This window comes from Bicyclus anynana, chromosome 27 (assembly GCF_947172395.1).
Source record: "Bicyclus anynana chromosome 27, ilBicAnyn1.1, whole genome shotgun sequence".
NCBI lineage: Eukaryota > Metazoa > Arthropoda > Insecta > Lepidoptera > Nymphalidae > Bicyclus > Bicyclus anynana.
In genome coordinates this window covers 1,405,238-1,693,595 of record NC_069109.1, presented here as the reverse complement: position 1 = coordinate 1,693,595, position 288,358 = coordinate 1,405,238, and the positions used below count along the sequence as shown (strand labels likewise).

The 288,358-nt window shown below is 38.2% G+C and overlaps 17 protein-coding genes and 1 long non-coding RNA gene across 30 annotated transcripts in view; 9 read left to right on the top strand and 9 right to left on the bottom strand.

The window, feature by feature from the left end:
• Positions 1 to 1,814, bottom strand: part of LOC112056969 (zinc finger protein 888) — an 18,203-nt gene extending 16,389 nt beyond the window's left edge. The window contains exons 1-3 of one of the 2 annotated variants that reach the window (XM_052890344.1): positions 1,654 to 1,809; positions 643 to 1,285; positions 461 to 538 (exon numbers count right to left, since the gene is read on the bottom strand). In XM_052890344.1, coding sequence (XP_052746304.1) covers positions 461 to 529 — 69 coding nt within the window. In that variant the 5' untranslated portion in view covers positions 530 to 538; positions 643 to 1,285; positions 1,654 to 1,809. Of the gene's footprint in view, positions 1 to 460; positions 539 to 642; positions 1,286 to 1,653 lie in introns of both variants that reach the window. The other variant, XM_052890343.1, reaches the window with a different exon arrangement.
• A 2,936-nt stretch (positions 1,815 to 4,750) lies between these two features.
• On the bottom strand, positions 4,751 to 34,287 carry LOC112055519 (zinc finger protein ZFP2). 4 transcript variants are annotated; one of them, XM_052890316.1, is made up of 14 exons: positions 33,879 to 34,280; positions 32,561 to 32,653; positions 26,949 to 27,041; positions 24,950 to 25,084; positions 23,297 to 24,043; positions 21,212 to 21,342; positions 20,151 to 20,225; positions 18,520 to 18,658; positions 15,725 to 15,822; positions 10,690 to 10,765; positions 8,838 to 8,984; positions 7,898 to 8,092; positions 7,024 to 7,187; positions 4,751 to 6,749 (listed from the first exon to the last, which is right to left on the bottom strand). In XM_052890316.1, exons 1-13 carry the CDS (start codon positions 33,948 to 33,950, stop codon positions 7,038 to 7,040), a joined length of 2,151 nt encoding a protein of 716 aa, XP_052746276.1. In that variant the 5' UTR covers positions 33,951 to 34,280; the 3' UTR covers positions 4,751 to 6,749; positions 7,024 to 7,037. The 4 variants fall into 4 exon arrangements, with proteins under 4 accessions (XP_052746276.1, XP_052746275.1, XP_052746277.1 ...); XM_052890315.1 differs by having other exon boundaries at positions 4,751 to 7,187; XM_052890317.1 differs by lacking the exons at positions 32,561 to 32,653; positions 33,879 to 34,280 and adding exons at positions 28,266 to 28,376; positions 28,605 to 28,719 and having other exon boundaries at positions 4,751 to 7,187.
• A 13,493-nt stretch (positions 34,288 to 47,780) lies between these two features.
• On the top strand, positions 47,781 to 61,636 carry LOC112054058 (zinc finger protein 540-like). Of its 2 annotated transcripts, XM_052890307.1 has the most exons (8): positions 47,793 to 48,875; positions 49,590 to 49,764; positions 49,945 to 50,037; positions 50,630 to 50,773; positions 51,235 to 51,699; positions 57,618 to 58,096; positions 59,290 to 59,351; positions 59,517 to 61,636. In XM_052890307.1, the coding sequence occupies exons 1-8, from the start codon at positions 48,796 to 48,798 to the stop codon at positions 60,554 to 60,556; spliced, it is 2,538 nt and encodes an 845-aa protein (XP_052746267.1). In that variant the 5' UTR covers positions 47,793 to 48,795; the 3' UTR covers positions 60,557 to 61,636. The 2 variants fall into 2 exon arrangements, with proteins under 2 accessions (XP_052746266.1, XP_052746267.1); XM_052890306.1 differs by having other exon boundaries at positions 47,781 to 48,875; positions 57,618 to 59,351; positions 59,517 to 59,603.
• A 1,745-nt stretch (positions 61,637 to 63,381) lies between these two features.
• LOC112056426 (zinc finger protein 260-like) lies at positions 63,382 to 69,791 on the top strand. The gene is made up of 9 exons (XM_052890333.1): positions 63,382 to 63,993; positions 64,656 to 64,830; positions 65,014 to 65,106; positions 65,492 to 65,635; positions 66,131 to 66,616; positions 67,189 to 67,274; positions 67,941 to 68,002; positions 68,168 to 68,753; positions 69,121 to 69,791. Exons 1-9 carry the CDS (start codon positions 63,914 to 63,916, stop codon positions 69,332 to 69,334), a joined length of 1,926 nt encoding a protein of 641 aa, XP_052746293.1. The 5' UTR covers positions 63,382 to 63,913; the 3' UTR covers positions 69,335 to 69,791.
• On the bottom strand, positions 69,749 to 90,869 carry LOC112056425 (zinc finger protein 555). Of its 2 annotated transcripts, XM_052890320.1 has the most exons (14): positions 90,373 to 90,869; positions 89,279 to 89,371; positions 88,083 to 88,217; positions 86,535 to 87,290; positions 84,621 to 84,748; positions 83,837 to 83,911; positions 83,199 to 83,337; positions 80,014 to 80,114; positions 76,823 to 76,922; positions 75,649 to 75,780; positions 73,303 to 73,434; positions 71,926 to 72,077; positions 71,225 to 71,261; positions 69,749 to 70,159 (listed from the first exon to the last, which is right to left on the bottom strand). In XM_052890320.1, exons 1-14 carry the CDS (start codon positions 90,436 to 90,438, stop codon positions 70,121 to 70,123), a joined length of 2,085 nt encoding a protein of 694 aa, XP_052746280.1. In that variant the 5' UTR covers positions 90,439 to 90,869; the 3' UTR covers positions 69,749 to 70,120. The 2 variants fall into 2 exon arrangements, 1 of the variants encoding a protein (XP_052746280.1); XR_008252267.1 differs by lacking the exon at positions 71,225 to 71,261 and having other exon boundaries at positions 71,440 to 72,077; positions 90,373 to 90,868.
• Positions 90,870 to 93,465: 2,596 nt separating this feature from the next.
• On the bottom strand, positions 93,466 to 110,398 carry LOC112056427 (zinc finger protein 37). Its single transcript, XM_052890314.1, has 13 exons — positions 109,891 to 110,398; positions 108,016 to 108,108; positions 107,335 to 107,469; positions 106,182 to 106,934; positions 104,700 to 104,830; positions 103,369 to 103,443; positions 102,258 to 102,396; positions 101,362 to 101,462; positions 100,174 to 100,270; positions 98,454 to 98,588; positions 96,305 to 96,505; positions 95,583 to 95,774; positions 93,466 to 94,448 (listed from the first exon to the last, which is right to left on the bottom strand). Exons 1-13 carry the CDS (start codon positions 109,948 to 109,950, stop codon positions 94,401 to 94,403), a joined length of 2,160 nt encoding a protein of 719 aa, XP_052746274.1. The 5' UTR covers positions 109,951 to 110,398; the 3' UTR covers positions 93,466 to 94,400.
• Positions 110,399 to 111,805: 1,407 nt separating this feature from the next.
• On the bottom strand, positions 111,806 to 130,624 carry LOC112057165 (zinc finger protein 300-like). 4 transcript variants are annotated; one of them, XM_052890322.1, is made up of 9 exons: positions 130,505 to 130,624; positions 128,767 to 128,860; positions 127,918 to 127,994; positions 124,843 to 124,949; positions 123,824 to 124,038; positions 123,644 to 123,747; positions 119,866 to 120,564; positions 119,100 to 119,237; positions 111,806 to 118,252 (listed from the first exon to the last, which is right to left on the bottom strand). In XM_052890322.1, the coding sequence occupies exons 5-9, from the start codon at positions 123,967 to 123,969 to the stop codon at positions 117,315 to 117,317; spliced, it is 2,025 nt and encodes a 674-aa protein (XP_052746282.1). In that variant the 5' UTR covers positions 123,970 to 124,038; positions 124,843 to 124,949; positions 127,918 to 127,994; positions 128,767 to 128,860; positions 130,505 to 130,624; the 3' UTR covers positions 111,806 to 117,314. The 4 variants fall into 4 exon arrangements, with proteins under 4 accessions (XP_052746282.1, XP_052746281.1, XP_052746283.1 ...); XM_052890321.1 differs by having other exon boundaries at positions 123,824 to 123,969; XM_052890323.1 differs by lacking the exon at positions 119,100 to 119,237 and having other exon boundaries at positions 123,824 to 123,969.
• Positions 130,625 to 131,247: 623 nt separating this feature from the next.
• LOC112051430 (metacaspase-2) lies at positions 131,248 to 152,859 on the top strand. The gene is made up of 7 exons (XM_052890335.1): positions 131,248 to 131,451; positions 132,198 to 132,375; positions 147,231 to 147,323; positions 148,030 to 148,167; positions 150,083 to 150,454; positions 150,801 to 151,265; positions 152,698 to 152,859. The coding sequence occupies exons 1-7, from the start codon at positions 131,378 to 131,380 to the stop codon at positions 152,857 to 152,859; spliced, it is 1,482 nt and encodes a 493-aa protein (XP_052746295.1). The 5' UTR covers positions 131,248 to 131,377.
• Positions 152,860 to 152,948: 89 nt separating this feature from the next.
• On the top strand, positions 152,949 to 158,599 carry LOC112056626 (zinc finger protein 809-like). Its single transcript, XM_052890337.1, has 4 exons — positions 152,949 to 153,131; positions 155,512 to 155,642; positions 156,894 to 156,968; positions 157,875 to 158,599. Exons 1-4 carry the CDS (start codon positions 152,949 to 152,951, stop codon positions 158,173 to 158,175), a joined length of 690 nt encoding a protein of 229 aa, XP_052746297.1. The 3' UTR covers positions 158,176 to 158,599.
• Positions 158,600 to 159,018: 419 nt separating this feature from the next.
• Positions 159,019 to 172,989, top strand: LOC112051432 (zinc finger protein 728). The gene is made up of 6 exons (XM_052890336.1): positions 159,019 to 159,196; positions 163,754 to 163,857; positions 164,441 to 164,525; positions 166,832 to 166,963; positions 167,875 to 168,075; positions 170,152 to 172,989. The coding sequence occupies exons 1-6, from the start codon at positions 159,164 to 159,166 to the stop codon at positions 170,395 to 170,397; spliced, it is 801 nt and encodes a 266-aa protein (XP_052746296.1). The 5' UTR covers positions 159,019 to 159,163; the 3' UTR covers positions 170,398 to 172,989.
• A 2,688-nt stretch (positions 172,990 to 175,677) lies between these two features.
• LOC112056628 (zinc finger protein 626) lies at positions 175,678 to 193,090 on the bottom strand. Its single transcript, XM_052890309.1, has 13 exons — positions 192,744 to 193,090; positions 192,271 to 192,442; positions 191,285 to 191,377; positions 190,126 to 190,260; positions 188,251 to 189,096; positions 186,923 to 187,050; positions 184,913 to 184,987; positions 184,105 to 184,243; positions 182,868 to 182,968; positions 180,656 to 180,725; positions 179,458 to 179,589; positions 177,653 to 177,850; positions 175,678 to 176,206 (listed from the first exon to the last, which is right to left on the bottom strand). The coding sequence occupies exons 1-13, from the start codon at positions 192,812 to 192,814 to the stop codon at positions 176,054 to 176,056; spliced, it is 2,313 nt and encodes a 770-aa protein (XP_052746269.1). The 5' UTR covers positions 192,815 to 193,090; the 3' UTR covers positions 175,678 to 176,053.
• Positions 193,091 to 194,244: 1,154 nt separating this feature from the next.
• On the bottom strand, positions 194,245 to 211,542 carry LOC112056629 (zinc finger protein 184). The gene is made up of 13 exons (XM_052890308.1): positions 211,184 to 211,542; positions 209,625 to 209,796; positions 209,043 to 209,135; positions 207,864 to 207,998; positions 206,303 to 207,127; positions 205,250 to 205,377; positions 204,735 to 204,809; positions 203,962 to 204,100; positions 202,051 to 202,151; positions 201,582 to 201,660; positions 200,587 to 200,718; positions 198,432 to 198,632; positions 194,245 to 196,000 (listed from the first exon to the last, which is right to left on the bottom strand). The coding sequence occupies exons 1-13, from the start codon at positions 211,252 to 211,254 to the stop codon at positions 195,836 to 195,838; spliced, it is 2,316 nt and encodes a 771-aa protein (XP_052746268.1). The 5' UTR covers positions 211,255 to 211,542; the 3' UTR covers positions 194,245 to 195,835.
• A 6,146-nt stretch (positions 211,543 to 217,688) lies between these two features.
• Positions 217,689 to 221,986, top strand: LOC128199692 (uncharacterized). The gene is made up of 2 exons (XR_008252268.1): positions 217,689 to 217,842; positions 219,479 to 221,986. It is a non-coding gene; the product is annotated as an uncharacterized LOC128199692 (long non-coding RNA).
• A 26,144-nt stretch (positions 221,987 to 248,130) lies between these two features.
• LOC128199689 (oocyte zinc finger protein XlCOF6-like) lies at positions 248,131 to 255,585 on the top strand. 2 transcript variants are annotated; one of them, XM_052890330.1, is made up of 9 exons: positions 248,237 to 248,467; positions 250,574 to 250,748; positions 250,917 to 251,009; positions 251,265 to 251,399; positions 251,771 to 252,235; positions 252,772 to 252,866; positions 253,364 to 253,425; positions 253,597 to 254,390; positions 254,478 to 255,585. In XM_052890330.1, the coding sequence occupies exons 1-9, from the start codon at positions 248,388 to 248,390 to the stop codon at positions 254,541 to 254,543; spliced, it is 1,965 nt and encodes a 654-aa protein (XP_052746290.1). In that variant the 5' UTR covers positions 248,237 to 248,387; the 3' UTR covers positions 254,544 to 255,585. The 2 variants fall into 2 exon arrangements, with proteins under 2 accessions (XP_052746291.1, XP_052746290.1); XM_052890331.1 differs by lacking the exons at positions 253,364 to 253,425; positions 254,478 to 255,585 and having other exon boundaries at positions 248,131 to 248,467; positions 251,256 to 251,399; positions 253,597 to 253,770.
• An 874-nt stretch (positions 255,586 to 256,459) lies between these two features.
• On the top strand, positions 256,460 to 262,969 carry LOC112046478 (uncharacterized). The gene has a single exon (XM_024083106.2). It carries the CDS (start codon positions 256,601 to 256,603, stop codon positions 261,881 to 261,883), a length of 5,283 nt encoding a protein of 1,760 aa, XP_023938874.2. The 5' UTR covers positions 256,460 to 256,600; the 3' UTR covers positions 261,884 to 262,969.
• A 781-nt stretch (positions 262,970 to 263,750) lies between these two features.
• LOC128199691 (zinc finger protein GFI1 homolog pag-3-like) lies at positions 263,751 to 279,844 on the bottom strand. 3 transcript variants are annotated; one of them, XM_052890341.1, is made up of 3 exons: positions 279,587 to 279,715; positions 278,361 to 278,549; positions 263,751 to 263,798 (listed from the first exon to the last, which is right to left on the bottom strand). In XM_052890341.1, the coding sequence occupies exons 1-2, from the start codon at positions 279,686 to 279,688 to the stop codon at positions 278,364 to 278,366; spliced, it is 288 nt and encodes a 95-aa protein (XP_052746301.1). In that variant the 5' UTR covers positions 279,689 to 279,715; the 3' UTR covers positions 263,751 to 263,798; positions 278,361 to 278,363. The 3 variants fall into 3 exon arrangements, with proteins under 3 accessions (XP_052746301.1, XP_052746298.1, XP_052746299.1); XM_052890338.1 differs by lacking the exons at positions 263,751 to 263,798; positions 279,587 to 279,715 and adding an exon at positions 279,740 to 279,844 and having other exon boundaries at positions 276,515 to 278,549; XM_052890339.1 differs by lacking the exon at positions 263,751 to 263,798 and having other exon boundaries at positions 276,515 to 278,549.
• Positions 267,053 to 272,932, top strand: LOC128199690 (uncharacterized). The gene is made up of 6 exons (XM_052890334.1): positions 267,053 to 267,330; positions 270,207 to 270,381; positions 270,524 to 270,616; positions 270,864 to 271,007; positions 271,361 to 271,825; positions 272,362 to 272,932. Exons 1-6 carry the CDS (start codon positions 267,251 to 267,253, stop codon positions 272,887 to 272,889), a joined length of 1,485 nt encoding a protein of 494 aa, XP_052746294.1. The 5' UTR covers positions 267,053 to 267,250; the 3' UTR covers positions 272,890 to 272,932.
• A 1,584-nt stretch (positions 279,845 to 281,428) lies between the features above and the next one.
• LOC112056776 (zinc finger protein 626) overlaps positions 281,429 to 288,358 on the bottom strand; it is a 20,247-nt gene continuing 13,317 nt past the window's right edge. Inside the window, exons 8-13 of the mRNA XM_052890319.1 lie at positions 286,845 to 286,919; positions 285,620 to 285,758; positions 285,410 to 285,510; positions 284,500 to 284,620; positions 283,194 to 283,319; positions 281,429 to 281,776 (exon numbers count right to left, since the gene is read on the bottom strand). Of these exons, the coding sequence (XP_052746279.1) occupies positions 281,558 to 281,776; positions 283,194 to 283,319; positions 284,500 to 284,620; positions 285,410 to 285,510; positions 285,620 to 285,758; positions 286,845 to 286,919 (781 nt within the window). The 3' untranslated portion in view covers positions 281,429 to 281,557. The remainder of the gene's footprint in view (positions 281,777 to 283,193; positions 283,320 to 284,499; positions 284,621 to 285,409; positions 285,511 to 285,619; positions 285,759 to 286,844; positions 286,920 to 288,358) is intronic.

The window sequence follows — 288,358 nt, the reverse complement described above, 5'->3', positions numbered from 1 at the left end:
TTAGTAAAAGGGGAAAGTACAGAAATATCAGTGCCGCAGCGAATGTGTTAAGTTTCTGAAGTAAAATTAGTATTTTGGACTTTTATTCCAATTACTATACAAAATAATATATTAAAATTGATATGATTCAAGTACCATAATAAGGATACTGTGAGCCGTGATAGCCCTGTGGATATGACCCCTGCTTCAGATTCCGGAGGGTGTAGGTTCAATCCGGCCCGGGGCATGCACCTCCAACTATTCAGTTGCGTACATTTTAAGAAATTAGATATCACGTGTCTCGAACAGTGAAGGAAACGTCAGGAAATCTGCATACCTGAGAATTTTCTTAATTGTCTGTTTGTGTGAAGTTTGCCAATCCGCATTGGGCCAGCGTGATGGACTATTGGCCTAACCCCTCTCATTCTGAAAGGAGACTCAAGCTCAACAGTGAGCCAACAGGAAATAAGGAGACACTTACTTGTGCTGTTGGTACAGATAGTCTTGTTTCTACTCTCCCTACATCACTGCTTGTAATTAGGGTTGCCATCTCTAAAATCTGAAAACCATGACAAGAAGCTTATAGACAGTCTCTGTGATGCAGTGGTTTGTGTGATGCATCACTCAGTAAAGTGCATTAAGCTGAACAATATAAGGTATCACCGGTTATGCAAGGGCGCGACGGTAGCAACCAGACAATCCGAAATCGCCTCACAGGTCTTGAATTTTGTATGACCTACGTGTCACCGCACTTTATTTTGGAGACGTCTTATAGATTGCATCCGACTATACCATAAACAAACGGCATTCGAGCCTAGTGTCAAGTTAATCCGCACAAATTTGTTTTAGTGACGTAGTGGTAGTTTGACAACTCTAGAATCATGAGATTGAGATGTAACTCTAGAATCATTAGAATTATTGTTTTGCATGGTTTATTCTTTAAAATATTCAATGTAATTAGTAGGTACTAATTAATTAATCACTGTACAATTTTTTTTTTTTTTTTTGTGTTCAGTTACATCTATCAGTGATCAGTAGCTTGACTATAAACTGAATTTTTCATAGCAGATCATGTTTCTAATTAGGGGTCACTCCATTAAGTGACTCTTCGTGTTATGGTCCTTTTTTCAGGTATTACTGTCCACCACATATTTCATCCACAGTGGCTTTAGCCTTTTGGTCTTACCAGGCGTGATAAGCAATTTGGCAAGACTATTTGTGTGTTCTTGTAGTCTGCTTTGTTATTTCTTCCTTGACAGTCGGCATTTCAAGATACTCATGCATGTGTGCTGTTTTGGTGACTGTACTGTACAAATAAGTGTGTGAATTGATTATTGTAAATTACAATGTTTTTTATAATGAATATCATTTTTCAATTATAATGAATAGCAAGCTGTAAGGCGGAATTTGGTGTTTATTTCAATAAGATCTGACTGTAACCTGAATTTGCAATAAATAAATTTTGATTTTGATTTGATTTGATTTGTAAAATAGTAAACATTTGTAGTACTAAAGGTAAATACATTTATGGTTAGGTTCTGAATTATTGCAAATTACAGATACTTCGGTAAATATACGTTTACTACACATTAAATTTGATACAACAACAATAACAACCAACAAATGTAGGTTATATATTGGCTATTGTATTCTGTAAAGTTCATGCCTACTTACGTATGAAGTGTAATCCCTTGGACATTCCGTTCGCTGCGGCTTTTACGGCCTATAATACTGCAATCCACCTTATCACGATAAATATCTCAACCGCACCGCGTTAGACCACAAAATCACAAAATACTTATAAGTCAGATTGAGTAGGTATTTTAAACTATGTAAACAAACAAAAACAGCTGACTCAGGGGTGCTCAACATTTTATCATTATTTACGAATATTATCATGAAATCGGGTTTTTTATCAGCATAAATGATAAAAAAACTGAAAAGAAAAAAAAAGCTCAGTCCAGAAGTGTAGAAAACAATTAGAAAACAGTCGGGACCTATTATATTGAATAGAATTTCGTCTACATTTTTTATTAGGTCCCGACTTTAGTTTGATCAATTTTTATATCATTTATGCCGGGTTTTTATATTTGTTTAATTAATTAATTTATTTCACACTTTTTAGTTACGATAGATGGTGAATTTCGGATTTATTGGTTACGTTTGTTACAAAGTACGATAATGTATACCTAAGTCCAACCGAAATTAAGTAAATATTCAAAAAATCTACGCAACCCTCGGTGGCCGAATCCGACTCGCACTTTTATAATCAATATATTTCTATTAGTATATTTTAGGTGTTTTATAACTACACTTCATAAACCTCGCACCTTATAGTCGTCCGCCTCGCGTATTATGTATAGACTTAATTAATATTAGAATTAATAAATAACGTTTTCCTAATTGTAGTTTTTTTAACATGGCCATGATATACTATTTTGAAATTCTCACAAAAATCCCTTAAATTTGATTCGCATGTTGCAATATTCACAAAAAAAAAAACTTCACCCCGATTCTATAGCGTCTCACAGTCGTCTTGTTGGTTTTTTTTTTCTAATTTCACCTATCTAAGAACACTTGGGTTATTAAAACAAATCTAACGTTATCTGAATTACGTAAATCCGTTCAACGGTTTGGAAGATATGAGGTAATAATGAATATTACATACATACATACAAGATACGCGCGAAAAACATAACCCTTCTTGCAGTCGGGTAAAAACAGTAAACAAACAACAAATAAACTATAATTAACAATAACAACGAAACGAGAACAAAACGAAATAACAAAAATTACAAGGGAAGAAAATACGCACGACAGACTGGATTTAGTTAACGAATCATTAACGAATACTGATATATAAATAGGAGTATTAGTCATAGACAGCAAATAAAGTAGTGTTCTGTGCTGTGAAGTGTGAACTGTCAAATGTCAAATCTTCTTTCACTTATTAATACAAAATCAAAAAAATTATCATAGTATATGGTAATTCTGCAATAAATGAAAGGTTAAATTCACATTAAAATAAAAGAAATCATCGTTTTAATTACAACTTCTTTCTTCTTTTGATATGAAAATACGACATTTATAAAATAATTAAAGTTATAATTTAATTTTATAAATGCACATTTAATACCCATAAAACTCAATATCTTTATTTTTCATAATGGTTTGTGACTCATGTCTGCTTGGTTCTTTTTATGTCGTTTGTATTGTTTTTGTGCAAACTCTATATATTTAACATAGAGGAATTAGAAATGGAAATGGATCGCACCCAAATGCAGCAACAAAATTGTCTGTCGTTTTTTGAAGGGTACGAGGTAAACTCAGTCATCGATAATATTTAACAAAAATAAATAATAAAATATTTAACAAGAATAATATAATCTGTACACAGAATATTAAATTAATGGATCGATGTTTTGCTGTTTGTTCGTTCGTTAGAAGAATAGTATCTATTTTTCTTTTAGATATGCTTGTTTTTATTACAAATTTATTATTTATTATAATTATGTTTTTGATGACCTCCGTGGCGCAGTGGTATGCGCGGTGGATTTACAAGAAGGAGGTCCTGGGTTGGATTCCTGACTGGGCTGATTGAGGTTTTCTTAATTGGACCAGGTCTGGCTGGTGGAAGGCTTCGGCCGTGGCTAGTTACCACCCTACCGGCAAAGACGTACCGCCGAGCGATTTAGCGTTCCGGTACGATGCCGTAACCGAAAGGGGTGTGGATTTTCATCCTCCTCCTTACAAGCTAGCCCGCTTCCATCTAAGACTACATCATCACTTACCATCAGGTGAGATTGTAGTCAAGGGCTAACTTGTAAACAATAAAAAAAAAATCTTAGATTGCATCATCGCTTACCATCAGGTGAAACTGAAATCGAACGTCACGTCATCTTTTAGTGAATTAGAAGTTTTTGACCATTTTTCATGCCATTGAACTACTTACTACACAAACCGGAATGATTAGGGAGTTTTTTTAGTCGACGAAAACGATTACAACAATGAAACATCGATACGATATAAGTATACACGCGTTAGATCGTTGATTGATTGACAGAGAGGTAACGTCTTGCGAGGCAGGTCCTTCTATAATTAGTCCAAGATAATTAATTAATTGTATGTGAATCCGGGCTCAAAAGGGCTAGAACCCAGAGCCGTAAAGCTTATTATTAAAAATAAAATGTATGTGAATCGAAACGAAAAGTGTCGCCTAAAAGAACCTTTTTGAGCAGTGATATTGTTGTGTAAAAAGCCTAAAGTTGTGGACTATAATTCATTATAAGATCAACCAGCTGAGATACATAAACGTCAAGTCCATGTACTCTATGGTCAAGTCCATTTCTAATAATCTGTGGTCAAGTCTGTTTGTCAACAATTCAACCACAGACCACTTATACTTTTTGCCACAGACTAATAGATTTCAACATTATCCGCTTGTGTCACAGACGCACAGAACATTAATGCACAGACGAAAAATGAAGGTCAACCACAGATTAGATATTAGTTTGTTGTCAACTTTTGTCTCAGTAACAGATTAATAATATAAAGACGCACAAAACAAAGAGCGAATTAATAGACACGAACTTGCCTCAGACCAATTATAGAAATACATGCCTCGCTATCATTACCCCGTCTTGTAAAGAGCCCTTTTAAAATTCCGGTTAGAGTAGTCGAATGGCATGAAAAACGGTCAAAAACTTTTAGTTTACGTTTTATTTACTAAGTAGACATCTAATAAGAGAAAAAACTTTATGGACTTGTTAAATAAATAAATAAAATAAGCCTTTATTACTGATGATCGGTTACATTTACATTTATTTAAACATAATTTTTAAATAATATTTTTTCTCTGCCCATCGCCAGTCTTATACATCGACCATACATCTCAGGACTAGCGATCTTTTTGAAATCATCTTCCTAATGTCCATTCCTCGTCCTTTTCAAATAACATGTGTGCCTTTATAGTATTTTAAATACTTTTTCCAATTCCTTAAAAGTGGTCTAAGTAATTTTTATCAAGCTTATCTCTTCTCTTGATTCCAGCTACACATCTTGGCATACATTTAATTTATTTATTAGTTTATTTGTTTATGCCCATGTTTGGCAACATACATTAAACATGGCATAATGCATAATGTGTTGTATATCCTTTTTTCCTTTATTGGCATATCTACATTTTTCATTATTTCGACGTGTTAGACAATATAAGATCGTTGCCTGTTTTTATAATAGCGTTTGTAGATATTAGTTGTCCAAGACAAACACATTTACATGTCCAATGTTTTCCGTTATTTCTACGAGTATATTGCGTGTCTTCGGAATATAATTTTTGTTTTAGTTGCATACATTGAAATAGTGACTGAATATTACTAATTCAGTAAGAGATCTTGCGACTCTTGTGAGACGCTTGTGTCTAGGCCGTGTCTGACATGTGTCATGGTCCTAAGGTCTCCGAGCGCGTACCCTCTTTGGTAGCGGCACGTTACTCTGAACAAGTAATCCATGCTCGACTATTATGAGGACTAATTTATGGACTTATTAATTAAATAACTGATCCTTTTGTGTCCAAATATTACAGAAACAGTAAGAGATCTTACAACGATCTTGCGAGTCGCTTGTGTCCAGGCCGTCTCTGACATGTGTCTGGGAGTCATTAAGGGACTTGTGCCTAAAGCTTGAATCCTATGACTCTTTTTCGTTCGTGTCCATGTCGTGTCTGACATATGGCATGATCCTAAGGAGCAGGTCTCGGAGCACATACTCTCTTCGATCGCGGCACGCTGCTATAAACATGCAATACATACTCGTTCCTCGATCTAGGAGCGATCCCATGCAACTAGACCTTCTCTAAGATGTGTCTAGACCTTAGACAACTAATTTATGGATTCGTTAATTAAATATGTGATTTAGTATCTGAATATTACTAATACAGTAAGAGATCTTACGACTTTTGTGAGTCACTTGTGCCCAGACCATCTCTGACATGTGTCTGGGATTCATTAAGGGACTTGTGCCTAAAGCTTGACACCTACGAGTCTTCTTCGCTCGTGTCCATGTCGTGTCTGACATATGTCATGGTCCTAAGAAGGTCTCCGAGCGCGTACCCTCTTTGGTAGCGGCACGTTGCTCTGAACAAGTAATACATGCTCGACTATTATGAGGACTAATTTATAGAATAGTCAATTAAATAAATTATTCTTTAGTGTCTAAATATTACTGAGTAACTGATCCTTTAGGGTCTACTGAAACAGTAAGAGATATTACGACGATCATTGCGAGTTGCTTTTGTCCAGGTCGTCTCTGATATGGTCTGGGAGTCATTAAGGGACTTGTGCCTAAAGCAATATGTGGCAATGTCGTGTTTGAATCCTACGACTCTTCTTCGCTCGTGTCCAGGTCGTGTCTGACATATGGCATGGTCCTATGGAGCAGATCTCGGAGCGCGGACAATCTTCGGTCGCGGCACGCTGCTATGAACCTGCTCGATCCTTGATCCAGGAGCGACCTCATATAACTAGACCTTCTCTAAGATGTGTTTGGACTTTAGACAACTAATTTATGGATTCGTTAATTAAATATGTGATTTAGTATCTGAATATTACTAAAACAGTAAGAGATCTCGTAAGATCTCTTACTGTTTTAGTAATATTCAGATTCAGACTCTTGTGAGTCACTTGTGTCTAGGCCGTCTCTGACATGTGTCTGGGAATCATTAAGGGACTTGTGCCTAAAGCTTGAATCACTCGTGTCCATGTCGTGTCTGAGATATGTCATGGTCCTAAGAAGGTCTCCGAGCGCGTACCCTCTTTGGTAGCGGCTCGTTGCTCTGAACAAGTAATACATGCTCGACTATAATGAGGACTAATTTATAAAATAGTCAATTCTTTAGTGTCTTAATATTACTGATACAGTAAGAGATCATACGACGATCTTGCGAGTCGCTTGTGTTCAAGCCGTCTCTGACATGTGTCTGGGAATCATTAAGGGACTTGAGTCTAAAGCTCTTGAATCCCACGACTCTTCTCCGCTCGTGTCTGACATATGTCATGGTCCTAAGGAGCCGGTCTCGGGGCGCGGACTCTCTTCGGTCGCGGCACGTTGCTATGAACATGCAATACATGCTCGTTCCTCCCTTGGGCAGTCGTGAAGCTTTTGTCACACACATCACACTTGTGGTATGGTCTCGTGTCAGCCGAGTGGGTCTGTGAACAAGAGATATGTATTACTAGCTGACGCCACGCGGTTTTACTCGCGTGGTTCCCGTTCCCGTAGCAACACGGGGATATATATACTATAGCCTTCCTCGATAAATGGGCTATCTAACATTGAAAGAATTTTTCAAATCGGACCAGTAGTTCTTGAGATTAGTGCTTTCAAGCTAACAAACAAACTCTTCAGCTTTATAATATTAGTATAAATTTAACACTGGATATGTCCTATTAAGGGTAATCAGATGGCTTATTCACTATTCTTTATTGTCAACCTATTAAAATAAACATCAAATCATTTCAGAAATGTATTATATGTACCAGGAAGCAATCATGAAAAAAAACGAAATATAATGTGATTCAAGAATTTTTAAGTGGTGAAATAGGGGTTGAAAGTTTACAGTGATTTCCATTTGCAACATGGATTTGTCAGAGAATGTCTTCCCGCACTGGTGTATTCAGGATACGGTGTCTGAACTTTTCATTACGTCTATGGACTCACCAATATATGTCGTTTAGCGTTGGATTTGTCAGAGAATGTCTTCCCGCACTGGTGTATTCAGGATACGGTGTCTGAACTTTTCATTACGTCCATGGACTCACCAATACATGTCGTTTAGCGTTGGATTTGTCAGAGAATGTCTTCCCGCACTGGTGTATTCAGGAAACGGTGTCTGGACACTTTATTACGTCTATGGACTCACCAATATATGTCGTTTAGCGTTGGATTTGTCAGAGAATGTCTTCCCACACATATTGCACTGGTGACGTGTGTTACTGTGCAGCTGCATGTGCTTCACCAGGTTGATCTTGCCAACGAATCGCTTGTCACACGTGTCGCATTGGTAGCGCCTCTCGCCATTATGACTCCGTATATGATCCCTCAACTGAGTCGTGTTCTTGAGATGGACAAATAAAAAAACTGGGCTAACTTGTTAGGAGTAGAATAACCTACCGGCAAAGACGTACCGCCAAGCGATTTAGCGTTCCGGTACGATGCTGTGTAGAAACCGAAAGGGGTGTGGATTTTCATCCTCCTCCTAACAAGTTAGTCCGCTTCCATCTTAGACTGCATCATCACTTACCATCAGGTGAGATTGTAGTCAAGGGCTAACTTGTAAAGAAAAAAAAAAAAAAAAAAACCTAAACCTCAATATGCCCAGCCGGGGATCGAACCCAGAACCTCTGTTTTTTTCTTTTTTACTTCTAGAACAATAATGAACAATTTTAAAAAAAAGTGTCAACTAGCTTATTAGTACATAGTACGCAGTGGCGTGCACTTCATAGATGCATAAACGCAATGCATACCCTAATAACTCATTAGGTACCCGTATTGGAGGAAGAATTTTCTATTCTGTACAATTTCATTTTCATTTCTGATACCCGGGATCGAACTCAGGATTCATAGTTTACCGTACCTTGCGTACATACCACTAGTCCAAATGACTATAATTTGCACCTAAAGTACATACCCTGGTTAAAAACCTAGATGCATAAAGTTCATAGACGCATAAACGCAATGCATACCCTGATAACTCATTAGGTAACTGTATTGGGGGAAGAATTTTCCATTCTGTACAATTTGCACGTAAAGTGCATGCCCTAGTTACAAACCTTGTACTTGCCACTGATAGTAGGTCTCACCTGAAAGGACTTCCCACACTGGTGGCACAGGAAGAGCTTGGGTGTGCTGGGCTGGGTTTTGGTCGGTTGTTGGCTGGGCTGCTTGTCCGGGTGGAGCCGGGTGAAATGGCAAGCATATAGCTTGAACCCTTTCAGCTTGGTGCCGCACTGGGGTGATGAATATCAATGATAATTTTATCCTATAGACAGGTTATCGTTATCAACCTCAGACCAATAATAGAAGGACCTGTATCGCACTCCTAGTCACGAACAAAATTGTCTGTCATTTTCTGAGGAAAACGAGCTTAGATTTTGTATATATGTGGGATATTGGTTAAAAGGTTGGGGTGTAAGGGGGAGGCTAGTACCAGTCAGCCTCCCCAACTGCCAACCTCACCTGCTCGTGGTGCACCCTGCAGAGTGACCGACGAGGCTCTGGCGACCGATCAATGGCGGTATAACCATTCCTAACTGGCTGGATTTTCATAAATGGCACAGGCCGGTGTCGGGCAGCAGCGACACCGGTGCGGAAAATCCAACCCTTCGAATGACCAACCCGCATGCCCAGCGTGGTCATTTTACGGGCATTAACCTTCATGGACAAATCTAAATGTGCTTGGAGGATTGGTTAAAAGAAATACGGGATATATCTTCTTCTTAAACACTTTATTTTAGTTTTAATGCACAGCACTCTGTCGTCGTTCACTTGCAATCCGCCATCTTCCAACTCTCTTGCATCCCTTTCACACACACACACACACTTGCTCGCTCTCTCCATGCTACGTTCCGTTCCAATCCTACATATATCTTATACTAAACCAGAAGTTTCTGTCCGTTTTTTACACAATTCAATTACACAAAAAGGTATTTTTATAGAGCTCTTTAACCGACGGACACGATTACAACTATTTAACATCGATTCTATAGAGACAGTTTTTATAACCGCATTAGATCCTTGATCATATACTTTGAAAAAAGTAAGTTCTAGCGAGGCAGGTCCTATACAATAATTGGTCTGAGTTATCAACCCATATTAATCTTATTGCTGAGCTCGAGTCTCCTCTCAGAATGAGAGAGGTTAGGTCAATAGTCCTTAATTCTCTGCGTGTGTGAAGTCTGCCAATCCAAAGGCCAGCGTGGTGGACTATTCGCCTAGCTCCTTGCATTATGATGATGAGTTCCTTAAAGATTAAAACGCTTGGAGGCCATTGGATCAGCTTCCACCTTCACACAGGAAATAAAACTATAAGAAATTGTAATTTAATTGTTATCAAATGTAAATTGTAATACTGTATGACTTTTTCAAAAGAGCAACTGTTGAGTTTCTTGCCGGTATCTTCTCAGCAGAACCTGCCTTCCGAACCGGTGGTAGAATCTTTACAAATAGTCAACTGACGTGTCAAAAGTGCTTGTAAACTGAGCCTACTTGAAATAAATGATTTGATTGATTGATTGAACTACCAATAGATGGCGTTTTTAGAAAACTTTGAAACAATCCTTTATTGTACACTCCAAGTGTTGTGATGTACAGATTATCCTCTACAATCTCACAAACTTTACCTCTAAAATATTATTTTATTTTATTATATATTATGTATATTTTATATTTATACATGTAGTATATATAAATATAATATTTTTATTAATATTTGTTGCATTATCCCGCATTTAATTACATTAATTATTCCTTTATCCAAAGTTTGTCTGGTAGATATTGCTATAAGCAATAAGACCGCCTTTGCACATAATTGTTTTCTTTGTTATTTGTTTTGTGCAAAAAAGTATAAAAAAATAAAATAAATATAAATGATGCGCAACCCTTCGTGTACGAGTGCGACTCGCACTTGGCCAATTGTTACTTCTATCTACTCACCAGTTCGCATTCCACCGTCTGGACATCCTGCCTGTTGGTATTATACATTGTTTGTCGACTATTCCGTGTCAGCGCCCTGTGAACAACCCGGAGTATTATTTCATACCGTTTCATGTTTACCGTTTTTACACCATTCAATAAGACGAAAAGGTATTTTTACAGAGCACTTCAACCGACGAACACGATTACAACTATGAAACATCGATACTCGTATCGTATGCTTTTAAATATTTTTATTATTTAATTCTTAATCTCTCTCTTAATCTGGTCTCGAGCCGCCAGCATCCAGTGGCTCCCTGCAACCCGCTTGATGTCTTCGGTCCACCTAGTGGGGGGTCGACCAACACTATACTTTCCGGTGCGGGGTCGCCATTCCAGCACCTTGGGACCCCAACGTCTATCGGCTCTTTGAACTTTGTGCCCCGCCCATTGCTACTTCAGCTTCGCGACTCGTTGAGCTATGTCGGTGACTTTAGTTTGTGGCTTTGGAGGCTTTGGCCGTGGCTAGTTACCACCCACCAAACAAAAGACGCCGGCCAAGCGATTTAACGTTCCGGTACGATGTCGTGTAGAAACCGAAAGGGGTGTGGATTTTTATTAATAAACTAAACTAAACAAGGCTAAGGCTAAACAAATTAGCCCGCTTCCATCTTAGCTTGCATCATCACTTACCATCAGGTGAGATTGCAGTCAAGGGCTAACTTGTAAAGTGTAAAAAAAAATGCGTGCGTACTGTGAGCTCGTGTCTCCTCTCAGAATGAGAGGGGTTAGGCCCGCTGGCCCAATGCGGATTGGCCGACTTCACACACGCAGAGAATTAAGAAATTCTCTGGTATGCAGGTTTCCTCACGATGTTTTCCTTCACCGTTTGAGACACGTGATATTTAATTTAATTAAGAATTTAAATACAGAAATGTTTTTAATAATAGGATTTTTATATTATACAATTTTTCATTAAGAATCTTTCAATTAAGATTAGTTTGGGTCCCATCTAGGGTTTTGAAATTAATTCATCACCATATTGCTCTATCTCCTTCAAATATCAAAATAGAGAATTCAATTCAAAATCTGTCATTGTACAAATAAAAAGTGGATTAACTACACAAATAAATAGTATTAATTTCCCACATTTTATAACACCTATTTACCTCTTACACAACTTTCAGACACGATTTTCTTTAGGAAATCTAAACGTCTCTACAAACTACTATGTTGTTTATCTCCATACTTATGTTTTATGATTGGAATACTTATTATTTACCGAAATCCTACAATTATTACCTGTAGTACTTCAAAAGAAAATCAATTTACAGTATCAATTAAAATCAATTTTGACGGCCTCTTAGGTTTTCTTAATTCCAGGGGAGGCTTTGGCCGTGGTTAATTACCACCCTACCGACAAAGACGTACCGTATGTGTCATGTAGAAACCGAAAGGGGTGTGGATTTTCATCCTCCTTCTAACAAGTTAGCCCGCTTCCATCTTAGATTGCATCAGGTGAGATTGTAGTCAAGGGCTAATAACTTGTAAAGATTAAAAAAAACGAAATCCTACAAGTACTTCAAAACAAAATCAATTTACAGTATCAATACACAGTAAAACCCTGGCCACAGTAAACAACTAAACCGCATAGCTAAACATTTCAAAGTCTCAAACAGTTTATAATAGTACCGCGTTCTCTGCGCACGCGCGCGCCTCATTCACGGGAAACGAAATCGAATTCAAAATTTCAACGAATGAATTTTGAAAAATTACACTGAAATCTCAAGTTTAGTGAAAGAAAGATTTTATTTGGCAAAACACAAAAAAGGAAATCATGACACATAAAATACAAATAGAAAGATATTAAATATTACTACCAAATTTTTGTGAGTGCCCCAGCTATCTGAACTATAGTATGCGCGTTATCATCTGAGTCGTCCGGTCATAAAAGTCAAAAAAGATAGGAATGTGCAGCGCGCCTACCTGCGCACCCTAATTATCGATAAACGGCTACCTGCGCACGTGCTAATGATGAGTCAATAATGATTTGGACGATTCTGATTGGTCGGTTTCTAATGTAATTGCATTGCGTATTTTTTTTGCTATAAATGTGTTTACTGCAATTAAATAAATACATTCATGTGTTACTCGTTGCGCACTATGGATACTTTATTTTCTAACGTTGATCTGAAGAAATTACATGGCGATATTAGCCCTCAAGCTCGAACACTGATTCACAACGTATTCCTGTTTCTCAATGAATTGAAAAGTGATCCGAATAAAGTGGCTTCTCTAAATTTCAACAAACCACGTGAAATGGCCGCATTTGTTTGTGGTGTGAGCAGAGCGACAGTGGACCGAATCAAGACGGAAGTATCACAATCAGGCAGTACCTGTATACCAAGAACAAATTTTAAGAAACCACAAACCGTCACTAATATTGACGATTTTGATAAAAGTGTGTTGAAGCGAACTGTAGCTTCATTTTATGAGAATGGAGAGTATCCATCCGTGGCGAAAATTTTAGAAAAATTCCGTGAACAATTACCCGATTTTAAATGCGGCAACACTTCAATGAGAATACTACTGAAGGAGGTTGGGTTCCAGTATAAGAAAAATAGCGAAGGACGTAAATATTTAATGGAAAGAACTGATATTGTTTGTGCTAGAATGGACTTTTTAAGGAAATTGGATTTACTTAGAAGAACTAACGATCAGCGACCACGTTTCTATCTAGACGAAACATGGATTAATCAAAACCATGCAAGAAAGAGGATGTGGCTTGGAAGCAACGATGAAGGAGGTTTCAAGAATCAGCCTGTGGGAAAAGGCCAAAGATTAATAGTTTGCCATGCGGGTTCTGCAAGGACTGGCTTCGTTCCAGATGCGAAGCTAATATTTAAAGCGGTGAAATCAAAGGATGCTGATTACCACACAGAAATGGATGGCGAAACATATATGGCATGGTTTTCCGAATTCCTGAATCTACTTGAAGAGCCCTCAGTTATAATTGTCGATAACGCAAGCTATCATTCGATACAGTTGGAAAAGATACCCACAAGAAACACGAGGAAAGCTGAAATTCAAGAATGGTTGACAAAGAAAAAGATTCCATATTCCAGCAACGAAATTATTGAAGAATTAATAAGAAAAGTAAAAGCCAGTAACCCGCAGAAGGTCTACGCTTTAGACCATCTGGCAAATGAACGAGGTCATGAAGTAATAAGGCTCCCTCCATATCACTGTCAATATAACCCAATAGAATTAATTTGGGCACAAGTAAAGGGAGAAGTTGCGAAGAATAATAATACCTTCAAGATAGCAGATGTCGAAAATCACCTCCACCGAGCCATAGAAAATGTCACACGAGAAGACTGGGCCAAATGTGTTAGGCATGCCGAAGAACTTCAAAACAAAGATTTACAAAAAGCTCTAATTAGAGATCACGCGCCGCTTATAATAAATTTGGCAGAAGACGAAGATTCTGATGATGAAGACTCAGATGAAGATTAATTTTATTTAGTTAATAATTATATAATATGAAATATGTATTATATTAAATCAAATATTGTTAATTTTTTTAATTTTGTGAACAAGATACGATAATAAACTTTACTTATCGATAATATGTCTTTCATTGTTACACCCTTCACTAGACGGCTCCATAAGACCCATAAGTGCAAGCGAGATAGATATAGAGAAATGATTTATGGCCCTAAGACTCAGTTGTTAACGCGCGTACTATAGTTAGAAACTGTATCTCAGAAAGCTGGAACTTCCCTACTATATATACAATCCAATCCTATAAATATTATCATAAAATTATGCCCTTGTACGTTAGTGTTAGTGAAGTGTTAGTAAATAAAGAAAATATAGTGAGTCTGGATGTGGAAATTGTGTAATATTTAATCATTAAGCATTTTCGAGCTTTTCGCGTCTTTGTTTTAATATTTTTAATGTAAAAATAATTTAAATACATACTGTTTGGGCTCCTTATCAAAGTAATTGGTGAAACAGGTTGGATGGAAATGTTTTAAAACATGTTTTTTTTTAATGTTATATTATATTATTCTTTAGATAGAGGAGTGCTTGTAGGTATTTACTCCATTTTTTTCGCTTTACATAATGTTAATTTAAATAAGTTATTCTGCTTAAAGTTCTTTATGTTATTTAACTTGAAATTTAAGACATTAGGTTAATTTTTCTTGTATGAAAATATGAAAAACTGGCTTGATTGTGGTAGTAAAGTTATTAAAGTTATTTCTCAATTTCTAATATTATGAGGCAAAGTCCAACCATAAACAAACTGTTGTAAATTGTAAAATGTTGGCGGTAGGATGCGTGAGTAATATATAACGGTCTTATCAGAAATTTCCTGTTACATAAAGATTATAGGATATGTATAAATTATGTAAAATAAACAAAAGATTAAGATTACGTTATCTTAATCGTTGAGATTATCATTTCGGAAGCGTAGCGATACAAGTAGCGCGCCGCTAGAGAGGCACATGTCAGAAGTGAAACTTCTTTGGCGAACTAATTTATAAATCTCGTTTATATTTATACAAATCTAAAACTTTACATTTCCGAGACTAAGAGGAAGGGAAAAAGGAAGGAGGTTAGGAATTTAATTGTCATTAAAATATAAAAAGTGTTGAAAATTAATGTAAATTATAAATTTAATTTTTTCAATTTATTTCTTTAATATTTAATATTTTCTCTCTCTCGTTCAATCTCTCTCACTATATCTCTCTCCCACCTCTCACTCCATAGCACTGTGCGTGATACGACGTTCGCTCTGTCTCACTTTTTCTCTCAATCTTTCTCACTTGCTCGCTCCCTACTCTCACTCACTAGTTGCTTCATGCTACGTTCGCCCTGTCTTACTCTCTCTCAATCGGTCTCGATCGCTCTCTCTCTTTGCCACACTTCCGTTGCATACCGGCGTGACGTTACATCTGTAAAAATTTTACCCTCATGCGCCTAAAGAAGTTTCTCTTCAAAAAAAACTAGACAAGAAAGCCAAAACTTACATAGAATAGAACAAACTTACGGTCCGTGTATATTGTGAGACACTTCTAGATGTTGTTGGTACGCGGCGTGAGACGCAAAACGCAACTTGCAAAACTTGCACTGCGGGCCCGAGTCGTTCTGAAAAAACAAGTTTTTTGGGTTAAAAAAAAGTATTGAAACTATTTAAATAATAATCTATAATATAAAAATGAATCGCAAAATGTGTTGGTAAGCGAATAGCTCCACAACGCCTGGACCAATTTGACCAAATCTTTTTTTTAAATGTTCGTTGAAGTTCAAGGATGGTTTTTACGGCGAGAAAAATTAGAATTATTGCTGGAAAAACCCTAAAAATAGCCCTTTTCTTTTTCCCACACAAACGATTTGTAACTAAAACGTAGTCAATTTGAGCTTTATTGCTATGGTATAAAGTTCATATTAATTAAAATTAAAAAACGGGGTAGGGGTGGGGTAAGGTAGGGGTAGGGTAGGGGTAGAGTAGGGGTAGGGTAGGGTAGGGTAGGGTAGGGTAGGGTAGGGTAGAGTAGTGGTAGGGTAGGAGTAGGGTGGGGGTACGGTAGGGGTAGGGTAGGGTAGGTGTAGTTGAAAGTTTACACCGAGTATCACGCGGACGAAGTCGCGGGCGTCCGCTAGTAATAAATAAAAAAATCAGCCGAAGTCAAGCCATTTATTCAGCCAAAAACATAAAATGTTTAGGAGAAAACATGAGACTTAATACTAAGGCTTCGGCTGAATGGGGCGCTGCCTCAGCTCTATGCCACAGCTAAGTAACCGTAGTGCTGATTTTCAGGCATGACCCCAGGGTGAGCTCACGGACTGATCGGGAAAGCAAAAATAGATAAATATGTATTACTATGTATCCACATATAAATAAATAAATAATAAATAAAATCTTTATTGATCAAAAATAGATACAAAAAACCATAAGATTGCCTGTGGTCTCCACACTAGATTGATCTGTATTGTGGAGACCAGGTAGGATTTTCTAATGCTTTCCGTTGGACTAGGACTAATTACAAAAATTACAATAAATAGGACTACATTACAAAAAGAAACACATTACAAAAAAGAAAAGTAAAGTAAAACAGTAAGCAGAAACGTTAGATAGGTGTACACAATTATTTTAGCTTATTTCATATCTGTAATAAGTTCTCTTTCCAAGACAATGGAGAGTAGTTTACAAGTGTTCTGTTGTTAATACTTGACAAACAAGATTTTTAATTAGATAGGAGAGAAGGATAAACCTTAATATTATATGGAAATAAAAAAAAAAACCAAAAATAAAATAAGATCAATAAATAACTACAATACGGACAATAAAGAAAAAAATATTTAATTATAGCATAAGCCTAGGGAGCCTAATATACATAGCTGGGCATTAACTCGTTAATCCGTTAATCGTTAATTAACGAAGTTAACATTTTGATTAACGGATTAACTTTTAAGTTAACTTTTAAAAATGTTAACGGACCCGTTAACTTCCGTTAATGTGCAGAAGTCCGATAATCGTTGCTTACTATTTACCGCGCGACGTGATTAACAGGTTTAGACAAGTAAGAAATTATGAAAGATTTTTTTTCAAAGAAATCAACAAATTACTATATTTATGTTAAAATTATAGAAAAAATCAACTAAAAACAAATTATGGCACTTTTCCCCAGTGCTCACCTTTATTTTTGCAATGGGGATCTCAAACAATGATATAAAAATGAAATATTAACCAGTCATATTAACGGATTAACGATTAACGTTAACTTGCGTTAATTCTTCCGACATGTAACGCTTTAACGTTTAACGAAGCTAACCATTTTTGTAGCGGACTAACGATTAACGAAGTTAACTATTTGATTAACGGTGCCCAGCTATGCTAATATAGCATTATTTGCAGTTACTAAAGCATGTTGGAACCAATTTGGACAAAACTTCTGGTACTGTAGAAGGCAGGAAGAATAATAAAAAGATATTAATGGTTTTCGCTTTCAGATGCTTTAACTACACTTCAAGACTTCAAGGATAATATCTAATTCGGTAAAATATTTCGGCTTTTTTTTTATTCTCTCAAGTTAGCCCTTGACTACAATCTCACCTGATGGTAAGTGATGATGAAATCTAAGATGGAAGCGGGCTAACTTGTTATGGAGGATGGATGGAGGATGAAAATCCACACCCCTTTTGGTTTCTACACGGCATCGTACCGGAACGCTAAATCGCTTGGCGGTACGTCTTTGCCGGTAGCGTGGTAACTAGCCACGGCCGAAGCCTCCCACCAGCCAGACCTGGACAAATTAAGAAAATCTCAATCGGTCCAGCCGGGGATCGAACCCAGGACCTCCGTCTTGTAAATTCACCGCGCATACCACTGCGCCACGGAGGCCGTCAAAACTGTCAGTAAATATTAGTACGAAGTCGCCTTCCGCTAGTACTAGCGGACTTCGTCCGCGTGGAATTTAGTTTTTCACAAATTCCTCCGAAACCATGGATTTTTCTGGGATAAAAAGTAGCCTATGTGTTGATCCAGGCTATGATATATCTCAATACCAAATTTCAGCTAATTCGGTTCAGTAGTCGAGGCGTGAAAGAGTAACAAACATTCATATCATCAAAATCATCAGTTTTCGCAAATCTCGGGAAACCATGGATTTTTTCGGAATAAAAAGTAGCCTATGTGTTAATACAGAGTAAAATCCATTTCCATTCCAAATTTCACCTAAATTGCTTTAGTAGTAGGTACAACAAACATCCAAACATCCATACAAAATTTCGCGTTTATAATATTAGTAGTATTCTCACGGGAACGGGAACTAAGAGTCTCACCTGCACATCCTCGGAGCGATGCTTTCTAAGGAGGTGCATCCTCAGGCCGTATTCGTTGATGAAGGTGAACCCGCAGAGCGTGCAAACCGAATCCGATACGTGCGCAGTACGCAAGTGAGTCAGGTACGATGTTCTTTTGCTGTAATAGGGTAGTTGACTCGTATGAAAAGATAGTCCAAAATAGGCAACTAGTCTGCTGTACAAAACTAAGAAGAGACCGCAAGCGCCAATCACAAACCGATGCTTTGTAGCGAATGACGTCACAGTTTACGATTGGCGTTTGCGGTGACGTGGTAAAAATACAATTTTGTTTTATAAAATTATTATAATTACTTTCACAAATAAAAATGTGATTAGAGTTTCTAGGCATCTAAACTGCCTATTATCAACCCATATTCGGCTCACTGTGTAGCTCGAGTCTCCTCTATAGTCCACCACGCTGGCCCAATGCGGATTGGCAGACTTCACACACGCAGAGAATTAAGAAAATTCTCTGGTATGCAGGTTTCCTCACGATGTTTTCATCAGTGGATATGACCTCTGCCTCTCAGTCCGGAGGGTGTGGGTTCGAATCCGGTCCGAGGCATAACCCCTCTCATTCTGAGAGGAGACTCGAGCTCAGCAGTGAGCCGAATATGGGTTGATAATAGGCAGTTCAGATGCCTAGAAACTCTAATCACATTTTTATTTGTGAAAGTAATTATAATATTTTTATAAAACAAAATTGTATTTTTACCAAGTCACCGTGACGTCATTCGCTACAAGGCATCGGTTTGTGATTGGCGCTTGCGGTGACGTGATATATCACATCACTGCAAACGCCAATCACGCTGTTATTTCTATGAATGACGTCACTTGCTAATGTGTTGTTTCGGCGGCAAAAAATTTACGTAGATATTTTTCATTTATATTAAATTTTTTACTGGTTTTTATTGCCAAAAATTATTACATTACAATTACTTATAGTTTTCACTTCCTGTGTGAAGGTGGAAGCTGATCCAACGGCCTCCAAGCATCTTTATCATCTGTTTGCAACTACTAAGTGCCGCACAAATGCAGGTAAACGGTCACCAATAGTAAGAATGACACAGATATTAATAAAAATTAATAATAATAATGACACAGACGTATAATAAGCACTTCAAAAACATAGACATTTTTGCCAGTCGAGTAGGTACTTTTAAAAAGTTGGTCATCGGTACACTTAAAAGCGATTAATAATTTTGCTATTTATTTATATATTTTAATTTTTATTGTAATTGTGTCATTTCTTTTTTTGTTTTTTTTTTTATTTCATTATTTTCTTTTCTTTGTATAAAAGCACTTTGTTAGATAATTTAATTTGAAATCATTTTTATCAGCCCCATCTACATTTTGTATAATTACTTGTGGATAGAGATGTGGGTTGTGTATGTAAACTATTTGTTTTTAAATTTACTTTAAGTTTTGTAATATATATGTACACAACTGTTTTGGATCCCAAATAAATAAAATAAAATCATTGAGGAACTCATCGATGGTGTAGTAACCTCGACTAAGCAAATGTTTTCTAACACATTGCTTAAAGCTATAGAATCCATCATCACTCACCATCAGGTGAGATTGTAGTCAAGGGCTAACTTAGTACTAACCTGTACGTCTGTTCACAATGTTTACATTTATACGTGACACCGTCATGCCAACGCGCGTGTGTCCTCGCCGTCTGTCTGAAACATAACAATAATAAATGACACATATATAATATACTAGCTGACGCCGCGCGGTTTCACCCGCGTGGTTCCCGTTCCCGTAGGAATACGGGGATAATATTTAGCCTATAGCCTTCCTCGATAAATGGGCTATCTAACACAGAAAGAATCTTTCAAATTGGACCAGTAGTTACTGAGATTAGCGCGTTCAATCAAACAAACAAAAAACTATTTAGATTTATTGTATTGAGATATATTATAGCATGGATTAACACATAGGCTACTTTTTATCCCGGAAAAATCCATTTCCCGAGGGATTTGTGAAAAACTAAATTCCACGCGGACGAAGTCGCGGGCGTCAGCTAGTATTAGTATAGATTAATCCATGATCTGATCACAGAGTAAAGATGACCCAGAGTGAGTCTTTACAAGCAACGTGGTGAAGCCGGTGAAACCCATGAAAAACCCCAAACGTCACGCGTCTCCTTGGCGTCCGCATATACAAACTTTTTTCATAATTTGCATTTCAAAATTTAACACTAACAACTATTACGTAAATTAATGTAATAATCTATAATCTATCAATTATTTATATTATATTTATATTATAAAGCTGAAGAGTTTGTTTGAACGCGCTAATCTCAGGAACTACCGATTTGAAAAATACTTTCAGTGTTAGATAGCCCATTTATCGAGGAAGGCTATAGGCTATATATTATCCCTGTATTCCTACGGAAACGGAAACCACGCGGGTGAAACCGCGCGGGGTCTGCTAGTAATATTATAAAGCTAAAGAGTTTGTTTGAACGCGCTAATCTCAGGAACTACTGGTCCGATTTGAAAAATACTTTCAGTGTTAGATAGCCCATTTATCGAGGAAGGCTATAGGCTATATATTATCCCCGCATTCCTACGGGAACGGGAACCACGCGGGTGAAACCGCGCCGCGTCAGCTAGTAATAAAAAAAAGTGTTAAGACAGTAGTGCATGCAAAACAAACTTACACAGCCGTGGTGACGAAGTCACAGTCTCTGCAGTTGAATCTCATGTCGTGGACCTTGCTCTTGTGTTGCCGCATTTGAGTCTTTGTGTTGCAGTGTATGCCGCATACCTCGCATGCGATAGGACCGTATTTCTGGAAACAAAGTAATCTCAGACCAATAGGGATGATGACAGTTTTTGAAATCTATACTTAGTTTCCTTACACTAAATGTGACATTTTTTTGGAGTTTACTCCTTAAGAATCGATTTTTTATATATAAGGCGCCCGGTATGAGAAAAATCCGAGGGGTAAAACCAACTGAACTAACGAAAAAGTGTCACGTTTTTGGTGCGCACCTTTAGTGCGCAACTTTCTAATTTAGCTGTGAGTGTATTGAGACGTACATAGGGTATGCTGTATAGGCGACTATACCTATATATACTATATGTTATTGGGCTTGTTTGTTTAATGATTATATCATTGTAAGAGTAAAATATATAATGTGAAGTATATTATAAAGTCTATTAGTTATTTTACAATTCTATACATTTAGTCTTCTTTAACATAAGTATTACTAAAGCCCTACTCGATGTGCACTGTTTACCAACAAAAAAAAGTGTGTATGTTAAAAAAAACAAAAAGTTAGCTCGAAGCACGTCTCAATACTCGCGCCTTATAAGTGAAAGGTGCGCAACCGAGGTGCAGCAGGCCGCGGCGTGCGCACCCGCCTACAGCGTGCACATGGGTGCGATGTGCAAGTTGTTGGCGGCACAGCGCACGGTGAAAGGTGCGCAGAATAGGTTGCGCACAAAAAACGTAACGCATGTCATTTCATAACTTATTGGAGTTTACTCCTTAACAATCGATTTTTCATTTATACCCCTCGGTACGTTTTTTGTGCGCAACCTATTCTGCGCACCTTTCACCGTACGTAGCCGCCATAGCGTGCACATGCCTAGCGCGTCCGCACGCACGTGCACGCTGTTGGCGGGCGCGCACGCAGCGCTGCACCTCGGTTGCGCACCTTTCACTTTTCAGGCGTTGCTATTAAAAAGAGTAAACTCCATTCGTGCGACGGAGCTGACACACTTTTTTTTTAATAAATGAACTATAATCATAAACGCACAAATAACAAAGATATTAGTATTGGATAGAAGCAGGCGTTACTTTGCGGAAGTTCATCATGATTATATAATGATTTATTTGTTTTGCTATCATCCGCGAAAAGCCGACGAACAATTGCACGTTGTAGAGTCAACATCTCCTGAGGATGCTCCGGTTTCGGGGTGAAACGTACGTAGAGAGTATTTTGTCGGACCTGGGTGACGTTGTCGCATGGGTTCGCCGACTTTTCGCGGATTATAGCAAAATAAATAAATCATTATATAATAAAGATATTAGTAATTTTGTTTGAACGCACGTACAAATCTAACGACCATTACATTTTTTTTTTATTCTTTACAAGTTAGCCCTTGACTACAATCCCACCCGAAGGTAAGTGATGATGCAGTCTAAGATGGAAGCGGGTTAACTTGTTAGGAGGAGGATGAAAAATCCACACCCCTTTCGGCTTCTACACGGCATCGTACCGGAACGCTAAATCGCTTGGAGTACGTCTTTGGCGGTCTTTTGTAAATCCACCACGCGTACCACTGCGCCAAAAACATTACATTATCTACCACGTCATTAGTTCGTGCCATTTTGTATGGGGCGTTTTTCAGGGATCCGCGGCAGCGCCGCAAATCTTACCCTTTAAATCCCTGTAGCTCCGAAAGTAATGATCGTAGATACCCTGTTACTTTTACAAAATTGCTTTACTGTTAGCAAACTCTTAATTTATATACAATTTAAAAAACTGTCATCATCCCTATTAAGGGATTAAACAAGAAAAAATGTCCACTCACAGCATGGGCTCTTGCGTACTAAAATAAGATGTGCGTGCACGCCTTTGTGTAATGACATAATATTGTGCGTTGTTTAATATATAGGGGCCCATCTAATGATATATATCGATGGTACCGGAACCCCAAATCGGTTGGCGGTACATATTTGCCGGTAGGGTCATAGTCATAGCCAGACCTTGTACGGGGTAATTATAAATACTTACATCAGTGTGCTTCTCCATATGTCTGTCATACGAAGAGACACATGTAAATACTTTGTAGCACATCATACATTTGTAGACTGAGCTTTTGAAGTTATCTGCCTCTTTACGTCTTTGTATCATGGCCACTTGTTCTTCATGACTCAACTTGGTAACTTCAAAATATTTTAAGTAACACTGATTGTCAGCTTTTCCTGGTTTTTCGGGTGTTTTTTCATTATGTGTCCTCAACTTTTTCGGTTTCGGAGCAGCTTTTTCCTTTTTAATTGCCACTTTGCGTGTTTTCGTATTAGTTTTGTTGTCTATAACTGCTTTTATGTCGTTAGAATGGACAATTACCAGTTTATTGACACTGCATTTCTTGTTATCAACTTTACTATCGATTAAGCTACTATTTTTGATAACATTGTCAATTGCCACATCATTTTTATTGACTGTGATATTGTCAGATTTCTCATTTTGAAAGATTGTAAATCTGTCAATGTTGTCTGTATGTTCTGTTTTTATGTTATCATCGAGAAACTCTGAACCATTGTCTACATCATCTACTAGGAACTCTTCATCGCTATTAAAATCGTTTAAGGTTTTTATTTTTGATTTACTATCAAGTTCTAATTCAATTTTTATTTGTTCAAATTGATTATGTATTAAATATGAGTCACAGTGGTCTGGTTTGTATATTTTCCTGTCTATATTTGATGTTAGTTGATGTTTTGTTCGGTCAGTTGCTTTTATGTCTTCTGTTGTTATCTGAAATCAATGAAGTGGACTACTGATAGATAAGTTGAAGTTATATAAATACACTAGCTGACGCCGCGCGGTTCCACTCGCGTGGTTCCCGTACCAGTAGGAATACGGGAATAATATATAGCCTATAGCCTTCCTCGATAAATGGGCTATCTAACACTGAAAGAAATTTTAAAATCAGACCAGTAATTCCTGAGATTAGCGCGTTTAAAAAAACAAAGTCTTTAGCTTTTTAATATTAGTATAGATTATAATAATTTATTATGAAACATGGCTAAAATTCACATGATACAACGAATGCCTGACTACTATCGAACCCATACGGGGCCCTTAGTCATGAGCTGGATTCTTGGAATGCGGTACCCAGCCCAGTGGATATGACCTCTGCCTCCGATTCCGGAGGGTGTGGGTTCGAATCCGGTCCGGGGCATGCACCTCCAACTTTTCAGTTGTGTGCATTTTAAGAAATTAAATATAACGTGTCTCAAACGGTGAAGGAAAACATCGTGAGGAAACCTGCATACCAGAGAATTACCTTAATTCTCTGCGTGTGTGAAGTCTGCCAATCCGCATTGGGCCAGCGTGGTGGACTATTGGATTAACCCCTCTCATTCTGAGAGGAGACTCGAGCTCAGCAGTGAGCCGAATATGGGTTGATGACGAAACTATGGAGACGTGAAATGAGAGTATGAATTCATTATTTTCAGGGATCCGCGGCAGCGCCGCAAATCTGATCCTTTAAATCCCTGTAGCTCCGAAAGTAATGATCGCAGATACCCTGTTCCTTTTACAAAATTGCTTTACTATTAGCATACTCTTAATTTATATACAATTTAAAAAACTGTCATCATCCCTATTGTCTAATTATGTACCGCTTATGAACTACAATTACTTGTTAATGAAACTTACCACTGCTTTCTTTTCAAATAGATCCAACAGTAGATTGTAACTCCTTAAACTCTTGTCTCTGAATCTGTCACAGTTTATTAACCTCTGTGCACATTCTGTACAACATTTTGGGGCACAGTTCATGTTGCAAAGTAACTGAAAAGTAAATGCATAGATTTGTATAAACATTAAATTATCCAAAAGACAAGTGGGGCCAAATTGACTACCAGTTTTTTTTTTTCAGACTTACAGGCAATGGCTCAAAACATATTAAACATTGGCTCAAAAGTTAAAGAAAAGAGGTGGAAATAAAAGAATCAAATGAAGGGGTTTTCATCATAGAATATCTTAGCATTCCATGGATTTACCATGCTGGCAGATGCCAGGTCCATCGCGTGCTAGAAGAGAGAAAAACACCGAGCAAAGTCCAGAACTTGTGACTACAGCATGTAGGGTTCCTCTTCTCTTCTTCTTCTTCTTTCCTGGGCCTTTTCCGCACTTGGCCATTTAGCATGTAGGGTTAAGAAATTCCTTGAAAATCGATCAACACTCCCCGTTCTCTGCTCGTGTTGTTCTCCCTACCTATCCAAATTTGGTAAGATCCTATTAGAGCAGCTTTGGATACTCGTTCTAATATAGAACTAGCTGCACTTCTAGAGAGGCCAAGGTCTTTAAGCAAGTTATAGAGAGATTTTGCTGGTAATCCTCTCACACCTACTTCTACGGTGTACAGACTAACTACATAGCCATTTACAAACAAACTGTATATACAAACTCTGATTAAAGACTTTTATTTTTTTACCATTAATTTTTTTTATTTCCCCTTTTTTTTTAATTTTTAACAATGTTATACATAAAATACAGAAAACACTATTAAAAACTTATTAAAAAAAAATTCAACCCTCCCGCTGAGGCACATTTGAGTGCCCAAGCAACTTGCTTGATTTTGATTTTGATCCAACAGTTAAGCGAAAGCTTCTTAAGGTGTTGGTCGAAGCTTTTCGCTATAAGACCATTGACTGAAACAACTATCGGAACAATAATAGTTGACTCAACATTCCACATGGCGGTAATCTCGTGAGCAAGGTCCAAGTATTAAAGATGACTTTTATTATTATTATTAAATTATATAGTGGTAATGATTATATAAATGGTAAAAAAGCTTGGTGTTGAACTGCACTATATGACTGTGTACTTACTTCTAGATAAGTTCGTAAAATGGTAAACAAAAATAAATGAACCAAGACCAAGGTGCTTTTGGAACCCTCGTAACTTTAATTTTAAGTTTTCAACTGTACTTATCACCATTAAAACATGACCTGACTTGACGTTTTTAAAGTGCTTGTAAACTAAGTCTAATTGAAATAAATTAATTTTGATTTATTTTATTTCATCATGATTTTGTCAACAGGAAGAAAAAGCACAATACAAACACAGCCAGATCTATGTTCTTAATGAAAAATAGCTATCAGTATTTATCACTAGCCGACGCTGTGTTGTTTCACCAGCATGGTTCCCATTGCCATAGAAATATTGGGATAATATATAGCCTTTACCCTCCTCGATAAATGGGCTATCTAACACTGAAAGAATTTTTCAAATCGGACCAGTAGTTCCTGAGATTAGCGCGTTCGAACTTTTTAATATTAGTATAGATTAGATAGAGAGTCGTGATAGCCCAGTGGATATGACCTCTGCCTCCGACTCCGAAGGGTGTGGGTTCGAATCCGGTACGGGGCATGCACTTCTAACTTTTCAGTTGAGTGCATTTTAAAAAATTAAATATCACGTGTCTCAAACGGTGAAGGAAAACATCGTGAGGAAACCTGCACACCAGAGAATTTCTTAATTCTCTGCGTGTGTTAAGTCTGCCAATCCACATAGGGCCAGCGTGTGACTATTGGCCTAACCCCTCTCATTCTGAGAGGAGACTCGAGCTCAGCAGTGACCCGTATATGAGTTGAAAACGTATAGATTAAATAGATAAGTACAGATTAGTATAGATTTAAAAGTAACTTACAGATTTATCAGTCAAGTTGTGGTACGCATCTGCCAGACCATATTTGCTCAGAGGGTACAATTTACAATCTGTGACCAAGCATACCACGCAGAACTGCGGACAACAAACATTATATCAGTAAACATTTTACTGAAGTAAGAAAGAAAGTGAAGCGGTACTTCCACCACACACCAGAACAGCTTCTATTGTTATTTATTTATTTATTATTAATTAGCACGGATAAATCCAGTTACACTAATTAAAAAAAATGTACATAAAAAATTAAAAAGAACAGAACACCACAGTAAAAATAGACAAAAATAAGAAAAATCAAACAAAAAACTAAATATATTCAATGTAATAACATTAAGCTGTAAATATTATATGTGTTAACAATATTAATTTTGTGTTCTTTCAGAAATGTGACTAACATCCACACTAACAAAAAAAAAAAAAATCCGCTATTTATAGTGTCAAAATTAAGCTGATTAATAATCAATTCTTGATTCCCAGCTTACACCGATCAACCTCTAAAAGTGTGTCTTCCTTACCACGCGACATTGGCGAAGTAAATTGTACCCAGTTGGTACAGCAGCAAGCCATAAAATCAAAAATTGAATTGAACCCAAATTTGACGAAAGTACCCAGTCGCAGGTATAGAATGTCTGTTAATTCTATATCTCAAAAAAAAAACTTCACCATAGCTTAGCATGTTCGTTCGTAACATTCCCGATGATCCGTGCAGGCCGTGTAGCGATCAATGAAAAACCCACAACTGATGCACCTCACTTCCCCACACGCACAATTTCACACCCACGCAGTCTTCCCTCCCGTCGCCCGCATATCATGGTAATGTCATCAACCAGCTTGCCAAGCTATAGCTCAAGGGGAATAGGGATATTGGTCATATTTACAGGATATCATCATCATCAGCATTGTCAGCCGAAGGACGTCCACTGCTGGGCCTCTTGCATGGACTTCCAAACACAACGGTCTCGAGCCGCCAGCATCCAGCGGCTCAGCGGCTCCCTGCAACCCGCTCGATGTCTTCGGTCCACTTAGTGGGAGATCAACCAACACTGCGTTTTCGGTGCGGGGTCACCATTTTAGCAACTTGGGACCCCAACGTCCATTGGCTCTTCGAACTATGTGGCCTGCCCACTACCCCTTCAGCAGTTCAGCTTCGCGACTCGCTGAGCTGTATCAGTGACTTTAGTTTGTCTGTGGATCTCCTCATTTCTAATTCGATCACGCAGACAAACCCCAAGCATAGCTCGCTCCATCGCATCCATTTACACAATATAACAAAATTATTAAACATAAACTGGAGACACTTACATGTGCTGTCGATACAGGCTGACTTGTTTCTACTCTCGTTCCTAAATCACTGATTGTGTTGCTAAACTCCATAATTATGAACGTTTTCTATGCTGAGAGAATGCACGTAAGCTGATTTATAGATAGTAAAGCCCTAAACTAAAGTTTGAGACAGTATTCCTTGCATGAAAGCTTCAGGACTGCAGGGCACAAAACACTATATATAATACTCCTAACGGCTGCAGGGCTTGTAGCAAATCGTAAATCTTTGTTCAGGACTATGTTATAAATTAAAATTAAATATTGTTTAATAACTTTAACTTTAAACAATAGTAAAATCATTAGTTCAGCGAAGCGAACCTTAAGACTTCGGGACTATATTAAAATTAATTAAAATTTAAATATTTAAATAATAAATATCGTGCTACTTCAGCAGCGATGCGCAAACCACAGATCACTATAGAGTATAGACTAGAAAGCGCAAACGTCAAATCAATCACAGATCACTATAGACCACAGACCACAAATGAAGACGCCATAGAGTACATTGAATATAGGGCTATGCTGAATGCTATAGACGTCAAATCAGAATCACAGAGCAGAGAGAGTACAATAAAATCATAGAGTAGAATGTAATAAAAATAAAATACTGAAACGTCTAATGAACCAGCTGGCATAATCTGTGGTGAGGTGGTAATGATTAATTTAATTTTCACTTTTCAGTCTGTGCTTTTACGTAATAATAGTAAAATAAGGCCTATAAGGACTTGTATCCAAGGCCGTAAAATAAATTAAAAAAAAAAAAAAAAAAATTAGTAAAATAAAATGATGTACTGTAGTAAATAAAATATATATATAAAATAAAGTTATTTTAAAATAAAACATCTACTTTTAAGGACTGTTAATGTTAAATCTTGTGTCAAAGTGTTAAATAAACCGTACAAATCACTTAACAAAAAACAAAAAAACACCCCCCTTCTCTGCTCGTGTTGTTCTCCCTGCCTATCCAATTTTAGTAGGTACCTATTAGAGCAGCTTTGGATACTCGTTCTAATATAGAACTAGCTGCACTTCTAGAGAGGCCAAGGTCTTTAAGCAAGTTATAGAGAGATTTTGCTGGTAATCCTCTCGCACCTACTTCTACGGCGTACAGACTAACTACATAGCCATTTACAAACAAAATGTAAATACAAACTCTGAATGAAGGCTTTTATTACTCTCTCATTTATTTATTACTTCTTTTTTTTTTAATTTTTAACAATATAAGTATAAAATACAAAATATTATTAAAAATTTATAAAAAAAATTCAACCCTCCCGCTGCGGGACATTTGAGTGCCCAAGCAACCGGGCTCCAGAGTGAGGAACCTCCTCAAAATACGCGCCGTCTCAAGAATCACTGCCTTCTGTATCCGACTCTTGATCCAACAGTTAAGCGAAAGCTTCTTAAGGTGTTGGTCGAAGCTTTTCGCTATAAGACCATTGACTGAAACAACTATCGGAACAATAATAGTTGACTCAACATTCCACATGGCGGTAATCTCGTGAGCAAGGTCCAAGTATTAAAGATGACTTTTATTATTATTATTATTATATAGTGGTAATCTATACTTCTATACTAATATTATAAAGAGGTAAAGTTTGTAAGTTTGTAAGTTTGTAAGTTTGTAACAATTTTTTGAAATGGGGTAATCTTCGGAACTACTGGACCGATTTTAAAAATTCTTTCACCAGTAGAATGCTACGTTATCGGGGAGTGCTATAGGCTATATTTTATATTTCTATCATATATAACTACTGAGATATCGCGGGTTTTCTCTTACAGGTCAGACCGAAAAACTTACTTATTCGCATGCGCTGCCTCAACCATTGCGTATAACTGAAATAAATGTATGGAGGCTTTTTGAACCTTTAAAAGTTCTACAAAAAAGTCCGCGACACCATATATCTATCTTTTATATTTTAGCAGATATAGTACCTTTAGTACTTTAATAAATTATTTAAATTTTAAACTAAGGTTTACGTCATTATTTACACAACTAACTTAAATCCTTATCAAAATAAATGATTTAATAATCACAAGGATATTATAGAGATAAGATTTGCCCTTTACAGTATGTTAATTAGTTATATAGTTTCGGAGATAATACAAAATTTCTGAAAGTCGCAGAAATGCCGCTATATGACGCCCCGCGGTTTCAATTACGTGGTTCCCGTTCCCGTATGAATATGAGGACCAAACATAGCCTATGACACTCGCAAATAATGTAGCTTTCTATTGGTAAAAGGATTTTCCAAATCGGTCCAGTAGATCCAGAGATTACCCCCGACAACCACACAAACTTTACCTCTTTATAGTATTAGCATAGAAGTCGCTTGGGAAATTATAGTCTTTTGGTCATAGCACCACGCACAAAAGGCTGGACCAATTTTGCTGAGGGTAGGGATAGGATAGAGGTAGGGAAGTTGTAGGATAGAGGTAGGGTAGGGGTAATTTAGGGAAAGTGTAGGGTAGGGTAGGGTAGGGTACGGATAAGGTAGGGGTAGTGTAGGGTAGGGGCAAGGTAGAGGTAGGGGAAGGATATGGAACGTATAGGGTAGGGTAGGGTGGGGGTAGGGTACGGGTAGGGTAGGGGTAGGGTACGGGTAGGGTAGGGGTAGGATACGGGTAGGGTAGGGTTAGGGTAGGGATAAGGTAGGGGTAGGGAAGGGTTAGGGTTAGTGGTAGGGTAGGAGTAAGGTAGGGGTAGGGTAGGGGTAGATTAGGGGTAGGGTAGGATAGGGTATGGATAGGTTACGGGTAGGGTTAGGGTAGGGTAAGGTGGGGGGAGGGAAGGGATAGCGTTAGCGGTAGGGTAGGAGTAAGGTAGGGGTAGGGTAGGGTAGGGTAGGGTTGGGTAGGTTTACGAGCAGGGTAAGGTAGAGGTAGAGAAGTTTACATCAATTTTTACGCGGACGAAGTCGCGGGCGTCCGCTAGTGATTATATAAATGGTAAAAAAGCTCGGTGTTGAACTGCACTATATGACTGTGTACTTAGTTCTGGATAAGTTCGTAAAATGGTAAACAAAAATAAATGAACCAAGACCAAGGTGCTTTTGGAACCCTTGTAACTTTAATTTAAAGTTTTCGATTGTACTTATCACCATTAAAACATGACCTAACTTGACTAAGTCTAATTGAAATAAATTAATTTTGATTTATTTTATTTCATCATGATTTTGTCAAGAGGAAGGTGGGAGGCTTCGGCCGTGGCTAGTTACCACCCTACCGACAAAGACGTACCGCCAAGCGATTTAGCGTTCCGGTACGATGTCATGTAGAAACCGAAAGGAGTGTGGATTTTCATCCTCCTCCTAACAAGTTAGCCCGCTTCTATCTTGGACTGCATCATCATTTACCTTCAGGTGGGAGTGTAGTCAAGGGCTAACTTGTCAAGAATAAAAAAAAAAAAAAAGAAAAGCACAATACAAACACAGCCAGATCTATGTTCTTAATGAAAAATAGCTATCAGTATTTATCACTAGCTGACGCCGTGTGGTTTCACCAGCATGGTTCCCATTATATAATAAGCTTTATTTTCCCATTTAACTTAACAATACTTAACAATATCTTAAAACTATTCTAACTAATCTATATATTTATCTAAATAGTTAATTTATGTACTAGTTAATAATGGGCCCCTTCGGGTATAAGCCTCCTCCATCTTTTTCCAATTGTCCCTTTCTTTTGTGAGCTCCATCCAACCTTGGCCAGCCACTGCGGTAATGTCATCTACCCACCTTCCTATAGGCCTTCCTACCTTCCTTTTACCAAGTGGACCTTTCCAGTAGGTAATTTTCTTAGTCCACCGTTTGTCCTTTAGCCTGCCAAGGTGGCCTGCCCATCTCCACTTAAGTCTTTGTGCATGGTCCATAGTTCCCATTGCCATAGAAATATTGGGATAATATATAGCCTATAGCCCTCCTCGATAAATGGGCTATCTAACACTGAAAGAATTTTTCAAATCGGACCAGTAGTTCCTAAGATTAGCGTGTTCTAACAAACTCTTCAGCTTTTTAATATTAGTATAGATAGAGAGTCGTGATAGCCCAGTGGATATGACCTCTGCCTCCGACTCCGGAGGGTGTGGGTTCGAATCCGGTACGGGACACGCACTTCCAACTTTTCAGTTGTGTGCATTTTAAGAAATTAAATATCACTTGTCTCAAACGGTCTCTGCCAATCCGCATTGGGCCAGCGTGGTGGACTATTAGCCTAACCTAATAAATAGATTAGATAGATAAGTACAGATTAGTATAGATTTAAAAGTAACTTACAGATTTATCAGTCAACTTGTGGTACGCCTCTGCCAGACCGTATTTGCTCAGAGGGTACAATTTACAATCTGTGACCAAGCATACCACGCAGAACTGCGGACAACAAACATTATATCAGTAAACATTTTACTGAAGTAAGAAAGAAAGTGAAGCGGTACTTCCACCACACACCAGAACAGCTTCTATTGTTATTTATTTATTTATTATTAATTAGCACGGATAAATCCAGTTACACTAATTAAAAAAAATGTACATAAAAAATTAAAAAGAACAGAACACCACAGTAAAAATAGACAAAAATAAGAAAAATCAAACAAAAAACTAAATATATTCAATGTAATAACATTAAGCTGTAAATATTATATGTGTTAACAATATTAATTTTGTGTTCTTTCAGAAATGTGACTAACATCCACACTAACAAAAAAAAAAAAAATCCGCTATTTATAGTGTCAAAATTAAGCTGAATAATAATCAATTCTTGATTCCCAGCTTACACCGATCAACCTCTAAAAGTGTGTCTTCCTTACCCACGCGACATTGGCGAATTAAATTGTACCCAGTTGGTACAGCAGCAAGCCATAAAATCAAAAATTGAATTGAACCCAAATTTGACGAAAGTACCCAGTCGCAGGTATAGAATGTCTGTTAATTCTATATCTCAAAAAAAAAACTTCACCATAGCTTAGCATGTTCGTTCGTAACATTCCCGATGATCCGTGCAGGCCGTGTAGCGATCAATGAAAAACCCACAACTGATGCACCTCACTTCCCCACACGCACAATTTCACACCCACGCAGTCTTCCCTCCCGTCGCCCGCATATCATGGTAATGTCATCAACCAGCTTGCCAAGCTATAGCTCAAGGGGAATAGGGATATTGGTCATATTTACAGGATATCATCATCATCAGCATTGTCAGCCGAAGGACGTCCACTGCTGGGCCTCTTGCATGGACTTCCAAACACAACGGTCTCGAGCCGCCAGCATCCAGCGGCTCAGCGGCTCCCTGCAACCCGCTCGATGTCTTCGGTCCACTTAGTGGGAGATCAACCAACACTGCGTTTTCGGTGCGGGGTCACCATTTTAGCAACTTGGGACCCCAACGTCCATTGGCTCTTCGAACTATGTGGCCTGCCCACTACCCCTTCAGCAGTTCAGCTTCGCGACTCGCTGAGCTGTATCAGTGACTTTAGTTCGTCTGTGGATCTCCTCATTTCTAATTCGATCACGCAGACAAACCCCAAGCATAGCTCGCTCCATCGCATCCATTTACACAATATAACAAAATTATTAAACATAAACTGGAGACACTTACATGTGCTGTCGATACAGGCTGACTTGTTTCTACTCTCGTTCCTAAATCACTGATTGTGTTGCTAAACTCCATAATTATGAACGTTTTCTATGCTGAGAGAATGCACGTAAGCTGATTTATAGATAGTAAAGCCCTAAACTAAAGTTTGAGACAGTATTCCTTGCATGAAAGCTTCAGGACTGCAGGGCACAAAACACTATATATAATACTCCTAACGGCTGCAGGGCTTGTAGCAAATCGTAAATCTTTGTTCAGGACTATGTTATAAATTAAAATTAAATATTGTTTAATAACTTTAACTTTAAACAATAGTAAAATCATTAGTTCAGCGAAGCGAACCTTAAGACTTCGGGACTATATTAAAATTAATTAAAATTTAAATATTTAAATAATAAATATCGTGCTACTTCAGCAGCGATGCGCAAACCACCAGGCCCTCCCAACCGTAGAATAAAAAATGAGAATCCTCCATCCTTTACTAACAAAAGAGAGAGATATCTCCATCCTTCTCCTTGTTATGGGCTGTAGTAGGTGGTGGCCATGCCTATCTCTTTCACCTGTACACTTAAATAAACTTGCACACTGTTACAATTCTAAGTATCGAAGAACTGATGTGATTGGTCAAATTTACACAAAGAAAAATAATAGCTTTTATGAATGAAAGAGAAATGTGTTTATACCACGTGTGTAACATTGTTTTGAATTTGTTGCCTCGTGCCTGCGCCGCCATTGTAATTTTACTGCGAAAGCTCAGAATACAGAAAACCACCAGAAGGAGTGATAGCGCAAAGAAGTGAAGCCATTTAAACTACACATTTTACGATTACTCACTCTGTGTTTGTCGTGTTGTTTGACGTGCTATACAGGTGACAAATTTAATTAAATTAAGCCGTCTTGTGCTATTCCTTCGTGTAAAAATGCCGTTGGTAAAAAAAAGAAACTGAATAGGATCACATTTCACGTGTAAGTAGCACAAATAAATATTCTTATGTTAAAATAATGAATAATTTTTACGTGAATTTAGTTGTCATAGAAACCGATGACTTCATTTCAAGTGTTGCCAATGTAATTGTTTTGATTTTCCCTACTTTTAATTTCAATTCAAGGATTTATTATTTATGTAAAATATTAATCAACTAAATAGGTAGGCATAGGTTCCGGCAATTAAGTTGAAATAAAATTGTGGTAATCAGCGCAGATAAAGTGTAGTGTGTAAAGTGTAAAATAATCTTAAAGCTTTAAAATTTTACAAATAACAATGGCGTGCTATATTATAATAAGTTCGTTCGTTCTTGTCTGTTTGTGTGTTTGTTTGCACATTTGTTTGTTTTCGTGTGTTTGTTTGTGTACCTACTTGTTTGCTTGTTTGTTTGAGCAAGAGGATTAAATAAAATATTTTTATCTTCAAAACACATTCTTAAAAGATATTAAACCAATTAAATGGCCTTATTTATACTTAAATTTTAAAAGACATAAAAATTAGAGAAATAAGACGAGATAATAATAACTGTGCACGCGATTGAAATACATATTTATAATAATAATATTATATAATTATATGGAATATATAAAATTATTATTGTAAATATGTATTTCTTTTGATTGTTAGTTGATAAGTTTTATAATAACCGTCTTATTATATCTATTATTTATTTGTCCTTGTCTTAAATTTTTTAGAGTTTATTTTCTTGCTGACTCTTAGCAATCACTAGAAAACCGGTCCCACTGTTTTTATTATTTACCATACAAGTTAACATTTAATGTGATGAACTGTACACTTATTGTTTTCCTTTTAACATTATAAATTTTTACCACAAAATAGGGAAAAATTTAACAGCCTCATGTACTAGCAACATTACGCGGGTGAGAATTGCGACGAGTGCAGGCTGTTGTGTACAATTTTCGGACACACTGCGCACTATAGAATGACATCTAAACGTGGCTTCTGGTGGTTTTCTGTATTCTGAGTGCGAAAGATTGGTTTTGACTTTTCAATAATTGAAATCATTGAAATTCGCATGAGCGCCGCTGGAATTACTAATAATAAGGATAAATCTTTCTTGTTAATTAATTATCTTCACTATTTAAATAAATTTTGATTAATAAAAAGATATACAATGTAGTTCGATTCGTGCTTGGTTATTGATTAAAGTAATTTTGTTTTAAATTAAAAATGAGGCAATGTGTTATTCCCAAGTGTAAAACGCGATCAAATTACGTGCTGTACCTTTTACTGATAGTGATAACACTAGATGGGAGGCATGGTTCATCAATTGTCCAATATTACGGAATACTCGTAGGCGGATATACTCGTAGGCAGTTAGAAAACGTTAAAATTTGTGAAAACCACTTTCTACCCAGGTATGTAATTATCATAGATTGACAAAGGATGCTATTCCTACTTTAAATTTAGAATTACACTATCTACTCCTAATCAACCCCTTCAATCTGATCCAAATACTATTTCACCACCATCTGTAATTTCAAAATTTCTAGATTTTTTTTCCATTCATTGTAATGAATTCCTGTACAATAGTCGACCATATTCCATCTACTTTCACATTACATACAGACAGACATCTTCAAACCCATTAAATTTCAGAGAGTCAGTCTGACAGTGGTAAAGAACAGTTTTCAATATTGTCTCCGGTCAATGTTATTGAAAATTCCAATTTACAAACTGATGTTGAGTCTACTTTACAGACTTCAACTGCGAGTCAAGCTGATTCCATACCTGCTAATTGTGAGTCTGCTTTAGAAAACATACCAGTGCACGTTAGGTCATATAACAGACTCAAGTCATGTAGAAAGCTAGATTTTGTTCATAGAGTCCCGGAAGATAAGTTTGAAACTCTTCGTAAGAAAAATTCACGTCAAGCTAATAATAATCATTAAAGAAACAACTAAAAAATAAAACTCAACTTAACAGATTAAAGGCTAAATATCAATCTTTAACTAAATTAAAACTTTTTGTATCAAAGTATCCCCTGTTAAGTCATTTTGAAAAGGTATTAGTAGACTCACAATTAAGATTATCTGGTGTTAAATTCAGAGGTGCTAGATATATCTACCAATGATGAAAAAATTTTTGCACTTTCCTTATCTAAAATTAGTCCAAAATGTTATACTTTCATACAGGTGTTATTCAAGGTTTTGAGGATATAGGAGGTGGTGTCAGAACAAATAATGTTGCTGATTAAGTTTTAGTTTTTATGCTGTGTGGGATATTTTCTTCTTGGAAACTACCTTTAGCTTTTTATTTTGTCTGAGATGGAATTAAAACTTTGAATTTAAAAAATATTCTTAAAGAACTTCTTGATGCTATATTTAAATCAGGATATGGAGTGAGATGTACTGTCTCAGATCAACGGTCTGTTAATGTTGCAGCAATAAATTCATTAATATCTGAGATTTACTTATTAACCGTAATAATAGTAATGATTTGTTATATATATAATAATAATAAAATATATCACATGTATGATGTACCACATTTATTAAAATGTTTTCAAAACAATTTTCAGAAAAAAGACCTACTTATTGGCAATCAACGTGCACAGTGGTCCATCATTGAGGAGCTCTATGCTACATATGGTGAAGCCGGACGTGCAAGAACCACAACCCTGACGGATAAACACATTAGGCCAACTTCTTATGACAAGATGAAGGCAAGTTGTTTTAATCCCTTTTTAATACCTTTAAACAAGCATTCCTTGTGTATATACAAGCTGAATCTCTGAAAAAGTTCCAACAATTTAAATGAAATTTAATATGGAGGGGTTTCGGAGGTTTACTGTTAGTAGGTGCGCCAAAAAAAATTTGAACAAAGCTCACAGAGATATTCATATAATGCACAAGTATGAGACAAATATTTTAGCATTCCATGGATTCATGGTGATCCTCTCGCACCTTCTATGGTGTACAGATACAGACTAACTACATAGCCATTTTTAGTCAATTCATTTGTTATACTACAGCCTTTCTTAATGAGTACTGTTTACCAACAAATAAATTAGAAATGAAGGTAGATAACACATGTCTTTTTATAACTTATTTATTTTAAATTATGTATGGTTTGTTTATAAAATGTTATATAAAATATATTTACCATATCTGATTTTTCTATGGTAATTAATCAAATTTATTTTCATTAATTTAAGAGCAAGTTAATTATAATTATTACTAGCGGAAATCCGCAACTTCGTCCGTGTGAAAATCTAAACACACTTTCAACCCTTTCGCCACTTCTATGTATATTTTCATATGTTTTATATCACACCATCACACTTCACGAAGATTTTGTGTGTAAGTGTGTAAGTATGTTGTTGTATGATGATGAAGATTAAGGACAGTTAATGGAATTCCTCAACAGTTTTAAGTAGCTACTTTGTGATTGGGTTTGATTCATTTGTATTGATGAGGAGTTTTCACCTAGATGGGTTGTGACTGTCATTAGGGGTCTGGTTAGGAATACGAAAGACACTTAACGGAACTCTTCAACGATTTACAGTAGCTACCTTTTGTTAGGAATTTAAGTTGTGTAATCATGTCATCTCTTTTTATTTTTATTTATTTATTTTATAACAATATTTATATTAGATATAATAACATCACCATTAGGTAATGACCAGGATTTCTCTCTGGGGCACGCAGGTCTGAGTCTGACACCACCAAGTGTCTCCTGCTACTAAAATTTCTCTTAACAAGTTCAGTGCCACATCACACGACGTCGCGTGAAACGGCCTTTTACGCTGAGGCCGGTAACGCGATGTCGCGTGGTGATGACTAACAATCTTGTACGAGCTATAGAACATCAGCTGTATCATATTGGCTTTTAGTATTTATTCGGCCACTAAAGGAAGAAATGAACTTTTGACTAGTAGGCGTGGCTTGCTGATCTTGTTTTTCTTTTGTTTGCTTTTGCTAGTTCTGCATTGAGCAGCCGCAAAGTCAAGGTAAATTTTTAATTTACCAATGAAATTTTATAATTCAAGTTACCAATATATTATGATTTTTATAAATAACTAACGGACCCCCGCGACTTCTTTCCGCGTGAAAAGCGATGTAAACTTGCAATCCCTATTTCACAACCTTCTATATATATTTTTGCAAGTTTTTTAAAGTAAATAGTCCACTAATTTTACTTAAGTTTCATTTGAATTCATTCAGTAGTTTTAGCGTGGTGCGCGGTAGACAAACAGACAAAAAATAACAAAAAAGTGTTTTGGGCCTCAGTTCGATCATATTAGGGGTTAAAGTATGAAATTGCCGATCTGTACTGAAAATCTAAATTGTTTATTTTTTAATTTTTAACAAATTTATTTTATCAAAATAGTTGCCATTATTATCTATACATTGCTGCCATCTAATGGGAAAGTCATTAATGCCTTTGCGATAGAACTCCGACGATCTAGACTGCAAAAACTGTGTGAAAGCATTTTGTACTGCCTCCTGGGAAGAAAACTTCTTGTCACGTAGATAATTGTCCAAATCACGAAAAAAATGGTAGTCCGTTGGAGCAAGGTCTGGTGAATACGGAGTATGACGAATAGTTTCTAACTGCAGTTCCTGAAGGGTTAAAATGGTTTCTCGTGCTGTGTGAGGTCTCGCGTTGTCGTGGAGCAATAATGGTGAAGATCGATTCATAAGTCGGGGCTGTTTAACTGCTAGTTTTGTCAACATGGTTCGGAGTTCGGCACAATAGACATCTGCTGTTATTGCTTGACCAGATCGGAGAAAACTATAGTGAATAACACCATGCTGAGACCACATATGAGGGGGAAACAGCGGGGCGTCTTTTAGCGGCATTTTTGCGTCTTTGCTGAAATTTTGTATTATCTTCGAAACTATATGACTAATTAACATACTGTAAAAGGCAAATCTTATCTCTATAATATCCTCTTGATTATTAGGTAATTAATTTTGATAAGGATTTAAGTTTACTTATGTAAATAATAATGAATTTTATAATTATAGTAAATTAAAATTTTTTGTATGTCATTTCATCATCATTTTTGTAGGTAATAGAGTATGAAACGCTGTCAAACTTGATATTCGTGTTTCTATACCTACTAAAATTGTCAGTTCACCAGAAAACATGTTGAAGTACGTCATTTTATTTGGACGGTGTTAAGCTGTTATGTATCAAGCCACAAAATGTGCGAAATTGAACTTTGAATGCAGTTTAGTTTAAAATTTCATAAAGAACACCACCATATTATTATAATAATATTGTCTTCTATACTTTTTTCATATTTTGGTTACATTGGTACATTATTGCAATCTAATCAGATGGTTATATAATTCACAATCAAACTATTGTATTTAGCGTTTATGTGATATACTGCATTGGATGTAAAGGAAAATAATCTATTGCGCTATTCCTATTTTTGCCTTAATGTACTATCCCTCCTTTATACCTACACATAATTTGTTTTTAAATACAACCGACTTTAAAACTTTAACGTACCCACGCAACTAAAAAGGGAAAAATAACATTATAATAATTTCTACCTATTGATCACTTTGAAGTCGGTGTCAAGCCTGTGATCTATTAATTCAAGGCGTATCGTAAAGATTTTTGTCTCAGACATTCTTTTTGTCATTCATGTGGTTTTTTCATAAACGAAAAAAACGAACAAAGTGATCCATAGGTAGAAAATATTATAATGTTATTTTTCAGTTTCGTGGGAACGTTAAAGTTTTGAAGTCGAATCTACTCAGCATTAGAATTAAAATCTACGAGTTATCAATAAATACTCTGTGAATCTTTACTTTCTAAACATACTAATATTATACAGGTAAAGTTTGTGGGATTTTAAGGGTTAATCTCTGGATCTACTTAACCGATATTCAAAATTCTTTTAACACTATAAAGCCTCGTTATTTGTGAGTGTTAAAAGCTATAATTTATCTCCGTATTCTCACGGGAACGGGAATTACGCGGGTGAAACCGCTATTCGTAACCGCGTTCGCTAGTCTATACTAATATTGTAAAGAGGTAAAATTTGTGAGGTTTTAGAGGGTAGACTCTGGATCTACTGAACTGAATTTAAATATTCTGTTAATAATAGAAAACTACATTATTTATTAGTATTATAAGCTATATTTTATTCCCATACTCCGAGGAGAAAACCGCAGGGCGTCTGCTAAAAAAAGTTTGAGGAATTTTAAGGGGTTATCTCTGGATCCACTAAACCGATTTTTAATATTTTTTTACCAATAAAAAGCTACGTTATTTGCTAGTGTCATAGGCTATTCTATCCACATATTCTCTCGGAAACGGGAACTACGCGAGTAAAACCGCGGGGCGTCTTTTAAAATATTATAATGAGGTAAAGATATTGTAGGGGTAATCTCTGGATCTACAGCACCGATTTTGAAAAATTTTTATACCACTAGAAAGCCACGTTATCTGTGAGTGCCTTAAACTATATATTATCCTCATATTCTTAAGGAAACGGGCATTACATGACTGAAATCTCTACTAAAATGCTATAAAATGGTAAAGTTTTGGGTATTGTAGGGGTAATCGCTTGATCTACTACACCGATTATGAAAATTATTTTAACATACTAGAAAGCTCCATTATTTGTTAGTTTTACAGGCTTCATATTCCCACGGAAAAGAGAATTACGCGGGTGAACCTGCGAGACGTCGGCTAATGATGAATATATCACCCCTATTTTCTCACCCTTAGGGTAGTAACTTTTTTTTAAACTAATATGAGACTAATTTTGAAGTCATATCTAAAATAAAAGAAAAATTATTAAAATCTGACTATAATATAAAAAGTTATTCGTGGGTTTACTTTACAATTAATGGGTAGGTATACATTCAATTAGGGGATTTTTTTTTCGTATTTGAAATTTATTTGGGACCTAATTCGAAATATATTTTTTTTCATTATATTTCCTTTCTAACAAAACAAAATTATCAAAACGGACTGCTCAGGATTGTGATGTTTGGAAGTCCCTACAAAAGGCCTATGTCCTACAGTGGACGTCCATCGGCTGATATGATGATGACGATGATGATAAATTTGGAAAAAAATCCAACTCTATGGTTAGGAAAACAGGGGATGATTGAGTGTATACCCATTAATTGTAAAGTAAAACTACGCAGAACTTTCTTATAGTGAAGTAGATTTTGATTTTTGATTTGGCTAGGCATTTCACCCAAGCACATAAAACGCGCTGCCTTGGCCCACGCGCCTAATTATACCCCGGCCTTCGGCCGGGGGTTTGTGGTAGGGCCTCCGACCGTGGCTTGGGCTAGGCATTATACCCAAGCACATAAAAAGCGCAAAATCCGGCCGCGCACCGAATAGCTCAAGCGGGACCGGAGCGGAAAAATAGCTCACAACGCGTTCTGGTCACAATAAAACATCAAATATCGGTCTGTCTGTCTGTGTGTATGTTCGTTATAACAAAAACTGCTCAACGGATTTTAACGAAACTTGGTACAATTATTCTTCATACTCCTGGGTATAGTATACTTTTCATCACACTACGGTCAATAGGAGTAGAGTAGTGAAGGGTAAACGTATGTAGGGAAAACGGGAGAAGCTACTCCCGTTTTCGTAAGAAGAGGTTTAAGGGCGGACGAAGTCGCGGCCATCCGCTAGTCTTCTAAAATAGTAGATTGTTATACAAGGGGCTAAAAAGACCCATTATATACGAGCTATTTTTAGAGCCCGAGACGTAAGGCGAGGGCTCTAAAAATGGAAACCGAGTTTATAATGGGTTTAGCCCCATGTGTTACATTCTGCTTTTTACTACGATTGCGAGAAAATAAAATAGTTTAGTACATGTTCAATGATTTATTTTAATTGAAAATTAAATGTACAAAGTCTACAATTTTGGATATTAAGGACAATGCTTTTACCCGGTAACATAATTTCCGACTACTGTGAAGATGAATAATGAGTATGTGAGGTAAACGTGGGAGATAATAGTTTAAAAAACTCCTTTCGTAAGTGAATCCATTCGTTGTTGTTTTCTCCACTTATTAAATTTTTCGTAGGTATTCGTAGGTATCGTAGGAAAGTATTTAAGTAAATGCGTTTCGACTTTGATGGTAACAGATTGAAGATTTCATCCATCTCCAAATTAAGATCACCATTCTCACTAGATGAAAACAACAATAACAATTATTGTTGAAAAATATGTAAGTTACGGTCACAAATTTACAATGAATTCCTGTAAAAAATCAAGTGTGTATTATTCACGCCAATTGTTTTTTAAATTCCCGCTTTTTAATTTTATTTTTTTCACATGAGAAAAAGGCAAAGGTTAAATTACACCGTAAAGGATGTCCCATGTCTTCAAATCTCGCTATATTCGCAACTCAATAAAAATGAAATAAAAAAATAAACGCATTCCACAGACAAGAACGGTGCATTTTATTCCAATTTAAAGTTTTTTATTTATTTTTCAAAACAATCGGGGCCTTACCTATAATGATTCTATTTTCGAATAAAACCTCCTCCGTTTTATAGTAGGCTAGTACTTAGCTAGTACTCGTAACAGACAAGAATTAAAAAAACAAAATTACTTTAGCCCCTAGAGGCTAATATGCTTGTTTAGCCCCGCTGTTGAGTGGTAATATGACAGTGTTTTTGAGCAAGACTAGTGAAAAATACTTTATTAAAGTTTATTTTTTACTAATAGTAATGTAAAAACACGAATCACGCGTCTTCGCGTGATGAATATATATTTAAAAATGTATAACCTTATGTATTATTTTACCGAAGATTCGATATAAAAGTATTATTAGAACAAAAAAATGTAAATTAACGGCTTTTTAAGCAACTTAAAAAAAAAGGAGGAGGTTCTCAATTCGACACTTGTTTTTTCTTAACCAATTTTAAAAATTCTTTTTTTGTTAAAAGATTATAGTTCCAGATTGGTTCCATTAAATTTTTATGACAATCGGTTCAGTAATTTTGTGTTGAAATGAAAGTAACGAATTTTCCGGTACTGTGGCGCTTTTGTTCACTATGCTAGGACACACTAAAGACAGAAAAATAAAATCTTTGTAACAAAAAACTTTAACCGACTAAAAATAAAAAGGGAAAAATAACATCGTATGTGCTACCTTCAGAGGGACTAGTGGCAGTTTGATACTGTGACGGTCGCGTTAGCGTAAATGCGAATTTATGAGGAATTGAAACAGCGCCATCTCTAGGTACTACTGCACTGTTTCAATTCCATATAAATTAGCATTTACGTTATCATTTTGAAGGCAGTACCAACACAGTAATTCAGTAACTTAAGCCGATTAAATCATATCAATCAAGTTTTAGGATTTTAAAGAAACGGCTTTGATTATTATGTCACTCACTTGCCACCGCCTTCAAAGTAATCTGAAGGTAGCACATACTATGTTATTTTTCGCTTTTAAGTTTTTTTTTGTTATTTTGAAGTCGTTTTGTTAAAAAGATTTTATTAATGTTAGCCATTTAGGTAATTCCAAGATTTTGGTTTGGCAATGAGGCAGAACTTGAACCTAGTACCTCGTGATCCGCACGGGCTAAGCACTGGACCAACGAGACAATTACTATTATGTTATTCATACTATTGTACAGTGTTAAATGTTCAATTTTTAACCAAATTTCATTTTACATTACAGGTCAACCATGCAGAAGTATTCAGCAACACAGTCTACATCTCTCTATCGATGCATTTGAAGACATGCGAACGATTTAGAATGGACCATAATTATAGTATAGTGTCCCACCTATTAACATTGATAATGGCTTTTTCACTGCTGAAATAATATTATTCATGAACAATTTGTTTGATAGCCTTAATGGTGGTGGTCATAAAAGTACCAGTTTACGTAATGCTTTATCTTTAGAATCAGATCACTTTCAGTTTTGGAATGAATCAGTGAAAAAACTACAATCAATGAAATTTGATGCTACAGGCTCAAGAAAAATGAGGCCAACTTCATTACGTAACTTTTGTCACGATATAAAAACCGTAAAGATTTTAAAAACATTTCAGGCGTTAACTTCTTGAGTCTTCAGCAATTAAACCAGGATCCCCTGGAATTTTTTTCACAAATCAGAGGTCATGGTGGCTCTAATACACACCCAGATTGTCACAATTTTATTTCGTCATTTAAGACATTGTTAATTAATGATATGACATCTGATAGTTCTATATATGCAAATTGTTCTCGCGATAAAGATAAAATGCTCGGTTCTCCCAGGAGTTTAATTAATAGACCAAAAATAGATATTCAATGTATTGATTACACATCTCAACATCAAAATTTAGATTTCATAGATACTTGTATTCCTTCCGAAAACGTTTTTCAAACTCAAGCTGTGTTTTTGCAGGTGCAATTTGCAGATATTTATTTTCAAAACTAGATAGTGCAGACTGCCAAAGTTGTAAAAATGCACTATTGTCTGATGTAAATGAACCATTTCACTCTTTAATTGAATCCAGAGAATAATATGCAAGTACCAGAATTTTTTATCATCCGTCTCGTAATCTTTTGAGTCTTGTATGACAATGTATTTATTTAATTGAAGAAATATTGCCAAAAATTTGTAACGTTTACATTTACACAGATTTAATTAACGTATTTAAAAATCGGCTCGATACTTCTTTCTTATCTTGTGACAAGCATAAATTGGATTTTTTTAACGCTTTTTGGTTGTTTGTCAAGTCAGACAATGGTGTATTATTTTTAATAGGAAGATGCACAATGTAGATACTAGAAAGAAAGGAAAGGAAATGGAAGATATGCTTAAAAATAAAGTAAGTTAAGGTGCTAGCTATAGATCTACACACCACCAAAGTCAGTAATTTTTTCATACCGTATGTTTATATTCATATTTTCTTAACTTGGAATTTAAATTAAAGATTATTTTTCATGCTATTTACCAGTCTTTCAAATTTCCATTTTAAATTCTTTCAAACTTTTGTAAGAGTAAGTTATTAGGTATTTGTATTCTAATATTATATTTATTTTTTGTTAGACTATTATTATAGATTTTTGTTTGTTAAGAGTTAACTCAAAAACTTACACTACTAATTTTAGAAATCCACTCTTTACTAGAAAGCTACATCTGTAACATATACAGGGTGCTCGGGAGTATTTCCCATAACTTCAAGGTGTCGACGAGTCCACATAAAGGAACCAAACTGCATAACTAATTTCTTTTTTTAACTAATAAATAAAATCTTTTTATGTCTTCAAAGATTAAAATACGTAAAACTTGGCTACGTCATAATTATAAATATGTATTAATGTATTATGTACGTCATTATATAAATTTATTATTATGTATTAATTTTCGTTAAAGAGTAACCCCAGAGTTATAGGAAATACTGCCAAGCACCCATTATAATCAAAACTACTATTCCGGTAAAACCATGGTCAAGTCTGCTAGTAATATACATATAATTAAGTACAAGTCCTAACAAATCTGTGCCTCCTGTGATATCCTGTCCTTTTTGTACTTTTAATTAGAAATCTTGCTCTTTTTTTTGCTAAAAAATTGCTAAATTTGTGAAAAAAATGTTTAATACTGAAACAATGTGGGATTTCACAGTATTGTACGTGCTTTGTGTTTTTATTGTTTTTAAAACAATTATTTTGCAAAACTCACAATCTTTAGGTAACAATTAGGTTTTTAGGTAACCTTACTTACACTTACTTATTTTTATTATAATGGTCTCTGATCCAGCATTAGAAATATATACCCTCATATGTTTTTAGTGATGATAAATAATATTTACAGAGACACATTATAAAGAGGTTGCTTATTATACTTAAGTTAAAATGAGTGATTCATAATTAATAATTTACAAGGTCAAGTAAAAAAAAAATAGTAAAGAACTAAGAATATTATGTTGATTCTGTTACATTGTTCTGTCTCAAATTTATTTGTTTATTGAATCCTCATAATGTTATAGAAAAACAATATGTAAGTGATTTTCCACCAGCCTAAAATTTGTATGTACACAATATTTGTAATTTTGGGGATTGTGAATGATAATTACAATTGTAAATAATGTTTTTTTTAAAGAGCAACCACTGAGTTTCTTGCCGGCTCTTAGTAGAATCTGCCTTCCGAACCGGTGGTAGAGTCACTACACAATTAACAGACAGTAACAAAATAAATAGATTTAAATATATTAAAGGCTTTTCTTTTCCTTAAAATCTAACAAGTAAATATAAATTTAGGTGCACTAGTAGTGTAAGAGAAAACCGGAAATTTCTAAAATCGGTACATTAAAAAATCTTCAACAAGTGTGTGTTTTCAGCACTAATTTCTCTAATTACGATTTTTGCACATCCCTAATTTTACTACGATTTATATGCATGTGTTGAATTAGAAAGAGATAGGACTTTCCCCCCACATTTAATTTTTTCCCAAGTGTAAAAGAGAGGTCCGAGAAATTTATGAATGACATTTTTATACACACATACAAAATTTCTAACCAGCACAAAGCTTTGTTCTGAGTCAGAGGTCTGCTTCATTTGTGGTCTGTGCAAACCACAGATCACTATAGAGTATAGACTAGAAAGCGCAAACGTCAAATCAATCACAGATCACTATAGACCACAGACCACAAATGAAGACGCCATAGAGTACATTGAATATAGGGCTATGCTGAATGCTATAGACGTCAAATCAGAATCACAGAGCAGAGAGAGTACAATAAAATCATAGAGTAGAATGTAATAAAAATAAAATACTGAAACGTCTAATGAACCAGCTGGCATAATCTGTGGTGAGGTGGTAATGATTAATTTAATTTTCACTTTTCAGTCTGTGCTTTTACGTAATAATAGTAAAATAAGGCCTATAAGGACTTGTATCCAAGGCCGTAAAATAAATTAAAAAAAAAAAAAAAAAAAATTAGTAAAATAAAATGATGTACTGTAGTAAATAAAATATATATATAAAATAAAGTTATTTTAAAATAAAACATCTACTTTTAAGGACTGTTAATGTTAAATCTTGTGTCAAAGTGTTAAATAAACCGTACAAATCACTTAACAAAAAACAAAAAAATCGGTAATTGTCACCGAGTCTAAAATAGTCAAGGGAGTCCTCCTACTCCTATTGTTTGTGCATCACGTGAAGTGAAGTGTTGCATGAATTCTGTGCAAAGAATTTAATACTCTCTACGATCTGTGCTCTCTAGTCTTTACGAGGTTCTGAGGCAAAGAGTAGAGTAAGTATAGAGGCTATACAAAGAGTATCACTACTGGTGGCAAACACGCAAATTTTATTTATATTAACTTCCCTTACGTGCCCTCCGAGTCGTTTATGAGGTGTAGTAGAGTAGAAATAGTCTCTGCGCTAAGCCGCGGATGGATGGACGGACATAGAGAAACTTTACGAGTTCCTTGCGGATTACGGAACCCTAAAAGCAAAAAAGGCTACCATCTGTCATGTACTCAACATTATGTCAACTGTCGATTCAATTGTCAAATGCATTTACACTTTACTAAAAAATAATTATTCTGTGATAATTATTTTTCAAAAATTAGTTTAATTTAAAATAAAACATCTACTTTTATGGACTGTTAATGTTAAATAAACCGTACAAATCACATAACAAAAAACAAAAAGTCGAAAATTGTCACCGAGTCTAAAAAAGTCAAAGGAGTCCGATTGTTGACTTGATGCACTTCCTGAAGTGAAGTGTTGCATGAATTCTGTGCAAAGAATATATTATTATTATTAGTATTACTCTCTACGAGATTCTCAGGCTATACAAAGAGTTTCACTACTGGTGACAAATTTATTAATATTAACTGCCCATATGTGCCCTCCGACTTCCGAGTCGTTTATGAGGTGTAGTAGAGCTGACTACAGTAAGCACTAAAAGCAGAGCAGTACCTATCAGTTGAGGACTATTGTATTCGTGACGACACATCAATAATGCGGTGCTGCGTGCCTTTCTGCGAAAATACTTCCGACAATATGTCAACATCTGAGAGAACGGGAATTACCTTTCATGCGTGAGTAGAATTATTTATCTCATGTATTTCAGCCACAGCCGCCAATCTCACAGACAACATTACAACTCTTTGTAAACCAGTCTTATTCTAACTATCAAAATCTACAAGCTACCGTAAAGAATACATAGTGTACCAAGTGTGGAAAAGTTCCACCAAAGACGAAGAATTATGAGTTATGACCTTGTCTCACACACTGTGTACTGTGTGTCTGAGCTTTATTAGATCCTTTTCTTGACTCCAGTTACTATAACATCATAATGAATTAATGAAGGCCAAGTGTGTCAAAGTTTCATTATCATTTTTTGATTACCTAAACCTAAAACAATTGAAGACATGAATCAAATTCAAAATTAATTTATTTTAAGTATTCAAGGCTTAGATTACATGTACTTTTAAAACATCAAGTTTGAGTAAAGACTACCTACAGTACACAGGTTCCAGAAGAGCCAGTAATAAACTCAACAGTTGCTCTTTCAATAAATCATACATTGTTATAGTTTATACTTACTTGTTAAAATTATTACAAGTTCTTTCACACTTATTTCCTGTGTGAAGGTGGAACCTGTTCCAATGACCTCCAAGCATCTTTGTCATAAAGGAAATTATCCAATAGTAACCTCGAACATTGGTAATTTTTTTCAGCATATTGCTTAAACTTACATAAACACATAGTTCAAAGGTATAAGTCTGTATACCGTAATTGTTTATTTCCAGATTACCCAGTGAAGGCAATCTCCGTACTGCTTGGCTCAGAGCCCTCGGCACACAAGACCATCACCTGCCCGACCCTGCTGTGGTCTGCTCCCAGCACTTCCTAGATGATGACTTTTATACAACAGAGAGTTGTGTGCGGCAGATTCACTCTAATGCTGTTCCTTCAATAGTGCAGGTCTGTTTATTATGTTTTTATTTGAGAACTTAGATGAAGTGCCAAGATATATTTATACTTGCATGTGAGTATAATTTACAATGTTGATAATGTAAATCAAGGAAAGGCTAAATCATTATATCATTACTTACATGCAATCAGTCATGTAGAAGTAACTGTTGGTATATGGTTGGTTTACAGATGTGCATGATATGCCTGGACTCTGACAGCAAGCTGTCTCTAATGAGTAAACACAAGTTGGAGGAGGCATATGAACAGCTGACTGGACTGTCTGTGAGTTGACAACTTCATTGGGCATTTGACTACATTTTTCATTTTTAATATTTAAATTATGTTTATAGTAGATCAATTGAGTAGAAGTTACTGTATATGTGATGACTGCTTTTGGAGTTACGAGACATCTTTGCAGTACTGCTGATTGCTTAAAAATACGCCATACTCATTTTTATCCAATAAAATTTTATAACCTTAGTTTTACAGAAAGAATTTTTTTGAATCATATGTATTAATTAGCTATTACACACTTCTTTTTTTTGTTCTATTGATCTCATGCAATCAGTCAATGCACTATGAGCAAAGGAGCTATTGGTAGATTTGGCAGTTAGAAGCAACTTTCCCCAGCGGGAGAAGCTCCATATATGTATATGTATGTCATATGCTACTTTCAATCAAGAATTTGCTGTCTTTTCAAGCGTCGAATCATCTGTGGTATCGTTAACTGGACAGCCAGATGATTCAGATGATTTCTGAGTCTGTCTTTGTATTTGTTGACATTTGTAAGTGTTCGTGAATTTCTGGTATTTGTAGAAACCACCACAATTTTGACATTTGTTTCATTTAATTTTTAAAACCCTATTGTGTGCAGTTGTTTCAGTTGTGTCGTCGAGGAAACCTGAAGCAAACGCTCTGTGTGATGTGTGCTCAGAGACTGATCAACTTCAGCAGATTTAGAGACTTGAGCTTGAGAGCCCATTCACTGCTGACAGACTCAGTTGAACAACATGCATCAGTGAGTACTTCATCACTAAATCTTGATCAGCCTATGTTAGTGATATGCCTCCCTCCTTATAGGGCAGGGGATAGCTTTCCAACTCCGGGCTGAGTAGATATTCCAGGAGGGGAGCCAGGATTGGAACCCAGGAGCGTGTGATCCGAAGCCACATAGGCTAACTGCCGACACTAACACTGAGGGATGGGGCAAAAGGGAGTACTTAGTATTAACTATTTCATTTATTTTTAAACCAGTACGCCTAGCATGCGACCAACGACAATCCGTAATCGTTAAGAGAAATAGCCAAAATGTTGACCAATGGCGGCGGAGTAACAGCTTCAACACAATGAAAGAGATAGCGATATATCAGACATTTGTCTTGTACGAGATACGTCGTTTGGTTGCATGTTAGACATTGTAATGTCTTGTTACTTTACTTGCTGATTTGATTGTTTGGTGTAACATTGACCTTGTTTCAGAATACTATACAACACAAAGAATTGATGAACTGCACAAGTGCACATCTGAAGTGTAATTTGACACAAACAACATTAGGAGCTAACCATTGTGACTTGTACATAGATCACACTGATGGAGAGGAATCTGTAGTGGGAGATGTTGCAACAGTTGTGGTGAAGAATGAAAACAGTTCTGACTCCATGTCGAGTGCTGATAACTTGGAATTGGCACAAGAAGATGACAATCACATAGACAATTCCAACAATGAGTGTGCATCTGATGATGAACACTCTGACATGAGCATAGAGTTGGAGTCTAGGCTACTGGATGAAGCTATAAGTCAAGCTCTTCGTAGGAAAGCAGACCATTTGGCCGCAACACAGAGTTCCATAAAGAGTGAAAGTGATATCTTCCAATGTGAATTTTGTTTTGAGGACTTTGTGCAAGAACTCTCATATAAGAAACATATGAGCACGCATCTCCAGGTGACTACTCCATGGAGGTGCATCCTCCTCCTCTGCATATCTATCATACAATAGGGTACTCCACTCACATGTACCTTGCTTGAAAACCATGGTTTTCAATAAAAAAAACTAGTAAACAAAATTTACTTGGCCTAATGGCAATCTTCAATCATGGGGGATTACATTTGGCATGACTGAAGTCTCAAAAAAATACAATATACTTTTTAACATTAATAAAAAAACAAATAGCCTATAATAATAATAATAATAATAAGCTTTATTTTTCCGATTTAGATAGTACTTAACAATATCTTAAAACTATTCTAACTAATCTATATATTTATCTAAATAATTAATTTATGTACTAGTTAATAATGGGCCCCTTCGGGTATAAGCCTCCTCCATCTTTTTCCATTTGTCCCTTTCTTTTGTGAGCTCCATCCAACCTTGGCCAGCCACTGCGGTAATGTCGTCTACTCACCTTCCTATAGGCCTTCCTACCTTCCTTTTTCCAAGTGGACCTTTCCAATAGGTAATTTTCTTAGTCCACCATTTGTCCTTTAGCCTGCCAAGGTGGCCTGCCCATCTCCACTTAAGTCTTTGTGCATGGTCCAGAGCATCTGTGAGATTAGTTTTTTTCCTAATAATCATACTGTTTATTTTGTCAGCTTTTTTTAGTTTCAAGATGCTCCTTTCCATTGCACGTTGTGTGGTGATGAGTTTATGCCTCGAACTTGTGTTGTAGACCCATGTTTGGCAGGCGTAGGTTAGGCAAAGTAGAATAGTTGTCTCCATTACAACCCTTTTTAAATTAACAGTGTAATTTCCCTTGAAAATTTCTTTATGAGCCCAGAACTTTTTCCATACTATATTTGCTCTTCTTTCCACCTCTGCTTTATTGTTGTCCTTGTTAAAAGAAATTTGCTTTCCTAAATAAACATAGTTCTTTACATATTCTATAATCTTATTGTCTATTTCTACCGGTTTTTGGTGGTGGTTGGTCATTATTTTTGTTTTGATAAAGTTAATCTGTAACCATACTTTTTTGCTTTCTACACTCAGCGTCTTTATCATTTCTTGAAGTTCTGAGGCTGATTTAGCAAATACTGCAATGTCGTCTGCGAATCTTAGGTGACTTAAGAATTGGTCTATGATCCAGATTCCCTTCTTTTTTCAGTTTAATGTTTGGAATTGGACACTGCATGTGCTGCATCACAAGTGTGCGAGCCTCGTGCAGCTGTGAGCCGCAGCTGTGACTCACTCGTGCTGCAGAACAAGTCAGTATACAACGACACTGCATGTGTCTGCGAATCTTAGGTGACTTAAGAATTGCTCTATGATCCAGATTCCCTTCTTTTTTCAGTTTAATGTTTGGAATACATTTTCTAATACTGCAATAAATAGTTTTGGTGACAGTGGGTCACCTTGTCTGACACCTCTTTGTATTGCAATTTCTTCGCCTTTATTTTCTAATTTGATTCTACTAGTTGTGTTTAAGTAAATATTTTTAATAATGTCTATATATGTGTTGTTTATATCGCATGTTTCTAATGCTTTCCAAATTGAGCTGTGGTAGATGCTGTCAAAGGCCTTGAAGTAGTCAATAAAGGCAATATAAAGTGGTTGATTGTATTCACTGAATTTTTCTATTATTTGCTCGATTGTGTGTATATGGTCAGTTGTAGAAAACCCTTCACGGAAGCCTGCTTGTTCCACAGGTTGCATGCTATCTATATAAGATGAAATTCTTTTCAGCAGGATGCTTGAGAAGAGTTTGTAGATGCTGGGAAGCAGGCTTATCGGTCTGTAGTTTCCCAAATCTAGCGGGTTTCCTTTTTTGTACAATAGAATTATGCTTGATTTACACCACTGATGTGGTACTTTTCCTTGTACTAATGCTTTATTAAAAAGTGTTGTTAGGAATGTGATTAATTTGCAGGCTCCTATTTTTTAGCACTTCATTACTTATGTTGTCTGGGCCTGGGCTTTTGTCTGGTTTTAACTTCTTTATGTAATGTAATATTTCTTTTTCAGTTATTTCCTCAACCTTTTCTATCTTTTTATTGTGATTTAACTTTTCTTCTAATCTGTCTTCTGGTGATCTTTTATATAGTAGCTTATAAAAGTTTGTGGCGCATTGTAGAACTTGTTTTCTTGTCGTTGATTCTTTGTTGTCGTTTTCTAGTCTGCTAATCCATTTTTTGTGTGTAGTAAGTTGTTTGTTAGCTTTTTTTACACTTCGGAAGTTGTTTAGATTCCATTCAATCACTTTCTTTCTGTGATTTTCATAGTCTTCTCTAATCGCTTTACTTGTTTCTTTGTAGCAGTCTCTTGTTCTATCTTTCATTTCTTTCGTTTTTTTCTTAATCATAGTTAGTTCTGTTCTTTCTTTAATTAAATCAATCGTTCTTTTTGTGAAAATCTTGTGTTCTTTACTTTTGTCTTGTGGATCAGTTTTTACATTTGTGATTTTCCCATGCATCATATATATGTTTTAAAAGTTTAGCACCTGCATCAGTTGTACTGCGACCTTTAGTAAAACCATACTGTTCAGGGTGAAATAAATTATTTAAATTAAAATGACTTAAAAGTTGATTTAAATGATTTTTTCAAAAACCTTACTAAGTGTTGGCAGTATTGTAATTGGTCTATAATTATTAACATCAGTTTTGTCACCTGATTTAAAAAGTGGTAACAGTTTGCCATGTTTCATTAGGTTCGGAAAGATACCCAAATCCACGCATTCATTAAAAATAATAGCTAAGTGGGGAGCAATGACATCAATGATGTTAGATATTACTTTCACTGACATGCCCCACATGTCTCCAGTTCTTTTTAATTTTAACAGTTTAAAAGTTTTTTTAATGTCTGATACAGTTATATGATGAAATTCAAAAAGAACGTTGCACTCTTTAACATGGCCTCTTAATATCCTCTGGGCTTCCGTAGCAGAAGAGTCCAGTGAATCTGTTAACAAGATAGGAACATTCTGGAAAAAGTCTTCAAAGGCATTAACAACCTCGTTATCGGTGTTTATCTTTTTATCATTGACAATTAATTCAAAACTCATATCACGTGGTCTAATTTTGCCTGATTCTTTATTAATTAAGTTCCAGGTTGTTTGTACCTTGTTTTCAGATTTTATTATTCTATCTTTGATGTGTAATGATTTTGCAAGAATACAAACACGTTTGAAAATTTTTGAATAGTTTTTTACATGTTCTAAATATGTTCGCGTTTGATTATACTGTTTCTCCTCGTACAACTCGTACAATCTGTCTCTACTTTTGTAAATGCCTACAGTAGCCCATTCGCTAAACTTTAATTTTTGAGTAACATTAATACGTTTAAAGTTGAAAATTTTACAAAACTCTTTGTCTATTGTCTTGAACAGTGTACCAAATAGCCTGTCTGGGTGACTATTTTCAAATGAAAGACTTGGAATTTTTGAAGAAATTATGCTTTTAAATCGCTCTAATTTACCTTCAGTTATCGGCCTATACTTGAACCATTGGTTGCTATTGGATTTATTGTTTAAAATAGTTATTATTTGACCACTATGATCAGAGCCTAATTTATTTATTATCATCTTTTTTTCAATCACACAATTGTAAAATATATTATCCAGACATGTCCCTGAAGTAGCCGTTATCCTAGTAGGTTCATTAAAAGCATGAGTCAAATCAAAACATTTGAATAAGTTAAGAAATCTAACAGACTTTGAGTTTTCTGTTAGAATATCAACATTAAAATCGCCACAAATCAGTATTTGTTTGGAAGATGTGCACAAACGTCTCATTACATCCTCCATTACCTCTTCAAATTGATCAAAGTCAGCAGGAGGGGGTCGGTACACGCATACTATAACAATTCGTTCCAACTCCACACAAGATAGTTCAACAATGCATTCCACAGAAAGACTAACTATGTCTTTTCTATCCTTGTATTTTAGGTTATTAAGTAAGAGTATTAAAGAGCCACCATGTCCAGCCCTTCTGGAGAATACACTTGACAATGAAAAATTTTTAATATCAAGTACTGATAGTTGTGATTTTGTGAGCCAGTGTTCCGTAATACATAAGATGTGTATATTGAATTTCTCTACAAATAGTTCAACTTCTAATTCCTTGCCGTTGATGCTCTGTATATTTTGGTGTACAATGTTAAAGTTACAGTGCACCTCCGTTGTCATATTTTCTAGTTTAAAGAATTTTTAATTGTAACAGTACTAGGATTGGTACTGCAGTCATATATAGAAATATTTGTACTATTACTACAGTTTGTAGAGATGTCAATAGACTGAGTTACACTACTTGTAACTGGATCGTTTATATAAAAATTAACATTTGAGACAGTACTATCACTCGTACTCTGGTCAATAGAAACAGAAGAACTATTTTTACAAGTTGAATTAGTGTCAATAGACTGCGTTACAACATTTGTAACTGACTTATTTAAGTTGTAAGCCAACAGGGACGCAACATGCTGCTTACATTTTTTTGGCAGATATAAATTATCTTTAGTCAACGAATAAGATGAGGTAAACTTATTCATGTCAAAATAAAAAATTGCATCGCTGTGATGGTATGTCAAGTTGTATAACGATAGATTCAAATTATGGATATGCTTATTTTCTTTAGCACTTGACTTAAAGTATGGAAATCCTCATAATGTAAATTCACATTTGGTTCTACTATGTAATACCAAAAGCTTTTCAACACATTTTATGATTTGATGCCTTTTAATTTTCAAACTGTTCCCTAACATCAAAATTACATTTGAGTAACCAACTACATTACCATACCCATATTGCCCTGTCACCAGATCTTCGTGTGGCTGAGGTTGGCCAATCTTTGCGTTGAAATCTCCCATAACTATGACTAACTTGTCGGCTAAATGGTGTGCTTTTGTTAAGTCTGTGTAGAATTTTTCTATATCTTCTTCTTTAGAATCAGCAGTGGGGGCATAAACTTGTATAATTGACATATCAACGTTGTCTATCTTAATTTGGAGCAAAGCTATTCTCTCAGATATTCCATTGAAGTTAACTATGTTATTCCTCAGCTCGTCTCTTATAAGAAAGCCCACGCCGTGTAATCCTTTAGTCTCTCCTTTATAGCAAAAAATATATTTTTCTTGTTTTTCTATTTCGTTACCTAATCTTCTTACTCCTGCAAGGCCTAAAATCTGGCAATCTATGTTTTCCAAAGCGTGCGTTAGTTCTAATAATCTCTGAGGAGAGGCTAGGGTTCTTACATTGTAGGTACATACTTTCAGTTTCGTTGACTTCTTAATAGGTTTGGATTTGCAGGTGACAGTGTTTGTGTTATAAGATGGAGGGTATTGGTCGACATCCCCACGGTGACCAACCGGGTTGGGGAGCTTTTCTGTGTTTAATGTAGTGTAGTTGTTTGGTATTGATGTTTGACTTCTGGTAGGCATATTTTTGTTTACTTTACTTATGATTTTCCTTGGACGGTGAGCTGTTAGATCTTGGGCGAAACATATCAAATCTTTTGTTAATCTTATTTGGTGCTTCCTTGTTATATACTTTTCCTTTCATTGCTGGTTTTGTATTTTCGGGTGATTTTGTTATGGACCTTTATCGTTTAGAGTCCGAGTTCTCTTGCTCTTTTATAATTAGTTTATCATATCTAATATAAGCTGTCTTTTCTTTCTTTTGTTCTTGATATTTTCTCTCTTTTAGTCCTTTTCGCTTCGCTAAAACTTCTTTGGGATAGTCAGGGGTGACATATATATTATCCGGGAAAAATTTGCTGTTACGTAACAGTACTTCCTTTCGCCAGGTGAGATTGCATGTCATTAGAATTGGTCTTATCCTGTTATCGGTCTTTTTTCCAATTCTTCTTGTTTCACTTATTAATAGCCTATTGGCTCTATGGATTGACAGACATGTGAATGAGTTCTGTGTTTTGCAGAGTGCTGCCAGCGAAACTGCATGTGCTGCATCACAAGTGTGCGAGCCTCGTGCAGCTGTGAGCCGCAGCTGTGACTCACTCGTGCTGCAGAACAATTCAGTATACAACGACACTGCATGTGCTGCATCACAAGTGTGCGAGCCTCGTGCAGCTGTGAGCCGCAGCTGTGACTCACTCGTGCTGCAGAACAAGTCAGTATACAACGACACTGCATGTGCTGCATCACAAGTGTGCGAGCCTCGTGCAGCTGTGAGCCGCAGCTGTGACTCACTCGTGCTGCAGAACAAGTCAGTATACAACGACACTGCATGTGCTGCATCACAAGTGTGCGAGCCTCGTGCAGCTGTGAGCCGCAGCTGTGACTCACTCGTGCTGCAGAACAATTCAGTATACAACGACACTGCATGTGCTGCATCACAAGTGTGCGAGCCTCGTGCAGCTGTGAGCCGCAGCTGTGACTCACTCGTGCTGCAGAACAAGTCAGTATACAACGACACTGCATGTGCTGCATCACAAGTGTGCGAGCCTCGTGCAGCTGTGAGCCGCAGCTGTGACTCACTCGTGCTGCAGAACAAGTCAGTATACAACGACACTGCATGTGCTGCATCACAAGTGTGCGAGCCTCGTGCAGCTGTGAGCCGCAGCTGTGACTCACTCGTGCTGCAGAACAAGTCAGTATACAACGACACTGCATGTGCTGCATCACAAGTGTGCGAGCCTCGTGCAGCTGTGAGCCGCAGCTGTGACTCACTCGTGCTGCAGAACAAGTCAGTATACAACGACACTGCATGTGCTGCATCACAAGTGTGCGAGCCTCGTGCAGCTGTGAGCCGCAGCTGTGACTCACTCGTGCTGCAGAACAAGTCAGTATACAACGACACTGCATGTGCTGCATCACAAGTGTGCGAGCCTCGTGCAGCTGTGAGCCGCAGCTGTGACTCACTCGTGCTGCAGAACAAGTCAGTATACAACGACACTGCATGTGCTGCATCACAAGTGTGCGAGCCTCGTGCAGCTGTGAGCCGCAGCTGTGACTCACTCGTGCTGCAGAACAAGTCAGTATACAACGACACTGCATGTGCTGCATCACAAGTGTGCGAGCCTCGTGCAGCTGTGAGCCGCAGCTGTGACTCACTCGTGCTGCAGAACAAGTCAGTATACAACGACACTGCATGTGCTGCATCACAAGTGTGCGAGCCTCGTGCAGCTGTGAGCCGCAGCTGTGACTCATTCGTGCTGCAGAACAAGTCAGTATACAACGACACTGCATGTGCTGCATCACAAGTGTGCGAGCCTCGTGCAGCTGTGAGCCGCAGCTGTGACTCACTCGTGCTGCAGAACAAGTCAGTATACAACGACACTGCATGTGCTGCATCACAAGTGTGCGAGCCTCGTGCAGCTGTGAGCCGCAGCTGTGACTCATTCGTGCTGCAGAACAAGTCAGTATACAACGACACTGCATGTGCTGCATCACAAGTGTGCGAGCCTCGTGCAGCTGTGAGCCGCAGCTGTGACTCACTCGTGCTGCAGAACAAGTCAGTATACAACGACACTGCATGTGCTGCATCACTCGTGCTGCAGAACATCGGCCAATCGTTCAGACCCGTGGGTTATTGTGGCTGAACTTGTGTTGAGTGCTAGCAAACTCACATTCTGCTGCTATGTTTCACAGAACAGGAAGTCAGAGGCTGAATGATGACCCTCCCCCGTCTGCAGACTGCGCTCAGGCTTTAGGTAAGTGACGAGCAGGGCAAGACAATAATCCAACGGCCGGGGATCGAACCCTGCACCTCTGGCCCTGTAAAGTCGCGGGAGTGACGTTCAGGCGCACAGATAGTAGCAGTAGAGCTGTCGCAAAGGTTTGTCGGAGTCAATTATAAGAAGAATGTGTTGTTTCAGTGGCTCCACTGTCCGCGAGACTTGCGGCAAACAACGATAACAAAGTGCAGGCAACTGAAGAAGCAGGTGCGATCCAGAAAAGCGAACAAATCCTTGAAACTAACATTGACGAACTGGACAAGCGATCATCTCAGAGCGGCACCAAACCGTACACAGATATAAATAGATTCACAAATTGTGTAGTCCAGTTATACGACATATTCAAGAAACCCAAACAAGCTGTACTAGATGAGAAACCACGCGTGAGAATCCACACTGCTGCCAAGCCTTACTCTTGTCAGATATTGAACTATAAATGTGCACCAACAAGTCAAATATTGAAACATAAGATGACCCACACTGGCGAAAAGCCATTTTCATGTGAGGTATGCAATTACAAATGTTCACAAAAATGTACTTTACTACGACATATAAAAACCCACACTGGTAAAAAGCCATTTTCTTGTGATATATGTAATTACAAATGTGCGCGAAATGGTCATTTATTACTGCATATCAAAACCCACACTGGTGAAAAGCCGTTTTCTTGTGAGATATGCAAATACAAATGTGCACAAAAAAGTAATTTATTAAGGCATATTAAAACCCACACTGGTGAAAAGCCATTTTCCTGTCATATATGCAATTTCAAATGTGCGCACAAAAGTAATTTATTAAATCATATTAAAACCCATACTGGTGAAAAGCTATTTACCTGTGAGATATGCAATTACAAATGTGCACTGAAAGGTAATTTATTAAAACATATTAAAACTCACACTGGTGAAAAGCCATTTTCCTGTGAAATATGCCATTACAAATTTGCACTGAAAGGTTATTTATCAGACCATATTAAAACTCACACTGGTGAAAAGCCATTTTCCTGTGAAATATGCAATTATAAAAGTGCACGAAAAAGTGATTTATTAAGACACAAGATAACCCACACTGGTGCAAAGCCATTTTCCTGTGACATATGCAATTACAAATGCGCCCGTAAAGATAATTTATTACAGCATATTAAAATCCACACGGGTGAAAAGCCATTTGAATGTGATTGATATATGTAATTGTAAATTAGCGCGAAAAAGTGAGTTATTACTGCATATGAGAACCCATATGTGCAATTGTAAGAAATAACACTTAGTAGTTTCATTATCTCATTAGCTAAGACACTTTAAAGGTATAAATATAAAAATTCATTAAATTATCTTCATTAGCATTTAAGTTATCATAACGCAAACTAAGATGACCGATTCTACAATGTTGAAAAAAAATCCTTAAAAAAACAAGGAAAATTTCAAAAAGTTATTTACGAAGAAATGGTAGGTGTTTATCAAGATTCTGCTTCTTCATCCACTGTTCAGAAGTGGTCTAGTGAATTCAAACGGGGTAGAGAGAGTATTGAAGACGACCCCCGAAAGTGCGAAAATGAAAATGAAGAAAATGTGACACCAAAAAGGGTTAAAGCAGAGTTTCCCAAACTTTTTTGTGTCTTAGAGCCCTTGCCATGTTTTTCCGTGTTGGGTAGACCCCTACTTATTTGATATTGATTTTCTGTATCCTACAACTTACACAATTTTATAAACATATATAATAGATTTTTTACTTCATAGTTACTTTTGAAATAATGTATATGTTTTGATATTATAAGATAATATGATGTAAAAAATAGGTACTATCAGTGTATATGTGTTATGATCCACTATCGTGGAAACCATTTTCATTTAATGGACCTCCAAATTTTTTTTCGCTGACATAGACCCTTGCAGTTTGTCATAGGCAGAATACTCACTACAACCCAGCACAAACCTCCTCGTCTTATATGAAGCAGCAACGGATCGAATGGGATATATATATTTTTTTTATTCTTTTCAAGTTAGCCCTTGACTACAATCTCACCTGATGGTAAGTGATGATGCAGTCTAAGATGGAAGCGGGCTAACTTGCTAGGAGGAGGATGAAAATCCACACCCCTTTCGGTTTCTACACGGCATCATACCGGAACGCTAAATCGCTTGGCGATACGTCTTTGTCGGTAGGGTGGAAACTGTTTCTAATGTAAAACTATTATCTATCTATTATTATAAAGATGTACTAACTACTAGTTGATATAATCAGGAAATATATGTTTTCAGATATTTGCGTGTTTCATTAAGTCTCCTTAATTTATTTTTACTGAAATTATAACATCGTGAGGAAACCTGCATACTTGAGAATTTTCTTAATTCTCTACGTATGTAAAGTCTGCCAAACTACATAGCCAGCTCGGTGGACTATCAGCCTGAGCCGTCTCATTCTGAGAGGAGGACTCGTGCTCAACATTGAGCCGAATATGAGTTGTTAGTGACGATACGAGAAGTAAAGAGGAGGGCAGCCCTCATGATGGTTCAGCGGTTGGCAAATGCAACTCTTCGTGTATGCAGTGAGAACATTATGTGCATTTTGAATAGTCGACACATTAACTCTCCTTGATCAGCACACACAATAACACTACAATGACGTACCGCCGGTACGCCATTATAATTATATATATCGTCGGGTACCGGCCGACCGAGTGTTCAGAGGTGGGATTGATAATGGGAGTAGGAATACGTAGTACGTACTTGATACTTTTGCTCCGATACCAAGTACTTTTAGTATCGATACTTTGAAATTAAGAATCGAGTAGGTATCGGTCAAAAAGTACTCAGTCATATCCGTATACCAATGTCACTATTTTGTTTTAACATTGATAATTGAAAATTGCATATCTTAAATTGAAATTTTTGAAGGTTAGTAGCCTTAGTTTTGTTTGTGTAGTGGCAAGCTTGTTTGTCTATGTCACCACCCGCCACTTCGCTTAAATTTAACTGAGAAACGTTTGAAAAAAGTTATTGTTTTTGGGAAGCACTACAAAGACGGGCTTTTTTCATAAATGTACTTAACAATAAAGAATACCAGTACATGTTACGGTTTTTTACTCAAAATTTCCAAAAACGATTCGATACGAGTAAGTATCGATACTTTTCAACCTTAGACCCATAATATTATGTTATTAATGGTCTAAGTTTTCAACTGATACCGAGTAAGAGTCGATACTTGACGAACGATACAGTATTGAGTAAAAGTATCGATACCTCAACTCAATGGTATCGTTTCATCCCTAAGTGGGAGCATGTATGAACGAGTTAGTAGTGTTGCCATTGCAGGTTTCAATAGTAAAAAGGGCGCCATTGATGTTGAATAATATTGAAAATTACTGATGCGACGCTTCGTGTCGTAGGGATTCGAGATTGTTCTCGTTTTTGAATTTTGTATTTGGAACGGCTACGACACTGTCGTATTCCGTGCACTCTGTCTGCCTGTTATTCTTTAATCTGTGACTTATCCCACAACCGTTTAGCCAGTAGATGGTGGGTACACTTGACTCATACATACCTTACATCAGGCCGGGTCAACTCTCGAACAAAGTTTGCTTATACCTACGGGGGCTAGACCTGTGGTGTCATCATCCATACGGTTCTACCGTCTGGTTGTTGTAGCAATATTATTATCGTTAGTAGCTCACGCCTGACATAATATTGTGATAAATCTAATACATTTTTAGATTTAAATATGACTTTAATAACTGAATAAATACTTTTCTTCTACAAAAATATAGAAAGACACTCTCGTTGAATATTGTTTTAGTAACGTATGGGTAAGATTTTCTAAACGAAGTGTGGCAACCCCAATTTCTTAATAAAAAATAAAAATGTTATAAAATGAAAATGGCGTCAATATGTTCCTTACCTTACATACTTAGCTAACTTACAGATTCCTAGTAGAAATAGTCTCTGCGCTAAGCCGCGGACGGATGGACGGACATAGAGAAACTTTACGAGTTCCTTTCGGATTACGGAACCCTAAAAGCAAAAAAGGCTACCATCTGTCATGTACTCAACATTATGTCAACTGTCAATTCAATTGTCAAATGCATTTACACTTTACTAAAAAATAATTATTCTGTGATAATTATTTTTGAAAAATTAGTTTAATTTAAAATAAAACATCTACTTTTATGGACTGTTAATGTTAAATAAACCGTACAAATCACATAACAAAAAACAAAAAGTCGAAAATTGTCACCGAGTCTAAAAAAGTCAAAGGAGTCCGATTGTTGACTTGATGCACTTCCTGAAGTGAAGTGTTGCATGAATTCTGTGCAAAGAATATATTATTATTTATTATTATTATTAGTATTACTCTCTACGAGATTCTCAGGCTATACAAAGAGTTTCACTACTGGTGACAAATTTATTAATATTAACTGCCCATATGTGCCCTCCGACTTCCGAGTCGTTTATGAGGTGTAGTAGAGCTGACTACAGTAAGCACTAAAAGCAGAGCAGTACCTATCAGTTGAGGACTATTGTATTCGTGACGACATATCAATAATGCGGTGCTGCGTGCCTTTCTGCGAAAATACTTCCGACAATATGTCAACATCTGAGAGAACGGGAATTACCTTTCATGCGTGAGTAGAATTATTTATCTCATGTATTTCAGCCACAGCCGCCAATCTCACAGACAACATTACAACTCTTTGTCAACCAGTCTTATTCTGACTATCAAAATCTACAAGCTACCATAAAGAATATAGTGCTACCAAGTGTGGAAAAGTTCCAGCAAAGACAAAGAATTATGACCTTGTCTCACGCACTGTGTACTGTGTGACTGAGCTTTATTGGTTCCGTTTCTTGACTCCAGTTACTATAATATCATATTGAAAGCCATGTGTGTCAAAGTTTTATTATAATTTTTTGATTACCTAAACCTAAAACAATTGAAGACTAGTATCAAATTCAAAATTCATTTATTTCAAGTATTGAAGGCTTAGTTTACATGTACTTTTAAAACATCAAGTTTGAGTAAAGACTACCTACAGTACACAGGTTCCAGAAGAGCCAGTGATAAACTCAACAGTTGCTCTTACAATAAATCATACATTTTTATAGTTTATACTTACTTGTTAAAATTATCTATATTGTTCTTTCACACTTACTTCCTGTGTGAAGGTGGAACCTGTTCCAATGACTTCCAAGCATCTTTGTCATTAAGGAATTCATCCATTGTGTAGTAACCTTGACTTAGTAAATGTTTTTAACCGTGATGGATACCATGAATGTTAATTTCCAGATTACCCAGTGAAGGCAATCTCCGTACTGCTTGGCTCAGAGCCCTCGGCACACAAGACCATCACCTGCCCGACCCTGCTGTGGTCTGCTCCCAGCACTTCCTAGATGATGACTTTTATACAACAGAGAGTTGTGTGCGGCAGATTCACTCTAATGCAGTTCCTTCAATAGTGCAGGTCTGTTTATTATGTTTTTATTTGAGAACTTAGATGAAAAAGTGCCAAGATATATTTATACTTGCATGTGAGTATAATTTACAATGTTGATAATGTAGATCAAGGAAAGGCTAAATAATTATATCATTACTTACATGCAATCAGTCATGTAGAAGTAACTGTTGGTATATGGTTGGTTTACAGATGTGCATGATATGCCTGGACTCTGACAGCAAGCTGTCTCTAATGAGTAAACACAAGTTGGAGGAGGCATATGAACAGCTGACTGGTCTGTCTGTGAGTTGACAACTTCATTGGGCATTTGACTACATTTTTTTAATTGTGTATATTTAAATTTGTGAATAGTAGCGCAATTTAGTAAAAGTAAATTGTTCAGCTCTGTTAATTGCTTAAAAACAGCCCATACTACATATGGTTGGATTGTAATTTCACATTCTTAAATTACAGACACAAATTACAAATATATTTGTTGTTTGTGTGTTTATGTTTATACTTCTTGTAATAAAAAATGTCTCTTTTACTTGTAAAGAAGCTAAAACTTTATGATTTTTGATCCAATTAAGTTCAGATAAGTATTTACTGGGTAGCTGATACTGATGTAATTTTTCAAATGTCTCAAAAAATTAATATATTTAAAGGTTCAAAACCCTATTGTGTGCAGTTGTTTCAGTTGTGTCGTCGAGGAAACCTGAAGCAAACGCTCTGTGTGATGTGTGCTCAGAGATTGATCAACTTCAGCAGATTTAGAGACTTGAGCTTGAGAGCCCATTCACTGCTGACAGACTTCCGTGAACAAAATAAATTAGTAAGTATTTAGACATCATTACCAACCGATGGATTTCCACTGCTGGACATAGGCCTCTTGCATAGACTCCCAAACAAAACAGTCACGAGCCACCACTTTGATTCTCCATATATATCATAGGTCGCTTCATCGCCCACTGAGTGACTTTAAGCCTTCTAATAAGGCCCATAGTTAGCAACCAAGTCTCGGATCCGTACGTCATCACTGGCAACACGCACTGTTCGAATTATGCAGACTATAATAATAAATTATTACTAAATATTTTGGTCTTATGATAGATAGAATACAGCAGAATAGGAGATAATGGACTTACTTCTTCTGATGACACAATCTCTGACCAACATCTCAAAGTTGAATGACAGATTGCCGAGTAGAGATGAGAAAAAAAATTAAACACGAAAAAAAAATACAATATATTTTTTATGATCAAAGAAAGCGATAATAATTAATTTAAGACCTTCCTTTAAAAAACTTCAACTAACCTTTTTGTTTCAGATTAATATACAACATAAGGAACCTATGAACCATACTATGAAACATCTGCAGTGTAAGTTAACACAGACAACATTAGCAGCAAACTACTGTGACTTGTACATAGATCACACCGATGAGGAACGGACAGCAGCAGAGGAATCTGTCAGAGATGTAACATTTGTGCTGAAGCGTGAAGACAGTTCTGACTCCATGTCAAACTCTGATAACTCAGAATCGGTACACGAAGATGACAATTCCAGCAACGAGTGTGTAAATAGAGATGAATTCTCTAACATGAGCATAAAGTTGGAACCGATGCAAGATGATGAAGCTCTACATGAGGCTCTTTGTTTAAAAGAAGAGGCTTCCTGCATTTCAGAAGACGTGGTCGGAACAGAGAGTTACATTTACATAAAGAGTGAAAGTACAGTCTTCGGTTGTACGTTGTGCTATGAAGACTTTGTGCAAGAAGAAGCATACAAGGAACATATGATCATGCATCTCCAGGTGAGACTTGGTGCAATGGATTTACGAGACGAAGGTCCTGGGTTTGATCTCCAGCTGAGCTGATTGAGGTTTTCTTAATTGGTCCAGGTCTGGCTGGTGGGAGGCTTCGACCGTGGCTTGTTACCACCCTACTGGCAAATGCATACTGCTAAGTGATTTAGCGTTCCTGTATGATGTCGTGTACTGAAAGGGGTGTATATTCATCCTCCTCCCTAACAAGTTAGCTCGCTTCCACCTTAGATTGCATCATTACTTACCATCAGGTGAGATTGTAGTCAAGGGCTAACTAATCATCATCATTATCATCCTATCAGCCGATGGAGTCCACTGCAGGACATAGGCCTTTTGTAGGCACTTCCAAACATCACGAAACAATAGACCAACGAGGCGGGTAACGAACCACCACCCCTGGCTGATGAGTCCAACCGCTCTAACCGATGAGCTATTGAGGGTAATTTATAAATGTTAGTTATAAAGAATTAAAAAAAAAAATGTATCCCACTTCTGTGACCATTAACATATTTCCTCTGTGTACAGACAGACGTGTTGTGAATGAGTTTTATACTTGACAGAACGATGGCAGCAATGCTGTATGTCCTGCATCACAGCCTCGTGCAGTTGTGAAGCATAGCTGTGACTCACTCGTGCTGCAGAACAAGTCAGTATACAACGACACCTGTGTTTGCTTGCATGGCTTGTAAAACACTTTCTGTTTGTACAGTTCTTTTTTTTATTCTCTACAAGTTAGCCCTTGACTACAATCTCACCTGATGGTAAGTGATGATGCAGTCTAAGATGGAAGCGGGCTAACTTGTTAGGAGTAGGATGAAATCCACACTTGCTAAACCGCTTGGCGGTACGTTTTTGTCGGTAGGGTGGTAACTAGCCTCGGCCGAAGCCTCCCACCAGCCAGACCTGGAGCAATTAAGAAAACCTCATTCGGTCCTAACCGGGGATCAAACCCAGGACCTCCAACTTGTAAATCCACCATGCATACCACTGCGCCACGGAGGCCGTTCTATAATAATATACTGTCATAGTACAGTGGATATGACCTCTACCTTCGATTTGGAAGACATAGGTTCGAATCCGGGGCATGCACCTCCAACTTTTCAGTTGTGTGCATTTTAAGAAATTAAATATCACGTGTCTCATACGGTGAAGGAAAACATCGTGACGAAACCTGCATACCTTAATAATTCTGTGTGTGTGAAGTGTGAAGCCCGGGATTGAACCCAGGACCTGTCTAGTACCACCTCGCATACCATTGCACCACGGATAACGTTGTGCTAGCAAACTCACATTCTGCTGCTATGTTTCACAGAACAGGAAGTCAGAGGCTGAATGATGACCCTCCCCCGTCTGCAGACTGCGCTCAGGCTTTAGGTAAGTGACGAGCAGGGCAGGACAATAGTCCAACGGCCGGGGATCGAACCCTGCACCTCTGGCCCTGTAAAGTCGCGGGAGTGACGTTCAGGCGCACAGATAGTAGCAGTAGAGCTGTCGCAAAGGTTTGTCGGAGTCAATTATAAGAAGAATGTGTTGTTTCAGTGGCTCCACTGTCCGCGAGACTTGCGGCAAACAACGATAACAAAGTGCAGGCAACTGAAGAAGCAGGTGCGATCCAGAAAAGCGAACAAATCCTTGAAACTAACATCGACCAACTGGACAAGCGATCATCTCAGAGCGGCACCAAACCGTACACAGATATAAATAGATTCACAAATTGTGTAGTCCAGTTATACGACATATTCAAGAAACCCAAACAAGCTGTACCAGATGAGAAACCACGCGTGAGAATCCACACTGCTGCCAAGCCTTACTCTTGTGATATATGTAATTATGAAACTGCAAAAAAAAGTTATTTATTAAAACACAAAAAAATCCACACTGGTGAAAAGCCTTATTCCTGTGAGTTGTGCAGTTATAAAACTACAGGAAAATATAACTTGTCAAGACACATAAGTACTCACACTGGTGAAAAGCCTTTCTCTTGTGATATATGCAGTTATAAAACTGCAGAAAAACGTCATTTGTCAAGGCATAAAAAAATCCACACTGGTGAAAAGCCCTATTCTTGTAGTATATGCAATTATAAATGTGCACATACAGATAATTTATTGAAGCACATGAGAAATACAAATACAATACAAATACAAATACAATCCTTTATTTGCTGATACAGTTTACAAGGTCTTAACAAATAAATATAATCTGTTCTGTATCACGCCCGATTGGCATGCAAAATATTATATTAGTTACATTTACAGTAAATATTATGTCATTCCAGAAATTACTTTTAATAATGAATAGAAGAACAATATTAATTAATTTGAAAAAAAGAAAATACAAATAAAAAATAAATGAATCAAAAATCAATTTACATCATATTGTCAAAAGAATAAATTTATATTAAAATGTCAAAGTTAAAAATTCATTTATGTCATAAAACGCATTGTCCAGGAGAAACCTACGCAGATTATTTTTAAAACTAATTAGAGAAAGCACACTGGTGAACAGCCTTATTCTTGTGAGACGTGCAATTATAAAACTGCATTTAGATGTCATTTTGTAGCACATAAAAATATCCACACAGGCGAAAAACCTTATTCTTGTGACATGTGCAATTATAAATCTGCAGAAAAAGGTAATTTATTAAGACATAAAAGAACTCACACTGGTGAAAAGCTTCGTGCAGTTATAAAACTGGAAAAGTAAGTTATTAAGACATATTAGCGAAACGCACAATGGTGTAAAATTATAGAACTGCAAGATAATTAATTTATTAATTAATTTATTAAGACACAAAAGAAGCCACACTGGTGAAAAGCCTTCATCCTTTGTGATGTGTAGTTATAAAACTACAGAATAGAGCAAGTTATTAATACACAAGAGAACCCACACTGTTGAAAAGGCTTTCTCGAAAGAACAGCGAAGTTGTGGAAAGCCTGGCTTGTGTTTCCTAAGGTGGATTTACAAAACGGAGGTCCTGGGTTCTATCCCTGGCTGGGTCGATTAAAGTTTTCTTGATTGATCCAGGTCTGGCTGGTGGGATTTTAAATTGCATCATCACTTACCATCAGGTGAGATTGTGGTCAAGGGCTTAATTGTAAAGAATAAAAAAAACATCAATTTCTATTTAAATAAAATTTAATTGTTTTAGAAAAGGAAATTATACCGCAGTAAATTACTTGACTATGACATAAACATAACTTATTTATAAAATTATTTCATTTATATACATTTATAAGTAAAGTAACAATAAAATTAAAATTCATTCTGTGCCAAAGATTTTATAATAGAGATATGTCACTAGTGGTGGACTATCGGCCTAACCCCTCTCATTCTGAGAGGAGACTCGAGCTCAGCAGTGAGCCGACGGGTTATTTGTTCGTCACGCCAACGTAGACCCCTGCTGAGCAGGGGGTCACCCTTGGGGGTCCACTTAGTGAACCAATGGTGTGAAATGTTCTGTACTGATTCTTCTGTATACAAGTAAACTCTTCAATCTTCTTCGGTTGTCAGTTCCTCGTCACGTTCACCCTGGAAAGAAATTCATTTGTATTTATACACGAAACTCATAAACAGTAAAACCTTATTCTCTAATGACAGCCTCCGTGGCACAGTGGTATGGCTAGTGGATTTAAAAGAAATTCTGGGTTCGAACCCGGCTGGGCTGTTTGAGGTTTTCCTATTTGGGCCAGGTCTGGCAGTAATATCGTGTTGAAATCGAAATATGTATTAACGAAGCTCGGTCATTTTATTTCGCTGGTGTTGAGAGATAGGGTGGTGTTGAGTGATGTAGTGCAAAAGAAAGATGAGGGAGTAATGTAGACGGATTGGATGTGAGGGAGATGGGGGATTACATTCTACTAAAAAAGGTGAGGGGGGATGTAGATACAGACCTCACAGATGGGAGGATAGTGGGGGGATTACATTCTATAAACAAATATCTGAGGGGGGGGGGAGGCAATGTAGACACAGTAGATGCTAGGAAGAGTGGGGGATTGCATTCTATTAACAAATTTCAGAATGCCACGGCTGCTTGAGGTGTGCGTGCAGCATGCGACGGAAGGTGAGACGCAGGGAGTACAGAGAGGGATGTAGATGGAGCAGATATATACCAAGCTCACCTTCGGCCATCTGATCTCGCTGGTCTCCTTGGCGTGCAGTGTGCGGCTGCTTGTGGTGTACGAGACAGGGGTTGAGACACAGGGAGTAGGAAGCAGATACGAGAGAGATTGGGATTATATTCTACTAACAAAGGTCGGGGGAGGGATGTAGACACAGTAGATGCTAGGAAGAGTGGGGGATTGCATTATATTAACAAATATTAGGGGGGGGGGGGGGGTTACAGACACAAGACACGGTAGGTAGATTACATACTATTAACAAAGGTTCTTTTTGGGCCACGGCTGGTTGAAGTGCGCGTGTAACACAGCAGTGGGGGGGGGGGGGGGGGGCTGTGAGACGCAGGGAATAAAGAGAGTGATGTACATGGATCAGAGAGAGTGATGTACATGGATCAGATGCGTTTTACATACGTTGGGGGAATTGTGGACACAGTTTATACGAAAGAGGGATTATCACACTATATACCAAGCTCACCTTTGGCCATTTGATCTCGCTGGTCTCCTTGGCGTGCTGTGTGACGGCTGCTTAAGGCACACGAGACAAGGGGTGACACAGGGGTTAAGGTGAGGGCTACAGGGCTACAGGGCAGATGCCAGAGATGGGGATTACATTCTACTAAGAAAGGTTGGGGGGGGGGAGGTTTGCAGACCCAGACACACTAGGGAGTACACACTATATACCAAGCTCACCTTCGGCCATTTGATCTCGCTGGTCTCCTTGGCGTGCAGCGTGCGACTGCGGCGCGTGCGCGGGCCGGGGTTCTTCTTGGGCCACGGCTGCTTGAGGTGCACAGTGTAGCACGTGACGGGGGGTGAGACGCAGGGAGTACAGAGAGGGATGTAGATGGAGCAGGACAGATGGGGGAATTAAATTCTACTAACATACGTTGGGGGAATTGTAGACACAGTTGATGCCAAATAGGGATTACATACTATTAACAAAGCTTACCTTCGGCTGCTTGAGGAGTACAAGACGGGGTGAGACACAGGGAGTACGGGGCAGATGCGAGAGGTAGGGGAGTGACGTACAAGAGAGAGATGAGGGAGTAATGTAGACGGAGTAGATGCGAGGGAGATGGGGGAATTGTAGGCACAGTTTTATGCGAAAGAGGGATTACATACTATATACAAAGCTCACCTTCGCGCCATTTGATCTCGCTGGTTTCCTTGGCGTGCAGCGTGCGACTGCGGCGTATGCGCGGGCCGGGGTTCTTCTTGGGCCACGGCTGCTTGAGGTGCACGTGCAGCACGTGGCGCGCGCGGTCCGACGGGTTCACGAACGTCTTCTCGCACGAGTGACACTTGAAGGGCTTTACGTTCTTGTGCGTCTGGGGGAGAGATGAAACAGTACAGTTAACCGGAATTAAGAATGAGAGGGGTTAGGCCAATAGTCCACCACGCTGGCCCAATGCGGATTGGCAGACTTCACACACGCAGAGAATTTTCTTAATTCTCTGGCTCCATTAGGCTATAAACGGCTCAGGTGGTATTAACATCCATTATTTATATTATTGTAGAGGGGATGTATCAGTGTTGGTACAAATAAGAGAGAGTATTTGATGACTTGAGCTTCAGTTGTTTGTGAGGCAGCGTGGACACCGTCACGCTGCCAGTCGCATTTGTAATATAGCGCAATAATGTTTCGTGTTGCAATTATTGTTTATCATAAATTAATGATTTTAAACTTATTTCGTGTTTTTTCATTATGATTATTATTTAAACGGGTACATACCACGATAAAACGACGAGATTATTCAGTCCAGTCGTGACCACGTTTTCGAAGTAAAACTACTTTACCTACACTTAAGTTAAGAAAGTTGGTGAATGTGTTACGAAAATTTTCAATCGGGTTTTGAAACAGTGTTTGTTACCTTGAATTACCAGTAGATGGCGTTCTTAGAGAACTTTGAAACAATCCCTTTTTGTACACTAAGAATGTCTTACGATACAGTTAAGCCTGAGGCTTATAAATGGCGCTTCGTTTTTTTAATTTTAACCGACTTCAAAAAAATGATAAGATTCTCAATTCGTATGCTTTTTATTCGTTTTCTTTAATGTTTGTTACCTCATAACTTCGTCGATTAAGATTGGTCCCATTTCATTATCATGAAAATCGGTTGAGTAATTTTGTGCTAAAATCAAAATAACTAAAATATGTCTTTGAATTCGGTTCCATTTTTATGTAAAAAAAGTGTGTATCAGCTCCGACGCACGAATAGAGTTTACTCTTTCAGATTGACTACGCTTGAAGTGAAAGGTGCGCAACCGAGGAGCAGCAGCCCGCGACGTGCGCGCCCGCCAACAGCGTGCACATGCGTGCGGGCGTGCCCTGCGGCAGCGCACAGTGAAAGGTGCGCAGAAAAACGTAACGCTGTCATTCGTTCATCGAATTTTACTGCATATATTTTTTTCATACCGGGGGCTATATGAAAAATCGATACTTAAGGAGTAAACTTAAAAAAAAAGGCACAATTTTGAATTTGGGTGCGATGCATCTCCATGTCTAACTCCTCTATGTCATACGTCTAGTCATAGATAAGGTAAACCACTCACCCACATGTGGCGGTCAGTGTTGCCCTTGAGCGTGAACTTCTTCCCGCAGATGGGGCAGGGGTACGACTTGTCGCTCTGGTACTTCCTCACGCCGGAGTGCACCAGCTGGTGGTCCTTCAACAGGCTGGGGTACTGGACACAAAGGTTACATCATTTATTCATCTCATATAACTTCAATAGGGTTGCCAGGTCGCCGAAATTAAAAGCCGGACATTTGGGTAAAAAGGCCAGACAGCCTACATTATTGATAATTGATAATCCTACTAATATTATAAACGCGAAAGTTTGTATGTTTGGATGTTTGTTACTCTATAACGCCGCTACTACTGAAGCGATTTGGTTGAAATTTGGAATGGAAATAGATTTCACTCTGGATTAACACATAGGCTACTTTTTATCCCGAAAAAAACTATGGTTTCCCGAGATTTGCGAAAACTGATGATTTTGATGATATGAATGTTTGTTACTCTTTCACGCCTCGACTACTGAACCGAATTAGCTGAAAGTAGATGGTCCATTTCAGGTCCACTCTTGTACCCGGTATCATTAAAATTTAAAAAATACAAGGATCTTATTAAAATTCATTAAAGCGAATAAATGTAACTAAATAAAATTAAAACCCAAGTTACACACAAATAAATAAATAAATAAATAAATAAAAATAGCCTTTTTTCTCTGACATTGATCTCTATAATATTAGTATAGATCTTTATAATATTAGTATAGATTTATTAGTATATTTTGATATGTATTTTATTCATTATTGTAGGTATTTGTGTAATATTGTTTATGTATTAGGATGTAAATTATTTGTATGTGTGTGTATTACTAATACTATGGTTATTTTTGTTTTACGCCACCTGCTGACTACTCTCTACTCGAGACCGTTGGAAGTCCAGGCAAGGCTATGTCCAGCAGTGGACGTCCATCAGCTGTAAATGATGATGGTGATAATGGGCTCACTTTGAATGACTTCCCACACTGATCGCACAGGAACTGCTCCAAGTTGAGGCACATAAAGCTGATGAATGGGGCCCCAAGGTGCTGGAATGGTGACCCCGCACTGGCAAGCACAGTTGGTCGACCCCCCAATAGATGGACCAAGTACATCAAACAGGTAGCAGGGAGCAGCTGGATGCTGGCAGCTCGAGACCGTTGGAAGTCCATGCAAGGTTATGTCCAGCAGTGGACGTCTATCGGCTATCCTTGAAGGACTTCCCACACTGATTGCATAGGAACTACTCCAAGTTTAGAGGACACATTGAGCCGATGAATGGGGTCCCAAAGTGCTGGAATGGTGACCCCACCAGAAGCACAATGTTGTTGGACCCCCCACTAGATGGACCGAGACCGTTGGAAGGCCATGCAAGGTTATGTTCAGCAGTGGAAGTCTATCAGCTGATAATGATGATGATGGGCTCATCTTGAAGGACTTCCCTCACTGGTCACACAGGAACTGCTCAAAGTTTGGAGGGCATACAGAGCTCATGAATGGAGCCCCTGGGGCCCCAAGTTGCTGGAATGGTGACACTGCACCGGTAAGCACAGTTGGTCGACCCCCCAATAGATGGACCGAGGATTTCAAACAGGTAGCAGGGAGCAGCTGGATGCTGGCAGCTCGAGACCGTTGGAAGTCCATGCAAGGTTATGTCCAGCAGTGGACATCCATCGGCTATCCTTGAAGGACTTCCAGCACTGATTGCATAGGCACTACTCCAAGTTTAGAGGACACATTGAGCCGATGAATGGGGTCCCAAGGTGCTGGAATGGTGACCCCACCAGAAGCACAGTGTTGTTCGACCCTCCACTAGATGGACCGAGACCGTTGGAAGTCCATGCAAGACTATGTCTAGCAGTGGACCTCCATTGGCTGATAAAGATGATGATGGGCTCATCTTGAAGGACTTTCCCCACTGGTCACACAGGAACTGCTCCAAGTTTGGAGGGCTCATGAATGGAGCCCCAAAGTGCTAGAATGGTGACACTGCACCGGCAAGCACAGTTGGTCGACCCCCCACTAGGTGGAGGGAAGACATCAAGCGGGTTGCAGGGAGCCGCTGGATGTTGGCAGCTCGAGACCGTTGGAAGTCCATGCAAGGTTATGTCCAGCAGTGGAAGTCAATCAGCTATCCTTGAAGGACTTCCAGCACTGATTGTATAGGAACTACTCCAAGTTTAGAGGACACATTGAGCCGAGGAATGGGGTCCCAAGGTGCTGGAATGGCAACCTTACCAGAAACGCAGTGTTGTTCGACCCCCCACTAGATGGACCGAGACCGTTGGAAGTCCATGCAAGGCTATGTCCAGCAGTGAAAGTCCATCGGCTGTTTATGATGATGGGCTCACCTTGAAGGACTTCCCGCACTGATCGCACAGGAACTGCTCCAAGTTTGGACGGAGCTGACTGCTCGTCTTGTCCGGATGGATCTTGCTGAAGTGGAGGGCATACAGCTTGAAGCCTTTCAACTGTGTACCGCACTGGAAATAAAAATATAATCCTTTATAGCCACAGATTAATCAATAATAATGTTTGCGCTCGCGCTCTGTGTTGGTGTTGTAGCTACCTGCCTACATACATGCCAAGCAAGCGACCGCGCGCTGCGCCGAGCCGCAGCAAACTGAGGCCGCACAGCCGCACGTGAAATGCGCCGATATATACTCACACACCTTCGCTGGCTACATACGTGCATACCAATTCGTGCATACGTCTGCACTTCCACCGCCGGAGCAACGGACGACATATCAACGTGAACTACAAGTTTGCACTGCTCCGCGCGAATCGTCGGCGCCGCATATTTATATCACGCTGATTCACTCAAGATTTGTGTGATTGGACGTCCACACCATCTGCACTACTGTGCGTTCCTAGTTTTGTAAGATTGATTGTGTAAATATAAGTAATACGTTTTTGATTCAATACATTCGATACAATTGGATACAAACCAAGTCTTTCATTACATCTCTCCCACACGGCTAAAGTGTCAATCAAAGTTCTCCGTCTAACTGACATTACATGTATTATGAATCTGTGAAGTATTAATCTGTGCCCGCGCGTTTCGGTCTTGTCACTTCGGTGCACGCGTCGTCATTCATTGTCAAATTTTTTCACCAACATGTCTGCGTTTACTTACCCAAAAATGTAAAGAAACTATTGGATAGAAGCAGGCGTTACTTTGCGGAAGTTCATCATGATTATATAATGATTTATTTATTTTGCTATCATCCGCGAAAATTCGGCGAACCCATGCGACAACGTCACCCAGGTCCGACAAAATACTCTCTACGTACGTTTCACCCTGAAAACTGCATGCACACAACTGAAAAGCTCATCAAATAGCCTCCATAGCTCAACGGTAAAGGTGTCGGACTCATCACCAAGGAGTGGTGGTTCGATCCCTGCCCCGTTGGACTATAGTCGCACCCACTCCTAACACATTCCCGACTAGTTAGAGGGGAAAAGAAATATTGGTCATATTTAAAAAAATATGGCAAATACTAAAAAAAAAATTATAATACTCACCAGTTCGCACTCCACTGTCTGGATGTCTTGCCTGCTTCTGGGCGCATGCTTCATATTCAATTTGTTGTTCGGTATCTTTGGAGAGTCTGGCTCCAACGTGCTATGAACAAACAAGAGTTTAATTCATTATTATTATTTATATTTACTGGTTACCATCTAGTATCAAAGCACTCGTCAAGATGAATCAAACGAGCCCAAACTCGATAGTGTTGCGTTGTTTAATTACGTAGTTCCTATGGTCACCTTCCACTACTATCATCAGACTCATACCATCTAGTATCAAAGCACTCGTCAAGACGAATCAAACGAGCCCAAACTCGATAGTGTTGCGTTGTTTAATTACGTAGTTCCTATGGTCATCTTCCACTACTATCATCAGACTCATACCATCTAGTATCAAAGCACTCGTCAAGACGAATCAAACGAGCCCAAACTCGATAGTGTTGCGTTGTTTAATTACGTAGTTCCTATGGTCACCTTCCACTACTATCATCAGACTCATACCATCTAGTATCAAAGCACTCGTCAAGACGAATCAAACGAGCCCAAACTCGATAGTGTTGCGTTGTTTAATTACGTAGTTCCTATGGTCACCTTCCACTACTATCATCAGACTCATACCATCTAGTATCAAAGCACTCGTCAAGACGAATCAAACGAGCCCAAACTCGATAGTGTTGCGTTGTTTAATTACGTAGTTCCTATGGTCACCTTCCACTACTATCATCAGACTCATACCATCTAGTATCAAAGCACTCGTCAAGACGAATCAAACGAGCCCAAACTCGATAGTGTTGCGTTGTTTAATTACGTAGTTCCTATGGTCACCTTCCACTACTATCATCAGACTCATACCATCTAGTATCAAAGCACTCGTCAAGACGAATCAAACGAGCCCAAACTCGATAGTGTTGCGTTGTTTAATTACGTAGTTCCTATGGTCACCTTCCACTACTATCATCAGACTCATACCATCTAGTATCAAAGCACTCGTCAAGACGAATCAAACGAGCCTAAACTCGATAGTGTTGCGTTGTTTAATTACGTAGTTCCTATGGTCACCTTCCACTACTATCATCAGACTCATACCATCTAGTATCAAAGCACTCGTCAAGACGAATCAAACGAGCCCAAACTCGATAGTGTTGCGTTGTTTAATTACGTAGTTCCTATGGTCACCTTCCACTACTATCATCAGACTCATACCATCTAGTATCAAAGCACTCGTCAAGACGAATCAAACGAGCCCAAACTCGATAGTGTTGCGTTGTTTAATTACGTAGTTCCTATGGTCACCTTCCACTACTATCATCAGACTCATACCATCTAGTATCAAAGCACTCGTCAAGACGAATCAAACGAGCCCAAACTCGATAGTGTTGCGTTGTTTAATTACGTAGTTCCTATGGTCATCTTCCACTACTATCATCAGACTCATACCATCTAGTATCAAAGCACTCGTCAAGACGAATCAAACGAGCCCAAACTCGATAGTGTTGCGTTGTTTAATTACGTAGTTCCTATGGTCACCTTCCACTACTATCATCAGACTCATACCATCTAGTATCAAAGCACTCGTCAAGACGAATCAAACGAGCCCAAACTCGATAGTGTTGCGTTGTTTAATTACGTAGTTCCTATGGTCACCTTCCACTACTATCATCAGACTCATACCATCTAGTATCAAAGCACTCGTCAAGACGAATCAAACGAGCCCAAACTCGATAGTGTTGCGTTGTTTAATTACGTAGTTCCTATGGTCACCTTCCACTACTATCATCAGACTCATACCATCTAGTATCAAAGCACTCGTCAAGACGAATCAAACGAGCCCAAACTCGATAGTGTTGCGTTGTTTAATTACGTAGTTCCTATGGTCACCTTCCACTACTATCATCAGACTCATACCATCTAGTATCAAAGCACTCGTCAAGACGAATCAAACGAGCCCAAACTCGATGGGGTTGTGCCGTTTTATTACACAGTTCCTATGGCCACCTTCCAGATCCATCATCAGACTACAGGGTCTGATGATTTAGAGACAAAGTACTCGTCAAGACGAATCAAACGAGCTCACACTCGGTGGGGTTCGGTCGTTTAATTACAGAGTTCCTATGGCCACCTTCCAGCTCCATCATCAGTCCCTGAATACTATCTAAAGGTAAAGTACTCGTCAAGACGAATAATACAAACTCAGACTAGATGCGGTTGCATAGTTTAATTACAGAGTTCCTTTGGCCACCTTGCAGCTCCATCATCAGACCCTGTTTACCATCTAGAGATAAAGTACTCGTCAAGACGTATCATACAAACTCAGACTCGGTGGGGTTCAGTCGTTTAATTAAAGAGTTCCTATGGGGACCTTTCAGCTCCATCGTCAGATTACAGGGTCTGATGATTTAGAGACAAAGTACTAGTCAAGACGTATCATACAAACTCAGACTCGGTGGGGTTCAGTCGTTTAATTAAAGAGTTCCTATGGGGACCTTCCAGCTCCATCGTCAGATTACAGGGTCTGATGATTAGAGACAATGTACTCGTCAAGACGAATCATTTGAACCCACACTCGGTGGGGTCCGGTCGTTTAATTAAAGAGCTCCTATGGCCACCTTCCAGCTCGATCGTCAGATTACAGGGTCTGATGATTAGAGACAATGTACTCGTCAAGACGAATCATTTGAACCCACGCTCGGTGGGGTCCGGTCGTTTAATTAAAGAGTTCTTATGGCCACCTTCCAGCTCCATCATCAGACTCATACCATCTAGTATGAAAGTACTCATCAAGACGAATTAAACGAGTCCAAACTTAAAAGCGTTGCGTCGCTTAATTACGTAGTTCCTATGTCCACCTTCCAGCTCCATCACCAGATTCATACCATCTTATGAAAGTACTCGTCAAGACGAATCAAACGAGCCCAAACTCGATGGGGCTACGTCGTTTAATTACAGAGTTCCTATGGCCACCTTCCTACTCCATCATCAGATCAGCTCTATGTCATAACAATATTGCATTGTCAGCCGATTTATAAAATCGGAAACCGGTAAGTGGATCAAATTTAACTTAGAAGCAAGATTTGATTATAGACAGACAACTGGACAGGTGAGTTTCACCTGTCCAGTTGTCTGTCTATAATCAAATCTTGCTCTAATCTACAGATAAGCTTGTAAAACAAAGTGTCAGGTTTACTTACGAATCGTCGGCATGTTTGAGGGACACGTCCAGATGTTGTTGGTAGGCGCTCTCAGATGCGAACCGAATGTTGCACGGCTCGCACTTCGGACCCGAGGGGCTCTGAAACAGTTAATTAGCTGATATAGCCCAGTGGATATGACCTCTGCCTCCAATTCCAGACGGTGTGGGTTCCAATCCTGTCCGGGGTATGCACCACCAACTTTTCAATTATGTGTTTTAAGAAATTAAATATGACGTGACTCAAACAGCGAGCGATGTTTGCTATGTTGTTGCAGCAGGCACAGAGTACACACCACGTCAGAGAGGTGCCATAGACAAGTTCATCAACAGAATGTCACCTCTATGTCGTTGGAGCGATGCTTGTAGCTCATGTGCAGCCGCAGACCTCGGTCGTTGATGAAGGAGCAGGCACAGAGTGCACACCACGTCGGAGGGGTGCCATAGACAAGTTCATCAACAGAATGTCACCTCTATGTCGTTGGAGCGATGCTTATAGCTCATGTGCAGCTGCAGACCTCGGTTGTTGATGAAGGAGCAGGCACAGAGTGCACACCACGTCGGAGGGGTGCCATAGACAAGTTCATCAACAGAATGTCACCTCTATGTCGTTGGAGCGATGCTTATAGCTCATGTGCAGCTGCAGACCTCGGTTGTTGATGAAGGAGCAGGCACAGAGTCCTGGAGCAGGAGTCTACTGCCAAGACCTCAACATACGGATTGCACAAGCGCTTGGTAAGCACAACTCAGTCTTCCAGGCAGAATGCGTCGGCATCACAACTGCGGCTGTTGCCGTGACCAACAGACAGGTAAAAAATTTTAACATTAATATACTTAGCGACAGTCAAGCAGTACTAAAAGCACTGGCAAAACACTCGACTACGTCAAAACTACTGCTAGACTGTCACAAGGCCCTAACAAAACTTGCAACAAATAACTTAGTTACATTAAGATGGATAAAGGGACACAGCGGAATCTTAGGTAATGAAGCGGCTGATGAACTGGCGCGTCGCGCCACGACACTGAAGGTAGTAGGGCCCGAACCAATAGTACCCATACCATTCAGTGAATACAAAACATGGTTGCACAAACAAACCATCAGAACCCACGCCGAACTATAGGACAGCATAACCACATGTAGACATACAAAAGAGGCACTCCCAGGCCTCGACCCAAGGATAACAAAGAAACTTATGAACCTCACACGAGACAAGCTGAGAACAGTAGTTGGCCTAATAACAGGTCACTGCCCGCTAAACAAACACCTTTCAATTCTAGGTTTGACCGACAGTCCTCTGTGCAGAGCCTGCATGGAGGAGGACGAGACACCGCTACACGTTATGCTCAGTTGCAGAGGCGTAACGGAACAACGAGCAACCTACATTGGCTCCTCAGCGACACTCCATGAGGCTATCGGCGACCTGGGCGGCCTGCTAAGCTTCTGGAGCGAGCTCGGCTGGATGGAATAAATCCAGCGGGAACCTACACCAAGGGACCCACGCACAACGGCCAAACACTTGGCTAAGTGCGGAAACGGCCCAGAAGAAAGAAGAAGAAGAAAGAAGAGTGCACACCACGTCGGAGGGGTGCCATAGACAAGTTCATCAACAGAATGTCACCTCTATGTCGTTGGAGCGATGCTTGTAGCTCATGTGCAGCCTCAGACCTCGGTCGTTGATGAAGGAGCAGGCACAGAGTGCACACCACGTCGGAGGGGTGCCATAGACAAGTTTCACATCAACAGAATGTCACCTCTATGTCATTGGAGCGATGCTTGTAGCTCATGTGCAGCCACAGACCTCTCTCGTTGATGAAGGAGCAGGCACAGAGTGCACACCACGTCGGAGGGGTGCCATAGACAAGTTCACCAACAGAATGTCACCTCTATGTCATTGGAGCGATGCTTGTAGCTCATGTGCAGCTGCAGACCTCGGTCGTTGATGAAGGAGCAGGCACAGAGAGTGCACACCACATCGGAGGGGTGCCATATACAAGTTTTACATCAAGAGAATGTCACCTCTATGTCGTTGGAGCGATGCTTGTAGCTCATGTGCAGCCGCAGACCTCGGTCGTTGATGAAGGAACAGCCGCAGAGAGTGCACACCACGTCGGAGGGATGCCGTAGACAAGTTCATCAACAGAATGTCACCTCTATGTCGTTGGAGCGATGCTTGTAGCTCATGTGCAGCCGCAGACCTCGGTCGTTGATGAAGGAACAGCCGCAGAGAGTGCACACCACGTCGGAGGGATGCCGTAGACAAGTTCATCAACAGAATGTCACCTCTATGTCGTTGGAGCGATGCTTGTAGCTCATGTGCAGCCGCAGACCTCGGTCGTTGATGAAGGAACAGCCGCAGAGAGTGCACACCACGTCGGAGGGATGCCGTAGACAAGTTCATCAACAGAATGTCACCTCTATGTCGTTGGAGCGATGCTTGTAGCTCATGTGCAGCCGCAGACCTCGGTTGTTGATGAAGGAGCAGGCACAGAGTGCACACCACGTCAGAGAGGTGCCATAGACAAGTTCATCAACAGAATGTCACCTCTATGTCGTTGGAGCGATGCTTGTAGCTCATGTGCAGCCGCAGACCTCGGTTGTTGATGAGGAGCAGGCACAGAGTTCACACCACGTCGGGGGGTGCCATAGACAAGTTCATCAACAGAATGTCACCTCTATGTCGTTGGAGCGATGCTTGTAGCTCATGTGCAGCCGCAGACCTCGGTTGTTGATGAGGAGCAGGCACAGAGTTCACACCACGTCGGGGGGTGCCATAGACAAGTTCATCAACAGAATGTCACCTCTATGTCGTTGGAGCGATGCTTGTAGCTCATGTGCAGCCGCAGACCTCGGTTGTTGATGAGGAGCAGGCACAGAGTTCACACCACGTCGGGGGGGTGCCATAGACAAGTTCATCAACAGAATGTCACCTCTATGTCGTTGGAGCGATGCTTGTAGCTCATGTGCAGCCGCAGACCTCGGTTGTTGATGAGGAGCAGGCACAGAGTTCACACCACGTCGGGGGGGTGCCATAGACAAGTTCATCAACAGAATGTCACCTCTATGTCGTTGGAGCGATGCTTGTAGCTCATGTGCAGCCGCAGACCTCGGTTGTTGATGAGGAGCAGGCACAGAGTTCACACCACGTCGGGGGGGTGCCATAGACAAGTTCATCAACAGAATGTCACCTCTATGTCGTTGGAGCGATGCTTGTAGCTCATGTGCAGCCGCAGACCTCGGTCGTTGATAAAGGAGCAACCGCAGAGAGTGCACACCACGTCAGAGGGGTGCCATATACGCAGGTGGGACAAGTATGTTGTTTTCTTACTGAAATACGTAATAAATTCTTATGGAGTAAATTATGTTTTATTGTAAACAAATTTTTTTTTTTTTTAATTAATTAGGTGCTTGCATCACAGGATGAAAATGTCGCTCTATAGTTCAATTTACAACCAAAAATCACAAACCTACCAATGCAACAAAATTAATAAAATTAAAACTAAAATTTAAGTAAATTTTTTGGACATAGTATAATCAAACTGCACTGAAGGAAGGATTTTTGTATTTTGTACAAAAATCAATACAAGTTAAAAACAGAAAAAAATCGGCTAACATAAATATTGCGTTATTTTTAACTGACTTCCAAAAAGGAGGAGGTTCTACGTTCGGCTGTATGTATGCTTTTTTTTATGAATGTCCAGCGATAATTCCGTAATTTATTGACCGATTTTAAAAATTATTGATGTCAGCTATCACCCTGTAGAGTATGCCGTAGTATTTACGGGGCATCCTGTATAAGGTTGCAGCTAAACATTGGTGTACCAACCTGAACTCTGCACTGCATATTTCACACTTGTAAGTGATGCCGTCGTGCCAGAGCGCGTGTTTCTCTGCTGTTATGCTGGAACATAAGAGAACTTGTACTGCAGGAAATAGTAATCTCAGACGGATATTTTTTTTTTGTGGTGTTTTTCTTTGCAATCTGTTATTAAAAACATTCAACAAATGGTCTGTATGGTCTGTCATGACTTGAAGGGCATCACATCCAGTGACATGAACCCTATGTATTCTAGGACAGATATGACGTCGCTCGATCTCGTTGGCTCGTGCCGACGCTAGGTGGCGCGACTTGTTTCCGTAAACAGTAGGGAGTTAGAGAGGGGTAGCGATCGGGCGGGAACAACTGGCGATAAGGCGCTCGCCGTACGGTCGGCTTCAGTATTTTCGTGGCGTTCGAGCCGTCCATATTTAGTGTTGTGTAATTCTTTATGAGAGCCGTGATAGCCCAGTGGATATGACCTCTGCCTCCGATTCGGGAGGGTGTGGCTTTGAATCCGGTCCGAGTATGCACCTGCAACTTTTCAGTTGTGTGCATTTTAAGAAGTTAAATATCACGTGTCTCAAACGGTGAAGGAAAACATCGTGAGGAAACCAGCATATAAGAGAATTTTCTCAATTCTCTGCATGTGTGAAGTCTGTCAATCCGCATTGGGCCAGCGTGGTGGACTATTGGCCTAACCCCTATAATTCTGAGAGGAGACTCGTGCTCAGTAGTGAGCTGAATATGGGTTGATGATGATGAAATAAATAGAAGTAGTGAAAAGACTTACTCATACGTAGTGACAAACGGACAGACATTGCAGCTGTACACACGGCTGTGGTTTTTGACATGGTGACGATATCTGTCACTTGATTTGTTATGTAGGCCGCATATCTCACATACAAATGGACCATATTTCTGAAAATAAAAGAGGGATTTAAAAAAAATATATGAACATTTATACATACATGATGACAGTTTTTTAAATTGTATTTAAATTAAGAGTATGCTGCCGCGGATCCCTGAAAGACGCCCCATACAAAATGGTAAGAACTGATGACGTCGTAGGTACATAATGATCGTTAGATTCGTATTGGCGTTCAAAGAAATCACTAATATCTTTGTTATTTGTGCGTTTAGGTTTATAGTTTAATTATTAAAAAATGTCACATTTAATGTGAGGAAGCTAAAATTTTCATCTAATTACGAAAAAAGATTTTTCAATATATTTTGAAATTTCATAATCTTATTTATTTTGCAAATATCCAGTCAATCTTTGCTTTTTATGTATAAATTAGTTAACATTGACCTTATTTACCCGAATGTATCATAAAAATCAATATATTCAAACCTAGTCTTGGAAGTAAAAATACAAAACAAAGTATTAATTAAATTAATAAGATTTTAAAATACCAATTTTTAGTATTTAATGTAACAGTAACAATTAGCGATTTGATAATTGATAATAATCTATATCTATACTAATATATAAAGCTGAAGAGTTTGTTTGTTTGATTGAACGCACTAATCTCAGGAACTACTGGTCCGATTTGAAATTTTCTTTCAGTGTTAGATAGCCCATTTATCGAGGAAGGCTATAGGCTATATATTATCCCCGTTCTCCTAAGGGAACGAGAACCAAGCGGGTGAAACCGCGCGGCGTCAGCTAGTAACTGACAAACATTTTAACGATAGCTTAATTTGTTAATATTTTTAAATGACAGCTTCATTTGAAAAAATAATAAAAATATTGTTAATATTTTTTTTTGTATTATGTTAAACTAGCTGACGCCGCGTGGTTTCACCCGCGTGGTTCCCGTATAATATATCCTGTGTACATGGTTAATCTCAACATGAGAAGCAAGCCATTGTGGTAGATTTATGGTCAATATAGCATACTAAAATTAGAAAAATAAACAAAAAATAAATTAACCCAGTTAAAGGCGCATTACTCTAAAAAGCGAAAAATAACATTGTAGTAGGGGAGCCCGGGATGCTAAATTTGCAGTTACTCAAGCGTCATTGAGACCGATTACATTTGGTAGATTAAATTATAGGAAGAATAAATGGTTATTTACTTTTTCCGCTTTTAGCGGTGGAAAAAAAAAACTACAGACTTTAAAAACAATTTTTATTACTTTGGCTTACTGAAATTGTAAGAAAATTTTAGCGATTAATTAGAAGATTATTTCCTTAAAAATAAGTAAAAAATTAATCGCACTCGTACCTCGAGCACTAAAATATAAGGGTTTAATTTTGTAACTTTGAAACCCTCCCATTCCATTACGTTACGCTCAAATCGTCAGATTTTCGAAATGTGCAGTTTTTAGCTATCAACTCACCTACCTTATCTTAATCTGACGTGCTGGTTGAGTAGTTATGAAGTTAGTTTTTTTTTTTGGTTGCCCTAAACGTACCCACCAATATGAAGGGCTCATACTCGGTGGAGGTACTCGACAAAGTGTAAGGTATAGTCCCTTATGTTTATCTGCCGCGCTCGAGTAACTGCAAAAATCCCCTCTTCGGCTCCTGTACTATTGTATTTATATGTTATCTATTGATTGGTTTGAAGGCGGTGCGAAAAAAAAACAAAAATAAGAGCCACAGCTCCGCCTACGATGGTACAATGTTTGAATCTTTGAAGTCAGTTAAATTTTTTAATTAATAAGATTTTATTTTCTATTTTTTTTTAATAGATACTCACATCAGTATGTCTGGCCATATGAGCTTCATATGTAGTAACATTTGAAAATCCTTTGTAGCACGTCATACATTTGTAGCGAGACTTTTTGAAGTTCGGCGCCTCCTTCCTACTCTGTATTGTAGCCAGTTGCTCTTCCAGACTCAACTTGGTGACTTCAAAATACTTTAAATAATCCTGATTGCCAGATTTAATTGATTTTTTTGTCTTTTTCTTTAATCTCATCTTCGGTGTTTTTCTTTTTGGGGACAATTCATCTTTTTTCACTGCCTTTTTACGTTTTTTTGCATCACTTGTGTTGCCTTTTTCAACTGCATTTGTATCTTTAGGTTCGACGATTACTAAAACATAATCACTGTTTTTCGTATCAAGTTTTTTTTCATCATCAACATCATTTATTATTTCTACATCACTCTCGCTGTCTGTGACATTGTCACATTTTTTATTTAATGTCTCATTTTTAATATATATAAATTGATCTGAATCGTCTGTATCGATTTCTGTATGTTTTTCTTCATTGTATTCATATATAAACTCTGTGCCATGATCTATATCATCTGCTAGGTATTCTTCTTCACTATTTGCATCATTTAATTCTTCTATTTTCGGTTTTATATCAATTTGTAAATGTCCTGTTTGTTCTATCGGATTATGTATTACGTGTGAGTCACAGTGATCAGGATTGTATATTTTCTGGCTTATATTTGATGCAAGTTGATTTTGCGTTCGGTCAATTTCTTTTATGTCTTCTGTTGTTAACTGAAATCAAGGAGATTGTCATCATCATCATCATCATCAACCCATATTCGGCTCACTGCTGAGCTCGAGTCTCTCTCAGAATGAGAGGAGTTAGGCCAATAGTCCACCACGTTGGCCCAATAATGTAGATTGGTAGACTTCACACTCACAGGAAATTAAGACAATTCTCTGGTATAATTTTCAACGGTGAAGGATAAACATCCTGCAGGTTTCCTCACATTGTTTATGGATATATGAAAAAATTGACAAAAGTAGGATGTATAATGAAATTACATGCAATACTATAACAGTTAAGTAATAAAAAAGTTTTTGGGGTTTCTCTACATGGATTTTTTATCATCTATCCCATGGTATGGGGTATCTTTATTGATATTTTTGTGCATTACTGGGATTTTGTGCATTATATAAGTGCTTAGCTAAGGTATAACCGACAGTTCTCTGTGCAAAGCATGCATGGAGGAAGAGGAAACCCCGATACATGATATGCTTAGATGCATAGGTGTATCCGAACAATATGCAGCATCCATTTTATCCCCAGCAACACTCCAAGAGGCGTTCGGCGACCTGGGCGGCCTGCTAAGCTTCTGGAGCAAGCTCGGTTGGCTGGAGTGACTCCAGCGGGGATCAGCACCAAAAGGACCTACGTACAACGGTCAACCTCAGTGGCAATGTGTGGAAATGGCCCAGGAAAGAAGAATAAGAAGAAGTGCTAATTTAATCTACGGAATCCTACATTGCCGGTTTTATATTTACATGTATTGATTAAAATGATTAGAAGATGAAAATGCTTACCACTTGTTTCCTTTTACACAGTTGTAACAACAGGTCGAAACTTCTCAAACTTTTGTCTCTAAACTTGTCACAGTTTACCAACCTCTGTGCACACTCTGTGCAAAATTCCGGTGCAAAGTTCACGTTGCACAGGAGCTGAAAGATAAATTTGAATAGAATAGAAAACAGTTTATTTGTTTACACAACACATTGAAGACTTAAAACTAATACACGTCTGGATACTTATAACTATTCATCATCATCATCATCATCATATCAGCCAATGGACGTCCACTGCAGGACATAGGCCTTTTGTAAGGACATCTAAACATCACGATACTGAGCCACCTGCATCCAGCGAATCCCTGCGACTCGCTTGATGTCGTCAGTCCACCTGGTGGGGGGGTCGGCCAACACTGCGCTTACTAGTGCTTATAACTATTATTTATAGAATTAAATGTGTTGAGCCAATAAAATGGATCCGATTCAGCTAGAATGTTGTGGCTACATCAGTACCTACAACGCTGATATTCTGCCAGATCCTATTGAGGGAAGAACAGAACATAGAAACTTAGTTATAAACCTAATATGAAAGTAAATAGAGAAAGCAGTTTAAAAGCATTAAGAAAGAAAACAAAATTAAATTATAGAAATTGGACAATAGAAACATAGTATTTAAAAAAATATATAGTATAAATAAACATAATAAAGAAACCCAATTGTACGAAATTATTTTTTAAAAGTGAATTTAGTCAGCCATTATCATTAGCCAGAGAACTTAATTATAATTTTTTTTTATTTTTACCAGTTAGCCATTGAAGCTATGATGCAATCTACTTACAATGAAAGCAGGCTAACCATCGGGAGTGTTACGAACGAATTTGCCAAGGTATACACACGACCGAAGCCTCCCACAGAACTGGGCCAATCAACATGTTCTCTGCGGCACTGATTTCTCTGTACTTTCCTCTGGTGCAGTTTTTTGACCTCATAGTAAAACTTTGTGTGGTGGGGTCTCTCTTGAAGTGACTAGATGTACGAGGTCAATTGACCTCGTACCACAGCGAACATGTTAAAAAAACCTCAATTGGCCCAGCCTGAGATTTGCTCAAATCCAGGATCTCCGTTTTGTAAATCCACTGCTTATACCACTGTGCAATGGAGGCTGTCACATAGAGGTGCTACTAAACCATTAATCATTTAAGTCAATAACTTACGGATTTATCAGTCAAGTTGCGATACGCCTCTGCCAGACCATATTTGCTCAGAGGGTACAATTTACAATCTGTGGCTAAGCATACCACGCAGAACTGCGGACAACAAACATTATATCAGTAAAAGCTTCGACCAACACCTTAAGAAGCTTTCGCTTAACTGCTGGATCAAGAATCGGTCGGCAGTTGTTCTTGAGACGGCATATTGTGAAAAGGTTGCTTACTCTGGAGCCTTGACCACTTGCTTGGGCATTCAAATTTCCCGCATTATAAAGGTTAAATTTTTAATTATTATTAACAACATGGATTATTATTATTAATATATTATAAGTTTAGGTTTAAGTTAAACTACTAATTAGTCACATAAGTAAGCTAGATCGTAATGTTATGAAGTACCAAATGGTACTTTGTTGTTATCAACACATATACAGCTCACTGATGAGCTCGAGTCTCCTCTCAGAATGAGAGGAGTTAGGCCAATAGTACACCACGCTGGCCCAATGCGGATTGGCAGACTTTACACATGCAGAGAATTAAGAAATTCTCTGGTGTGCTGGTTTCCTCACGATGTTTTCCTTCACCGTTTGAGACACGTGATATTTAATTTCTTAAAATACACACAACTGAAAAGTTGGAGGTGCATGCCCCGGACTGGATTCAAACCCACACCCTCCGGAATCAGAGGCAGAGTTCATATACACTGGGCTATCACGGCTCTCCTGGTACTTTACAATAGAGAAAAAAAATTAGTAACAACAATATTTTGTACTATAAATATGTTATGTGCCTACAAAATCACAGGAAAAAGTGATTCAAATTAATCAGTGATCAAGAGTGATCCACTGAGCGCATGTGTGCACAATTTTGTCATATATAGTTCACACTTCAAGAACAGACAACTCGACATTATATACAATGTTTTGGTATTAATAGTTTAAATAACTTTCATTGTGTACTATGTGACTATATGAAATTAAGACAATTAGAAACCTTTGTTCAGTTCAATTTTAATTGAAACCTCAGTTTAGATTCTTTAGAAACCTATCTAATAGTATAAAAGCTTTGGTTATTTTATGATTGACCAATGAGACACTTACTTTTGCTGTTGACACGGGTTTTTTTGATTTCACTCTCCCAACATCACTGTTTGAACGGAGTTCCATAATGATGAATAGGTCACAATATCGAATTAATTGATAACGAGCATTTTTATGGACGAGAAATTGAAGAATAACTTTTAAAGGATATACTTTTTATGATGCAGACTATCTTATTTAAACAAATATTAGTTACAGAATACTGTATGCCTTTTATCAAAGGTTCAGGACGATGTTTTGATGTGTGAAAAGTAGATTTAAAAGTTTAATATACGAACTTATTTTGAAATAATTTTGCGGTCCGATACTGAAGCAAGAACATGGCGAAAATTATTTCATTTAAAGAAAATAACGACGAAACGGCAAATCAATCAAGGGATTTGTTTGTCCACATCACACACAATAATAAATAGAAAACAAATATTAGCGCATTCCACACATGACACCTTTTAACTTTCTTTTCTTTTTTAAATGGCCGTTCCTCTTGTTGCAGAATACAAGTAGACCACAGATCACTATAGACAAGTAGACAGAGATGACCACAAACATCAGAAAACCGACAGAGATGTCAAAACTCAAATGTCTAGAGACATAGACAAAATAGATAGCTGACGCCAATTTAGATTGCCATCTATGAGCGTGCCCCGGAAACTTCAAATTCCAATAAAAAAACTATTTTTTCATAGATACTCAATTTTTGCTTAAATAGTTTATTAAAGTCGTTTATATTATAATCCTTTTCATGAATGAAGTCCTCCAGACGCAACGCTAATGTCCTATTGGCGCGCATTGTCATTTGATAAGGGTCTTAGAGACCCCGCTCACTCTTGGCCGACTAATTTTATGCACACGTATAGTGAAAACATTGCTATGTGTGCGTAAAAATATAGCACACGCGTAAGTGGTGTAATTAATTTTATTTTCGGGATTCTAGCTCAAACGTTCATCTATTGGGGTCTGTTCAACTTTTGGTGCCACTAACCTATACAAATTAACTATCTAATCCAACTAAATGGGGATGATGACAAGGTTTGAATATATTGATTTTTATGATACATTAGGGGTAAATAAGGTAAATGTTAACTAATTTATACATAAAAAGCAAAGATTGTCTGGATATTTGCAAAAATCTTTTATCGTAATTAGATGAAAATTTATGCAATTTTAGCTTCCTTACATTAAATGTGACATTTTTTAATACATGAATTATAAACATAAACACACAAATAACAAAGATATTCGTAATTTTGTTTGAACGCACATATAAATCGAACGATCATTACATTACCTACGACGTCATTAGTTCGTGCCATAATGTATGGAGCGTTTTTCAGGGATCCGCGGCAGCGCCACAAATCTGATCCTTTAAATCCCTGTAGCTCCGATAGTAATGATCGCAGATACCCTGTTACTTTTACAAAATTGCTTTACTATTAGCATACTTTTAATTTATATACAATATAAAAAACTGTCATCATCCCTATTGTAAGCGTTTGCAATATAGTTGTCCGATAGTCGGCCAATTAAAAATTGCCAGTGAGCGGGTGAGCGGCCACCCTTACTGTAATTTTTGTGTAAAGCCTAGTTCCGACTACTTTAGCATTTTAATGGAGTAGCGTAAAATTTAGCTGCTAAACGTTTCTGAATACCAATTTGTGTTTGAAATGGACATAAAAAAGATTTGGACGTCCTTTACGATCCAGACGATGACATGACGACCGACAATGCTTCCCGGGCAACACAATCACAAGCAACACAGCGTCTTCGCCGGCGAAGACGAGGTCCCCGATATCTGACGTCACCCGGACGTGGGTTTTCTAACTCACGATCTCGGGGGCGTCCGGACTGATTCACTCAGCTCACGGTTACACCCTCCCGAATGGCCCTCTAAGCCGAGGTCCGAGTCTCATAGGAGACGCCCTTAGAGAGCCGTTCCGTCCTCTAACTATATTTCAGTCTTCGGGTCTCATCAGGCGATGCTTCTGCGCCCGCCCAAACCCCCCGGTGACGCCGTAGTGGTCTCACATGGAGCCATCGGCACTTACTCAACACAAAAAGAAATACAGTTTTAAAATGATGTACTTGCATTTATTTTACATAACAGTTCATACATCTAAGTTATATTGTATCGATACTTAATCTCAAATTTTCACTATCCACATTATTATTTACAAGTTCCAGTCTTACTTTTTATTACGTAGTATATATATTCAGTGTTCACTTAAGCCGGATTTACATTTATCTGACGTGTCGTGTCGTGACTCATCAGAACAGAATCGGTATCATATATTTTGTATGGCAATGTATTGACGGCCTCCGTGGCGCAGTGGTATGCGCGGTGTATTTACAAAACGGAGGTCCTGGGTTCGATCCTCGGCTGGGCCGATTGAGATTTTCTTAATTGGTCTGGGTCTGGCTGGTGAGAGGCTTCGGCCGTGGCTAGTTACCACCCTACCGGCAAAGACGTACCGCCAAGCGATTTAGCGTTCCGGTACGTGGAATTTCATCCTCCTCCTAACAAGTTAGCCCGCTTCCATCTTAGACTGCATCATCACTTACCATCAGGTGAGATTGTAATCAAGGGCCAACTTGTAAAGAATTTAAAAAAAAGGTGTTGCGATGGCTTTTGATGTTTCGCATACAAAATGTAAGATACCGATACTGTTCTAATGCATCACGAAACGAAACGTCAGATAAATATAAATCCGGCTTAGGGCGACCATTACCCGCCTCGAAGCAGATAACCTTAACAATTATAGTTCTGGCAGAAAGAGTCATCATTATCATCATTATCAACCCATATTTGGCTCACTGCTGAGCTCGAGTCTCCGCAAAATGAGAGGGGTTAGGCCAATAGTCCACCACGCTGGCCCAATGCGGATTGGCAGACTTCACACACACAGAGAATTAAGATAATTCTCTGGTATGCAGGTTTCCTCACGATGTTTTTCCTTCGCTGTTTGAGACACGTGATATTTAATTTCTTAAAATGCACACAACTGAAAAGTTGGAGGTGCATGCCCCGGACTGGATTTGAACCCACACCCTCCGAAATCAGAGGCAGAGGTCATATCCACTGGGCTATCACGGATCATATATAAAATTAATACTTTACTGCAGGCCTAGCATGCGACCAACGACATATATCATAAAGAGAAATGACCAACAATGGCGGAGTTGTCTCTGTCCCATCTCTTTCGTCCCCAACGCAATGAAAGAGATAGCGATATTTCCGGTTGCACCGCTATTGGTTGACGTTTGTTTATTTATTTTAGAATTTAAATTATCGTGAGTGTTATTCATATTAATTGATTATGAAACACGGCTAAACTCACGTAATGCAACGTCGGTGTATGCCCAACTAGTTTCGAACCCATACGAGGCCCTTAGTCATGAGCTGGTTCTTGCATCGCGGCACGATCAAAACTGTTTATTTATCTTCACGATATATGTCGTTTGGTCGCATCTCAGGCTTACAAGATAAATATACAAAACAGGTAAATGAGATTTATTATATTATAAGAGTATTTCGTTTGCAAGAGCAGCCTTAAAGTTAAAGCGATTTTTTTATTTCACCTACATTACATTTATACAATACATTTTTTACATAATAATTACTTCTCAGTTATATTTACTATATGGAAGTTTTACATATAAATATATACAGGATTCGAGTCGCGTGTCTCTTCGAAATTGATCTCAGACCAATTATTGTATAGGACCTGCCTCGCTAGACGTAACTTTTCTGTCAAAGTATATGATCAACGATTCTAATGCGATTATAAAAACTGTGTCTATAGAATCGATGTTTCATAGTTGTAATCGTGTTCGTCGGTTAAAGAGCTCCGTAAAAATACCTTTTTGTGTAATTGAATTGTGTAAAAAACGGGCAAAAACTTCTAGTTTAGTATAAGAAATGTACCAAATCTAAGCTCGTTTTCTTCAGAAAATGACAGACAATTTTGTTTATGACTATGAGTGCGATACAGGTCCTTCTATAATTGGTCTGAGAAATTGATTAAACAATTTTATCCTTGAAACTCCTGCATGGTCGCCATTCCAGCCGCACGTTCACCCTGAAATTAAATGAAAATAACAAATTTAAACAATAATTATAAACTAATCTATACAACTGACTAATTTTACTTATAGATAGAGAAAGAGAGGGAGAAAGAGAAAGAGGTGGTGCGGGATAGGTAAGTATTACTAACTTGGCGTGCCTCGCCCGCTCTGAGCATAAATAACGAAATAATAGCAAAGGGAATGGACGGGAAGACAGAATAATTAAAGGGGAGCAAGGAGAATGTAAAGGATCAAAGGAAATGACAAGGAAGCAAGAATGATGAAAGGGGAGCTAGGAGAATAGAAGAGGAGCAAGCATAGTGAACTAATAAACAAAGGCTTGATGAAAAAGAAAGATGATAGAAGAAGATGGCTTCCTTGGGGAATGGAAGGGGTCAAGGTAAATAGAAGGAAAATAAGGAGAATGGAAGGGAAATAAGGGGAATGAAAGGGAAATAAGGGGAATGAAAGGGAAATAAGGGGAATGAAAGGGAAATAAGGGGAATGAAAGAGAAGTAAGGGGAATGGAAGGGGAGCATTATAATGAACTAATAATATTAATAAACAAAGGTCACCTTGGGCCATATGGTCCCGCAGACGGCCTCCTTGGTGTGCCTCGTGCGGCTGGCGCGCACGCGCGGGCCACGACTCTTCTTGGGCCACGGCTGCTTGATATTGTAGAGAGCAGCGAGGGGGTGCGAGGGAGCCAAGTATTACTAACAAAGGCTACCTTAGGCCATATGGTTCCATAGACGGTGTCTTTGGTCTGCCTCGCAATGGGGAATGAAAGGGATCAAGGGAAATGGCAAGAAAGCAAAGAGAATGAAAGGGGAGCAAGGGAAATGAAAGTAAGCAAGAATAATGGAAGGAGAGCAAGGAGAATGGAAGCGGTGCGAGGGGGTGACTGATTATACTTATAAACGAAAGGTTACCTTGGGCCATAAGTCGATGGTGTGCCTAGAGGGGAATGAAAGGGATCAAGGTAAATAGAAGGGAAGCAAGGAGAATGGAGGGAAGCAACGAGAATGTGAGGGATCAAGGGTCATGACAAGGAGAATGGAAGGGAAATAAGGGGAATGAAAGGGTATTAAGGGGAATGGAAGTGGAGTAATTATAATGAACTGATAATATCAATAAACAAAGGTCACCTTGGGCCATATGGTCCCGCAGACGGCCTCCTTGGTGTGCCTGGCGCGGCTGGCGCGCACGCGCGGGCCACGACTCTTCTTGGGCCACGGCTGCTTGAGGTGCGCGTGCAGCACGTGGCTGCGACGCGCGGAAGCGTTCACGTACGTCTTGTCGCACGCGTGACACTTGAACGGCTTGAGGTCCTTGTGGGTCTATACAAAAAAAAAATGTTTAGGTTGTTCACTAGACCGCCAATAGATGGCGTACTTACGTAGACGCTAGTCAAGACTGTGTGTAGTCAAGTGCTAACTTAAAAAAAAAAAACTTGAATCTATACTAATATTATAAAGCTGAAGAGTTTGTTCGTTTGTTTGGTTGAACGCGCTTATCTCAGGAACTACTGGTACAACAAAACAAACAACAAAATTGTAACGCCAATCATAAACTGTGACGTCATTCGCTACAAAGCATCGGTTTGTGAATGGCGCTTGCGGTGACGTGATAAATCACATCACTGCAAACGTCAATCACGCTGTTATCTTTATGAATGACGTCACTTGCTAATGTGTCATGTTTCGGCGGCAAAATTTTTACGTAGATTTTTCATTTATATTAAATTTTTTACTGGTATATTATTGACGGGACAATATAAAATATACCTTTTAATACTTCCATAATTCAGTTTAAACACTGTTTACAAAAGAGGCAAGTAGCCTATTGAAATAAATAAATTTTGAATTACCCATATATGTCGATTGGTGTTGGCTTTGTTGGTGAAGTTCTTCCCACATATGGGACACGGGTAGGTTGGTTGGACTTCGTTGTGGGACTTCAAATGTGTGATGAGGTTGGTCTTGAGGTAGTACTTTCTGTTGCATATGTCGCATTGGAACTCCTTCTTGCCAGAGTGAGTCAGCATGTGGTCTCGTAGAGCGCAACGGTGCTGGAAACAGAAAATTACAGATTAATCAATAATAGGAACAGAAAAATGGAATAAAACTACTGTATATTGGTACCCAAGAAATAGCAAAATTAACCGAGGCAGTTCCAGTAGCAGGGGAGGCATGGACAAGAAAGATGTTGAAACGACCCAAATGGAAGGAAATGGAGGAGGCAGTAGCGGATTAAAGGTCCAGAGCGCCCTAGGCAATCACTTTATCAGTGCCCCTGTACATATGGCCATAAATACTACGTACAACGGCCAAACCTTAGTGGCCAAGTGCGGATAAGGCCCAGGAAGAAAAGAAGAAGAATGGCCATAAATAGCCTTCAAAATACTATAAATGTTAACTAGTTGTTCTTGCAATTACGATGACATTGTATCGTCAAACCCTAGACTTTAGTAGATCAGGACTCTTGTACTTACGCTAATGCGCGAATGAAATATGACTTTATTACTGTGAAGAAATCAAGAGGGAAGACAGAACTAACATCGAAATTCATGATTCCTCTCAGCTCTGGGAAATAGGTCTTAAAGTGTTTTGACAGATGATGGTATGTTGTCAATAAATCAATACAGATATAGATTATAGTTCTTAATCGTCGATGTGTCATTTTCTTTATTTATTCAATAATTCTAGGCTCGCGCGCCCCTTGTAACTGCACGCCCCTAGGCACTTGCCTAGTTTGCCTTACGGACAATCCGCCTCTGGGAGGAGGCCTTTGCCAAAGTTTTTTTTTTCTGTCAGTGTGTCCATACATTTGCTTGGTACACGCAGCACAATGCTGAGCAGAATCCTTTTTCAAGGTTGTCCCAAATAAAAAAATAAGTTGTTAAGTAAATGGATATGACCTCTGCCTCCGATTCCGGAGGGTGGCTAGTTACCACCCTACCGACAAAGACGTACCGCCAAGCGATTTAGCGTTCCGGTACGATGTTGTGTAGAAACCGAAAGGGGTGTGGATTTTCATCCTCCTTCTAACAAGTTAGCTCGCTTTCATATTAGATTACATCATCACTTACCATTAGCTGAGATGGTTGGTCAAGGGCTAACTTGTAAAGAATAAAAAAAGAAAAACTAAAACTAATTATTAACACAAAATTGAGCGACACAATAAAAATATAAATATAACAATAACATAATAGGCAGATGGAGCGCACGGAACGACGGTGTCGTAGCCGCTCCAAATACAAAATTCAAAAACGAATACATTCTCGAGGCAGTATGACACGAACCGTCGCATCAGTAACTTTCAATGTTATTCAAGAAAAATGGCGTCTTATGTTTTGAAATGTTTTAAAAACTGTTTACAAAAGCTAAAGAAATAAGTTGGAGTATTTTTTTATTGGTAACTATTGATTATTATATAAATTTACGTAATTGTTGTTAGTGTTAAATTTTGAAATATAAATTATGATAGCCGGGGATCGAACCTAGGACCTTTGTTTTGTAAATCCACCGCGCACACCACTGCGCCACGGAGGCCGTCAAAAAACACTTTTTTATGTTTGTTACTTTCATCGTCATTTATTTTGAAAAAGTATACTTTTTTTGTTTGAAAAAGTTGCCAGATTGGTCCTATTTAATTTTCACAAAAATCGGTTCAGTATTATTTTTTTGCAAAAATCAAAATTATCGAAATATAGGTGAATGAAATTGCCCATAGTGTGGCGTTTAAGGTCTGGAACTTACTATTTACTTAAACTTATTATGCTGGAACACACTAAGAACAGAAGAAATAAATAATTTAAACAAAAAAAAAAAATTAATTACTAAAAACAGAAAAATAAAATCTACTGATTGCTACAAAAACACACTAAAAACAGAAAAAATAAATAATTTTAACAAAACAATTGAACCCACATCAAAGATGCATTATTTTAAAAAATTTATATTTTAGAGATTTAACAAAAAAAAAAGAGACAGACCTCAGTAAAGTTGACTACTCACCTTAAAAGACCTCCCACACTGGTCGCACAAGAACCGCTGCGGCGAGTTGGGCGGATACTGCGTGCGCTTCTTGTCCGGGTGGAACCGCTTGAAGTGGTATGCGTACAGTTTGAAGCCTTTGAATTGTGCGCCGCACTGTGGAAATTAAAAAAAACGATGTTTTTTGAAGCCAAATCTTATTTAAGCATGTAATGTAGTTTTGGAATGGAAAAAGCGCTGACGACTGAATTTTTGACATCTATGGCATAGTTGGTAGATTCGTTTGTTACGCTCCCTATGGTCCGCGTGGATCGGGAGGGAGGTAGCGATGCCCTGCGCGCTCGACTACATACCCGCACAGCCCTCCCCTGTGCCCCACGCGCACGACTTCGCAGTTCTTTCCTCCCGTCGCCCGCATATCATGAGAGTGTCAACGAACTTGCCAAGCTTGCCGATTGTCAGCTGACCAAACTGAATCGAGTTCAGTGTCTCTGTTTATTTTTGGATTTTATATTTTCCAAATTAACGCAGGATTGATGTGGTAGTAGACATTGGACTACTGGTAGTAGCTAATTGGCGCCCTACTGGCAAAAACGTACCGCTAAGTGATTTAGCGTACCGGTATGATGTCGCGTAGAAATGTCTAAAGTCTGCGTCGAATAAATTCGTCCCTCTTCTAAGTGAGACCTATTCTATTTTAGGCTTATAATGATTTTAAATATCACTTAATATCAGGAGAGTCTCAATCAAGTTTTAACTTGTCATTGAATAAAAAAAAACGCGCAGTAGACGCGCTCATCAGAACCGCACATCCTCATATCGTCGTGTGTAAAGACCTTTAGTCTACTATGAAGAGGCAAAGTTTTTGGCATTATTGGGAGAAATCTCTAGATCTACTGAACCGATTTTGAAAATTCTTTCACCAATAGAAAGCTACATTATTTGCGAATGTCACAGGCTATATTTCATCACTATATTGACAGTATTAAGAACTACTCGTGTGAAACTGCGCGGCATATGCTAAATACTAGCATATGCCGCTTAGTATTTTTAACCGACTTCCAAAAAGGAGGAAGTTTTATGTTCGGCTGTATGTATGTTTTTTAATTATACAACATCCTCTTGACTCCTAAATGGACGACCGGTCGCCCATCATATCCTAGTAAACTAAGGGCAATAGGCGAGCACAGTATTATGCTCCGCGCGATAGAGGAATATAGATTTTTTAAATGGCTCACAACGGTGGATTAAAACCTCATTCCCTGACTGTCGGCTTCTTCAACGCAGACGGGCTCACCGATACAATACTCGCGGGCAGCGAATGGTTATTAGATCCCCAATTGTGTGAAGTGATCTCGACCTCACTGAGTCCCAACACTACCCATCATAGGCCACACAGTAATGGCTCATTGGATAGAAATTTGTTCTATAGACTATCTCTATAGCTCTTCCCAAGTGAAAGTTGTGTAGTGTTCTTTGAAATAATGACATTGACAGGTGACAAGCAAAGATGGCGGATTGTCAGACCACAGACAACGGTGATTGACAGCTTAAAAATAGTATTAATGTTTTTTTAATAGTCTTTGCTTTGAATATTGTGACAGCGCGGTAGCACAGAGTGCATACTACATAGTATAAAAGTGAGGACGAGATCACGGAACACAATTGGGGATCAGACGTCACTAGGTAAGTTAGTCCGATCTTATAAATTAGTTGATATTATTAATTTAATTAAGCTCACCTGTTCACAGTCCACAGTCTCTATGTCCTCTTTAGTCTTGGTGCCGTATTGTTTTCGTTTGCCGTGCCTTATTTTTGGAGTGTTGCGTTGCAACGCTCTGTGGAAAAACATCATCATCATCAATGTTCGGCTCATTGTTGAGCACGAGTCTCGAGTTTTTCTTAGTTAGCGCATTCATTGTGATGTTAGTCATATGATAGATGACTAACATCACAATGATACTTATGATAGATATGATAGATGATGTTCTAAATAAAAAAAAATAATAGGCTAGTTGACACTTTTTTAAAAGGTTTTAGATAAACAGTAGGTTTTTTTTAATTATTAATTACTAGCGGACGCCCGCGACTTCGTCCGCGTGGAATTTATTTTTTCACCTCGGGAACCATGGATTTTTCGGGATAAAAAGTAGCCTATGTGTTAATCCAGACTATAATATATCTCAATACCAAATTTCAGCTAATTCGGTTCAGTAGTCGAGGCGTGAAAGAGTAACAAACATTCATATCATCAAAATCATCAGTTTTCGCAAATCTCGGAAAACCATGGATTTTTTCGGGATAAAAAGTAGCCTATGTGTCAATCCAGAGTGAAATCTATTTCCATTCCAAATTTCAGCTAAATCGCTTCAGTAGTAGCGGCGTTATAGAGTAACAAAGATCCAAACAAACTTTCGCGTTTATAATATTAATAGGATATGATTTTTAACCAATTTAACGGTTTTCCGATAGATTATAATATACCGAATAATAACACGTTAAATAGGAATGATGACAGTTTTTTTTTGTATATAAATGAAGAGTATACTAATAGTAAAGCAATTTTGTAAAAGTAACAGGATATCTGCGATCATTACTTTCGGAGCTACAGGGATTTAAAGGGTCAGATTTGCGGCACTGCCGCGGATCCCTGGAAAACGCCCCATATAAAATGGCACGAACTAGTGACGTCGTTGGTCCGCAATGATCGATACCCCTACCCTCAAAGACGTACCGCCAAGCGATTTAGCGTTCCGGTACGATGTCGTGTAGAAACCGAAAGGGGTGTGGATTTTCATCCTCCTCCTAACAATAGCCCGCTTCCATCTTAGACTGCATCATCACTTACCATCAGGTGAGATTGTAGTCAAGGACTAACTTGTAAAGAATAAAAAAAAATATATAATACTATTACTATAAATAAACTTACGATCCGTCCGAGTGTTTGGGAGAGACATCCAGATGTTGTTTGTAAGCAGTGTGTGAAGCAAAACGTATGTTGCACGGCTCGCAGAGCGGTCCAGAGGCGTTCTAAAACGTTGTAAAGGGCACAAGTTACATTATGTATTAGTAACATTGACCTCTTATAATAAAAGTACGCACAATCATGTAGAAAATTTCACTTAAAAACTGGCCAATTTTGCTTTGACAGTTTTAGAATTATTGGTAAAGAAAATTATACCTTAAGGTCTCCAAATATAGTCCAATATTCAACAAAATCACAAATTAAGAGCAAATTCAACCTTAAGTATTGAGTTTAAGGTTGAATTTGCAAATGCGACTACTTGAATTGAGTGCCAAGAAGTTGTGTTTGGCACTCATTGAGTGGAGACGTTTTTTGGTCGCTGATTGTGCGTCCACTTTTTAATAGGAGATCGATGACTAGTATTTTAGAATTTAAACTATCGTGAGTGTTATTCATATTAATTGATTATGAAACACGGCTAAAACTCACTTAATGCAACGTCGGTGTATGCCCGTCTAGTTTCGAACACATACGGGGCCCTTAGTCATGAGCTGGTGTTTTGTAACGCTGCACGATCCACGGGCGCGCAACCGCTCGCATCGCGCTTTGCACGCACCATTCAACCCCTCTCCCAGCGCGCGATGCGAGCTGCTGCGCGCCGCGCCGCCGCTTAGCAATGTAGATTGTGCCGCGTTGCAAGAACAAGCTCATGACTAACTATTGAGACGTACATAGTGTATGCTGCGGGACAACATACACTATTTAGACAGTTGATCTGGAGGAAACTCCATTCGTGCCTCAGAGCTGACATAATTTTTTTTTAATTCGGTTAAAAAAACAAAAAAAGCAGTATGAGTGACCTGCAAGTCGTCGAAGCGATGCTTGAAGTTGATGTGCATCCGCAGACCTCTCTCGTTGATGAAGGAGAACCCGCAGAGAGTGCAGACCACATCGGAGGGGTGCCATATACGGAGGTGAGACAGGTAGGAGGTCTTCTTACTGGAAACATATATATACTCATCAATCATATTCATCCCACTGAGCACGAGTCTCCTCTCAGAATGAGAGGGGTTAGGCCAATAGTCCACCACACTGGCCCAATTGGCAGACTTCACACACACAGAGAATTAAGAGAATTATGATTATTTTGATTAGATTTGAAAATCTCTTAGAGAACTCTATAGATTATTTTTATTAGATTTGAAAATCTCTTAGAGAACTCTATAGATTATTTTTATTTGATTTGAAAATCTCTTAGAGAACTCTATAGATTTTATTGATTTGATTTGAAAATCTCTTAGAGAACTCTATAGATTTTATTGATTTGATTTGAAAATCTCTTAGAGAACTCTATAGATTATTTTGATTTGATTTGAAAATATCTCTCTCTTAGAGAACCTTATAGATTGTTTTGATTTGGTTTGAAAATCTCTTAGAGAACTTTATAGACTATTTGGATTTGATTTGAAAATCTCTTAGAGAACCTCATACATTATTTTGATTTTATTTGAAAATCTCTTAGAGAACTCTATAGATTATTTTTATTTGATTTGAAAATCTCTTAGAGAACTCTATAGATTATTTTTATTTGATTTGAAAATCTCTTAGAGAACTCTATAGATTATTTTTATTTGATTTGAAAATCTCTTAGAGAACTCTATAGATTTTATTGATTTGATTTGAAAATCTCTTAGAGAACTCTATAGATTATTTTGATTTGATTTGAAAATATCTCTCTCTTAGAGAACCTTATAGATTGTTTTGATTTGGTTTGAAAATCTCTTAGAGAACTTTATAGACTATTTGGATTTGATTTGAAAATCTCTTAGAGAACCTAATACATTATTTTGATTTTATTTGAAAATCTCTTAGAGAACTCTATAGATTAATTTGATTGGATTTGAAAATTTTTTACAGAACCCAAGTACTCATGGTTCGAAGGCACTGCACCAAGGCAGGTAATTGACTGACCTGTACTCCTCATTGCAATGTTGGCATTTGAACTTGGCTCCGTTGTGCCAACGCTCGTGGTTCTGAGCTGATTCCCTGCAAATAATAAATATATAATATAATATAATAAATATACTTAAACAAAACACATCACTATCTAGCCCCAAAGTAAGCATACAGAGTAGCTTGTTATGGGTGCTAAGATAGTTGATATTATAATATTCATATACAATTATATACTACATATAAATACTTATATAATGTATAAATACACACAGACACTGGAAAAAACCCATGCTCATCACACAAATATTTTCCAGTTGTGGGAATCGAACCCACGGCCGTGGATGCAGAAAGCAGGGTCACTACCCACTGCGCCACACGGCTGTCAATAACACATGCAATTGGTACACAAGAAGCAATGCTTTTTTAAAATAGCTCTACAATAACGAATTCTTTTCATCATCATCATCATCATCATCATCATCATCATCATCATTATCAAACTCAGACCAATTATAAAAGGACCTGTATTGCACTCATAGTCACATGGTCATAATATTTATTCACTTTTATAGTGGTCCTTCGGAATGTTATGTCTCCCACATGCTCATTTGTAAATAAAGAAAAGAAAGAAAGAAATATCTTTATTTTTAGGTAGAATTATTACAATATAAACATAAAACAATATAAAATATACAAATATAAATATATAGCTTATAGCTAGAACAATAAAAGAAGAATGCCCTGCAATATGTCGCATAACCTAGAAAAAGGCCCTAACTCAGCATTTTCCCACATACATCCTACACAAAAAAGATTTGTTTAAAGAATTTAAGATTTTACCGATAGACGTTAAAATTGAATATCTAGTTTCTAAAGAAAATTACTACACATATAAGTATAAAAAACCTATACAGTTCGTAAAATCTCTAAGAAATAACAGAAAAAAAAAATATATCATGCCAATAGCCAATAATTACTATGGTGAAAGAACTACCGGCTACATGGTACCTAAAATATATAATAAAATTGAGTGGCTCAAAAAAGAAAGGGAGATCAGTGAAGGAGTTCTCAAGAAGAAATTAAAGAAAGTTTTCCTTGGGGACCCCATCACTGACGGATTTACTTAATAGAATTGTAAATACTTAAAAAAGTATGCAGCACTGATTTTCAGTTTGAACCCAGTTCATATTTGTCAGTTTATATTTACGTAGGAACAATATGTCGTCTCCGAAATAAGCTGCGAGGTCGTATAAAGGCGCGCGTGGCGATACCTTGCCGCCGCTCCCTTACGTTACCGCTGATACCTAAAATCTTGTATTGCGCAGCTCAACGTTAAGAATACTCACTTATGGTTAGTGACAAGTGGACAACTGTAACAGCTGTACCGCATGCTGTGGTTCTTGACCACGTGGTTCCGTAGTCTATGGTTGCTTTTTATGTGGATCCCGCATACTTCGCACACAAATTGGCCAAATTTCTGGAAATAAATTAGAAAGAAAGAAAGAAAATAAATTTATTCAAATTTAAAAGTTACAAACAAGTATCACACAGTATATTAGAAACAGTATCCTTAACTAAAAACAGCATGTCTGTCTGTAACCCTTAAAAAAGAAAGGGTTTACAGCTCAGCATATGCCGTGTACTATACACAAGCATAACACACGGCGCTGATTTTCAGCTGAGACCCGTGTGACGTCACAGCTAACATAAAAAAAAATAATAATAAAAATGAGAACAAATTCAAGTGAATTAAATTCAATTAGAAGCAGCAAATATATTTAAAAATAATAATTAAGTACCAATTAATCTACAGATGTAAAGATATATAGTGTGATTTATATATGAATTTATAATGTGAAGTGTATTTATTACTAAATTAGGTATTATGGTAAGAATTCATAGAACAAGTCTACCTCATGTTAAGTCTATTGTCTATAACAAAAAAAATATCCTGTTTTTCTCACGATGCTTTCCTTCACCGTTTGAGACACGTGATATTTAATTTCTTAAAATGCACACAACAGAAAAGTTGCAGGTGCATGCCCCAGACCGGATTCGAACCCAAAACCTCCGGAATCGAAGGCAGAGAGCCACTGAGCTATCACGACTTCGTAATACTATAGGTAAAAAGAAATTCTATAAAAACTCAAGGTAGAATGTTTTGACGGCCTCCGTGGCGCAATGGTATGCGCGGTGGATATACAAGACGGAGGTCCTGGGTTCGATCCCCGGCTGGGCAGATTGAGATTTTCTTAATTTGTCCAGGTCTGGCTGGTGGGAGGCTTCGGCCGTGGCTAGTTACCACCCTACCGGCAAAGACGTACCGTCAAGCGATTTAGCGTTCCGGTACGATGCCGTGTAGAAACCGAAAGGGGTGTGGATTTTCATCCTCCTCCTAACAAGTTAGCCCGCTTCCATCTTAGACTGCATCATCACTTACCATCAGGTGAGATTGTAGTGAAGGGCTAACTTGTAAATAATAAAAAAAAAAAAAATAATCAATAAATAAATTACATTAAATATTAATTTAATTTATTAGTAATACTGGCTGTTTTTGGTGCATTTGCCTAAAAAACGCACGCACTTCGCTATCTGTGCAAAAATGACAAGCGTATCAAAATGTCATCGTATGGAAAACAGGCAAAGATGAAATTCCTTTTCAGAAAGTGTGTTTCATCGCAAATGTGTTATAAAACGTCGTATGACATACGTATGCTTTGATAATTACAGCTTATGCTTCCTTACTATAGCTCTCGCCAAGGCTCGAGCTGCAATATCTCCTCGGCTGTAATTTTCAATTTACCACATTTATATAATAATGTACTTACATTAGTATGTTTTTCCATGTGAGTATCATAAGTTGTGACATTACAAAATCCTTTGAAACATTTCATACATTTGTATGGAGAGTTTTTAAAATTATCAGTTTCTTTTCTTTTGTGTATATCGGCTAATTGTTCTTCATGACTCAATTTTGTCACTAAAAATTGTTTCAAATAATCCAAATTCTCTGTTTTAGTTGTCTTTACAGCCTCCTTTTTGACTCTTGCCCTCGGTTTTTTTGGTTTGGGCGGTGATTTTTCCTTTTTAGCTACCACTTTTCTTTTTGTTTTTGTATTGTTTTTAACTTTTCGATTGTCAACAATGTCACCATCGCTTTCACTGTTTTTCATGAAGTCCCAATTATCTGTATCGTCAAATTCCTCTGTATCATTCACATTAGTGGAAAACTCATCAATTTTAATTGTATTACTTGTTATTTCTCCATCATTTTTGTAAAGAAAATCTGTATCATTATCAATATCATCGATTAGAAACTCATCATCACTTTTGACAGCTACCAATGTTTCTTCCTTTGGTTCCACGTTGATTGTTACTTTTGATGTTTCGTCTATGCTTGCCAGAATGGGTGCACTTTCTACAATTTTCACTTCAATTTTGACATCTTCGTTTATTTTTGAATTCTGTTTAGTGTGCACTAGATATAAGTCACAGTGATCAGGTTCATGTGATGTTTTTACTATATCTGATGTGAGACGGTGTTTAGTTCGGTCGATACTTTTTATGTCCTCTGTGGTTAACTAAAATCAACAATGCAACAATGAGTGAGATTTAGTATGTTTAAACAAAAATGTTTAATTTACGATTTAATAAAATCTTTTTAACAAAAAAATTTAACCGACTTCAAAATCACAAAAATAAACTTAAAAGCGAAAAAAAAAACATTGTATGTATAAAATTAGCACTTTAAATCTTTATTTCATGCACAAAAATATCAATAAAGATAAAAAATCATCCTGACTTTGCATGTAGAGAAGGAACCATAAAAAGAAAAATAGTTATAGAAGACCCCTAATATCTTTCAAAGACCTATCCAAGTATACCCCACACTATGAGAAAAAATCAGTAAAAAATCTGAGGATTTAGGTAAAAAAACACTAACACTAAAATTTATATACAGAAATGGAAATTCATACTCACCACTTGATTTTTTTCATACAATTCCAACAATAGGTCGTAACTCCTCAAGCTCTTGTTCCTGAATTTGCGACAGTTGATCAGTCTTTGTGTGCATTCCGTACAAAACTGTGGCACAAACTTCATATTGTATAACATCTGAAATATAAATAATAAATAATCATCATCACTGTAATGGAGATTGTCATTAGGTATACAAAAAAAAAAAAAAACATACATACAGCCGAACGTAGAACCTCCTCCTTTTAGGAAGTCGGTTAAAAATCACTTGAAACTACGTTACATTAGAGCTTTTATATATTAGTTTTTGTTTTATTTAAAAATACCAAATAGTTATGATTTTGCATGCATCCAAAGTTCGCATAAATATCGATTCCCGCTAACGGTCGCGATATTGTACGTGACGTCATCGTACAACACTTGCCCGGCCCATTTCATTTCGTATTTACGAACTAATATTAATTTACTTATATTAATAACTAGCGGACGCCCGCGACTTCGTCCGCGTGAAACTCGATGTAAACTTTCAACTACCTCTACCCTACCCTACCTGTGAAAAAAAAGTAAAAAGTATCCTATGTCCTTCTCCTGGCTCTAAAAAACCTCCCTGCCAATTTTCAGCTAAATCGGTTCAAGTTAAATTATTGCATGACCTTTAGAGTAGTTAAATTCAAATAAACATACCACATTGCCAGTCAAGTGTTGGTAGGCCTCTCCCAAACTGTTTTGTCTGAATGGATACAGCCTGCAGTCTGTCGCTAGGCATGTCAAGCAGAACTGTGGAACATTCATATTTGTAAGATAAATAAGATAAATATACTTTATTTGCACACCACAAAGACAAAAACAAGTGAAATAAAAAACAAATTAAGAAGAGATCAGCATACAAAAGGCGGCCTTATCGCTAAGTAGCGATTTCTTCCAGGCAACCTTCGGTTTAGGAAAACTTAAGGACATCAGCAGGTGGCGTAAAAGAAAAATAACCATAGTATTAGTAATACACATACATACAAATACATCCTAATACATAAACAATATTACACAAATACCTACAATATTGAATAAAATACACATCAAAATATACTAATAAATAACTTATATTGAAAAGAAATAATATATACAGATCGTCTTTACTGCACCAGATAATGAGTCAACAATGAGTGATTTGTGTTATTCATCAACATTTTTATCATAAACAAGACAACAAAAGTAAAAACATAAACAGTGGAATAAATGACCATGAGGTAAGTTTATATATTTTTGGCCGTCTCCGTGGTTTAGTGGTATACGCTGTGGTTTTAGAAGACGGAGGCCCTGGGTTCAATCCTTGTCTAGTTATTCTTAATTGGTCCAGGTCTGGCTGGTGGGAGGCTTTGGCCGTGGCTAGTTACCACCCTACCGGAAAGACGTACCGCCAAGCGAAAAACCAAAAGGGGTTTAGATTTTCATCCTCCTCCTAACAACTTAGCCCGCTTACATCTTTGCTTGCATCATCACTTACCAACAGGTGAGATTGTAGTCAAGGGCTAACTTGTAAAGAATAAAAAAAAACATATTTTACATTTTCTTGTACTGCCAATCTACTACCAGTTCTAGTAGTGGAGGTCGATCCAAATTAATACTCGTATGCATTAACTTGACACCTGGCTACCACACACAACCAAATAACACAGTACATACATCATTTGAGTCAGGTGTCAACTTAATCCACACGGGCTGTACGTACATACTACCCTCAGTAAGTAGCACAGATTAGGTACTGACTGGAAAATAGTAAGTTTGTTTGAATTTAGAATGTTTTGAGATCAGAAACTATTCTTGTATACATCATATCCTTATATCAATTTATTTTATCTAATATTAAGAGGTAAGATTACAATTTTTGTATATTTGTAGTTCTGTTTTAACTTAAAAACGACTAAACCACATTTTTCTTTCATCATTATAAGCTACATTCACGAGTAACAGGCTTGATTTTCATAATTCCACCCGAAGTTTCCCAAGGGAGATTAAAAAAGCAAAGATCAAGTATAACCAAGAAGAAGCATAGATATCAAAAAGAACGCATAGATATCAAAAAGAACTTCCATGCTCTCACAAACTACCCAGATTTTTTTTCTCTTTCCTTGTCTACAAGAGATCAGTCTCTGGTCTGGACCATAATCCAATCAAATAACTGCGTAGCATGTATACTAAGCCCACCCATGTGACACTGATTTTTTTATTCAGCAACATGTAAGGGCTCCCGCACAAAACCCCGCTGCCGGCATATTTCCTGTAGTTTTCATACATATATGGACTAGCCGCACTTGGTTGACGCCTGTGGCCCCCACACGCTACAATCACAAGTTCGTTCGTAACACTCTTGATGGTCCGCGCAGGCCCGGGGGTGTGTAGTGATGAATAGACAACCCACGACTGATGCACCTCACTTCCCCGCACTCACGATTTCACACCTGCGCAGTCTATCCCCCCGTCGCTCGCATATCATGGGAGTGTCATCAACGAACTGGCCAAACAATAAGAGTTTACTGGAGTTACATTTAAAAGCAAACTTACTTTAGCTGTTGATGTTTTTCTTGTCTCTTGTCCTACGCCAGTGTAGGTACCAAGCTCCATATTGCTATGATCTCGTAGAGAGTAAATATTATTTGGATTACGGTAAGTGTGAACCTAAACACTGGAGTATATACTTAGATCTATGCTGAGAATGAATCCGTAAGGTGGTATACATAGATGTGCTGATTAGCTCCAGAATCAGTTTTAGCTAAATAAATGTGATATAAGATTTAGGTCGAATTTACTGCACGAATTACTGTACCATGTAAATAAATTCAAAGTTCAGAGGTTTAAACATGGTCTATGTACGAATCAGGTAATTCATTAAGTGTAACCACGTCGGGACCAAGATATGTATGAAACTTTGTATTTTTATCCAATCCAACTCTCCAAGAAACAGTAGAATGTGAGTTTATAACGTTAGCTTTAATTTGTTTTAATAAAAATTAAAAAACAGTAAATTGTAAAATGATTGACTAGCCGTAGACCACAGACCACAAATAAAGCCGTAGACCGACACAGATTCCACGAGCCATAGGCATAGCATAGAGCACAAACGTCAAATGCCAAGGAACATATATAATCACGTACCAATCTATTAATCTGTAGATTAGCAGTAGGATCATTATGACACTTAGACCATTTAATTAACAGGACCTCTCTAACCGTTACCCCTCTGGCAAAGATCAAAAACTATGATTTAACGCGTTTATAAAAACTGTTGCTATAGAATCGATGTTTCACTGTTGTAATCGTTTTCGTCGTGTGAAGAGCTCCCTAAAAATGCCGGTTTATGTAATTAAATAGCATAAAACACGGTTAGCGAGGCAGGTCCTGTTATTTAAATGGTCTAAGATTTCTAACAGCCAGTCCGCCATCTTGGGGAGGCCGCCATATTGGATTTGTAATGACGTTTCTTAGCTAATCATGTATTGTAACTCAGAGCGTGTGCAAAATTTTATCCTATTCGAAGACCGGGAAGTGGATCAAATTAAGATTCCAAGATTTTCTTACATACACACAGATTAATAGATACTCCATATACATAATTAGTCACAAGTGAAGCTATTAAAGTCATAATAAATATTGTCCTGTTATAAAAAATATATGGAGCTGAAGGGGACAAAACTAGCGTCTACTTTTTGTAGTTAAAGTTTCCACACATAATATTTGCACTATAATTTTGAGAATTTACTCAGATTTTTTTTTTTATTTGGCCGACGATTTCAGTCTTTCCATTAGCCAAACTCTGCTAATAACACATAACACGCTACAAATATGTAAAGTAACAAGTGACGTAAAAAATTCAAGCTAATAAAAAATGTAACTAACTAGCAGACGGAACGCGGATTGCCCGTGTAGTTCCCGTCCCCGTGATAATAGGGAGATTAATATAGCATATGACACTCACAAATAACGTGGCTTTCTAGTGGTTAAAGATTTTTCAGAATCGGTTTAGTAGATGCTAAGATTACCTACAACACCACAAACTTCACCTCTAGGCTCTATATTAGTATAAATTTTAAAGTGTCGAAAATAAAACACCATTAATTTTATTATCTACCAAAACATTTACTCTTATTTACTTTTGAAAACAAATTTTAAACAAAAACTAAAAAATCTTAAATAGTATTATTATTTATCACATTTTTGAATAATACATTTTATTTTAATAAAGGAAATAAATTATTAAAAAAATATAAAAATAATTTAAAATACTTAACAGCAGTAGTAGATTTACCAGTAGACAGCAAATTTGACCCAAAAAACTTTTTCTTCAACAGAAATAAAGAAAATGTATCAATTTTAATATTTTAGTCCTGTAGTAAGAATATTAAAACTTGCAATTTTATTAATACAATTTACCTAAGGCAATAGGGATGATGACAGATTTTTTAATTGTATATAAATTAAGAGTATACTAATAGCAAAGCAATTTTGTAAAAGTAACAGGGTATCTGCGATCATTACTTTCGGAGCTACAGGGATTTAAAGGGTCAGATTTGCGGCGCTGCCGCGGATCCCTGAAAAACGCCCCATACAAAATGGTACGAACTAATGACGTCGCAGGCATGTAATGATCGTTAGATTTGTATGTGCGTACAAACAAAATTACTAATGTCTTCGTTATTTGTGCGTTTATGTTTATAGTTCATTTATTAAAAAATGTCACATTTAATGTTAGGAAGCTAAAACTGTATGAATTTTCAACGATAAAAGATTTTTAATAGATTTTGAAATTTTATAATCTTATTTACTTTGCAAATCTTTGCTTTTTATATTTAAATTAGTTAACATTGACCTTATTTACCCGAATGTATCATAAAAATCAATATATTCAAACCTAGTCATCATCCCCATTGTATTGAACTAAGATTCATATCGAAGTTCAAAGTTCAGTAAATCAGTAGGGGCTACAAAAATTCAATAGCCGACTGGCAGCAAATTCGTAAATCCGCCACTGCTTAACAGTAAGCTATTTGACTAATAGTTAAGCTCATTATTAAAAATATTTATTAAAAATTATTAAGTTTACAATATTTTTTTCCGTCGTAGATAATTTTTAGGACATAGACAGTAGAAACAAACAGGACATAGACAAGTAAAAATTAGGCTAACTATATAGCTTATAAAGAGACTAATATAAACTTAAAACGTCTGTTTTTAGTTCACACTAAGAACTTACATGGAAAAATAAATTCAAAATTCATATTATCAAGTATCAAGTAGTTGCAGTCCCAAGTGTACACAGTGTTACCATAAGAACGACAATATGTGACTACAGCGCCCTCATTTATTTTCTACGTCGCACTGTATTATTACTATTTTGTGTCGCACTATAATAATTCTCAGAGCAATTATTGTATAGGACCTGCCTCGCTTGACATTACTTTTCTGTCAAAGTATATGATCGACGATCTAATGCGATTATAAAAACCGTCTCTATAGTATCGATGTTAAATAGTCGTAATCCGTGTTCGTCGGTTAAAGAGCTCCGTAAAAATACCTTTCTGTGTAATTGAATGGTGTAATAAACGGGCAAAAACTTCTAGTTTAGTATAAGATATATACCAAATCTAAGCTCGTTTTCCTCAGAAAATGACAGACTATTTTGTTCGTGACTATGAGTGCGATACAGGTCCTTCTATAATTGGTCTGAGTACAGATCGTAACCAACAATGCTTAGTGACCAAAAACAACATAGCACTTCTTACGAAAAAAGTTTTACTATTACTATTTATTTATTTATTAAGACTAATTTTGGTATATAGACACCTAAGTAGCAGGCGATAAGGACAGCGGAAGTTTGTATGAGCAGTGGCGTGTACTAGACTCACAACGACCTCTGGCGCAGTCGGTAGTACTGTGGATCTCGACTGGTCCTGGGGCCTGGGTTTGATTCCAATCTAGGATCGTTTAAGGATTTTATATTTTCTAATTTTGCGCAGGTCTGGTCTAATGGAATATTATTTAATTTCTTACCAACTATGGGGCTGTAGTCATGTAGCATGTCGATTCTCTTTCTACAAACGCAAGCGCTTTGAAAACTAGAAATATGTATGGCAATGTCATATTTTACTATCAGGTCACGTGATCAAGTTGTCGATCGGATCTGTCATATCCATACAGTTTGTTATTTGTCGAAGCGTTATCGTTTGTAGAAATAGAATCGACATGCCACATGGCTACCGACCCAGCGGCCTTATTATGTATCTCAGTGTGCCATTTTAATAATTAATTTCGTTTTTGTGATCATCTAACAGAGTTATTTCTACGAAATGACCTTGACTACGCCATTTACGTCAAGTGGCAATGATGTTTTGTTTTAAACATTCATCTGACATTATTATTTCAACCAACTTACGTAAATACTAGTTTATTTATAAAATAACGTTATTTTATATTATATAGTATTTATTAGTATAGTATATACTCTATACTATATACTATACTAATGTAATTTTACATAAAATTACGATAATATCGTTTAAAACAATGTCAGACGATACGATAAGAAACGATGTAGTGACTGATTATAATATAATAAAAATAATTTTTAATAGTGTTTTGTATTTTATATTGACATTGTTAAAAATTAAATAAAAAAAGGAGAAATAAATAAATGAGAGAACAAATCCATATGATTATAATAAATAAATAAATAAATATACTTAAACAATACACATCACTATCTAGCCCCAAAGTAATCATACAGAGTAGCTTGTGTTCTGGGTGCTAAGATAGTTGATAGTATTATAATATTAATATACAATTATATACTACATATAAATACTTATACAGGGTGTGGCGTAAATAATGGATAACCCTGTACCTGCCGAAGAGCCTCCAAATGGGCTATTCGAATATAGATTTTTTTTTATTTATTGAAGTTTCGTTTTGAGAAAAATGGCTTAAGTCATGTTTTTATAAAAATGGGTACTTTCACTTACTAATTTTGCTACAGTAATCTCAAATTTTGGAATTTTCTTTTTCTGTTTTTTTTTATAATATAGCTTAAGAGTTGTGCTACTGTTATTGATAAGGAATTTCTAATTCGTTACTCTAGTTTTGGCAAAAATTAACATGAAAGTTCAAAAAAGCCTTATTGATTATTCAGTTTGTTAATTTTGTACATCATATGGTTTAAAAAATCTCTATTAGAGCTGATTTGCCCATTATCTTAAAAACATGCTTGCTTAATGCAGATTCCGAAACGGTATAATACTTATTACATATCGCGATATTTACGAAAAAAATTGGCAATAGTCAAGAACATGTCCTTGTTTTATTTTTATTAAGTAAATTATTAAGCTATCACAAACAAATTATCTATTGCAATTTAAGTTGACTAGGTTTACCAGTGGGTGTGTGGGTTGTTTTAAAAAATAAATAAAAAACATAAAACGATTTTTTTTTATTGAAAAAGCTAAAACACAAAAGTTTACATTTTAAATTAAATGTTCAAAATGGCCGCCATTTGCGGCAATGCAGGCCCTGCAACGACGGATGAATGACCTTTTCAGGCGTCGTACAAAGCCAGATCTCTTTATTTCGTCAGCAGCTTGAAAAATCCGGACCTTTAATTGTTCCAGGGATGTTATCTCCGTCTTGTAGACCTTTTCTTTTAAACATCCCCAGTAAAAAAAGTCGAGAGGATTCAGATCAGGAGATCTTGGCGGCCACAAAATGGGTCCTAAACGACCAATCCATCTCTCATTGTATTCATCATTCAGGTGATCCCGGACAATGCGTGCGTAGTGAGCAGGGCAACCATCATTTTGTAACCAGTGGTTATCTGGCACATTTAAACTTTTTAATTGTTGTGGTAAAATATTTTGCAGAAAATTTAAATAAATGGGACCCGTTAGTGTCTCCGGAAGTTCAATGGGCCCAACTATTTGACCGTTTAAAATTCCCGTCCAAAGATTTACTTTAAATTGGACTTGAGCACGATCTTGTCTACATTGTCTGGGGTTCACTGCCTGCCAACTATGGAGGTTGTGCAAATTGAGGTAGCCATTTCGTCTACAACTTGATTCATCGCTCCACAATATTTTGTTAAAGAAATCTGTATCTTCTCTTATTTTTCGTAACATTATTCGGCAGAAATGCACTCTCGGCGCATAATCCCTTGTCATAAGAGTCTGCACTCTCTGAAAATGGAATGGATGAAGCTTATGCCTGTGCAGGATTCTGCCCACAGTGCGCGTATCCACATGAGTTTCGCTACTTATTTCGCGAATTGATAATTCAGGGTTTGCTCTTACAGCGTTTAAAACTTCGTCATCACCATGTCGTCGAGGTCTACCTTCCGAAGCTCCACCAACACCGGTACCAGGCATCCGTCCTTCGCTAAAAGCGACGTGCACTCGTGTAAACACGCGATAATCGGGATGTCGATCGTCTTCGATAATATCACAAATGTCCAATTCGTATAGCAAAAACAGAGTCCGTAGTACGTAAGCCAAATTCACTTTTAAAAAAATCCAATCACGTGAAAATACAACCGAGATATGCGCATGCAACGATAGTCAAATGAGCACTAACTGCAACTGTATAACACAAGTTCTGAGTTCTAAACCTGTTTTTGTCGTTTGTAATAAGAACAATAAACATCTCTCTATCGCACAACTACTGTTTACCTAACATGAAAATGCTTTGTCTCTGTCCTTTGAAGAGATTAACCATGGCGTTTTTTCCAGTGACAAACAACCACAGGTAGTCGAAATAAGGTCGTTATCTGCTTGCTCTATCCATATTGACTACCTGCCCCCGGTCACACAATAAAGGGTCGACCCATATTACGTTAACAAAGACATGTTTGTGATAATTTAATAATGTAGTTAAAAAATCAAGGACATGTTCTTGGCTATTGCCATTTTTTTTCGTAAATAACATGATATTTAGTAGGTATTATACCATTTCGGAATCTGCATTAAACAAGCATGTTTTTAAGATAATGGGCAAGTCATCTCTCATAGAGATTTTTTACACCAGATGTTGCACAAAGTTAAGAAATTGGATAATTAATAAGGCTTTTTGAACTTTCATGTTATTTTTTTCCAAAACTAGAGTAACAAACTGGGAATTCCTTATACCAACCAATAGCACAATTCTTTAGCTGTATTATAAAAAAACCAGAATGCAAAAAATCTAAAATTTGTGGTAACTGTAGCAAAATGAATAAATGAAAGTACCCATTTTTTGAAAAACATGAATTAAGCCATTTTTCTTAAAACGAAACTTAAATAAATAAAAAAAAATCTATATTCCTATAGCCCATTAGGAGTCTCTTCGGCAGGTACAGGGTTATCCATTATTTACGCCACACCCTGTATAATGTATAAATACACACAGACACTGGAAAACAGTCATGCTCATCACACCAATATTTTCCAGTTGTGGGAATCGAACCGATTATATAGATGAATGGTACACAGAGATATATAATAACCCTGCTGGGTGAAAATGAGCCCTCAGCGTATGCAGTGCATTTTGTGTCTAGAGTGCACGCCACTGCGCATGAGGCGGAGATCGCGCGAGCAAGTGTCGAGTACGCGTGAGCAAGTGTGAGCAAGTGTCGAGTATGCGGGAGCAAGTTTCGAGCACGCGTGAGCAAGTGTCGAGCACGCGTGAGCAAGTGTCGAGTATACGGGAGCAAGTTTCGAGCACGCGTGAGCAAGTGTCGAGTACGCGTGAGCAAGCGTCGACTATGCGGGAGCAAGTCTCGAGCAAGTGCTGTCTAGCGCGGGTAGAGGGGGGGGGGGTGTGAGTCAACAGTGGAGGACAAGTCGCAGGCGCCACTAGTGTGTGTGTGTCTACGCGCAGTGTTGGGTTCTCATGTGGGATTTTAAGGTACTGCTTTGTGTAGTTCTATAGTTGCATGCATTACATGAGAATGGTTTCCTGTGTATTCTTGTATGTTATTTTAAATCATTTTTTTGAATACATTTATATTCACAACTAGTACAAGCGAATGGTTTCTCTCCTGTGTGTACCCTCATATGTGTTTTTAAACTACTTTTTTGATTACATTTAAAATCACAACTAGTACAAGCGAATGGTTTCTCTCCTGTGTGTATCATCATATGTGTTGTTAAATGGCTTTTTTGAATACATTTAAAATCACAACTAGTACAAGCGAATGGTTTCTCTCCTGTGTGTACCCTCATATGTCTTTTTAAATTACTTTTGCGATTACATTTAAAATCACAAATAGTACAAGCTAATGGTTTCTCTCCTGTGTGTACTCTCATATGTGTTTTTAAACTACTTTTTTGAATACATTTAAAATCACAACTAGTACAAGCGAATGGTTTCTCTCCTGTGTGTACCCTCATATGTATTTTTAAATGGCTTTTTTGAATACATTTAAAATCACAACTAGTACAAGCGAATGGTTTGTCTCCCGTGTGTACCCTCATATGTGTTTTTAAACTACTTTTTTGATTACATTTAAAATCACAACTAGTACAAGCGAATGGTTTCTCTCCTGTGTGTACCCTCATATGTATTTTTAAACTACTTTTTTGATTACATTTAAAATCACAACTAGTACATGCGAATGGTTTCTCTCCTGTGTGTACCCTCATATGTATTTTTAAATGGCTTTTTTGAATACATTTAAAATCACAACTAGTACATGCGAATGGTTTCTCTCCTGTGTGTATTTTCAAATGATTCTCCAAGTAGTCTTTTTTCTTACTTATAAATCCGCAGGAGCTACACTTGAAGACATTGTCAAGTGTGTGTAGAACTAAATGATTCTCCAATGATTTTTGAGTTTTACATATATAGTTACATATGTCACAACGTAAATCGTTTTGGAGAGAAATGACTTGCTCTTGCTTGTCCGGGAGTTCTGAAACATAAAAAATATCAAAATTTTAATTTAGTACCAGCTAAAATGCATAAAACAGTATTTAAAAAAAGACTCGAATTGAGAACCTCCTCCTTTTTTCGAATTCGTTTAAAAATATTTTCAACAACAGTAATGATCTGACTATTTTAGCTAGCCGATCGCTACCCCTCTCGAACTCCCCATTCTTTACGGAAACAAGTCGCGCCATCTGATGTCCGTCTGAGATTACAATTTGTTTGTCGTGTGTATCGTCAGTCCCACGGTGCGGAGCATCGTGTGACTGACGATACCATAGTTTTAAGAGACTCTGAATTATGTTACTTAAAACTTTATCAAAAAACAACGGAATTTGTATGAAATGTTCGTGCTTCAAGTAAGTTTTATGAGTTAGTCGACTATAACTGTTTATACATATAGTAAGTACTATCTAGTTGTTATTTCCTTGTACTAGAAATTTCATTATACACTAGTTTCAAGGTCTGAAAGTCGCCATGACATTTATTAGTCCAATACAAGAAACCCATTAACAACATTAAAAATTACCTGAAGCTAATTCACACGCTAGCTAAAGATAATTTTTAATTTATGAAAAAAATTAAACATTTATTCAAGCTTTCTTTGTACTTGTAATTTCATTATACACTAGTTTCAAGGTCTGAAAGCTGCCCTGACATTTATTAGTCCAATACAAGAAACCCATTAACAATATTCAAAATTACCTGAAGCTAATTCACACGCTAGCTAAAGATAATTTTTAATTTATGAAAAAAATTAAACATTCTTTCAAGCTTTCTTTGTACTTGTAATTTCATTATACACTAGTTTCAAGGTCTGAAAGCTGCCCTACGGTGCGGAGCATCGTGTGTATCGTCAGTCCCACGGTGCGGAGCATCGTGTGTATCGTCAGTCCCACGGTGCGGAGCAACTGCCGGCGCGCTTGGTGTCGCTTGCGGCTGTTTGTTGTTGGCAGACACGCGAACACTCACTGAATTATGGAGGGATATAAATTAGTATGTATAACAGGAACGGCTTAAATTAATACGTTAGCACCGCCTACAAATTGATCAGTAGGTAATCAACATAGGTAGGTAAACAACAAGAGCCGCGATAGCCCAGTGGATATGACCTCTGCCTCCGATTCCGGAGGGTGTGGGTTCGAATCCGGTCCGGGGCATGCACCTCCAACTTTTCAGTTGTGTGCATTTTAAGAAATTATATATCACGTGTCTCAAACGGTGAAGGAAAACATCGTAAGGGAACCTGCACACCAGAGAATTTTCTTAATTCTCTGCGTGAGTGAAGTCTGTCAATCCGCATTGGGCCAGCGTGGTGGACTATTGGCCTAACCCCTCTCATTCTGAGAGGAGACTCGAGCTCAGCAGTGAGCCGAATATGGGTTGATAACGACGAGGTAATCAACAGCAAAGCAGCAGGCACATATGATGTTATTTATCGCTTTTTAGTTTAGTCGGTACGTTTTATGTTTTTGAAGTCGGTTTAATTTTTTTGTTAAATATTTTGGAATAAACTAAGAGTTGGAGGATTTTATAAAATCCTGTACTTTTCAAATTAGAGGTATTTAAATTTGGTTTTGGTTTTTTATTTACAATTACCTTTTTTTGTAGTACTTTTCTTGTTTGTTGGTGGAATGAGTTTAGTATGTTTGTCGCGTGTATCGTCAGTCCTACGGTGCGGAGCATCGTGTGTATCATCAATCCCACGGTGCGGAGCATCGTGTGTACCATCAGTCTCACGGTGCGGAGCATCGTGTGTACCATCAGTCCCACGGTGCGGAGCATCGTGTGTATCATCATTCCCACGGTGCGGAGCATCGTGTGTATCATCAATCCCACGGTGCGGAGCATCGTGTGTACCATCAGTCTCACGGTGCGGAGCATCGTGTGTACCATCAGTCCCACGGTGCGGAGCATCGTGTGTATCATCATTCCCACGGTGCGGAGCATCGTGTGTATCATCAGTCCCACGGTGCGGAGCATCGTGTGTACCATCAGTCCCACGGTGCGGATCATCGTGTGTACCATCAGTCCCACGGTGCGGAGCATCGTGTGTACCATCAGTCCCACGGTGCGGATCATCGTGTGTACCATCAGTCCCACGGTGCGGAGCATCGTGTGTACCATCAGTCCCACGGTGCGGATCATCGTGTGTACCATCAGTCCCACGGTGCGGAGCATCGTGTGTACCATCAGTCCCACGGTGCGGATCATCGTGTGTACCATCAGTCCCACGGTACGGAGCGGATGCGCTTGGTGTCGCTTGCGGTTTATTTTTGGTCGACGCGCGAACTTTCACTGAAGTATGGGTGGAAAAAATAAAAATACAAATAAGTTAGTATGTAGTAGTTAGTAGTAAGTATGATATAATTTAAGGTCCATTTAATTTAGAAAACATGTTCTTTAAACATTTATAATTCATTTTCGTTATTTTAGAATTTAAACTATGGTGAATGTGGTGGTGACAGAAGGGCTGGCTCATTTGCGCAAAGGATCAGCCTGTCTGTCCAGCGCGGAAATGCAGCCAGTATTCTTGCCACCATTCCACGTGGGCATGATTTGTATAGTTGTTAGGATAAGTTAGCTTAAGTACCTTATTGTATTTTTTCTCAATAAAAAAAAAAAAATGGTGAGTGTTATTCATATTAATTGATTATGCAGCCGTGATAGCCCAGTGGATATGACCTCTGCCTTCGATTCCGGAGGGTGTGGGTTCGAATCCGGTCCGGGGCACGCACCTCCAACTTTTCAGTTGTGTGCATTTTAAGAAATTAAATATCACGTGTCTCAAACGGTGAAGGAAAACATCGTAAGGAAACCTGCATACCAGAGAATTTTATTAATTCTCTGCGTGAGTGAAATCTGCCAATCCGCATTGGGCCAGCGTGGTGGACTATTGGCCTTACGCCTCTCATTCTGAGAGGAGACTCGTGCTCTGCAGTGAGCCGAATATGGGTTGATAATGATGATGATTATAAAACACGGCTAAAACTCACGTGATATAAGGTCGGATCAGAGTATGCCGGACTAGTTTCGAACCCATACGGGGCCCGTAGTCATGAGCTGGTTCTTGCAACGCGGCACGATCCAAACTCTTTTGGATTGTGCCGCGTTGCAAGAACCAGCTCATCTATACTTATAATAAATCTGTAGAGAGGTCAATTCTGTACATGAAATATATTTCCAAATTAACTATCAGGGGGTGATTAGTGATCGATACTGATGCCAAAAATGCAATCAGTAAAATTTTTGTCTGTCTGTCTGTATGTTCTTTATAGAAACAAAAACTACTGGACGGATTTTAATGAAACTTGGTACAAATATTCTACATACTCCTGGGCAGGTTATAGTATACTTTTCATTACGCTACGATCAATAGGAGCAGAGCAGTGAAGAGAAATGTTGAGAAAACGGGAGAATATACTCAATTTTTTAAGCTTCCGTCGCGTGTACAGCCTTAATGGTTAAAGCTACATGGAAATCATGTATCACGGAAATGTTCTCCTTAAAATTATCTATAAAAACACAACAGCATATATATGTCTATCTTTTATGGTTGACTCACAATAACACGTGTAACTCCCGGTAGCTTAGCAGTTCGGAGCTTTCTAATTACATTTGTCTACTCTTATGTTTATAACACTCATCATTCATCCCTAACTAAAAAAGTTAACATTATTACCTATTCAATAAAAAAAGAATCATAAAAATCGGTAAAGAAACACCAAAGTTATACATGAAATACGCTAAGCCATCGCGCGTGAATACTAATTCATGCTTTAAGGATTATTTTTGTGTAACGGTTGCCGCGCTCGATGCGACTCGCGGGGGGGGGGGAATAAATAAAGAAGTGCAGCCTTAATGAGTAGGGTAGGGGTAGGGTAGGGTAGGGTAGGCGTAGGGTAGGAGTAGTGTAGGGTAGGGGTAGGGTAAGGTAGTGGTAGGGTAGGGGTAGGGTTGGGATAGGGTAGGGTAGAGGTAGGGTAGGATAGGATAGAGGTAGTTGAAAGTTTACGACTTTCACGCGGACGAAGTCGCGGGCGTCCGCTAGTTAATGAATATAAGCCCATGGTTACGGTAAATACTTTCCAGGACCCTGTATAACCACGAGATTGTTTAACGAGTAGGTTGTTCGGTTGTTGACGAGGTTTTTGTACGAGCCATTGTTATTTTTGAATTGAGTTTCAGAGTAATAACCCTTCTTGACAGTTGGGTAAAAAGTACCTTACTTTTTTTATTCTTTACCTTTGTTAGCCCTTGACTGCAATCTCACCTGATGGTAAGTGATGATGCAGTCTAAGATGGAAGCGGGTTAACTTGTTAGGTAGAGGATGAAAATCCACACCCCTTTCGGTTTCTACACGGCATCGTACCGGAACGCTAAATCGCTTGGCGGTACGTCTTTGCCGGTAGGGTGGTAACTAGCCACGGCCGAAGCCTCCCACCAGCCTGACCTTACCTTACTGCTAACTTCTTATCTTCTTAATATATACGAGTAAATGCCGTAGAACACCATCAGCTCCGTGAACTGAACCGTGGGATACATGTCACATAGCCTCAGACCAACTATTCTATAGGACTTGCCTCGCTAGGTGTTACTTTTCTGTCGAAGTATATGATCAACGATCTAATGCGATTATAAAAGCTGTCTCTATAGAATCGATGTTAAATAATTGTAATCGTGTTCGTCGGTTACAGAGCTCTGTAACAGTACCTTTTTGTGTAGTTGAATTGTGTAAAAAACGGTCAAAAACTTCTAGTTTAGTATAAGATATATACCAAATCTAAGGTCGTTTTCCTCAGAAAATTACAGACAATTTTGTTTGTGACTATGAGTGCGATATAGGTCCTTCTATAATGGGGATGATGACTAGGTTTGAATATATTGATTTTAATGATACATTCGGGTAAATAAGGTCAATGTTAACTAATTTATACATAAAAAGCAAAGATTGTCTGGATATTTGCAAAATAAATAAGATTATAAAATTTCAAAACTATTAAAAATATTTTATCGTAATTAGATGAAAATTCATACAGTTTTAGCTTCCTTACATTAAATGTGACATTTTTCAATATATGAACTATAAACATAAACGCACAAATAACAAAGATATTTGTGATTTTGTTTAAACGCCCATACAAATCTAATGATCATTAATTGCCTACGACGTCATAAGTTCGTACCATTTTGTATGGAGCGTTTTTCAGGGATCCGCGGCAGCGCCGCAAATCTGACCCTTTAAATCCCTGTAGCTCCGAAAGTAATGATCGCAGATACCCTGTTACTTTTACAAAATTGCTTTACTATTAGCATACTCTTAATTTATATACAATTTAATTAACTGTCATCATTTCAATTGGTCTGAGCACATACCGACGGGCGAGTTGTAAGTCCGTATGTTGACTCGCAGCATGTGAGCGAATTCTGCCCCGTAGAACACCATCAGCTCTGTGAATCGTGGGATTATTTTAATGGTCCTGAAAATGGAAAAAAAGATTTTTTGAAGAGATACAAGATTGGGTGGTGGCTTCGGTCGTGGCCAGGCTAGCGTACCTGTAGTACAGCTCGCCGCGGTACTGGAAGGCGACCAGGTTCTGCTCGCACCAGTGCCGCGAGCAGTTGACGTAGCGCATCCAGTTGGACTTGTTCGGGTCCCCGGCGTCCACCACGTGCGTGGGCTTGCCGATGCCGTCGTACATCTGCAAGTTAGCCCTTGACTACAATCTCACCTGATGGTAAGTGATGATGCAGTCTAAGATAGAAGCGGGCTATTGTTAGGAGGATGAAAATCCACACCCCTTTCGGTTTCTACACATCGTACCGGATCGCTTAATTGCTTGGCGGTACGTCTCAATCGGTAGAGTGGTAACTAGCCACGGCCAAAGCCTCCCACTAGCTAGACCTAGACCAAGTAAGAAAACCTCAATCGGTCCAGCCTGGGATCGAACCCAGGACCTCCGTCAAGTAAATCCATCGTGCATACCAGTGTGCCACGGAGGCCGTCTCATGAGTGAGAGTATTCGGTCGTGGCTAGATACACGGACGCAAAGTAGCATAAGTGGCCACTTGTTCATTCATCAGTATATATCGAAACTTGTTTTACACATTTAGTGAACGAGAATTGCACGGTTCGCAGTGTGACGTCATTCTAAATACAACATGTCGGACAATACAAGTATCCTTAATGCATTCCTACAATATGGGTATCAAATGAAAGGGCTTGCTTAGTATAACTCGAAAAATAATGTGACTTTACTCTAAATAATATGGCGGTCTTATAAACACAGGATTAAGTTATTTAGGCTTACCTACAATTTGGGTATCAAATGGAAGGGCGTCCTTAGAGTATCTCCAAAATTAAAGTGACGTCACTCAAAAATGGCGAACTTCTTATACATGGCAAACTAAGTTTTATATGCATTCTTACAATATGGGCATCAACTAAAAGTGCTTGCTAAGTATTACTAGAAAAAATAATGCGACGTCACTCCAAGCCAATATGGCGGCCTTCTAAACATCGTGAAGAGCCCTCCGAGACTCGCTTCTACGTAGATTCAACCATCAGCACTGACCTGCCAGCAGTAGGTGGAGGTGATCTCTTTGCTCTTGACGCCGCGGTATGGACCGAAGCGGACCCCGCTGGGCAGCGTCAGCGTGGAGAACACTCCCAGACCAGCTCCTACGTAGATTCATAGATAAACAAAGCTCATGAAATTAAAAATAAACAACGTTATAATTACGTTTTTAATTTATATAATTATTTAAATGATTTTATTTTTTCTGTTTAAAAAATTCTATACATTCTTGTTAAAAAATTAAAAACAATTAAATTTAAAAATTATTTTACTGAATGAAAAGCACTTTTTATACATTACTAGCGGACGCCCGCGACTTCGTCCGCGTAAATTTCGATGTCAACTTTACTACTACCCCTACCCTATCCTACCCCTACCCTACCACTACCCCAACCCTACCCTACCCCAAACCTACCCCTACCTTACCTACACCCTACCCCCATCCTACCCCTACCCTCCCCGTACCCTATCCCTTTCCTACCCCTATCCCACCCGTACCCCTATCTCACGCCTATCCTACCCTTACCCTACCACTTCCCTATCCTACCCGTACCTCTACCCTACCACTACCCTACCTCTACCCCTACCCTACCACTACCCTAAACCCGGCCCTAAACCTACCCTACCCCTACGCTTCCCTACCCGTACCTTACCCTACCCTGTAACTTCTCTATCTTACTCCTACCCCTAGCAAAATCGGTCCAGTCCTTCGAGAGTGGTGGTGTGACCAAGAGAAATAGAGACTTCTATGCTAATAATATAAAGAGGTAAAGTTTGTGTGGTTGTAGGAGGTAATCTCTGGATCTAGTGGACCGATTTGGAAAATTGTTTTACCAATAGAAAGCTACGTTATTTGCGAGTGTCATAGGCTATGTTTGATCCCCATATTCACACGGGAACGGGAACTACGTAAATGAAAGCGCCGGGCGTCATATAGCGGAATTTCTGCGTCTTTTAGAAATTTTGTATTATCTCCGAAACTATTAAGGTAATTAACATACTGTAAAGGGCAAATCTTATCTCCATAATATCCTTGTGATTATTAAATAATTTATTTTAATAAGGATTAAAGTTTAGTTGTATAAATAATGACGTAAACCTAAGTATATAAAATTAATAATTTTTAAAACACAAAAGGTACTATATCTGCTAACATATAGAAGATAGATATATGGTGTCGCGGACTTTTTTGTAGAACTTTTAAAGATACATAAAGTCTCTATACATTAATTTCAATTTTACACAATAGTTAAGGCAGCGCATGCGAATAAGTCTTTTTAAGAGGATTTTCAGTCCGACCTGTATGACAAAAACTGTGATAACTCGGCTAATATATATGATACCAATATAAAATATAGCATTCTACTCTCCCGATAATGTAGCATTCTACTGGTGAAAGAATTTTTAAAATCGGACCAGTAGTTCCGAAGATTACCCCATTTAAAAAATGTGACAAACTTACAAACTTACAAACTTTACCTCTTTATAATATTAGTATAGAAGTATAGACTAGCGGACACCCGAACCATGGATTTTTCTGGGATGAAAAGTAGTTTCTATCTATTTCCACTCCAAATTTCAGCCAAATCGCTTCAGTAGCCGTGCGTAAAAGAGGAACAAATATACTTACACACTTTCACACTTACAAACTTTCGCCTTTATAATATTAGTGTGATGTTATAAAGACGTTACACGTACATAAAAGAGGGAATTACATAAACATCAGCTATGGCCTGTAAGATTTTTTTTTCTTTTTTTTTTTTTTCTTTACAAGTTAGCCCTTGACTACAATCTCACCTGATGGTAAGTGATGATGCAGTCTAATTGGAAGCGGGCTAACTTGTTAGGAGGAGGATGAAAATCCACACCCCTTTCGGTTTCTACACGGCATCGTACCGGAACGCTAAATCGCTTGGTCGTCTTTGCCGGTAGGGTGCTAAGTAGCCACGGCCGAAGCCTCCCACCAGCCAAAATTTCTCCTCCTCTTCAGATAACAATGGAGCTGGATCGAACTTTAGAACCCTGAACAGCTGAGCTTAGTAACATTAACGTTTAGCCTAAACCCAGGATTCTTTGCTGAAAACCTTGTCAAAGCAATAACAAAGAAAAAGTTTAAACTATACATTCCGCCAAAGCTCCGGGCGCCCCCAGCTAGGTCTCTAGCTAAGTATAAAAAACACTGGAGCTCTGGCGTGCCAGGAGCTGTGGCGTATTGTATAACTTGCTATTGTGTGGGGACAGCGGCAGTCGTATGGTTTGTAGTAGGAAGGAGGAGGAGGGTTACCTGGTATGATGGAGGGAGCGATGTGCAGGAACACGTGGGGGATGGTGAGCGCGGCGCGCGGGACGATGGGGGGGTAGGGAGACTTCGCCGGCACCTGCGGGTAGCGCCGCGTGTAGCAGTGGTGCAGTATAGCAGCAGTAGTACCAGTACTACATTATAGGATCACTACTGTATGGTATATGGTATAGCAGTACTGAAATACAGTATATCAGCAGTACAGTATAGCAATACTAAAGTATATCAGCAGTACAGTATACCGGCCGTACAGTATAACATACATATTACATAATATGTATTCTGTAACAGTACTACAGTAAAGTAGCGTCACAGTATAACAGCAGTAGTAAGGAAAGGATTAGTTATGTATAGTACTATACATTTATACTACAGTAAAGCAGTATTAGGTACAGTACTACAGTATACCAGGTCCCAGCAAGGAGCTCCAGCGCTCACATTCAGAGTGATCAGTATGCCTAGTGGGAGTTTCCAACATTTTCATACTATTACTATCACGTTGACGTTTACGCAAATTTATATAGAATTTGTTTTTTATTTTTTTATTTTTTTTTATTCTTTACCTTACCCTTGACTGCAATCTCACCTGATGGTAAGTGATGATGCACACTAAGATGGAAGCGTGCCAACTTTTAGGAGTTAAATGAAATCCACACCCCTTTCGGTTTCTACACGACATCGTACCGGAACGCTAAATCGCTTGGCGGTACCCCGTGACGCCGCTGAGGTCCCTGGCAAGGAGCCCCAGCGCTCAGAGTGATCAGAGCACGTACCTTGTCATCCGGCACGACGAGCAGCGCGCCATGTATAGCGCAGTACTCGTATACGTAGTCCTTGCAGCGCGAGCAGACTGGAACAAGCGGCTCGCTATAGCGTGTGATCGTTGCCGTACGGGGATGAAATATATGCAGTGTTGCTCGCTGATAACGTAGCTTCCCATTCGTGGAGGAATATTTAAAATCGGTTCAGTGGTTCAGGCGTGTAAGCGTAACAAACGAACTCACATTGGCATTTATTATATTAATGTTGGGTTGTTAACGGATAATAATAACAATTTTTATTATACAATAGAAATTACGTACGTAATTCGTATTTTAAACAATAAGTGAGCGGCCGGGGATCGAACCACCATCACTCGGTGATGAGTCCGTCCCTTCACCACTGAGCTATTAAATATTATTATGGCAGTCACTCAGCGAGCGATGGAGCGAGCTATGCTAGGAGTATCTCTGCGTGATCGAATCAGAATTCACCGACATAGCTCAACGAGTTGCGAAGCTGAAGTGGCAATAGGCAGCACATATTTCGAAGAGCCGATGGACGTTGGGGTCCCAAGGTGCTGGTGTGACCCCGCATTGGAAAGCGCAGTGTTGGTCGACCCCCCACTAGGTGGAGCAAAGAGATCAAGCGGGTTGCAGGGAGCCGCTGGATGCTGGCGGCTCGAGACCGTTGTGTTTGGAAGTCCATGTAAGAGGCCTAAATCGGTTCAGCAGTTTTCATTTCATTTTATTGATGAGACAAAAAACGAGGCAATTGTAATTGAATATGTGTGTCCAATCACAACCTGTCTAAAACGCAATCTCTGAGCGTCCGGATTCTAGTACGGAAGTATGGATACTCACAGATGTATTCGTCGTACGCCGGCTCCTCCGGCTCGTAGTAACTGATCCGCGGCTTCTTCCGCAGCTGCCGACTCATCGTGATGCTGTATTGTGACTGCAACAGGGACTTGTGTTTACAGTTGATAGCCTACCTCCTACCCTACCCCTACTTTACCACTACCCTACTCCTACCCTACCTCTACTCTACCGCTACCCTACCACTACCCTACCCCTACCCTACCCATACTCTACCGCTACCCTGCCACTACCCTACTCCTACTTTACCGCTACCCTACCACTACCCTACCGCTACCCTACTCCTACCCTACCCATACTCTACCGCTACCCTGCCACTACCCTACTCCTACTTTACCGCTACCCTACCACTACCCTACCGCTACCCTACTCCTACCCTACCCATACTCTACCGCTACCCTGCCACTACCCTACTCCTACTTTACCGCTACCCTACCACTACCCTACCGCTACCCTACTCCTACCCTACCCATACTCTACCGCTACCCTGCCACTACCCTACTCCAACTTTACCGCTACCCTACCACTACCCTACCGCTACCCTACTCCTACCCTACCCATACTCTACCGCTACCCTGCCACTACCCTACTCCAACTTTACCGCTATCCTACCACTACCCTACCCTACCACTACCCTACTCCTACTCTACCGCTACCCTACAACTCCACTTTTGGTCTGTACTTCATTTCATGAAAATCTTTGTTTTCTGATATTTTTTTCATAAAAACTTTGAAATTTGTTAATTCTGAATATAAATCATCCATAACAATATTGAGTCTATACAAAGAAGAGTCTTCAATGACAAACAGTTGACTAAAGAAAGTCAATCTGATTGAAATTGAACCATTTCTCTAAATACAAATAAGCCTTAACAATAGAAGTATGTAGCTATTAGTTCTATTAAAAAAGTATCATCACTACCATTGAACCATTTCTCTAATATGATGATTTCTCACTTTACTAATGATCATCGATTCAGATGAATTCTACAACACCCAAGTCTGTATTTATAATTTTATTTTTATATTATGTTTATGTTAGGTTAGTTACTAATAATTTGAATATTGTATTTAGTTGTATATGTATAATTGTTTCAGTATATGAATAAAATAACCAATTTATTTGAAGGACATATTGGTGACAAATTTGATCCTGAAAACAGTATTTTGAATACTTTATTTTTGTTCAACAGTAAAAAGTATAATTTAGTGAAAAAAGTTGGCAACCCTAGACCCTTGTACATGCTCCAATCACATTGAAAGAACAGCATGGTGGGGTCATGTTTTAATCACCCTCCTACAGAATAGCGTGATGGTTCTGTACTCCAGCCTCATATCTTGAAGAATAGCAGGGCGGGTTATCCTCAATTTTATCTACCCTTCCCAATTATCATATAGAATAGCATAACGTGATTGGTCTAAAATGTGCTGGAATGGCGACTCCCCACTGGATGGAGCGAGGACATCAAGCGGGTTGCAGGGAGCCGCTGGATGCTGGCGGCTCGACACCGTGGTGGAGGAACATGTTACTGGACGTGCAATGTGCATCGACATCGTCGAATTATTATGACAATGAGGACAATTGCTAAAAATAAGCTTGTTTACTTCTTTACCAAAGTTATACAAACCATTCACAACTCGAAATATTAACTGATTTTTGTTTATTGTAATGTATTTATAACATTATCGACTTAAAAACCATTAATAAATGCTAAAAACTTACCAACGATGCCTTTTTAAACACTATTTATTTAATTTTTGCACCACTTTTGCACTGATAAAGTTGCATGCACTTCACAAGTTCCCGAATTTTGCCGCTAAAATGCTAATACGTACGAATTATGAATTACAATTCGGTCATATAGAACAACGAAGTACCAACATTGAGACGATAATTCAAATTTTATCACAATGAAATAGTCTGGTTACTTTAATAGAATATTAAATTAAGACTCGCAATCATCTTGCAATTAACTTACCGTTTAATTAAATGTACTGTTTTGTATATTAATTGCTTCAGTAACGTAAAAAAATAAATAAGCTTTTTCCCGCCAATACGTTGAGCAACATGTAAGTACCAATATAAAAACCAAAATATTTTTTTCGAAGCATCCTATTGGATATTCGTTTTTTTTTTAATTTATTTTATGGCCTTGGGTACTAGTTTTTTAAAGCCTGGATATTAAATAGACCAAAACACATGACTAAGCCAAGGTGATAACGCAGTATGAAATAGACATTTATTATTATTAGTTTATAGATATTCGATTTTGACAAGAATAAAGAATTTCACATCACAGTATATTTGTAGACTTTGGTATAAATTAGTAGGTAGATTTATTTAGTTTTAAAAATTAGAGCTTATAGCCAAATATAAATTTAATCTGTGTTCTGCGATTGCATATATATTCTGTGTTTACTAATTTATTTCAATTTTCAATATTTTAATGTACTCTGTGCTAATTTATTTACAATTTTTTAATTTACTTACATTCGATTTCATTGTAAAAAAATAATCTTGCTATAACATTGATACTGATAGTTGAAATACCAAATCGAAACAGGAATTAGTTCTTACTTTTAATGCCTATGCAAAATGAAGTGCTGCGTGCCTTTTTGTGTCAACAATACAGAAATTTTGCCTGACTTGGAAAATGTTACATTTCACAGGTACTGTTTTTTTTATGATCGAATAATATAGAAGAAGAAAAGAAAGAGAATAATACAGAATTTTAGGATAATCTCGTAACAAAGTAGAGAGAAGAGAACTCCTTTAGTGATTAATTAACACATGAAATGTTTGCGTAAACTGGTTGCCTGGAATAAATCGCTTCTTAGCGATAAGAACGCCTTTTATATTCTAGTGTCTTAATACGTATCTATTTCTCGTTTTTGTTACATTGGTGCATAAATTAAGTGTAAATAAATAAATAATATACTAATAATAAACATAATAGTTGACTCTTCTCAGATAATTCTGTCATGGGTAGATGACGACGAGTCAATTTAACTGTTGAATTGTCGCCATAAACGGTTTAAACTGTATTTAGTTTAATAAATCTGTATTTGATTAATTTGTCATATATACAGCAGGTTGCCCAGGAAGACAACCATAGTTCTCTGTGGATTTATAAGACACAAATGAAAGCCATTAAGAAGAATTGAATTGAATTGAAGACAGAGATCCTAGGTTTGATCCCCCTCTGGGCCAATTTAGGTTTTTTTAAATTGTGCCAGGTGTGGGTGGTTGGAGGCTTCGACCATGGCTAGGTAGGCTAGACCACCTTCCGACAAAGACAAACTGCGACAAACGATTAAGCATATAAGATGTTGTGTAGTCAATTTTCATCGTATTCCTAAAGCGATAACACTGAAAGAACAAACTGAAAGAACAGGTACTCTTTTTTTTTTTAAAGATTACCAACGGAAGCTTTCCGCCATGCCTCCTGGGTGGAAGCACTCGGCATCAAGAAGGACCATAACATGCAAAAAGTTCTGTTTGTATGCTCTTTACACTTCAGGGAGGTGGATTTTTACACCACAAAAGGTGGACAGAGGGCGGTTCAAAGAAGCGGGGTACCCAAAACAGAACAGGTGAGTTATTTATTTAAATAAGCCAGGGTTTCTCAAAGTGGGGTACGCGAACCCCTAGGTTCGCCATTCGATGGCAGGGGGTGTGCGACTAGATTTACGTAATGGTGGCTTGATAACTGATACAGAGTCAGAATTAAGTCTCCCAAATTACTCCTAACATTGAATCCATTTGCGACAAGAAACAAGCACACCCATCACATTAATATTACACTTTACTTTTGGCACTTTATGTGTTACTTTGTATTCAAATAAAAACCTTATTTTCTTCAAGAGTCAAATAATTTTTTTTGTTTGGGGAAGGGGGGGTGTCCATTAGTTAGTAAGGGGGTTAACAGGGGTTCGTGGAGCCGAGAGTTTGAGAAACCCTGATATAAGCAATATGTTAGAGAGCATGTAAAGCTGTTTTTTGTTATTTACACATAAGCCCTTGACCTCACCTAATGGTAAGTGATGATAAGTGATTAATGGTAAGTGATTGAACCCAGTACCTCCTTGTAAAACACAGCACCGCTGTACTTCCTTGTACAGCCACACCTCTGCACCACTGAGGCATCTGATCTTTCATCGATAGTATCAGTCTGCTGTCCCATCAGATGAAGAAGGGTTAGGGAAAAGAGAGTGCACCTGTCTCCTGCCTATTTGATTAATCTCACCATGAGATTGGCCACTGTGAATGACAGTGTCATATTGTTATTATTATTTAAAAAAAAAACATTTACATATTTACATTGAGGTTACTACACAATTAATGTATGTCAGAACAGTTTAGAGAGAAGTATATTTTGTGTAAGGTGAAGAGACAGAATCCAGTTAAAAAGAACAAAAGAAAAAACTAAGTTCAAAAATGTTCACAATGTATGTAGAAAATTAAAATGGCAGTGGACGGGACATATGTTGAGAGAAAAGAAAGAGAAATGGACAAAAATAATAACGGAATGGTACCCTAGAGATATTAAACGAAATATAGAAGACAGATAAAGAGATGGGAAGATGATTTTAAGAAAATAGGAGGACCAGTATGGATGCTATTAGCAAAAGACAGAAATATGTGGAAAATATTAGAGGAGGCCTTTGTCTGTACAAGCTGTTTGAAAGGGAGATCAATCGGATAGAAAATTACTATTTTAGCTAGTTGTTAACCCTACATTTTATTAACTTTGTTAGCAAGTAACTACTTGTATGTAATGATAAAAACAGCAATAAAGGCTTATTTAATTTTATTTTATTTATTTATTTTATTTACTACACAATTGATGAATTCTTAACACGTTCGCTGCGGTATGACGTCAATGGACCTCGTACGCATAGCGTCTTCAAGAGTTACGAGGTCAATGGACCTCGTACGCCTAGCGTCTTCAAGAGTTACGAGGTCAATTGACCTCGTACCGCAACACAAAGTTTTAGTAAGAGAGGAAAGTACAGAAATATCAGTGCCGCAGCGAACGTGTTAATGGTAATGCAACTGGAAATACCGCTGTCTCCTCCGTTGTGCTGGTACAAAAGCGATGGGACAGAGACAACTCTGCCACAAACAGACGACAAAACAACGTTTTGTCTATTTCTGAGTCTCTGTGTCTTATGCTGAGCACCCTGAACATTGATACAAAACTATCAGTTGAAATAAGCTTTTACAATTATTTTATTTTACATATTATTAGTATTTTTAGGTGTTCGAGCCTTCAGCTTGATCCACTTACGAGATTACCCTCCAAATTTTGCCCGTTTGCAGTGTTCCTACCCTACATTTCATTGGATAAATGAGGTTTTGACATAACATCACGCCGTCATCCGCCGGCATGTCGCTTGACAGTTGTCAATGTCAATCAGTACGTCTTCAAATTTTGTTAAGTGAGCAGTGTTAAATGTGAATATTAATAAATAGTGATAGTGCACAGTGAAACTTGTTGGAGATATTTTTGTCAACGGTCTAGTTAGATGAGAGATTATTCTCAATTCTAAGCGAATACCCGCTCTCCGGACGGTAGACTCGCTGGATAGACTTAGTTACCAAATGCAGACAGTAACGAAAAAATCGTAGCCATCTTGTACGGCCGATGTGTATTGTTCGCTGTCGAGTGTCCACGTGACTCCCGACAAGCTTTTTCATCTTAGCGAATGCCCGCTCTTCGGACGGCAGACTTGCTATGTAGATCTATACTGAATGAGAGTTTTTCTCTTTTTCATCTTAGCGAATGCCCGCTTTTCGGACGGCAGACTCGCTGTATAGTCCTACTGAATGATGAGCATGATGAGCAGATGACGTCCTGCCTGGGACGTCGGCTGAGACGTCGGCTGCTCAGACGTCGGCTGAGACGTCGGCCGAGACGTCAGCTGAGACGTCGGCTGCTCAGACGTCGGCTGAGACGTCAGCCGAGATGTTGGCTGAGGCGTCGGCTGAGACGTCGGCTGTTCAGACGTCGGCTGTTCAGACGTCGGCTGTTCAGACGTCGGCTGAGACGTCGGCCGCTCAGACGTCGGCTGAGACGTCGGCCGCTCAGACGTCGGCTGAGACGTCGGCCGCTCAGACGTCGGTTGAGACGTCGGCCGCTCAGACGTCGGCTGAGACGTCGGCCGAGACGTCGGCTGATCAGACGTCGGCTGAGACGTCGGCTGAGATGTCGGTTGAGATGTCGGCTGTACAGACGTTAGCCGCACAGACGTCGGCTGCTCAGACGTTGGCTGAGGTGTCGTTTAATGGGACGTCATCTGAGATGCCGGCTGACGTGTCGTCTGAAATGTCGGCCAACGCGTCGCCTGGAATGTCGGCTGCACGGCTGATTTGCTAACTAAGACGACATCTGAGTTGTCCGTCGATGCTTTGGCTGAGACGACCGACGTATACGATGCCTATTTGTCAGCTATTTGCTATTTGCTTGTCCTTTAAGGGACCTCTGACAGCTGCCTTGTCGGCTGCGCGCCTGAAGTCTAAGGCGCGTATTTGAGTACTTTTCAATTACCAGGGTCCCTGAACGTCAGTAATCAGCTTAATGACGATCTTTATAGATCATGGAATACATAACGTATGTAAACTCAAGTTGATTGGGAACCTTTAAGAAAGTTATAAATGCTATGCTAAATGAATTTTTATCATCAATATTGAAGCTCCTTGGTAACATATCACACCTGGATGTGTTCGAAGAAAAGATTTCATTGGAATATGAAAATTAATTGCGTTTCACTATACCTACACTCTATTTACCGCATGTTTATAGTGTCTAAAGCTCGCATGGGCTTAGAGAACGCAAAAGCATATCTACTTATCATTTTAAGCTAACCTAATTATTTCACTACTGCTGTGAGTCCTGATTTATTTCCTACTTTCAACAATGAAACAAATCTTTCTGATCGATGCATACGATAATAGGTTCTTCAAAACGGATGTTCTTTGTCCTTACTGCCCTTCTTCTATTTTGAGAGGCTTTGTATATATTAAGAGATCCAGTTGATGGCCTTCCTTATGGACGTAATTGCCTCGTCTTGACTGTATCGGAAGGAAAAATTTACTTTGCACAGAAAGTTCAATGGAGCAACGTAATAAAATCTTAGAACCAAGCATCTTATAATGTTATCAGGTATATAAATACTGAATGTTGTTGGATTGCTCCCGTTCAGTTAGAAAATTATCTTAGCAAGACAAGCAAGACCAGGAAAGTAATCTTTTTATTTTGATAAATACTGTATCTTAAAGCAAAATGGGACATGCAGTAAAAATTCCTAACCAAGCAAGGATATCATTCCCAGAAGCTTCGCGAATATTCGAATATACAACAACAGTCCAGTCTTCACTTGACTGAAGATAATACTAATTAGTGCATTAGCAAAGATGACCCTGCGTTCACAGACAATCACTTCATAATGCAGTGACAGTGACAGTGAATGTTGCACTTCAGATACTCGTGATACATGACTGCACTTTAGATACAAAAAGGGCTGAAATCATACAATGCCTGAGACCTATGTATAAAGCCTCCAATAAGAGATTCCACAATCTTTTGCAATGTATGTCACTGTACAACACCCATTTAGCCACCGAAATTCAACTGGCTTTATCATATTAAAATACAAGATGTAATAAATAAATATTTTCCGGTATGGTTTAGTCATTATTGGAACTTGAACATTACTTGGCTCACACACAAAGGCTCGGGTTCGATTCCCTGTACCACACCCAATTAAAACAGGTCACTCCATAGAAGCTCTGGCTCGAGAAAATGTTCACGAACTAAATATGAGAAGGAAAAATAAATAAATTATATTTGAAGTCAGAAAAGATCTTAGTGCTGAAAATATTCATGCACTTAATTAATTAGTGCCTGGATCCAAAATTACACTTTGTTTGCATTTCTTCTCTAAGTTTGTCAATCTGTCTTATATGATAGATTTTAAATTAATGTATGGAAAATTTTTCATATAATACAAATATTGTGGGGAAATTAAGAGAGTTAGGAGCGAATAAATATTTCCTTCTCCTTTAAGGGGAAAACATGGCCGTATTAATTAACTACTCTTGCCCACAAAAGCTAATTTGATTTGCCGATACAATCATTCCGTCGCTTTATATAGCTTGAATGTACAGGCAAAGGTATCTTAAGCCACATCTTTCCCTGCCTCATAGAAGGTTTCTGTTCTTAAACTTTTGAAAAATGTCTACTTCGTAGAATGATAACTCTGTATAGATTTGTTAATGGATATATATTTAGCTAAGTAATTCAGATTTCATCCTACTTCTACTTAGTTACATTACTCATAGATGATATTCTTTTTAACAACGATTCAAGCATACTGCCTCTATTCATCATATAAGTGGTAGATACAGCTACCCAATATTGGGTGGCATCTATATAAACTATCGAAAATTCAATCTCATGTCAACACAAATAGGAAAATCGCCTGTATGTCGCCAAAGACAGTACAAAAGAACAGTCAAGAAATGCTACTTACTCATAAAGAAATTTCGCTGGTGGGCATGGTGGCTTGCAACTGTCACAGCAGTGTATAAATATTTATAAATTATGCATGCTCCTCGTCTAATTCAGCAAACATTATACAGTATATCTGCATACGTATTAGAGAAGACCATCTACTTGAAATTTTATAACATCAGATGCAGTAGGATTCAGTCGGGAACTATAAGAAACTTAATATTCATAAACAGTTTCTAAAATGAACGGCAACATGTTTGACACAAGCTTAAAGAGATATTATGGATTGTATTGGATTTTCTATAAGAGAGAGAGTAAGAAAGGACCTTAGATAGAAAAAACTGTATGCAGTATGCAATATTTCAAGAAGATAACAAATCTATAAATCTATACCTCTTTGCATTAAGCAGTAAATTCTAGATTTAGCTAACCAGCTTCAAATATACCTAAGCCAGGTACTTTTCGGGGATTACAGACGGGTCTATACCGATTATTAGAATTGCTAGGTTAAATTCTAAACTGACGAAGCTCTTCAGACAACATTCAAGGTGATGGAAAAACCAGAAGTAGACCAGTACAAGGGCAGTGATCTAGCCAATCTAAAAGATGATTGCTTTTCTAGTATTGCCCATTCGTCAACGTCTTTATCAAAGCCTTAAACTAAAGGCTATGGTGGCCCTAGCTTATTTCCATCTTCAACGCTAGTACCTTGAATTCGAGACATCTTAATCACTACTTGAGAACCTATCTTCTAGTAGCTCCAGATAGGAGAGAAAGTTTATGATATTCCTCTTCTCCAGGTCTCCATTGTACCAGAGAACCATGAGCCAACCATTTATAATTAACAATCTAACATTTCTTTCGCGAGTACCAACAGGTCATATTCAGTAACATATTGTATGTGCTTGCTGTACTACTAAGGTCCTTGGCAACAGAGGTCAGAATATTTTCGAAACAGCTTGGCGTAAATTCATAATGAATACGTGTAATCAAGCCTGGATATGTTGGAATGGGTTAACATTTAGATCCTACTTCGGTAGGACTTCATTTTAGCAAATACTCAATAAATAAATCAGAACTCGCACTCTGAACTATTGATCTTTAGAAATCGTTAGTCAAACAGGTTTATAAACCCAAAAAATATCGAGTAGATAATTACCTAGGTACTTGATCAACCTAAAGTTAGACTAGCATTGAAACCAATTTTAAAACCAAAAACCTCTAACATGGTTGGTCACCTATAAGTCTATTTAAATACTCAACTGATAGCTTATTTTAAGTAGCTTACCATGACTCCTTGTTTTTATCTTGAGTGGAGAGTTCATGTTTTGACTATACACAGTACGGTTCTGACAAAATACAGATCAAACATTGGTTTGGTTAACTTTATGTAGTCAGAGGGCTATACAAACTGATATTACAAATTTGTTATATTTGGGTAAAGAAATTATTGGACTTGTCAATGAATCTGGTTTGTTTATTATGTCTAGCGGAAGACAAAGATTAAAGTAGCTGCTCGCAGTCATTTCGATATAACTGCGAAGCTTATTGAAATTAGCACGTTTTCAGCTTACTCAGATAATTTTAAAAGCATCTGTAAATACAGATTTAATACAATACAATAGAAATTTAAAGTAGGTAGTCAATATATCTACGCTGTCATGAAGAAGTTCCTCAGATGTTTCGAGGTTTACTTTACTACTTTACAGCATTCAGTGAAGCATATTTACACCAATTTAAATGAATATATGGGATGTATAAGTTTTGTTTTTACCATTAAATAAAATATCAATTAATAAAAATATGTGTGTTAGTTTTGGGTGAAATCAACATTAATAACTGTGATTAATTAAATGACAATAATTTTAATATCAATTATTAACAAATTTAATATCATAATAAAATTTGATATCTAGTTAATTACTTCAGAGATGAGAAAAATATTTTGTCTCTATGATAATCACTGATAATTTAAACGTCGTTGATCATTAATTTACATGTATAAAGATTATCATTTCTTTTACTATCATAAAAAATGGTCATCACAGTACGCCTTGCCATCGCCGGCAGAATATAAACACATCTCGTAAGTGGATCAAGCTGAAAGCTCGAACACCTAAATATAACCGTTTTCCCCCCAAAGAGCAGAAAACGATTATTTAGGTTTCAGCCGAAGCTTGATCCACTAAAATTTCATGCCTTGCCGGCTTACGAGAGTACTGATTGACATTGACAACTGTCAAGCGACATGCCGGCGGATGACGGCGTGATGTTATGTCAAAACCTCATTTATCCAATGAAATGTAGGGTAGGAACACTGCAAACGGGCAAAATTTGGAGGGTAATCTCGTAAGTGGATCAAGCTTCGGCTGAAACCTAAATAATCGTTTTCTGCCCTTTGGGGGGAAAACGGTTATATTATGTAATGAGCAAAAAATCGACATTTCTTTTCAAAAAAACCATTCGGATCCCAATAAGATAGACAAGTTCAAATGGATAAAACGCTATTGGTGGTGTGACACGTGTAAATAGTGTCCCACCTTTCTTGTGGGGGTTGATGCGTTTTACAAACTTTGATTAGCGGCGGCGTATATTTGAGTAAAGTACACCAGTTGTCATTTCATTCAAACATTACACGAATAGAACAGTAGATAACAGCCTATGGACTTACCTTGCTTTTCGGCTTTCTGCGGGCGTCGTTTATGGCTTCTGGATGTCCACGCTGGAATGGCACCACTATAGGATTTCACTAAGTTTTTAGTTCTGCGTAATGTGTAATGACAACTGTCTTTAAACTTTTAATGCGTTGCGTTTGAAGTGCACGACCGTCTTCGAGAGGCGCGAAAATCGGAGTCCGACCGTCGTCAGTCAACGCGTCGCTTCGGTCGACAGCGCGAAAGCGTTTTATGACCTTATTTGGTCATTTTGAAGCCTCGATCATTTGATTGGTGGCCGTTGTTAGCCACGCAAAATTGCACCTTACATGATAAGCCATAGGTGTCATCCAACTCTACAGCGCGTTTTTTATGTTTTCATGAAATGACAACAAGTAGGTATATACCTACTTGTACCGGCTCAAGCATACACCCCGCCTTGACGAAGTGTCATATTAAAGATTATATAGAAATACTAAACATTAAATTATTTTATAAAGAGAAAAATACTTATATTAATTATTAACAACAGAGAATATATTTATTTGCGTAACTATTATTGCGTGGGAAGTGGATAGAGTTTTACAACTGGGCGTTTATATTCACCCATTTTAGTGTTAACTAAAGCGACCCGTACTACACCATCCTTTCCAGGGAACGTTTTGGTTATCAAACCAAGAGGCCACTGCAAAGGTGGTACATCATCAAATTCAACTAACACAACCATACCTACGGTGATTGGATTGTCCGGTGTACACCATTTGCCTTTGACTTGCAAAGTGTGCAGATAATCCAAACGCCATTTCTTCCAATATGACATAACGAGGCTATCGAGTAACTGTTTTCGATTCTTTAAATTAGGCCTTTCAGGGTTAAAGGTTGTCGTTGGAAAGTATTCTAAAGGCGTGGTCATTAGAAAATGCGCTGGTGTAATAATATCGTGCTGGTGGTCAGATGTTGTTAAACCTAGCGGGCGCGAGTTGAGGATGCACTCAATTTGTGTGAGTACAGTAAATAATTCCTCATAAGTAAGGAGTTGCTTGCCAATGACTCTATAAAGGTGAGCTTTTACGCATTTTATATTTGATTCCCATATTCCACCGAAATGTGGAGAACGCGGCGGAATGGTTTTCCATTCTATTCGTTTTTTTTGTAGTTCTAGACCAAATTTATTTTTATAGTCTGAGCTAAGTAAAAGAGAATATATTTCATCTAATTGAGCCTTTGCTCCAATAAACGTCCCGGACATGTCAGTCCAGATGGTATTTACTGGACCGCGTCTACTCAAGAATCTATTTAAACAGGATATCATGTTATCTGATGTTAAATCTGACGCGAGCTCTATGTGTATTGCCTTTGTCACTAAGCACACGAATAAACATATATACGCTTTCTGTGACTGATATCCACGTCTGCGAGTGAGGGTTATGCGAATCGGACCTGCGTGATCGATTCCTGTAAAAAGGAAGGCCTTTGCTTCCTGGAGGCGATAAGACGGAAGGTCAGCCATGATTGGAGAAGGGTGCGAAGGTTTCATCCTAAAGCAAATATTGCATTTATGAATTCTAGACCTAATAACCGTCCTAGCGTCAAGAATCCAAAATCTTTGTCGTATGATCGACATTAAAAGACCTGCTCCGGTGTGACAGTTCTTTAAATGATAATTATCAATTATTAGGTCAACTGCGTGATCATGTTTAGGAAGCAAGGCGGGATGTTTGGCTTCGTAGGGTAAATCTGCATTCGAAAGCCTCCCTCCTATACGTACAATTCCCTTATCATCGAGAAAAACAGACAACTTCTGTATTTTTTTTGATGGTAATTGTTTATTTTTTAAGCGGGTTATTTCATCAGCGAAATGAACGCGTTGAATTTCTTTTATTAAAGCGTTTTCAACAAAAAATATTTTATTGACTTCTCCAGTGTCAGGCAAAAGTCTAGCGAAGCGATAAACATATAAAACAGTGCGTATTAATTTATTCCAAGAGGAAAAGCGTTGCGTTAAATTATATAATATAGATTGTTCGCATTGAACGTTAGTTATTACTAGAGTATTACTTTTAAACTCAGGCAGCGTTTCATATGTCGCGGGAAAAAAATCACTTTTGGGCCATTCAGAAGGTGGTCTATTAAGCCACTCTGGACCATTCCACCAAAGTGAATGCGATATTAATTGAGCTGGTAACATACCACGTGATAAACAATCACTAGGATTCTCAATTCCTGCTACGTGGTAAAAATGTTGTGGATCCAAATTTTCTTGGCATTGAGAAACACGATTACTTACAAATGTATTCCACCTATGCGGAGAGGATTTTATCCACGACAAAGCGATGGTTGAATCGGAAAATGCGTAAATTTCTTCAATATTAATGCGAGTAGAATAAGTTTCCTTTACGATTTTAACTAATTTCGACATTAAAAGAGCGGCGCATAACTCTAACCGGGCAAGTGTAGTTATTTTCAGTGGGGATACTTTCGATTTAGAACATAATAAATTTACAATAATATTGTTATGTGAATCTGTAATGTGTAAGTATACCACACATCCATATCCGTTAAGGCTTGCATCACAAAAAGCTACAATATTTACTTTGCTTCCCTCTTTAATGCCAGTATGACGCGGTATTTGTAAAGAATCTGATAAGAGAGAGAATTCTTTCGTTAATGCTAGATATTTTCTAGTTACATTTTCGCAAGGTGTGTCATCCCAGTCAACTTTATTTATCCAAAGTTCTTTAATAAGTAATTTTGCGTACAAAATAACTGGTGACACAAGACCTAAAACGTCAAATAGCCTAGCGACAAAAGATAAAATCGTGCGTTTCGTACATTTATCATCCAATTTCGAGATGGTAAAATGAAATATATCTGGTTTAGGCTCCCAAGCGAGACCTAACACCTTGCAAATATTATTTTTATCAGAAAAATTTACAACTGTGCGGTGCGTGTTCGGTAAATTATCTAACAGTGACGTAGAATTACTGGTCCATTTGACTAGCTCAAAGGCGCCAGATTTGAATAATGAGACTAATTCTCGTGATAATTCTTTCGCTGTTTCCTCATTCGGTTCTGAGTGTACTAGGTCATCCATATAGAATTGTGATTTGGCAATTTCACTCGCCAATGGAAAGCGTTTATTTTCCTCACTACACAATTGCTGTAATGTTCGCATTGCGAGATACGGACTTGACTTCAATCCGAAGGGAACGCGATTGAAATGAAAAATGCGGATATGTTCTTTATCGTGAAAACGAAATAAAAATTTTAAATATTTCCTATCGCGTGGTGTAACTTCAATTTGAAGATACATTTGCTTAATGTCTGCAGTCATTGCTACCGGAAATAATCGAAAGTTCAAAAGAAGAGTAAACAAATCGGCTTGTAAATTTGGACCGACATGTAATATATCATTTAGTGAAATATTATTAATATTTTTAACCGAAGGGTCAATTACTATCCTTACTGGGCTAGTAATTTTTTCTGGCCGAATAATGGGATGGTGTGCTAAATAAAATCCTTCATCCCTTTTTTCGAGATCATTAACCTCGGTTATATAACCTAAGCTCAAATAATCGTTTATGATTTGGTTATATTGCGTGCGTAAAGTGGAGTCATGATTAAGTCTCCGTTCTAAAGAAATTAATCGTCGATATGCGTTGCGATATGAATCATTAAATATAGTAGGATTTTTGCAAAATGGCAAAGCTACTGAGTATCGTCCATTTTCGTTACGAGAAATCGATTCTGAATATAATTTCTCACATTCGATATCCGCTGGACTAAAATGTTTTTTAACAGGAATTTGATCTAATTCCCAAAAGTTTTGCAGATCGAAACTTAACTCGTTTATAGCTAGCGCGGTAAAGGAGTTATTACTTTGTTCACAATACTGATTGCAGCTTCCCATTAATATATATCCAAATGTAGTAAGTAACGCTGCAGGACCGTGCGTTTCAGGTATAACTTTTTTACCTATATATATGTGCGGGAATAATTCCGCGCCTAGAATTAAATCGATACCGCCTGGGATATTCCAGGTAGGGTCTGCGAGAGGTATATCGCTGATATAGTCCATGTTACACGTATTAACGTATTGTGTCGGTAACTGGTCTGTTAAACAATCTAAAACAAGTGCCCTTATATTATATTTATTCATAGGATAAATTCGCGATTGTATATCTAACGTTACATAACCATGAATAGGCTGTGAACTCATTCCTATTCCTTTAATGAATGAATTATATATCGGCTTTATAGGTAAACTTAACATCTGACAACATTTTAAAGTTATAACATTATTTTGCGATCCGATGTCGAGCAGGCATCTAATATCAACCTTATTACGTTTCTTATAAGGCGTAGCCCTTACAACAACACTCGCGAGTAGTATATTTGACCTACCTTCATTCATGTTCGATTTAATCAGAGTGTTCGTATGGCGTGCGTTAGAGAAGGATGCGACATAATTTTGAGAGGTGTTTATCCTAGCGTCAGAGGGAGACGGCACTATTCTCGCAGTTTCACTCTGTGCATTGTTGCAAACAGCTGATGTATTCCTTTGTGCGTATTTAGTGTTATTATTATCCCTATGCAATAGCTTATGATGCTTTTTGTTACAAAAACAGGTGACCTTTGACTTGCATGATCTTAAATTGTGAAAAAGTGATAAGCAATTTATACACCCATTTTTTGATTTAATAAATTCAAATCTCGATAAAGGATCATTAATTTCTATAAATTTTTTACAATGATAAAGATTCGAGTGACTTTGATTACATAATTCACAAGAATTTGTCGTTGCATTGTTACTTGAAAAATCAGTCTGTGCAATCAATGTTTTGTAGGTATTACGGGAATTTGAATTTGATATTTTTTGAAGCGAAGTGTTAGAACGTTCGAGAATTTTTACTTGCATTTGAACGAATTCTACTAATTGCGTGTATGTAGGTATATCAATATTTTTCGATTGCAAGGACATCTCAAAGTTTTGTATTATTTGCGAATCCATCTTTCTTAAGGCACAGTGTAATAAAATAAAATCTGTAAGATCGGAAATATCAATTTGTTTTAGTGCGGCGACTGAAGAAGAAAACTTTTCTATAAACATATTTAAACTGTTTACATTATTAGAACAGTTTTTCAAATCGAAAATATTATTTAAATAATGAGTAGCTAATGCGCGTTTATCTTGGTATTTTTTCACCAAGTTATTCCAAATGATATTATATGTATCGCCATTTGGAACTAAGCCTGCAGTAAAGGTCAATGCACCTTGAGTCAATTTAGAAATAAGATATTGAACCCTTTGTGAATCTGTTAAGTTTTTATTTAAATGTACGTTCGCCTTAAATGTTTCGTAAAATATAGCCCAGTTTTGTGGTTTCCCATCAAAACAGGGAATTTGTATTGGAGCCAAATTAATGTGGGTAGCTGGAGCTTCATTCTTAGTATTTGACAAATTATTATTAGTATTTGACAAAATTTTATTCCTAACTCTTTTCACTGTTGAGTACAGATCCTCAAATGAATCCAGCGCCTGGTAGTCAGGCTGGGCTTTCGGATTTATTTGTAATGATAAATCATTTATGCTATCCAATATGTTTTCGAACTTCGCATGTAATGCATCGATAGTTTCAGACTCGTTCATAAAAGTATCATTTTTTCTAGACTCGAAGGTAGAAATGGCCTTTGAACTATCATATAGCCTATTTAGTCTTTGGAAGATATTTTCCTTTTTGCAAATAAGTATATTCAACTGCGTTTTTAATTCACTGTTCTCCATCTTATTGAAAAGAAAAGAAAATGAGAATTAAATAAATTATAACTAATCTCGTGATGATATTACACAAAGATTGCGTGAAGCGGCGCGCGCGTGGCGGTAGGTAGGTATCGAACTTAATGTCGATCGCGGAGTTTACGAGAATACTTAGATATTCTTTACGTAAGTATATATAAATGCGGAATGACTTAAATCTTCATAATAACAAGAGATAAGACATGTAATTAAGTTATAAGCGTTCTTTGGATATCACAAAGATGGCGGAAGAAAAAACTATATGAGTATGCCTAACGTATGACGTAGGTATGAATTTTAGTTACTGTTAATAGCTAGAACACTATCCTAGGCTCGAATGGACCAAACTTATGGTGTGACACGTGTAAATAGTGTCCCACCTTTCTTGTGGGGGTTAATGCGTTTTACAAACTTTGATTAGCGGCGGCGTATATTTGAGTAAAGTACACCAGTTGTCATTTCATTCAAACATTACACGAATAGAACAGTAGATAACAGCCTATGGACTTACCTTGCTTTTCGGCTTTCTGCGGGCGTCGTTAATGGCTTCTAGATGTCCACGCTGGAATGGCACCACTATAGGATTTCACTAAGTTTTTAGCTCTGCGTAATGTGTAATGACAACTGTCTTTAAACTTTTAATGCGTTGCGTTTGAAGTGCACGACCGTCTTCGAGAGGCGCGAAAATCGGAGTCCGACCGTCGTCAGTCAACGCGTCGCTTCGGTCGACAGCGCGAAAGCGTTTTATGACCTTATTTGGTCATTTTGAAGCCTCGATCATTTGATTGGTGGCCGTTGTTAGCCACGCAAAATTGCACCTTACATGATAAGCCATAGGTGTCATCCAACTCTACAGCGCGTTTTTTATGTTTTCATGAAATGACAACAAGTAGGTATATACCTACTTGTACCGGCTCAAGCAATTGGATCTAAAAAAACATATTACTTAAACTTTTTAAATGAAAATTTTGTTTGTTACATTTCAGTGTTGAAAATATAGTATTTTTGCGTACTATATAGGTATGTTTCTTCAACAGTAGGAAATATAGTCCTATACATATATAAAAATAAATCCACATTTCTCTTGGTCACGCCATCACGGGTGAACGGCTGGAAAATTAATAAAGGAGTAGGGGTAGGGTAGGGTAGGGTTAGTTCAAAGTTTACATCGAGTTTCACGCGGACGAAGTTGCGGGCGTCCGCTAGTACTATACATATAATACTAATATATAGTACGGTTGGCAACCCTAGGATGGTTATTCCTGGAATTAGCGAACACTGTTCACCTTTATTGTGAGAGTCTTCAAGTCAATGATAAGGTACCTTCCTCCAAGGCAAGCGTGGTTCACTGCTGGCTGCACCTTCGCTTACGTCAGCCAGTGGCGTGCACACGGTTTTTAACCAGGGTAGACACTGCACCATAAATTGTACTTGTTTTTTTTTTTTTTCGAGTTATGATATTTTTTTATATTACACTTTCAGGTATGCATAGTATGTCTTCACACTGGAAGCAAACTGTATCCGTTGAAGTATTATAACTTGGACAAGGCCTATGAAAATGTTACTGGACTATCAGTGAGTACATTATGCTTTTTAAAAAAAAATCAACACTGCAGCTGTAGGCTGTGAAAAGGGTATCATCATCATTATCAACCCATATTCGGCTCACTGCTGAGCTCGAGTGCCTTTCAGAATGAGAGACATTAGGCCAATAGTCCACCACGCTGGCCCATTGCGGATTGGCAGACTTCCACCATGGTATGCTTCATACGTCATGCATGAAGCATACGTCAAAGCTAGTGAATTAGCCTGCATGGCCGGGGATGGAGACTTTTCACTTCAAAAAATTATTTCAATTGGTTTCTTTTGGTGTCCAATAACTAACCTGGTTTGTAACTAACCAGCAATTACACCATGACCTACAAATACAATCTGTAAAAGAAGAAATTTAATTACACACTCTATGAAAGGCTACAAGAAACTCCTAGATAACCATCCAGACATACTTGCAACACAATTAGAATGAGTCCAAATTTAAAAGACTAAAAAGAAAAGCTCCTGCTGACCTTTAATAAAGAAAAGAATACATAGGGTTCATGTCACTGGATGTGATGCCCTTCAAGTCATGACAACATACAGACCATTTGCTAAATGTTTTTTTAATAACAGATTGCAAAGAAAAAACACCAAAAAAATTGGTTTCTTTTGGTTTCCAATAACTAGGAGCCTAAAGTCTCAAAAGCAAGTGCCGCAAATACATAATGCTTTTGTTTTGTTTCAGTTAAGATGTTACAACATAATCCTGTCGCCCAAGGTTTGCTCGGAGTGTGGACAGCGGCTGATCAACTGTAACATGTTCAGAGAGAAAAGTTTGCGGGCAAATAACTTGTTGATGGAATTGAGCAGTAAGGATGACTTGGTAAGTTGATTGATATTTTCTATTAATTAGTACTTGCAAAGGGTTTCTTAAACTTTCGGCTGAACTGAACGAACCCCTGTTATAATTTCCAAGTGACGGCGAACCCCTTACTAACTAATGCAGAGTTTCCCAAACTTTTTTGTGTCGTAGACCCTTTGCCATGTTTTCTGTGTTGGGTAGACCCCTACTTATTTGATATTGATTTTCTGTATCCTACAACTTACAGAATTTTATAAACATATATAATATTTTTTTTACTTTACAGTTATTTTTAAAATAATGTATCATAAGATAATTTGATGTAAAAAATAGGTATTATCAGTGTATGTGTTATATTTTATTATATTATTATATTATTATTTTCATTTAATCAATCAATCAACAGCCTGTATTCGTCCACTGCTGGACATAGGTCTTTCCGAGAGCGCACCACCACACACGATCCTCCGCCTTCCTCATCCAGCCACTTCCCACTACCTTCTTGATGTCGTCGGACCATCTAGCTGGAGAGTCTCCACTCCAGAACACGTCTGCCCCAGCGGCCATCTGTTCTACGACAGATATGCCCGCCCACTGCCACTTCAGTTTGCTAATCCTTTGGGCTACATCAATTATTTTCGTTCTCCTACGGATTTCCTCGTTCCGGATTTTATCCTTCAGAGAGACTCCTAACATAGCCCTCTCCATAGTTCGCTGAGCGACTTTAAATTTGTGAATAAGGCCAATAGTCAGTGTCCACGTTTCCGCTCCATACGTCATAACAGGCAAGACACACTCATTAAAGACTTTTGTCTTCAGGCTTTGGGGTATTGACGAATTGAACACCCGACGCAATTTCGCAATTTCCCAATGCTGCCCAACCAAGCTGAATTCTTCTGTCAGCTTCCTTGTCGAAGTTATTCCTACCTAGTTGTATCATTTGACCGAGGTAGTTGTATTCCTGAACAACTTCGATGCTGGCATTATCGATAATTATGGGCATCGTGATGACGTGCTCATTGAGCATGATTTTAGTTTTATCCATGTTCATCACTAAACCCACTTGTCTGGAGGAATGGCTAAGGTCGGTCAGCATTTTCTCAAGATCTTGCAGCGATTCTGCCAATATTACTATGTCGTCCGCAAAACGCAAGTGTGAAATGTATTCTCCGTTTATGTTGACGCCCCGACGTTTCCAGTCCTAAACCTTGAATACGTCTTCGAGAGCACAAGTAAAGAGTTTCGGGGATATAACATCACCCTGTCTTACTCCTCTTCGTATTCTTTCATTTAATGGACTCCTAAATTTTTTTTGCTGACTTATAATAATAATATTAAATAATAATAATAATAAACGAATAATTACCAATAAAAAAATACTCCATCTTAATTCTTAAGTTTTTGTGAACAGTTTTTAAAATACTTAAAAACATAAGATGCCATTTTACTTGAATAATATTGAAAATTACTGATGTGACGCTATGTGTAGTTTCGTTTTTGAATATTGTATTCGGAACGGCTACGACACCGTCGTGTTCCATGATCATCATCATCATTATTAACCCATATTCGGCTTACTGCTGGGCTCGGGTCTCCTCTCAGAATGAGAGGGGTTAAGCCAATAGTCCACCACGCTGGCCGAATGCGGATTGGCAGACTTCACACACGCAGAGAATTAAGAAAATTCTCTGGTATGCAGGTTTCCTCACGATGTTTTTCCTTCACCGTTTGAGACACGTGATATTTAATTTCTTAAACACACACACGCACACAACTGAAAAGTTGGAGGTGCCTGCCCCGGATCGGATTCGATCCCACATCGTCTGGAATCGGAAGCAGAGGTTTTATCCACTGGGCTATCACGGCTCTATCTGCCTATTATTATTTAATCTGTGTTTTTTTAGTTACAAAAACAATTGATACGATATCTTTACAGTTAAGAATACAAAACATAAGAGCAATAAGTCGTAAGAAACACAAACTAAAATCAACTTTAACGAAGAATGTCTTTCAACCTGACTTCTACGATTACACTTTTAACTTCGACGAAAATTCAATGAAAACAGAGAACAAAAATAAAAACATTAAAACAGAGAAAAATATCAAAATAGAAAGTGTTGTCTGTGATATAGATAATGAAGATGGAGTTAAGAATGAGTCTATGAAGTCTGTGGCCAAAGAGGAGAGTCCTAGAGTGAATGACATAGCAAGTGATGAAGAGTTTCTGAACGATGACATAGACAATGATGTTTTTTTGAAAGGTGGCATAGACAAGATGAAGAATTCCATTAAAGCAAACAGTGATAAGGTATGGCATTTTTTAGTTATACTTTCAGCTGTGTACCGTCGGAGTAGAGGGACAATATTATGGCAGTGAGTGAAAATGTTAAATTTCTTTAAATTGGATTTTCGAATTGGAAAATGGAAAATGGGAGTGTTAGTTAACTGTCAAGGGACCCCTTAACCCTATATACAACGTTCACAAGTGCGTGACTCCACTCATTCTATGCCATTCTAGGGTCTTATTTTGGTTACAGTTTGATTTCTTAATTAGGTTGTCATGACAAATGTTGTGAATCTTATCCTTTGTCTGACATTGGTTTTCTTATTTTTGTTATCCACTTCTGAGTCTGAAATATTGTTAACTTCCACAGATTATAAATAATAACAGAGACAATATAGAGCGAGCAACAAGCGACAGCACATATGAAAACGTGAAAATTTTGAACAAAACAATAGAATTGGACGTACAGTTTTCTAACTATGGCTATGACATTGACTTCCTCAACGAAAGTGACGTCAAAAACGTCAACAATGGAAATGAGAATGACACGAATGTCAAAATTACAATCGAAAACGATGACATTGATATGGATTTTCTCGATAATGACATGGATATGGTCTCTGATAATGACGTTCACAGTGATATGGAACTTGCACCTGTCAAAAATGAAACGAAGAAAGCTAAGCCTAGAGTGTCAAAAAAAAGTGACGTCAAATTAGATGTCAAAGTCAAAAGCAAACGTAAGGCTCCAGCACAAGGTCGGTATCTCAAACGAAAAGCGCCCACCGGTGATATGGAGTTGTTTAAAGTGACAGTTTTGACATATGAAGAACAGGTGAGACACTTAAATTATTGTTTAAATCCGGCCGCTCAGAAATTGCGTTTCTGCCAGTCGTGCGAATAGGACAAACATTATCAAGCCATATTCGGCTCACTGCTGAGCTCTAGTCTTCTCTCAGAATGAGAGGGGTTAGGCCAATAGTCCACCACGCTGGTCCAATGCGGATTGGCAGACTTCACACACGCAGAGAATTGAGACAATTCTCTGGTATGCAGGTTTTCTCACGATGTTTTCCTTCGCCGTTTGAGACACGTGATATTTATTTTTTGTAATGCGCATAAATGCAAGTTACTATGAAATAAAATTTTCTGAGCGTCAGAACAAGATAACGTACCACGCAATTTGTAGGACATTGTGGGTGTTAAGTTGTATTACTATTAATTAATCGACAGTAAAAAAATTATCTGGTAAGTAATAACTTTTGGTAAGCTACTCTCCTCCTAATTTGTATCAATAATGAGGTTATTAAAAGTTGTCACTAACCAGATGTATTTTTACTGTTTCTTAATTAATAGTTATTCAAATTAACAGGCACAATGTCCTACAAATTGCGTGCTACATTATCTCGTTGCGACGCTCAGAAATTGTTATTACTTGGTAACCCAGTTAGCTACCAGAATCGAGAATTTTCGTAAATAAAAAAGTTGATCGTCATCGAGATAAAGCTACTCGCGAAAAATTTAACTTGATAGTAATCAGTTGTAGAAAATGTTGACTATACTTGAATGGGGATGATGACTAGGTTTGAATATATTGATTTTAATGATACATTCGGGTAAATAAGGTCAATGTTAACTAATTTATACATAAAAAGCAAAGATTGACTGGATATTTGCGAAATAAATAAGATTATAAAATTCCAAAATCTATTAATTTTTTTTTATCGTAATTCGATGAAAAAACTGATTTAGCTTCCTTACATTAAATGTGACATTTTTTAATGCGTGAACTATTAACATAAACGCACAAGTAACAAAGATATTAAGAATTTTGTTTGAACGCACATACAAATCTAACGATCATTATGTACCTACGACGTCATAAGTTCGTACCATTTTGTATGAGGCGTTTTTCAGGGATCCGCGGCAGCGCCGCAAATCTGACCCTTTAAATCCCTGTAGCTCCGAAAGTAATGATCGCAGATATCCTGTTACTTTTTCAAAATTGCTTTATTATGAGTATACTCTTAATTTATATTCAATTTAAAAAACTGACATCATCCCTATTATATGAATTTTGAATTTATTTGAATTTTTTGAAACGACTTAATTTTATACTATTTAATGGTTATTACATTTGGGTGACACCTGAACTGGGTCCTAACTGAAAAATCAAAACTTTTTACTTAATTCACAATTTAAGAATGTAATATGTGGCATTACTTGAAAATAAAGATCTTTCTTTCTTTCCTTTCTTTCTATTCCAGGTATTTGACATACAGAGCAAGAAGGACACCCCGCTTTACAAGAACTCGACGTACAAATGTCCGCTCTGCTTCAAAGGCTACCAATACGAGGACGCGTATGACACGCATATGGAGCAACACACAGACGTTAGTATCCTATTATATAACATTTCAGGTATTTGACATACAGAGCAAGAAGGACACCCCGCTTTACAAGAACTCGACGTACAAATGTCCGCTCTGCTTCAAAGGCTACCAATACGAGGACGCGTATGACACGCATATGGAGCAACACACAGACGTTAGTATCCTATTATATAACATTTCAGGTATTTGACATACAGAGCAAGAAGGACACCCCGCTTTACAAGAACTCGACGTACAAATGTCCGCTCTGCTTCAAAGGCTACCAATACGAGGACGCGTATGACACGCATATGGAGCAACACACAGACGTTAGTATCCTATTATATAACATTTCAGGTATTTGACATACAGAGCAAGAAGGACACCCCGCTTTACAAGAACTCGACGTACAAATGTGCGCTCTGCTTCAAAGGCTACCAATACGAGGACGCGTATGACACGCATATGGAGCAACACACAGACGTTAGTATCCTATTATATAACATTTCAGATATTTGCCCGTGCGGGCAGACCTGGTTGCCTCGTGTTCGCTTAGCTTCAGCGAACTCCTGGACTTATTCCTGGCATCTACGGGGTGCGCGAGTTACTTTGTCATGGCTTGGTGGCAAGGGCCCAGCGCAATGTCACTGTTGGCAGCAGTTCGGACATTCATCTCACAATTGCCACAGGCCTCAGACCAATTATAGAATGACTTGTATCGCACTCATAGTCATGAACAAAATTGTCTGTCATTTTCTGAGGAAAACGAGTTTAGATTTGGTATATATCTTATTCTAAACTAGAAGTTTTTTTCCCGTTTTTTACACAATTCAATTACACAAAAAGGTGTTTTTACGGAGATCTTTAACCGACGAACACGATTACAACTATTGAACATGGATTCTATGGACGCTGTTTATATAATCGCATTAGATCGTTGATCATATACTTTGACAGAAAAGTAACGTCTAACGAGGCAGGTCCTATACAATAATTGGTCTGAGCCACAGGCCCATCGCTTGTATACGCTTATCCTATTATATAGCATTTCAGGTGTTTGACATACAGAGCAAGGCCGCTATGCTTCAAAGGCTATCAATACGAGGACGCGTATAATACAGGGATAATATATATAGCCTATATAGCCTATAGCCTTCCTCGATAAATAGGCTATCTAACGCTGAAAGAATTTTTCAAATCGGACCAGTAGTTCCTGAGATTAGCGCGTTCAATCAAACAAACAAACTCTTCAGCTTTATAATATTAGTATAGATTTCAGGTATTTGACATACAGAGCAAGAGGGACGCTAACTGGACACTGTCGAATATACTATCATTCATTCGTTCTACCTTCGCTTACTTATTACGATGTAATAGGCTACTCGCCTGCTGTACAAAACTAAGAAGATTTTAGATGCCTAAAAATTGTAATATTTTTATATAAAAATAATGTATTTTTAAAACGTCATCCCAAACGCCAATCATAAACTGTGACGTCATTCGCTACAAAGCGTCGGTTTGTGATTGGCGCTTGCGGTGACGTGATATATCACATCACTGCAAACGCCAATCACGTTGTTATCTATGAATGACGTCACTTGCTAATGTGTTGTGTTTCGGCGGCAAAAATTTTACGTAGATATTTTATCATTTATATTAAATTTTTTACTGGTTATTATTGACGGGACAATATAAAATATAGCTTACAATACTTCCATAATTCAATTTAAACACTGTTTACAAAAGAGGCGAAAATTTACAACAACTAATATACAACAAGCTATTTGACGATGTGGACGTATTTGCCTTGCCCGAACCCCAATATAAAAAGGCCATCTTAATCACTCTTCAAAAATTAAATATCCCTGTACCTGAGGAGTAATAGTGTCTTATTATTAGATCTCTTATTATAATTATTATTACATTTTTTTTTACCTATTTGTGTTTCGTTGTATTTTTAATTATTATTGTTATAATTATCTCTTTTTTTTATATAGATTTATGTTTGTTTTTTTTTTTTTTTTTTTTTTAAATTGATTTATGTTTGTGTATTTTGTGACGCCATTATTTTCGTATGTGTATTCGTGGATAGTATAGTTGTTTACATGTTTAAACTATTTTTACGTTTATTTTTAGATTTAAGAAATAATATGTAAATATTAATTGATTATGAAACACGGCTAAAACTCACGTGATATTACGTCGGAGTATGCCCGACTAGTTTCGAACCCATACGGGGCCCTTAGTCATGAGCTGGTTCTTGCATTTCGGCACGATCCAAACTGCGAAGCGGCTGCGCGACGCGCTGCTGCTCGCATCGCGCGCGGAGAGGGGTTGAGTGGTGGGGAGTGAAGGTTCCGTTAAACTCACCGACGGTTCATTAATGTCATTTTCATTAGACTCGTCTTCTTGTAAGCAAACCGAACTAATGCTATCTTGTTCCAAGTTTGTTGTATGTGACAATGAAAGAAATAGCGGTTTCCACGATGTGGGCAGCAACCCAATTTTAATCGGGATCATGGATGTTTGCTGCCCACAGCGTGGAAACCGCTATTTCTTCGGGCATACTCCGACGTAGTATCACGTGAGTTGTAGCCGTGTTTCATAATCAATTAATATGAATAACACTCACGATAGTTTAAATTCTAAAATAATATGTAAATGTTAACTATCGTATAAAAATAAAAATAAGTATTTTTTTTTTTTCAGAAATACGGCGTTTTTGAGTGTGCAGTATGCGGCATCCACACCAGAAGTCGTCAGAAGCTTCTGCACCACCTCAACATGACGCACATGGTGCGTTACTCCTGCACCAAGTGTCCCTTCTTCACTAGACACAGGTTGTTTATTTTTTAACACGCATATAGCTTCACTTTTTTTTTTATTTTATTGAGAAAGAATACAATAAGGAACTTAAGCTAACTTATCCTAATAACTAAACAAATCATGTCCACGTGGAATGGTGGCAAGAATACTGGCTGCATTTCCGCGCTGGACAGCCAGGCTGATCCTTTGCGCAAAAAATGTAACTTCACTTCACTTGTACTATGTATGTAAGAAAATCTTGGAATCTCAATTTGACCCACTTCCCGGTCTTCGATTAGGATGAAATTTTGCACACGCTCCGAGTTCTGATGACACATGACTAGCTATGAAACGTCATTACAAATCCAATATGGCGGCCTTCCCAAGCTTGCGGACTGGCTGTTTGAAATCCACCCCCATGGTATGGGTATCAAATGAAAGTTTGATACCCATATCATGGGGGTGGACAAATGTTTTTTTACTATTATATTAATTTCACCCTACTCAGGTGGAACGGTACACTTTTTCGTGCGTGTAGCCGGCGTTCATATATCCATACTAATATTATAAATGAAAATGTGAAACTGTATGAGCTGTGCTAGCCCAGTGGATGTGACCTCTGCCTCCGATTCCGGAGGGTGTGCATTGAATCCGGGGCATGCACCTCCAACTTTTCAATTGTGTGCATATTAAGAAATTAAATATCACGTGTCTCAAACGGTGAAGGAAAACACCGTGAGGAAACCTGCATACCAGAGAATTTTCTCAATTCTCTGCGTGTGTGAAGTCTGCCAATCCGCATTGGGCCAGCGTGGTGGACTATTAGCCTAACCCCTCTCATTCTGAGACGAGATTCGAACAGCAGTGAGCCGAATATCGATTTATAATGATGAAATTTTATTTATGCACATGTCTGGGTCATCCGGGAAAATTTTCAATTAATTTTCGGTAAAGAATATAACCCCAAAGTTATAGGAAATACTCCCCATCACCCTGTATAGGCGTTTAGCTCATTCTTGTCGTGTCGTTCGGTCCGTACACACTTTTGTTGGTTTTCTTGGTATAGGAGCGGAGTAAGATTTGAGTGGAGAAGAGGAGTGTTAACTAGTTTCAAAAGACGTCTTTAACCCTACATCCTTCGGTTACAAGTGCGGGACTTCACTCTAGGTTATTATTCCCAGCCACTCGAGGGTTTATTGGTGACATTCTTAGTGGAAATCATCATCATCATCATCATCATTCCACGTATTTAAAGCTAGTCACTATTCCTATTGTTCACTTTGCAGGAATACCGCGAAGTCCCACGCTCGCTGGCACAACGGCGTCAAATCCAAGTGCAAATATTGTGACGTGGAATTCAGGTAAGGGTTAAAATATTATATTTATAACTATTGTTACCAGACTATACTTATAATCAATGATGTTAAATACTGTTAAATGTGTTACGAGGTCATGAAAAAGGTGCTCAAAAGAGGAAATTTCCACATCTCAATGTTAGTTGTGGTCAACAACGAACGTTATTTAAACAAATAATACCTAAATATCGTCTACAGTGTCGAGTTGTGTGTTCAGGAAGTGTCTAAACTATATATTGATAAATATATAATGGAATTAATGACAAAATTGTGCATGTGTGCGCTTATTTTTGAAGTAACCGTTCTTTAGTATAAAATTATCATTCTTAAAAAGGATACTCTAAGACCTAAGTGCACTCTATACCAGCGAACTAACTAAAAATGAGTGTATAAATTGCTACTCATTTCGTTTTTACATAAACAAATGGATTTTTTTTACACTAACATTCCGAAGGACCACAGTTTAAAAGTAAATAAATATTAAGACCTAACAAATGAACTAACTAAAAATGGCTATGTAGTTAGTCTGTACGCAGTAGAAGTAGGTGCGAGAGGATTACCAGCAAAATCTCTCTATAACTTGCTTAAAGACCTTGGCCTCTCTAGAAGTGCAGCTAGTTCTATATTAGAACGAGTATCTTCTCTAATTTCTACCTTCCGATCTTACCAAATGTGGCGGCAGGGAGAACAACACGAGCAGAGAAGGGGAGTGTTGATCGATCGTCAAGGAATTCCTTAACCCTACATCCAGTAGTCACAAGTTCAGGACCTCTGCTCGGAGTTTGTCTCTCTACCACGCGATGGACCCGGCACCTGCACGGTGAATCCATGGAATGCTTAGATATCCGTCTCACTTTGCGCGCGCCCAAAATATCCTCCTGTATAAATAAATCGATGACGTCACGTCAACAGCAAGCTGACGTCACTGCTGTCTCACCTGCGCAAGAAGCACCCGTCGGACCAGGTGTGCACTCTGTGCGGGTTCTCGTTCATCGGAGAGAGAGGTCTGGCGCTGCACATGCAGAAGAAACACCAGTTCGATGACGTACAGGTGAGTATGTTGATGATGTCACGCCGACAGCAAGCTGACGTCACTGCTGTCTCACCTGCGCAAGAAGCACCCGTCGGACCAGGTGTGCACTCTGTGCGGGTTCTCGTTCATCGGAGAGAGAGGTCTGGCGCTGCACATGCAGAAGAAACACCAGTTCGATGACGTACAGGTGAGTATGTTGATGACGTCACGCCGACAGCAAGCTGACGTCACTGCTGTCTCACCTGCGCAAGAAGCACCCGTCGGACCAGGTGTGCACTCTGTGCGGGTTCTCGTTCATCGGAGAGAGAGGTCTGGCGCTGCACATGCAGAAGAAACACCAGTTCGATGACGTACAGGTGAGTATGTTGATGACGTCACGCCGACAGCAAGCTGACGTCACTGCTGTCTCACCTGCGCAAGAAGCACCCGTCGGACCAGGTGTGCACTCTGTGCGGGTTCTCGTTCATCGGAGAGAGAGGTCTGGCGCTGCACATGCAGAAGAAACACCAGTTCGATGACGTACAGGTGAGTATGTTGATGACGTCACGCCGACAGCAAGCTGACGTCACTGCTGTCTCACCTGCGCAAGAAGCACCCGTCGGACCAGGTGTGCACTCTGTGCGGGTTCTCGTTCACCGGAGAGAGAGGTCTGGCGCTGCACATGCAGAAGAAACACCAGTTCGATGACGTACAGGTGAGTATGTTGATGACGTCACGCCGACAGCAAGCTGACGTCACTGCTGTCTCACCTGCGCAAGAAGCACCCGTCGGACCAGGTGTGCACTCTGTGCGGGTTCTCGTTCATCGGAGAGAGAGGTCTGGCGCTGCACATGCAGAAGAAACACCAGTTCGATGACGTACAGGTGAGTATGTTGATGACGTCACGCCGACAGCAAGCTGACGTCACTGCTGTCTCACCTGCGCAAGAAGCACCCGTCGGACCAGGTGTGCACTCTGTGCGGGTTCTCGTTCATCGGAGAGAGAGGTCTGGCGCTGCACATGCAGAAGAAACACCAGTTCGATGACGTACAGGTGAGTATGTTGATGACGTCACGCCGACAGCAAGCTGACGTCACTGCTGTCTCACCTGCGCAAGAAGCACCCGTCGGACCAGGTGTGCACTCTGTGCGGGTTCTCGTTCATCGGAGAGAGAGGTCTGGCGCTGCACATGCAGAAGAAACACCAGTTCGATGACGTACAGGTGAGTATGTTGATGACGTCACGCCAACAGCAAGCTGACGTCACTGCTGTCTCACCTACGCAAGCGTATTAGGGTAGTTGGCTCATATCAAAAGAGATGGTCCATTTTAGGTCCACTCTTTTACCCCGTATCATTGAAATTTATAAAATACAAGGATTTTTTTAAAATTAAATAAAAAGAAATAAAACAAAAACCCAAGTTATTGATTTATATCAAGATGGCGTCCATAGAGCAACTATGACATGACTGTTGACAGCAAACGTCAAATCGACTACTGCATCAATCCGCCATTATTTCCCTTATTAGTGTTGCATTTCTTGGGAGATAATGAATATTATTTCGAAAGAATTAAACTAAATTCGTAGATTTGTATAATCAAAGATAGTTCAAAAAAATATCTTCTTTTATTTCCGCTATAGTACAATGACGGGTCCTGGGCTTCGTTGAAATATAGACTATCATGGCCGATAGACGTTTTGGATTGTATTGTCAAAAACATATTTAAAATATATGTCGGCGAGTGAGTTCTTTGATCGGTTAGAAAAATATATGTTAATTATTGCGATAATATTAGAATCATGTTTTCATGTAATTGGGATTTAATTATTTACTGTTTAAATGAATAAGACTGTAAAAGGTTGATCACGTGACTCTCGTCCAATAGCATTGTATTCAAAATGGCGCGGGGCCGGTACGCTTGACAGGTACAGTAATCTGCCCCCACTGTAGTCTGCGAGTTGAGCAGTTGAGTTGTGACTATGTATGTAAGAAAATCTTGGAATCGTAATTTGACCCACTTCCTGGTCTTCGATTATGATGAAATTTTGCACACGCTCTGAGTTCTGATGACAATACATGACTAGCTAAGAAACGTCATTACAAATCCAATACGGCGCCCTCTCCAAGATTGCGGACTGGCTGTTTGAAATCCACCCCCATGATATGGGTATCAAATGAAAGTGTTTTTTTTTTTAAATAAGATTGTAAAAGGTTGATAACATGACTCTCGTCCAATAGCATTGCGTCCAAAATGGCGCGGGGCCGGTACGCTTGACAGGTACAGTACCCTGCCCCCACTGTAGTCTGCTAGTTGAGCAGTTGAGTTGTAATCGGGTCTTTGAAATGAAAAGTGTCGTCTTCCATTTTTTAAGCATAGTGAAATAGTGATAGAGAAGTAGAAGTTAAGTAGTGAGTCAGTGAATATAGTGAGTGAGTGAGTTATTGTCCGGTCCGGTTAGTATTGCTTTGTTAGCCAACACAAGCGGAGAAGGGGAGCGTAAACATGTTGTAAAGGGGCCTCTCAACCCTACTGGAATCGGTTGCAAGTCCGAAATCCGTTGGTGGCTGACTTTTTGCCATACGCTAGTTAATCTTGGTTTACTTCTGATTGTATCAGCGCTGTGCTTGATCAGTATTGTAGTTAGAGGGTAGAACTGTTTGTTTTTAACCGACTTCCGAAAAGGAGGAGGTTCTACGTTCGGCTGTATGTATGTTTTTTTTTTTTTTTTTATGTATGTCCAGCGATAATTCCGTCAATTATGGACCGATCTTGAAAATTCTTTTTTTGTTTTGTAGGGTTTACTTCCAGGGTGGTCCCATTTTTTTCATGTCAGGATCTGATGATGGCATCCTGGAGAAATCGAGGGGAACTTTCGAAAATTGTAGAGACGGCTAGTGCGTTTGTTAGTGTTTCCATAAGGTATTTTAAACCACTACAATTTTATGAAGGTCTGGAGTTGGTCTGATGATGGAGCCGAAGGCGAGTGAAGAGTACTCCTCGACGGTTCACAGTAGCTACCTTGTGTTTGGACTTGATAAATTTGTATTGATGAGATCTTTCCACCTAGATGGGTTGTGACTGTATTAAGGGTCTGGTGATGAAGACAAAGGCCAGTGAAGAGAACTCCTCGGCGGTTCACAGTATCTACCTTGTGTTTGGACTTGATAAATTTGTATTGATGAGAACATTCCACCTAGATGGTTTGTGATTGTATTAGGGGTCTGGTGATGAAGACGAAGGACAGTGAAGGGAACTCCTCGACGGTTCACAGTAGCTACCTTGTGTTTGGACTTGATAAATTTGTATTGATGAGAACATTCCACCTAGATGGTTTGTGACTGTATTAGGGGTCTGGCGATGAAGACGAAGGAGAGTGAAGAGAACTCCTCGACGGTTCACAGTAGCTACCTTGTGTTTGGGTTTGATAAATTAGTATTGATGAGAACTTTCCACCTAGATGGATTGTCACTCTATTAAGGGTCTAGTGATGAAGACGAAGGATATAAAAGTATATATACGAATGGATATAAAAGGGGAGTGAAATTTTGTAAATGAGTTAAGGTAGTATTCTCAAAATTGGGGTTGTAGGATTTAAATACTTATCATAAAAAAATAACGTTTCAGCTAATTGCTTATCAATTTTTGTTCACACTCCGTAGGTATTCTAACACTAAAAATTAAAAAATAAAAATTTTAATAAAAAAAATTCAACCGACTTCCAACTCAAAAATAACCTAAACTAAAAAGTAAAAAATAACATCTTACCTATGTGCTACCTTCTGATCAGTTTGAAGGCGGTGCCAATCCAGTGTTTTAATTAAAGCCGTTTCTGAAAGAACTACAGAAATTACGTAATTTAAACGGCTTAAATTGAAACATCACTGGCTTGGCACCGCCTTCAAACTGATCAGAAGGTAGCACATAGGTAAGATGTTATTTTTTACTTTTTAGTTTAGGTTATTTTTGAGTTGGAAGTCGGTTGAATTTTTTTTATTAAAATTTTTATTACCAATTCCATTTAATTTTTGGAGTTTACTCCTTAAGAATCGATTTTTTATATATAAGGCGCCCGGTATGAGAAAAATCCGAGGGGTAAAACCAACTGAACTAGCGAAAAAGTGTCACGTTTTTGGTGCGCACCTTTAGTGCGCAACTTTCTAATTTAGCTGTGAGTGTATTGAGACGTACATAGGGTATGCTGTATAGGCGACTATACCTATATACTATATGTTATTGGGCTTGTTTGTTTAATGATTATATCATTGTAAGAGTAAAATATATAATGTGAAGTATATTATAAAGTCTATTAGTTATTTTACAATTCTATACATTTAGTCTTCTTTAACATAAGTATTACTAAAGCCCTACTCGATGTGCACTGTTTACCAACAAAAAAAAGTGTGTATGTTAAAAAAAACAAAAAGTTAGCTCGAAGCACGTCTCAATACTCGCGCCTTATAAGTGAAAGGTGCGCAACCGAGGTGCAGCAGGCCGCGGCGTGCGCACCCGCCTACAGCGTGCACATGGGTGCGATGTGCAAGTTGTTGGCGGCACAGCGCACGGTGAAAGGTGCGCAGAATAGGTTGCGCACAAAAAACGTAACGCATGTCATTTCATAACTTATTGGAGTTTACTCCTTAACAATCGATTTTTCATTTATACCCCTCGGTACGTTTTTTGTGCGCAACCTATTCTGCGCACCTTTCACCGTACGTAGCCGCCATAGCGTGCACATGCCTAGCGCGTCCGCACGCACGTGCACGCTGTTGGCACCTCGGTTGCGCACCTTTCACTTTTCAGGCGTTGCTATTGAAAAGAGTAAACTCCATTCGTGCGACGGAGCTGACACACTTTTTTTTGTATTATATAGTATATTCAAATAGTAGTTGAAAAAAGTTTCCTTTTCTTGTTACTGTAAAATGTATTTTTTTTTTCTTATGTAAACTGATTGAATGTAATCGTCAATTTATTTTAATATTACGGAAATGTGCATGCCGTGTCTACCTTCATTTGATTGTGCAGAGCCTTGTGTTTGTGTTTTTTTTTAGATTGTATTTGTGTGAATGCTGCAACAGTCACTGGTGGACCAAGTAAATAAATAAATAAACTGTATTAGTAAGTTAAGCGATCGTTCCGGTAATGATCGATAGTGTTACTTTGTGTATCTGCCATCCTTGTCATGTAAAGCTTAGAACCTGCCCTGAGGTTACGGCCTCTTCGTTATCAGAAGTGTAATGGGGATGTTGACTAGGTTTCAATATATTGCATTTAATGATACATTCGGGTAAATAAGGTCAATGTTAACTAATTTATACATAACAAGCAAAGATTGTCTGGATATTTGCAAAATAAATAAGATTATAAAATTTCAAAATCTACTAAAAATATTTTATCGTAATTAGATGAAAATTCATACAGTTTTAGCTTCCTTACATTAAATGTGACATTTTTTAATAAATGAACTATAAACATAAACGCACAAATAACGAAGACATTAGTAATTTTGTTTGTACGCACATACAAATCTAACGATCATTACATTGCCTACGACGTCATTAGTTCGTACCATTTTGTATGGGGCGTTTTTCAGGGAACCGCGGCAGCGCCGCAAATCTGACCCTTTAAATCCCTGTAGCTCCGAAAGTAATGATCGCAGATACCCTATTACTTTTACAAAATTGCTTTACTGTTAGCATACTCTTAATTTATATACATTTTAAAAAACTGTCATCATCCCTATTTAAACTATAATAATAATGAAGGTTGTATATTCGCAGTCGGAGCCGTCGGGCCCGCAGTGCGCGGAGTGCAACATTCGCTTCGCGTCCGACACCGCGTACGAGCAGCACATGAGGGTGTCTCCCAAACACGCGCCAGCCGAGTGAGTGTATATACTTCGTTGGTGACACTTGCATGATGTGCGGGCGACGGGGGGAAGGCCAGAGGGACGCGGGGCAGATGGTGGACTACGCGGGTGTGAAGTCGTGCGCGCGGGGTAGAGGGAATGACTGCGTTGGTGTGAAGTCGTGCGCGCGAGGTAGAGGCTGGACTGCGCGGGTGTGAAGTCGTGCGCGCGGGGTAGAGGGAATAACTGCACGAGAGTGGAGTCGTGCGCGCCGGGTTGACGCTGAACTGCGCGGGTGTGAATTCGTGCGCGCGGGACAGAGGGAAAGAACTGTGCGGGTGTGAATTCGTGCGCGCGGGCAGAGGGAAGATTGCGCGGGTGTGAAGTCTTACGCGCAGGGTAGAAGCTGGACTGCGTGGGTGTAAAGTCGTGCGCGCGGGGTAAAGGAAAGAACTTCACGGATGTGAAGTCGTCCGCGCGGGGTAGAGGGAAAAACTGCGCGGGTGTGAAGTCGTGCGCGCGGCCCACGCGGACCATCGGAAGTGTTACGAACGAATTTGCCAATGTCCCGAATACCACAAACCATTAGAAGGTATCCAATGCTGTTGTACTGTTGCAGCGACCTGGAGCGCAACGAGCCGCGCTGGCACAAGCCCAAGGGTCCGCCGCGACGGAAGGGCGAGCTTACCGTCACTTGCGAAGAGGTTAGCCACATCTGTTGCATGCTCAGACCAATTATAGAAGGACCTGTATCGCACTCATAGTCACGAACAAAATTGTTTGTCATTTTCTGTGGAAAACGAGCTTAGATTTTGTATATATCTTATACTAAACTAGAAGTTTTTGCCCGTTTTTTACACAATTCAATTACACAAAATGGTATTTTTACGGAGCTCTTTAACCGACGAACACGATTACAACTATTTAACATCGATTCTATAGAGACAGTTTTCATAATCGCATTAGATCGTTGATCATATACTTTGACAGAAAAGTAACGTCTAGCGAGGCAGGTCCTAAACAATAATTGGTCTGAGGTTGCATGTCATTTTAATAACCCACGTAGTTCCCGTTCCCGTAGGAATACGGGGATAAAATCGGGGATAGTGTAGCTTGCCAACAGTGAAATAATTTTTCAAATCGCTTTAGTAGTTTTGGAGCCTATTCAATGTAAATAAACAATCAAATATTTCCTCTTTTTTTTTTACTTTACAAGTTAGCCGTTGACTACAATCACACCTGATGGTAAGTGATGATGCAGTCTTCGTTAATCATTAATCCGCTACAAAAAAAGTTTGCTTCGTTAAACGTTAAAGCGTTACCTCAGACCAACTATTGTATAGGACCTGCCTCGCTGGGTGTTACTTTTCTGTCAAAGTATATGATCAATGATCTAATGCGATTATAAAAGCTGTCTCTATAGAATCGATGTTAAATAGTTGTGATCGTGTTCGTCGATTAAATAGCTCCATAAAAACACCTTTTTATGTAGTTGAATGGTGTAAAAAACGGACAAAAACTTCTAGCTTAGTATAAGATATATACCAAATCTAAGGTCGTTTTCCTCAGAAATGACAGACAATTTTGTTTGTGACTATGAGTGCGATACAGGTCCTTCTATAATTGGTCTGAGAGCGTTACATTCCGGAAGAATTAACGCAAGTTAACGTTAATCGTTAATCCGTTAATATCACTGTGTAATATTACATTTTTATATCATTGTGTCATAATTTGTTTTTTGTTGATTTTATCTATATTTAACATAAATATAGCAATTTGTTGATTTCTTTGAAAAAAAAATCATTCATCATTTCTTACTTCTCTGAACCTGTGTTTCGCGTCGCGCGGTAAATAATAGACATTGGATTAACGATTAACGGACTTCTGCATATTAACGGAAGTTAACGTGTCCGTTAATATTTTTAAAAGTTAATCCGTTAATCAAAATGTTAACTTCGTTAATTAACGATTAACGGATTAACGAGTTAATGCCCAGCTATGCTATTACCACATTTTTTGCAGCAGTGACACTAACCGGGACCGGGACGGGGTCGTCTTCAATACTCCCTCTACCCTGTTTGAATTCACTAGACCACTTCTGAACAGTGGATGAAAGAGCAGAATCTTTATATGTATAAAGTGTGTCTTTAGCTAATGAAATTCAAACCCCCCCTCCCCCATAACCTCCCATGAACGCCACTAGTAGTATAGATTATCATATTTGTAAATTATGGAAATCTACACTATGAGATCCTGACTACAGGATCTCTTTTAATATTTGCAGGATCACAAAAGGTGAGAAGAAAAACGACTATTTCGAATTTTAGCAGCGGAGTGTCCGTTATAATTTAATTTTCACTATATATACAGGCTTGTCATTGACAATATAGAGTAGTTATACAAAACAAGTAATAATTACAGATAATCTATACTTATAATAAATCTGTAGAGAGGTCAATTCTGTACATGAAATATATTTCCAAAATAACTATCAGGGGGTGATTAGTGATCGATACTGATGCCAAAAATGCAATCAGTAAAATTTTTGACTGTCTGTCTGTCTGTCTGTCTGTATGTTCTTTATAGAAAAACTACTCAACTGATTTTAACGAAACTTGGTACAATTATTCTTCATACTCCTGGGCAGGTTACAGTGTACTTTTCATCACGCTACGATCAATAGGAACAGAGCAGTGAAGGGAAATGTTGGGAAAACGGGAGAAGTTACTGCATTGTTTAAGCTTCCGTCGCGTGTGCAGCCTTAATGGGTAGAGTAGGGTAGGGGTAGGGACTAAGGTAGGGAAGGAGTAGAGTAGGGTAGGGTAGTGTAGGGGTAGATAAAAGTCTACATCTACTTTCACGCGGACAAAGTCGCGGGCGTCCGCTAGTAATTGAATATAAGGTCAAGTCTGCACTAGCATAGTATAGGTCTCGACCGCACTACCAATAAGCCATACTTTGGCATTAACAATATTAACTATATGATAATGTGTTTGTCATGATGTTACAGTGTGGTATGAAACTGAAAGGGTTCAAGCACTACACGTATCACTTCAAGCGACACCACAGAGACAAGATACGTACGCAGTTCGCGAACGCCCACGAGCGCTGTCTGTGCGAGCTGTGTGGGCGCGTGCTCCAGGTTAGTACTGGTTAATGCTAGTAATTATTGAGATTTTCCAAAAAAAAATCAGCCATTAGCCCGAAGTATATCGATATCAATTAATAAGAGTTAAGTATTTGGCTGGTGGAAGGCTTCGGCCGTGGCTAGTTACCACCCTACCGGCAAAGACTTACCGCCAAGCGATTTAGCGTTCCGGTATGTTGTCGTGTAGAAACCGAGAGGAGTGTGGATTTTCATCCTCCTCCTAACAAGTTAGCCCGCTTCCATCTTAGACTGCATCATCACTTACCATCAGGTGAGATTGTAGTCAAGGGCTAACTTGTAAAGAATAAAAAAAAAAAGTATTTGTTCTAAAACTAAATTTAAAATTTATGTATTTTTAATTTTCGAAACGTCAAAAGCGCTGTCGTCCATTTTGTGACGTCACCGGTTATTTGATGTACTAACTAATTAATAATTATTAATTAATGTTTTTGTCAAACGCTCCGTTTGGCAAAGGATTAGTTAACGTGACGTCATGAAACATTTTAAATATAGACCATTATGGCCGACAGGCGTTTTGACTCACATGGTCAAATAAATATTTAAAAATTAAAATATTCATGTAATCACATCTCAAAAAAATATAATATCTTTTTTTTTGGTGGGAGGCTTCGGCCGTGGCTAGTTACCACCCTACCGGCAAAGTCGTACCGCCAAGCGATTTAGCGTTCCGGTATGATGCCGTGTAGAAACCGAAAGGGGTGTGGATTTTCATCCTCCTCCTAACAAGTTAGCCCGCTTCCATCTTAGACTGCATTATCACTTTCCATCAGGTGAGATTGTAGTCAAGGGCTAACTTGTAAAGAATAAAAAAAAAAAAAAATCTAGTAGATGATCAATTTAAAACCATTTCAAAAATGTTTCAACTACCCTATTCTTGTTCACAGCACACCAGTGCACTGAAGAGTCACATGCTGGTCCACTCGGGCAAGAAGGAGATACAGTGCACAATCTGCGACAAGAGGTTCTACCACCAGCGGCAGCTGACCATGCACATGGAGATACACAGCGAGCCGAAGCGCACCTTCGACTGCCCCGTGTGCGCCAGGAGCTTCACCAGCAAGTCCAACAAGAACAGGCATCTGTGGGTGAGTTTCCTGTCACACTCTACCACCATTGGCAACTGTATAATCATTTGATTCTCTCTGAGTCTGATGATGGAGCTGGAAGGTTCCCAAAGGAATTCTGTAATTGAATGATGCAATCCCATTGAGTCTGAGTTCGTATGATTCGTCTTGACGAGTACTTTGTCTCTAGATGGTATACAGGGTCTGATGATGGAACTGGAAGGTGGCCATAGGAACTCTTTAGTTTAACGACCGAACCCCACCGAGTGTGGGTTCATATGATTCGTCTTGACGAGTACTTTGTCTCTAAATCATCAGACCCTGTAATCTGATGATGAAGCTGGAAGGTGGCCTAAGAAACCCGGTAATGAATCGACCACACCACACATGACTTTGTATGATTCGTCTTGATGAGTACTTTACCTTAAGATAGTATTCAGGGTCTGTCTGATGATGTAACTGGAAGGTAGATATAGAAAATCCTTAGTAAAATACATAATCCTAATCAGTTATGGTTAGTTTACTTCGTTTAGACGAGTAGTTTGATCACTAAATGGAAACCTGGGTCTCTCTCGCTATAGCTCCAGTGTGAAAAACGTTTTGTGCATTACTTTGTTTCATCTAATTAAATTAATCAGTATTCCACTGTGCCTCTTATTTATATCATATACTACATATGAAGTATTCAAGAGTTTGTTGCCGAAGTCCTCCGAAACAGCTAGACCGATTTTTATGAAATGTTCTGTACATATTGGGTTCTGAGAATCGGTAACATGTATTTTTAACCGACTTCCAAAAAGGAGGAGGTTCTACATTCGGCTGTATGTATGTTTTTTTTTTTTTTTTTTTTTTTATGTATGTCCAGCGATAATTCCGTCAATTATGGACCGATTTTAAAATTTTTTTTTTTGTTTTGAAGGGTTTACTTCCAGGGTGGTCCCATTTTTTTCATGTCAGGATCTGATGATGGGATCCTGGAGAAATCGAGGGGAACTTTCGAAAGTTGTAGAGACGGCTAGTGCGTTTGTTAGTGTTTCCATAAGGTATTTAAAACCACTACAACTTAATGAAGGTTTGGAGTTGGTCTGATGATGGAGCCGAAACACAGACGATGGAACTTGTCAAGGATTTACAGCAGTCACCTTTTGTTTGGGCTTGATTAATTTGTATTCATGAGTACTTTCCACCTATATGGGTTGTGACTGTATTAAGGGTCTGGTGATGAAGACGAGGGACAGTGAAGAGAACTCCTCGACGGTTCACAGTAGCTACCTTGTGTTTGGACTTGATAAATTTGTATTGATGAGAACTTTCCACCTAGATGGATTGTGACTGTATTAAGGGTCTGATGATGAAGACGAGGGACAGTGAAGAGAACTCCTCGACGGTTCACAGTAGCTACCTTGTGTTTGGACTTGATAAATTTGTATTGATGAGAACTTTCCACCTAGATGGATTGTGACTGTATTAAGGGTCTGGTGATGAAGACGAAGCACAGTGAAGAGAACTCCTCGACGGTTCACAGTAGCTACCTTGTGTTTGGACTTGATAATTTTGTATTGATAAGAACTTTCCACTTAGATAGGTTGTGACTGTACACACGCAGTAGGTATGCTAACACTAAAAATAAAAAAATAAAAATTTTAATAAAAAAAATTCAACCGACTTCCAACTCAAAAAATAACTTTAACTAAAAAGCAAAAAATAACATCCTACTTATGTGCTACCTTCTGATCAGTTTGAAGGCGGTGCCAAGCCAGTGTCGTGTTTTAATTAAAGCTGTTTCTGAAAGAACCACAGAAATTTTGTAGTTTAAACGTGTTTAATTAAAACATCACTGGCTTGGCACCGCCTTCAAACTGATCAGAAGGTAGCACATAGGTAGGATGTTATTTTTTGCTTTTTAGTTAAAGTTATTTTTTGAGTTGGAAGTCGGTTGAATTTTTTTTATTAAAATTTTCATAAGTTACAAAGTTTCTATACAAAGTTTATTTTTTTTATAGGTTACAAAGTTACAATAAGTTACAATGTTTGCTGGGTCAGCTATTAAATTTGGGTCAACTATTTACTAAATAACTAATATTGTTTCATTCACAGACGCACACGCAAGTATCAAGACCGTTCAAATGTCACGCGTGCCCGAAAACCTTCGTGTATCCATCGGAGAGGAAGATCCACATCAACCACGCGCACGCCAACCAGCCTTACCCCAAGAAGAGCAAGAACAGAGTGAGGAACAGTCGGCCTCGACATATGAAGGAGGCTGTGTATGGACAAATTGGGCCTCAGATGAGTGCTGACCCATCGTACTCCAGTGAACATAGTGCGTTGCTCAACGAGTGATGTGACTTCATGTAGAGTCATAGTGTCATAGTGATGTGACTAGAGTCATAGAGTCATAGTGATGTGACTCCATGTAGAGACAGTGAAGTGTTTACATGTGTCAGTTGCCTTGAAAGTGGTCATCTTACTTAGAACTGTTCTTAATGTTCAAGAGAGCAGACAACGAATTCCTAATTATACTAGCACAAAATAAATTGAATTTATCTTTTAAGACATATAACCTGGTGATGATGAATGATAAGTCTTTGGTGGTGGTTCACCACTCTCCTACAAGACTCTTACTCCAAAGAGCAAGAACAGAGTGAGGAACAGTCGGCCTCGACGTATGAAGGAGGCTGTGTACGGACAAATTGGGCCTCAGATGAGTGCTGACCCATCGTACTCCAGTGAACATAGTACGTTGCTCAACGAGTGATGTGACTCCATATATAGTGATGGACAGTGAGGTGTAAAAATGTGTCAATTGCCAATTGTGGTCATCTTACTTACAACTGTTCATAAGGTTTCGACAACAAATGTTAGACCAGCACAAAATAAATTGATCTTGGAATTATCTTATAACACATCCCTGTTAAAATAGCAGCTGATCCATTGTACTCCAGTGAACATAGTGGATTACTCAATGAGTGATGTGACTTCATATACAGTCATGGACAGTGAGTGTTTAAATGTATCAGTTGCCATGAAAGTGGTCATCTTACTTAGAACTGTTCTTAAGGTTTAAGAGAGCGGACAACGAATCCCTAATTATACTAGCGCAAAATAAATTGAATTTATCTTTTAACTCATTCCTATTAAAATACCAACCTGGAGTTGTAAGTCTTTGGTGGTGGTTCACCACTCTCCTATAAGACTCTTACTCCAAAAAGCAAGAACAGAGTGAGGAACAGTCGGCCTCGACATATGAAGGAGGCTGTGGACAAATTGGGCCTCAGATGAGTGCTGACCCATCGTACTCCAGTGAACATAGTGCGTTGCTCAACGAGTGATGTGACTCCATATATAGTGATGGACAGTGAGGTGTAAAAATGTGTCAATTGCCTTGAAAGTGGTCATCTTACTTATAACTGTTCATAAGGTTCTCACAACAAAGGTTAGACCAGCACAAAATAAATTGATCTTGGAATTATCTTATAACACATCCCTGTTAAAATAGCAGCTGATCCATTGTACTCCAGTGAACATAGTGGATTACTCAACGAGTGAGGTGACTCCATATACAGTCGTGGACAGTGAGTGAGGTGTAAAAATGTGTCAATTGCCTTGAAAGTGGTCATCTTACTTGTAACTGTTATTAAGGTTCAAGAGTGCAGACAACGAATCCCTAATTATTACTAAATAAATTGAATTTATCTTTTAACTCATTCCTATTAAAATACCAGCCTGGAGTTGTAAGTCTTAGATGGTGGTTCACCACTCTTTTCACTACTTTAAATGTATCAGTTGCCATGAAAGTGGTCATCTTACTTAAAACTGTTCAAAAGGTTCCGACATAATAAATTGATCTTGGATTTATCTTTTAACACATCCCTGTTAAAATAGCAGCAGACCCATCATACTCCAGTGAACAGTGAAGTCATGTGACTCCATGCGGAGTCAAGTGACTACGTGAAGAGTCATTTGATACAGAGACAGTGAGGTGTTTCAGTGTGTCAATTGTCTGAACAATAGTCGGCTTCTAACTTAACATTTAACTTGTACATAAGGTTCTGGCAACGGAAAAGACCAGCACAAAATGCATTTTAGGTTAATCTTTTAGGAATTCCCATGAAAATTACAGCATGGAGTTGATCTCTGATGTCGATGGTAATGGTATATTCGTTTTCTGTAAGAACTCCAAGAGGAGAACTGATTCAATTGACTCAACATGTTCAGCTTCTTTTTTTTTATTCTTTACAAGTTAGCCCTTGACTACAATCTCACCTGATGGTAAGTGATGATGCATTCTAAGATGGAAGCGGGCTAACTTGATAGGAGGAGGATGAAAATCCACACCCCTTTTTGGTTTCTACACGACATCGTACCGGAACGCTAAATCGCTTGGCGGTACGTCTTTGTCGGTCTTTATAACTGTTTAGACAACAAGACCCTGGTCAGACCAGCACAAAATTATATAATGTTGAATTAATTTTTCAAGCTATCCAAATAGGAGCATGGAATGAAGAAATAAATCATCATGACAGTACAAACATATATTAGAATTTTAAACTATCGTGATTGTTAATTATATTAATTGATTATGAAACACGCTAAAACTCACGTGATAGAGCGTCGGAGTATGCTCGACTAGTTTCGATCCCATACGGGGCCCTTAGTCATAAGTTTGTTCTAGCAACGCGGCACGATTCAAACTGCGAAATGTTTAACTTCAGTTCGTGTAACACTATGTAATAATTACGAATTATTCATCTGATTCAATCTGAATTAATTAATGTACTTAATATTATATTTTTTAAAGGAATATTTGTGATACATTTTTTACTTTAGTTAATGTAAATATGAATTAATATTTATGCAGTTAAATCTAACGAAATTGTGTTTATTAAAAAATGTGCAAATAATTTTAAATAAATAGTATAATTATTAGCAAAATATGTTTTATTTTTTCAAGGTTTGCTTTTACACCACTGTGAGTGTGAGTAAGTATTAAATTTTCAAGAAAAGTGATGAAAAGTGCCTTCAATTCGAAGGGTGTGGGTTCGAATCCGGTCCGAGGCATGTACTTGTAAATTAAATATCACGTGTCTCAAACGGTGAAGCGAAAACATCGTGAGGAAACCTGCATACCAGAGAATTTTCTCAATTCTCTGCGTGTGTGAAGTCTGCCAATCCGCATTGGGCCAGCGTGGTGGACTATTGGCCTAACCCCTCGCATTCTGAGAGGAGACTCAAGCTCAGCAGTGAGCCGAATATGAGTTGTTAATGAGGATGAAAAATGTCACATTGTTCCAAGAAATACTAGGTATGGCTGTGTAGTACACATTTATTTTTAAAAAACTATATATTTGTCGGAGAGTAAGTTATTTGATCGGTTAGCAAAGTCTACGTTAATTATTGTGATAATATTAGAATCAGGTTTTCATGTAACTGGAATTTAATTATTAACTGTTTAAATAAATAAGACTAAAAGGTTGATCTAAAATCTAAAATGTACGCTTGATAGCCTGTAGTTGAGTAGCTCAGTTGTAATCGCGATCTCGGAATGGACACTCGTCTTTTGTTTGTTAAATAGTGAGTGTTTCAGAAGTTCAGTGGGTAAGTTATTCGTATAGTCCGACCATTGCATGGTTAGTTAATTAGTCGGGAGGAAACACGAGCGGAGAATGGGGAGTATTGGTTTACCGTGAAAGACGTCTTTAACCCTACTGGAATCGGTTACAAGTCCGACATCCGCTGGTGGCTGACTCCTTGCTCCACAATAGTTAATCTTGGTTTACATCTGATAGTATCAGCCCAGACCAATTATAGAAGGACCTGTATTGCACTCAAAGTCACGAACAAAATTGTCTGTCATTTTCTGAGGAAAACGAGCTTAGATTTGGTATATATCTTATACTAAACTAGAAGTTTTTGCCCGTTTTTTACACCATTCAATTACACAGAAAGGTATTTTTACGGAGCTCTTTAACCGACGAACACGATTACAACTATTTAACATCGATTCTATAGAGACAGCTTATATAATCGCATTAGATCGTTGATCATATACTTTGACAGAAAAGAAACGTCAAGCGAGGCAGGTCCTACATACAATAATTGGTCTGAGAGTATCAGCGCTGTACTTGATCAATATTGTAGTTGATCAAAACTGTAGTAGTAAGTTAAGCGGTCGTTCTGGTAATGATTGATAGTGTTACTTTGTGTATCTGCCATCCTAGCCACGTAAAGCAGAACCTGCTCTTGGACTACGGCGTCTCCATTATCAGAAGTGGAATTTATGGTATACACCGCCGATATATTTTTAGTTACATTCGTAGCATTTTTCAAGATTTATTTTTCTAACAATCTTTTTCATATTTAATTTTTAAATTTTGAAACCAAAATATATTGTTTTGTTAATTTGTTCGTTTAAAAAAAGTTTGGGATAAAATAAGTTTCACAAGTTCGAATACGCTAGAATTAGATCTATGAAAATAGATAAATTAAGAGTATGCTAATAGTAAAGCAGTTTTGTAAAAGTAACAGGGTATCTGCGATCATTACTTTCGGAGCTACAGGGATTTAAAGGGTCAGATTTGCGGCGCTGCCGCGGATCCCTGAAAAACGCCCCATACAAAATGGTACGAACTATACTAATAGCATTAACAACTGAGTCTTAGGGCCATAAATCATTTCTCTATATCTATCTCGCTTGCACTTATGGGTCTTATGGAGCCGTCTAGTGAAGGGTGTAACAATGAAAGACATATTATCGATAAGTAAAGTTTATTATCGTATCTTGTTCACAAAATTAAAAAAATTAACAATATTTGATTTAATATAATACATATTTCATATTATATAATTATTAACTAAATAAAATTAATCTTCATCTGAGTCTTCATCATCAGAATCTTCGTCTTCTGCCAAATTTATTATATATTAGTATCCATAGTGCGCAACGAGTAACACATGAATGTATTTATTTAATTGCAGTAAACACATTTATAGCAAAAAAAATACGCAATGCAATTACATTAGAAACCGACCAATCAGAATCGTCCAAATCATTATTGACTCATCATTAGCACGTGCGCAGGTAGCCGTTTATCGATAATTAGGGTGCGCAGGTAGGCGCGCTGCACATTCCTATCTTTTTTGACTTTTATGACCGGACGACTCAGATGATAATGCGCATACTATAATGACATCGTAGGTAATGTAATGATCGTTAGATTTGTATGTGCGTTCAAACAAAATTACTAATATCTTTGTTATTTGTGCATTTATGCTTATAGTTTATATATAAAAAAAATGTCACATTTAATGTAAGGAAGCTAAAACTGTATGAATTTTCTTCTAATTACTAATTAATAAAAGATTTTTAATAGATTTTGAAATTTTATAATCTCATTTATTTTGCAAATATCCAGTCAATCTTTGCTTTTTGTGTATAAATTGGTTAACATTGACCTTATTAATCCGAATGTATCATAAAAATCAATATATTCAAACCTAGTCATCATCCCCATTATGTTTGATAAACAGTGTTAAAAATATAGTATTCTTGCAACTGTTATTGAAGTGTATTTAAGAATACTTGTGTGTGACTACTGTCAAGGAATTAAAGAGAAACAAGTCTGAGTCAAATATAGTATTTAATTGAATAAAAAGGTTACAATATGAAATATATATAAATTACTAATTAAGAAGTATAAACCGAGCGCCTGTTGAACGATCAGAGGTGACTGCCGTTAACGTAAATTGGGCGACGCGTGTCGAAAATATTGCTTAGTTGGCGTGAGCATTGGAGCTGTTACAACAGTCAGTCGTAGGTGTCCTTGGTTCACCATATCTTTCCGGGTCCCTTGGTCCAAAACTAGTACCCCTGGCACCAATGCCTTCGTCGGCTCCTTCAACGCAGACGGGCTCACCGATAAAATACTCGCGGGCAGCGAATGGTTAAAAACATTGAAAACTGGTACTAGGCATACAGATAAGGTATAGACTATGACAGTCACTCGTCATTGGTGCGGCGCACCGCGCGCCCCCTGTTCCGCTTGGGCCACGGCACGTTCATGTGCACGTGCGCCACGTGCGAGCTGCGCGTGTCGGCCTGGCTGAACGCCTTCCCGCAGATGTTGCATTTGAACGCCTTCTCTGTGTGGATCTGTGGGACAGAGGGATGACGTCAGTGCGACGACGACTAGTACGAGGCTCACACTCACCCAGGTGCGCACGACTAGTACGAGGCTCACACTCACCCAGGTGCGCACGACTAGTACGAGGCTCACACTCACCCAGGTGCGCACGACTAGTACGAGGCTCACACTCACCCAGGTGCGCACGACTAGTACGAGGCTCACACTCACCCAGGTGCGCACGACTAGTACGAGGCTCACACTCACCCAGGTGCGCACGACTAGTACGAGGCTCACACTCACCCAGGTGCGCACGACTAGTACGAGGCTCACACTCACCCAGGTGCGCACGACTAGTACGAGGCTCACACTCACCCAGGTGCGCACGACTAGTACGAGGCTCACACTCACCCAGGTGCGCACGACTAGTACGAGGCTCACACTCACCCAGGTGCGCACGACTAGTACGAGGCTCACACTCACCCAGGTGCGCACGACTAGTACGAGGCTCACACTCACCCAGGTGCGCACGACTAGTACGAGGCTCACACTCACCCAGGTGCGCACGACTAGTACGAGGCTCACACTCACCCAGGTGCGCACGACTAGTACGAGGCTCACACTCACCCAGGTGCGCACGACTAGTACGAGGCTCACACTCACCCAGGTGCGCACGACTAGTACGAGGCTCACACTCACCCAGGTGCGCACGACTAGTACGAGGCTCACACTCACCCAGGTGCGCACGACTAGTACGAGGCTCACACTCACCCAGGTGCGCACGACTAGTACGAGGCTCACACTCACCCAGGTGCGCACGACTAGTACGAGGCTCACACTCACCCAGGTGCGCACGACTAGTACGAGGCTCACACTCACCCAGGTGCGCACGACTAGTACGAGGCTCACACTCACCCAGGTGCGCACGACTAGTACGAGGCTCACACTCACCCAGGTGCGCACGACTAGTACGAGGCTCACACTCACCCAGGTGCGCACGACTAGTACGAGGCTCACACTCACCCAGGTGCGCACGACTAGTACGAGGCTCACACTCACCCAGGTGCGCACGACTAGTACGAGGCTCACACTCACCCAGGTGCGCACGACTAGTACGAGGCTCACACTCACCCAGGTGCGCACGACTAGTACGAGGCTCACACTCACCCAGGTGCGCACGACTAGTACGAGGCTCACACTCACCCAGGTGCGCACGACTAGTACGAGGCTCACACTCACCCAGGTGCGCACGACTAGTACGAGGCTCACACTCACCCAGGTGCGCACGACTAGTACGAGGCTCACACTCACCCAGGTGCGCACGACTAGTACGAGGCTCACACTCACCCAGGTGCGCACGACTAGTACGAGGCTCACACTCACCCAGGTGCGCACGACTAGTACGAGGCTCACACTCACCCAGGTGCGTACGACTAGTACGAGGCTCACACTCACCCAGGCGCACTCATACTCACCTTTTCGTGTCGGTTGCGACTCGACGGGCTGGAGAAGAGCTTGCCGCAGATGGGGCAGGAGTACTGCGGAGAGGGGGCGTGCGTATCCATGTGCCGGAAGAGGAACAATTTGGTGCGGAATCGCTTCTGGCACACGTCGCACTGGTAGTCCTTCTGGCCGGTGTGCTTCGTCATGTGCTGTCTCAGTAGGAATCCGTTCTGGAATAACGAAAGAAAAATGTCGAAGTATTACAAATTGTACGTTTAAATGAAAACTTGGTTTTACAAAATGAGATACATATTTACACAAACTGACAAAACAGTCACTCTTTTTCAAAATAATATTTATTTTCTCAGATATAGAACGTTAAACGCAGGTAGGATATGCTATGTTGTTTTTTTATTCTTTACAAGTTAGCCCTTGACTACAATCTCACCTGATGGTAAGTGATGATGCAGTCTAAGATGGAAGCGGGCTAACTTGTTAGGAGGAGGATGAAAATCCACACCCCTTTCGGTTTCTACACGGCATCGTACCGGAACGCTAAAGCGCTTGGCGGTACGTCTTTGCCGATAGAGTGGTAACTAACCACGGCCTCCCACCAGCCAGACCTGGACTAATTAAGAAAATCTCAATCTGCCCAGCCGGGAATCGAACCCAGGACCTCCGTTTTGTAAATCCACCGCGCATACCACTGCGACACGGAGGCCGTCAATGTACTTTTAAAGTAATGTACTAAACATATATAATATGTCGAAGGATTAGAGAGTAGCGCCATCTAACATTAATTAAAGTAACTAATTTGATAGCGATATCTTTTAGAAATGTATCTGTCAGTTGTTTGTCTGTGGACATCTTTCAGTTGACTTGACGATCTCGGACAGAGCGCGCCGTAGCTGTCAGTTTTATTCAAGTTGAACATGAATGGGGAGTATTAGTATAATGTAAAAGGGCCCTTTAACCCTACTTAAATCGGTTACAAGTCCGACATCCGCTGGTGGCTGACTCCTCGCCATACGATAATTAATCCTGGTTTACATCTGATAGTGTCAGCGCTGAACTTGATCAAGTGTAATTAGAGGGTAGACCTGTAGTTGTAAGTTAAATTATCGATTCGGTGATGTTACTTTGTGTATCTGCCATCCTTGACACGTAAAGCTTAGAACCTGCTCTTAGACTACGGCTTCTCCGTTATCAGAAGTGGAATTTAGTCTGCTCCACCGTCATATGTGTTACTTTTTTAAGCGCCTCCCACGGTCGAGGCGCGTGTTGTGCTCTGACGTCACCGGCATGTGTGATGTGCGTGTATGTTGAAGTCGTTCACGATGAGCACTCACCTGGAAGCTCTGCCCACACTGTTCGCACAGCGCCTCCCCCGTACGCGGCGCGTGTTGTGCTCTGACGTCACCGGCATGTGTGATGTGCGTGTATGTTGAAGTCGTTCACGATGAGGACTCACCTGGAAGCTCTGCCCACACTGTTCGCACAGCGCCTCCCCCGTACGCGGCGCGTGTTGTGCTCTGACGTCACCGGCATGTGTGATGTGCGTGTATGTTGAAGTCGTTCACGATGAGGACTCACCTGGAAGCTCTGCCCACACTGTTCGCACAGCGCCTCCCCCGTACGCGGCGCGTGTTGTGCTCTGACGTCACCGGCATGTGTGATGTGCGTGTATGTTGAAGTCGTTCACGATGAGGACTCACCTGGAAGCTCTGCCCACACTGTTCGCACAGCGCCTCCCCCGTACGCGGCGCGTGTTGTGCTCTGACGTCACCGGCATGTGTGATGTGCGTGTATGTTGAAGTCGTTCACGATGAGGACTCACCTGGAAGCTCTGCCCACACTGTTCGCACAGCGTCTCCCCCGTACGAGGCGCGTGTTGTGCTCTGACGTCACCGGGATGCTCGCTCTTGAAATGTTGCGAGTACATCGAGAAGTCTTTCAGCTTTGTACCACACTGTGAAGTACACAAAGTTAAAAATAGTTTATTCAATGAAATAGTTGTCTGAGACGGATAATGATCTCTGCAACCCTTCCTGCTGACCTTTTCACCACCTAAGCTCACTCCGAACTAGCTTCCACCCGCCAGACCAGTCCTCAGTCTCATCCCGGATTCCATGCCAGACGGTTGTTTAAAATTAATTCGTCTCTTGGTCGCATTCTTCATTGCTGAAGGTATATTTTGTCGATAAATGGGCTATCTAACACTGAAAGAATTTTTCAAATCGGACCAGTAGTTCCTGAGATTAGAAAATGTTCAATCCAACAAACGAACAAACTCTTCAGCTATATAATCCTACTAATATTATAAACGCGAAAGTTTGGATGTACGTTTGGATGTTTGTTACTCTATAACGCCGCTACTACTGAAGCGATTTAGCTGAAATTTGGAATGGAAATGGATTTTACTCTGGATTAACACATAGGCTACTTTTTATTCCGAAAAAATCCATGGTTTCCCGAGACTTGCGAAAACTGATGATTTTGACGATATGAATGTTTGTTACTCTTTCACGCCTCGACTACTGAACCGAATTAGCTGAAAGGAGATGGTCCATTTCAGGTCCATCAAATTTAAAAAATACAAGGATCTTATTAAAATTTATTAAAGCGAATAAATATAACTAAATAAAAATAAATAAATAAAATTAAAACCCAAGTTTTTGAGTTATTTCAAGATGGCGCCCCTATAACAACTATGACATGACAATTGACAGCAAACGTCAAATCGACTACTGCATTGAAAACGTCATCAATCCACCATTATTACGCTTAATAATTAAAGTAAATTCGTAGATTTGTATAATCAAAAATTGTATGAAAAAATATTTTCTTTTATTTCCGCTAGAGTACAATGACTGGACCTGAGCTAAATACAATTTTGGATCATCTTTGGTATTGAGATATATTATAACCTGGATTAACACATAGGCTACTTTTGATCCCAGAAAAATCCATGGTTTCGGAGGGATTTGTGAATAACTAAATTCTAAAAGTATTAGAATAAAAGTATAAATACTTGCCAGCTCGCAAGTGATATATGGTGGCACGACGTCTTTAAAGTTCGTACGTCGGTCGTTCCTTTTACGTATCCTACGAACAGACGGACAAGATATTATACAGACTCCTCATCATCATCATCATCATCATCATCATCATCATCAACATCATCATCCGCCAATGGACGTCCACTGCTGCCTCAGACCAATTATAGAAGGACCTGTATCACACTCATAGTCACGAACAAAATAGGGATGATGACAGTTTTTTAAATTGTATATAAATTAAGAGTACGCTAATAGTAAAGCAATTTTGTAAAAGTAACAGGGTATCTGCGATTATTACTTTCGGAGCTACAGGGATTTAAAGGGGCAGATTTGCGGCGCTGCCGCGGATCCCTGAAAAACGCCCCATACAAAATGGCACAAACTAATGACGTCGTAGGCAATGTAATGATCGTTATATTTGTATGTGCGTACAAACAACATTACTAATATCTTTGTTATTTGTGCGTTTATGTTTATAGTTCATATATTAAAAAATGTCACATTTAATGTAAGGAAGCTAAAACTGTATGAGTTTTCATCTAATTACGATAAAAGATTTTTAATAGATTTTGAAATTTTATAATCTCATTTATTTTGCAAATATCAAGACAATCTTTGATTTTTATATATAAATTAGTTAACATTGACCCTATTTACCCGAATGTATCATAAAAATCAATATATTCAAACCTAGTCATCATCTCCATTGTCTGTCATTGTCTGAAGAAAACGAGCTTAGATTTGGTATATATCTATACTTATAATAAATCTGTAGAGAGGTCAATTCTGTACATGAAATATATTTTCAAAATAACTATCAGCGGGTGATTAGTGATCGATACTGATGCCAAAAATGCAATCAGTAAAATTTTTGTCGGTCGGCCCGTCTGTATGTTCTTTACAGAAACAAAAACTACTCGACGGATTTTAATGAAACTTGGTACAATTATTCTTCATACTAATGGGCAGGTTACAGTATACTTTTCATCACGCTACGATCAATAGGAGCAGAGCAGTGAAGGGAAATGTTGAGAAAACGGGAGAAATTACTCAATTTTTAAGCTTTCGTCGCCGTCGCGTGGTAGGGTAAGGGTAGGGTAGGGTTAGGGTAAGGATAGGATAGGGGTAGGGGTAGTATTAGGGTTTCACGCGGACGAAGTCGCAGGCGTCCGCTAGTCTAATACTAAACTAGAAGTTTTTGCCCGTTTTTTACACAATTCAATTACACAAAAAGTTATTTTTACGGAGATCTTTAACCGACGAACACGATTACAACTATTTAACATCGATTCTATAGAGACAGTTTTCATAATCGCATTAGATCGTTGATCATATACTTTGTATCTAACGAGGCAGGTCTTATACAATAATTGGTCTGAGACAGCAGGACATAGGCCTCTTGCGTAGACTTCCAAACACAACGGTCTCGAGCTACCAGCATCCAGCGGCTCCCTGGAACTCGCTTGATGTCATTACTCCACCTAGTGGGGGGTCGACCAACACTGCGCTTTTCAATGCGGGGTCACACCAGCACCTTAGGACCCCAACGTCCATCGGCTCTTCGAACTATGTGCCCCGCCCATTGCCACTTCAGCTTCGCAACTCGTTGACCTATGTCGGTGACTGGTTCTTCTGCGGATCTCCTCATTTCTGATTCGATCACGCAGAGATACTCCTAACATAGCTCGCTCCATCACCCGCTGTGTGACTCTGAGCCTTCTAATGAGACCCATTATACAGGGTGCTCGAGAGTATTTCCCATAACTTCAACTTTCGCAACCTCCGTGGCGCAGTGGTATGCGCGGTGGATATACTAGACGGAGGTCCTGGGTTCGATCCCCGGCTGGGCCGATGGAGGTTTTCTTAATTGGTCCAGGTTTGACTGGTGGGAGGCTTCGGCCGTGGCTATTTACCACCCTACCGACAAAGACGTACCGCCAAGCGATTTAGCGTTCCGGTACGATGTCGTGTAGAAACCGAAAGGGGTGTGGATTTTCATCCTCCCCCTAACAAGTTAGCCCGCTTCCATCTTAGACTGCATCATCACTTACCATCAGGTGAAATTGTAGTCAAGAGCTAACTTGTAAAGAATAAAAAAAAACATTAATTTTTGTGCCCGTGTATGGCCGGTTTTACTGCTCGAGCTGCGTGTATGGCCGGCTTTAGGGATATAAAGGTCGTCACTCACCCAGGCTGGCTGTGTTTGGGCGACACTTTCAAGTGCTGCTCGAATGCAGCCTGTGACGAGAATCGAACCTTGCACTGCTCGCAATGTGGACCCGCTGGCTCCTAGAACAGATTTATATAACATTTTGTGTAAACATCAGCTATACTCACCCAAGTGTTCCATCAATCAATGTATTTATTACTGCAGATAAGACTATTGGCCTAACCCCTCTCATTCTGAGAGGAGACTCGAACTCAGCAGTGAGCCGAATATGGTTGATAACGACTTCATACATTTTTTTTACAGGACTTTTTTTTAAATCGGGTCATCTTAATGAAAGAAATATAATTATTGCATTCAAAGCTACTTCTACAAAACAAATTAAAAAAAATTTTTTTTTTTCATTTTTGATAAAAATTATGACATTTTCAGAGCGAAATTCTTGCTCCTTTAATTTTTTCAAAAATTCGATCAAGTGGGAAAAAAAACGGTTGGCTGGATTGAATTGAAACTTTGTAGAGTTTTTGTGGGTATATTGAACAGTAAAAGGCACACTTAACGTCAGTGGTTTCCGCAATATTTTTGATTGGGCGCTTGATTTTCCAAAAAACGACAAAATGCCCTTTTTTGGATGCTTTTTCAAATTACTCGAAAAATATTTTCAAAAAAAAATTTTCAAACTCAGATCCACAAACTAAACACTTAGAGCTACAATTTGCTTTTTATTTTTTTGCTGTACGACCATTTTTGTATAAGTTACAGCCTGTTGAAAATCCCCCAAAAATTTGGATTTTTTTTCTGCTCCCTTAATTTTTGTGCATAGTATACATTGGTAATTTAATCCGCAATGTATAACAAAAATCAGATCTTTAAAATCAACTACAGCATTGAAAAAACTGATTCAAGAAATAAAAATTAGAAAAATGCGAAAAAAAAACATAAATTGGTCATCCTAGGGATTTTTGGAAAACTATTCAAATGGTGTATCTACTATATGCGTATTATCCATTAATTATCGACACTCTGTATATAGTTCATATCTATCATCATCATATCAGCCGATGGACGTCCACTGCAGGACATAGGCCTTTTGTAGGGACTTCCAAACATCACGATACTGAGCCGCCTGCATCCAGCGAATCTCTGCGACTCGCTTGATGTCGTCAGTCCACCTGGTGGGGGGTCGACCAACACTGCGCTTACTAGTGCGAGGTCGCCATTCTAGCACCTTGAGACCCCAATGTCCATGTATAGATACCTCCAACTTGTCCTTTCGATGCGTGCGTAGTATGTGGAACTTCAAGCCCTTTTGACTGATGAAGGAGAAGCCGCAGTGGCAGCAGATGAAGTCCGAAGGATGCTTTAAGCGCAGGTGCGTTATGTACGACGTGATTTTGCTGCAAACGTTTATATTATATGAACTGTTTCACCCGCGTGGTTCCCGTTCCCGTAGGAATACGGGGATTATGTATATAGCCTATAGCCTTCCTCGATAAATGGACTATCTAACACTGAAAGAATTTTTCAAATCGGATCGGTTCCTGAGATTAGCGCGTGCAAGCAAATAAACAAATCTTCAGCTTTATAATATAAGTATAGATTAGCGGATGTCCGCGATTTCGTCCACCCTTAGACCTCTTTAATCCGGCCCTTACATCGCTGTAAAAATGGAGTGACTTCTCCCGTTTTCCCAACATTTCCCCTCAATGCTCTGTTCCTATTGATCGTAGCGTGATGAAAAGTATACTATAACCTGCCCAGGAGTATGAAGAATAATTGTACCAAGTTTCGTTAAAAACCGTCGAGTAGTTTTTGTTTCTATAACGAACATACAGACAAAAAATTTACTGATTGTAAATAGTACAAAAAATCTAATATAATGATATATAATATATTGTTGCAATTTTTTTTTAGTGGATTAAAGTTCTATATATTGTCTGATTATTGTCCCTTAAGCTAAATCGCTTCAGTAGTAGCGGCGTTATAGAGTAACAAACATCCAAACATACATCCAAACTTTCGTGTTTATAATATTAGTAGAAATTAGGATTAGTATGGATACATACGAGAATTCTTCATTGCAGTGCGGACATATGTGCTTTAATCCCATGTGCCAGCGCTCATGCATCCTGGCTGTTGTGCTGCAACAAAAGACGTGCGACTAAGACTCAGTGTTGCCAGTTGGGTCTTGTGAGAAGTTACCCGAAATATTAAAAAAAGTAACCTTTTTGTGTAAAAAGTAACCTTCTGGCAACACTGCTAAGTCTGCCGCGGTAAAGCTATTGCATATTGCATAGCATTTTGTATCAACCACTTTAGGTTAGGCCATCTACATCTTCATCTTATATTATTTGACATCCAGTAATAATTGACTTTTAATTAATAATTGACTAATAATGACATGTAATAATAGTAATAACATAATATTTTAATTAAAAACTGTATTGTAATCTTTAATAATATAATTGTTTTTGTAAATTATTTAAATTCACACAATGAGATCCTGACTACAGGATCTCTTTTTAATATTTGCAGGATCACAAAAGGTGAGAAGAAAAAAGACTATTTTGAATTTTTACAGCGGAGTGTCCGTTATAATTTAATTTTCACTTTATATACAGGCTTGTCATTGACAATATAGAGTAGTTATACAAAACAAGTAATAACTACAGATAATAAATTGATAATTAGGTAAAGTCCGCACTATCGTGATATAGGCCTCGACCGCACTATCAATAAGCCACATTTTGGCATTAACAGTTTTTTTTTTGTAATTTTTTTTTTGTTTTTTATATTAAATTTAATGTGACTTGTTTTTTAATTTTATTGCTTTTACTTTATTGTAGTAGAAATGTAATTTGTTTTTTTTTTGTAATTTTTTTTTTTTTTTTGTAATTTTTTAGATATCATTTTTTTTTGTTTTTTATATTTAATTTTATGTGACTTGTTTTTTAATTTTATTGCTTTTAGTTTATTGTAGTCTGACATTTGTTGCATATTAATTTGTATTGTGTAATTTGACATTCATTCATTTCTGACAACTGTAGTATTGACATAATATGTATTTGTGTACGCTGTGTTAACCTATAATTAGCTATGCAATAACCACTCATATATTTATTTCAATGTAAATCATTAACATAGGAAATTGTAATAGCTGTTGGTTATCCTAATAAAATAAATAAATCTACATTCACATTCCAGATTCATTTCACATTTAGAATACCCTCGACCACGCATGCGTGGATATATTTCGCCCAGACATTACATCTTTACCAGTTCTCCATTCCACACTGCTTCATCTATTTGATAATACTTTTATTTTATATCCTTTTACAATTATTATTATTATTATTATGAGAGCCGTGATAGCCCAGTGGATATGACCTCTGCCTCCGATTCCAGTGGGTGTGGGTTCGAATCCGGTCCGGGGCATGCACCTCCAACTTTTCAATTGTGTGCATTTTAAGAAATTAAATATCACGTGTCTCAATCGGTGAAGAAAAACATCGTGAGGAAACCTGCATACCAGAGAATTATCTAGATTCTCTGCGTGTGTGAAGTCTGCCAATCCGCATTGGGCCAGCGTGGTGGACTATTGGCCTTATCCCTCTCATTCTGAGAGGAGACTCGTGCTCTGCAGTGAGCCGAATATGGGTTGATGACGACGACAAGTACCTAATATATCAAACCTCAATGGCGGTACAACTTATGCAATGGGGATGATGACTAGGTTTGAATATATTGATTTTTATGACACATTCGGGTAAATAAGGTCAATGTTAACTAATTTATACATAAAAAGCAAAGATTGTCTGGATATTTGCTAAATAAATAAGATTATAAAATTTCAAAATCTATTAAATTTTTTTTTATCGTAATTAGACGAAAATTCATACAGTTTTAGCTTCCTTACATTAAATGTGACATTTTCAAAGAAATGAACTATAAACACAAACGCACAAATAACAAAGATATTAGTAATTTTGTTTGAACGCCCATACAAACCTAACGATCAGCGAGCCAACGACGTCACTAAATCGTGCCATTTTGTATGGAGCGTTTTTCATACTCACGAGTTCATAGAGAAGAAGTCACATAGTGTACAGTTATATCTGGTCGAGTGACTCAGATTGTGCGCCAAAAATGCTTCTCTAGTCTTGTAGCGCATTTTGCACACCGGACACTCAACGTCTCCGTTTGCCTGAAAATATCAGAAGTGGGATCTATAATAATATCAGAAGTGTGATCTATAATAATATCAGAAGTGGGATCATTTATAATAATCTCCGTTTGCCAAAACATATCAGAAGTGGGATCTATTATGACTATCTGCGTTTGCCTGAAGTATCAAAAGTGGGATCTATAATTATAGTCTCCGTTTGCCTGAAAATATCAGAAGTGGATCTATAATAATATTTTCCAATGGTGGGATCTATTATAATAATCTCCGTTTGCCTGAAATATCAGATGTGGGAACTATAATAATAATCTACGTTTGCCTGAAAATATCAAAAGTGGGATCTATTATAATAATCTCCGTTTGCCTCAAAATATCAGAAGTGGGATCATTTATAATAATCTCCGTTTGCATGAAATATCAGAAGTGGGATCTACAATAATAGTTTCAGTTTGCCTGAAAATATCAGAAGTGGGATCTATAATAATAATCTACGTTTGCCTGAAAATATCAAAAGTGGTATATATTATAATAATCTCCGTTTGCCTCAAAATATCAGAAGTGGGATCTATTATAATAATCTCCGTTTGCTTAAACATATCAGAAGTGGGATTTATAATAATAATCTCCAATTACTCGAAAATGTCAGAAGTAGGATCTATAATAATGATAATACCAGTTTGCCTGAAAATATCAGAAGTGGGATCTAAAATAATAACAATATGCTCCCGACCGATTTTATTTGCGCACGGCGACAGATCTCATGTTGAAATTAACACAGGTTCAAGTGCACAAGTGTCTGCGCAGGCACAGGTGCACTCTCTATTCCCTCATTCTCACATTTGCATTTTGATGGCCTTCGTGGTGCAGTGGTATGCGCGGTGGATTTACAAGGCGGAGGTCCTGGGTTCGATTCCCGGCTGGGCAGATTGAGATTTTCTTAATTTGTCCAGGTCTGGCTGGTGGGCCCGTGGTCTGGCTGGTGAGCCCGCTTCCATCTTAGACTGCATCATCACTTACCATCAGGTGAGATTGTAGTCAAGGGCTAATTTGTAAAGAATAAAAAAAAAAAAGAACAGCAAACCGACCAGAGTGGATTTTCATTTATCTCCTAATATCTTACGAGAGCATTGCATCATCACTTACCGGTGATATTTTAGTAAAGGACTAACCTGTAACGAATTAAAAAAAATAATACAAATCACAAATACAAATCTTACTCACCTTGGAATGTTTATCCATATGTCTAGTGAATGTTGAATTGCATTGAAAACCTCGGTAGCAAAAATTGCATTGAAAGCTAGAGTTTTTATAATTTGAAGATTCTTGTCGCGTCTTAAGATCTTCAAATTGCTTTTCAAGACTTAGTTTAGTTATTTTGAATGTAGTTAACAATGTACCACGTTTAGTTGCATTTAAATTTTTAGTATTATCTTTATCCAATTTATCTTTACTTTTAACTTTACTAGTTTTAGATTTGGCAACACTAACTTTTTTGGTTAAATTATTTTTATTAGTTTGCGTTTTACTTATTTTATTATTACAGTTCTTGTATGAGGCTAAGTTACCTTTTCTAGATTGATTAAGTTTTTTAATGTCACTTGTTTTTAGTTTATCATCTTTTTTGTCCACTAGCTCTATGTCACTATCGTTTTCATTTTTATCTATGAATTGTTCACCGTCACTTATGGCACCTGTTTCTGTATAATTATTATCATTGAAAAGTTTATCATCATCATCATCATCATCATTTGTGAAAACTTCATCAATAATGTCATCTAAAAAGTCAATATTAGCATTATCATCATCATGATCATCCTTAATATCTCGTTTTTCAATATCGATATAGTTTCCATATTGTGTTTTATCATCAGAAACTAATATGTGATCTTCTTTCTCTACTTTGATTATGGATTCATTCACTCTGTCTTCGCATTTAATCTGTATGGTCTCCTTTTTGATGTCTATGAAGTTTACGTCACAACAGTTTGGTTGGAACACTTTCTCGACTAGATTAGATGTTAGAAAATTGACTGAACGGTTTATTTCCTTTATATGTTGTGCAGTTAGCTGAAATAAAGTATAAAATAATGTTGATTATTTATCATCTTCATCATAGGGATGATGAAAGGACCCTTATAGGTTCGTCATGTTCGTCTGTCCGTCCGTCCAGAAAGCTGTCAATTACCATGATCATGTACATTAAAAATCTGAAAATTCAAATAATTGCTTCTGTATGGCTGTTTGTACAATAAGCTTCCAGAATCCTATAAAAATATGCCCCTAACAAAGATTAGGCGAATAATCTTCTCCATTTTAAATAATAAGAATTATTATAGTGTTGACGAGTACATGAATGACATGAAATTTTGTAATTTATAAATATTGAAGTTTTAAATAATTAATTATTGTAAAATTCTGTAAATATTTGCACGCTGATATATCAGTAAATTGTGTTGGATTTTTTTTTATAGTGTAAGAACCATTGTAAATCACATTTTCAGCAAATAAATTATTATTATTATAAATTAATCTACGGAACCCTACACCGCACGTGGCCCGACACCGGTTGGCAGGTTTTTAAAAGCTTTTATTTAACTTGCAATGTATGTATGTATGTATGTTACGGTGGATTCTTTGAACTCAATGAAGTAGATATCTTCAACCGATTGAGTTGAAATTTTGTATACACGTTAAGTTTGGATGACGATGCACGATATGTTATATGACGTCATTCTAAATCCAATATGGCGGACCAACTTAGATGGCGGAATAGTTATTTTAACGCATTTCTACAATATGGGTATCAAATGAAATGAAAGGGCTTATTAAGAGTAACTTGATAATATTAACAGACTCAGAGATTAACTAAAAAATAAAAAATGAATTAAAAGCTAAAAAACTTTAATAAAAGCTTTTATTTAAAAATTTCAACTAATTATTTTATACCTAATATAATATAATGAGGTTATAAGTTAATAACTTTTTAAAGAAAAAATATTTTTTTCCTATTTAGAGAGTTGAAATAAAAGTTTTTTTTTTTTTAAGTTTTTGGCTTAATAATTTTTTTATCCAGATAATGAACCCTAACAGACTTACCAAATCATGTTTCCTGATCAATTCAACCAAAAGGGCGTGCCCCCTCGCACTCTTGTCTCTGAACTGTTTGCATTGTGTCAACCTCTGAGCGCACTCGAAGCATATGAAAGGTGTGAAGTCAGTTAGATCTTGCAGCTGAAACAAAGTGTTTATACATGGCTGATTCTTTTTTTATTCTTTACAAAGTTACCCTTGAGTTACAGTCTCACCTGGTGGTATGTGATGATGTAATAAGTCCTAGTCCAACAGAAAGCATTAGAAAATCCTACCTGGTCTCCACGATACAGATCAATCTAGTGTGGAGACCACAGGCAAATGTTATGGTTTTTTGTATATTTTTTTTTGGTCAATAAAGATTTTATTTATTTATTTATTTATTTTATTTAAGATGGAAGCGGGTTAACTTGTTAGGAGGAGGATGAAAATCCACGCCCCATTTCTATCAACTAGCAATTATCAATTATTATTGGACGACTTCCGTGGCGTATGCGCGGTGGATTTACAAGACAGAGGTCCTGGGTTCGATCCCCAGCTAGACCGATTGAGGTTTTCTTAATCAGTCCAGGTCTGGCTGGTGGGAGGCTTCGGCCGTGGCTAGTTACCACCCTACCGTCAAACGTACCGCCAAGCGATTTAGGGTTCCGCTACAATGTCGTGTAGAAACCGAAAGGGGTGTGGGTATTCATCCTCCTCCTAACATGTTAGCCCGCTTCAACCTTAGATTGCATCATCACTTACCATCAGGTGAGACTGTAGTTTTTTTTAATACTTCATAAATCGTAATCGTAATATGTATGATAATGTGTATATGTAATTAATGAAAGAGTCGTGATAGCCCAATGGATATGACCTCTGCTCCCGATTCCGGAAGGTGTGCATACCAGAGAATTTCTTAATTCTCTGCGTGTGTGAAGTCTGCCAATCCGCATTGGGCCAGCGTGGTGGACTATTGGCCTAACCCCTCTCATTCTGAGAGAAGACTCGAGCTCAGCAGTTAGCCGTAAATGGGTTGATAACGAACGAACGAATTAATGATCAAGAAGTTTATGTTATGTGCTGCTACAGAACCCTTCATGGGTGAGTCCAACTAGCACTTGGCTGCTTTTGTTTTAATTTGTTGGTAAACAGTGCACATCCAGTATGAATGTATTATACTTACTTCAAGTCCAGTGATAGTTTCATAAGCTTGTTCGAGGTTGTACTTGCTCAACAGATGCACCCTCCGCTCTGTGTCCAGGCACACCACGCACGCCTGGGGAACAAATTATTATGTTACTAGTCAATGACCGCAACTTCTTTCAACTTTCAACCCCTATTTCACCACTTTTATCATTATCTACCTGTATTTGACTATACTTCGTCTGCTGAGCTCGAGTCTCCTCTCAGAATAGGAAGGGTTAGGCCAATAGTCCACCACATTGGTCCAATGCGGATTGGCAGACACACACGCAGAGAATTTAAGAAAATTCTCTGGTATGCAGGTTTCCTCACAATGTTCCTTCACCATTTGAGACACGTGATATTTAATTTCTTAAAATGCACACAACTGAAAAGTTGGAGGTGCATGCTCTGGACCGGATTCCAACCCACAGCCCTCCGAAATCAGAGGCATAGGTCATATTCACTGGGCTATCACAGCTAAGTTCACCACTTGGTGTTTGAATAATTTTAAAAATTCTTGTAAAAAAAGCCTATTTTGGCAACAAAATAACATACTTAGGACTATCACGGATGCCCCTTGGTTCACTCGCAACAATGAAACCCACGAATACCTTGAAATGCCAACTGTCAACATAACAACATAAAGAAAGGCTAACACGACATCACAATCGCCTGCCTAGCTCATTGGTGGTAGCGCCGCGAATCAAACGCCTGAAGCGAGCTGACGTGCTCGATGACTAGGCGATAGCAGAGCTATGGCTCTCCTGTCAGAAACAGAATATATATATATATATACTAGAGGACCCGGTCAAGCTTCGTTTTGACATAAGTGCACTTATTCTCTATCCCTACTCTACCCTTCTATACCTCTACCCCTACCCTACCCCTTTTAGCGAGACTAACGAACAGCAATTAATTTTTATATATATATAGATATATATATATTTTGGCTTTAGAAGTGATGATAGTATATTTTCTTTTTACCTGAACAAACGGCTTAGCATCTTCTTGCACAGGACTCGGCCCACTCTTCCTACTACAGAGGAAGTTATCTATGAAGTGATTGGAACAGACTACTGAGTCATTCGTTAGCCGCCTTTCATTGAGGCCAAGGGTTGAGATCCAGGTTTGTCGTTCACCATGTTCTGGAGGAAATCTGAAAAATTGTATTTTTTTTTACTCTTTACAAGTTAGCCCTTGACTACAATCTCACCCTATGGTAAGAGATGACGCAGTCATACCGCCAAAGACATGCCGCCAAGCGATTTATCGTTCCGGTACGATGTCGTGTAGAAACCGAAAGGAGTGTGGATTTTGATCCTCCTAACAAGTTAGCCCGCTTCCATCTTAGACTGCATCATCACTTACCATCAGGTGAGATTGTAGTCAAGGGCTAACTTGAAAGAATATAAAAAAAATGTTAAAATTACGATCGCAATACATACGGCGATACATACCTGCGATAGGAAACGTTGTCTGAGCTCTGCTTGCTTTTGTTGTTAATACACCAAGATACACAGCACCTCATGATTTCATTTCTCAGTTTTATTTACAAAGAACACTATTATTATGCGTCCCCAATAGATCTATAAGTTATGATCACACTTATTGATGTTCAAAAATTTGATAAATTACAGTAATAAATGAAGTATCATCAAATGCTAACGAATTCAGCATCAGTTCTATGTGATAATAATTGACTATTGAGTTTAAAATACATGATTAAAATGTTAAAACCTTCAATACCACCAAATACTTGCACAAAAAAGTACCTACTCCTACGGTAAAGTATTTTAATACTTATAATAATTTACTCTTTGGGTAAAGTAAACAGTACCACAGACGACAAATGAAGAACCAGTATCTTCATTTGTCATCTGTGAACCAGTACAGTGTACATTTTTTTTTATTAATAATAAGCTTTATGGTTCTGGCCATTTTGAGCCCAGTACAGTGGCCACCACAGGCCACAGCACAAACCACAGACGACAAATAAAGGCAGTAGGCACAAATATCAAAATGCACCAAGATCACAATAGGATAAAAAAATAGACTAGGATAAATGTTTGATCCGTTTGTATAGATATATTATTTTTATACTGTTTTCAGTAGTTCAGTACCTATCGTAAACTAGTGGAAGCGCGCGACTTCGTCCTCGTGACATTTAGTGTTTCACACATCCCTCGGGAATCATAGATTTTTCAGGGATGAAAAGTAGCTTGTAATAATCCAGAGTAAAATCTATTTCTCTTTTTGACGTGACAACGTCTTATAAATTGGTTTGCCGGGTGACACTTCAAGAAACTGCGTTACGCTCCGCTCACGTTATGCGCTCACAATGAGCGATAAAAAGTGAAAGGCACGCGTCCCTTCCACTCGAGCACAGTTAGCCCGCCTAAGAGCGAGAGAGAGAGAGAGAGTGAGAGAGATAGGCATACACACCGGTTCAAATTATGAATATTCACATTAAAATTATTTTACCACTAAAAGTCGTTGTCACGTAAAAGTTTCGCCGTATACCGACTTTACAGGGAACCATTTTTTTTATTTTAGGGATTAAAAGTAGCTTATGTTCCGCTCGAAGGGCCCATTTATAATAATGCCAAAATTCATCTTGATCGGTTCAGAAGTTACCGTGAAAATGTAACAGACAGACTTACTAAATAATATTAACATAGAAAGTATAGATAGATTTACGAGTAGGTATTTGTAAATATGAATTCATAATTATGCAGATCAATCTAACGAAAGAGGGATTATGACAGATTTTTAAATTGTATATAAATTAAATATATTTCGTTGTTTGATAAGAGACTAATTGAAATGAAGACAATTATGCACATTAGTCCGCCTCAGTTTTGATGAGCTAGTTCCCTATCTATAGTATAAAATATCATAGTCATTGGTTATTACTCATAAAAACTAAAGTGGTCGATTAATACAATAAATAAACAAAAATCATAGAAAATGTGTTTAATTAATTATTTTAATAACTAAAATTTACAAATTATAAAAACTTACATAATACAATACAATAAATACAAATACTTTCACCTCTTACTTCAAACCTCTCATTGTGAGACTTGTGCTCAGCAGTGAGCCGGATATGGGTTGTTAATGATAATAAGCAATCACTCGTAGGTCTGCTTCGCATTTTCAACATATAACTGCGCGGTCGAGGACTATAGCGGTTTGGTGTTAACTTAAGGGTTTGTTAGCCATTATGTATTTGTCATTTTCATTTCATTCATTGTCAGCCATTGTGTTTTTATAATTAACATCAGGAGGAGTAGGTGTCTGGTAAAGTCTATGTTACAAGTACATCGATTACAGGCTTAGACCATTAAAAAGAATGGACCTGTTTCGCACCCAAATTCACCCACAAAATAGTCTGTCGTTTTTTCGAGTCGAGGGGGACGAGGTAAACTCACACATCGAAAACATTTAACACCATTAAGAATATACTGTGTCCATACACTACACACAACTGTAAAATTGACTCGCAATACACACACGCGTATTTTTTACACAGACTAACCAACACATCACTTAGACTATCCACAGAATATATATAGAATGTTTGATTACTTGATCGATTTTTTGCTGTTCCGTCAAAAGAATCGATTCTTTTTAGAAATCGTTTTTATTACAAATATGATTAAACTACAAATTTTTGGTCATTTTTTATGCCATTCAACTACATAAACCGGAATTTTTAGGGAGCTCTTTACACGACGAAAACGATTACAACAATGAAATATCGATTCTATAGCAACAGTTTTTATAAACGCGTTAGATCATTGATCCTTGATCTTTGACAGAGGGGTAACGGTTTACGAGGAAGGTCCTTTCTTTTTAATGGTCTAAGATTACAGGTTGTATTATCATTCTTTACTTATGTCATTGTAGAGGAGAGGTATCAGTGATGGTATAAATAAGAAGGTATTTGATGACTTGAGCTCAGTTGTTTGTTAGGCAGCGTAGACACCGTCACGCTGCCAGTCGCGTTAGTGATTTGTGCAACAACGTTTTGTGTTGTAATTACTGTTTATCAAAAAATTGTTTAGTGTGGGCATGGAGAACATGTCGAGAAGGGAAGAGTCAATGCATTTTGAATTCCTTAAACCTACCAAGTCACAAGTCCTGGTATCTGCTCGAGATGTTTCCTCTACCACACAATAATGGTACAATGCAACCGCTGCTGCCCGTTAGGTCACAACTCAGACCAATTATAGAAGGACCTGTATCGCACTCATAGTCACGAACAAAATTGTCTGTCATTTTCTGAGGAAAACGAGCTTAGATTTTGCATATATCTTACACTAAACTAGACTTTTGCACGTTTTTTACACCATTCAACTACACAAAAAGGTATAGTTACGGAGCTCTTTAACCGACGAACACGATTACAACTATTTAACATCGATTCTACAGAGACAGTTTTTATAATCGTTGACATTAGATCGTTGATCATACACTTTGACAGAAAAGTAACGTCTAGCGAGGCAGGTCTATACCATAATTGGTCTGAGCGTCACAATCATGTCTGTCACTCGTCGTAGGTGTCCTTGGTGCGGCGCATCTTGCCGGGCCCCCTGTTCCGTTTGGGCCACGGCACCTTCATGTGCACGTGCGACACGTGCGTGTTGCGGTCCGAGCCGTTACTGAACGCCTTCTCGCAGATGTCGCATTTGAACGTCTTCTCCTTGTGGATCTGTGGGACAGAGGGATTTATTTATTTATTTGTAACGCCAACAATACTTACGTTTTGGGGCAGCAGGGTTGAGAATGCAAACGCGACTGATTATTTAATATTTATTTTAAATAAAATATTACAAAAAAACTTATAATAATTAGAAAACTCTAATTTCGGCGATTGAAATGTAGAGAGCCTAATCCTAACTAGATGTCCCACTCGATCGGAGATTGATCAATTTCAGATCAAAGCGCCTTCCATCGCGTATCCTAATCTTTTATATTACTCATTTGCGTAATTAACTACGTAAATCGCTAAGTGAATCCATCGCAACGAAGTATGTAGGGCGCTGAACAAGCACATTCTGCCGTCTACGGTTAGATGAGAGCAGGGCACTGGAACATGCAACCGTTGCAACCTACTGGACCACAGCGGTCGTAACACAATGACAGCAGAAAACATTATACAGGAAGAAAATTTTTTTAGTGCGGATATTTTTATATTTTGTACATAAACAAAATTTAATGATCACGTATTTTTTCTTTTTTTTTTTAACTCAAAAATAACAAAATTATCGTTAGCTAAAGTTATTTACTTTTGAACAGAATTTTAGGGTCACCCTATTGTGCGTTTATTTTATTTTCGTTTGATACCTAAAGGACGTCACCAGATCACTTTTAAGCTGAATATATCTTGTTTAGTAATAATATGTACATTATTTTGTTATTTTAGAGACATAAATTAAAAAAAAAAATTACATAAAATGTATCGAACTGTTTGTAGATTTATATTCTATTAATGATACAGAACCACGAAAAAAAATATCCGCACTAAAGACCGAATCACCCTGTATATAAGTGAATTACAAAATTCTTGAACTACTGCAGCCATCTTTTACAGGCATTCACAATACTGCAGAGTCCGGTTAAAAACATGACTTCGCATTTGAACTTGGATGACGTCAGTGACAATGGTGTGCAAAAAAATAGCATGCACAAAGTTTGTAGGGCTCCGTGATGGTAATTTTGTAAAAAAAATTGCACATTTAACACGTTTGTTAAAAGTTTTTGTGACAATAGGTGGATGTAGGTATGCCAATACATATACTGGTAGACGTACAACTATCTAATATTATGATGTCTTTGTTAAATTGTCCGTAAATAGTATTAGGCTCTTGCTCACCCAGGTGCGCATGGCTACTACGAGGCTCTTGCTCACCCAGGTGCGCATGGCTACTACGAGGCTGTTGCTCACCCAGGTGCGCATGGCTACTACGAGGCTGTTGCTCACCCAGGTGCGCACGAACAGTACGAGGCTCTTGTTCACAGGTGCGCGCGCATGAGTCGTGCGAGGTTTATGCTCACCCAGTTGCGCACGAACAGTAAGAGACTCATACTCACCCAGATGCGCATGAACAGTACGAGGCTCATACTCACACGGGTGTGCATAAGTCGTACGAGGTTTATGCTCAGCCAGGTGCGCACGAACAGTACGAACCTCATACTCACCCAGGTGCGCACGAACAGTACGAGGCTCATACTCACCCAGGTGCGCACGAACAGTACGAGGCTCACACTCACCCAGGTGCGCACGAACAGTACGAGGCTCATACTCACCCAGGTGCGCACGAACAGTACGAGGCTCACACTCACCCAGGTGCGCACGAACAGTACGAGGCTCTTGCCCACCCAGGTGCGCACAAACAGAAAGAGACTCATACTCACCCAGGTGCGCACGAACAGTACGAGGCTCTTGCCCACCCAGGTGCGCACAAACAGAAAGAGACTCATACTCACCCAGGTGCGCACGAACAGTACGAGGCTCATACTCACCCAGGTGCGCACGAACAGTACGAGGCTCACACTCACCCAGGTGCGCACGAACAGTACGAGGCTCATACTCACCCAGGTGCGCACGAACAGTACGAGGCTCACACTCACCCAGGTGCGCACGAACAGTACGAGGCTCTTGCCCACCCAGGTGCGCACAAACAGAAAGAGACTCATACTCACCCAGGTGCGCACGAACAGTACGAGGCTCTTGCCCACCCAGGTGCGCACAAACAGAAAGAGACTCATACTCACCCAGGTGCGCACGAACAGTACGAGGCTCACACTCACCCAGGTGCGCACGAACAGTACGAGGCTCACACTCACCCAGGTGCGCACGAACAGTACGAGGCTCTTGCCCACCCAGGTGCGCAAAAACAGAAAGAGACTCATACTCACCCAGGTGCGCACGAACAGTACGAGGCTCACACTCACCCAGGTGCGCACGAACAGTACGAGGCTCACACTCACCCAGGTGTGCACGAATAGTACGAGGCTCACACTCACCCAGGTGTGCATAAACAGTACGAGGCTCTTGCTCACCCAGGTGCGCATAAACAGTACGAGGCTCTTGCTCATCCAGTTGCGCATCGCATGACTAATACGAGGCTCACACTCACCCATACGTGTCGGTTGCGACTCGACGGGCTGGTGAAGCTCTTGCCGCAGACGGGGCAGGAGTACAGCGGGCGGGTGGCGGCGTGCGTCTCCTTGTGCTTGTCGAGGTACACTTTGGTGCGGAATCGCTTCTCGCACACGTCGCACTGGTAGTCCTTCTGTCCTGTGTGCTTCGTCATGTGCTCCTTCAGGTGGAACGCGGTCTGGACACACGAGAGGAATACAGTGAGTGTAGCGTGCCTTATATTCAAGCATAAATACCGTTTGCAGTGAACCCTAAGCCGACAAACTGCTATGTAAACATTTTCTGTAAGCACGTTCGCTTCGATGTTAAATCGAGGCAGTCGTTCCTAACTCGTCTTTACCAACGCTCGTGTTCTAGTTTATTCATTATAACCAGTCCGCTTAGTTAAGGCATTTTATGTATCTCAATTTTATATATTACTAGCGGACGCCCGCGACTTCGTCCGCGTGAAACTCGATGTAAACTTTCAACTACACCTACCCTACCCTTATACCATAGCAATAAAGCTCAAATTGACTACGTTTTAGTTACAAATCATTTGTATGGGAAAAAGAAAAGGGCTATTTTTAGGGGTTTTCCAGCAATAATTCTAATTTTTCTCGCCGTAAAAACCATCCTTGAACTTCAACGAACATTTTAAAAAAAGATTTGGCCAAATTGGTCCAGGCGTTGTTGAGTTATGCGCTTACCAACACATTTTGCGATTCATTTTTATATTATAGACTAGCGGTCCTGGTCAAGCTTCGTTTTGACATAAGTGCACTTATTCTCTATCCCTACTCTACCCTTCTATACCTCTACCCCTACCCTACCCCTACCCCTACCGCTTGACTCTTAAACGTTTGTATGGGAAATAGAAAATGGCAGTTTTTAGGGTTTTCCCGGAAATTATTTGATTTTTTCTCACCTTTTAAACCTTCCCTATACCTTCACGAACATTTCAAGACCAAGATAAGATAAATCCGTTAAGCCGTTCTCGAGTTTTAGCGAGACTAACGAACAGCAATTTTTTATACATATAGATTCGGTGTGTTAATAAACATTAATTAATTCATCTATTTGGTTTATTATTGGATTCCTGACAGAGACACGCATTAACCTTCAGTAGCCTATTTTCCAATCAATCAATTGCAACATAACCATCTCCTACAGTTCAGTAGAACCTGCTTAAGATGATCACGTTTAAAACGATTTCTCGCATAATACGTCGTTTTGCGCCATTCCCTAAAACTTGAGACATGTTTTCATACATTTCCTAACGCTTAATACGATTCGTCATCCCGTTTAATACGCCCACATGTCACATGCGTGTAATTCCAAATGCGACAAACAAATTGCAACAGATCAGGACATCATAAAGGTCCTTAAGCAAGGCTGAAGGACAAGGCTAATACATGATATCTTAAAGATCTGAGAGACCCTGACAGCAAACGACCCTTGACATGATGCGATTCTAAACTGAAAATTTTGAAGACGCACTGCAAAAGAAAAATTTAATTGAAAATTTCGTAACTGCTAATGCATCAAAACCTTTTTGTCATACCAGAATAAGTGATTACTTTAAGTAGCATAATTTGGTAGTCTTTACACCAAATACACTATTTTTTATAACTATGTTTATATAGTCGATATATTTTTCACTATCCCCCATATCCCGTCTAAGACGCGTGTGTGTGTTTAAGTGAAAACTTCTTACACACAGTGTGATGTGTGGATATTGTTGCATAGGACCTTATTATTGGGACCATAAGGCCCAAAAATAGCTCTGCAAGTTATTTACAAAAAGCGTGTAGGTTAGGAGGAAAGACTACAATATTATAACTCCGCTGCTATTAGTCGATAATATGTTTATTTTCTTTCCACAACATATGTCATTGACGTATGCTAAGCATGCTTGAAAAGCAAGGGTCCAACCAAATCAAGGGCTAATTTGTAAAAAATTAAAAAAAAAAGAATGGGCATATAGTTCTTAGAGCTGATGGACGTTGGGGTTCTAAGATGCTGGAATGGCAACTCCTCATTAGGTGGACCGAGGACATCAAGCGGGTTGCAGGGAGCCGCTGGATGCTTGGAAGTTTTTGCAAGAGGCCTATGTCCAGCAGTGGACGTCCATCATGATGGTGGGGACTCACCTGGAAGCTCCTCCCACACTGTTCGCAGAGCACCTCTCGCGGTCGCGGCGCGTGTTGTGCTCTGACGTCACCGGGATGTTCGCGTTTGAAGTGGTAGATGTACATCGTGAAGTCGTTCAGCTTTATACCGCACTGTGACAAACAAACATAAGGTCAATGGACATGTCCCAAAACTGGGCCTTTATTATTTAAAATTTATAAACAGGTTGATACTATTTTTACGGATAGAAGAAACTGCTGTTAAGAAAATAATTTTCAGAACTTTTGGAACCAATCAAATTTGTAATAAAAACGATTTCTAAAAAGAATCAATTCTTTTGACGGAACAGCAAAAAATCGATCAAGTAATCAAACATTCTATATATATATATATATATATATATATATATATATATATATATTCTGTGGATAGTCTAAGCGATGTGTTGGTTAAAAATTACGCGTGTGTGTATTGCGTGTCAATTATATAGTTGTGGGTAGTGTATGGACACAGAATATACTTAATAGTGTTAAATGTTTTCGATAATAATAATAATAATTTATTTGCTAAAACATGGGTTATAACAGATACAATGAATACAATTCACAATTATTAATGGTCCAAACATGTTTTGCCACAAATTAGGCGTGCAAATTTTTATATCCAGTAGTATAATATAAATGTTTAAATTATTAATATATGTTACATGTTGATTTGATTAAAAATAAAGTGACATTACCAGAGACACAAATTACCAGAACTATACCAATAATGAAATAATTCTAAAGTAATGAAAATAATAAAATATTTAAATAAATTTTATGTCAAATTGTGAAAATATAATAAATTAGTCAAATTGATTTTAATTTAAAAAAGTCATTTAATTCGTAAATACGATGTGTGAGTTTACCTCGTCCCCCTCAAAAAACGACAGACTTTTTTGTTGGTGAATTTGAGTGCGAAACAGGTCCATTCTTTTTAATGGTCTAAGCTAGTAAAAAATTCAAATACTTGCCTGCTCGCACGTGACGTAGGGCGGCGCGTTGTCTTTCTTGTACATACGTCGCGGTAGAGATTGGTTCCTTTCACGCATCCTACGGACAGACAGACAAGATATCATAATCTACATCTATACTTTGAGCTGTGAAAGCCAAGTGGATATGACCTCTGCCTCCGATTCTGGAGGGTGTGGGTTCGAATCCGGTCCGGGGCATGCACCTCCAACTTTTCAGTTGTGCGCATTTTAAGAAATTAAATATCACGTGTCTCAAACGGTGAAGGAAACATCGTGAGGAAACCTGCATACCAGAGAATTATCTCAATTCTCTGCGTGTGTGAAGTCTGCCAATCCGCATTGGGCCAGCGTGGTGGACTATTGGCCTAACCCCTCTCATTCTGAGAGGAGACTCGAGCTCAGCAGTGAGCTATATGGGTTGACAACGACGATATTGCAGATTGGTTATTAATATGTTTACAATACTCACTCAGGCTTGTGATGTTTGGGCGACACTTTCAAGTGCTGCTCGTACGCCGCCAGCGACGAGAATCGAACCTTGCACTCCTCGCACTGCGGACCCGCTGGCTCCTAGAACATACCATGGTTTATAAGGACTCGGGGCATTGTGGGTAGTGCCCCTTCTCTCTGTATCCACGCCCGTGAGTTCGACTCCCACAACTGGTAATGCCGGCCTCCGTGGCGCAGTGGTATGCGCGGTGGATTTACAAACCGGAAGTCCTGGGTTCGATTGAGATTTTCTTAATTGGTCCAAGTCTGGCTGGTGGGAGGCTCCGGCTACCACCCTACCGACAAAGACGTACCGCCATGTGATTTAGCGTTCCGGTACGATGTCGAGTAGAAACTGAAAAGGGGTGTGGATTTTCATACTTCTCGTAACAAGTTAGCCGCTTCCATCTTAGACTGCATCATCACTTACCATCAGGTGAGATTGTAGTCAAGGGCTAACTTGTAAAGAATAAAGATTAAAATAAAACTGGACAATATTTGTGTGGTAAGCATGTTCCTCGATTACAGGTAATAATATTCATTATTTATGTTATTGTAGAGGGAAGGTATCTGTGTTGGTTTAAATTAGAGGGTATATGATGACTTGCTCATACAGACATAGCTCAACGAGTTGCGAAGCTGAAGTGGAAATGGGCGGGGCACATAGTTCGAAGAGCCGATGGACGTTGGGGTCCCAAAGTGCTGGAATGGCGACCCCGCACTAGTAAGCGCAGTGTTGGCCGACCCCCCACCAGGTGGACTGACGACATCAAGCGAGTCGCAGGGATTCGCTGGATGCAGGCGGCTCAGTATCGTGATGTTTGGAAGTCCCTACAAAAGGCGTATGTCCTGCAGTGGACGTCCATCGGCTGATATGATGATGATGATGATGATGATGATGATGATGATGACTTGAGCTCAGTTGTTTGTTAGGCAGCGTAGACACCGTCACTCTGCCAGTCGAGTTAGTGATTTTGTGAAATATTTTTTGTTATTGTAATTATTGATAATATTTTGTGTTGTAATTATTGATCATAAATTGTTTAGTGTGGGCAGCGACTAAAAATAACTGATACGGGTATATAAATAACATTACTTAACTGTTTATATCTGGCAACTCCACAATTGCAAGGTGAAAGCAGGCAACCTATACTTTTTTAATTATTTTAGATACTTTCTATCTAGTGTAGAATCTTTTTAAATAACCAATGAGAGAAGGAGATTTAAATAAATTTAAAAAATAAATCTGGCCGCGATTTAAGTATATGCAATGTGCCAATATGAATATTTTCTATCATTATCATCCTTAGACCATTAAAAAGAAAGGACCTGCCTCGTAAACCGTTACCCCTCTGTCAAAGATCAAGAATCAATGATCTAACGCGTTTATACAAACTGTTGCAATCGATGTTTCATTGTTGTAATCGTTTTCGTCATGTAAAGAGCTCCCTAAAAATGTCGGTTTGTGTAGTTAAATGGCATAAAAAATGGCCAAAAACATGAAATTTAGTAAAAGATGGAGTAACGTTTAATTTGTAAGTATTTCTAACATAATTTTATCAAAGTTGTAATAAAAACAATTTATAAAAAGAATCGATTCTTTTGACGAAACAGCCAAACATCGATCAGTAATCGAATATTCTATGTATTTAATCTGTGGATAATCTAAGCAATGTGTTTGTCTGTGTAAAAAATACGCGTGTGTGTATTGCGAGTTAAATGTATACTTGTGTGTAGCGTACGGACACAGAATATATTTAATGGTGTTAAATATTTTCGATGTGTGAGTTTACCTCGTCCCCCTCAAAAAACCACAGACAATTTTGTTCGTGAATTTGAGTGCGATGCATCTCCATTTTCTAATTCCTCTATGGTCGTACTATATACATACCTCCGTTTTCTCCGTACGATGCGTGCGGTGGATGTGGTACTCCAAGCCCTTCTGACTGATGAAAGAGTAGCCGCAGTGACCGCAGATAAAGTCCGACGGATGCTTCACGCGCAGGTGCGTTATGTACGTCGTGTATTTGCTGTAAACGTTCATATTATATAGCAGACGACCTGCGGTTTCACCCGCGTAGTTGGGTGCATTTTTAGCGTTACTAGTTTTAAGGAAGCCCCTTAACCCTACTACTATCGGTCGCCAGTCCGAGATCCCGCTCGTGGTTGACTCCCTGCCATACGATAGTTTATCCTGGCTTCCATCTGATAGTATCAGCGGTATCATTGATCAATAGTTTAGTGGTAGAACTGTAGTAGCAAGTGTAGTGATCGTTCCGATAGTGATTGATAGTGTTACTTTGTGTATTTTGCCATCCCTGACGTATATCGTAGGACCTAGTCAAGACATACTACGATAGCAGGGCGCAGTATACAATATCAGTCCATAGGATACGAGATACCGATATTCAGGCCGTGAGATTTAGTATTCCTCGATATTAGTGCGTGGAATTCAGTATTCCTCGATATCAATTTGTGGAATTTTGTTCAATAATCCCAATACAATTATTTTTCAAAAGCGGTTCAGTAGATCCAGAGATATTTTACCTCTATATAACATTAGTATAGAAGTATAGCAAGTGAATGAGCTGACATGAAAATTTAATAAAACGACAAATGGATCACAAACAGTGAGATTATTCTACATCTATGGTATATACATACGAGAATTCTTCCTCGCAGTGCGGACATTTATACTTTGTCCCCTTGTGCCAGCGCTCGTGCATCCTGGCAGATTCACTACAATAAAGAAAATATATTTAAAAAAAAAAATCATTTCATGACAAATTTTTGCCGACTCCTTTATACATTTATTAATTGAATATAAATTAAAACTACTCAAAATCAAATTTTGTATCTGTTATGTAAAATATACGTAACATTATAAAAACATAAAATAAATTATAAATAAAATAACATAAGCAATAAGTCAATATTTTTATTGAGAAGGTTGAATGATGCTTTAATAATAAAGATACAAGGTAGTATGATGTAAGTAAATAGGTACTATCAGTGTATGTGTTATGATCCTATCGTGGACCCCCATTTTAATTTCATGGACCCCAAAATTTTTTTTCGCTGACGATGACCCCTTGCAGTTTGTCATAGACCCGTAGAGGTCGATATAGACCACTTTGGGAAACTTTGGGATTAATAAATTCAAAGTTGACAATACTCACGAGTTCATAGAGAAGAATTCACACAGTGTGCAGTTATATCTGGTCGTGTGGCTCTGGTTGTGTTTGAGGAAGGCTATCCGAGTCTTGTAACGCTGTTTGCACACCGGACATTCCACATCTCCGTTTGCCTGGAAACATCAGAAGTGGGATTTTCATACTCAAAGATGCCCACCGACCAATACAAAGTAGGCCGAAGGAACCCAAGTATACCGCCGTATACTATATGCAGATTATAATATGTACTAGTGGACGCTCGCGACTTTGTCCGCGTGGAATTTAGTTTTTCACAAATCCCTCAGGAACCATGGATTTTTCCGGGATAAAAAGTAGCCTATGTGTTAATCCATGCTGTAATATATCTCAATACCAAATTTCAGCTAATTCGGTTCAGTAGTCGAGGCGTGAAAGAGTAACAAACATTCATATCATTAAAATCGACAGTTTTCGCAAATCTCGGGAAACCATGGATTTTTTCGGGATAAAAAATAGCCTATGTGTTAATTCAGAGTAAAATCCATTTCCATTCCCAATTTTAGCCAAATCGCTTCAGTAGTAGCGGCGTTAAAGAGTAACAAACATCCAAACATCCAAATAAACATTCGCGTTTATAATATTAGTAGGATAGGATAGGATGTATAAATAAAATCTGGTTAAGTAATTGATTTAATAAAAATATGTTTCTATAAGAAAAAAAAACAATTTTTTATCACTCTTCTTGCTCAAAAAGTTCGCCTTGTACAAAAACAGTGAAGTAACATTTGAAGCTGTATTATGGAAATGGGGAAATGGGGTGGATTTAAAAGACGGAGGTCCTGGGTTCGATCCCCGGCTGGGCTGATTGAGGTTTTCTTGATTGGTCCAGGTTTGGCTGGTAGAAAGCCTCGGCCGTGGCTAGTTACCATCTTACCGACAACGAGCGATTTTCGTGTAGAAACCTATTTCATTCAACTCCTAACAAATTAGCCCGCTTCGATCTTGGATTGCATCATCACTTACCATCAAGTGAGATTGTAGTCCTGTAAAGAATTTCAAAAAAATACAAAATTTACTCACCTTAGAATGTTTATCCATATGTCTAGTGAATGTTGACTTGCATATAAAACCTCTGTAGCAAAAATTGCATTGAAAACTAGAATTCTTATAATTTGAAGACTCTTGTCGCTTCTTAACGTCTTCAATTTGTTCTTCAAGACTTAGTTTAGTCATTTTGAAAATAGTTAAGCACGTGTCACGTTTGTTTGCATTTAACTTTTTAGTATTAACTTTATCCAATTTAACTTTACTTTTAACTGGTCCAGTTCTAGTTTTGGCAACACTAACTTTTTTGGTTAAATTATTTTTATTAGTTTTACTTATTTTGTTATTACAGTTCTTGTATGAGGCTAAGTTAATTTTTCTAGATCTTTTGAGTTTTTTAGCGTCACTTGTTTTTGGTTTGTCTTTTTTGTAATGCACTAGCTCTATGTCACTATCGTTTTCATTTCGATCTATAGATTTTTCACTGTCACTTATGTCATCTTTTTCACTATAATTATTATCAATTTTAGCATTATCATTCAAAAGTTCATCACCATCATCATTATTTGAGAAAACATCATCTAAAAAGTCTACATTAGTATCATCATCCTTAATATCCCTTTTTTCAAGATCTGTACAGTTTTCATATTGTGTTTTATCATCAAAAACCAATATGTGATCGTCTTTCTCTATTTTGATTGTGGATTTATTCACTCTGTCTTCATATTCAATCTCTATGGTCTCTTTTTTGTTATCTATAAAGTTTAAGTCACAATGGTTTGGTTGGAACACTTTCTCGACTAGATTAGATGTTAGAAAATTGTCTGAACGGTTTATTGTCTTTATATATTGTACAGTTAGCTGAAATAAAGTATAAAATGTAAATTCGTTGATTATTACCAAGGAAAACATAGATAGATCTTCATATTGTCAATAATTACTATTAAAAATGTTTACAACTCTTTAACGGCGCCATGATAGCCCAATGACCTCTGTCTTCAATTCGAAAGGCGCAGGTTCATTTTCAACTTCAAGGAGATGAAAGTTTGTATATGACATTAGTTATTATTTTTAAGTTATCTTACTAACGGACAGGATATGTCCTTTACCGATTCGAAAGGCGTAGGTTCGGATCCTATCTAGTGCAATCAACTTTAACTTTTTAATTATGAACATTTTAAGTTATTATATATCACTTGTTTAGGACACTGAACGAAAAACATCGTAAAAAAACCTGAGAATCTTTCAATTCACTGCATGTGAAGTTGCTCGAGTTTCCTCTCAGAATGAGAGAGGTTAGGCCAATAGTCCACCACGCTGGCCCAATGCGGATTGGCAGACTTCACACACGCAGAGAATTAAGAAAATTCTCTGGTATGCAGGTTTCCTCACGATGTTTTCCTTCACCGTTTGATTTGATTTCTTAAAATGCACACAACTGAAAAGTTGGAGGTGCATGCCCCAGACCGGATTCAAACCCACACCGTCCGGAATCTGAGGCAAAGCTCATACCTACTGGGCTATCACGGCTCTCCTTTTTATAATAAGCCTTTTTTTAAATATCTCCTGTAATTTCGATAGCTGAATGTCTACTTACCAATTCATGTTTCCTGATCAACTCCACCAGCAGAGCGTGCCCCCTCGCACTCTTGTCTCTGAACTGTTTGCACTGTGTCAACCTCTGAGCACACTCAAAGCATATGCATGGTGTGAAGTTCGTTAGACCTTGCAGCTGAAATATAATGTGACAGAGCTTCACACAAAGAATACTGGCTCAAATTGATTCGGTGCTGATCCTTTTGAGATAAATATCTTAGCACTAGCGGACGCCTGCGCGTTTTTCACAAATCCCTCGGAAACCATGGATTTTTTCGGTATAAAAAGTACTCTATGTGTTAATCCATGCTATAATGTATCTCAATACCAAATTTTAGCTAATTCGGTTCAGTAATCGAGGCGTGAAAGAGTAAAAAACATTCATATCATCAAAATCGTCAGTTTTCGCAAATCTCGGGAAGCCATGGATTTTTTCGAGATAAAAGTACTCTATGTGTATTTCTTTATTCTATGCTATAATATATCTCAAAACCAAATTTTAGCTAAATCGCTTCAGTAGTAGCGGCGTTATAGAGTAACAAACATCCAAACATACATACAAACTTTCGCGTTTATAATATTAGTAGGATAGTAGGATTTTTAACAGCCTACCTAAAATGTTAGATTTTTTTTTATTCTTTACAAGTTAGCCCTTGACTACAATCTCACCTGATGGTAAGTGATGATGCAATCTAAGATGCGGGCTAACTTGTTAGGAGGAGGATGAAAATCCACACCCCTTTCGATTTCTACACGACATCGTACCGGAACGCTAAATTTCTTAGCAGTACGTCTTTGTCGGTAGTGTGGATTTTGTCTCTAGACACAGCCCTAAACTCCCACCAGGCAGAACTGTACCATAAAATTCGGAATGGCTAAAATTTGGAATGGAAATGGATTTTACTCGGATTGACACAGGCTACTTTTTGTCCCGAGAAAATCCATGGTTTCCCGAAATTTGCGAAAACTGATGATTTTAATGATATGAATGTTTGTTACTCTTTCACGCCTCGACTACTGAACCGAATTAGCTGAAATTTGGTATTGAGATATATTATAGCCTAGATTAACACATAGGCTACTTTTTATCCCCGAAAAATCCATGGTTCCCGAGGGATTTGTGAAAAACGAAATTCCACGCGGACGAAGTCGCTGGCGTCCGCTAGTAAAAAGTACTTACTTCAAGTCCAGTGATAGTTTCGTAAGCTTGCTCGAGGTTGTACTTGCTCAACGGATGCACCCTCCGCTCTGTGTCCAGGCACACCACGCACACCTGGGGAACAAATTATTATGTTACTAGCCAACAACCACAACTTCTTTCAACTATCAACCCCTATTTCACCACTTTTATCATTATCTACCCGTATTCGACTATACTTCGTCTGCTGAGGTCGAGTCTCCTCTCAGAATAAGAAGGGTTAGGCCAATAGTCCACCACGCTGGCCCAATACGGATTGGCAGACTTCACACACGCAGAGAATTAAGAAAATTCTCTAATATGCAGGTTTCCTCATATTTTCCTTCACACGTGATATTTAATTTCTTAAAATGCACACAACTGAAAAGTTGGAGGTGCATGGCCCGGACCAGATTCGAACCCACACCCTTCAGAATCGGAGGGTGTTACTTGACATAAATGAATTTTAAATTATGAATTTATGTTACACAATTTTGAAAAAATCATTTTTTTTTGTTTTGTCAGTCCCAAAAAACAGAAAGAAGGCTTTCCCCAGATTTATGATATTATAGTTTTTGTCTTTACCTGAACAAACGGCATAGCACCTCTGTGCACAATTCTCAGCCCACTCTCGCCGCTGTAGAAGCATTCGTCTATAAAGTGAATGGAACAGACTACGGAGTCATCTGTTAGCTGCCTGTCATCAATGCCAAGTGCTGCGATCCAGGTTTGTTGTTGAAAGTTTTCTACAGGAAATCTGCAAGTTTTATACAAAATTTTATAATAAAAGCAATTAATAACAATAATAATAATAAAAGCCTTTATTTACAGAACTTTTTTTGTACATAATATTATTGTGCTGAGCAGTGAGCCGAAGTAAGGTAGGAGTAGAGTAGGGGTAGGGTGGGGATAGGGTAGACATAGGGTAAGGTAGGTGTAGGGGTGGAGTAGGGTAGGTAAGGGTATGGAAGTCCACAAAAGACAAAGCGAAGCATGACTGGGTCCGCTAGTATTAGTATAGATAACATTCAGTGGAATCTCAGGATAAACAATAGCCCATGTCATTTCAGTCATTATCAATCATCATTATCATCATTATCAACCCATATTCGGCTCACTGCTGGGCTCGAGTTTCCTCTAAGAATGAGAGGGGTTAGTCCAATAGTCCACCACGCTGACCAAATGACCAATGAATGGATTGGCAGACTACACACACGCAGAGAATTAAGAAAATTCTCTGGTATGCAGGTTTCTTCATGATCTTTTTCCTTCATTGTATGAGACACATGCATGGTAGACTTAGGCCTAACCTCTCATTCTGATAGGAGACTGGTGCCCAACAGTCAGCCAAATATGGGTTTGGCGGCCTCTGTGGCACAGTGGCGGACTTACAAAACAGAGGTCCTGGGTTCATTCCCCGGCTGGGCCGAATGAGATTTTCTTAATTGGTTTGGATTTCTTGCTGATGGGAGGCTTCGGCCGTGGCTAGTTACCACCCTACCAATAAAGAAGTACCGCCAAGCGATTTAGCGTTCTGTACGATGTTGTGTAGAAACCGAAAGGAGTGTGGATTTTCATCCTCCTCCAAACAGTTAGCCCGCTTACATCTTAGAGTGCATCATCACTTACCATCAGGTGAGATTGTAGTCAAGGGCTAACTTGTAAAGAATAAAAAAAAATTACTAATAATGATTTCTATCGGAATGGGAAGTTAAACCAAGGAGTGTCTGCTAGTCTATACTAATATTATAAAGCTGAAGAATTTGTTTGGTTGATTGAATGCACTAATCTCAGGAACTACTGGTCCGATTTGAAAAATTCTTTTAGTGTTAGATAGCCCATTTATCGAGGAAGGCTATAGGCTATATATTATCCCTGTATTCCTGCGGGAACGGGAACCACGCGGGTGAAACCGCGCGGCGTCTGCTAGTAATGTAATAAAAGTGTAAAGTTATATTAATGTTTTGGAGATTATAACGACTACACAAATATCGATAAAATTGGGCACAGAGATAGATTATAGTCTGGATTAGAGCCTAATCTATTTTCTAACCCACAGGACGACCATATAGGCGGGTGTAACCGCTAAAAGCAACTGGTTTTGAATGTTAAAATTACGATCGAAATCCGATTCTGGTACATACTTGTGATATGAAACGCTTTCAGAGCTGAGCTTGCTTTTGGTGTTACTACACCAAGATACACAGCACTTCATGATTTCATTTCTGAGTTATAATTACAAAGAACACTAATAATCATAAACAAATCCCAATCCACCCATTGAAGATCTCCAATTCAAGATCACACTTAAGTTCGAAAATTTGCTCTATAATTCTAAATTACAGTAATAAATGAAGTAATTAACATCACATGTTATCGAATTCAGCATCAAGTCTTTAAAATCGAGTTAAATATTTTTATTGTATGAATTAGACATTTTATACACAGTAAACATTATAATAATTTACTCTTTGACAGTAAATAAAGATAGACATTAGACAAGCTTCAACACATATTCTGTGATATACTTCCTTGCTTCAATACTTTCATTTCACCACAGAACACTAATACTCCTAACCAGGCCCTCCCAACCGTAGAATAAAAAATGAGAATCCTCCATCCTTTACTAACAAAAGAGAGAGATATCTCCATCCTTCTCCTTGTTATGGGCTGTAGTAGGTGGTGGCCATGCCTATCTCTTTCACCTATACACTTAAATAAACTTGCACACTGTTACAATTCTAAGTATCGAAGAACTGATGTGATTGGTCAAATTTACACAAAGAAAAATAATAGCTTTTATGAATGAAAGAGAAATGTGTTTATACCACGTGTGCGCCGCCATTGTAATTTTACTGCGAAAGATTGGTTTTACTTTTCAATAATTGAAATCATTGAAATTTGCATGAGCGCCGCTGGAATTACTTATAATAAGGATAAATCTTTCTTGTTAATTAATTATCTTCACTATTTAAATAAATTTTGATTAATAAAAAGATATTCAATATAGTTCGATTCGTGCTTGGTTATTGATAAAAGTAATTTTGTTTTAAATTAAAAATGAGGCAATGTGTTATTCCCAAGTGTAAAACGCGATCAAATTACGTGCTGTACCTTTTACTGATAGTGATAACACTAGATGGGAGGCATGGTTCATCAATTGTCCAATATTACGGAAATATACTCGTAGGCAGTTAGAAAACGTTAAAATTTGTGAAAACCACTTTCTACCCAGGTATGTAATTATCATAGATTGACAAAGGATGCTATTCTTACTTTAAATTTAGAAATTACACTATCTACTCCTAATCAACCCCTTCAATCTGATCCAAATACTATTTCACCACCATCTGTAATTTCAAAATTTCTAGATTTTTTTTCCATTCATTGTAATGAATTCCTGTACAATAGTTGACCATATTCCATCTACTTTTACATTACATACAGACAGACATCTTCAAACCCATTAAATTTCAGAGAGTCAGAAGTGGTAAAGAACAGTTTTCAATATTGTCTCCGGTCAATGTTATTGAAAATTCCAATTTACAAACTGATGTTGAGTCTACTTTACAGACTTCAACTGAGAGTCAAGCTGATTCCATACCTGCTAATTGTGAGTCTGCTTTAGAAAACATACCAGTGCACGTTAGGTCATATAACAGACTCAAGTCCATGTAGAAAGCTAGATTTTGTTCATAGAGTTCCGGAAGATAAGTTTGAAACTCTTCGTAAGAAAAATTCACGTCAAGCTAATAATAATCATTAAAGAAACAACTAAAAAATAAAACTCAACTTAACAGATTAAAGGCTAAATATCAATCTTTAACTAAATTAAAACTCTTTGTATCAAAGTATCCCCTGTTAAGTTATTTTGAAAAGGTATTAGTAGACTCACAATTAAGATTATCTGGTGTTAATTTCAGAGGTGCTAGATATATCTACCAATGATGAAAAAAAATTTCCACTTTTTTCCACACAAAATGTTATACTTTCATACAGGTGTTATTCAAGGTTTTGAGGATATAGGAGGTGGTGTCAGAACAAATAATGTTGCTGATTAAGTTTTAGTTTTTATGCTGTGGATATTTTCTTCTTGGAAACTATCCCACACAGCATAATAAGCACCTTTAGCTTTTTATTTTGTCCGAGATGGAATTAAAACTTTAAATTTAAAAAATATTCTTAAAGAACTTCTTGATGCTATATTTAAATCAGGATATGGAGTGAGATGTACTGTCTCAGATCAAGGGTCTGCTAATGTTGTAGCAATAAATTCATTAATATCTGAGATTTACTTATTAACCGTAATAATAGTAATGATCCTGATAATGTCTTTTATTATATATATATATATAATAATAATAAAATATATCACATGTATGATGTACCACATTTATTAAAATGTTTTCGAAACAATTTTCAGAAAAAAGACCTACTTATTGGTAATCAACGTGCACAGTGGTCCATCATTGAGGAGCTCTATGCTACAGATGGTGAAGCCGGACATGCAAGAACCACAACCCTGACGGATAAACACATTAGAACAACTTCTTATGACAAGATGAAGGCAAGTTGTTTTAATCCCTTTTTAATACCTTTAAACAAGCATTCCTTGTGTATATACAAGCTGAATCTCTGAAAAAGTTCCAACAATTTAAATGAAATTTAATATGCAGGGGTTTGGGAGGTTTACTGTTAGTAGGTGCGCCAAAAAAAATTTGAACAAAGCTCACAGAGATATTCATATAATGCACAAGTATGAGACAAATATTTTAGCATTCCATGGATTCATGGTAATCCTCTCGCACCTTCTATGGTGTACAGATACAGACTAACTACATAGCCATTTTTAGTCAATTCATTTTTTATACTACAGCCTTTCTTAATGAGTACTGTTTACCAACAAATAAATTAGAAATGAAGGTAGATAACACATGTCTTTTTATAACTTATTTATTTTAAATTATGTATGGTTTGTTTATAAAATGTTATATAAAATATATTTACCATATCTGATTGTTCTATGGTAATTAATCAAATTTATTTTCATTAATTTAAGAGCAAGTTAATTATAATTATTACTAGCGGGCACCCGCAACTTCGTCCGTGTGAAAATCGAAACACACTTTCAACCCTTTCGCCACTTGTACACATGTATATTTTCATATGTTTTATATCACACCATCACACTTCACGAAGACTTTGTGTGCAAGTGTGTAAGTATGTTGTTGTATGATGAAGATTAAGGACAGTTAATGGAATTCCTCAACAGTTTCAAGTAACTACTTTGTGATTGGGTTTGATTAATTTGTATTGATGAGGAGTTTTCACCTAGATGGGTTGTGACTGTCATTAGGGGTCTGGTTAGGAATACGAAAGACACTTAACGGAACTCTTCAACGATTTACAGTAGCTACCTTTTGTTAGGAATTTAAGTTGTGTAATCATGTCATCTCTTTTTATTTTTATTTATTTATTTTATAACAATATTTATATTAGATATAATAACATCACCATTAGGTAATGGCCAGGATTTCTCTCTGGGGCACGCAGGTCTGAGTCTGACACCACCAAGTGTCTCCTGCTACTAAAATTTCTCTTAACAAGTTCAGTGCCACATCACACGACGTCGCGTGAAACGGCCTTTTACGCTGAGGCCGGTAACGCGACGTCGCGTGGTGATGACTAACAATCTTGTACGAGCTATAGAACATCAGCTGTATCATATTGGCTTTTAGTATTTATTCGGCCACTAAAGGAAGAAATGAACTTTTGACTAGTAGGCGTGGCTTGCTGATCTTGTTTTTCTTTTGTTTGCTTTTGCTAGTTCTGCATTGAGCAGCCGCGAGGTCAAGGTAAATTTTTAATTTACCAATGAAATTTTATAATTCAAGTTACCAATATATTATGATTTTTATAAATAACTAACGGACCCCCGCGACTTCTTTCCGCGTGAAAAGCGATGTAAACTTTCAATCCCTATTTCACAACCTTCTATATATATTTTTGCAAGTTTTTTAAAGTATAATAAATAGTCCACTAATTTTACTTAAGTTTCATTTGAATTCATTCAGTAGTTTTAGCGTGGGGCGCGGTAGACAGACAGACAGACAAAAATAACAAAAAAGTGTTTTGGGCCTCGGTATCGATCATATTAGGGGTTAAAGTATGAAATTGCCGATCTGTACTGAAAATCTAAATTGTTTATTTTTTAATTTTTAACAAATTTATTTAATCAAAATAGTTGCCATTATTATCTATACATTGCTGCTATCTAATGGGAAGGTCATTAATGCCTTTGCGATAGAACTCCGACGATCTAGACTGCAATAACTGTGTGAAAGCATTTTGTACTGCCTCCTGGGAAGAAAACTTCTTGTCACGTAGATAATTGTCCAAATCACGAAAAAAATGGTAGTCCGTTGGAGCAAGGTCTGGTGAATACGGAGGATGACGAATAGTTTCTAACTGCAGTTCCTGAAGGGTTAAAATGGTTTCTCGTGCTGTGTGAGGTCTCGCGTTGTCGTGGAGCAATAATGGTGAAGATCGATTCATGGGTCGGGGCTGTTTAACTGCTAGTTTTGTCAACATGGTTCGGAGTTCGGCACAATAGACATCTGCTGTTATTGCTTGACCAGATCGGAGAAAACTATAGTGAATAACACCATGCTGAGACCACCAAACAGTTACCATTACCTTTTTATTGGTAAGATTTGCTTTAGGACACATATGAGGGGGAAACAGCGGGGCGTCTTTTAGCGGCATTTTTGCGTCTTTGCTGAAATTTTGTATTATCTTCGAAACTATATGACTAATTAACATACTGTAAAAGGCAAATCTTATCTCTATAATATCCTCTTGATTATTAGGTAATTAATTTTGATAAGGATTTAAGTTTACTTGTGTAAATAAAAATGAATTTTATAGTTATAGTAAATTAAAATTTTTTGTATGTCATTAGGTAATAGAGTATGAAACGCTGTCAAACTTGATATTCGTGTTTCTATACCTACTAAAATTGTCAAAGTATGTCATTTTATTTGGACGGTGTTAAGCTGTTATGTATCAAGCCACAAAATGTGCGAAATTGAACTTTGAATGCAGTTTAGTTCAAAATTTCATAAAGAACACCACCGTATTATTATAATAATATTGTCTTCTATACTTTTTTCATATTTTGGTTACATTGGTACATTATTGCAATCTAATCAGATGGTTATATAATTCACAATCAAACTATTGTATTTAGCGTTTATGTGATATACTGCATTGGATGTAAAGGAAAATAATCTATTGCGCTATTCCTATTTTTGCCTTAATGTACTATCCCTCCTTGATACCTACATAATTTGTTTTTAAATACAACGGACTTTAAAACTTTAACGTACCCACGCAACTAACTAACATTATAATAATTTCTACCTATTGATCACTTTGAAGTCGGTGTCAAGCCTGTGATCTATTAATTCAAGGCGTATCGTAAAGATTTTTGTCTCAGACATTCTTTTTGTCATTCATGTGGTTTTTTCATAAACGAAAAAAACGAACAAAGTGATCCATAGGTAGTAAATATTATAATGTTATTTTTCAGTTTCGTGGGAACGTTAAAGTTTTGAAGTCGAATCTACTCAGCATTAGAATTAAAATCTACGAGTTATCAATAAATACTCTGTGAAACTATACTTTCTAAACATACTAATATTATACAGGTAAAGTTTGTGGGATTGTAAGGGTTAATCTCTGGATCTACTTAACCGATATTCAAAATTCTTTTAACACTATAAAGCCTCGTTATTTGTGAGTGTTTTAAACTAATATGAGACTAATTTTGAAGTCATATCTTATAAAAGAAAAATTATTAAAATCTGACTATATATAAAAAGTTATTCGTGGGTTTACTTTACAATTAATGGGTAGGTATACATTCAATTAGGGTTAGATTTTTTTTCGTATTTGAAATTTATATGGGACCTAATTCGAAATATATTTTTTTTTCATTATATTTCCTTTCTAACAAAACAAAATTATCAAAACGGACTGCTCAGGATTGTGATGTTTGGAAGTCCCTACAAAAGGCCTATGTCCTACAGTGGACGTCCATCGGCTGATATGATGATGACGATGATGATAAATTTGGAAAAAAATCCAACTCTATGGTTAGGAAAACAGGGGATGATTGAGTGTATACCAATTAATTGTAAAGTAAAACTACGCAGAACTTTCTTATAGTGAAGTAGATTTTGATTTTTGATTTGGCTAGGCATTTCACCCAAGCACATAAAACGCGCTGCCTTGGCCCACGCGCCTAATTATACCCCGGCCTTCGGCCGGGGGTTTGTGGTAGGGCCTCCGACCGTGGCCGCCGCATTATACCCAAGCACATAAAAAGCGCAAAATCCGGCCGCGCACCGAATAGCTCAAAGCAAAAGCGGGACCGCGAGCGAGCGGGGTCACAATAAAACATCAAATGTCGGTCTGTCTGTCTGTGTGTATAGGAACAAAAACTGCTCAACGGATTTTAACGAAACTTGGTACAATTATTCTTCATACTCCTGGATATAGTATACTTTCATCACACTACGATCAATAAGAGAAGAGTAAGAGTAGTGAAGGGTAAACGTATGTAGGGAAAACGGGAGAAGTTACTCCCGTTTTCGTAAGAAGAGGTTTAAGGGCGGACGAAGTCGCGGCCATCCGCTAGTCTTCTAAAATAGTAGATTGTTATACATTTCCGACTACTGTGGAGATGAATAATGAGTATGTGAGGTAAACGTGGGAGATAATAGTTTAAAAAACTCCTTTCGTAAGTGAATCCATTCGTTGTTGTTTTCTCCACTTATTAAATTTTTCGTAGGTATCGTAGGAAAGTATTTAAGTAAATGCGTTTCGACTTTGATGGTAACAGATTGAAGATTTCATCCATCTCCAAATTAAGATCACCATTCTCACTAGATGAAAACAACAATAACAATTATTGTTGAAAAGTATGTAAGTTAGGGTCACAAATTTACAATGAATTTCTGTAAAAAATCAAGTGTGTATTATTCACGCCAATTGTTTTTTAAATTCCCGCTTTTTAATTTTATTTTTTTCACATGAGAAAAAGGCAAAGGTATTACACCGTAAAGGATGTCCCATGTCTTCAAATCTCGCTATATTCGCAACTCAATAAAAATGAAATAAAAAAATAAACGCATTCCACAGACAACAACGGTGCATTTTATTCCAATTTAAAGTTTTTTTATTTATTTTCAAAACATTCGGGGCCTTACCTATAATGATTCTATTTTCGAATAAAACCTCCTCCGTTTTATAGTAGGCTAGTACTTAGCTAGTACTCGTAACAGACAAGAATTAAAAAAACAAAATTACTTTAGCCCCTACAATCTAATATGCTTGTTTAGCCCCGCTGTGGAGTGGTAATATGACAGTGTTTTTGAGCAAGAGTAGTGAAAAATACTTTATTAAAGTTTATTTTTTACTAATAGTAATGTGGCAATACGTTAAAAACACGAATCACGCGTCTTCGCGTGATGAATATATATTTAAAAATGTATGACCTTATGTATTATTTTACCGAAGATTCAATATAAAAGTATTATTAGAACAAAAAATGCAAATTAACGGCTTTTTAAGCAATTTAAAAAAAAGGAGGTTCTCAATTCGACATTTGTTTTTTCTTAACCAATTTTAAAAATTCTTTTTTTGTTAAAAGGTTATAGTTCCAGATTGGTTCCATTAAATTTTTATGACAATCGGTTCAGTAATTTTGTGTTGAAATGAAAATAACGAATTTTCCCGTACTGTGGCGCTTTCGTTCACTATGCTAGGACACACTAAAGACAGAAAAATAAAATCTTTAACCGACTAAAAATAAAAAGGGAAAAATAACATCGTATGTGCTACCTTCAGAGGGACTAGTGGCAGTTTGATACTGTGACGGTCGCGTTAGCGTAAATGCGAATTTATGAGGAATTGAAACAGCGCCATCTATAGGTACTACTGCACTGTTTCAATTCCATATAAATTAGCATTTACGTTATCATTTTGAAGGCAGTACCAACACAGTAATTCAGTAACTTAAGCCGATTAAATCATATCAATCAAGTTTTAGGATTTAAAAGAAACGGCTTTGATTATTATGTCACTCACTTGCCACCGCCTTCAAAGTAATCTGAAGGTAGCACATACTATGTTATTTTTCGCTTTTAAGTTTTTTTTGTTATTTTGAAGTCGTTTTGTTAAAAAGATTTTATTAATGTTGGCCATTTAGGTAATTCCAAGATTTTGGTTTGGCAATGAGGCAGAACTTGAACCTAGTACCTCGTGATCCGCACGGGCTAAGCACTGGACCAACGAGACAATAACTATTATGTTATTCATACTATTGTACAGTGTTAAATGTTCAATTTTTAACCAAATTTCATTTTACATTACAGGTCAACCATGCAGAAGTATTCAGCAACACAGTCTACATCTCTCTATCGATGCATTTGAAGACATGCGAACGATTTAGAATGGACCATAATTATAGTGTCCCACCTATTAACATTGATAATGGCTTTTTCGCTGCTGACATAATATTATTCATGAACAATTTGTTTGATAGCCTTAATGGTGGTGGTCATAAAAGTACCAGTTTACGTGATGCTTTATCTTTAGAATCAGATCACTTTCTGTTTTGGAATGATGCAGTGAAAAAACTACAATCAATGAAATTTGATGCTACAGGCTCAAGAAAAATGAGGCCAATTTCGTTACGTAACTTTTGTCACGATATAAAAACCGTAAAGATTTTAAAAACATTTCAGGCGTTAACTTCTTGAGTCTTCAGCAATTAAACCAGGATCCCCTGGAATTTTTTTCACAAATCAGAGGTCATGGTGGCTCTAATACACCCCCAGATTGTCACAATTTTATTTCGTCATTTAAGACATTGTTAATTAATGATATGACATCTGATACTTCTATATATGCAAATTGTTCTCGCGATAAAGATAAAATGCTCGGTTCTCTCAGGAGTTTAATTAATAGACCAAAAATAGATATTCAATGTATTGATTACACATCTCAACATCAAAATTTAGATTTCATAGATACTTGTATTCCTTCCGAAAACGTTTTTCAAACTCAAGCTGTGTTTTTGCAGGTGCAATTTGCAGATAATTTTCAAAACTAGATAGTGCAGAAGTTGTAAAAATGCACTATTGTCTGATGTAAATGAACCATTTCACTCTTTAATTGAATCCAGAGAATATAATGCAAGTACCAGAATTTTCTATCATCCGTCTCGTAATCTTTTGAGTCTTGTATGACAATGTATTTATTTAATTTAATTAACGTATTTAAAAATCGGCTCGATACTTCTTTCTTATCTTGTGCAAGCATAAATTGGATTTTTTTAACGCTTTTTGGTTGTTTGTCATTAGAATGCAAGACAGACAATGGTGTATTAATTTTAATAGGAAGATGGACAATGTAGATACTAGAAAGAAAGGAAAGGAAATGGAAGATATGCTTAAAAATAAAGTAAGTTAAGGTGCTAGCTATAGATCTACACACCACCAAAGTCAGTAATTTTTTCATACCGTATGTTTATATTCATATTTTCTTAACTTGGAATTTAAATTAAAGATTATTTTTCATGCTATTTATCAGTCTTTCAAATTTCCATTTTGAATTCTTTCAAACTATTACTTTTGTAAGAGTAAGTTATTAGGTATTTGTATTCTATTATTATATTTATTTTTTGTTAGACTATGATTATAGATTTTTGTTTGTTAAGAGCTAACTCAAAAACTTACACTACTGATTTTAGAAATCCACTCTTTACTAGAAAGCTACATCTGTAACATATACAGGGTGCTCGGGAGTATTTCCCATAACTTCAAGGTGTCGACGAGTCCACATAAAGGAACCGAACTGCATAACTAATATTTTTTTTAACTAATAAATAAAATCTTTTTATGTCTTCAAACATTAAAATACGTAAAACTTGGCTACGTCATAATTATAAATATGTATTAATGTATTATGTACGTCATTATATAAATTTATTATTATGTATTAATTTTCGTTAAAGAGTAACCCCAGAGTTATAGGAAATACTGCCAAGCACCCATTATAATCAAAACTACTATTCCGGTAAAACCATGGTCAAGTCTGCTAGTAATATACATATAATTAAGTATAAGTCCTAACAAATCTGTGCCTCCTGTGATATCCTGTCCTTTTTGTACTTTTAATTAGAAATCTTGCTCTTTGTATTACATTCTAATGTATATTGTAAAAAAATTGCTAAATTTGTAAAAAAATGTTTAATACTGAAACAATGTGGGATTTTCACAGTATTGTACGTGCTTTGTGTTTTTATCGTTTTTAAAACTATAATTTTGCAAAACTCACAATCTTTGTTTTGTATGACAATAAATTACATAATTTTTAGGTAACCTTACTTACACTTACTTATTTTTATTATAATGGTCTCTGATCCGGCATTAGAAATATATACCCTCATATGTTTTTAGTGATGATAAATTATATTTACAGAGACACATTATAAAGAGGTTGCCTATTATTCTTAAGTTAAAATGATTGTTTTATAATTAATAATTTACAAGGTCAAGTAAAAAAAAAATAGTAAAGAACTAAGAATATTATGTTGATTCTGTTACACTGTTCTGTCTCAAATTTATTTGTTTATTGAATCCTCATTATAGAAAAACAATATGTAAGTGATTTTCCACCAGCCTAAAATTTGTATGTACACAATATTTGTAATTTTGGGGATTGTGGAATGATAATTACAATTGTAAATAATGTTTTTTTTTTAAAGAGCAACCACTGAGTTTCTTGCCGGCTCTTAGTAGAATCTGCCTTCCGAACCGGTGGTAGTCACTACACAATTAACAGACAATAACAAAATAAATAGATTTAAATATATTAAAGGCTTTTCTTTTCCTTAAAATCGAACAAGTAAATATAAATTTAGGTGCACTAGTAGTGTAAGAGAAAACCGGAAATTTCTAAAATCGGTACATTAAAAAATCTTCAACAAGTGTGTGTGTCAGCACTAATTTCTCTAATTACGATTTTTGCACATCCCTAATTTTACTACGATTTATATGCATGTGTTGAATTAGAAAGAGATGGGACTTTCCCCCCACATTTAATTTTTTCCCAAGTGTAAAAGAGAGGTCCGAGAAATTTATGAATGACATTTTTATACACACATACAAAATTTCTAACCAGCACAAAGCTTTGTTCTGAGTCAGAGGTCTGCTTCATTTGTGGTCTGTGCTCCTAACATTACACGATCACAAAAAAATTGCAACACACAGACAACACACAGAGTACATTTTAATTAACCGACTTTAAAAAGGAGGAGGTTATCAATTCGGTCGGTATTTTTTTTTTTTACAATACTGTACTGATTAGGGATGGTGATCTGAGATCGAAGAATCGATTTTTCAAGCCAAAAAAATCGATCTTTTGAATCGATATGTAGTACTGAATTCGTATGATTGGTTTCATATTATAGCACTGCACTGCTACTACGACCTTCAGTCTTCACCTCACAGACCACAAACTGGGCATAGATAGACTATAGATCATTTTCAGTAGTACTAATGTATTAATTAATAATTCCATATAAATTTTTTAAACATTTGTTAGTTTTTGATGCTCGAAAATAAAAATCGATTTATCGAAAAAAAAATCGCCTATATATATCGATTATTTTCGGAAAAAAGGAAAAAAATACCGATATTTTGATAAATGATTTTTTTTTGCCCAAGCGCCAAATAATGTATCATCTATGGCCAAGCCTATACCCTCCTGAGTAAATATCACAGAGTTGAGAGCAGTGTTGCCAGAAGGTTACTTTTGTAACCTTTTAGGTGATTTTTTGACTGCATTGGTAACTTTTAGGTTACATTAATAAAAAGATTACTTTTACGTGATATTTCGGAATTTTTAGAATTAACTTACAATTTCGTATACCTAAAACAGAACGGTCGTAAAATCAAGAAATGCGGACAAGTGCTCAAGAACTCATCGATATTTCTGTGTCAATACAACTAACATTGTATTAACTTTTAATACCTTTTCAGTAAAAATATGAATAATAGTTTGTTAAACAATGGGCTGAACAGACCCAAGGTGTTTCCTTTTTGTTTCATCTTCAAACTAAGGTCACAATTCTCAGTATAAATGAAGACGTTACAATTGACGTTGCGAAATAAGTAAATTGCAGTCACATTGAATTTCTTGAAAAAATCAAGTATGAATTATTATTCACGTCAATTGTTTTGTAAATTATTGCTCTTTAATTTTATTTTTCTTATCCCATGAGGAAAGGGCAAACAAGGTATTCGTAACAGACAGATATTAAAAAAACAAAATTACTTTATCCCATTAAGGCTGAAATGGTGGTTTAGCCATGCTGTGGAACGCAAAAAGCAAGAGTAGTTATAGATAGTGAAAAGGTTTCTTTTTATACAAAAAGGTTACTTTTTTTAATATTTCGGGTAACTTCTCATTCTCACAAGAGCACAAGACCCAACTGGCAACACTGGTTGAGAGTACTTTTGGTAAATATGTTCCTTGCTCCTGAGTAAATATGTTCCCTGCCTATACCTATCCTCAGTGTTGCCAGAAGGTTACTTTTGAACCTTTTAGGTGATTTTTTGACTGCATTGGTAACTTTTAGGTTACATTAATAAAAAGGTTACTTTTACGTGATATTTCGGAATTTTTAGAATTAACTTAGAATTTCGTATATCTAAAACAGAACGGTCGTTAAATCAAGAAATGCGGACAAATGCTCAAGAACTCATCGATGTTTCTGTGTCAATCTCACTATAAATGAAGACGTTACAATTGACGTTGCGAAATAAGCAAGTTGCAGTCACATTGAATTTCTTGAAAAAATCAAGTATGAATTTAAGAAATTAACGTCTATTGTTTTTTAAATCCTTGCTCTTTAATTGTATTTTTCTTATCCCATAAGTAAAAGGCAAACAATCTGGGCCTTACTTAAGATGATTCTATTTACGAGTAAAATCTCCTTCGGTTTGTAGTAATTTAGTACTTGGCTAGTATTCGTAACAGACAGAATTAAAAAAAAAATACTTTAGCCCCCAAAGGCTGAAATGGTGGTTTAGCCATGCTGTGGAACGCAAAAAGCAAGAGTAGTAGTAGTCAAAAGGTTACTTTTTACACAAAAAGGTTACTTTTTTTAATATTTCGGGTAACTTCTCATAAGATCCAACTGGCAACACTGCCTATCCTTTCAGTTCAGGACTATTTATTGATTATGTGTTTACTAAAAATACACAGCGTCGCTTTGAAGATGGTTCTGTGAGGTGTGTACCAAACCTTATATTGGTATGTGTACTCACCCTAATTTTCCTGCTAAATTGGTATCTTACTTATCTGTCACCTGCGAGGGCGTTTATTGCATCTGTGGGCAAGCCCTTCCTAATGACATAGCGTTTTGTGATTTCCTGCGATAACCGCCGTAAATATTTTCATCTGATGAAAAGTATTGCTTTATGTGTATAAAGAAGTTTTTTCCGGCCTATTATTATGGTTAATAGAGAAAATGAGCCGTGAAAGTGATGAACACTTACAGAGTGATGTTGAAATGAGTAAAAATGCCCATTCTCGCGGAGAGAAGAGAGTTGCGTCATCTTCAACTACTGCAGCAGTAGCGATAGCGACTCTGTTTTGGATGCGGAACGTACAAGTTTACATCCGCCTAACACGAGGGCAAGATAGGATAAGAGTGACTCGCAGAGGCGTATTTACCAATGACGCAGGGGGTGTGTGACAGCCGGCCCGGCCGTTTATACTTATTAACATTTTTGTACGTATTCCATTTTGACCGCGCGCTTTTTAAAGGGCGCTAGGTAATGCTTGCACCCAGGCAATACATATGTTAGAAACGCCTCTGGTTACTCGGATCCTCATAAACTTTTTGATAACTAGGTAAGTCAGTTATCAAATTATATACAGGGATTTATCCCGTCCATGAGGGCCCAGGCCTCAGTTGGGCTCTGGAGCCCTGGCAGATGGGGCGGCTGTGACACCATCACACTCCTCCTCTGAGTTTTCAATAAATTCCAGTGGTTGAACTGGAGTGATAATATTACAACTGGATTCACTAAGAAAGTGAAAACAGCTCCAACTGAGAGGGCTGAAACCCTTAGTAAACTTCATCATTTTGGTACAAAGGAGGGCGAAGAGGTAACATTTTCCAAGGGTATTCAAGCTTTGCTTGCTTGCCAGACTTTACTGAGTAAATATTAATGATGAGCTCTGCTACTATTAGCTAGTGCTAAATAGCTACTACTCTGAACACAGCGAATGGTAGGTGGAATAACCCATGGAATTTTGCAACAGAACAATTTGCAACTGATCAGGGAGAATTTAGAGGAAATTATTTATTAGGCCAATAATTCTTGAGAACAATTGACACCAGGTAATTTGTATAACAAGGTACCTCCATTAACATTAACATTAAAATACAGTGATCAGTAAGTAATATCAGGGCCTTGGCCTTACAACCAGGTAACAGTAAAACTTTTACTAATAATGTGAAAAAAAAAAAAAAAAAAATAGAGCATCGGGGACTCACATATCTTACATGAAACACATTTTATTTATCCACACAAATGACCAGATAACACCAAGTTGTCTGTCAAAGATGTTTTTTATTCCCAAGAGAAACGGCAGCCACTGCCCAGTTTATTGACCGCAGGGGACTGAATGATTATGTAAAACCAAAGAGAATTCAGCTAATTTTCTTATGCCTCAGTACTAGAATTTCTACAGGCTCATTGATACTACCTCAGGGTAATGTACCCGGGTGAATTACAACATGTCTGCCCTACTCTTTGGTCTAATATCGACCTCTTGGAATTCCGCAACTTTGACGAATTGGATTGCGGAAATCCTTCGTTCAAGCGGAATGCGGCAGCTTTAACGAATTGGATTGCGGAAATCCTTCGTTCGAAAGGAATTTGTGTTCTAGCCCACCTAGACAATTTTCTTTTAGTCCACCAGGACAGGCCAAAGTTGATTCTTCAGATGGCTGAAGTTGCATAGCTTTTAGAATCTCTGGGATGGCGAAGAAATTATCCAAAAGCATTGCTAAATCCAATACAGGAATTGAGCTTTAACGAATTGGATTGCGGAAATCCTTCGTTTGAGAGGAATTCGGGTTCTAGTCTACCTAGACGATTTTCTCTTAGTCCACCAGGACAGGCCAAAGTTAATTCTTCAGACTGCTGAAGTTGTGTAGCTTTTGGAATCTCTGGATACCTAAGAAATTATCCAAAAGCATTACTAAATCCAATACAGGAACTGAGCTTTAACAAATGGGTTGCGGAAATCCTTTGTTCAAGAGAATTTTGTGTTCTAGTCTATCTAGACGATTTTCTCTAAGTCCACCAGGACATCAAAGATAATTCTTCAGACTGCTGAAGATGTGAAGTTTTTGGAATTTTTGGGATTGCTAAGAAATTATCCAAAAACATTGCTAAATCCAATACAGGAATTGAGCTTTAACAAATTGGATTGCGGAAATCCGTTGTATAAGAGGAATTTGTGTTCTAGTCTACCTAGACGATTTTCTCTTAGTCCACCAGGACAGGTCAAAATTAATTGTTCAAACTGCAGAAGTTATGAAGTCTTTGTAATCTCTATAACTTGGTATTACTTGGAACACCAAGATAAACCAAACATCATTGTCACTAGAGAAGACAGACAGAATACAGGTAGCACTGAGAAAGATACTGTATCAGGACTGTTGTACATTGGAACAAATAAAAAAGCTGCTGGGATTTTCGCAGATTGTGTAGTTCCACAGGGTCGCTTGTCTACATCAACACCCTCACATTCATTGCCTGACAATCGACGAAGCAGATGGCAGTCAGGGCGCACAGTTAAAAGAGAGTTACATGTCGGGAACCTGGACCAAAGAACATGTAAGATGTCATTGAACAAGAAGGAACTGGTCTCAGGCATCAATACAGAATCAATATTGTAAGATGCCCACACTCTAGTTCAGTCCGATAACCTGACTCTTGTCTCCAATACAGACACAGGGAGGGACTCAGTCACTGAGTCTCTTCAATTTGTTAATGCAAGTTGTTGAGGCTGACAGAAACAAGGAACATATTCCTATCAGCCCATTATCTCTCGGGGAGATACTACTGCACAGCCGATCGCCTATCAAGGGGACAAAGGCTATCAGAGTTGCATTTGTTACACAAAGCAACAAGCCAATTATATTATCATTGGGGAAGACTTGACGTCGACTTATTTGCATCCACAGAGACAGCTGAGGTCAAAAGATATGTCTCATTGAACTGTAAAGATCACTCAGCAATGTTCTCAGATGCCTTCAATGGAGTTGGCATCCAGGATGGATATTCCCTTCACTGAACCTTAGGCCATATGTATTGGCACACCTAAGCAAGGCAGGTCACTTTATTATTGTAACACCTCTGTGATTGGTTGGCAGATCTGAAATCAAGAGCCTTGGATCCGTCAGTGACAATACAGATCCTGTCAGAATGCTTGATCGACATAGCAATAGGCCAAGTCACCAGCACAAGTAGACCAACTGATCCTGCCATCTTGGAGGTAGGGGGAACAGATCTGTGCACAGACAGCAAGAGAAAGGCAATTACTAAAGACTAGTTGGAGATGATCAACACAATACAGACATTATACAACACTAAACAGTAAAGAGACAGTTTGAATGATGTGATAACAGTTGTCTACCGCAATTCAAGGACCTAACTAGGTTTATTGCCTGTATTTATAATTAAATTGCTTGTTGTATTTATAATTAAATTTATCTTATAGCACCATTTTAATTCATAAATTTGCTATAGGGACATTCTATTAAATTAATATACTCAAAGATGAGGAAGAAAAATTGATTTAAGCAATGGCTACACGTCATTCACTTAAACCATAACCAGTTATACCATGTAGAAAACATTCTCTCTATGAAGTATCTTGTCGAACTGCAGCCATTCTTATCTTTGCTTCTGGAAGAAGGGTTCATGATCTGACAGTATTAAGAATTTCAGACTTGTAATATGGGTGTGGAAGATGAGAGAAGGATTTTAACCAAGGTTTGGATCAAGATCAGATTTATCAAACCAGAGACAGCCAGGATGGTGATTGTTAAAGCATCCACATCCCCAGATTTCCCAGAAGATGGGTAAAGATCTAATAGTCCTAATTGAAAGCAGGTGATGCCAAGAACAAGAATTAAACCACTTGATTATTACAATAAATGGGGAACTACGATCAGCATCTCAGACAGTAATTGGGGGATAATTAAAATCTGGCATGACAGCATCTCCAGGGTCTTTTAGATCTGCAGTAATGTCAAGTTAGGTAGAGAATCATCCAATAAATAATATATTAGCCAGAGGAAGCTGGAAGAGTGTGTATACTTTTAAAAGGTTTTATGGTAAAGATATACAAAGAAAGATGAAGTATCTTAATTACTCTTTAATAGGCTCAAGCCAGAATATTATGATTTTTAGTGCATTGTGCTTTTGCTATTATGTGTTGACTGTTATGTTAATGGTTAATTTGCTTATTTTGTTATGAGTACTTTTATTCAGTAGATAAAATACAATTGCTTCTATAATATAGTCTAAATACCAATAATTTAGACTTTATGGAGAATTAAAATATATATAAATATATATAATTATATTTCACATAGCGTTTTGTGTTTGTCACCAGCAGAAAACAAACAAGTCTTCAAAGCGACGCTGTGTATTTTTAGTAAACACATAATATAATATTTTGAATTACAACAAAATTGTTATTATGTGTTGAAAGAAAAATACACAGCGTCGCAGGAATTTCTTCCTGGTGAAGACTCTATGACATTAGGAAGGGCTTGCCCACAGATGCAATAAACGCCCTCGCAGGTGACAGATAAGTAAGATACCAATTTAGCAGGAAAATTAGGGTGAGTACACATACCAATATAAGGTTTGGTACACACCTCACAGAACCATCTTCAAAGCGACGCTGTGTATTTTTCTTTCAACACATAATAACAATTTTGTTGTAATTCAAAATATTATATTAATGTTTTGTACCACAAACGGCTAATTTGTATTTTGTGCCTTGTACTTTGTGTTTGTATTCGTGATCGTGAGTTCATGACAAGCAGTTTATGTGTATTATAAAAGGTGACAAGTTTTCTGTGATTCTTGACGACACAATCCACACATCAATAATGCGGTGCTGCGTGCCTTTCTGCGAAAATACTTCCGACAATATGTCAACATCTGAGAGGACGGCAATTACCTTTCATGCGTGAGTAGAATTATTTATCTCATGTATTTCAGCCACAGCCGCCAATCTCACAGACAACTTTACAACTCTTTGTCAACCAGTCTTATTCTGACTATCAAAATCTACAAGCTACCGTAAAGACTACCTAGTGCTATAACTATGACCTACAAGGGCCAACATAATGACCAAGTGTGAAAAAGTTCCACTTTCAGGAAAGAAGAACAACTTTGATAACCTTGTCTCACGCACTGTGTACTGACTACTGAGTGACTGAGCTATATTGGTTCCTTTTCTTGACCACAGTTAATATAATATCATATTGAAATCCATGTGTGTTGAAGTTTTACTATCAAGTTTTGATACCTAAATCAATTGAAGACAAGCATCAAATTCATAATAAATTTATTTCAAGTATTCAAGGCTTACTTTACATGCATTTTATAACATCAAGTAAAATTTGTAAAGACTACCTACAGTATGCAGTTTCTACGGAGAAGAGCCAGCAATAAACTCAAAAGTAAACATAATTTTAATTTGTTAAAATTATTACAATTCATTTCAAATTGTCTTCTTGTGTAAATGAAAGATTTATTTATTTATTAACCATTTGCTGCCCGCGAGTATTTTATCGAAAAGCCTGTCTGTGTTGAAGAAGCCGACAGTCAGGGAATGCGGTTTTAATCCACCGTTGTCAGCCATTTAAACAATCTTTATATTCCTCTATCGCGCGGAGCATGATACTGTGCTCGCCTATTGCCCTTAGTTTACTTTATATTTTTTTACATGTTAGGTAATGGATATGATGGGCGACCGGTCGTCCATTTAGGAGTCAAATGGTTAAGGGAAATCTATACATTAAACTTGTGCTTACATTCAATTACATTGTTATATTACATTGTTTAGCTATTAAAAGATTTTCATAACATTCACAGTTTTACAGAGTATTTTATGTTGTTATTACATTTCTTAGCTACAGGTGTACTCATGTCCGTTAATTCTACTGTAATCTACAATATAATCTAAGATATCATAAAGATATTATATAGAAAACAATTTTAAGCTGATTCACATAAGTGATATGTAATTTAATCAATAACTAAGTAATTTAATTTATGGGTACAAATTTTTCATCAGAAGTGCAAATAGTATTTCAAGTAAAATTATAATTGAAATTAAGATTAATTGTATTTAGAAATGTCAATTAGATATATATGATTAAAAGATAAATATGTCAATTGGTATTTTTTTTTATATGTACTTTCTCACTCTCTGTGCGAATGTGGTTTGGACAAAGGCTCAGTTTCCCATATCCTCTTCTCTTGCCCTAAACTTCTCCACCCCCTATATGATGTTCTCCCTCCTAAATTTCCACATCCTTTAAATGTTGAGTGTTTGTTAATGTCTATGTTTAGTAACTATTGTAAATTTATATGTAAATATATTCAATGTAATAACATTAAACTGTAAATATTATATGTGATAACAATATTAATTTTGTGTTCTTTCAGAAATGTGACTAACATCCACACTAACAAAAAAAAAAAATCCGCTATTTATAGTGTCAAAATTAAGCTGATTAAAAATCAATTCTTGATTCCCAGCTTACACCGATCAACCTCTGAAAGTGTGTCTTCCTTACCCACGCGACATTGGCAAAGTAAATTGTACCCAGTTGGTTCAGCAGCAAGCCATAAAATCAAAAATTGAATTATATGTACTTTCTGCGACATGGCGATCTGCTCATAGGCAATAAGCCATTCATGTATCTGATATCATCATATCATTCAAGGATTTCCTCGAGAGCTAGTTTGCTGCAGATTCCCTGTCAGCAGCTCCCCCTTTGGCTTGTTATGGAAATCTGTTCCACAGGTCGGGAATGCTGTGTCTTTGTAGCCGAGCAAAACGGAGTCCACCCTCGTGACTCAGAGCCCGTGCAAGCTCATTTGTGTGAACTGACAGTCTCTCCCGATACCTCAGGCTGCACTGTGATATTTCTTCACGTACAGTTTTTATGTCAATGTCGTGGTACATACTTATTGCTGATACATCAATTGGTATAATTAAAATTTGATGATTAAGATGGTGAAACCTGTTCCAATGGCGTCCAAGTATCTTTGTCATTAATGAATTTACCAATTGTGTAGTAACCTTGAATTTGTAACAAACAAAAAAACATATCCAAACATATAGTTCATAGGTATAGTTGTGTATACCATGATTGTGTTGATTTCCAGATTACCCAGTGAAGGAAATCTCCGTACTGCTTGGCTCAGAGCCCTCGGCACACAAGACCATCACCTGCCCGACCCTGCTGTGGTCTGCTCCCAGCACTTCCTAGATGATGACTTTTATACAACAGAGAGTTGTGTGCGGCAGATTCACTCTAATGCTGTTCCTTCAATAGTGCAGGTCTGTTTATTGTGTTTTTAATTGTGAACTAAGATCAAAAAGTGCCAAGATAGACTTATACTTGCATGTGAGTATATGTTGATAATTTAGATCAAGGAAGGGCTAAAGCATTATATCATTACTCACATGCAATCAGTCCTGTAGAAGTAACTGTTGGTATATTTACAGATGTGCATGATATGCCTGGACTCTGACAGCAAGCTGTCTCTAATGAGTAAACACAAGTTGGAGGAGGCATATGAACAGCTGACTGGACTGTCTGTGAGTTGACAACTTCATTGGGCATTTGACTACATTTTTTTAATTGTGTATATTGAAATTTGCGAATAGTAGAGCAATTTAGTAGAAGTACCTGTATCTGCGATGACTGCTTTCGGAGATCCAGAGACGTCTTTGCAGTGCTGCTGATTGCTTAAAAATATGCCACAGTAATTTTTATCCAATAAAATTTTATAACCTTAGTTTCACAGAAATTTTGGAAATTTTTTTCAAACCCCTATTGTGTGCAGTTGTTTCAGTTGTGTCGTCGAGGAAACCTAAAGCAAACGCTCTGTGTGATGTGTGCTCAGAGATTGATCAACTTCAGCAGATTTAGAGACTTGAGCTTGAGAGCCCATTCACTGCTGACGGACTCAGTTGAACAACATGCATCAGTGAGTACTTCATCATAATCAGCCTATGTTAGTGATATGCCTCCATCCTTATAGCTTCCCACCTCCTGTTGTTCACTGAGCTCAGTAGGTAATCCATGAGCTGAGCCAGGATTGGAACCCAGGAGCGCATGATCCGAAGCCATATAGGCTAACCACTGACCGACGGGACCATAGTGTGTACTTAGTATTAACTATTTCATTTATATTTAAACCAGTACGTCTAGCATGCAACTAACAACATATATGTTAAGAGAATTTGGCAATAGTTGTTTGGTTGCATGTTAGGCATTATTATGTCTTGTTACTTTACTTGCTGATTTGATTGTTTGGTGTAACATTGACCTTGTTTCAGAATACTATACAACACAAAGAATTGATGAACTGCACAACTGCACATCTGAAGTGTAATTTGACACAAACAACATTAGGAGCTAACCATTGTGACTTGTACATAGATCACACTGATGGAGAGGAATCTGTAGTGGGAGATGTTGCAACAGTTGTGGTGAAGAATGAAAACAGTTCCGACTCCATGTCGAGTGCTGATAACTTGGAATTGGCACAAGAAGATGACAATCACATAGACAATTCCAACAATGAGTGTGCATCTGATGATGAATACTCTGACATGAGCATAGAGTTGGAGTCTAGGCTACTGGACGAAGCTATAAGTCAAGCTCTTCGCAGGAAAGCAGACCATGTGGCCGCAACACAGAGTTCCATAAAGAGTGAAAGTGATATCTTCCAATGTGAATTTTGTTTTGAGGACTTTGTGCAAGAACTTGCATACAAGGAACATATGAGCACACATCTCCAGGTGACTACATCACGGAGGTGATCATCCTCCTCTGCATATCTATCATACAATAGGGTACTTGACTCATGACAACCAATTTAAACAGTATTAATTTCATATATATATATTTTCATAAAAAATTGTAATATAATTCTTTAGAAACTCCAGTTAAAACTGCATATTTAATTGATTTTTCCAAAAGGCAAAAACACTGTTGTCCATGTTGTGATGTCAGTCTTAGTAAACATATTATACACGTGGAATCAGTCCGATTTTTGCTTTCTGCTTTACTGGAATCCTGTTAAATACAAAAATAACTTTCGGTGTGAATATTGTAAAACCATAATTTTAAATAAAAATAACTAGTAAACAAAACTTGCTAGACCTAATGGCAATCTTTAGTCACACCGGATAGCTTTTGGCATTATTCAAGTCTCATGAAAATATGATATACTTTTTAGGATCTCATAGAAGGATAATGAGCAAATTATAACATAAAAAAAACAATTTGCTTTATAGACGGACAGACATGTGAATAAGTTTTGCGTTTTGCAGAGTGCTGGCGGCAGAGCTGCATGTGCTGCATCACAAGTGTGCGAGCCTCGTGCAGCTGTGAGCCGCAGCTGTGACTCACTCGTGCTGCAGAACAAGTCAGTATACAACGACACTGCATGTGCTGCATCACAAGTGTGCGAGCCTCGTGCAGCTGTGAGCCGCAGCTGTGACTCACTCGTGCTGCAGAACAAGTCAGTATACAACGACACTGCATGTGCTGCATCACAAGTGTGCGAGCCTCGTGCAGCTGTGAGCCGCAGCTGTGACTCACTCGTGCTGCAGAACAAGTCAGTATACAACGCAACTGCATGTGCTGCATCACAAGTGTGCGAGCCTCGTGCAGCTGTGAGCCGCAGCTGTGACTCACTCGTGCTGCAGAACATCGGCCAATCGTTCAGACCCGTGGGTTATTGTGGCTGAACTTGCGTTGAGTGCTAGCAAACTCACATTCTGCTGCTATGTTTCACAGAACAGGAAGTCAGAGGCTGAATGATGACCCTCCCCCGTCTGCAGACTGCGCTCAGGCTTTAGGTAAGTGACGAGCAGGGCAGGACAATAGTCCAACGGCCGGGGATCGAACCCTGCACCTCTGGCCCTGTAAAGTCGCGGGAGTGTCGTTCAGGCGCACAGATAGTAGCAGTAGAGCTGTCGCAAAGGTTTGTCGGAGTCAATTATAAGAAGAATGTGTTGTTTCAGTGGCTCCACTGTCCGCGAGACTTGCGGCAAACAACGATAACAAAGTGCAGGCAACTGAAGAAGCAGGTGCGATCCAGAAAAGCGAACAAATCCTTGAAACTAACATTGACGAACTGGACAAGCGATCATCTCAGAGCGGCACCAAACCGTACACAGATATAAATAGATTCACAAATTGTGTAGTCCAGTTATACGACATATTCAAGAAACCCAAACAAGCTGTACCAGATGAGAAACAACGCGTGAGAATCCACACTGCTGCCAAGCCTTACTCTTGTCAGATATTGAACTATAAATGTGCACCAACAAGTCGAATATTGAAACACAAGATGACCCACCGTGGGGAAAAACCATTTTCTTGTGATATATGTAATTACAAATGTGCATATAAAAGTACTATAATACAGCATATTAAAACCCACACTGGGGAAAAGTCATTTTCTTGTGAGATATGCAAATACAAATGTGCTCGAAAAAGTGATTTATTACGACATATTAAAACCCACACTGGTGAAAAGCTATACTCTTGTGATATATGCAACTACAAATGCGTGCGTAAAAGTAATTTGTTATGGCATATTAAAACCCACACTGGCGAAAAGCCATTTTCCTGTGACATATGCAATTACAAATGTGCTCGAAAAAGTGATTTATTACGACATATTAAAATCCACACTGGTGAAAAGCTATACTCTTGTGATATATGCAACTACAAATGCGCGCTTAAAAGTAATTTGTTATGGCATATTAAAACCCACACTGGCGAAAAGCCATTTTCCTGTGACATATGCAATTACAAATGTGCTCGAAATTGTGATTTATTACGACATATTAAAACCCACACTGGTGAAAAGCTATACTCTTGTGATATATGCAACTACAAATGCGCGCTTAAAAGTAATTTGTTATGGCATATTAAAACCCACACTGGGGAAAAGCCATTTTCCTGTGAGGTATGCAACTATAAATGTGCCCGAAAATCGTATTTATTTGAACACATTAAAACCCACACTGGTGAAAAGCCATACTCTTGTGATATATGCAATTATAAATGTACAAAAAAATGTAATTTATCACAACATATTAAAACCCACACTGGTGAAAAGCCATTTTCTTGTGAGGTTTGCAATTATAAATGTGCAAGTAAAGGTAATCTATCACGGCATATTAGAACCCACACTGGTGAAAAACCATACTCTTGTGATATATGCAATTATAAATGTACACAAAAAAATAATTTATTACACCATATTAAAACCCACACTCGAGAAAAGCTATTTTCTTGTGAGGTATGCAATTACAAAAGTGCACAAAAAGGCAATTTATTACTGCATATTAAAACCCACACTGGGGAAAAGTCATTTTCTTGTGAGTTATGCAATTATAAATGTGCACGAAAAAGTCATTTATCACAGCATATTAAAACCCACACTGGTGAAAAGCCATTTTCTTGTGAGAAATTGTAATTTGCGCGAAAAAGTGAGTTTTTACTGCATATGAGTACCCACGACAACAATTGTAAGAAATAACAGTCACGTGTGCGTGAGATGTGCATGTCGGCACTCGGCCAAGAACAAAGCTCAGCTCCATACACCTGCGGTTTTATTAATATTAACATGGATTAATTTTTTAAATTGTTATGTAACATGTTTATAAATATGTTGTTGCAGTTTAATTTCCTACTACAACTGTGTTATGTACTTGATGTTGTCCTGATCCTAAGGATGCCTGGTAGTTATCGTTACAATGCGATAAGACCGCTGTTTGTTTTTCCATGTATTTCTGTTTTATTTGCCTATACATTTTAGTAGAGGGCAAAAAATAAATAAATTTGATCTAAAAATTTAAATTAAAAAAAAAGACTAAATATACTTATATTTATCATCATTATCAACCCATATTCGGCTCACTGCTGAGCTCGAGTCTTCTCTCAGAATGAGAGGGGTTAGGCCAATAGTCCACCACGCTGGCCCAATGCGGATTGGCAGACTTCACATACGCAGAGAATTAAGAATAATTCTCTGGTATGCAGGTTTCCTCACGATGTTTTCCTTCACCGTTTGAGACACGTGATATTTAAATTCTTAAAATGCACACAACTGAAAAGTTATATTTATATACATACTAGCGGACTCGCTCAAGCTTCGCTTTGACTTATTAATTTATTTATTTGCACTTCTTCCCTATCCCTACCTTACACTACCATACTCCTACCCCTACCCCTACCCTACCCCTACCCTACCTCTACTCTACCCCTACCCTACCCTACCCTACAACTACCCTACCACTACCCTACCCCTACCCTATCCCTATACCATAAACCTACCCTACCACTACCCTACCCTACCACTACCCTACCCTACCCCTACCCTACCGCTACCCTACCCCTACCCTATCCCTATACCATACCCCTACCCTACCACTACCCTATCCTAGGATTTAGGGGTTTGAAAAATAGATGTTGGCCGATTCTTAGACCTACTGAATATGCACAAAAAATTTCATCAAAATCGGTCGAGCCGTTTCGGAGGAGTTCAAGTTCGAACACCGCGACACGAGAATTTTATATATTAGATTTATTTATCTTACATCTCAGTTTACAAGCATCTATTTATTTAATTAATCCGCCATATTGAATCTATACTAATAATATGAAGAGATAAAGTATGTGAGGTTGTAGTGTAGGAGGTGATCGGATGATTTTGAATAAAATAGCTTCTGCTACTTTAGACTACCGTCGTTTGGTGAACTACGCGATGTCATCATACAACTGTTTCATATGTGTAACTATTACTTATCTATTATTATAAAGATGTACTGACTACTTGTTCATATAATCAGGAAATATATGTTTTCAATTCAAATGTTTGTCTTTCATTAAGTCTCCATTTGACTACTAAATGGACGACCGGTCGCCCATTGTATCCGTTACGTGACATGTAAAAAAATATAAAGTAAACTAAGGGCAATAGGCGAGCACAGTATCATGCTCCGCGCGATAGAGGAATATAAAGATTGTTTAAATGGCTCACAACGGTGGATTAAAACCACATTCCCTGACTGTCGGCTTCTTCAACGCAGACGGGCTCACCGATACAATACTCGCGGGCAGCGAATGGTTAATTTATTTTTACTGAAATTATAACATCGTGAGGAAATTTCGTAATAGCCCTGTGGATATGACCTCTGCCTCCGATTCCGGAGGGTGTGGGTTCGAATCCGGTCCGGGGTATGCACCTCCAACTTTTCAGTTGTGTGCATTTTAAGAAATTAAATGTCACGCCTCAAACGGTGAAGGAAAACATCGTGAGGAAACCTGCATACCAGAGAATTTTCTTAATTCTCTGCGTGTGTGAAGTCTGCCAATCCGCATTGGGCCAGCGTGAGGAGACTCGAGCTCAGCAGTGAGCCGAATATGGGTTGATAATGATGAGGAAATTTGCATACATATGAGAATTGTCTCTGCCTGTGTGAAATCTGCCAATACCTGTGACCTTCTACCTAACCCCTCATTCCGAGAAGAGACTCGTGTTCACCAGTGAGCCGAATATGAGTTGTTAAATATTTAAACAGGGTCAATAAAAATGCAGTAAGTATAATAGTAATTATATTTTGATTTAAATTGTACATTTGTTTTATTTATTGCCTAAATAGTGAAGGGGTCGGAGTCCGGACTCATCACTAAAGATCAAGGTTCAATCCCTGCCCACTGCACTATTGTCGTATCCAGTCCTTACAGTAGTATTCATAGACGTTGTAGGGGGCACCCCCAGGGGATCCTTCAGCCGCTGAGTGTCTAATTTAACCTCTATTTGTTTGAGAATTTGACAACAAATTGGAGGGGAACAGGAATATTGGTCATATTTAAAATATATGGCAAATATTGTAAAAAAAAGAAGGTCGGCCACATTTAACTTGGAAATGACCATTAAGACTATACGAATATAAGAAAGACTATAAGAATTTTTTGAAGCAGTATAAAGGAGATGGTCCATTTTAGGTCCACTCTTGTACCCCGTATCATTAAAATTTAAAGAATACAAGGATGGTATTAAAATTTATTAAAGTGAATAAATCTAACTAAATAAAATTAAAACCCAAGTTTTTGAGTTATACCAAGATTCGCCATCTTAGACCATAGAGCAACTATGACATGACAATTGACAGCAAACGTCAAATCGACTACTGCATTGAAAACGTCATCAATCCGCCATTATTACCTGTATTAATGTTGCATTGGACTTCGCTAGCGTCGGCCAAGGTTGACCCACGTGCGGTGTATATTTCGAGTGTTTTTTTTAGTGAAAAGTAGCTGATTTTTTTTGTTTTACTAACATATTTTGGTGGTGGTAAGTTGTAAATAGTAAGACAGGTAGGCATGGAGGTGGATCCGCCGCCTCGAAAGCCCCCAGACCCCGGCGGTTCAGAAACAGCACATGGTGCTAGCAGAAAGCGTCCTGTCGAAGATGACAGGCCGTCAAATGATAGTGGGAAAAAAACATCCCCAGATCTAACCCAATCTTCCTTTCAGACTGTTTTTACCCACCCATCCTTTGCAGATGGCCCCAAAGAATACGACAATAATAACGACAAAGGCCCTTATATCATTCAAGTTTCCAGGGAAACCTTAGACCCATCTGCGGGTACTTCTATTCGTGCACTTAAATTTGGACAGTTCTTACATAAAAATAAGTTTACAGACATAGTTTGTGATGGAGTGAAAAATATCGGACGCAATAAGATAAGTGTGGAATTCAGTTCCGCACAGGCTGCAAACTTATTTTTGAACAGCCCAATTTTAAAACTGGCTAAATATCAAGCCACTATACCTACATATAATATTACTCGGATGGGTCTAGTCAGAGGTGTGCCCACAGAATGGCATATGGACGAATTTGTCGATTCTCTGAAACTACCAAACGGATGTGGGGCAGTACTAAAGGCCCGTAGGTTAAACCGCAAGTCGTCCAATGAAGGAATTACTGAATGGATTCCGACGCAGTCGGTCGTAGTCACCTTTCGGGGCCAAATGCTCCCCTCTAAAATATTCTCTTTTTATTCCTCCCTTTCCGTTGAACCCTACAAATACCCCACCATCCAATGTCTTAACTGCTGCCGTTTTGGCCATATTCGCACTCAGTGCAGGTCTAAACCTAGATGTTATAGGTGTGCTCAAGCACATACCGGGGACTCTTGTGAGGTACTTAAAGATAAATCAACTTGCCTATACTGCTCAGGAAAGCACTTTGCATCTGACAAGAGCTGCCCTGAGTTCACTCGTCAGCAGGACATTAAAAGTGTGATGTCACAGGAGAGCATCTCCTATATAGAGGCTTCGTCACGCTTTCCCCCTGTCCGCAGATCATTTGCAGATATAGCCTTTTCACCCTGTCCTTCATCCTCCCCTTTTCGCCCTATGAACTCTCCACGTCCAGCTAATGTTACTCCCCGCAAATCATATAGAGAGACAATCCTCCGATCCCCCCGTCCTCGAGCCCCACTAGGCAAGGGATTCGATAAAAATGCCCATGAATCCATCACAAATAACCCAACATCATCCCTCCCCAATGGTTGTGCCCTTAGGCCCAACCCAAATGATAACCTCCCATCTCAAGGGAGAATGATGGAACTACTAACCGAATTCCTAGTTAGCATTATTGCTCCATGCAGTGAACTGCCTTTACCGCCCAACGTTGCCCAAAACTTAACTGAACTGTTTAACATACTTAAAAATGGCCCCAACAACAATACTGCAATGGAATAGCCAAAGTATTCGACCAAAGAAACATGAATTAACATCAATTATTAACCTGCATAAACCTGTCATTGTTGCCATCTCGGAGACATGGCTGAGGCCTGGTTCTCGCTTCCGGGTCCCGGGTTTCTTCTGTTTGCGGGATGACAGGAGTGACAGTCATGCAGGGAGTGCCATCTTCCTCCGGCACAACCTCCCTTATTCTTCTATCCCCCTTCCTCCCCACAGTGATCAGATTAATGCTGTTGCTGTGAGATCCCTTAATATTTCCTTCTTGTCTTTGTACATCCCTCACCCTAATGCTTCCTTGATCCCTGAGATCCAATCCATCCTATCATGCCTTCCCAGCCCAACTGTTGTTATGGGTGACTTCAATGCCCACCACACTATGTAGGGGTGTTTCAGCTGTGATGGTTTTGCTCCTTTACTGATAGACATCATTGAGGATGCCAACTTGTGTATCCTAAATGATGGCTCTCCGACTCGTAGAGCTTATCCATCTCAGAACCCGTCTGCAGTTGATCTGACTATTTCCTCTTCTTCTCTTGCATCCCAACTATCCTGGAGAGTTCTTCCTAGTACCTATGGTAGTGACCACTTCCCAATTATCATATCATTGAATACTAGATCTGTCCCTCCTCAAAACCCTACCCCACTGCTTAAATATAGACTGAGTAAAGCGAACTGGTCTGCTTATGCCCAGTCCGTTGACAATATGATGGACTCTCTTCCGGTTCTGGATCATGATAGTGATTTTTCGACTTACTACAATCAATTTATTAACTCTCTTCTGTCTTCAGCCGACTCTCACATACCTAAGAAAAAAACTTCTGCAAAAAATCAACTGCCTTCTCCACCCTGGTGGGATGAAGAATGCACTGATTTATTTAATCAAAGAACAACTGCAGAAGAAGAATATACAGCTTGTATGTCTAATGGAAACTTTATTAAGTATCAACATATAGCTGCTAAGATTAAAAGAATAGTCCCCAAAAAGAAAAAGGTTAGTTGGTCCACATTCTGTGAATCACTTAGCCCTAGATCCCCCTCCTCAGTGGTTTGGAATAACATCAGAAGATTTCGCAGATCCTTAAATCACTCTGATCCCATCTCCAATAATCCAACTGAATGGCTTAGTGCTTTTGCTGATAAAATTGCTCCCCCTTATGTTCCAACTATGGAAGATTCCACATTTCCTGCAGTAATTTCAGTTACAGATAAAATGGATGCCCTCTTTTCCTTTGCAGAACTTCAAATAGCCCTTAGTGGTTTAAAAGATTCAGCCCCAGGTGAAGACGGTGTACCCTACTCTTTTTTGGTTAAATTAAATGATAAATCTAAACACTGTTTTCTTAACATGATAAATTATTTTTTTGATAAGGGTTTTATTCCAGATGCCTGGAAAACCCAGTTAATTATTCCCATACTCAAATCTGGCAAAAATCCATCAGATCCTAATTCATATAGACCTATCGCACTGTCATCTACTTTAGTAAAAGTTATGGAGATCCTCCTCAAAAACAGATTGGAGTGGCTAATGGAGAGCAAAGGTATGCTGGCTCCTTCCCAGTTTGGCTTTAGGAAAGGTCTCAGTACTGCAGACAGTCTCAGCATACTCACTACAGACATTCGAACTGCCTTTGGAAGGGGAGAGTACCTAGTGGGTATATTTCTAGATATTGCTTCTGCATATGATAATGTAATTCTTCCGTCACTCAGGCAAAAATTGCTCCAGCTGAGTGTTCCTCCGAGGATGACTCATTTCATATGTAACCTGCTCTCTGGCAGGTCAGTGGTGTTGAAACACCAGTCCACCTTTCTTCCCCCCAGATTAGTCTGGAAGGGTCTCCCCCAAGGCTCTGTCCTCAGTCCCTTACTTTATAGCCTATATACTCAAGATCTAGAATTGTCTGTAAGCAACTTTTGCAACATATTACAGTATGCTGATGATATTGTCCTTTACCATAGTTCGAGCTCTGTAGACGAACTACATCTACGTCTCAACTCTGCACTTTATTACCTAAGCCAATGGCTCTCCGATCATGGCCTTTCTCTAGCAGTGGACAAATGCCAAGCAGTAGTGTTTACGAGGAAGAGATCGATCCCTACTTTTAACTTTAGTTTGGAGGAACAACCTATTAACTTGATAGACAAAGCCAAATTTCTTGGTATTATACTTGATAGAAAACTAAACGGAATCGCACATTCACAATACATTTCTAGAAAATGTGAAAAAGGTATCAATGTGCTACGGGCTGTAGCAGGAGTATGGTGGGGAGCTCACGCTTACTCCTTAAAACTATTATACAATGCGCTAGTTCGTAGTCACATTGATTACTGTTCATTTATTTTAGACCCCCTAAATAAAACTACCTCAGAACTGCTGAACAGAATTCAATATAGGTCTCTTAGAATTGTCTTAGGGGCAATGAAGTCATCCCCAACAAATGCTCTACAGGTTGAATGTGTTGATCCTCCGCTGCATCTCAGGCGACAGTATCTATGTGATAGATTTATCAGTAAAACACTTCAGCTTTCTTCCCACCCTCTATGGTCTAAATTAACCCAGCTATCAGTAGTCCTTAGACCTAGTAATCCCTCTTCATGTCTCCTTAATAGTTTTGAAAAATTTACCAATCTTCCGCATCCCTTGTCGTCATTATCAATAAATCCTTTGTATTCTACGTCATATGAGGCCCTTGTTTACAATCCTCCTGTGATTACAGATCTGGGACTAACCAAAGACGCCCCTGACACCAACACAAAATTCCAAGAAATTGTTCATCAAAATTGGTCAAATTACTTGTTCATCTACACAGATGCTTCAAAACTCTCCCCTGAAAGTTGTGTTGGTGCAGCCTGCTGGGTTCCCAAATATAAAATAGTTTTGCAATTTAAATGTCCTCCAGAAACCTCGGTGTTCACAGGAGAGGCTGTTGCCTTGTTAGAGGCAATCCTGTTTGCCCGATCCCATAACATAAAACAAACTGTTATTTTTACTGACTCCCTTAGCTGCTTGTATTCCATTAGGGAAAACCCTTTTAGAAGTAAGTCAAAATTTCCTATTATACTACAGATTAGGGAAGCTCTGTTCTCATGTCATCTAATGGGTTTGTCTATATTTCTAGCATGGATACCCAGTCACTCCGGCATCTCTGGTAATGAATCTGCGGACTCTTGTGCTAAGGCAGCTGTACAACTTGGCTCATTGGAACATTTTAAAAATTATTCACATGACCTCAGCACCTTAGCAAAAAACTATTTAGATAAATCTTGGCAATCATTTTGGAACCAATCAAAAACCATTAAAGGTAAATTCTATGCCTCAATTCAACCAGACATACCCAAGCGACCTTGGTTCTTTCTCCATAGGTATGCTGACAGATGGGTTACCTCCACAATATCCCGTTTAAGACTTGCTCATGCCTGTACACCTGTCCACTTGAATAAAATTAGAGTGAGAGATCACTCTCTGTGCGAATGTGGTTTGGACGAAGGCTCAGTTTCCCATATCCTCTTCTCTTGCCCTAAACTTCTCCACCCCCTATATGATGTTCTCCCTCCTAAATTTCCACGTCCTTTAAATGTTGAGTGTTTGTTAATGTCTGTGTTTAGTCCCTATTGTAAATTTATATGTAAATATATTCAATGTAATAACATTAAACTGTAAATATTATATGTGTTAACAATATTAATTTTGTGTTCTTTCAGAAATGTGACTAACATCCACACTAACAAAAAAAAAAAAAAAAATCCGCTATTTATAGTGTCAAAATTAAGCTGATTAATAATCAATTCTTGATTCCCAGCTTACACCGATCAACCTCTAAAAGTGTGTCTTCCTTACCCACGCGACATTGGCGAAGTAAATTGTACCCAGTTGGTACAGCAGCAAGCCATAAAATCAAAAATTGAATTGAATTAATGTTGCATTTCTTGGGAGATATTGAATATTATTTCGAAAGAATTAAAGTAAATTCGTAGATTTATATAATCAAAAACAGTTAAAATAAATATTTTCTTTTATTTCCGCTAGGGTACAACTGGACCTGGGCTCCATACAATTTTGGAACATCTCCTTTCTTATTGAGTGTCGACTCTAATCGGCATTTCAGGGTCTGGGTCATCTTTATTCTGTGGGCACTAGTTGGAACTACCTCAGGAGTCCTGCGAGTCGCTGGTGTACATGGCGTGCCGCGCGCGGGGCGGCTTCGGTCGCGGCCCTGAATTTGAAGCTGAATTTGATGCCTTTGTGTAACTTCAATAAAGGTATATAAGGTCTTCATTGTCATCGTCACCATAGGCGTATATTGGTTTTTTTAATTAATTACGTATATAAAATGTATTTTTTTCATTAGCTGTCAACAATAATTAGGAATTTAAACTATCGTGAGTGTTATTCATATTAAATGATTATGAAACACGGCTAAAACTCACGTGATATTACGTCGGAGTATGCCCTGTACCTGCACTGGTGAAGAGTATACTGCGATCGCCTAAGGATAGGGATCCGCTGAACGTGCCCGAGGTGTACAAGATTCCGTGTGACTGTGGTAGATCATACATCGGTGAGACTCGCCGTAACATCACCACAAGAGTATCACCCGAATTTTAATCGGGATCATGGATGGTTGCTGCCCACAGCGTGGAAACCGCTATTTCTTTCATTGTCACATACAACAAACTTGGAACAAGATAGCATTAGTTCGGTTTGCTTACAAGAAGACGAGTCTAATGAAGATGACATTAATGAACCGTCGGAGAGTATAACGGAACCTTCACTCCCCACCACTCAACCCCTCTTCGCGCGCGTAATGCGTGCAGCAGCGCGTCGCGCAGCCGCTTCGCAGTTTGGATCGTGCCGCGATGCAAGAACCAGCTCATGACTAAGGGCCCCGTATGGGTTCGAAACTAGTCGGGCATACTCCGACGTAATATCACGTGAGTTTTAGCCGTGTTTCATAATCATTTAATAATAATTAGAAATTTTTATCATGGCAACTTTTACTGTATTGTCTATGTTTAATTTGTAGATAAGGAACTGAAACATGTCCCAATTTTCTATAGAGGCTGGGCCTTTATTCTGAGTGTCAACTGAGCAGAACAAATTATTTTTATCTTAAAAGAACATAAAATATAGGGCTTAAAACCCAAAATTAAAAAAAAATGGAACCCGCAATAAGACAAGTAGTCAACTGTCACTGTGAAGTCATTCAACTATATTTTTAATCTGTGCATCGTTGCCATAGATGAATAACTTATTTAGTTTACACCATAGACAAATAACCTAAAACTTAATAATTTTTAAAAATTATAAATTAAAATGATGTTTTTGAGTTTATTGCTGGCTCTTCTCAGTAGAACCTGCATACTGTAGGTAGTCTTTACAAATACTCAAACTTGATGTTATAAAATACATGTAAAGTAAGTCTTGAATAATTGAAATAAATGTATTTTGAATTTGATGCTTGTCTTCAATTGAATTCAATTTCATTATATACTTATACTAATATTATAAAGAGGTAAAGTTTGTAAGTTTGTAACAATTCTTTGAAATGGGGTAATCTTAGGAACTGCTGGTCCGATTTTAAAAATTTCTTTCACCAGTAGAATGCTAAGTTATCGGGAAGTGCTGTAGGCTATATTTTATATTTCTATCATATGTAACTACTGAGTTATCGCGGGTTTTCTCTTACAGGTCGGACCGAAAAACTTACTTATTCGCATGCGCTGCCTCAACCATTGCGTATAACTGAAATAAATGTATGGAGGCTTTTTGAACCTTTAAAAGTTCTATAAAAAAGTCCGCGACACCATATATCTATCTTTTATATTTTAGCAGATATAGTACCTTTAGTACTTTAATAAATTATTTAAATTTTAAACTAAGGTTTACGTCATTATTTACACAACTAAACTTAAATCCTTATCAAAATAAATTATTTAATAATCACAAAGATATTATAGAGATAAGATTTGCCTTTTACAGTATGTTAATTAGTTATATAGTTTCGGAGATAATACAAAATTTCTGAAAATCGCAGAAATGCCGCTATATGACGCCCCGCGGTTTCAATTACGTGGTTCCCGTTCCCGTGTGAATATGAGGACCAGACATAACCTATGACACTTGCTAATAATGTAGCTTTCTATTGGTAAAAGAATTTTCCAAATTCGTCCAGTAGATCCAGAGATTACCCCCGACAACCACACAAACTTTACCTCTTTATAGTATTAGCATAGAAGTCTCTTGGGAAATTATAGTCTTTTGGTCATTCACCACGCACAAAAGGCTTGACCAATTTTGCTGAGGATAGGGATAGGATAGGGGTAGGGAAGGGGTAAGATAGAGGTAGAGTAGGGGTAATTTAGGGAAAGTGTAGGGTAGGGTAGGGTACGGATAAGGTAGGGGTAGTGTAGGGTAGGGGCAAGGTAGAGGTAGGGGAAGGATATGGAAGGTATAGGGTAGGGGAGGAGTAGGAAAAGGGTAGGGTACGGGTAGGGTTGGGGTAAGATAGGGGTAGGGAAGGGTTAGCGGTAGGGTAGGAGTAAGATAGGGGTAGGGTAGGGGTAGATTAGGGGTAAGGTAGGATAGGGTATGGATAGGTTACGGGTAGGGGTAAGGTGGGGGAGGGGAGGAGGTTATTACCTCTAGACTTGTTGAAAACTGCTGGCAATGTCTGAATAACTTGGGCAACCGTAATCAGGTTATCCTTCGCTGGGTTCCAGGGCATGCAGGAATAGTCGGCAACGAAAAGGCGGACCAACTTGCGAAACTAGGCGCGAGGTTACCACAGACAGGACCTGAACCCTTCTGTGGTATACCTAAAAGCCTAGCCAAACTCACCCTGTTAACTTACTGTTACTACGACACCCTTATTCGCTGGAGAAAACTTCCAGGAATGAATCACTCAAAAGCGCTAGTAAAATCCTTCAATAAGAAGGCTGCTTCAGACCTACTAGCGCTTAGTAGGAAAAACCTATGTATCTTAGTGCGGGCACTTACCGGACACTGTGGACTCAATAGACACATGTTCAATCTTAAACTCCGGGACACAGATCTGTGCAGACTCTGCCTAGACGCAGAGGAAACACCTATGCACATCTTATGCAATTGCCCAGCTCTAATACATAAACGCAACCTCCACTTAGGGCATTACACAATGGATCCAGAGGAGGTGAAACACATCCCAGCCAAGAAACTGCTGCTGTACCTGGCAGCAACCAGTATTGGAGGGGATATCTAGTCAGTGGCGATCACAATAGATCGGTAACGGTCAACGTGATACAGGACCTCAAGAGACCTGCAGAGCCGCGACATCAAGAAGAAGAAGAAGGTGGGGGAGGGTAGGGTTAGCGTTAGCGGTAGGGTAGGAGTAAGGTAGGGGTAGGGTAGGGTAGGGTTGGGTAGGTTTACGAGCAGGGTAAGGTAGAGGAAGAGAAGTTTACATCAATTTTTACGCGGATGAAGTCGCGGGCATCCGTTAGTGATTTATAATACTGTACTGATTAGGGATGGCGATCTGAGATCGAAGAACCGATTTATCAAGCCAAAAAAATCGATCTTTTGAATCGATAGTAGTACTGAAATCGTATGACTGGTTTCTTATTAAAGCACTGGCTTCTACGACCTTCAGTCTTCACCTCACAGACCACAAACGTGGCATATATAGACTATAGATAATTTTCATTAGTTTAATGTAATAATTAATAATTCCATGTTGAATTTTTAAACATTTGTTAGTTTTTGATACTCGAAAATAAAAATCGAAAATCGATATATCGAAAAAAAATCGCCTATATATATCGATTATTTTCGGAAAAAATAGCGATATTAAATATTTTGATAGATCGTTTTTTTTTTTTTTGCCCAAGCGCCAAGCCTTGCTTTGGCCTTGCTCCTGACTCCTGAGTAAATAACTAAATATCACAGATCACTATAGACTAGAAACTAAATATCAATAATTATGTTCCTTGCCTATACCTATCCTATCAGTTGAGGACTATTGTTTAATGTTTGTACGTTTGTACTTTGTGTTTGTATTCGTGATTCGTGATCGTGAGTTCATGACAAGCAGTTTATGTGTATTATATAAGGTGACAAGTTTTCTGTGATTCTTGACGACACAATCCACACATCAATAATGCGGTGCTGCGTGCCTTTCTGCGAAAATACTTCCGACAATATGTCAACATCTGAGAGGACGGCAATTACCTTTCATGGGTGAGTATAATTATTTATCTCATGTATTTCAGCCACAGCCGCCAATCTCACAGACAACATTACAACTCTTTGTCAACCAGTCTTATTCTGACTATCAAAATCTACAAGTAAAGACTACCTAGTGCTATAACTATGACCTACGAGGACCAACATAATGACCAAGTGTGAAAAAGTTCCACTTTCAGGAAAGAAGAACAACTATGAGAACCTTGTCTCACGCACTGTGTACTGACTACTGAGTGACTGAGCTATATTGGTCCCTTTTCTTGACCACAGTTAGTATAATATCATATTGAAAGCCATGTGTGTTGAAGTTTTACTATCAAGTTTTGATACCTAAATCAATTGAAGACAAGCATCAAATTCATAATACATTTATTTCAATTATTCAAGGCTTACTTTACATGCATTTTATAACATCAAGTAAAATTTGTAAAGACTACCTACAGTATGCAGGTTCTACTGAGAAGAGCCAGCAATAAACTCAAAAGTAAACATCATTTTAATTTATAATTGTTAAAATTATTATAATTCATTTCAAATTGTCTTCTTGTGTAAATGAAAGATTTATTTATTTATTAACCATACGCTGCCCGTGAGTATTTTATCGGTGAGCCCGTCTGCGTTGAAGAAGCCGACAGTCAGGGAATGCGGTTTTAATCCACCGTTGTCAGCCACTTAAACAATCTTTATATTCCTCTATCGTGCGGAGCATGATACTGTGCTCGCCTATTGCCCTTAGTTTACTTTATATTTTTTTACATGTTAGGTAATGGATATGATGGGCGACCGGTCGTCCATTTAGGAGTCAAATGGTTAAGGGAAATCTATACATTAAACTTGTGCTTACATTCAATTACATTGTTATATTACATTGTTTAGCTATTAAAAGATTTTCATAACATTCACAGTTTTACAGAGTATTTTATGTTGTTATTACATTTCTTAGCTACAGGTGTACTCATGTCCGTTAATTCTACTCTAATCTACAATATAATTTAAGATATCATTTTTTTTTTTTTTTTGTGTTCAGTTACATCTATCAGTGATCAGTCGCTTGACTATTAACTGAATTTTTCATAGCAGATCATGTTTCTAGTTAAAGGTCACTCCATTAAGTGACTCTTCGTGTTATGGCCTTTTTTTCGGGTATTACTGTCCACCACATAATTCATCCACAGTGGATCGCTTTAGCCTTTTGGTCTTACCAGGCGTGATAAGCAATTTGGCAAGACTATTTGTGTGTTCTTGTAGTCTGCTTTTGTGTTTTATGGCGTACTTTCTTATTTCTTCCTTGACAGTCGGCATTTCAAGATACTCATGCATGTCTGCTGTTTTGGTGAACCAGTTTAGTATAAGATATCATAAAGATATTATATAGAAAAAAACAATTATAAGCTGATTTACATAAGTGATAAGTAATTTAATCAATAACTAAGTAATTTAATTTATAGGTACAAATTTGGCATCAGAAGTGCAAATATTATTTCAAGTAAAATTATAATTGAAATTAAGATTAATTGTATTTAGAAATGTCAATTAGATATATATGATTAAAAGATAAATATGTCAATTGGTATTTTTTTTTATATGTACTTTCTGCGACATGGCGATCTGCTCTTAGGCAATAAGCCATTCATGTATCTGATATCATCATATCATTCAAGGATTTCCTCGAGAGCTAGTTTGCTGCAGATTCCCTGTCAGCAGCTCCCCCTTTGGCTTGTTATGGAAATCTGTTCCACAGGTCGGGAATGCTGTGTCTTTGTAGCTGAGCAAAACGGAGTCCACCCTCGTGACTCAGAGCCCATGCAAGCTCATTTGTGTGAACTGACAGTCTCTCCCAATACCTCAGGCTGCACTGTGATATTTCTTCACATACAGTTTTTATGTCAATGTCGTGGTACATGTACTTATTGCTGATACATCAATTGGTATAATTAAAATTTGATGATTAAAATGGTGAAACCTGTTCCAATGGCGTCCAAGTATCTTTGTCATTAAGGAATTTACCAATTGTGTAGTAACCTTGAATTTGTAACATATTGCTCCAAACATATAGTTCATAGGTATAGTTGTGTATACCATGATTGTGTTGATTTCCAGATTACCCAGTGAAGACAATCTCCGTACTGCTTGGCTCAGAGCCCTCGGCACACAAGACCATCACCTGCCCGACCCTGCTGTGGTCTGCTCCCAGCACTTCCTAGATGATGACTTTTATACAACAGAGAGTTGTGTGCGGCAGATTCACTCTAATGCTGTTCCTTCAATAGTGCAGGTCTGTTTATTGTGTTTTTAATTGTGAACTAAGATCCAAAAGGGGCAAGATAGACTTAAACTTGCATGTCAGTATATGTTGATAATTTAGATCAAGATAGGGCTAAAGCATTATATTATTACTTACATGCAATCAGTCATGTAGAAGTAACTGTTGGTATATTTACAGATGTGCATGATATGCCTGGACTCTGACAGCAAGCTGTCTCTAATGAGTAAACACAAGTTGGAGGAGGCATATGAACAGCTGACTGGACTGTCTGTGAGTTGACAACTTCATTGGGCATTTGACTACATTTTATATTGTTAATATTTAAAGTATGTTAATAGTAGAGCAATTAGTAGAAGTAACTGTATCTGCGATGACTGCTTTTGGAGATCCAGAGACATCTTTGCAGTGCTGCTGATTGCTTAAAAATATGCCACAGTAATTTTTATCCAATCAAATTTTATAACCTTGTTTCACAGAAATTTTGGAAATTTTTTTTCAAACTCCTATTGTGTGCAGTTGTTTCAGTTGTGTCGTCGAGGAAACCTAAAGCAAACGCTCTGTGTGATGTGTGCTCAGAGATTGATCAACTTCAGCAGATTTAGAGACTTGAGCTTGAGAGCCCATTCACTGCTGACGGACTCAGTTGAACAACATGCATCAGTGAGTACTTTATCGTAATCAACCTATGTTAGTGATATGCCTCCCTCTTTATAGGGGAGGGGATAGCTTCCCAACTCCGGGCTGAGATTGTTCACTGAGCTCAGTAGGTAATCCATGAGCTGAGCCAGGATTGGAACCCAGGAGCGCATGATCCGAAGCCATATAGGCTAACCACTGACCGACGGGACCGTAGTGAGTACTTAGTATTAACTATTTCATTTATATTTAAACCAGTACATCTAGCATGCAACTAACAACATATATGTTAAGAGAACTTGGCAATAGTTGTTTGGTTGCATGTTAGGCATTATTATGTCTTGTTACTTTACTTGCTGATTTGATTGTTTGGTGTAACATTGACCTTGTTTCAGAATACTATACAACACAAAGAATTGATGAACTGCACAAGTGCACATCTGAAGTGTAATTTGACACAAACAACATTAGGAGCTAACCATTGTGACTTGTACATAGATCACACTGATGGAGAGGAATCTGTAGTGGGAGATGTTGCAACAGTTGTGGTGAAGAATGAAAACAGTTCTGACTCCATGTCGAGTGCTGATAACTTGGAATTGGCACAAGAAGATGACAATCACATAGACAATTCCAACAATGAGTGTGCATCTGATGATGAATACTCTGACATGAGCATAGAGTTAGAGTCTAGGCTACTGGATGAAGCTATAAGTCAAGCTCTTCGTAGGAAAGCAGACCATGTGGCCGCAACACAGAGTTCCATAAACAGTGAAAGTGATATCTTCCAATGTGAATTTTGTTTTGAGGACTTTGTGCAAGAACTTGCATACAAGGAACATATGAGCACGCATCTCCAGGTGACTACTCCACGGAGGTGATCATCCTCCTCTGCATATCTATCATACAATAGGGTACTCGACTCATGACATAACCAATTTAAACAGTATTAATTTCGTATATATATATTTTCATAAAAAATTGTAATATAATTCTTTAGAAACTCCAGTTAAAACTGCATATTTAATAAATTTTTCCAAAAGTCAAAAACACTGTTGTCCATGTTGTGATGTCAGTCTTAGTAAACATATTATACACGTGGAATCAGTCCGATTTTTGCTTTCTGCTTTACTGGAATCCTGTTAAATACAAAAATAACTTTCGGTGTGAATATTGTAAAACCATAATTTTAAATAAAAATAACTAGTAAAAAAAACTTGCTAGACCTAATGGAAATCTTCAGTCACACCAGATAGCTTTTGGCATTATTCAAGTCTCATGAAAATATGAAATACTTTTTAGGATCTCATAGAAGGATAATGAGCAAATTATAACATAAAAAAAACAATTTGCTTTATAGACGGACAGACATGTGAATAAGTTTTGCGTTTTGCAGAGTGCTGGTGGCGGAGCTGCATGTGTTGCATCACAAGTGTGCGAGCCTCGTGCAGCTGTGAGCCGCAGCTGTGACTCACTCGTGCTGCAGAACAAGTCAGTATACAACGACACTGCATGTGCTGCATCACAAGTGTGCGAGCCTCGTGCAGCTGTGAGCCGCAGCTGTGACTCACTCGTGCTGCAGAACAAGTCAGTATACAACGACACTGCATGTGCTGCATCACAAGTGTGCGAGCCTCGTGCAGCTGTGAGCCGCAGCTGTGACTCACTCGTGCTGCAGAACAAGTCAGTATACAACGACACTGCATGTGCTGCATCACAAGTGTGCGAGCCTCGTGCAGCTGTGAGCCGCAGCTGTGACTCACTCGTGCTGCAGAACAAGTCAGTATACAACGACACTGCGTGTGCTGCATCACAAGTGTGCGAGCCTCGTGCAGCTGTGAGCCGCAGCTGTGACTCACTCGTGCTGCAGAACAAGTCAGTATACAACGACACTGCATGTGCTGCATCACAAGTGTGCGAGCCTCGTGCAGCTGTGAGCCGCAGCTGTGACTGCTAGCAAACTCACATTCTGCTGCTATGTTTCACAGAACAGGAAGTCAGAGGCTGAATGATGACCCTCCCCCGTCTGCAGACTGCGCTCAGGCTTTAGGTAAGTGACGAGCAGGGCAGGACAATAGTCCAACCCGGCCGGCCGGGGATCGAACCCTGCACCTCTGGCCCTGTAAAGTCGCGGGAGTGACGTTCAGGCGCACAGATAGTAGCAGTAGAGCTGTCGCAAAGGTTTGTCGGAGTCAATTATAAGAAGAATGTGTTGTTTCAGTGGCTCCACTGTCCGCGAGACTTGCGGCAAACAACGATAACAAAGTGCAGGCAACTGAAGAAGCAGGTGCGATCCAGAAAAGCGAACAAATCCTTGAAACTAACATCGACCAACTGGACAAGCGATCATCTCAGAGCGGCACCAAACCATACACAGATTGTGTAGTCCAGTTATACGACATATTCAAGAAACCCAAACAAGCTGTACCAGATGAGAAACCACGCGTGAGAATCCACACTGCTGCCAAGCCTTACTCTTGTCAGATATTGAACTATAAATGTGCACCAACAAGTCGAATATTGAAACACAAGATGACCCACCGTGGGGAAAAACCATTTTCTTGTGATATATGTAATTACAAATGTGCGCGAAAAGGTCATTTATTACAGCATATTAAAACCCACACTGGGGAAAAGTCATTTTCTTGTGAGATATGCAAATACAAATGTGCTCGAAAAAGTGATTTATTACGACATATTAAAACCCACACTGGTGAAAAGCTATACTCTTGTGATATATGCAACTACAAATGCGTGCTTAAAAGTAATTTGTTATGGCATATTAAAACCCACACTGGCGAAAAGCCATTTTCCTGTGAGGTATGCAATTATAAATGTACAAAAAAAAGTCATTTATCACAGCATATTAAAACCCACACTGGTGAAAAGCCATTTTCTTGTGAGGTTTGCAATTATAAATGTGCACGTAAAGGTAATTTATCACGGCATATTAGAACCCACACTGGTGAAAAACCATACTCTTGTGATATATGCAATTATAAATGTACACAAAAAAAAAATTATTTATTACACCATATTAAAACCCACACTCGAGAAAAGCTATTTTCTTGTTAGGTATGCAATTACAAAAGTGCACAAAAAGGCAATTTATTACAGCATATTAGAACCCACACTGGTGAAAAGCCATTTTCTTGTGAGAAATTGTAATTTTGCGCGAAAAAGTGAGTTTTTACTGCATATGAGTACCCACGACAACAATTGTAAGAAATAACAGTCACGTGTGCGTGAGATGTGCTTGTCGGCGTACTCGGCCAAGAACAAAGCTCAGCTCCATACACCTGCGGTTTTATTAATATTAACATGGATTAATTTTTTAAATTTTTATGTTACATGTTTATAAATATGTTGTTGCAGTTTAATTTCCTAATACAACTGTGTTATGTACTTGATGTTGTCCTGAGCCTAAGGATGCCTGGTAGTTATCGTTACAATGCGATAAGACCGCTGTTTGTTTTTCCATGTATTTCTGTTTTATTTGCCTATACATTTTAGTAGAGGGCAAAAAATAAATAAATTTGATCTAAAAATTTAAATTAAAAAAAAAAGACTAAATATACTTATATTTATCATCATTATCAACCCATATTCGGCTCACTGCTGAGCTGGAGTCTCCTCTCAGAATGAGAGGGGTCAGGCCAATAGTCCACCACGCTGGCCCAATGCGGATTGGCAGACTTCACATACGCAGAGAATTAAGAATAATTCTCTGGTATGCAGGTTTCCTCACGATGTTTTCCTTCACTGTTTGAGACACGTGATACTTAAATTCTTAAAATACAACTGAAAAGTTATATTTATATACATATTTTTTTATCTTACATTTATATCTCAGTTTACAAGCATCTATTTATTTAGTTAGTCCGCCATATTGAATCTATACTAATAATAGGAAGAGATAAAGTATGTGAGGTTGTAGTGTAGGAGGTGATCGGATGATTTTGAATAAAATAGCTTCTGCTACTTGAGACTACCGTCGTTTGGTGAACTACGCGATGTCATCATACAACTGTTTCATATGTGTAACCATTACTTATTGTCAACGCCGCAATGTTCCTCAAGGCGATAATTGCACATTGATTACCGCAGGCGTTTACTTTATTGCATCATAATATCATTTGTCTACCTACCTGCGACTATTTTTCATATTGTCATTCACTTGTGCCATCTTCCATTACAACGCAATACACGTTTCAATATCAAAAGGCCTTTTAATTAACAAAAACCACGAGGATCAAGTCCAACAGCAAACATTTTGGCGACCGTGCAGATTAACAACCGCGAATCTACAATCTTTTGGATATTACAATCAACGGACAAGAAATTCGTGACGAAAACATACGAAAATTGGATGACGCAATCTCAACAATGAACAAAGAAAAGACGAATCAACTCAGCTAAGTGCCTTGAATCCTTTCTTATCCTATTCTAAAAACTATTAACTTTCTATTTTCAGCAAGATTTGTGCAAATAATAGTATCAAAATCAAGTGAATTGTGAAACAATGTGTAACAGTTAGGTTATACCTAAGTACCTATTAATGAATTAACGAAATATTAGTTTTGCTTATTTTACGTAATATTATTTACATTTTTACTATAATCTCAATTTAAAACATTACGATTTGGTTAAAAGTTCGTAAAGATCAATTAATTTCATACAATTGATAATTCATTAATAAAATTACATATAGATTTGCATACCTACCATAGTATCCTAAACAATACCTATCTAGTATACCTAGCTTATTATTCTAAATTACTTTTATTACATCACATACGTAAATCTATAAAGTTATTACCTATGCCTATTAATTAATTACTTACGCTCTCATCTAAACTTGTCATATACTTACTTGGTACTCAATCGTATTGCCGAACATTCCAGGATCGCGTTGCTTCGCTCCGCGCGCCTGCAACCTACCTACCTAGCGCCTACGTTATCTTATCAGCTAAGGACGCGCGCAGTCGAGCGGTTTGAAGGCGGTTGAGATTCGTTTGTAAGCGGCCTAACAAGTATCACCGAATAAAGGAGCGTGAGCTAAAACTTTTCTTTTTAGTACTTATTACTCGATTACTTTGCAATAGCTTACATAATTATACATGAGGTATTTGCCTAATTTTTAATTTGTTTGTTTATAATTTGTTTGTATTATTGTTCACCTAAATAATTACCATTTAATCACGTTTCAAATCTTATAATACACAATGACTGAAAGTGCTAGTATGCCCGCTGTTGCAAAGGAATTAAGAGAACTTTATGCAAAACGTAGCTCGGTTAAAGGGCGCATTACTAAATATAAAACGTATTTAAATTCAATTTCTTCTAATAGTTTAACACCACTTGAGGTTGGTGAGTTAAAATTAAAAACAGAAAAGATTAAAAGACTTTCGGATTATTTTGAAGAGTTGCAAAATCGAATAGAAGTTGTAAATTCAGATAATATGTCATTAGAGCTTACTGAACGCGATAACATTGAACAAGATTTAATGATAACAATTGCTACAGGCTTACATCTCATAGATTCTAATGAAAGCATCTTGAACTCAAGTCGGCCTCACGCGTCACGCGACGAGCGCGGTGACCATTCGACTTCTATTGTTTGTCATCACGACAACCACGACATGGGTTTCAAGCTTCCTGAAATTCAAATTTCTAAATTTGAGGGTCACTTCTTCAGATGGTTGGATTTCAGAGACAACTTTTTATCTTTAATTCACAACAACGATCGAATAAAACCAATTCATAAGTTTCACTATTTAGTGTCATATCTCGAGGGTGAAGCCGCTCGTATAATTTCTAATATTGAATTATCCGAAGCTAATTACAGCATTGCATGGCAGTCATTGTGTGAGCGGTACGACAACAAAAAACAACTTATTAACCATCACTTAAATTCACTTTTCAGTATCGAACCGTCGGCCCGGGAGTCCGAAAGATCGATACGATTTTTAATAGACCATGTATCGAAAAATCTTCGTGCTTTAGCGACCTTAGGTCAACCGACCGACCACTGGGACACGCTTATAATTTATATCATGTCATCAAAATTAGACAACAATACTATAGGGAAGTGGGAAGAGCGTCGTAATAATTTTGCCGAAGTACCTACTCTAAAGCAATTTAATAAATTTTTGTCTGATCGTGCGGATGTCTTAGAAACTTTGAATAGAAACAAAAATGACAAGTTGAGGCAACTACCGCGGCCAATGACTAGTTCAGTACGCAACTACAACAACTACAAAAATTACAACAATGGCAATAATAATAATGAATTAAAATCTTTTGCAGCTACTTCTAATACAAATTCTTACCGCTGTTCCGTATGCAAGAATGATCATCGTATCTACGACTGTCCCATATTTTTGGCGAAGAGTGTGGGGGAGCGCAAGACCGAGGTCTCAAGATTAAGGTTGTGTTTTAATTGTTTGCGTGGCTCTCACTCTCTTCGTTTCTGCAAATCTGGACCATGTCGTACATGTAATAACTCACATAATACTCTTTTATGCACTATTCCAAACAAACATGATTCAGTCCCGACATCCAATAGAACAACTAAAAATACAACTCTCAATTTACCAAATAACAACGTAGTCAATTGCTCCACGTCCATACAAAATACTAATCAAATTATTTTATCCACTGCTTTGATTACAGTGACGAATCCGAAAACAAATCAAATCGAAAAGGTCAAGGCTCTCCTTGACTGTGGGAGTCAATCTACATTTATAAGTCAATCTTTGAAACAAAAACTATCACTCGATTCAGAGCCTATTAATACAATCAATATAATAGGTATCGGCAACACCAGTTGCGATGAAGTCACAGAAACTTGTACACTACAATTAGGTTCAATAAACAAAGATTTCAATATTCAACTTACCTGTTATGTTATGAAGCAACTAACAGGTCAAATTCCTAAAATACCTATCAACATTCAACAACTACAAATACCTACTGACATACAGTTAGCAGATCCAACTTTTGATCAGCCAGCTCCAATTGAAGTTTTGATTGGTGCCGATATTTTCTGGGACATCTTGGGTTGTGAGCAACATTCTCTCGGCCCCAATAATCCTAAATTAAGAAGTTCTAAGTTCGGTTGGTTAATTTCGGGTCCTATTTCAAATATTTCTAAATCTCAAAATAAACAATGTCTTGCTAACGTATCTCATCAACTAATAAGTACTAAAAAGAAAATCGAAAATGTAGACGAAATCGACCAACAATTAACAAAATTTTGGGAACTTGAATCAGTTCCTACAAATAAAATTTTACACGAAAATGAAATTGCTTGCGAAAACCATTTCCAACGTTTTACTCGACGATTAAGCACAGGTAGATTTTGCGTTAAACTACCTCTAACTAACGATCCTAAGAATTTAGGTAACTCTTATGATCTAGCCAAACGACGTTTTCTTAATTTAGAAAGACGACTAAAGAAGCAACCGGCTATTAAGTCACAATACATAGAATTTATGCGCGAATACGCTGATTTAGGCCATTTAGAAAAGTCAAAAATTTGTATTCCAAATCCATCGTATTTCCATTGCCATCATTCTGTTTTTAAACCAAACAGTGAATCAACCAAAATCCGCGTCGTTTTTGACGGTTCGGCGCGAGTTCTTTCCTCAGGCCTGTCTATTAATGACATTCAATTAATAGGCCCAAATATACAAGACTCTCTTTTCTCCATTCTGATTCGAGCTCGTCAATACAGATACATTTTAACAGGCGACATAGAAAAAATGTATCACCAAATTTTAATTGATGAAGAGCACCGAAATCTTCAATTAATATTATGGAGAGAAGATGAGTCTTTGCCTTTAGAAACACTTCAACTAAATACTGTTACTTACGGTTTTGCAAGTGCCAGCTATTTGAGTACTCGTTGCCTTTGGCAACTGGGGGAGGAATGCGAGGACGAACAAATTAAAAATATTATACAACATGATTTTTACGTTGATGACTTAATAACCGGTTCCGACAACGAAGAAGATTTACTTTACATTCAAAATTCTGTATCTGAGGCATTAAAAAAAGGTTGTTTTAACTTACGAAAATATAGATCTAATTCTAAAACTATTTATCAATCATCTACTATTGATTTTACTGACAATTTAAGCATAAGTGAGTCATCAAGTACTTTGGGCTTAGGATGGAATCCCACTTCTGATACTTTTAATTTTCCTATTCAAAACCCATCATACAAAAACTGTTTAACTAAAAGACTAATTTTATCATCATCTTTTAAAATTTTTGACCCGCTTGGATTATTAAGTCCTTGCATTATTAAACCTAAAATGATTATGCAGTTATTGTGGCTCAAGAAAGTAGGATGGGATGATCCCGTTCCTGAGGATGTAAAACTATCATGGGAAAAATTTGCAAATAATCTAGATGCTCTATCTAATATTCAAATTCCAAGACTCACACTCTGTGAATCACCGGTTCATATCGAACTGCATTCCTTTAGCGATGCCTCTCAATCTGCTTATGGTGCATGTATTTACTTAAGATCAATAAACCAAAACGGCTACGCTACTGTTAAGTTATTGTGTGCCAAGTCAAAGGTAGCACCTTTGAAACCGACCACCATACCTCGCCTGGAACTAAGCGCGGCTTTACTAAGTGCGAGATTAGTGAAAACCACTTTGTGCTCTTTAAGATGTCAGGTGATCCGTCTCGTCCACTGGTGCGATTCAACTGTCGTTCTTGGTTGGCTTCAAAGTAACGCACGAACACTTAAAACGTTTGTAGCCAATCGAACAGTCGAAATATGCGAACTCACGAATGCAGCTTCATGGCGCTATGTACCAACAGTGGATAATCCAGCCGATATGATATCGCGAGGTGTTGACCCACATCTAATAAAGGATTTAGAGTTATGGTGGTCCGGACCCCAATTTCTCTCTAAACCTGAATGCGAATGGCCACAATTAAAGGATAGTTCCAATCTCCCTCTACCAGAACTGGAAATAAAATCACATACCGTTAAAATTGAACCTGTTGAATCTTTCATACAAATGGAAAATTATTCTAAATTTACTAACCTAAAACGAGTCACAGCTTACATATTGAGATTTATACACAACATTAAAAATCCTAAATCTAAAACAATCGGTAATTTAACTATTGACGAATTAACTAACTCATTTAATTTTTTATGTATAGTAGCTCAAAAACAATCTTTTCCGAATGAATATGCCACTCTAACGAAAAACAAACAACTAAATTCTAAATCAAACATTCTCTCTTTGTCTCCTTTCATCGACGATCACAACTTGATTAGAGTAGGCGGTCGAATAGATGCTTCTAGTTTAAGTTATGATCAAAGGCATCCAATCCTTCTGCATTCATCCCATTATCTAACAAAACTTATTTTCAATTATTACCACATTTATAATTTACATGCTGGTCCACAATTACTGCTTGCTTCTGTACGACAACTTATTTGGCCTATTCATGGCAGGCGGCTCGCTAGAAACACAGTACAGAAATGCGTCATGTGCAGACGAGTTCAAGGTAAAACTCTTAATCCTCTTATGGGAAATTTGCCAGCACAGCGCATAACTCTGGATTTTCCATTTAGATCCGTAGGTGTAGATCTGGCCGGCCCATTTATGACGCTAAATAGAAAAGGTCGTGGCGCTCGACTTGTAAAAACCTATCTTTGCCTATTCATATGCCTGCGTTACAAATGTTTACACTTAGAAGCGGTCAGTGACTTGACGAAAGATGCTCTCTTAATGACGTTTCGTAGAATGATCAGTAGACGTGGAAAACCAGCGGAATTTTTCTCGGATAATGGAAAGAACCTGGTCGGTGCTGCTAATGACATTAAGAAATTCCTAAAACAAAACAAGGAATCTATTATCGAATTTGCAACTCAAGAACAAATCAAATTTATATTCTCACCGTCTTATGCTCCTCACTTTGGTGGCATTTGGGAAGCTGGCGTGAAATCCGCGAAACATCATATTAAACGCGTAATGGGTAATACACATTTGACGTTCGAAGAAATAAGTACATTATTTGCACAAGTCGAAGCTATACTTAACAGTCGTCCCCTGTGTCCATTATCTCCTTCTCCTAACGACTTCCTAGCCCTTACTCCAGGGCATTTTCTGATTGGTCGTCCTATCACTTCACTGCCGTCACCCGATCTAACTGACCATAATTCAAGCAGTCTGCAGCGCTACGCACGGCTTGAGCAAATCAGACAACATTTTTGGAACCGTTGGAACAAAGAATATGTCTCCGAATTACAAAACCGACTCAAGTGGCGCACCAACGACGGCCCCAAGCTCAAAATTGGTGACCTTGTTTTAATACATGAAGAGTACGTGCCTCCACTTTCCTGGCGAATGGGACGAGTTACACGGATGTTCCCAGGACGTGACGGAGTTTCCAGAGTCGTCGACATAAACACCACCAAAGGAAGCTTAAGAAGACCACTAACCCGAATTTGTCCATTGCTGCCTGATTAGTGTTTGTAGAAAGATAAGCCTTTCTACGCGGGGGAGGATGTCAACGCCGCAATGTTCCTCAAGGCGATAATTGCACATTGATTACCGCAGGCGTTTACTTTATTGCATCATAATATCATTTGTCTACCTACCTGCGACTATTTTTCATATTGTCATTCACTTGTGCCATCTTCCATTACAACGCAATACACGTTTCAATATCAAAAGGCCTTTTAATTAACAAAAACCACGAGGATCAAGTCCAACAGCAAACACTTATCTATTATTATAAAGATGTACTGACTACTTGTTGATATAATTAGGAAATATATGTTTTCAATTCAAATGTTTGTCTTTCATTAAGTCTCCATTTGACTCCTAAATGGACGACCGGTCGCCCGTCGTATCCATTACGTGACATGTAAAAAAATATAAAGTAAACTAAGGGCAATAGGCGAGCACAGTATCATGCTCCGCGCGATAGAGGAATATAAAGATTGTTTAAATGGCTCACAACGGTGGATTAAAACCACATTCCCTGACTGTCGGCTTCTTCAACGCAGACGGGCTCACCGATACAATACTCGCGGGCAGCGAATGGTTAATTTATTTTTACTGAAATTATAACATCGTGAGGAAATTTCGTAATAGCCCTGTGGATATGACCTCTGCCTCCGATTCCGGAGGGTGTGGGTTCGAATCCGGTCCGGGGTATGCACCTCCAACTTTTCAGTTGTGTGCATTTTAAGAAATTAAATGTCACGCCTCAAACGGTGAAGGAAAACATCGTGAGGAAACCTGCATACCAGAGAATTTTCTTAATTCTCTGCGTGTGTGAAGTCTGCCAATCCGCATTGGGCCAGCGTGAGGAGACTCGAGCTCAGCAGTGAGCCGAATATGGGTTGATAATGATGAGGAAATTTGCATACATATGAGAATTGTCTCTGCCTGTGTGAAATCTGCCAATACCTGTGACCTTCTACCTAACCCCTCATTCCGAGAAGAGACTCGTGTTCACCAGTGAGCCGAATATGAGTTGTTAAATATTTAAACAGGGTCAATAAAAATGCAGTAAGTATAATAGTAATTATATTTTGATTTAAATTGTACATTTGTTTTATTTATTGCCTAAATAGTGAAGGGGTCGGAGTCCGGACTCATCACTAAAGGTTCAATCCCTGCCCACTGCACTATTGTCGTATCCAGTCCTTACAGTAGTATTCATAGACGTTGTAGGGGGCACCCCCAGGGGATCCTTCAGCCGCTGAAAGTCTAATTTAACCTCTATTTGTTTGAGAATTTGACAACAAATTGGAGGGGAACAGGAATATTGGTCATATTTAAAATATATGGCAAATATTGTAAAAAAAAGAAGGTCGGCCACATTTAACTTGGAAATGACCATTAAGACTATACGAATATAAGAAAGACTATAAGAATTTTTTGAAGCAGTATAAAGGAGATGGTCCATTTTAGGTCCACTCTTGTACCCCGTATCATTAAAATTTAAAGAATACAAGGATGGTATTAAAATTTATTAAAGTGAATAAATCTAACTAAATAATATTAAAACCCAAGTTTTTGAGTTATACCAAGATTCGCCATCTTAGACCATAGAGCAACTATGACATGACAATTGACAGCAAACGTCAAATCGACTACTGCATTGAAAACGTCATCAATCCGCCATTATTACCTGTATTAATGTTGCATTTCTTGGGAGATATTGAATATTATTTCGAAAGAATTAAAGTAAATTCGTAGATTTATATAATCAAAAACAGTTAAAATAAATATTTTCTTTTATTTCCGCTAGGGTACAACTGGACCTGGGCTCCATACAATTTTGGAACATCTCCTTTCTTATTGAGTGTCGACTCTAATCGGCATTTCAGGGTCTGGGTCATCTTTATTCTGTGGGCACTAGTTGGAACTACCTCAGGAGTCCTGCGAGTCGCTGGTGTACATGGCGTGCCGCGCGCGGGGCGGCTTCGGTCGCGGCCCTGAATTTGAAGCTGAATTTGATGCCTTTGTGTAACTTCAATAAAGGTATATAAGGTCTTCATTGTCATCGTCACCATAGGCGTATATATAGGAGGGGGGGCCGGTTGGTTTTTTTAATTAATTACGTATATAAAATGTATTTTTTTCATTAGCTGTCAACAATAATTAGGAATTTAAACTATCGTGAGTGTTATTCATATTAAATGATTATGAAACACGGCTAAAACTCACGTGATATTACGTCGGAGTATGCCCTGTACCTGCACTGGTGAAGAGTATACTGCGATCGCCTAAGGATAGGGATCCGCTGAACGTGCCCGGGGTGTACAAGATTCCGTGTGACTGTGGTAGATCATACATCGGTGAGACTCGCCGTAACATCACCACAAGAGTAAAAGAACACATACGGAGCGTGAAGAATGTGGACACGGACGGTTCAGCAATAGCCGAGCATGTTCTAGCTTCGGGTACGACTCATTATATCCGTTTTGATAAGGCTTCTGTATTGTCAAGGGAAAAGTTTCTAGTACCTCGTAAGATACGTGAAGCGATAGAAATTAGTCGTCACCCGAATTTTAATCGGGATCATGGATGGTTGCTGCCCACAGCGTGGAAACCGCTATTTCTTTCATTGTCACATACAACAAACTTGGAACAAGATAGCATTAGTTCGGTTTGCTTACAAGAAGACGAGTCTAATGAAGATGACATTAATGAACCGTCGGAGAGTATAACGGAACCTTCACTCCCCACCACTCAACCCCTCTCCGCGCGCGTAATGCGTGCAGCAGCGCGTCGCGCAGCCGCTTCGCAGTTTGGATCGTGCCGCGATGCAAGAACCAGCTCATGACTAAGGGCCCCGTATGGGTTCGAAACTAGTCGGGCATACTCCGACGTAATATCACGTGAGTTTTAGCCGTGTTTCATAATCATTTAATAATAATTAGAAATTTTTATCATGGCAACTTTTACTGTATTGTCTATGTTTAATTTGTAGATAAGGAACTGAAACATGTCCCAATTTTCTATAGAGGCTGGGCCTTTATTCTGAGTGTCAACTGAGCAGAACAAATTATTTTTATCTTAAAAGAACATAAAATATAGGGCTTAAAACCCAAAATTAAAAAAAAATGGAACCCGCAATAAGACAAGTAGTCAACTGTCACTGTGAAGTCATTCAACTATATTTTTAATCTGTGCATCGTTGCCATAGATGAATAACTTATTTAGTTTACACCATAGACAAATAACCTAAAACTTAATAATTTTTAAAAATTATAAATTAAAATGATGTTTTTGAGTTTATTGCTCTTCTCAGTAGAACCTGCATACTGTAGGTAGTCTTTACAAATACTCAAACTTGATGTTATAAAATACATGTAAAGTAAGTCTTGAATAATTGAAATAAATGTATTTTGAATTTGATGCTTGTCTTCAATTGAATTCAATTTCATTATATACTTATACTAATATTATAAAGAGGTAAAGTTTGTAAGTTTGTAACAATTCTTTGAAATGGGGTAATCTTAGGAACTGCTGGTCCGATTTTAAAAATTTCTTTCACCAGTAGAATGCTACGTTATCGGGAAGTGCTGTAGGCTATATTTTATATTTCTATCATATGTAACTACTGAGTTATCGCGGGTTTTCTCTTACAGTTCGGACCGAAAAACTTACTTATTCGCATGCGCTGCCTCAACCATTGCGTATAACTGAAATAAATGTATGGAGGCTTTTTGAACCTTTAAAAATTCTATAAAAAAGTCCGCGACACCATATATCTATCTTTTATATTTTAGCAGATATAGTACCTTTAGTACTTTAATAAATTATTTAAATTTTAAACTAAGGTTTACGTCATTATTTACACAACTAAACTTAAATCCTTATCAAAATAAATTATTTAATAATCACAAAGATATTATAGAGATAAGATTTGCCTTTTACAGTATGTTAATTAGTTATATAGTTTCGGAGATAATACAAAATTTCTGAAAATCGCAGAAATGCCGCTATATGACGCCCCGCGGTTTCAATTACGTGGTTCCCGTTCCCGTGTGAATATAACCTATGACACTTGCTAATAATGTAGCTTTCTATTGGTAAAAGAATTTTCCAAATTCGTCCAGTAGATCCAGAGATTACCCCCGACAACCACACAAACTTTACCTCTTTATAGTATTAGCATAGAAGTCTCTTGGGAAATTATAGTCTTTTGGTCATTCACCACGCACAAAAGGCTTGACCAATTTTGCTGAGGATAGGGATAGGATAGGGGTAGGGAAGGGGTAAGATAGAGGTAGAGTAGGGGTAATTTAGGGAAAGTGTAGGGTAGGGTAGGGTACGGATAAGGTAGGGGTAGTGTAGGGTAGGGGCAAGGTAGAGGTAGGGGAAGGATATGGAAGGTATAGGGTAGGGGAGGAGTAGGAAAAGGGTAGGGTACGGGTAGGGTAGGGGTAGGGTTGGGGTAAGATAGGGGTAGGGAAGGGTTAGCGGTAGGGTAGGAGTAAGATAGGGGTAGGGTAGGGGTAGATTAGGGGTAAGGTAGGATAGGGTATGGATAGGTTACGGGTAGGGGTAAGGTGGGGGAGGGTAGGGTTAGCGTTAGCGGTAGGGTAGGAGTAAGGTAGGGGTAGGGTAGGGTAGGGTTGGGTTAGGTTTACGAGCAGGGTAAGGTAGAGGAAGAGAAGTTTACATCAATTTTTACGCGGATGAAGTCGCGGGCATCCGTTAGTGATTTATAATACTGTACTGATTAGGGATGGCGATCTGAGATCGAAGAACCGATTTATCAAGCCAAAAAAATCGATCTTTTGAATCGATAGTAGTACTGAAATCGTATGACTGGTTTCTTATTAAAGCACTGGCTTCTACGACCTTCAGTCTTCACCTCACAGACCACAAACGTGGCATATATAGACTATAGATAATTTTCATTAGTTTAATGTAATAATTAATAATTCCATGTTGAATTTTTAAACATTTGTTAGTTTTTGATACTCGAAAATAAAAATCGAAAATCGATATATCGAAAAAAAAATCGCCTATATATATCGATTATTTTCGGAAAAAATAGCGATATTAAATATTTTGATAGATCGTTTTTTTTTTTTTTGCCCAAGCGCCAAGCCTTGCTTTGGCCTTGCTCCTGACTCCTGAGTAAATAACTAAATATCACAGATCACTATAGACTAGAAACTAAATATCAATAATTATGTTCCTTGCCTATACCTATCCTATCAGTTGAGGACTATTGTTTAATGTTTGTACGTTTGTACTTTGTGTATGTATTCGTGATCGTGAGTTCATGACAAGCAGTTTATGTGTATTATTTAAGGTGACAAGTTTTCTGTGATTCTTGACGACACAATCCACACATCAATAATGCGGTGCTGCGTGCCTTTCTGCGAAAATACTTCCGACAATATGTCAACATCTGAGAGAACGGGAATTACCTTTCATGCGTGAGTAGAATTATTTATCTCATGTATTTCAGCCACAGCCGCCAATCTCACAGACAACATTACAACTCTTCGTCAACCAGTCTTATTCTGACTATCAAAATCTACAAGCTACCGTAAAGACTATAGTATGCGCGTTATCATCTGAGTCGTCCGGTCATAAAAGTCAAAAAAGATAGGAATGTGCAGCGCGCCTACCTGCGCACCCTAATTATCGATAAACGGCTACCTGCGCACGTGCTAATGATGAGTCAATAATGATTTGGACGATTCTGATTGGTCGGTTTCTAATGTAATTGCATTGCGTATTTTTTTTGCTATAAATGTGTTTACTGCAATTAAATAAATACATTCATGTGTTACTCGTTGCGCACTATGGATACTTTATTTTCTAACGTTGATCTGAAGAAATTACATGGCGATATTAGCCCTCAAGCTCGAACACTGATTCACAACGTATTCCTGTTTCTCAATGAATTGAAAAGTGATCCGAATAAAGTGGCTTCTCTAAATTTCAACAAACCACGTGAAATGGCCGCAAATAGAATTAATTTGGGCACAAGTAAAGGGAGAAGTTGCGAAGAATAATAATACCTTCAAGATAGCAGATGTCGAAAATCACCTCCACCGAGCCATAGAAAATGTCACACGAGAAGACTGGGCCAAATGTGTTAGGCATGCCGAAGAACTTCAAAACAAAGATTTACAAAAAGCTCTAATTAGAGATCACGCGCCGCTTATAATAAATTTGGCAGAAGACGAAGATTCTGATGATGAAGACTCAGATGAAGATTAATTTTATTTAGTTAATAATTATATAATATGAAATATGTATTATATTAAATCAAATATTGTTAATTTTTTTAATTTTGTGAACAAGATACGATAATAAACTTTACTTATCGATAATATGTCTTTCATTGTTACACCCTTCACTAGACGGCTCCATAAGACCCATAAGTGCAAGCGAGATAGATATAGAGAAATGATTTATGGCCCTAAGACTCAGTTGTTAACGCGCGTACTATACCTAGTGCTATAACTATGACCTACGAGGACCAACATAATGACCAAGTGTGAAAAAGTTCCACAAGGAAAGAAGAATAACTATAATAACCTTGTCTCACGCACTGTGTACTGATTACTGAGTGACGTGAGCTATATTGGTTCCTTTTCTTGACCACAGTTAGTATAATATCATATTGAAAGCCATGTGTGTTGAAGTTTTACTATCAAGTTTTGATACCTAAATCAATTGAAGACAAGCATCAAATTCATAATACATTTATTTCAATTATTCAAGGCTTACTTTACATGCATTTTATAACATCAAGTTTGAGTATTTGTAAAGACTACCTACAGTATGCAAATTCTACTGAGAAGAGCCAGCAATAAACTCAAAAGTAAACATCATTTTAATTTATAATTGTTAAAATTATTACAATTCATTTCAAATTGTCTTCTTGTGTAAATGAAAGATTTATTTATTTATTAACCTTTCGCTGCCCGCGGGTTTTATCGGTGAGCCCGTCTGCGTTGAAGAAGCCGACAGTCAGGGAATGTGGTTTTAGTCTACCGTTGTGAGCCATTTAAATAATCTTTATATTCCTCTATCGCATGGAGCATGATACTGTGCTCGCCTATTGCCCTTAGTTTACTTTATATTTTTTTACATGTCACGTAATGGATATGATGGGCGACCGGTCATCCATTTAGGAGTCAAATGGTTAAGGAAAATCTATACATTAAACTTGTGCTTACATTCAATTACATTGTTATATTACATTGTTTAGCTATTAAAAGATTTTCATAACATTCACAGTTTTACAGAGTATTTTATGTTGTTATTACATTTCTTAGGTACAGGTGTACTCATGTCCGTTAATTCTACTCTAATCTACAATATAATCTAAGATATCATAAAGATATTATATAGAAAAAACAATTTTAAGCTGATTTACATAAGTGATAAGTAATTTAATCAATAACTAAGTAATTTAATTTATAGGTACAAATTTGAATTTGGAAGTGCAAATAGTATTTCAAGTAAAATTATAATTGAAATTAAGACTAATTGTATTTAGAAATGTCAATCTACTATATAAAAATAAGTCTGGTTTTCCTTCCTGACGCTATAACTCTAGCACGCACAAACCGATTTCCACGGTTTTGCATTCGATGGAAACGTCTCGGACTCTGTGAGGTTTATAGCAAAGAAAATTCAGGAAATGTAGGGGTAGGGTAGGGTAGGGGTAGTTGAAAGTTTACATCGAGTTTCACGCGGACGAAGTCGCGGGCGTCCGCTTGTTAGATATATATGATTAAAAGATAAATATGTCAATTGGTATTTTTTTTTATATGTACTTTCTGCGACATGGCGATCTGCTCATAGGCAATAAGCCATTCATGTATCTGATATCATCATATCATTCAAGGATTTCCTCGAGAGCTAGTTTGCAGATTCCCTGTCAGCAGCTCCCCCTTTGGATTGTTATGGAAATCTGTTCCACAGGTCGGGAATGCTGTGTCTTTGTGGCCGAGCAAAACCGAGTCCACCCTCGTGACTCAGAGCCCACGCAAGCTCATTTGTGTGAACTGACAGTCTCTCCCGATACCTCAGGCTGCACTGGGATATTTATTCACATACAGTTTTTATGTCAATGTTGTGGTACATGTACTTATTGCTGATACATCAATTGGTATAATTAAAATTTGATGATTAAGATGGTGAAACCTGTTCCAATGGCGTCCAAGTATCTTTGTCATTAATGAATTTACCAATTGTGTAGTAACCTTGAATTTGTAACAAACAAAAAAACATATCCAAACATATAGTTCATAGGTATAGTTGTGTATACCATGATTGTGTTGATTTCCAGATTACCCAGTGAAGGCAATCTCCGTACTGCTTGGCTCAGAGCCCTCGGCACACAAGACCATCACCTGCCCGACCCTGCTGTGGTCTGCTCCCAGCACTTCCTAGATGATGACTTTTATACAACAGAGAGTTGTGTGCGGCAGATTCACTCTAATGCAGTTCCTTCAATAGTGCAGGTCTGTTTATTATGTTTTTATTTGTAAACATTGCATGTAAGTTCATTGTATGTTGATAATTTAAATCGAGGAAGGACTAAAGCATTATAGCATTACTTACATGCAATCAGTCCTGTAGAAGTAACTGTTGGTATATTTACAGATGTGCATGATATGCCTGGACTCTGACAGCAAGCTGTCTCTAATGAGTAAACACAAGTTGGAGGAGGCATATGAACAGCTGACTGGACTGTCTGTGAGTTGACAACTTCATTGGGCATTTGACTACATTTTTTATTGTTAATATTTAAAGTATGTTAATAGTAGAGCAATTAGTAGAAGTAATTGTATCTGCGATGGCTGCTTTTGGAGATCCAGAGACATCTTTGCAGTGCTGCTGATTGCTTAAAAATATGCCACAGTAATTTTTATCCAATCAAATTTTATAACCTTAGTTTCACAGAAATTTTGAAAATTTTTTTTCAAACCCCTATTGTGTGCAGTTGTTTCAGTTGTGTCGTCGAGGAAACCTGAAGCAAACGCTCTGTGTGATGTGTGCTCAGAGATTGATCAACTTCAGCAGATTTAGAGACTTGAGCTTGAGAGCCCATTCACTGCTGACGGACTCAGTTGAACAACATGCATCAGTGAGTACTTCATCATAATCAGCCTATGTTAGTGATATGCCTCCATCCTTATAGCTTCCCAATTCCTTTTGTTCACTGAGCTCAGTAGGTATTCCATGAGCTGAGTCAGGATTTGAACACAGGAGCTTGTGATCCAAAGCCACATAGGCTAACCACTGACCGACGGGACAGTAGTGAGTACTTAATATTAACTATTTCATTTATATTTAAACTAGTACACCTAGCATGCGACGAAACGACATATTCATTAAGAGAAATAGACAATAGTTGTTTGGTTGCATGTTAGGCATTGTAATGTCTTGTTACTTTACTTGCTGATTTGATTGTTTGGTGTAACATTGACCTTGTTTCAGAATACTATACAACACAAAGAATTGATGAACTGCATAAGTGCACATCTGAAGTGTAATTTGACACAAACAACATTAGGAGCTAACCATTGTGACTTGTACATAGATCACACTGATGGAGAGGAATCTGTAGTGGGAGATGTTGCAACAGTTGTGGTGAAGAATGAAAACAGTTCTGACTCCATGTCGAGTGCTGATAACTTGGAATTGGCACAAGAAGATGACAATCACATAGACAATTCCAACAATGAGTGTGCATCTGATGATGAATACTCTGACATGAGCATAGAGTTGGAGTCTAGGCTACTGGATGAAGCTATAAGTCAAGCTCTTCGTAGGAAAGCAGACCATGTGGCCGCAACACAGAGTTCCATAAAGAGTGAAAGTGATATCTTCCAATGTGAATTTTGTTTTGAGGACTTTGTGCAAGAACTTGCATACAAGGAACATATGAGCACGCATCTCCAGGTGACTACTCCACGGAGGTGATCATCCTCCTCTGCATATCTATCATACAATAGGGTACTCGACTCATGACATAACCAATTTAAACAGTATTAATTTCATATATATATATTTTCATAAAAAATTGTAATATAATTCTTTAGAAACTCCAGTTAAAACTGCATATTTAATTGATTTTTCCAAAAGTCAAAAACACTGTTGACCATGTTGTGATGTCAGTCTTAGTAAACATATTATACACGTGGAATCAGTCCGATTTTTGCTTTCTGCTTTACTGGAATCCTGTTAAATACAAAAATAACTTTCGGTGTGAATATTGTAAAACCATAATTTTAAATAAAAATAACTAGTAAAAAAAACTTGCTAGACCTAATGGAAATCTTCAGTCACACCAGATAGCTTTTGGCATTATTCAAGTCTCATGAAAATATGAAATACTTTTTAGGATCTCATAGAAGGATAATGAGCAAATTATAACATAAAAAAAACAATTTGCTTTATAGACGGACAGACATGTGAATAAGTTTTGCGTTTTGCAGAGTGCTGGTGGCGGAGCTGTGAGCCGCAGCTGTGACTCACTCGTGCTGCAGAACAAGTCAGTATACAACGACACTGCATGTGCTGCATCACAAGTGTGCGAGCCTCGTGCAGCTGTGAGCCGCAGCTGTGACTCACTCGTGCTGCAGAACAAGTCAGTATACAACGTCACTGCATGTGCTGCATCACAAGTGTGCGAGCCTCGTGCAGCTGTGAGCCGCAGCTGTGACTCACTCGTGCTGCAGAACAAGTCAGTATACAACGACACTGCATGTGCTGCATCACAAGTGTGCGAGCCTCGTGCAGCTGTGAGCCGCAGCTGTGACTCACTCGTGCTGCAGAACAAGTCAGTATACAACGACACTGCATGTGCTGCATCACAAGTGTGCGAGCCTCGTGCAGCTGTGAGCCGCAGCTGTGACTCACTCGTGCTGCAGAACAAGTCAGTATACAACGACACTGCATGTGCTGCATCACTCGTGCTGCAGAACATCGGCCAATCGTTCAGACCCGTGGGTTATTGTGGCTGAACTTGCGTTGAGTGCTAGCAAACTCACATTCTGCTGCTATGTTTCACAGAACAGGAAGTCAGAAGCTGAATGATGACCCTCCCCCGTCTGCAGACTGCGCTCAGGCTTTAGGTAAGTGACGAGCAGGGCAGGACAATAGTCCAACGGCTGGGGATCGAACCCTGCACCTCTGGCCCTGTAAAGTCGCGAGAGTGACGTTCAGGCGCACAGATAGTAGCAGTAGAGCTGTCGCAAAGGTTTGTCGGAGTCAATTATAAGAAGAATGTGTTGTTTCAGTGGCTCCACTGTCCGCGAGACTTGCGGCAAACAACGATAACAAAGTGCAGGCAACTGAAGAAGCAGGTGCGATCCAGAAAAGCGAACAAATCCTTGAAACTAACATTGACGAACTGGACAAGCGATCATCTCAGAGCGGCACCAAACCGTACACAGATATAAATAGATTCACAAATTGTGTAGTCCAGTTATACGACATATTCAAGAAACCCAAACAAGCTGTACTAGATGAGAAACCACGCGTGAGAATCCACACTGCTGCCAAGCCTTACTCTTGTCAGATATTGAACTATAAATGTGCACCAACAAGTCGAATATTGAAACACAAGATGACCCACCGTGGGGAAAAGCCATTTTCTTGTGATATATGTAATTACAAATGTGCATATAAAAGTACTATGATACAGCATATTAAAACCCATACTGGGGAAAAGTCATTTTCTTGTGAGATATGCAAATACAAATGTGCTCGAAAAAGTGATTTATTACGACATATTAAAACCCACACTGGTGAAAAGCTATACTCTTGTGATATATGCAACTACAAATGCGTGCGTAAAAGTAATTTGTTATGGCATATTAAAACCCACACTGGCGAAAAGCCATTTTCCTGTGACATATGCAATTACAAATGTGCTCGAAAAAGTGATTTATTACGACATATTAAAATCCACACTGGTGAAAAGCTATACTCTTGTGATATATGCAACTACAAATGCGCGCTTAAAAGTAATTTGTTATGGCATATTAAAACCCACACTGGCGAAAAGCCATTTTCCTGTGACATATGCAATTACAAATGTGCTCGAAATTGTGATTTATTACGACATATTAAAATCCACACTGGTGAAAAGCTATACTCTTGTGATATATGCAACTACAAATGCGCGCTTAAAAGTAATTTGTTATGGCATATTAAAACCCACACTGGGGAAAAGCCATTTTCCTGTGAGGTATGCAACTATAAATGTGCCCGAAAATCGTATTTATTTGAACACATTAAAACCCACACTGGTGAAAAGCCATACTCTTGTGATATATGCAATTATAAATGTACAAAAAAAAGTAATTTATCACAGCATATTAAAACCCACACTGGTGAAAAGCCATTTTCTTGTGAGGTTTGCAATTATAAATGTGCAAGTAAAGGTAATCTATCACGGCATATTAGAACCCACACTGGTGAAAAACCATACTCTTGTGATATATGCAATTATAAATGTACACAAAAAAATAATTTATTACACCATATTAAAACCCACACTCGAGAAAAGCTATTTTCTTGTGAGGTATGCAATTACAAAAGTGCACAAAAAGGCAATTTATTACTGCATATTAAAACCCACACTGGGGAAAAGTCATTTTCTTGTGAGTTATGCAATTATAAATGTGCACGAAAAAGTCATTTATCACAGCATATTAAAACCCACACTGAGGAAAAGCCATTTTTCTGTGAGGTATGCAATTACAAATGTATACAGAAAGGTAAATTATTACGGCATATTAAAACCCACCTAGAGGAAAAACTATTTTCTTGTGAGGTATGCAATTACAAAAGTGCACAAAAAGGTAATTTATTACAGCATATTAGAACCCACACTGGTGAAAAACCATTTTCTTGTGAGAAATTGTAATTTTGCGCGAAAAAGTGAGTTTTTACTGCATATGAGTACCCACGATAACAATTGTAAGAAATAACAGTCACGTGTGCGTGAGATGTGCTTGTCGGCGTACTCGGCCAAGAACAAAGCTCAGCTCCATACACCTGCGGTTTTATTAATATTAACATGGATTATTTTTTTAAATTATTATGTTACATGTTTATAAATATGTTGTTGCAGTTTAATTTCCTAATACCTACAAATATGCTATGTACTTGATGTTTTCCTGATCCTAAGGATGCCTGGTAGTTATCGTTACAATGCGATAAGACCGCTGTTTGTTTTTCCATGTATTTCTGTTTTATTTGCCTATACATTTTAGTAGAGGGCAAAAAATAAATAAATTTGATCTAAAAATTTAAATTAAAAAAAAGACTAAATATACTTATATTTATCATCATTATCAACCCATATTCGGCTCACTGCTGAGCTCGAGTCTCCTCTCAGAATGAGAGGGGTCAGGCCAATAGTCCACCACGCTGGCCCAATGCGGATTGGCAGACTTCACATACACAGAGAATTTTGAATAATTCTCAGGTATGCAGGTTTCCTCACGATGTTTTCCTTCACCGTTTGAGACACGTGATACTTAAATTGCACACTACTGAAAAGTTATATTTATATACATATTTATTTATCTTACATTTATATCTCAGTTTACAAGCATCTATTTATTTAGTTAGTCCGCCATATTGAATCTATACTAATAATAGGAAGAGATAAAGTATGTGAGGTTGTAGTGTAGGGGTGATCGGATGATTTTGAATAAAATAGCTTCTGCTACTTTAGAATACCGGCGTTTGGTGAACTACGCGATGTCATCATACAACTGTTTCATATGTGTAACTATTACTTATCTATTATTATAAAGATGTACTGATTACTTGTTGATATAATCAGGAAATATATGTTTTCAATTCAAATGTTTGTCTTTCATTAAGTCTCCATTTGACTCCTAAATGGACGACCGGTCGCCCGTCGTATCCATTACGTGACATGTAAAAAAATATAAAGTAAACTAAGGGCAATAGGCGAGCACAGTATCATGCTCCGCGCGATAGAGGAATATAAAGATTATTTAAATGGCTCACAACGGTGGATTAAAACCGCATTCCCTGACTGTCGGCTTCTTCAACGCAGACGGGCTCACCGATACAATACTCGCGGGCAGCGAATGGTTAATTTATTTTTACTGAAATTATAACATCGTGAGGAAATTTCGTAATAGCCCTGTGGATATGACCTCTGCCTCCGATTCCGGAGGGTGTGGGTTCGAATCCGGTCCGGGGCATGCACCTCCAACTTTTCAGTTGTGTGCATTTTAAGAAATTAAATATCACGTGCCTCAAACGGTGAAGGAAAACATCGTGAGGAAACTTGCATACCAGAGAATTCTCTCAATTCTCTGCGTGTGTGAAGTCTGCCAATCCGCATTGGGCTAGCATGGTGGACTATTGGCCTAACCCCTCTCATTCTGAGAGGAGACTCGAGCTCAGCAGTGAGCCGAATATGGGTTGATAATGATGAGGAAATTTGCATACATATGAGAATTGTCTCTGCCTGTGTGAAGTCTGCCAATACCTGTGACCTTCTACCTAACCCCTCATTTCGAGAAGAGACTTGTGTTCACCAGTGAGCCGAATATGAGTTGTTAAATATTTAAACAGGGTCAATAAAAATGCAGTAAGTATAATAGTAATTATATTTTGATTTAAATTGTACATTTGTTTTATTTATTGCCTAAATAGTGAAGGGGTCGGAGTCCGGACTCATCACTAAAGATCAAGGTTCAATCCCTGCCCACTGCACTATTGTCGTATCCAGTCCTTACAGTTGTATTCATAGACAGTGTAGGGGCACCCCCAGGGGATCATTCAGCCGCTGAGTGTCGAATTTAACCTCTATTTGTTTGAGAATTTGACAACAATTTTTTTTTTTATTCTTTACAAGTTAGTAAGCCTCACCTGATGGTAAGTGATGATGCAGTCTTAGATGGAAGCGGGCTAACTTGTTAGGAGGAGGATGAAAATCCACACCCCTTTCGGTTTCTTTTCGGTGGTAACTAGCCACGGCCGAAGCCTCCCACCAGCCAGACCTAGACAAATTAAGAAAATCTCAATCTGCCCAGCTAGGGGATCGAACTCGGGACCTCCGTTTTGTAAATCCACCGCGCATACCACTGCGCCATGGAGGCCGTCACAAATTGGAGGGGAACAGGAATATTGGTCATATTTAAAATACATGGCAAATATTGTAAAAAAAGGAGGTTGACCACTTTTAACTTGGATATGACCATTATTGATAACTATATGAAACAGTTCATTGTTGGATTCAATTACAAGTAGAAGAATTTTTTGAAGCTGTATCTCAGACCAATTATTGTATAGGACCTGCCTAGCTAGACGTCTCTTTCTGTCAAAGTATATGATCAACGATCTAATGCGATTATAAAAACTGTCTCTATACTATCGATGTTAAATAGTTGTAATCGTGTTCGTCGGTTAAAAACCTCCGTAAAAATACCATTTTGTGTAATTTAATTGTGTAAAAAACGGGCAAAAACTTCTAGTTTAGTATAAGATATATCCAATATCCATACCAAATCTAAGGTCGTTTTCTTCAGAAAATGACAGACAATTTTGTTCGAGACTATGAGTGCGATACAGGTCTTTCTATAATTGGTCTGAGAGCTGTATAAAGGAGATGGTCCATTTCAGGTCTACTCTTGTAACCTGTATCATTAAAATTTAAAAAATACAAGGATGGTATTAAAATTTATTTAAGTGAATAAATCTAACTAAATAAAATTAAAACCCAAGTTTTTGAGTTATATCAAGATGGCGCCCATAGAGCAACTATGACATAACAATTGAGAGCAAACGTCAAAACGACTACTGCATTGAAAACGTCATCTATCCGCCATTATTACCTGTATTAATGTTGCGTTTCTTGGAAGATATTGAATATTATTTCGAAAGAATTAAAGTAAATTCGTAGATTTATATAATCAAAAACAGTTAATGTAAATATTTTCTTTTATTTCCGCCAGGGTACAATGACTGGAGCTGGCTCCATACAATTTTGGACCATCTCCTTTCTATATTATGACGTCAACTCTCCTCAGCGGCATGTCAAGAGCCAGCTCCAACACGCTGCTTGTAGAGTCTCATTCTGGGTGATCTTTTTTTTATTGACGGCCTCCGCGGCGCAGTGGTATGCGCGGTGGATATACAAGACGGAGGTCCTGGGTTCGATCTCCGGCTGGGCAGATTGAGATTTTCTTAATTTGTCCAGGTCTGGCCGGTGGGAGGCTTCGGCCGTGGCTACTAACGACAAAGACGTACCGCCAAGCGATTTAGCGTTCCGGTACGATGCCGTGTAGAAACCGAAAGGGGTGTGGATTTTCATCCTCCTCCTAACAAGTTAGCCCGCTTCCATCTTAGACTGCATCATCACTTACCATCAGGTCAGATTGTAGTCAAGGGCTAACTTGTAACAAATAAAAACTTTATTCTGTGGTCACTAGTTGGAACTATCTCAGGAGTCCTGCGAGTCGCTGGTGTACATGGCGTGCCGCGCGCGGGGCGGCTTCGGTCGCGGCCCGCGGCTTCGCTTTGGCCACGGCACCTTCATGTGCACGTGCGCCACGTGGAGCGCCCTCTGCGGGTCCGTGTTGAAACTCTTGTCGCAAATATCGCATTTGAATTTGATGCCTTTGTGTAACTGCAACAATAGTGGATTGTTATACAAGGGGCTAAAAACCCATTTTAAACGAGGTATTTTTAGGGCACGAGCCGAAGGCGAGGGCCGCCTAAATAGATGCTAAGTTTATAATGGGCTTAGCCCCGCGTGTTACAAAATTCTTTTCACTACGATTGCGGGAAAATAAAATAGTTTGGTACAGTATTCAATAGTAGATTGTTATACAAGGGGCTAAAAAAACCCATTATATACGAGGTATTTTTAGGGCCCGAGCCGAAGGCGAGGGCCGCCTAAATAGAAACCGTGTTTATAATGGGCTTAGCCCCGCGTGTTACACAATTCTTTTCACTACGATTGCGGGAAAATAAAATAGTTTGGTACAGTATTCAATAGTAGATTGTTATACAAGGGGCTAAAAAGACTCATTATATACGAGGTATTTTTAGGGCCCGAGACGTAAGGCGAGGGCCGCCTAAATAGAAACCGAGTTTATAATGGGTTTAACCCCGCGTGTTACACAATTCTTTTCACTACGATTGCGGGAAAATACAATAATTTGGTACAGTATTCAATGTTTTATTTTATTTGAAAATTAAATGTAGGTACAAAATGCTACAACTTTGGATGTTAGGGGAGATGCTTTTACCCGGTAACTTAATTTCCGACTACTGTGAAGTTGAATAATGTGTATGAGAGTAAACATGGGAGATAATTGTTTAAAATTAAACAATCCGTAAGTGAATGCACTTGTTGTTCTTAAAATTTTTCGTAAGTAGGTGTTTCATTTGTAAGTCTTTTTTGATCCATCTCCAAATTAGGATCACCATTCTCACTAGATGAAGCCATAACAATTAATGTTGCGAAACATGTAAATTACGGTCGCAAATTCACAATGAATTTCTTTAAAAAAATCATGTATTGATTATTCACGGCAATTGTTTATAAAATTCTCGCTTTTTTATTTTATTTTTCTTTTACATGAGAAAAAGGCAAAGGTATTCCACCGTACAGGATGTCCCATGTCTCCAGGTGATACATTATCACATGATGATACTCTCAAACATATGCCGCCACCTGTTCTGCTGGTTGGAGAAGTTCTTCCCGCAGACGGCGCACTCGAAGCGCGGGCGCGTCTCGTCATGTATCACCACATGGTTCATCAGGTTGGCTCTTGTCGCATATATGATACATTATCACATGATGATACTCACAAACATATGCCGCCACCTGTTCTGCTGGTTGGAGAAGTTCTTCCCGCAGACGGCGCACTCGAAGCGCGGGCGCGTCTCGTCATGTATCACCACATGGTTCATCAGGTTGGCTCTTGTCGCATATATGATACATTATCACATGATGATACTCACAAACATATGCCGCCACCTGTTCTGCTGGTTGGAGAAGTTCTTCCCGCAGACGGCGCACTCGAAGCGCGGGCGCGTCTCGTCATGTATCACCACATGGTTCATCAGGTTGGCTCTTGTCGCATATATGATACATTATCACATGATGATACTCACAAACATATGCCGCCACCTGTTCTGCTGGTTGGAGAAGTTCTTCCCGCAGACGGCGCACTCGAAGCGCGGGCGCGTCTCGTCATGTATCACCACATGGTTCATCAGGTTGGCTCTTGTCGCATATATGATACATTATCACATGATGATACTCACAAACATATGCCGCCACCTGTTCTGCTGGTTGGAGAAGTTCTTCCCGCAGACGGCGCACTCGAAGCGCGGGCGCGTCTCGTCATGTATCACCACATGGTTCATCAGGTTGGCTCTTGTCGCATATATGATACATTATCACATGATGATACTCACAAACATATGCCGCCACCTGTTCTGCTGGTTGGAGAAGTTCTTCCCGCAGACGGCGCACTCGAAGCGCGGGCGCGTCTCGTCATGTATCACCACATGGTTCATCAGGTTGGCTCTTGTCGCATATATGATACATTATCACATGATGATACTCACAAACATATGCCGCCACCTGTTCTGCTGGTTGGAGAAGTTCTTCCCGCAGACGGCGCACTCGAAGCGCGGGCGCGTCTCGTCATGTATCACCACATGGTTCATCAGGTTGGCTCTTGTCGCATATATGATACATTATCACATGATGATACTCACAAACATATGCCGCCACCTGTTCTGCTGGTTGGAGAAGTTCTTCCCGCAGACGGCGCACTCGAAGCGCGGGCGCGTCTCGTCATGTATCACCACATGGTTCATCAGGTTGGCTCTTGTCGCATATATGATACATTATCACATGATGATACTCACAAACATATGCCGCCACCTGTTCTGCTGGTTGGAGAAGTTCTTCCCGCAGACGGCGCACTCGAAGCGCGGGCGCGTCTCGTCATGTATCACCACATGGTTCATCAGGTTGGCTCTTGTCGCATATATGATACATTATCACATGATGATACTCACAAACATATGCCGCCACCTGTTCTGCTGGTTGGAGAAGTTCTTCCCGCAGACGGCGCACTCGAAGCGCGGGCGCGTCTCGTCATGTATCACCACATGGTTCATCAGGTTGGCTCTTGTCGCATATATGATACATTATCACATGATGATACTCACAAACATATGCCGCCACCTGTTCTGCTGGTTGGAGAAGTTCTTCCCGCAGACGGCGCACTCGAAGCGCGGGCGCGTCTCGTCATGTATCACCACATGGTTCATCAGGTTGGCTCTTGTCGCATATATGATACATTATCACATGATGATACTCACAAACATATGCCGCCACCTGTTCTGCTGGTTGGAGAAGTTCTTCCCGCAGACGGCGCACTCGAAGCGCGGGCGCGTCTCGTCATGTATCACCACATGGTTCATCAGGTTGGCTCTTGTCGCATATATGATACATTATCACATGATGATACTCACAAACATATGCCGCCACCTGTTCTGCTGGTTGGAGAAGTTCTTCCCGCAGACGGCGCACTCGAAGCGCGGGCGCGTCTCGTCATGTATCACCACATGGTTCATCAGGTTGGCTCTTGTCGCATATATGATACATTATCACATGATGATACTCACAAACATATGCCGCCACCTGTTCTGCTGGTTGGAGAAGTTCTTCCCGCAGACGGCGCACTCGAAGCGCGGGCGCGTCTCGTCATGTATCACCACATGGTTCATCAGGTTGGCCTTGAAGGCGAACCTCTTGTCGCACACGTCACACTTGAACTGCTTCTGTTCCGCGTGTATCGGCATGTGGTAGCGGAGATGCGCCATGCACTAAATACAAACAGATAAACAAAACAATTTGAGTTAGACAAAGAATTTATATTTATTTGATACACCTAAAAGTAAGAATGATCGTGTAGTAAAATTGAGATTATTCCATTATTTTAAACTGGTTTTAACCCACCATTGTTTTTTTTTTGTATAGTATATGATACAAACTAAGCTTTTTTTTTATTCTTTAAGCTGTTGTCATACATGAGTCACGGCCACAGCACCTACTATCTAATCATCTTGCATGGCTTTTTTAGAGAGTATAAATAAAAGTATTCGTTTTGAATTTATTTTTTACTTTTTAGTTATCGCTGGCTAGGTCTCTTAATCTGTTCATATTTTCAAGTTACTCATAATAAGCCCTTTCATTTGATACCCATATTGTAGAAATACATTAAAAAAAACTGAGTGGGCACTCCGACTCCTACGCGAATTGATCAAGCGGCCATCAACTGATCCAGTGGGTAACCGGGCGTTCGTAATACGGCGCCCGGCTTCAAGTATTGGTCAGATAGGCAATGAACTACTTACGGTCGAAGGGTCGCGAGTCGACCCAGGTTGGTTGACCCTAGCTGACGGGCGATATGAGTGTAATGTGTCTAATGTAGGTCGAGAATTGTCTATTTCAATGTGTCACTCCAGCCATTATGCACTTCAATGTTCAATTAGTTCTCCAAATTCACACGCCGTAACTTCGTCAATTTTTTTTTTTTTTTTAATTAGGCTACAACAATGTATCAACGCAACCAGAATGGTCATACGGAAACCAAAAAACACTAAATTCTCTGTCACGACTCAATAAAATGGTGTCGGCATGCAAGCGCCTGCGTGCGGCTCTCTGTAAGTGTGAGCTTCCGGTGCCCCACGCACACTTTGACAAGCCGCGCGTTCTTGGGTGGTCCGCCATCAGGGTGTTCCACCATCTTGGGTGGTCCGCCATTTTGGGTGGTCCGCCATATTGGATTTAGAATGACGTCGTTATCGTTCATTGTCATCCAAATTTAATGTGTATACAGAATTCAGCTCAATCGGTTGACATCTACTTCATTGAGTTCCTTACTATAGTTCTCGCTTGTGGCTCGAGCTGCAATATCGCCTCGACTGCATTTTCAACTACCGCACTTATATCTTTTTTTTTTTAAATAAAATAAATAAATATACTTAAACAATACACATCACTATCTATCCCCAAAGTAAGCATACAGAGTAGCTTGTGTTATGGGTGCTAAGATATTTGATATTATAATATTAATATACAATTATATTCTACATATAAATACTTATATAATGTATAAATACACACAGACACTGGAAAACACCCATGCTCATCACACAAATATTTTCCAGTTGTGGGAATCGAACCCAATCTCTTCTCAATCGAAATCATAATGTACTATTAATTAAAAACTAAACTCACCGTGAATATCTTCCCGCACAGTTCACACATAATTCTCGCTTTGGGGAACTTTGTGCGGTTTTTGTCCGGATGATATTTCTTGAAGTGCATCGCGTAACTTCTAGAGCCCTTCAGTTTGATGCCACACTGGGAACAAAAAAATATTTATTAAGGTCCTGTACACTTTTATTTATAACTTATAACCCGACTGTTTTCTAATTGCTTTCTACACTTCTGGACTGAGCTTGATTTCTTCTTTTCAGTTTTTTTATACTATTATTTTTCACAAATCCCTCGGGAACCATCCGGGATAAAAAGTAGCCTATGTGTTAATCCAGAGTAAAATCTATTTCCATACAAAATTTCAGCCAAATCGCTTCAGTAGTAGCGGCGTTAAAGAGTAACAAACATCCAAACATCCATACAAACTGTATGGTTTTGAATAGGGATGATGACAGTTTTTTAAATTGTATATAAATTAAGAGTATACTAATAGTAAAGCAATTTTGTAAAAGGAACAGGGTATCTGCGATCATTACTTTCGGAGCTACAGGGATTTAAAGGGTCAGATTTGCGGCGCTGCCGCGGATACCTGAAAAACGCCCCATACAAAATGGCTCGAAAAAATTACGTCATAGGCAATGTAATGATCGTTAGATTTGTATGCGCGTTCAAACAAAATTACTAATATCTTTGTTATTTGTGCGTTTATGTTTATAGTTCAAATATTAAAAAATGTCACATTTAATGTAAGGAAGCTAAAACTGTATGAATTTTCATCTAATTACGATAAAAAAAATTTAGTAGTTTTTGAAATTTTATAATCTCATTTATTTTGCAAATATCCAGACAATCTTTGCTTTTTATGTATAAATTAGTTAACATTGACCCTATTTACCCGAATGTATCATACAAATCAATATATTCAAACCTAGTCATCATCCCCATTATTAATTAAAGGAATTGTACCTCAAACGCCCCCGGCGTCGTGCGCTCCGGCTTCGCTCGTTTTCAATCCGGAATCTGGATGCAGCGGACATCCACGTCGTGCAAAACACCGGGATGATTGTTCAATTAGTTTCGCGAAAGTCAATTTAAATTCCACCAGTAATCACTCAAAAACTTCGACTTTTTCAATGCGCGGCGCGGCTAATTTTTTCGTGTCGCGGCCATCTTCTTTTTTCATGATTTAGCGTTTATAATATTAGTAGGATTATTTCCCAGATCTTTGACAGGACGGGAGTAAGGCTAATGGGGCGATAAGACTTCTTTTTCCATAGGTTTCCCTGACCGTCGGAAGATAAGTATACATATAGATATTCCTCACTTGCTCGCAGTCGACGGGACCGATGGGCTTGGGAGGAGCGGCCGGCTCACGCTTGGCAGGTTTGGCAGGCCGGGCCTGGTTGCGGCACACCTTCCTCACCGGGTAGTTCAGTTTGAATGTGCTGGAAACAATATGAATCTATATACGCATTTATATTAAAGCGATAGAAAATAAATAACACAAAAAAACGCCATTGGTTCGAATTTGATTTTAAAATTTACATTTTTGCAAATTCCCCTATAACTGTATACCAACAAACAAGTTAGAAATGACAAACTCCCGATGATGATGATGATGGTGATGATGATTATGATAACGGTGAAGATGATGATGATGATTATGATGACGATGACGATAGCGATGACGATGGTAATGGCGATGGTGGCGACGATGACGATGGTGATGGCGATGATAATGTCGATGACGATGATGATGATGAAGTGTATGCACTCGTCGCACACAGGACTAAACGGGTTCTGAATGTGATGGCGACGATGATGATAATATAAAGTAAAACAAAAGGTCTCACTTTTCGGTGGCATGTGATGATGATGTTGATGATGATGATGATGATGATGATGATGATGATGATGATGATGATGATGATGATGATGATGATGATGATGATGATGATGAGGATGATGATGATGATGATGATGAGGATGATGATGATGATGATGATGATGATGATGATGATGATGATGATGATGATGATAATGATGATGATGATGATGATGATGATGATGATGATGATGATGATGATGATGATGATGATGATGATGATGATGATGATGATGATGATGATGATGATGATGATGATGGTGATGATGATGATGATGATGATGATGATGATGATGATGATGATGATGATGATGATGATGATAATATAAAGTAAAACAAAAGGCCTCACTCTGCGGTGGCGTGTTTGGGGGACACCTTCATGTGCTGGTGGTAGGCGGCGTCGGACGCGAAGCGTATGTTGCACTCTTCGCACACTGGGCCCAGCGGGTTCTGGAAATAATGCACAGTGGACTGACTCAACGCTTGTATGGTTATGCGATCCTACACTACAAACTTTAACTCTTTATAATATTAGTACAGAAAAATCAATGCGACTAACCTGGATGTCGTCAAAACGGTGTTTCATATTGAGATGCATCCGCAGGCCGCGCTCGCCGATGAACGAGAACCCGCACAGCGTGCACACGAAGTCTGAAGGGTGCTTTATGCGCACGTGCGACATGTACGAAGTGCTCTTGCTGCAACAAACAACATCATCATCATCATCATCGACAACGTCATCGACATCGCCATCGTCATCGTCATCGCCATCGTCATTGCCATCGTCATCGTCATCATCTTCATCATCATCACCACGATCATCATGATCATCATCGTCATCATCATCACCACGATCATCATGATCATCATCGTCATCATCATCACCACGATCATCATGATCATCATCGTCATCATCATCACCACGATCATCATGATCATCATCGTCATCGTTATCGTCATCGCCGTCGTCATCGTCATTGCCATCATCGTCGATATCGTCATTGTCATTGTCATCGCCATCGTAACCGTCATCGCCATCGCCATCGCCATCGTCATCGTCATCACGATCATCAGTATTATTATGGGGGTATGGATGTCATCATCATCAACAGCCGATGGACGTCCACTGCTGGACATGGACCACTTGCATTGCGTGGACTTCCAACAATGATATTTTATACTATAGATAAGTTACGTGCCTACAAAATTATCGCAATAGGTGATCCGAATTTAGCTACTGAATGCACACATGCACAGTTTTACTAACATTATTGTTGGAAATAGTAGTCTGGGACGGATATGACGTCGCTCGATCTCGTGCTGACTCGTGCCGACGCTAGGTGGCACGACTTGTTTCCGTAAAGATAGAGAGTTAGAGAGGGGTAGCGACCAGGTCGCGGGAACAACTTGCGATATAAGGCGCTCGTCGTACGGTCGACTTCAGTATGCTCGTGGCATTCGAGCTTATTGTGTAATCCTTTATGGGTTACTTGGGATAGGCGGGGAGAGTGACTTGAGTGGAAAAGGGGAGTGTTTGTTAACAGTCAAAGGTGCCTTTGACTGTTAACAAACCTACACACAACGTTCACAAGTGCGTGACTCCACTCAATGTCATTCTCTGCCGTTATAGGGTCTTATTTTGGTTACAGTTTGATTTATTAATTAAGTTGTCTTGACAAATATTGTGAATCATAACCTTTGTTCGTCAATAGTTTTCTAAAAATTTATCTATAATATAGAGTCTGCTAAAAATTTATGTATCTGTGGATATAGATTACACTTACATAAATTCCTCGTCGCAATGGGGACATTTGTACTTCTTGCCGTCGTGCCATCTCTCGTGGGCTTTCGCGGAATTCCTGCAACCGATCACACAACGTTTGAGAGTGTATGGAACCGAACAAAGATTTTATATATACATGTCACTATACTATAGCCTTTCTTGATGAGTACTGTTTACCAACAAAGAAATTAGAAATGAAGGCAGGAAATGCATGTCATTTCATAACTTATTTATTTTAAATTATGTATGGTTTGTTTATAAAATGTTATACAAAATATATTAACCATATCTAATTGTTTTAAGCTTATTAATCAAATTTATTTTCATTAATTTAAAAACAAGTTCATTATAATTATTTTTAGGTGTGAAATGACTAGTGATTTTTACCCTCATTTTTAACTTGTTTGTTGGTAAACAGTACTTCACAAAGAAAGGCTGAAGTATAGACTCACTAGAGCAGGGGTTCCCAACCTATTACCCTATGCGTCTCCCTAAAGTTTACGCTAAAATACTACAATCTTACTTAAAAACTTATCCCAACTCAACTTCAATGGATAAAAAAAACAAACGATGAAAACTTTAATGGACTTTATTAATTGTGTACAATCTATACTAATATTATAAAGCTGAAGAGTTTGTTTGTTTGTTTGAACGCGCTAATCTCAGGAACTACTGGTCCGATTTGAAAAATTCTTTCAGTGTTAGATAGCCAATTTATCGAGGAAGGCTATATATTATCCCCGTACTCCTACGAAACCACGCGGCATCAGCTAGTGTATAATAATGACCATTAGTGAGAATATAGGGCCTGCATTTTATTAACCAATTTATCAATTCTAGGCTTCATGTTGGTCAGTGCTCAGCATAGATAATTTTCGTCATGAAATCTGTTTCTTTGTTTCGTTTTTATACCCATTTTTTATCTATTATTTATTGTATTTTATTTTGCATTATATTTTATCCAAAATTCAATTAAATCCATGTGAATTTTTTTTAAGCCGCTCGTCGCGCCCCCCTTTGGATCACTCTACGCCCCACAAGTGGGCCGCGCCCCACAGGTTGGGAACCCATGCACTAGAGCAGTGATTCCCAAAGTGGTCTATCGACCCCTAGTGGTCTATGACACGATAGTGGATCTTAACACATACACTGATAGTACCTATTTACTTACATCACACTATCTTTTATCTTTATTATTAAAGCATCAGGTTTATCCTTCTCACTAAAAATATTGCTTATGTTATTTTATTTATAGTTTATTTAATTGAATGTTACGTACATTTTACATAACAGATATAAAATTTGATTTTGAGTAGTTTTAATTTAAATTCAATTAATACATGTATTTTTATTTTAAGTTTTTAACACGAAACTTCACTACAGTTAGAAATTTACAGGAGATCAATATCATGTAAGTAGGGGGTCTACCCAACACGCCAAAACATGGCAAGGGGTCTATGACACAAAAAAGTTTGGGGAACTCTGGTTTAAAGCATGCTAGCAATTTTATTGTTA

Excerpts from the sequence above, each read along its gene's own strand:
- LOC112054058 (XM_052890306.1), top strand. The coding sequence starts at position 48,796 with ATGCGGTGCTGCGTGCCTTTCTGCGAAAATACTTCCGACAATATGTCA. Across the intron at positions 50,038-50,629 it reads AACAGCTGACTGGACTGTCT|TTGTTTCAGTTGTGTCGTCG; the intron begins GTGAGTTGACAA and ends TATTGTGTGCAG. Across the intron at positions 51,700-57,617 it reads ATATGAGCACGCATCTCCAG|AGTGCTGCCAGCGAAACTGC; the intron begins GTGACTACTCCA and ends TGTGTTTTGCAG.
- LOC112057165 (XM_052890322.1), bottom strand. The coding sequence starts at position 123,969 with ATGTACGACGGCATCGGCAAGCCCACGCACGTGGTGGACGCCGGGGAC. Across the intron at positions 123,748-123,823 it reads CGCGGCGAGCTGTACTACAG|GACCATTAAAATAATCCCAC; the intron begins GTACGCTAGCCT and ends TTCCATTTTCAG. Across the intron at positions 118,253-119,099 it reads TACACACGATGCTCCGCACC|AACTCCCGGACAAGCAAGAG; the intron begins GTAGGGCAGCTT and ends TTTATGTTTCAG.
- LOC112056626 (XM_052890337.1), top strand. The coding sequence starts at position 152,949 with ATGACACGCATATGGAGCAACACACAGACGTTAGTATCCTATTATATA. Across the intron at positions 155,643-156,893 it reads CCCTTCTTCACTAGACACAG|GAATACCGCGAAGTCCCACG; the intron begins GTTGTTTATTTT and ends TTCACTTTGCAG. Across the intron at positions 156,969-157,874 it reads TATTGTGACGTGGAATTCAG|CAAGCTGACGTCACTGCTGT; the intron begins GTAAGGGTTAAA and ends TCACGTCAACAG.
- LOC112046478 (XM_024083106.2), top strand. The coding sequence starts at position 256,601 with ATGACTGAAAGTGCTAGTATGCCCGCTGTTGCAAAGGAATTAAGAGAA.
- LOC112056425 (XM_052890320.1), bottom strand. The coding sequence starts at position 90,438 with ATGGAACTCCGTTCAAACAGTGATGTTGGGAGAGTGAAATCAAAAAAA. Across the intron at positions 83,912-84,620 it reads CCGTTTGTCACTACGTATGA|CATAACAGCAGAGAAACACG; the intron begins GTAAGTCTTTTC and ends CTTATGTTCCAG. Across the intron at positions 73,435-75,648 it reads AGTGCGGGAAGTCCTTCAAG|TACCCCAGCCTGTTGAAGGA; the intron begins GTGAGCCCATCA and ends CTTTGTGTCCAG.
- LOC128199689 (XM_052890330.1), top strand. The coding sequence starts at position 248,388 with ATGCGGTGCTGCGTGCCTTTCTGCGAAAATACTTCCGACAATATGTCA. Across the intron at positions 252,236-252,771 it reads ATATGAGCACGCATCTCCAG|AGTGCTGGTGGCGGAGCTGC; the intron begins GTGACTACTCCA and ends TGCGTTTTGCAG. Across the intron at positions 254,391-254,477 it reads ATTATAAATGTACACAAAAA|GGCAATTTATTACAGCATAT; the intron begins AAAAATTATTTA and ends AGTGCACAAAAA.
- LOC128199690 (XM_052890334.1), top strand. The coding sequence starts at position 267,251 with ATGCGGTGCTGCGTGCCTTTCTGCGAAAATACTTCCGACAATATGTCA. Across the intron at positions 267,331-270,206 it reads ACGGGAATTACCTTTCATGC|ATTACCCAGTGAAGGCAATC; the intron begins GTGAGTAGAATT and ends GTTGATTTCCAG. Across the intron at positions 271,826-272,361 it reads ATATGAGCACGCATCTCCAG|AGTGCTGGTGGCGGAGCTGT; the intron begins GTGACTACTCCA and ends TGCGTTTTGCAG.
- LOC112056628 (XM_052890309.1), bottom strand. The coding sequence starts at position 192,814 with ATGAGGTGCTGTGTATCTTGGTGTATTAACAACAAAAGCAAGCAGAGC. Across the intron at positions 180,726-182,867 it reads CCCAAACACAGCCAGCCTGG|GATACGTAAAAGGAACGACC; the intron begins GTGAGTGACGAC and ends GTCTGTTCGTAG. Across the intron at positions 179,590-180,655 it reads CATATATCACTTGCGAGCTG|TGTGGTACAAAGCTGAAAGA; the intron begins GCAAGTATTTAT and ends TGTACTTCACAG.
- LOC128199691 (XM_052890338.1), bottom strand. The coding sequence starts at position 279,841 with ATGAACCATGTGGTGATACATGACGAGACGCGCCCGCGCTTCGAGTGC. Across the intron at positions 278,550-279,739 it reads ACAGGTGGCGGCATATGTTT|TTACACAAAGGCATCAAATT; the intron begins GTGAGTATCATC and ends CTATTGTTGCAG.
- LOC112056629 (XM_052890308.1), bottom strand. The coding sequence starts at position 211,254 with ATGAAGTGCTGTGTATCTTGGTGTAGTAACACCAAAAGCAAGCTCAGC. Across the intron at positions 204,810-205,249 it reads GAATTCTTCTCTATGAACTC|TGAATCTGCCAGGATGCACG; the intron begins GTGAGTATTGTC and ends TCTTTATTGTAG. Across the intron at positions 202,152-203,961 it reads ATCGTACGGAGAAAACGGAG|GAGCCAGCGGGTCCGCAGTG; the intron begins GTATGTATATAG and ends GGTATGTTCTAG.
- LOC112055519 (XM_052890315.1), bottom strand. The coding sequence starts at position 33,950 with ATGGAGTTTAGCAACACAATCAGTGATTTAGGAACGAGAGTAGAAACA. Across the intron at positions 27,042-32,560 it reads ACAAGTTGACTGATAAATCT|TTCTGCGTGGTATGCTTGGT; the intron begins GTAAGTTACTTT and ends TGTTGTCCGCAG. Across the intron at positions 10,766-15,724 it reads TCTCACAATATACACGGACC|GGCGCTGACACGGAATAGTC; the intron begins GTAAGTTTGTTC and ends GGTTGTTCACAG.
- LOC112056426 (XM_052890333.1), top strand. The coding sequence starts at position 63,914 with ATGCGGTGCTGCGTGCCTTTCTGCGAAAATACTTCCGACAATATGTCA. Across the intron at positions 66,617-67,188 it reads ATATGATCATGCATCTCCAG|AACGATGGCAGCAATGCTGT; the intron begins GTGAGACTTGGT and ends TATACTTGACAG. Across the intron at positions 68,003-68,167 it reads AGACTGCGCTCAGGCTTTAG|TGGCTCCACTGTCCGCGAGA; the intron begins GTAAGTGACGAG and ends GTGTTGTTTCAG.
- LOC112051432 (XM_052890336.1), top strand. The coding sequence starts at position 159,164 with ATGCAGAAGAAACACCAGTTCGATGACGTACAG. Across the intron at positions 163,858-164,440 it reads CCCAAACACGCGCCAGCCGA|CGACCTGGAGCGCAACGAGC; the intron begins GTGAGTGTATAT and ends GTACTGTTGCAG. Across the intron at positions 168,076-170,151 it reads ACAAGAACAGGCATCTGTGG|ACGCACACGCAAGTATCAAG; the intron begins GTGAGTTTCCTG and ends TTTCATTCACAG.
- LOC112056427 (XM_052890314.1), bottom strand. The coding sequence starts at position 109,950 with ATGGAGCTTGGTACCTACACTGGCGTAGGACAAGAGACAAGAAAAACA. Across the intron at positions 106,935-107,334 it reads TGTATGAAAAAAATCAAGTG|TTAACCACAGAGGACATAAA; the intron begins GTGAGTATGAAT and ends TGTTGATTTTAG. Across the intron at positions 101,463-102,257 it reads ATCGCTTCGACGACTTGCAG|AACGCCTCTGGACCGCTCTG; the intron begins GTCACTCATACT and ends ACAACGTTTTAG.
- LOC112051430 (XM_052890335.1), top strand. The coding sequence starts at position 131,378 with ATGAAGTGCTGCGTGCCTTTTTGTGTCAACAATACAGAAATTTTGCCT. Across the intron at positions 132,376-147,230 it reads GGGTACCCAAAACAGAACAG|GTATGCATAGTATGTCTTCA; the intron begins GTGAGTTATTTA and ends TTACACTTTCAG. Across the intron at positions 151,266-152,697 it reads TTTTGACATATGAAGAACAG|GTATTTGACATACAGAGCAA; the intron begins GTGAGACACTTA and ends TTTCTATTCCAG.